The sequence below is a fragment of the Pinus tabuliformis genome, chromosome X, assembly GCF_031772625.1.
Source record: "Pinus tabuliformis cultivar Carrire ecotype Pingquan chromosome X, CPIR1, whole genome shotgun sequence".
NCBI lineage: Eukaryota > Viridiplantae > Streptophyta > Pinopsida > Pinales > Pinaceae > Pinus > Pinus tabuliformis.
In genome coordinates, this window is record NC_142308.1 from 448,480,440 (window position 1) to 448,768,797 (window position 288,358).

Here is a 288,358-nt window from a genome sequence, read left to right on the forward strand (position 1 = left end):
AGTACTAGCTCTTGCCACGGCTATCACTTGATCAGCTGGCACAAGTCCGCTAGGAACTTAAGCCAACTTCTATGAGCTCTTAGAAGAAGCTTTTAAATATGATGGACGAAAGCTAACTCAAAGGAGGCTAATCTACTTGCAAAAAGAAGCGGGAAGCTTAAAGGAAATGCAAACCCTAGCAAACCCTAGTTTTACCGACTAACCCTACTGGTGCAAGTAAAAGGATGAAAGCTACAGAAATGGATTCCATTGAATTCTAGAAAGGTAAAATGCATGTGACTAAGCTACTTCTGAAGAGAAATATGAAGAAAACATTTTTTTTCATTTTTGAGTAATTTCGCAGAGTTATTATGCATGTGCTTTGACTATTTTTCTGTGCAGAGGTTGATTGGCAAAAGGAAATACTTGCAGGAGGTTGGGAAGGTGAGAACAGGGCCTAAGGGGTCCCTATCACCCTTCTAGAGAGTTTCACAGTGATCGAATCTCAAGAAACCGCTTTCGTGAGCTTCTACAGGAAGGCTACAGGGGTGCTACAGGATGTACTGTAGCTTCTACAGGATGTTCCGAAAGGGAATTTTGAAGGGCTGATGGTGGAAAAAAAGGTGAAGAAGTGGGTATGGAGGTGAGATAAGGGTGCAAATAGGTTTATAACCTGGCAAATGAAGCTGAGAATTGAGGAGGATGGTTAGATTTGTTCAAGGGTGGATAGAGTGATGTTGCACAAAGATATGGAAATTAGGTTGAGAAAATGTGGCAAACAAAGGGAAAGAATCTGAGTTAGGGGATGGAACAGGCTGCAATGATGGAGGAAGGGTAGGCAAGGAGTTACTACAGGTGTTCTTCACACTATTTCTTGAAACTGACCAAACAAAGACCATGCAAACCAAATATCTAGCTATTCTAACCTAATTTGACCTAGGAACCAGCACCCATGATGAACAGAAATTCATTGGTAGAATATTATGTAAAATAACTTATGAAAACCAAGCAAGAATGGATCTAATCATGTAATCACATTAGGTATCAACTTTTGCAACTGAGAAACTAACACTAGAAATTGCATGAAGAAGCAAGAACAGTGTTTTTATGGCAGCAAGGACACCTTGGTCTTAGCTGATGGTCCCAAGGAGGGAGAGGTGAGATCAAGGGTTGCTTGATGGCCTTTTTCGAAGATATTTTCTGTTACCAACCTATCAAATCAACCTAAGGCATGAAAATTTGTTCCAATCATAAAAAATGACCTAAGTAACAAAGCAAGATTTTAATCTAAATAGCAGAAATTATTCTATGAATGTAACAAAGACACATAAAAGTACACAAAGGAGGTGTTGGGCACTTGGGTTGGGCCCAATCCCAAGAGCTATAGCCTCCTAAGAAATATTAGAGCTGGTGCAAAGCTGGATTCATCTTTATTGATCAAAAAAGATAGTTACATCCCAAAAACATTGATTGCACTCATCCGGAAGTCACTAGCACACGTGTATAGTCATTCACGGGAAATTAAAAAAAAAAATAGGTGGTGGCAGATGTTGAACTCCAATGCAACTGATGGTAAGGGATTATCGGTAGAAGACATCCAGTCCCATGATGACACTGCAGTAGGGACCAACGGTCTGAATAATGACAACGCACATTTTTGCCACCTCATCTTCTCACACAAATCATGCTACAGTTAAACGATGCTCGGCTGAAACTCTCACCAATATCTGTTCACTACATCTTCACGACATTCACAACTGAAGCACACGTCCTCCACTTCTAGATTAGCTAACCAATGGTCCTATGCAAGATTCTTGCCTGATTTTTCGAGATTTCTGCCATTTTTTTAAAAATCTCCCGCCTATCGGGCTCTACAGGAAGCGCAGTTTCGTTCTATAGGAAACGAGAGCCTTCTACAGGAAAGGCAGAAACAACCGTGCAGAAAGACAACCCGGGGTTTTCAACAAATTTCAAGCTCAAAACGAGGTAGGCTGAGGAAAAATTCTTTGTGCACGATTTGTTTGTGCAAGGTGGTGAATTAAACATGGCATCATATTGGAAAATCAATGAAAAATTTGTTCTGTGTATTGGAAGTAAAATGTTTGCCTCTGTATTGTACTGAGTGTCCCAGTTTTTCTACATTAAAATTCTGCTCCACATTTCCTGTTTCTAAAATTCTCCTATAAGGAAGACATAGGCAGCTGTGAGAGCCAACCTGTGGATGAAAATTTTAAATTTGCATACCTGAATGTGTGCTGAGAAGAAAACTTGGTCTTTGTCCTCTGTCTGTAGAAGCAAAACTATTCCTTTCATAACCAGATAGCTGAGAGCTGAGTCACAGAAGTCTTGAAACCAGGGAATTGGTGCTCATTGATATTTATAGCCGAGGAATTCTTCCTTGAGTGCAAGGGGAAACCATAAACAACATTCCCTTTTCTGGCCAAAGCATAAAAAAAGGAGCACTCTCATCATGCCAGGGGGATTGATAAGAAGGGAACCCTCGGACTCTAGCAAATTGTGTGAGAATCCTGAGGTGGTGAACCTTTTCACATGAGCCAATTGGATGTCATTCTTTGACAAAATCCAGGGTCACGACGAGGAGATTGCTGCAGAATTTTTAATGTCCCTGAGATCTCAATCAAAGACACAGGCCACAGTCAATTTTAGGGGTTTGGCCCTAGAGCTTACCCCTGAGCTCATTAGTCGAGTTACTGGTCTGCCATTAAGGATATCTTGGAGAAAAGAAGAGAGGACATTGGGCCAGGCTGCCAAGAAAGCATTCTTCCTGCCCGAGGAACATCCTGTAGAGGACAAAAACAGAGTGAGGAGAGCCAGCTTGCCTCCTCTATAAGGGGAATTCAATTTCCAAATCATGAAGTACATTACCTGTGAAGGAAGATTCAGCATTATCTATGGTTATCATTTCAGGTTACTGTGTGAACTTAGACATGGAATTGATTTACCTCCAGAAATGAAACTGAGCATTCCCTATTTTATTCTTCAGTCACTGGTTGAATGTGGGACAGAAATGAATGAAGGGATTCCAGACCAGTTGGCCCATCATGGGCTCATCAAATTATTAGTAGAAGATGCCCTGCACACCTACACTATCCCCATATCATGGGAAATCTTCCGAAACATGTCTCGAGATGACAATATCAGAGTTTTGGCCAAAAATATCGCCCCATCCAATAGTGAGGAAGAAGAACACATTGAAAAAGGTGAGAAAACCAATGATGAAGAAACGCAAGACATTCAGGCACAGCAAGAACAGAGAGGAAAAGGAGAAATGGGCCAGGTTGCTGAGCCTAAAACAGAGGTGCAGACAACAGCACAAACACCACGGGAAAAGAGGATGCAGAGCAGGGCAGAAAAGGCTGAAAAACCCCAAATGAGAGCTGTCACAGCCAAAGAAGGCACGTCCAAACAACAGGGGAAGACACATCCTGAAATAGCAGCAACACAGCCAGAAACAGTTGACACAGGGGCTTCTACAGGAAGCAGAGAAGAAGAACAGTGAGAGGAGAAATCACCTGAAATATTGGCAAGGGAGGCAGCAACCGTGCTTGCCACCTTAAGAACACCTCCAAAACCAAAAAGGAAGAGAAAGAGGCAAACCTCCATGTACTTTAAAGCAAGGAGGAGCACACAGATCAAAGTAGGCAGACCCCAGCCACAGTCAAAGGAGCCAATTATCATTAAAGACACCACATCTAAACAAAAGGAGGAGTCTCCTTCAAAGATATCCATCACCTATGAATGAGGAAGCCAAAAAAACCTCCACCTGGAGAGAGAGAATTAGGATGATGGACTCAAAGACAGCTCTACAGGAAGCTGAGACGGTTCTACAGGAAACTCTGGCTAAGTTAAAAGAGAGCGAGAAATTGGAGGAAAAGGCAGCTAAACCATCATAGGAAGAAAAAAGGCTGAGGAAATATTGGAACCAAGCCCTCAGCCTAGCTTGGGCTCATACTACAACTTGTTAGAAGCTAAGGTTGAGGCGCTAACAAGACAACTACAAAAGAAGAGGAGCACAAGCAGTGGAAGGACATGGACAAGAAGGTAGAATTTTATGGCACACATGAGTAGACTACATCAAAAGCCTGGGATGATAAGGAGGCTACCAGGGCCATCAAAGATGAAGAGATAGATTAGTTGCTCAGAGGATGAGCAACACTTTCAGTAGGGGGGTGATGATGAGCCCCAAAAATGAGTAATTATATGGGCTCATTCAGCCTCCTAATTTGACTTAATCCACCATTATCATTATTTTATTGCATGTTTTTTATTATATTTATGCTAATAGAGTGAATTGGGTTAGTCATTATGCCAACAAGTCTAATGTGTGCTTTATGCATATTTTTAGTCAATTTTGAGACAAAATCAAAGGTTTAAATGAGCACTTGGCAGCCAAATTCGTGGAGAGGATTTGTAGGAAGGTGTCCCCTTCATTTATGAGCTCTTACCTTGAATTCTCCACCACCATCTCAGAGTTCAAGGGCCACCACATCGATTATCACAAGGGCAGCCGAGCAAGGGCTAGTAAAGTTGCTGTTAACTGCAAGTTTTAGCAGCCGAGTTCCTAAAGTTTAGGAGGGTTGTTGGGGTCCTCAATTATATAAATAAGAATGCCTAGGACCTCAGCTCAGTTAGCCAGTTTGTAGTTCAATTTTAGTTGGATGTTAGTCATTTTTTAGGCAGTAGGTTAGCTCTGCATTTCAGCACATTTCCAAGCTTGTTCCTGTGGACAGTTTTTTGGATGTAACTATTATTTCTTGCTCAATAAAGATGTTAGACCCCTATACTACTAGTGTAACCCCTTAATGTTATTAGTACAACCCCCTTATTATATTGATGTACCCATGTAGTGCCCATATTGTTACTCTTGTGCCCCATAGAAGCCCACTATTGTTATTATTGTGCCCTTACATTATTATTGTTATGTCGCTCTGATTATTTTATGCCCCCTTAGACTCCTATATATAGAAAGGAGGTATTTTCATTTGTATCATCCAAGAATTGTTCATTTATGTAATGTAAAGGAGGTTTCCCCCTCGAAGAGGCTGAATTCTAAGGCGCTGATCTATCTTGTCTATCTTTTCTTGAGCTGGTTTCATAACATTTGGTATCAGAGCTTTGGATTCTAGGGTTTCGCTGCTCCAAACAGGTCATCGTGGCATTTTCGCTATAACATTTTTTCTGTGACGTTTCAGAAGTCGCAAAAAAAACCCATTTTAGAAGAAATCGCGCTGAACCTTGGGTCCGAATTTCAGAGCTTTTTGTGCGATATTTTCGGAGATATGATCTCAGGAAGTTGGTCTTTTTGCAGACTCCTGAATTACACTCAAAACAGGTGATCTGGGGAAAATCGTCATAACTTTCCTTCTGAGCATCGGATTGAAATTTTGTAAGAAGGTACAGAAAGAGGATGGACTGTAGTTTCTTGTGTGTGTGTTTCAGATTCAAAGGTTGAAACAGTGACTCGTGGCACGTCATACAAGTTCGCTCTACGGAACTAGTCTATAATCAGGTCATCTTGGGAGATTGTGCATAACTCTTTCTTGGAGAATCCAATTTGGATCAGACTGGTGGCATTGGAAAGAGGACATAGAGGGCTACTATAGGTCAAAATTTCAGAACTTAAAGATCTGAAAGTACAGAGTTACAGTCATTTCAAGGTAGAGCTCCTAAAATCAAGAAAAAGCAAGATGAGGAAGTTTGATGGCAAGGATCCGGTAAATTGGATACTTCAGATGGAGCAATATTTTGATATACATGGTGTACAACTGTTACAAAAGGTATGTATTGCATCTTCATATTTAGAACCAGATCAATTTTTATGGTACAAAGGGCTTTGTTCTCGTAAAAAACTTGTTACGTGGTCAATTTTCACGGAGGAAATGATAGCACATTATGAGGATACAAAGAGCAACACCTTCTTTAGAGCAACACCACAACAATTGGAAAGAGTAAAAGGGCTTTGTAACATAGTGGAAAGCAAAATTATGGAAACCAGGAAGTGTACCCCTCACAACTATAAAGATGGAAGTGTTGTTTCTGCTAGCCTTCCACAACCTACAAGGGTTACACCAAAACAATTGGAAGAAAAAAGAGAAAAAGGGCTTTGTTACAATTGTGATAGCAAATGCACTAAAGGTCATAAGTGTGCCGAGAAGAAATTATTTTACATAGAGTATGAAGAGGAGGAAGAAAAGGATCAAGAAACATCAAAAGAAGAGGATATATGCCAGGACTCAACCCCAGAGAAAGAAGAAAAGAATCAGACCATATCTTGTAAACTATTAGCAAGAAAGACCACTCCTCAAACTCTCAAGATAGAAGGACATATCAAGAAGAAAAAGGTGAAAGAAGTGAAAGATCACGTCAAGAAAGAAGAAATGAATCCAACCATATCTTGTAATTCATTGGTCGGAATTACCACTCCTCAAACTATCAAGCTAGAAGGACATATCAAGAAGAAAAATGTTCAAGAAGTGAAAGATCACATCGAGCATCAAGAAATGAATCCGACCATATCTTGTAAAGGATTGGAAGAAATTACCACTCCTCAAACTCTAAAGATAGAAGGACATATCAAGAAGAAAAAGGTTCAAGTAGTGAAAGATCACATCGAGCATCAACAACAAGTTCTCCAACTTTTAAAGGATAACGCCACTTTGGTGCAAAATCAAATGAAACAACAGGTAGATCAACATCATAGTGAAAAATGTTTTGATGTAGGTGATTGGGTATTTTTGCTGCTACATATAAATAAAACTATTTATGAGAAGGAAATGTGGGCAATACTACATGCACTTAACAAATGGCGACCTTACCGAATGGGAAGACTCTTCAAGGATGAGGATGTGGAAGCATTGTTTTGTGCTATTTCTATTATCCAACCAGATTGGATAAACGAAGCAAGGGATGAATGGAAGAAGGACAAAGAAGTATGGCCACTTATTCAAAAGTTGAAAAAGATTCCAATGCAAACAATATTGCCAGAAATTGAAGAGGAAGGAAAAATCATATTGGAACCTGGAGTAGTCACAGAAACAAGAACCCGACAGCTACGAAATCGATCAATTTCAGAGTATCTCATCAAGTGGAAGAACTTACCTGCTGAAGATTCCACATGGGAGGACAAGAATTTTATACAGAAGCATCAAGAACTACTCAAGCGTTGAGGACAATGCTTTTTGAAGGAGAGGGGCATGTTAGACCCCTATACTACTAGTGTAACCCCTTAATGTTATTAGTACAACCCCCTTATTATATTGATGTACCCATGTAGTGCCCATATTGTTACTCTTGTGCCCCATAGAAGCCCACTATTGTTATTATTGTGCCCTTACATTATTATTGTTATGTCGCTCTGATTATTTTATGCCCCCTTAGACTCCTATATATAGAAAGGAGGTATTTTCATTTGTATCATCCAAGAATTGTTCATTTATGTAATGTAAAGGAGGTTGCCCCCTCGAAGAGGCTGAATTCTAAGGCGCTGATCTATCTTTTCTATCTTTTCTTGAGCTGGTTTCATAACAAAAGATGAATCCAGCTTTGCACCAGCTCTAATCTATCCTAGGAGGCCGTAGCTCTTGGGGTTGGGCCCAACCCAAGTGCCGAATACCTCCTTTGTGTACTTTTATGTGTCTTTGTTGCATTCTTAGAATAAAATCTGTTATTTAGGTTAAAATCTTGTTTTGTTATTTAGGTTGCTTTTTATGATTGAAATAGATTTTCATGTTCAGGTTCATTTGATAGGTTGGTAGCAGAAAAGATCTTCGAAAAAGTCCATCAAGAAACCCTTGATCTCACCTCTCCCTCCTCGGGACCATGAGCTGAGACCAAGGTGTCCTTGATGCCATGAAAACACTGTTCTTGCTTCTTCATGCAATTTCTAGTGTTAGATTCTTAGTTGCAAAAGTTAGTACCAGTTGTGATTACATTCTTAGATCCATTCCTGCTTGGTTTCCATAGTTTTTTTACATGATTTTCTGCCAATAAACTTCTGTTCATCATGCTTATGGTTTCTAGGTCAAATTAGGTTAAAGTAGCTAGATCTTTGGTTTTCTTAGTCTTTGTTTGATTAGTTTTGAAAAATAACGTGCAGAGCACCTGTGAAACCTCCTCTCCTACCCTTACCCCATCAATGCAACTTGCTTCGTCCTCTAACTCAGATTCTTGCCTCTCGTTTGCCACGTTTTCTCACTTTGCCCTAGCTCCTACATTCTTGCACAACATTGCTTCTCTTATCTTCGAACCAACCCAATCGCCTTAACCACTCTTCATCCTCATTCACCAAGTCCTAGAACTCCTCACAACCTTATCCCACCTCCGTACCCACTTCTTCACCTTTTCTCCACCATCATCCCTTCAAAATTCCCTTTCGGAACATCCTGTAGAAACATCCTGTAGACGCTACAGTACATCCTGTAGAACCCCTGCAGACTTCCTGTAGAAGCTCACGAAGGCGGTTTCTTGAGATATGATCACTATGAAACTCTCTGGAAGGGTGCTAGGGATCCCTTAGGCCCTCTTCTCACCTTCCCAACCTCCTGCAAGCATTTCCTTTTGCCAATCAACCTCTGCACAGAAAAAATAGTCAAAGCACATGCATAATAACTCTGCGAAATTACTCAAAAATGCAAAAAGATGTTTTTTTCTTCAGAAGTAGCTTAGTCACATGCATTTTAATTTTCAAATAGTCAATGGCATCTAGTTCCACCACTTTCATCGCTTTTCTTGCACCAGTAGGGCTAGTCGGTAAAACTAGTGTTTGTTAGGGTTTGCATTTCCTTTCCGCTTTTCGCTTCTTTCTGCAAGTAGATTAGCCTCGGTTGAGTTAGCTTTCGTCCATCATATTTCAAAGCTTCTTCTAAGAGCTCATATAATTTGGCTTAAGCTCCTAGCGGACTTGTGCCAGCTGATCAAAGTGACAGCCGCGGCAAGGGCTAGTACTTGTGCATATAGCGTCATCGCTCCCAAGTTTGTTACGAACTACTGGGTTGATAAAAGTAAAGAAGGGAGTCCCAGGAGTTGCAACATTATTGCTGCAATACTGGGGCCCACCAGTTAGCGCGCCAACGTTGTGTTCACACCAAGGTTCACTTCAAATAGTACGTATTTTTCTTTGATGTATCATGGACTAAAAGTAACAATCTCATCATATAGACGCAAGATGACAAATAACCAAGTAGTGATAGTTGTACAAGCCCTCTTGTAATTTACCCAGCTCACTTCAAGAGTCATACATGGCTTCATGCAAAACTAACCTATGAACGAAACAAGTGAACAAACTAACAATAAACAAAGCAAAGAAAGAGTAGAAGCAAAAATGAAAGCGAAGCAAGTAAGCAAACAAGCAAGAAAACAAACAAGGAGATAAAGCACGTAAGAAAACAAGCATGCAAGAAAACAACTGAAAGAAAACATTACTCCTACTCCTACACTAATGGTACATGGGCTTGATTACGTGAAGTGATACTTCCAATGCAGTCACCGGTGCACTGGTAGACCCATGTTGGTGAAGGCTTGGTCCGCGAGCAACCTAGTTGTGTGAACCAACAAGCAAGAAAGATATAACAATGAAGACAACGACACTTCGTGATTCAAAGTGCCCATAGGACATAAATGAGTGCATGTGCATGACGGGTAGTCTGAGGACTTATCATGGTGTTGTGTGACACTACGTGCAACTTTGAAGCATAAGCACACTCTTGACTGTGACATGCAAGAAAACGAAAGAAACAAAGATAACTTACGTCCCACACGAGTGCTTGCAATGTAGGACTCCTCTAATGCATGAGCAATGGGATCATGTAGTTCAAGTGGAGGAAGTAAAATCTAAGTGCTAGATTTATTTTTGAGTGCATACAGATGAGTGATGATGAGCCTTGAATGTTTGAACAATTTCCTAATCGGAAGCAAAACCAACCTCAGGACAACAAGGGCCTGACATGACCATCAGCTCACGCGGAAGTGCCTCGATGATCTGTGGGGTTTCAACTTCATTGACAGATGGATCTTCGTAGACCAATGGCTTAGATGGATTAACAACAAGTTAATCAACATCGCGATCAGATGATGAGGTGAAGAGATCACGACAACAAAGATTAGAAAATTCAGGATGATGGTCGGCATCCTCATGGTTTGATGAATCACACTGATGGCTAGAGGAGGAGGATGGATGTTCACCCTCTGTGTTTCCGGAAAAATAAAATGAAAGATCAAGTGGATTTCAAATAGTTATTGGTCCTCTCCGTTATTGGATTATGGGCTAACAAATGGTGTGTCTTGTTAAAGATCAACAATGGGTGCATCCGTGGATGAAGATGCACATGCGAAATCATGGATGGTAGGTTCACCAACAGTGTTAGGAAAGAACAGAGGGGGCTCAGACAGAAGGGAGTCATCCTTCGCCGAGTGTTGATGCTCAAGCTCCCACTCATACTCTTCATGAATGAACATGCATGTTCGTTGTGCAACACCAACTCTGTCAGTGTGTTGTTCCTCGTTCACAACAAGTGAAGAGTCTAGAATGGATGAACAAAAGACAACATCATCTGGAGGAACACCTGGGTGTGAAGACGAAGGTCATAGAAAAGAATGCATATGAGGACTTGAAGGACTCACAACCAAATCTGCGGGAAAATTGAGTGAATTGATTTTGGGAGGGTGTGAAGGATGAACAAGTGTGTGAGCATGGTCCTCAACATCATAGCGCAATGGTGGAGCTATTGAATAAGAGGAAGGTGGACAGTCAGTTGGGACAGTGCTCACTTCCACATGAGATTGCACAGCTCCATCAATGAAGAATATTAAGTGGGGCTTGATCTCAAACTTTCTCTTGGGATGGGAAAATTTCTTAAGGCAGTACTCAAACAGTCCCAAAGGTAAGAAAATTTCATCTAGCTCCTCCGAGCTTGAAACTACAAGTCACGGAAGCATTGCCAAAAATCAATAATAGATTCGTGCGGAGCCCTTTGTTGCTTTAACAGTTTTCGGTCAAGATGGTATGGATCAAAATGATAGAACATGTCTTCAATAAGATCACAGAAGTGCTCAAATGAGTGCACGGTGTCAGCTGGTAGGCTGAGCACCCAACGAAATGGAGATTCGCGAAGTGTGTATGCAAGCAGCAAACCGGCCTGTTCGTCAAAAAACTCATCTTCCTCATGAATCATGGAAAGAAAGTTATGTAAGTGCTCAGGCCAGGCCACTTCGCCTTCACCATCATATGTGTGAGTGGACAAGAGATCGAAAAGCTTCCCCGAGATGGAGACATCTTCACGATTCGAAAAACACCTTAGGGGAAGAAGAGTGCAAGACTCCATGAAAGATATGCAAAGGTTCAAACTGGATGAGAGGACATATATTGTCCTCAAGCCCTCCTTCTAGCACCAAAAATGTTGATGGTGCTAGACCCGCCAACATGTTAAGGGGATCTCCCTAGTAAGAATTCCCAATTATACCTTAGACCGTTTGGTGTAGTAGTCCCAGTAGTGGGTCGTAAGGTAATGCCTTGACTATGATGTCACACATAGGCAAGCAGAATAACTCTATCAGTAGCAAGGGTGTGACTGATGCAGTGAGTCAAGGAAGGTGTATGAGAGGTTACAACACTTCTAAGGGGGAAGGAGGTGAAGGTGAGTTCTAGGTTGAAAGGGATCAATCCCAACTCAGCTAGGAACACACAACACAAAGGAAATGCATAACTTCCAGTGGAGCAGTCCACTCAGATGCAACAATCACATCATACAATGTAAGGTAACACGTACATCACTCATGGATCAGTCCAAGATGAATGCGATGGTTGTTATGGAAAGGTTCAAGTGAAAGGTCTGTCAGATGTCCGGCAGAGTAGTCGACACGGACAGTGACAACATTAACAACATATGCAACACATTAACAACAAGATTCATATAATTGCATGTGAAGCATTTCATACACAAGTACGTAAGTTAAACAACACATATCATTAAAGCAACCGGAGCAATCCAACTACAATAACAACATATGCATGAAAATGTGCTGGATCTTATTATATAAAGAAGTGTAAGTCACAATCATACAACACATCCATGTAAACCTGCTATCCCCAACAATGGAATGTTACAGCGACATCTTCCTGCTCCTCCAAAGAGATGTACTAGCTCCGTGCAGTGGAGAAGCCAAGGTGTGTTACAATACTATCAAAGCCTTCTTCAAGATGGTCTTATTAGAAGCTTGGCTAACCAAAAGCCTATACAATGAGTTATGAGGGACTATTTATAGCAAAGGGTGGGGTGACCCTTGAAATTCCCCTTTGTGAAAGTTAAACTAACCTCATGACTCTTCACCTACTCTATGCTTGTTACATCCAACCATTGACACCTGACTTACACTTGACATGACTCAACATTACAATGCACATGTACTCATGTGAGACAACATGGCTTGAGCAAGCCTTGCAAGACGTCACTGACACTCGGTCCACTGTGGTGAGACCAACGCTTTGACATGCTTGTGATGGTGAAGGTGGTGAGCTAATGCCAAGCTTGGTCATTTGTAATGGTGTGCATGCACCTCATGGTGACATCTTGTTGAAGAAAACTCTTGCCTCTGTTGCAACTGATGCATTGGTTCGACCCCCTTCATCCAACTTGCCTACTAACATGCACATGGTTTTCTTGGGTATGGTTGAACAGGAAACACACTGATGCATAGTGTCCGTGCTAATCTTCAAGTGTGTGTTGGTGGTCATGTGCATTAACTTGCCGAAGTACATGTTCAGCCCCAATCGGAATTGCTTCTTGTCTTTTCCTTGGTGAGTGTGTTGAATGGGTTTGATTCCATGCATGCGCTCAACGACATGCATGTTGATGAATCCTTTACATGTGATCAACAGCACTACTCACCATGTCTACTCTATGTCAGCTGCTGGGATGGATCCTTAACTTGTACGGGCGTAGTTTCATCCGTGAGTGCATGTTTCTCCCACTGCTGTTCCTGTTCTTGTTGCAACTCATTCATCTGTCTATGCAACTTCATGTTCTTCCTTAGTTGCTTCTTCAATAAAGGAAACTCCTTCTTTGTTCCATCTTCTGCCTTCACACGATCTTCATGTCACGCCGTCACTTCATAGTTGGAGTCTCCAAAGTTGCTTTCATCATCAATGTACCTAGTTAAGCTTGCAACCTTGTTCTGCCTCCATGTTTTCAACAACCCTCCTCTTGTATTCATTGCATTTGGCACGTTGTCTTCAGCAGCTATTCATTATGTTGCTCGTTGTGATGTTGTTGCTGTCATATCTTGATGTCCTTGTCTACGAACAACTTGATGTCTTCATGGGTAGGCAAGTCCATGGACACTTGATCGACTACATCCCCAAGTGTGCTCTGAACGGTGTCTTCATCTCTGCTCTCCTGGAAACCATTGTACCTGTACTGTTGAGAGGTAGATGAACACCTAGGATACCTGGAGACATGGAAACACTCATGGCAAGCAAGCTTTCAATGGAAAACCAAAATGAACATGAGAATTGACTCGTAACATACCTAGGTGCATGATCATGAAGGTTGCACAATTTCAGCCGAGAGGTCGGGAGAATGACTGCCAATACTATACAAGGCACAGTCTAGGTTGTTTGGAGACTAGCTGACTGTTGGAACTGTGCAATGCACAGTCCAGTCTGGCTGCTAATTGCTAGGATTATGCAATGCGTAATTCCAGTTGGGAAGGACTGCTGGCCTAGGGACAAATTTGCGCAATTTCTTGGGCCAAGCAGCCACTGTCCTCTAGAAATGTGAAAAACAGTCCTGGAGGCCATTGCTGGGTAGGAATGCACAAATTTAGAGAGGAAGGTGAGTGTTCCTTTCCTAGATTACGCAATGCAGCCTTGGTGAAGGCAGAGTTTGGGCCAAGGTTGGCCCGACTCACCAATGGGAAACTGAAAGAAACTAAGACAGTAAATGCATGGCAACACTAAGTGATAGAACAAGTGATTGATAGTGTATGCAAAGCATGAATGAAATATCTAGCAAACAGATCAACATGCATGTGGGTGAGGCAGTTCACCGGTTGGGCGAACGTCTGTGCAAAACAATTTCATGCATGCGATAGCAGTGAGATAGCAACGAAAACTGAATCAGAGCTAGGAAAAGCTAGTATATATGTAAATTAAAGAAAGCATTCAAATAAATCAAGAAAACAATACTCCCACAAGAGAAAACACAAAAGGTGACAGAAATGTAGCACAAGGCATGGGAAGCAGGCTTACCCCAAAACAAATGAGCTGAATATGCCAACTGCTGCTAGATGTGATGTGGGATGTCAAAGATACAAGGTTGATGTGAGGAATGTGCTATGTAGTGTCCAGCTGATGAGTTCTGATAACATCAAGGTTGTGACGTGCATGCTACAAATCTATGGGAAGAGGCACTTGGTGGGAGGTTTCTGAATTGCTCCTTGCATGTAACCTCCAACTGCTAAACATAGAACCCTGAGACAAGGGATGCCTTTGCATGTTGCCTTAGGAGAAGCAACCTGTGCATGCAAGTCCGTTTTGCTCGGTCCCAGAGAGAACCGGTCAACTCAGCTGCACATGAAAGAGTTTGTTCGACTGCTTGAAGGAATTCCGCATTTTTGGTTGGGAGTTGGGTTGTCTGCCCAGGAGATTTGCACAAATTCTGGGTAGAGCAGTTGAATGCTACCTAGATTTGTGCAAATCCTGGGCTGAACAGCCTTCTGCTAGGAAAAATTGTGGAAATCCTGATGGGAGGGTTGGCTGGCAGGATTGCACAATCCTAGAGCCAAGCAAGCTGTCAGAGAGGATTGTGCAATTCCTGGAGGGAAGGCTGGTTTCCCTCTAGGAATACGCAATTTTCAAGGGGAAGTTGTTCAGCCTGCATTTGGGCCAAATCTGGGTGAGCAGCCTATGAGGGGAATGGATATACTGTGATCGACAGGCTGCCTTTGTGTAAGGAAAACACTTGAAGCTTGAGTACTTAATGAAGTAAGATAAAGTGATGTGTAAGGTTGGTAGGGAGGCTCCAAAACATACTAAGGAAAAATTTTGGAGGGTGGTTGTAGCCACTACAACAGGTTTCTATCCGGCATGCCTGCACAGTTTCTTCCATCAGTGGAGCGGGCATGCTTTGGAGTTTTTGCACAAATTTTTGGGGGAGTGAGGCCCGAGGTCATTGCCTGGTCAAAATCTTTAGTCTACCAGCTGGAGACTTGGTTGATGTGCTTGCGGGAAGTACAGATTGAAATGGCTTGCTGGGAAACTTCTACATTATTCTGGGTGATAGTCGGTCGATTCCAGGGTTGCACAATGCATATTTCCTAGGAGGCAGGCTCAAGCTCTGCGAAATTCTAGGTAGCAATACATAATCACTGAGGGTTGAAACTGCAAAATGCAGCTCAGCAGATGTCTGAATTTTGGAGGATGGTCCGATTGACAAAGCTTCAACAAGATGACCAAGTGTGTGAACGAGTGACTTCGTACATCCATGAACTCGTGAGAAAACACTCTACATGACTTGACAACAAGACACCTCAAACCAAAAAGACAACATACACTCAATGTGACTAACCGATGATGTGAGCAACAAACGCAACACTTGTGATAGATCGTTGAATTACTGCGACGACACTTGCACGCCAATGCATATAACTTTGTGTGTGAGTGCGACAGGTGTTTACATAGCAGAAACAACTTTTACACATGAAGGCGGACCTTATGCATGGCTATAACATGACTGCAAGGATGAAATTGTGATCAAGATGCAAAAAGATGCTCGTTGAACAATCAAGCGAGGAGGGTGCAAAGACTCAACACAAACTCACGGGATGAGCCCGAGTGCTTGCAAACATCAAGAAAAAACCTAAGGAAGGCTCTGAAATTGGATGCAGGCCAAAATTTTGGAGGGTGTTGCAGCTGCTACAACATGTCCATTATCTACTTTTTTGGAGGTGACCATTAAATTTTGACAAAGTTAAGTACAAGGATCTAAGGCTGCAAACCCAGAAATTTGTTATCTCAAATGGCCAATTGTATTGGAAGGACCTAGTGGGGATTTTACTTCTATGTTTGGTTGAAGAAGAAATCCACAAAATGATTGATGAATTCCATAATTGTGTCTTTGGAGGACATTACAGCTGGAAAGATATAACCCATAAAATCCTCAAGGCGGGATTTTATTGGCCTAAGCTGTTTGGCGAGGTGCATACCTATGTTTGGTCCTATGAGAAGTGCTAAAGGTTTGCAAAAAAGTAGAAGTTAGCACATTTTCTTTTAATCCATGTGTTTTTTGAATAACCTTTTAGGTAGTGGGGGTTGGACTTCATTGGGGAAATACACCCACCTTCCAGCGATTAGAACAAGTGGATACCCATAGCTGCTGATTACTTCACTAAGTGGGTAGAAGCGACCCTAGCCAAAAATGAAACAAATGTTGTAGTGACTAAGTTCATGGAGGAAAACATCCTTGCCAGATTTGGTTGCCCTAAGAAGATTGCCATTGGCCATGCTCAGGTGTTCAAGTCAACCAAGTTGATTGATTTTTTCCAAAAATACAACATGATAGTAGGCCATTCTACCACCTATTATCCACAAGGAAATGGATTGGTTAAATATTCAAATAAAACATTGGCAAGGATTCTAAAGCAGACAATATCAGAAAATCAGAAGAACGGGGATTCACAGCTGAATTTTTTCCTGTGGGCCAATAGGGTTACCACCAAGAGGTCCACTAGGAAGTCCCCTTTTGAGTTGATTTATGGGAAGGATGCAATCTTACCCACGCAATTAGATATGATAGTAGTTAAAATCTTACAAGATGTTTGGGAGGAGCCAAATTCTTTGACCAAAAGGATAAATTAGTTTGTATAACTTCAAGAGAGAAGAGAACAGGTGAATCAAAATTTGATCAATTATCAGGAAAAAATGAAGTCCTTATTTGAAAAAATGGCAAAAGATAGGTATCTGCAGCCAAGAGATTTAGTACATAGATCGGATGTCAGAAGGGAATATAAAGGAAAACATGGCAAGTTTGACCCTCTATGGTTTGGACCTTTCAAGGTCCCTGAAACCAAAGGGAACAATACCTTCTTGCTAGAAAGTTTAGATGGTGATGTGCTTGAGCTGCCAATGAATGGGAAGTTTATCAAGCCTTAATTTCATCACTAAAGAAATCCACTCTCATCCACTGTAAATACCAGTGAGCCCTTGTAAATACCAACACTATTTTATGGCTTTTATTACAACTTTTTATTTTATCGAGGTTTTAATAAAATGACTCCATACCCAGGGAGTACGACTCTAATTTGCAGGTTCTCAATGCATTGTATACAATACACTCTCCCCAGTTAGAGCTAATGTTGTTTCCATTTATCACTTATGTAGAGAGAGATGAGAGGTCAAATTCAATAATGCTAGCTAAAAAATAAATTATCGAGCCCTAGTGCCATGGCAGAAAATCTAAGGTTAAAACCCGCACTCATGGAGCCCCTATTAGGTAAGAGTGATAGGCTAAAGGAGGAGTTTTGAACAGGCGTGCCCTTTTGATTAAATTCTGATCAATTTAGTGGTGGATTTCCATCGATCTATGCTTGAAAAACCCCCATGGAATAATTTCAAGGGGGGGGGGGGGGGGGGGTTAACTTCTGTGGGCAATAGGCCGATGCTACCCTCTAGAGTTTACAAGTCAAACTGGCAAGCTTGCCGATCTAAAAACCTAGATTGATTCCCAGGGGTAATCAATGGATCCGACCTCTCACTCTCCTACCTACCAAGATGGACATGCCATTGGCACCAATTAAAGTGAGTGATGGATTCAAAATTTAAATGGTAACCTCTACGCCCCATGCTTCCATCCACCTATCTTCTATCACCACCCAATCCCCTTCTGCCATGTGTCTTCTCGTGACATCATCCTACATCACATAACCATTGCCCCCTCTCCGCTTATAAAATCCCTCCCTACCTTAAATATTTAAAAGTTTCATATTACTTCTCAATGCAAATGCCTCCCGCCATTCGTATGTTTTATAAAGTCATTTGATCACTCATCCGGTCCAGAACCTCCCTCCAATGCAGTTTTCAGCTATCTCTGTGATAACTAGGTAATCGGTCAGTCCTTTTCACCTGTAAATTATTTGAATATTCATTGGAACATGAAGAAAGCAGCCCCTAAGACCTCTAAAGCCCATGAGGTTAAACCCTCCTCCATTGTCGAGCATATCATGGACACAGAGGCACAAATTAATGACCCCTCTAGTGCCTACCACCTCACGGACATTCGATTCAACTTATATGGTAACCATGTCAGAGGAGAAGACCCATTTCGGGTGGCCGATTTAGACCTGTACTACCAAATTGTACCCTCAGTACACTATTTCCCTGAGTTTGTCTCTTGGTTGAAAACCGCTTACATAGATGAGAAGAACTATTTCGTCTCCTCAATCAGGGTCAAAATCCTAATTCAAAAAGCCCTGATTTACCAAAGCTCCCCTGAACCCCAACAATTTATAGAAACTACATTGGTCTACCATTACACTACCCTTCTAGATAATGAGCAACAATCCTTTCTGCAACTGGTCTTGGCCCGTGGCCTACATTGTCTTCCTATTGCTGACAATTTCCCTATAACCCTATTTGCATAGTCTATTTAGTTCATCCTATCCCTAATTCATCATTTGTTTGGGGATGATGATCTAACCGAGGCCATAAGATTCCATCTGCACCATTTCCCCACCACCTCCTATTTCAGATATTATTCCTTATCGTTCTTCTTGTTTATGTACACTCATGTGGATGAGTTCGAGTGTCTAGGTCTTAGTTTGGTGGCTTCCAACGAAAAAGGAAGTGTGTTTTTGACTGGGACATTTTTGTTAGGAAGATACAAGATGTTGATGGCTATTCCTAGTTTTTATCCCCCTACATGGCCATTTCCTATAAAATTATTCATGTTGTTTCCCCTCTCATAGTTCTCCCTCAACAAAAAGCAATCCTCCAATTTAGCAAGGATACGAGGGTGGGGGAATGGTACCTATTTAAGGATTTCACAGAAATTAGGGTCTATGGGTGTGAGCTTCCTCCTTACCACTTGTATGTGTTTATTCCCATGAGGATTTTCATTCTTGAATTCATCAGACAGAGCCTTAATGTAGACCAAGTTCACTTTGTCCCTGCTAAGTAGAAATATATGTTTAAGTTAGGCAAGTCTATGGGACCTTTTATTAGCAATTCCAGGCAATCCCACAGGGAAACTGAGGAGTTACTCAAACAAGTGAATTTTCATCTAAGGGATGTCTGGAATTATTATCCTCATGGTGTCATTTCCAAGAGAAGAGAGAGAATAAAGGCTTCAACTTATGGCATGAGGATAGGCCTAAGATCGAATGGAAGGCTAACTTTGTTTCGTGGCCTATTAACACAGAGATGGAGGTCGAGACTCCAACAATGAAGCACAAGGCACATACAAGGACCATTGACTAAATGGAAATGTCAATATGGAGGATGTACACCATAGTAGAAAGGAAAAGACCCAAGAGATAGAGGAAGAATAAGTTGCGGCCAGGTTAGTAGAGACAAGACCAGATCAACTAGGCTTCTAGGTGACTTTGGAAGACCCATTATAGACTGTTGCCTCATCTTATTCAGAGGTAATTATTTTAAGTTCAAAAGGAAGTGAAGCTACTACTGAGCCAAGATGGCCTATTGGAAAGGTCATTGAAGAATTAAAACAAGAAGGTAAGGGAAGAGATGTAGAAAAAAATGACATCTCATTCAGTCCCATATCAGACTAGACTTCTGGCTGCTTTGGACTTAGAGAGAAATCAAATGAAGTTCTCACTACAACACCCACTAGCACAGTCTAGCTTCACGCTCTCAATTTAAGGCCCTAGACATTTCATTAGACTTGACAAGTGTCCCTCTACCATATAAGATCAACTTCCACAGGAAAGTGGGAGACATGTTGTACAGTGAGCTGAATAGAAATGCAATGACTGTTAGCAAGGATGAGAAGCTGATAGAGAAGGCTGCAACAAGGTTAAAACAAGAGAGAGATAAATCTAGATCTCTACCACATGTAGAATGAGAGCTTCAAAGAGCTCATTGTGAAGTTGGGAGTAAATCTAGAAGACAAAGCTGCATTCGAAGCCCTTCTCCAAAGTTCACAAGCAAAAATACAAGACTTAAGACAAAAACTGAAGATGCCAGCTAGTGAGCATGTGAAATATAAGGAACTGGAATAAGTGGAAGAAGAGAAAGAAATATTGGAAAAATAATTGATAAAAATAAATAATGAGATAGTAGCCCTTAATAAATATGCAACAAAAGTTCAGTTGAGGATAGAAACACACATTTGTGTAGTGCTTGTGCCTGAAAACCCCCAAAATCCCACAGAAAAACTCACCAAGACCCTCACCAAAATCGAGCTTTTGGAAGGGGAGCTTAAGAAGGTGTAGAAGGATTTGGACACTGCCCAAAGAAACCTAACACAGAAATAAAAACAACTTGAGATAGCCAGGACCAAAGCAGACCTGATTAGTAAGAACCTATAGGTAACAAACCAAGAAATTTCTGAGCTAAAAGGCAAGCTGAAAGGAAACATGTCTCTCCTGCAGGCCAAGCAACTTTTCTGGGATGAAATCATAGCAGAAATGAAAAGAAATTGGGAGTACATAACTCTGATGGATGAACAAAATATTTTAATAAAGGATTATGAGTTTTTCATCCTAGCTGCCAAAGAATATGGTGAAAAGAACTCCCAGATTGCCAAGAAGTTCATTTAGTTTGTGAATGAAAGGCCACTCAGTGAGTTGAGGCCAATAGATGTAGTGGATAGAGTGTCTGTTATCATGGATATCTCTAAATTTTTCTAGAAGGAGGATGCCAGAGTCAAAGCTGAGGAATGTGTAGAGGTGGTACTGAAAGATGTGGCTACTTTCAATGTTGAGTTTGATGAGAGAGTTGGGGTAGGGTTTCTTAGGTGCTGGGATCTTATGGGAATTCTAATCCCATGGACACAATATAATAATATGTTAGTGGAGGCCAAGAGCAAGGCAAATTCCTGTCATGAGAAGACTACCACCCTTATAGGTAAAACAATGGTTAACTATCTCAGAAAGGAACTTCAATTGTTAGGGTTGGTAAATACATTGTTCCACCCTAGGTTGAACTATACAGGGGTCTTGAATCTCAAAATTACATATCAACAATTCTTTCATGCTCCTCTACCAGCTCCAACACTATGGAAAATGTGTGAATAGTTTGTCAATCCTCCCGTGCTCTAGATCATTAACCCAACTCTATTTTATGTAACTATTTTATTTCAGAAGAAATAATGTCAGTTAGTTATAATCAGTTAGTACAATTGTGCCACTGAGCAAGCTGATATTTTGTTATGATGATTCAGTCCCAAATCAAGAAAGAATATTTTGTAATGGGCTCTCCCTCTGAGGCCCTTTTAAAATAGTTCATGATACACAACGAGAGGTTCAAAATTTTGGTTTTCTAAGAGAGAAACTCTACAAGTTTTCAATGAAAGGTATGCTTTGTGGAATATTAATGAAAGTTTTTGGCGATTCTAGCTCATATAAATGTGCGGTATGTATTCCTTCTTATGTTTGTTCCATATGTTCTCACTCTTCTTCTGAGAATACATGTAATAGCAGAGCTGCTAGATATGTTTTCATGGATTTATGGATTCATCTAGGTCTAATGTTGATTAAAGATGCCTATAACTAATATGAATTGTTATCCTTAAAATGCGCTCCATGTATCTTAGCACTTCATTTAAACATATTTCTCATATGTTTCACACTAAACTTCAATGAAAAATATTCTTAATTTTAAGCCATGTGCATTGGTTTTATTTCTTCCTTTATTATTTTATCCGATATATTACAAATGGCATATGAAATTGCATGTGCATATGATGTTGGCCATTAGAGCTAGATATTAATGCTTATGTGAGTTATATTTGGCATCCAACTTTGTATTTCTCTTCTTAAGGAATGTTTTGAATCAATTTCATCTCAAATATGTTAAATACTGAAGTGTAATAGAAAATATCAGCAAATCCTTAAAGCACTCATTAAGTTGTCCTAGGCACTAGTCTCCTTTCAACCCAAAGGTTGTCTCTAGGAGCTAAAACAACACCGAAGGTTCCTTGATCACCTTGGGAATGCTAGGGCTCCAAGATTAAATGTGAAAATGAACTCTAGAGGTGTCGATTAAACAGATTTGAGCGAATTAGGGTTTATGACGTGCAACCCTCTACTTTACTAATTCCTACCCATCCCCCCACCCCTCGCCTCCTGATTCCTTACGCCTTCCACGTCCACATCCTTGGTTCCTGCAACACTACCTCTTCACCACTCTACATTCATCTACACTTCTATCAGTGTGTCTTTGCACCCTTTTGGTGCAAATACAAGTTTTAAAATGTTACGAACATATTGGTTTATCAAATCAATTCAAGTTGACACTGCACCTAGTTCTCGAGTTCTTATTATTTATGCAGTAGGACTTTGAACCACCCATTGTGATTCTGAGCAATGAGGCTCAACATAGGGCGTTGTGCTCCAGAATAGTTTCTAGATATCCTCTTATCAATGAGCAAGCAGTGAGGCTAGAATAGATCCATAAATACACCCATCCCACCTAGGCATTCACAGGTTCAATTTAGAATGTCTAAGGAAGCTTTCCAATTTTTGATTTATCAAAAAATTATATTAGAAAGTATGAAAAAACAATAATTTATATATTAAAAAATATTATAGAAATTATATATTTAAAAATTTGCAACTATAAAAAAATAGTAAGTTCCTCATTAAAAAATAAAAATTTGATATTAAAGAATTATAGAGAAGGATAAGTTCTATATTTAAAAACTAGCCTAGATCAATCTTAACTCTGGATCTATCAAGCGCTAAGAGGGATCAAATATCTCGAGGTGAAAACCTCTTTTTTTAGTGTAAAAATTAAGGAAAGGTTTGCACATCAAGAGATTTGATCCCTCGATGCTTGATAGATCCGGAGTTAAGATGGATCTAGGATGGTTCCAGTTGTGTGCGGCCAAAGAAAATCTATCGAAGGTATGATTAATTTTATCAATAATATGTAAATACATCTAATATTAATAATCTCATTTTAAATATGCAAAATATGTCTGAGATAAATTTGGTCATTTTAATTTTAAATTTGCATAGTTACCTCAGTTTATTGAGATGATAAATATTGTTGATAACTTTTAATGATGAAATGAAATTTTTGAATGCAAAGTGAAAATGTAATAGTGTTGAATGATAGAAAATGTGAATAATAAGAATGTAGTCAATTACAAATAGTCTTCATTGCGATCAATCTCAAACTATTTTCTTCTACTATTCTTCTTGTCACCCTTGTTAGTTTTGTCATTTTTCATATCGATTATAGGAAAAGGACAGTTGAAATCATAAACCATTTAAATATTTAGCTTGCGATGTTGTATTAAACATCATACCTTGTCTCTCTTGCTCTCCAATATTAATAAGTTGAATTAATATAACACAAAAATCAATGTACATTGCCAATAATTTTTTGTGCTTACATTGAAATCAATGTACATTGCCAATAATTTTTTGTGCTTACATTGAAATCAATGCACATTGTTAATCCAATCACTTTAAAATTAATGTACCATCATACATCTAATTACATCAAATCAGAAATCAACATCTACACTAAAATAAAATGCAAGCAATCAGATAACATTAGAAAACAACTTCTATAGTAAATCAATGCATCTAATGCAAGCAATCAAATAGGATTAGAAATCAGCATCTACACCCAAATCAATGCATCTAGTGCAAGTAAGAAAATAGGATTAGAAATCAACAACTACACTCAAATCAATGCATCTAGTGCAAGTAAACAAATAGGATTAGAAACCAACATCTACACTGAAATCAATGCATTTAGTGCAAGCAATCAAATAGGATTAGAAATCGTTTACATTAAAATCAATACATCTAGTGCAAGAAATCAAATATAATTAGAAATCAACATCTACATTGAAATCAATGAATCGAGTGCAAACAATCAAATAGGATTAGAAATCACCACCTACACTGAAATCTATGCATTTAGTGCAAGAAATAAAATAGGATTATAAATAATCTACATTGAAATCAATGCATCTAGTGCAAGCAATCAAATATCATTAAAAATCACCATCTACACTAAAATCAATGCATTTAGTGCAAGCAATAAAATAGGATTAGAAATTGCGTTCTACACTGAAATCAATACATCTAGTGCAAGAAATATTCTTCCCTCTATCCCCCCTCCATCTATATATGTATCTCCCTCCATCTCTCCTTCTTTGTCTCTCTATCTCAACCCCCCAAACACACATTCTCTCTCACTCTATATTTATCAATCCCTTTGTCCCTCCCTCCCTCTTTCCATATCTCTCTTCTTCCCTCTCTTCACTTTCCATCAATATCTCTATCTCCCTTTGTCTCTCTATATCACCCCAAAAACATACACTTTCTTTCTCCAATCTTATCTATCTATCCCCCCCTCCTCCTCTCCCTTTCTATCTCCCTCTTCCCCGCTTCTCTCTTTCCTCCTATTGTCCTCTCTCCCTCTCTCTCCATATTCCTTATCGCTCCCTCTCTCTCTCTCCACATTTATCTCTCTACGTATTTCTTCTTATCTCCCTCTCTCTCCCCCTCATCTCCCTTTCCTCCCTCTCTCCACTCTCTCACACACTCTCTCTTACTTCCTCTCCTACCTCTCTTTCTCCCTCTCTTCACCCTCCAACTTTGTTACGATATCCCTCCCTCTCTCCTTCTCTCCCCCTTCTCTCCATATCTCCTTCTTTGTCTCTTTATTTCACCCCCAAACATACACATAATCTCTCCATCTCTCCCTTGTCACTCCCTCTCTCTCTCCACTTCTTACTCTCTATGTATTTCTTCTTCCCTCCCTCTCTCCCCCTCCAACTCCATCTCTCTCCCCCTCTCTCTCTTCCTTCCTCTCTCTCCCTTTCTCTCCTACCTCCCTCTATCTTCCCCCATCACTCTCGCTCTCTCTCTCTCTCTCTCTCTCTCTCTCTCTCTTTTCCCTCAAATCCTCTCTCTTCCCCCATCCCTCTCCTCCTCTCTCCCCCTTTCTCTCATACCTCCTTCTCTCTTCCCCCATCTCTCTCTCTCGCTCTCTCACTCTCTCTCTCTGCCTTCCAATCCTCTCTCTCTCTCTCTCACTCTCTCTCTCTCTGCCTTCCAATCCTCTTTCTCTCTCTCTCTCTCTCTCTCTCTCCAGCTATGTTACTATATCCCTCCCTTTCCTTCTCTCTCCTTCTCTTCCCCCTTCTCTCCATATCTCCTTATTTGTCTCTTTATCTCACCCGTAAACATACATGTTCTCTCTTCATCTCTCCCTTGTCACTCCCTCTCTCTCTCCACTTCTTATTCTCTATGTCCTTCTTCTTCCCTCACTCTCTCCCCCTCCAACTCCATCTCTCTATCCCTCCCTCTCTCCCCCTCCAACTCCCTCTCTCTCCTCCTCTCTCTCAAGTCCTCTCTCTCCTACCTTCCTCTCTCTTGCCACATCTCTCCCTCTCTCTGCCCTCCAATCCCATCACTATCTCCCTCCATATCTCCTTTTTCCTCTCCCCCCTTCACCTTTGTGTCTCCCTCCCCCTCTGTTGCCCTTCTCTAACTCTCTCACGCCTCTCTCTCTCTCTCTCTCTCTCTCTCTCAGTTCCTCCTCTCCCCTCTCCTTCATTTTATCTCCATCTTTCCCTGGTCATTCCCCCTATCTCTCCATCTCTATAACTCTTTGTCTTTGTTCTTCCTTCCCATATATATCTAGAGTTAATATATATCATGATATATTAATATATATTATAATATAACAAATTTAATATTGTATTAATCCAAATTTATTAAATTTAATAATATTAATATTATAATATATTAATATGAATATTAAATTTAATAATAATAATCTTTTAATATTAATATTAGGGTTAATAATGCTTTTTGAATGGTATTTGGCTCATAGGCTTCACCTAAATAAAACCTATTTTTTTTATTCTTCGTAAATATAATGTGGATTATGGACTAAATATAAATATAAGTATAAAAAGAAGTTTTATTTATTTACCATACCTTTGGTCTATTTATATTTTTATTTATTTACGATACATCTTTTATTTACCATGTTATTTGGCCCGTAAACTTGATATATAATTATATGTTGATTTCTAATCCAATTTGATATATTTTGATACATTTTTATACCTCTTTTGTATGAAATTGTAGTCAACCAATTTTGGAGGTAGCATAGTTTTCTATGGTACGTAGGGTGGCATATTATTTGAATTAATAATTGACTGCTTGCTGGCTACGCATATATTTTTCATGAGAGAAATCAAATTGGGTAACTCCTGAGAAATCAAATTGGGTAACTCCTGCGACTCACAAAATTCTTTTACGCTGGGACGAAGAAATTGTAGTCACTGCACGAGTCACCAATTTTGGAGGTAGCATAGTTTTCTATGGTAGGTTGGGTAGCCCGTAGACTTGGTATATAATTATATGTTGATTTCTAATCCTATTTGACTTATTTTGATTTATTTACATACATTTTTATACCTCTTTTGTATGAAATTGTAGTCAACCAATTGTGGAGGTAGCATAGTTTTCTATGGTACGTAGGGTGGCCTATTATTTTTTGAATTAATAATTGATTGCGTGCTCGGTACGCATATATTTTGAAATAAAAGACAAGGTCATACATATCGATTACGTTTAGGATTAATGGAATGGACTTCTGGGCCATCCCCACTACGAATATAAATATATATCCATAGGCTTGGAATGGACTTCTACTACGAATATAGATATATTTTCAAATATTTTCAAATCCCACGTGCTCGACATCTCTTCTGCTTTATTTAAAAGATCGCTTTTCTTCTGTGAACCACCCATCAATCCATTTTGAATATATATATTATATTTTCAAATCCCACGTGCTGGACATCTCTTCTGCTGCAGTTGAACAGTTCTCGCCTCCGACATTATTTAAAAGATCGCTTTTCTTCTGTGAACCACCCATCAATCCATTTTGCATACCTTAGCAGCTGTTTCAGAGAGCATCATATTATTTCATGGCGACGATCAAGGTACTCGGCTATAGCGGATCCATAACCACCAGAACGGTTCTTTGCTGTTTGAAGGAGAAGCGAGTTGATTACGAGTTGGTCGTCGTAGACCCCGCTGCTGGTGATCACCTGCAACCCCGATATCTCGCTCTCAATGTAAGAAAAAATTATTTATTTTTATTTAGATTCCTAGTAACATGTGATTGTTTTAATGTTATAATGGTTTAGTAACATGTGATTGTTTTGATGTTATATATACTTGAGAACTACTCTAAAAGTTAAATCGAAAAAAAAACAAACTATTTTGTTCTTAATCAACATTTTCCCTCCGCCGTTTTCTTGTTGTGCTGCAGCCGTTTGCAGTTGTGCCCACTATCCAAGATGGGGATCTCACCTTATTCGGTAAATTTCTACACATCCCCATAATCTAAGCATAGGTTTCTTTCACGTTTATATTTCGTTTATATTTCGTTGGTGATGAGTAACAGAATCGAGAGGCATCCTCAAATATTTGGCCAAAAAGTACAAGGGCCAGGGCACTGAGCTGTATGGAAACAGTCTGTCGGAAGAAGCCCTGGTTGAGCAGTGGTGTGAGGTAGAAGGACAGTCTTACAATTCCCCTGCTTTGACCATATTGTCTCAAATCGTGTTCGTCCCAAAGAAGGGAGGCACCACAGACGAAGCAGTAGTGGAACTGAATGTGGAGAAGGTGGGAAAATTGTTGGATATTTACGAGGAGAGGTTGTCAAACAGCAAGTACTTGGCGGGTGATTTCTTCAGCTTGGCCGACCTGCAACATCTGGCGACTACCCACTACCTGGTCACAGTTTGCGGAAAGGGAGATCTGATATCGTCGAGAAAACATGTGAAGGCCTGGTGGAAAGACATCTCATCTCGCCCTACGTGGAAGAAAGTCACTGAAAAAGCTCCATAATGAAGAGAATCGACTGTAGAGTCTGTATGGAGCAGGCAGACAACCAGGGCTAGCTAAATAAATAAATATAATAAATGGGTAAGGCAAATCCTATATTATTATGACTTTCATATTTTCATTTCATAGTAAATGAAAGTCATGCATGTGATAGGTTTTGCTATATCGCAATGATCCGGATAAAACTTTCAATACTTTGAGTGGATTCTCTTCTCTTTTCATGTGTTAGGTTTTGACATATCGCAATGATCGGGATAAGCCTTTCATGACTTTTAGTTGACTTCCTTTTCATTTCGATTTCAGATGTAAAACTTAGTGTTTGCTCTATAAAAATGATCAGGATAAGACTTTCATGACTTTTACATTTGCTTACCAGTTTGGATGATGCTAAATTATTGTTATTTTGTTTTGTTTTTAAGAATTTTTTTAATATTTATTTTAATTTATTAAAATGATATTAAATTATATAGTTATTTACAACCTAGTTTAGGAGAATTTCAATAGCTCTAGAGATGTAAATAATTTTTTTTGTTTTGATTAATAAAAAAAATAAAATTAACATTATTAAAATTAAAATATATTTGTATGAGTTTTATATTAAAAATGAGTATGGTTCAGTTCTCAAAAAATATCATAACAAAAAAGTTTTAATAATTTAAGATGAAAATGTATCCATCTTAAGCACAAATCCACTATACAGGAATCACATCTCTTCTACAAACCTCTTTTAGTGAACATTTAATTGTCTTTAGTTATCTTTATTTTTCTGTATATATTTTTCAATGTATCTTTGACATATGTAATGTGTAATACATTACATCTAACACCTTCACATCTCTTCCATATTGACTTCCATAGCACCTCTTGACACAAAAATTAACTTGTAATTAACTTTTGAATAATAGGTTGTTTTATTATAGCTTTTTTTTCCTTTTTTAATTATAACATTTTATGAATATCAAAATATTGATAGAAAAATATATTTGATGATATAATATCATAAAAATTTCATCAACATATTTGTTTAAAATATAACAATTGTTATTATTCTTACTTTAATTATTGTGTTAATAAGAGTGGATTAAGGAGACAAAAGGGATGCTACCATCTACTGAAGGTGTATGTATAGATTTATTAAATGTGTATGTCCAATCATCATTGATATCAATAGGTGTTTAGATAATAATAGTAATAATAATTTTAATTCAAATCACGATAACTACTTCACATTTTTAGTTAAGGGTTTTTTTGCATGATTAAGGGATGAGAAGTAATGGATGAGGTTCATATTTAGAATTTCAAGTAATTTTGGTAAACGGAAAGAAATAAATAAATGTTTGAAGGATGTAAGTCAATTATGAAAAGTAAATATGTAATGGGATATACTAATAATTATTATGTGGTTAATAATTAGACTTTCCAAATAATAAAATGGGCAAAATAATTTCTAGTTGGTTGAATTAATTATTATTAAAACTTATAAGTCTTAAAATCCAAGTTTTTTGTTTAGACACAAACGTTCTTATACTCACTGCTCTTGACAACTATGTGTTGGTCACAAATTTAATTATTTTCTCAAATTTTCCAATAACTAGGACTAGCCTGACTTTTAATAGTTGAAAAGCTTTAAAATAAAGTTATGCCATGGCTTATTTCAGAACAAAGGAAGAGAAAATTGTTTCAATATTGCTCTTCTCTCTTCCTGAAAATCCCCACCAACTAATAGAATTATTCCTAGCATTTATTTGCATTCTTGTGGCCTGATAGAACAAATCCATGATTTTATTTAAAGCATGAAGGTGTGTGTAGATACCATTGGAAAAAATGAGGACGTCATCCAGAAAAAGGAGGTGTGTGAAAGATAAGTGGGGGTAATGATAATCCCCTTAAACCTATCCCTTTGAATTACTTCTAAAATGAGCCTAATTAAGTCTTCTACCACCAATAAAAATAGGAGAGGGGAGAGTGGATAACCATGTCATAGCCCTCTCTCACCATGAAAGAAGGGGGAGGCCACCCCATTGATCACGAGGGTGAAGGAGTATGTGCTAATATAGTTCATGACTCAGGAGACAAAATAATGACAAAACCGTAGATGGATTAACAAAGGTCCGAGGTATAACCAACTCACCCTATCAAAGGCATTTAAGAATTCAACTTTGAATAGTAAGGCTTTTTGTTACTTTATATGAATGGAATGGAGACCTTTGTGGATAATTCCAATATCATCATGGATTTTTCTATCTAATAGAAAACCAAATTGTTCAAGGGAAATGTTTGCAAAAAGGACCTCCTTTATTCTGACATAAATGGTCTTGGACATGGTTTTGTAGATGGAATTGTAAAGTGAAATGGGTCTGAATAAGTCAAAAGAGTCAGCAGAGTTAGCTTTAGGGATGAGGACAATAAAATTTGAGTTGAAAGGGGAGATATCTTCCCAATGGTCCTTGAGTATTTAATGATTGAGAGGAGATCATCACTAATGAAATCAAGGTGGTTAAGGTCAAAATCAATTGAAATTCCATCTAAAACATGGCTTTTTCCTTTATTAAAATTGTGTAGGACTCTTTCAAGTTATTGTCTTGTGACCTCAACCATTATGGCATCATTTCCTTCTTCGTCAACGAGATTGGGGAACATCCTTGCTACAACCAAGATTTGTTCAATGATGGTTGTGTTTTGATGGTAGAAGATAACTTTGAATTATGAGCAACCCTTTGCAACAACGTCCACGGAGGAGGTAGCTAAGCAACCCTTAGAGTTTCTAATGCCCATGATTTTGTTGATAGCTTTTCTATGATTAATCACCCAATGAAATAATTTTATATTACCATCAATCTCTTGTCATCAAAGGGAACAATTTTCATTTTCCATTCCTTCTCCCTGTCTAAAAGGATCTTCCTTCTAGATTTTTCAATTTCGTAAATTCTATCCTTCAAGTTCTTAGGCACCTCTGAGGAGGTTTACAGATAAAAAATGGATTAAATATTCAATTTGATGCCAGAGAGGGCCTTAGAGTCAACCTCCCTAATTTTTCCCCCACTTGATAATCATACCTTTGATCACTTGAGATTATGTTGGAATTGTATAGTTGGGGATTCTTTTATGTATGAGGAGAAGTACGGCCAATTTGATTTCAGTAGATCTATAAGGGAGGGTTCTTTGAGTTGAGAGGGATTTGATTTGAAAGGACTGGGAGGTTTAATAGGAAAGGGATCCAATTCTAGAAAAACAGTGGAATGATTTGAGTCATCACCCATCGAAGTCCACTATCTAATCTTGAGGTCGATGTCAAGAAGGGAATCTAAGATAATGAAATAGTCCAAATGTTTGGAAATTTTTGTTGCAACATATATGTTATTTGTCCAATTTGGAAGAATTTTGGGAGGAAATCTGAGAGACGATCTGGTTTGGTAGAGGTACCTTAGAATCTAGAGTTTCCAAACATGGAATTTAAATCCCTTCCTATAAGAACCTTTCCAAAGTTGAAAATAGGAAGAGAAGAAAAGGAGGTCCAAAATTCCTTCCTCTCAATATAAGGACCATATAGAATAACACAAAAAATGACATGTCCAAATCAAAAGAAAGGAGGTCCAAAACTAAACCCGAATTGATAGACCAATCAGAGGAGATTCACATCTGAGGGACATTCCAACTAGAGATAATACCTCTCGATCTTCCAACTACATCTATTTCCAAAAAATTCTAATCCAAAAGGAGATATTTAATTATGCTTAGGGCCTTATCCCCTTCCTGCATTATTACTTAGAGAAGAAAAATGTAAGGAGAGTGTATTTCTATGAGTCTTTTGATTTCTAGTCTTATTAGGGGGTTGGTAATACCCTTTCAATTTAGTGAAAGGAGATGAATTTTACAACAAAGAGTGGGATTGATTCTCTAAGCACCCTTTGAATTGAATATTTCTTTCCAAGTTGAACTTTGAGAGAGGCTTGGCTTTGAGCCTTGGAGAGAAAATATTTCCATCGTCTTCAACAATTTGGATGGGAGGATTTTCTACTAGAAACCCCAAGCCCCCACCAATATCTAAAGCTGATAAGTTAGAGGAAGTTGAGAGAGGGGTGGAGTAGAATGCCCAAAAGAGCATAAATTGTAATGCGATAAAGGGGGGTGGGTAGGGTTATAGAAGGTGGGATAGGGGGGAGCAAAGGGAGAGGTAAGATAGGAAAAAGGAATATGAAAGGGATGGGGAGGAGGGAAAAAGGAAGAAGACAGGAAGGGGAAGAAGTGAAGAGATGCCAACTAGATGTTTAAGAATACCAGTAACTACTGTCCCAAAATTGGTACAAGGAACTAAACTAGTAGGATTGGAACCATCTAAATGACAATCAGAAATGGGGAGAAAATATGGTAAAAATCACATCACGTAAGGAGGTGGCCCTCCGAAGGGTTTTTTGTTACATATTTCGCAAATGGAGTTTATCTGAGAGAGGACTCTGAACGTATAGTTGGTTCCAGAAGAGGAGAAGAGATAGGAATCTAAGACTCCACATATGCTTGCTTCCAACTGAGTTGTAACTGGAGAAGCATCCTACTTCAAGAGACTAGGATATACTTGGGTCGATTCTAGAGAGTCCAAAAGAGGGGAAGCCTGAGGTGGAGAAATAGAGTAACGTGAGTTTTTGCACACCCATTTTGGTTCGATTTTCTATAATAATGCATTGTAGAAATTGATCTTCTCATATGATACTTACTTTCCAATGGTTTCCAATAAAGTTATCGTATGTCACATATATCATTAAGCAATTACACATTAAAAATATCAATAACAATGCAATGAATATACTAGGATCTTAAAGAGATAGGAAATCACAATAGAGACAACAAAAATAACCTGGGAAAAACCAATCTTGGAAAAAAACCAACAAATTTTCTTCTAGGAGAAATTTTTTCTTCAATAATATTTATAATTCCAAAAAAAATTTAGAATTTTGTGCCAAAATCAAAGTCAATTCACTAGTCAAACTTGGTCAAATTCCAGCTTAATCAACATTGTTTAAGCTTTCAAATAGTCAATTTTGGTCAACTTTTTTTCTTGGTTAATTTGTACCCTGTAGTCAAATTCATACCTATGGTTAACCCTTGCAATTGACTTCATGCGATCAAACCTATGGTCAAATAGTCTCTCTTTGTGGTAAATTTCATCATTTTTCTTATGGTTAAAATATGCAAAATTATCGATCAAACATAGACAAAATCTCAATCAAATGAAGTAGATGAAACTCAGTCAAATGAGGAAGGTCAACCTTGGTCAAATGGAAGCTTCTATACTCAGTCAAACTTCATATTTATTTCTCTTTTTCTCACATGTGTGGATTAGAATGGAAGATAGAATGTGATTTCCAAATTGGTCAAATAGAGGAGTCTATTGTGTATTTATCCAAGTCAAATGGGGTGGACTTTGACTAAGGGTCACACCCATTCATTTATGGGATCGACTTGACACTTGAGGTTTACCTAAAGCCTAAAAAATAATATTTTTCATTTTTCATTTTCATTATTTTCCTTGGATCACATGGGAGGCATTTTAGTATGTGGGAATACCTCGCGATGCTACACAAAAATCAACTCTCCCTCTTAGCGAGGGAAGTATTCTCTATAACATATTTCCCTTTCCTCAAATGTCTCCTTCCTTAAGAAAATTTCATTAGCTTGCCATGTCGATGCATGTCTATAAGATAAATCCATCTGAGGGATGGAAATGTAACTCTTCATATGTACATGAGTATCGAGAGATTTTGGTGAAAGTCCCATATGGCTCATTAGGAAAACATATCAATCTTCTTTGGTCATGACCTAGCCAAGTCCTTATGGTATCTAAGTTCTTCTAGCTTCTTAGGAGATAATTTTCCTTTGAATCATCCACCTTTTTGGTCAAAGTCCTTTATGACATACCCAAGTCCTTCTAGATTCAAAGGTGAATTACATCTATCTCCTTTAGTTGACCTTTCCAAGTCTTTCTAGCTTCTAAGGAGAAGATCTATTTAATACTATAATTTTCTTGGGTCATTCACCTCGAGTCGACCTAGCCAAGTTCTGTTGGCAGTCAAGTCCTTATGGCTTCAAAGGTTAATGTATCTTATAATTTTCCCCTATAATTCCCTTAGACCATTCACCTTTATGGTCAAATTCCTTTATGACCTAACCAATTCCTTCTAGCTTCAAAGGTGAATGTATTCATCTCCTCTTGGTCAATTTTTTTATGTCTCAACTACAGTCCTTTATGACTTTAGTAGATTGTCAACCTAATCCTATAAATACCTCACCATTACCTTCCGATGAGGGATGCATTCAACATCATACTAAGCTCGTCTTTGTATACAATCTACTCATTTGCGGATATGTATTAGAGCTCTACTACTCATCCCTCAGATGAAGTGACCCGACCATATCATTTTGGATTCTGAAGCCTCATTGCTTCATCACTTATGATATTCCTACAAAGACTCACTTCACCTCAAACCACATCCAATTATACAACATAGGTACCACATGATTTATTTTTATCCACTATATATGCCTCAACTCAACCATAAATTTGTTAGGGTGTTCAATGCAAGGCAAAAATTTGGTATGGTGTTAACCAAGTACTTCAAAAATCTAATCAACTTATTGTAAATGGTGGTATTCACCAAATTTGAATCTCCAATCACAAGAAATAGTGTATCTTCCATAATTCTTCATCTCAGTCTTCGAGGCTAAACCCCTCTGGCACTAAAGTAGGTATTCCGATGGTAGTCCTTCCTGTCATGGAAGCAAATCCTCCTCCTACTATTTTCCTATTTGTCATGCAAGTAAGTCCTTCTGTTGTAGCTTATCCCTATGTCATGTAAGAAAGTCCTTCTATTGTGTTCTTCTTAGGGAGGGCACACTACTCCTAGAGACCATCTGTCTCTAAGAATCTAGTTTGACAATGTCAATCTTCTTGGAGGGTTTCTCCTTCAACTTTTCTTGATCGTCGGCTCCCATGGAATTGGAATCTCTTCCTATCATTGGAAATGATCCTAAATGTCAATCTGTACAATTTCTTCCTTTTGAACACGAAATTTTTTTAAGAATCTATGACAGGATAAAAAATATTCTCGTAGTCGACTCCCTCTTGTTGGGAGAACCCTCTTGTCACAACCTTGCCTTGTACTTCCTGATGTTTCCACCTATGTAAAGGAAGTCTTCATAATGGAATTGTTTTCCTTTAAACCTCATTCAAGACTCCATGGAAAAAAAAGTCTCATAATGGAAGTAAGAAATAAATATCAAGGTCATAAAAAATTAAAAGGCAAGAGGATGGCAAGAGGATTTAATACAGGTGTTATGATAGGTTCTTTTCTTGCTTTATAAAAGTAGGTGAAGGAGCCTTTCTCCTCAGCTCCCTCTAGCTTTGGAGTAACTTCATTAGTAAACAAATAAGAGAGGTGTACCTAGTCAAATAAACAACCTCCCTTAAGTACAAATTTCAAATAATCAAGTTGACCACATCTAATTTTGACAATAAACAAGGATTTGACTCCATGTCAAATGAAGGTTTTTCCTTGTACCTAACAACTCAAATTTATTTGTAGGAAGTCTAATCATGCTTGTACTTTCCACCTTAGAATACTTCCATGGCTCCTAAGTTCATCCCTTTGAGGTGCCATGAAACAACCCTGAATCAACCCTTTAAATGACCTTCAAATGCATCACAATAGGCCCTCAAAATTCCCTTGAAAAAATGCATAAACAAGCCCTTAATAATTTGGCCTAGAAATTCATCAAAATTTAGCCTTCCTTTTGTTGTTAGAACAGGCCCAATTTTCACCTCTTGTTCCTAAACAAGCCTATTTTTGCGATCTATATAACATAAATAATTTAGCCCCTAAATTATTACAGTTGTGTTGTAATATTCAACAACACCCCATTTTCCTTAGAAATCATAGAAGGAATAATGGGGAACCTTTAAATTGTTTTTAGGATAGTATCCTTTTGCATAAAATATCCTAAGTTAGGTTTATTTCCTTTTACTTCTCAAAAATAAAATTAGAAAGTTAAGGAAGAAAATTACTTTTCCTTGAAAGAATAAAAAAATGAGAAACAAAGAAAAAAAACAATAAAAAGGATAAACATATGGATATGTCACAAAACATGTTATAGAAAATGTGAAGCTTCGAATATCGAAACGCCAAAAACCGATTTCATCAAAATTCCTTAAAACCGATTTCGTCAAAATGTTGAAAACTATGATTTCGCTGAAACACCGAAACATCCGATATCACAATCTGTCAATTAAAATTTCAATAATCACATTCTGTTAGATAACTGATTCCGTTATCACATTCTGTCAGCAATTCGCCAATTCTCCAAACTCGCCATTTTGCATTTCACATTTCGATAAAAGCATATGGAAAACTATCCACTGTCAAATCATCGACCTATTCACTTCCAATATAACGCCATCTCTCAACACCACATGAACGGATGTTTGAAAATTTAATTATCCTTTATGTGCTTTCTAATCTCGAGGTTTTTAATTAATTTGCAATAATTTCGACTTAATACCGAGGGATTCTCCATTATGGATGCACTTATTTGATATGACTTTACCAGCGTTCGAGTATTTTTTTCGAGAAGAAAGTCTACCATCCCACCAGAGTTAGTCTTACCGCCTGAGGAAATTCACGAATGGCTCCATTGACTTCAGATACCACATGCACATCAAATGCAGGCTCATCTTGTTGGGAGGCAATGTCCCAATTATTTGAAAATGAAAATTTGAGACTAGGTGAATGCAGAGGAGCTATTGTGGATGATTTTCAAATGAATCATGCAGATCCATGGTTGGAAGTAGCCAATTATTTCCTTCACAGAATTTCTTCTCGTCTTAAGATCCTCCCATATACTGATATGGTGAGATGGTTTATTGATCATGTAGATATAATAGATAGAATGTTCATAACTTCCAAGAAAACTTTCATTGGATCATTAAGACCTGAGGACTTAAGGAGAATGTATAATTGTCAAGCGCACCAAAAGAGATACGATGCTCAATTTGTCTAGAAATTCATGCAGGAGAATTTAAACCATGTTAAACTTATTAAAGAATGGAGGAAATATCCTAACAAGCACAAGGACAGGGGTATGTATTCACTAGCTTCTCTTGTAGGCTCTTTCTCCTAGGTTCCTGCTATGATGTGTCATATTTTTGGTTTAGCCAATAATCAAAAGCTTTCAGAAGAATGGTGCCCTTGATTGAGGCTACTTTTGACAACTACATTATGGATTGGAAAACCATTTTGTCAAATAATTTGTGCATGCAAATTCGTAATTATAGGCAAAAGCGCAATGTACTAGTAGGGACAGCTCCTCCCTTTTACGTGAGTGCCTATATTATGGGTTCTATATGCTTCTCTTATTATTTTTTGTCTTTAGGATGGAAATGGACTGATCAATATTCTACCCCAATTCATATTTACTTTGACATCCTGTGGGAATCTAAGTACCACCCCAATTTTTACAAAATTTGCCTCGAAGTCACAGTCCCCATTCACTAAGAAGTATTTCAAAGTAAAGCCCCTAGGGTTACTGTTGAAGCCAATAGATACCTAAAGCCTATAGGAAAATGGTTCGGGGAAGAAAATTTTACTTATATTCATATTTTTGGTAGCTAAGCCCATCCTCATGCCTTGCCACTTTTTGTTCCTGATAAATTTCTAGCCAAGGAAATTACCTATCAAATAGTTGATTATGGTTTGACTACAGAGCTTAAAGGTGCCAAGAAAATCGTTTGGCCCCCCTTTCCTATTTCTTGTGGTTCATATGCCCTTGACAATTTTAAGCATGTTTGCTTGAAATTGAGCAATTTAAACCTTTATGTTTTCCATTTTTGCCAAAATGACACTATGATCCTAACGGAATTGACAAACAAGTAATGAAACAGATGAAACTCAGGCCTTTTTAAAGTGAGTCTGATAAGTTCGATGACTTATTTGAGATGATTCCAAAATACTCTAACGTTGAGGAGCTAGCCACAGAAAGATTAAGTTTTGTAGAGTTGTTGAGCTTTAAATAATATTGTTAGAGGAGAAATGCCCATTTACCAGAAATATTGGTAAAACATATGCAGTAGGAATTAGTAAAAGAAGAAGCATCAAACTCTTCTTCCCTAATACCAGTTATAGAAACAAAAAATGATATTTTTGAACAAGAGATACAATTCAATAAATTTTGGGAAGAATTCAACCATGCACTATCTACTGAAGAAGTCCCTCCCACAAATAATTCCCTTCAGCAAGCAATAGAGCCAATGTTAGTTACTACACAGTTAGTAGCAATCACTATTGATCCAGAAACAGAGTTATGTACAGGTAATAAATAAGCCTCTAAGGTTTCAGGTGATAAAGGGGAGACCTCATTCACTGCCGAGGATCCCCAAATTATTGTTAATACTAAAGAAAGTGAGAGGAACATCAATGTAAAAGTAGAGAAAAAATATACTACACCAGAGGATATGGAAATAATCCATGCATTCCCTACCACTGAGATAGTCCTCACCATTGGACATGTTCTACAGTCCAAAGAATAAAGTAGTTATGAGAAGATCATGGAAGAAAACGAAATTGGAACAATCTCCAGACTTACTCCCTAGCGAGACTCCAATCCAAATACTTTGGAAAGGAGATCAGTCTGGCCTTGAGGAAGAATTGAACAGGCTATCCCAGAATGCAAGAGCTTATGCCAGTGCCACCATCGATAAATCCGCAAAAATTTAGTTATTAATAAAAGAAAAGGATCAAATATTTTCTCAAATGGAACAACTTTTCCAACAAGAAAAATAACCATAGAGAAACAATGGAAATAAAATGTTACTAATCTACAAAGAGGTTTTGATAATTTAAGGCTTCAATTTGAAATAGAGAGCAAAGATAAAGACCAACAGATTCAACACCTACAACAAAGGATTGAACAGCTACAGGAAAGCCCTGAAATTAATGAGGTGTAGAAGGAGGCATATGAACTGGACACCTTGTTGACAAAACAACAGTTAATTTTTTGTCATAAATCATCTCAGATTCATGATTTAGCCAAAAATAGTGACTACTTGGTTACTCAACTATCCAATCTGAGGGCATATTAAGAAGGGATTGATGAAAATGTATCGAACTACATAGATTGGTAGAACATTGTAGAGGGGAGAGTAGCCAATTTCCCTAGAATTGAAGAGTCGATAAAGGACATTGTATTTGATGATTAGGATATGAAGATGAAAAGTTCTTAAATGGCCATTATGAGGGCTAGAAATCTTGCTTCTAATATCATTGAATACATTAAGGACACTCTATTACAAGTGAGTCTGATACAGGAATGCCCAAAGGACACTTTTCCAGATGTCAAGATCTTAAAAAATCATGGCACTAAGTGTTTATGAAGAAAGCTCTAGATATTCAAAACCTATCTAGACCTAACATGGAGAGTTATTGGCATTTCCTAGCGAAACCACATAGCTAATGGCTTACGCTGAGGTGTCTCTCAAATGTTGCTACTCAATTTCTTCTAGCACTCAATGATGTAGTCTTCGCGAGATAGACGTGTATGCAGCTGATACATCTCCCCCAGCTCGAGCCAATGGTGAACACATGCAATCTCAAAGAATGAATAGAAAAGGAGTCTGACAAATAGTCATGAGGACTGTTATAACTGATCACCATTTTGTTGTCTGAGATTTTAGTTTAGTAGTTTTAAAATATTATTTAGAAACTTTGTTTACAAGTTTTCTATTTTTGTAATATTAATAGCCTATTTAAAACCCTTTCATGCATTTATAAAGGAGTCTAGAATTTTAAGAAGGTGGCTTTTGAACTCGCACTATTGTTTGAACAAAAGTTATCTAATTGAAAGGCTGAGCTTAGAAGCTATCTTTTTCGGATATAAAGCTTTGATCCATTGGGTACCATTATCTTTGTGTTGTTGTTTTATGTTACTAAATTAGATAGTTAACTTATTTCTTTCTGAATATTTCATTATAGTTTGCTATGAAATGAGATATATCATTGTCACTATTGATGTGAAATATTGAATGATTTGTGATTATATATGAGGTAACGAGATCTTTTGTGTGATTGATTTTTTCATCAACTAAATTAATTAACTATTTAATTAATTTAGTTTCTTATGTATGATTTCTTTTCATTAAAGTATGAACTGATCTATATTGTTACATGCTTTATGAAATCTTTCTATTATATCACATAAAAGAGATTTATCCCAGGAGATAGTTAAAATAGGTATTAAAGTTTTATCATTAGTTATTAAATCATTCAATTGTGTTGATTTCATTCCTTTTGTTATTATTAAATATTTTTAAATGGGAAATTGGTCCCTATATCCCCAGTTGGAACCACCATCTTCAACGGAAAAGGAGTTTCTTTAAGCTTTAGATCAGGTGAAGTTCCCCGATGTTGAGGCAATCTCTTTCGAACCTTCAACATCTTTGGTGCTAGAAGGAAGGCCAACATACTATGGATGGTATATAAACCCAATCCAAAACCAATAAGCCACCACAAGAGTCAATCACCCTCCAAAACTCCTACAACTTCGAGATCTCATTCTAAATCTCCAAGTCATAAATTAGAAGTTGTAGAAAAATCCTCAAAAATTCCTAGCACATTTCCAGAAGTACCTCCTTCAGATTACAATCCAGAATCTCTGGAAGTACAATCTTGGATAAATAAATTGTAGGATATCTCTATTTTTTCAAAAAAATCTGTAACATCTGAAGCTTCTAAAGGAAGTGTCACTTCCTTATTTCTCCACACTGGTGTATTAACTTGTTCACAGAGTGAAAAAATTGGCATTACACAATTTGAGTTTCCACTTCCCTCTCATCGAAAAAGAGCTACTACATCAGCATCTCAGTCATCTTCTAATGATATTATGCATTCATCTCCGTCGCAAACTCCCTCATTCATCCCCTCACAACCAATTTCCTCATCCACTCCTATTTCTTCTACTCAGACAATTAGTGCTACCACAAGTAGTACGAGTCCAGTGGTTGTTTCTTCTGCCACAACATCCACCTCTGGAAATTCTACATCATCTTCTTAAATAATAAGACAAACGATGGTTGTTAGACCATGGACTAATCTTGGAGCTATTCAATTAGTAGGAGCACTTCATCCTCTACCAAGTCATCCAGAAAAATGGTTACCCAAATACAATCTACATGATGCTCTTCCTACTGAAGAACATCTCAATAATTTTATGCTAACCATGAATCTTAATGGTGTTGAACATGAAGACTGTGTAGCAATATTGTTTCCTTATAATTTTTAAGGATCTATAGGATCCTGGTACTTTTCACTACGAGCAGGATCAATTACTAGTTGGGATATCTTTGAAAAACAATTTTTAGCTAAATTTGGTGATGATCGAATAATTTCATCTTTAATAAATGATCTTTCTACTTTGAAAGTTAATTTAGGAGAAAAGATCAAATATTTTAATTCCAGGTTTAACAAATTGTTGAATTAAATCCCAACTACTTCAAAGCCCAGTTTAGATGTATAGATTGAATGGTACATATCCTCTTTTCCTTCAAATATATAAATTTTTGTAGATATATCTAATAAGGCTATATTAGTGGAAAACATGAAAGAAGCCTTGTCTTGTGAGAAAATAATATTTGCTTTAGAGAAGAAAACAAATCTAGAAGATAGGAAGGCTAAGAAGATAAATTTCAAAGACGATTCTAAGAAGAAAACCCCAAAAGACCCTTTTGATCTTGAAGGATTGCAAAAAGTTCTTAAAACTATGTCTAATGAAATGGTTGAAATTAAGAAGCAGGTTGCAGAATATTCTTCCAAAAAATATTTTAGAACTTTCAAGAGAAATCAATCATCAAATTCTCAACCTGTTAATATAATATCCATTGTAGAATCTAATTGCAAAGAAGATGAAGAAGAATAAAAAATTTCAGCTGAAGAATCACAAGAATAAGACGTGGCTAAATTTTGTCCTGCCTACATCCGATGAGGAAAATGAACAAGAAGCCTTACCAGTTAGCACTAGAAGTATAGGTCCTGCTAATTCTTCACAAATAATCCAAAAGTAGAAAACTTCAACTCCTATTGCTAAAGAAAAAGTTTTCAATAAAATACCTCCTTATAAACCTTCTCAATCAAATCCGCCTTCATGTAACCCTCAACCTTCGTCTAAAACCTTAGTATTCTCTGACACCATTGAGTATAACATAATTGAAGACATGAACAAGATCAAGGTAAATATTTCTCTCCACGAACTTAGCAAACTGAAACAACATCAGACATTTTTATTGAAAGAGTTGAATGCAGTTACTACTTCTCCTCTTCATGCACCTGTTGTAGCCAAAGCTGCTAATGCAATGGGAAAAACCCCTATAGATTCTTTCAATAAAGTTAATGCATCTGATGCAATTTTGATCGGTGATATATCTAATTCTCATACTCCTTTTCTCTTGACTTACGGAATTTACAATAGTAATGTACATAATTCCTTGATAGATTCTAGGGCATCTTCGAATATAATGGCATACTCAATTTGTGAGAAATTAAATATCGCACCCCAAAAATCAGCAGTTCATATTGTACAATTAGATAAAACAAATGTCAAGGTTTTAGGAGAGATTAATTCAGTTAGTATTAGACTATCATCCAACCCCAAAGTTTGTTAGGTCCCTATACTACTATTGTAACCCCTTATTATATTATTGTGTCCATGTAGTACCAATAATGTTAATATTGTACCCCATGGAAGCCCGCTATTGTTATTGTTGTGCCCTTACATTATTATTGTTATGTCGGCTCTGATTATATTATGACCCCTTAGACTCCTATATATAGAAAGGAGGTCTTGTCATTTGTATTATCCAAGAATTATTCATTTGTGTAATGTAAAGGAGGTTGCCCCCTCGAAGAGGCTGAATTATAAGGTGTTTATCTCTCTTTTCTATCATTTTGTGAGCTAGTTTCATAACATTTGGTAAGAGAGCTTTGGATTCTAGGGTTTCGCTGCTCCAAACAGGTCATCATGGAATTTTCGCTATAACGTTTTTTTCTGCAACATTTCAGAAGGTAAAACAAACACCCATTTGAGACGAAATCATGAGGAACCTCAGGTTCAAATTTCAGATCTCGTCTCGCTACATTTTTGGAGATATGATCTGACGAAGTTAGGGTTTTTACAAGCTCTAGAATTCCATCTCAAACAGGTCATCATGGAATTTTCACTACAATTTTTTTTCTACAAAGTTTCAAACTCTAAAATTAAAACCCATTTGATCCAAAAACTTAGGGAAGATCAGCCTAAATATTAGATCTTGTTGCGCTATATTTTCAGAGATATCGTCAAAGACATTTAGGGTTTTTGCAGGATACCGAATTACATCCCAAATAGGTGACCTTGGGAAAATCATCATAACTTTCTCTCTGAGCATCAGATTGAAATTTTGTAAGAAGTTGTAGAAAAAGGACGGAAAATACTTCTCTATGTATTGTTTGCAGGTCCAAAGGTTGAAATAGTGACACGTGGCAGTTTGTACAAGTTTGCACTACTGAAAAAGTATATAATCAGGTCATCTTGGGAGATTGGGCATAAATTTTTCTTAGAGAATCCAATTTTGATCAAACTTGTGGCATTGGAAGGAGGATGCAGAGGGATACTGCAGGTCGCCATTACATACCTTGGAGATCTAAACTTTCAGAGATACAACAGATTGAAGATCGAGATCTTGAAAGTAAGAAAAAGAATGACTTGAATCAAGAAATAGAAACACCTAGTAATCAAAATTTGATGGATGATTTGAAGAATGGGAGTGATGCTAAGATAAATAGTTTTATCTATGCCATGGAAGTTGATATTGATGGTATGAGAGAATATTGGAAGAAAGGCATGGAATATTTGAAGAAAGACGCAGAAGGTTAGAAGGAAGGTGGGACAAAACTGCTACAAGAAAGGCCTCCTAATGGCGAAAAGGTAGTAGAGGAAACTCATGATGAGGAAAAAATTAATGTTAATCATGATTTAATATAATCTAACATTGGATTGAAGATCTAGCATATTCCAAAGATAGATATGAGGAATTTTGATGGCAAGGATCTCGTAACATGGATACTACAAAAGGAGAAATATTTCGATCTACATGAGGTGCAACTGTTACAAAAGGTACGTATTGAATATTTATATTTGGAACCGCATCAATTTTTGTGGTATGAAGGGATTTTTTCTCGTAAACCACTTGTCATGTGGTCAATTTTAACGGAGGAAATGATAGCACATTATGAGGATACAAAGAGAAACACCTTCTTTAGCCAATTGATAAATCTCAAACAAAAGGGTTCAATGGCAGAGCACATTGAGGACTTTCAAAAATTGAATATAAGGGTAAATTATATTCCAGATAAGAAAAGGATTGATGTCTTCATAGGGGCTTTAAAGGATAACATTCAATATGAGGTTCATCTTTGGGAACCAGATTCATTGGAGAAGGCATTTAGGTTGGCAAGAAAAATTGAAAGCAGAATTATGGAAACAAGGAATCCCACAACTCACAACTATAGATATGGAAGTGTTTTTGCTCGTACCCTTCCACAACCTACAAGGTTTACACCACAAAAATTGGAAGAAAAAGGAGAAAAAAGGCTTTGTTACAATTTTAATAGCAAATACACTAAAGGTCATAAGTGTGCTGAGAAGAAATTATTTTACATAGATTGTGAAGAGGATGAAGAAAAGGACCAAGAAACATCAAAAGAAGAGGACATACACCAAGAACCAACCCTAGAGAAAGAAGAAATGAGTCCGACCATATCTTGTAATGCATTGGCCAGAATTACCACTCCTCAAACTATCAAGATAGAAGGACATATCAAGAAGAAAAAGGTAATAGTGTTGATTGATTCGGGCAGTACCCATAATTTTATTCATTGTAAGATAGCCAAGGAATTGAATTGCTTCCTATATCCAGCACCATAGTGTCAAGTGATGGTTGCAAGTGGATGAACCATAAATTGCTCTGGAAAGTGCATAATATCAAGCTATCCATGGGAGAATATGTATTGAATAGCCCAATGCTTTCCATTTCAATGGGTGGTGTTGATGTTGTACTAGGAGTCCAATGGCTACAATCCTTGGGTACAATAACTTTTAATTTTCAAGAACTTTTCATGAAATTTTGTTCAGAAGGAAAGGAAGTTGAATTAAGAGGTATCACATGGAAACCAGGAAAGATAATCAGCTCTAACGGAATGGCAAAGCTTCTAAAGAAAAAACAAAAAGGTGTAATTGCATAATTATGTTCGCTAGAGGTTCCCACATTGAAATCATGTATTCCTCTAGATCTCCAAAAAGTCTTGGACAATCATTCTAAGGTATTTGAGACTCCCAAAGGCTTCCTACCTATTTTTGATCATGATCATGCTATTCATTTGATTCCAGGAAGTGTTCCTCCAAACATCAAGCCTTACATATATCCATATTCCCAAAAGAGTGAAATTAAATGTATGGTTGCCAAAATGCTAGAGGTTGGTATAATTATCCAACCAAATTTGATAAATGAAGCAAGGGATGAATGGAATAATGACGAAGCAGGGTGGGAACTCATTCAAAAGTTGCAAAAGATCCCAGTTCAAACAATATTTCCAGAACTTGACAAGGAAGGAAAAATCATATTGGAGCCTAAAGCAGTCACAAAACCGAGGAATCGACAACTATGAAATCGATCAATTTCAGAGTATCTCATCATGTGGAAGAACTTACCTACTGAAGATTCCACATGGAAGGATGATCATTTTATATAGAAGCATCCAGAACTACTCAAGCATTGAGGACAACACTTATTGAAGGAGAGGGGCATGTTAGGTCCCTATACTACAATTGCAACACCTTATTGTTATTATTGCAACCCCGTTATTATATTGTTGTGTCCATGTAGCACCAATATTGTTATTACTGTAGCCCATAGAAGCCCACTATTGTTATTATTGTGCCCTTACATTATTATTGTTATCTTGGTTCTGATTATATTATGACCCCTTAGACTCCTATATATAGAAAGGTGGTCTTTTCATTTGTATTGTTGGGACTCAGAAATGTCATATTTTCATCCACCTTTTTCTTCACTATTCCTTATATTTCATCATCCCATTAACCTTTTATCATATCATTTTCATAAATACATTTGGGTTTCATCTTCTTATTTTCCATTTTATTCATTTTTGTATTACAAGTGAATTTATGATTAAATATTAGAAAATATACATATTTTTATATATATCTCAAGAATATGTGAGTTTTGTGATGTGTAGGAAATATGTGAAGAATTAATTCCAAGAGACTTCTCAAATATCTCCTCCACCATATTAAGGAGATAATTATGCAAGCCTATTCCTAAGGAGAAAATCATGGAGGATTTGGTTGGCATATCTTATCCATATCTCCTCCACCATATTAAGGAGATAATTATGCAAGCCTATTCCTAAGGAGAAAATAATGGAGGATTTGGTTGGCATATCTTATCCATATCTCCTCCACCATATTAAGGAGATAATTATGCAAGCCTATTCCTAAGGAGAAAATCATGGAGGATTTGGTTAGCATATCTTATCCAAGATATGTGAGAGATTTGTGGAGGATTCAAAGGGATCATATTTTGTAATAATGGGAAAGTAGTTGAAAATGCTTGAGAGATTTGTGGAGGATTCAAAGGGATCATATCTTGTAATAATGGGAAATTAGTTGAGAGTGCTTGAGAGAATATTGGATATGTAATTATGAGATGGTTATCTTCCTCATGTATATAAGAGAGTTCTCTCTCTTCGTTTTGATAATAATGAATAATGGAAAGAATGGAGATTAGCTTTAAGAAATAGTTTTGTAATTATGAGAAGGGAATTCTTAGTTTTTCATCTTTTATTGTTATGCTTTCATGATTTGTAATTTGATTCTTGTAATATAATTTGAGATAGTTTTATTGTTGTGAGCTCACATATGTTATTGACATTCAATTCTTCACATGTTGTATTGCTTTCCCCTTATACAATTTCCTACTTTCCTGGTTAGTATTTCAATGCCTTCCTAGATTAATTCGATTTCAGTAATTTAGATTAAATTAGTTCCACTTCAGTCCTTCATATATAGTGCATGTGCCTCGTATGCCTACGAGCATCGGATTGACAAATTAAATAGTTGGGAAAGTACTACAACAGAATTAAACGATAATATTTTCACCCAACATTTTGGCACCGTTGCCGGGGAGGCACGATGGATTGAAGTTTAGTTTAATTTTTCATGCAAGTGTGTTTAGACATGTTCCTAACTCCGAGGTGTTAAGGTGGTAAGATGTGGGGAACAACCTACGAATCACATTCGAGATACCGTAACGGGCTCGACCTCTTATGGATTAGGGCATGTAGGATGTGTTTACATTTATGCACGTGTGAATTTCAATTTCTGCAAGTGTGTTTGATTTTCACAACTGTGAAGAGTGTTTGATGAATTCATGGTTCATGGTTGTAATTGAAGAATTCAATTACTAAATTAATGAGCAGTCCTTGTAAGAGGGTTTAATTGATTATTGAATTCAAGATTATCTCTGTGGTCTTTGTTTTTAATAAATTCAATTTTTAGTGTGCTGATTTGGAAGAGTTTTTGTGAACTAAAACCTTGTAAAAGGATTAAAAGCTCAGACAATTATTAGCACTCTATTTTAGTATGTAAGAATTCCTTTTTCAACATGGTTTAACAATGAGTTTCAGCTTGGAACTACTCACTCAGATCCTAGCAGAAATCGGGATCTCTTCTTCCTTGGAAGAGGAGATCTTGACAAGAATTAAAGGTTCAACTACTCCCCAAGAAAGAAATGAATATTCAACATCTAAAGAATCCTGCATATCTGATGGCGAAAAATCATTCAAACAGGAGATCGAGGAGGAACAATAGGAGTTACAACATGATCTAAGTGAGAGAAACTGTGCCTATCAAAGCTTTATCGAACAATGGTTCCAGGTAAGTACTAGATTAGATTCATCTTTTTATTTTTTAGTTGATTTGCAGTTACAGCACCTAGACTCATTCATTCTCGAATATTTTCATCCATTATTTAAAAAATTACTACTGAATATATTGTTGTTACTGCTACGTGAGTGGCTTCATTGGAAGTTTAACTACACGTAACGAATTTGTAAATTATAATTAGTATAGAGTAGATAGGCTTTCATTTTCAATGTTTGCTTTCATTTTCAGTTTTGCTTTTACCTAGAATAAGTATGCTCTCCTCCGCACTTAGTGCGGTCACGAGGATCAGAAAATAGGGATGATTTAGACTAATTTCAGGAATAAATAAATTCATGTTTTTCCTAATCGATTTTATTGTTAATTTGCAAATCATTTTTAGTTGAAACTGTGTCTCGCTTGCAATTGATTGCATTTTCTGGCCATACTAAAACCTACAACAAGCAATTAGATGATAAAACTTGCAAAAACAATTAAATATAAAATTTCCTAGGTTCATTGTTTCACTTGGGGCCAATAATAAAAAAAAACTGTGAGTTTCATTGGACTGTGCACGAACTTGTAACGTTCTGTCTCCGTCTATTCATTTATCGCTAAGCCATAGTGATGCCATCTCTTGTCTCCGTCTATTCATTTATCGCTGAGCCGTAGCATAGCAATGCCATAAATTTGCAACTAGCAACAACAAACCAAAACGATGAGCAACAAACAAAGGAAAGCGCAATAAACTAAAACATAATTCTTATTTCTTTGTTTACATATTTCGAAAGTTGGGATTCTCTTCCGTAATTAATTCTCACACCTAATTTGGGATGCTATGCAGATGTTGATTAAAAAATATCGACCAAAATCCACGGGTTGTTACATTATCTTTGGCATCTCAAGATAGTAGGAACGAAATCCCATTAGTATCACTATTTTTATGGATTCGCCTTCCTAAATTGAGATTAAATGATTATGTTGTTGCTTATTAGAAGGATCCCTTCCATACTAGCTACGAGTTTTTCTCCATCGCTTCTCTTGGAGGAAGCATTCTTATCATGAGATATAAACAAATCCAGTTAAAAGAGGTAATGGAACCATCGTACCATGATATTATTTTAACAACTCTTACTACCTTTCACAGGGAATTTTGGTAATCTACCTAAACCTAGTTCCCTCTAGAAATCTGTGATCATCATCGTAGCCTGATATGAACTGAATGAATAAGTGTGTAAGCAGATCATTGGGAATGAAGCAAGAAGTAAGGAAGGCAGAGGCACTATAAAAAAAAAGGAGTTCAGATGATTTACACTCACCTGTCTGACAAATGTGCAGGAAGGCAAGGCAAGAGGGATCACTCAATAGATTGCAGCAACATAATTTCCATGAAAAATATAAGGGAGAGAACCAAAGAGCTAAAGGCTAATGCTAATTTAAGAATGTCGGGATTGCTTGTTATTGACACACTCGAGCATGAATCCTTCACAAATTTGACATCACGTGGCTCTGGTTTACATGATATTGTTTTGGAGTCCCAAACGATTGAGTCACTGAATCTTCTGAGAATGCAGCACACACCATTTGTGGTTGCACTTTAGCTTCAGGTCCAACCAACACTGGTATTTACTCAGAAATATTTTGGTGAATGATGAGTCTAGGTCCATAAATGAGTTGCGAGAAGCAAGTGATGATTTTGGGAAGAAAGTCTCGGTGATTGGAGATGGAAGGCATCTGTATCAAACACATAGCAGGTGCACCTCTACTACCTTTTCAACGACCACTTCAACGCATTGATAATAACGATAATTTTGTTTTAGGTGATGCGTTTGAGGTTGCATCGTATAATTAGAGCAAGTGCCTTTTTCCTGGACTGAGGCTGCGTTGATCCCAGAAGAATCATGATTTTATCGGTCTCTTCTTTCAACCCAAGATGTTGCTACATGTTTTATATGTATGGCCTGCCATGCCTACTGTCGCTCTCGTAGAGATTATCAAAATTTTGCAATTAATATTTCCTGGAATGCGTTCTTTCTCACTCCTTGGGTAATCAACAAGATCGAATATAACCCATGGTATGGGCATTTTGTCCATAGAGAGAGAACCAGTTGGCAGATATATGAAAAGCTCAGTCCGGAGCCGTGAATGTACTATGCTGAGCCATGAGTTACATTTTATTTTGATATATACTGTTTTATAACATTTTGCTTTCAGGATTTTTGCTGACACTAGCCACTCAGAGGAGATGTTTGACTCACAAAGGATTCTGCATCAAAACGAAACTGGAAATTGGCCCACGAGCTTTATGTCGATTCTTATGCTTATGTTGGATTTTATGTCGGACGCTGATTGTTTTCTCATGCTCACTATCTCCATCTTACACACTGCTTCATTACACTAATGTTCATGATGCCAGGATCGTCTGCTCTACAATTGAATGCTTTGAATATTCCACTATATCTGATGATGTACAGGTCCAATCTTGCAGAGAAAACTTTAGTGACATGAATCAGCAAGAAACTGAAGATTTGCTAGCACCAAGACAATATTCCTATACTTTTCAAAGCATGCCAAGGAATGGAGATCTGACTTTGATTTTTCCTGTTTTGTTTTCTTTTTGCCTTTTCTTTTGCTGTGTATTATCAACATAAAAAAAAACCATGAAAATTGCAAATGGACTTTTTCATAAATTCCTGAAAATAATACGAATGCATGTTTTTATGCTTAATACTAATTTTCTTTCTTGAAGTCACTTTGACAACCATCGATGATGAAACTAGCGTGGTCGACAGGTTTCAGAAATGATAGCATTTTGTTGCTGAAGTGATTTTCTAAGATCACATAACTTTTTGAGAAACATGATTTGATAAACAGCTTGAAGGAGCTGTAACTCGTGATAAACATCATGACGTTTGCTGTTATCCAGAAACTATTTGCACCTCTTGATGTTTTCTGTTACACAGCAACCATGTTGATACCCCAACATTTCCACTTTTTCCATTATCCATGCTGTGACACTGTTACATTTCTCCTTCAAAGTTGATCAACCATCCTGGTGTTGAAGCCCATTTTTTCATTGCCTTATCCTTCATGACTTCATGCACGCCTATTTTTCTGAATCGCATACATTCCTTTATCCTTTTCAGTTTATTTTTGCCTTCTAGTTTTCCTTTTGAATAAAACTCATTCCCTTTCCATGATTACATTGCCTTGTTTTCCTCGCCATGCTGATCCACACTGCTTGTCCGTGAGTTCTTTCCATTTATAGTCCTACCAAATATTTTTGTACAAACTCGCGTTGACTGATGTGGGATTCCTTAAGGCCCACCTTTCAACAAGTCTTGCCCCATCGACATCACCACCTTATCTGAGAAATAGACTAGAGTTCCTTTTGAGTACCTAGAGGCTTGCATTCCTTAATGGCAAGTTCTCTCGCTGACGATCATGGGAATACATCAATGTCCCTTGATCTCCAGATCTTGAAATGGCTCGATGTCAACCCCTTTATTCGCATTTCGCAAGATGTACTCGGGTACCTTGGCACTCATTGACATCAATGGTGAGTTTCCTCGCATTGGTTAACGGCATGTGTCAATGGCCGGTAATCCAATGATTTCTTTTCATGCTCGACATAAACAAATTATTTTGCATGATTAGAATTATACCATCAGTTTTGTAGCAGACGAAGACTATACACTTTTTCACGACTCCCCCAGCAGTTACAACAGCATGAATTCTGATCTATGAGAGTACCACAGTTCCACTTTCAGTGTTTATCTTTTCCATGATTCAGCATCAGCATTTTAGATTCCTTCATTTCCCAGGATCCAGTTACAACAACATCAGTCACATTTTCCTGATCCAGCAGTAGCAGTAGCTACATTCCTATTGCATAGTTCATCATTCTTGTGTAAGTAGAGGTATGTTGTTTTCTAATCTTTAATCATGCAATTCCTTCTATGCTAACTTGAATATTTTGGAAAATTCCCTCACGATGCTACATTTCCTTTCATGAACCATGTCAAGTTGCATGAGGACATGCAACCAATTCAGTTGGGGGGGGGAGAACTATATTCACTACACATTCACTACCATGATTCCATTCCTTCACCACTATCACTCCATTTTTTTCTCTCATTTACCATTCACCAACATTTATTTTCCAATGATACTTTGTTGCACTTTGCTTCATATGCAATATTGGCATGTTTCATTACAAAAGGGCTTTCTGATGCACATTATGATTTCCAGTGAGTGTTTACATTATTATTGAAGAAAAGAGAATAGAAAAAGAAATGAATGTTGTTAACACAAGAACCAACATTCTTTGTATTCATGGTTGTCACACAATAACTGTTGGGTCCCTATAATACTAGTGATTACCCCATTACTATTGTAGTTATACCCCTTATTTATATTGTTGTGCCCCTATTACCCCCATATTGTTATTTCTGTGCCCCATAGAATCCCTCTATTGTTATTTTTGTGGCTTTATATTATTATTGTTAGGTCGGCTGGATTATATTGTGACTCCTTAGACTCCTATATATAGAAAGGAGGTTTTGTCATTTGTATCATCCAAGAATTGTTCATTTATGTAATGTAAAGGAGGTTTCCCCCTCGAAGAGGCTGAATTCTAAGGCGTTGATCTATCTTTTCTATCTTTTCTTGAGCTGGTTTCATAACATTTGGTATCAGAGCTTTGGATTCTAGGGTTTCGCTGCTCCAAACAGGTCATCGTGGAATTTTCGCTATAACTTTTTTTCTGTGACGTTTCAGAAGTCGAAAAAAAACCCATTTGAGAAGACATTGCGCTGAACCTTGGGTCTGAATTTCAGAGCATTTCGCGGGATATTTTCGGAGATATGATCTGAGGAAGTTGGTCTTTTTGCAGACTCCTGAATTACATTCAAAACAGGTGACCTGGGAAAAATCGTCATAACTTTCTTTCTGAGCATCGGATTGAAATTTCGTAAGAAGGTACAGAAAGAGGACGGACTGTAGTTTTCTTGTATATATGTTTCAGAGTCAAAGGTTGAAACAGTGACACGTGGCACTTCATACAAGTTTGCTCTACTGAACTAGTCTATAATCAAGTCACTGTGGGAGATTGTGCATAACTCTTTCTTGGAGAATCCAATTTGGATCAGACTAGTGGCATTGGAAAGAGGACATAGAAGGCTACTACAAGTCATAATTTCAGAACTGGATGATTCAAAATTACAGAGATACATCAGATTCAATATCAGGCTTCTACAAAGTGAAAAAAGGTGTGTAGTTTTTTTTTAATTTTTGCATAAGCTTGGTTTGAAGGAATTCAAAGGGCATAGTAAAGCATTATTATCGGTAACTGATGCCCCGAGGAAAGAAAATGCAAACACCTAGTAAGGAACCTGAAAGCTCTAGCATGACTCATGAAGAAGAGGAAGAAATGCTACATGATATATCAAAATTACAAGAACAAGTGCAACAAATGTCACGCTCACAAAAGCTAACAGATGCTAAGATAAATGGCGTGGAATCTAAGATAAATGGCGTGGAATCTAAGATAAAGGGCATGGAAGCTAAGATGGATGATCTGAAGACAGATTTGAGGACAAATTTGAAGACAGACATGGCAGATTTGAAGACAGATTTGACAAATTTTCTACAAGAAATACTTACTAATGGTGAAAAGGTTGTAAAGGAAACTCATGATGTGAACAAAAGAAATGTTAATCATGATTCCATAGACTCTAATGTTGGATCGAAGACCCACCATATTCCAAAAATCGATATGAGGAAGTTTGATGGCAAGGATCCCGCCACATGGATATTACAGATGGAGCAGTTCTTCGATCTCAATAATGTGCAAAACACACAAAAGGTACGTATGGCAACTTTATATTTGGAACCAAATCAGTTTGTATGGTATCAATGGCTTTGCTCTCGTAAACAATTTATCACTTGGGCAATTTTTACGGAAGAATTGATAGCACATTATGAGGATACAAAAAGCAACACTTTTTTTAGCCAATTGATAAGTCTCAAACAAAAGGGTTCAATAATGGAGCACATTGAGGAGTTCCAAAAATTGAACATAAGGGTAAAAGATATTCCAGAGGAGCATAGGATTGATGTGTTCATAGGGTCTTTAAAGGATAATATCCAACATGATGTTGCCTTTGGGAACCTGATTCATTAGAGAAGGCATTCAGGTTAGCAAGAAAAATGGAAAGCAAAATTATGGCAACTAGGAAGCATACCATTCACAACTATAAAGACGGAAGTGTTGTTGCCCATAGTCTTCCACAACCTACAAGGTTGACACCACAACAATTGGAAGAAAAAAGAGCAAAAGGGCTTTGTTACAATTGTGATAGCAAATACACAAAAGGTCATAAGTGTGCTGAGAAGAAATTATTCTACATAGATTGTGAAGAGGAAGAAGAAAAGGAGCAAGAAAGGTCAAAAGAAGAGGATATATTCCAGGAACAAAGCCTAGATGAAGAACAAATAAATCCGACCATATCTTGTAATGCATTGGCGGGAATTACCACTCCTCAAACCATCAAGATAGAAGGACAAATCAAGAAGAAAAAGGTAATAGTGTTGATTGATTCAGGAAGCACCCACAATTTTATTCATTGTAGGGTAGCAAAAGAATTGAATTGCTTCCTATATCCAGCACCAGAGTGTCAAGTGATGATTGCAAATGGAGGAACAATAAATTGTTCTGGAAAGTGCCATAATATCAAGCTATCCATGGGAGAATATGTATTGACTAGCCCAATGCTTTCCATTCCAATGGGAGGTGCTGATGTTGTACTAGGAGTCCAATGGCTACAATCCTTGGGTACAATAGCTTTTAATTTTCAAGAACTTTTCATGAAATTTTCTGTGGAAGGAAAGGAAGTTGAATTAAGGGGTATTGCAGGGAAACCAGGAAAGATAATCAGCTCTAATGGCATGACAAAGCTTCTAAAAAAGGAGCAAAGAGGTGTAATTGCACAATTATGTTCGCTAGATGTTTCCACATTGGAATCATCTATTTCTCCAGATCTCCAAAAAGTCCTGGACAATCATTCCAAGGTATTTGAGACTCCCAAAGGTCTCCCACCTATGCGTGATCATGATCATGCTATTCATCTGATTCCAGGAAGTGTTCCTCCAAACATCAGGCCGTACAGATATCCTATGTCCAAAAAAGTGAAATTGAACGTATGGTTGCAGAAATGCTAGAGGCTGGTATAATTCAACCGAGTCAAAGTTCTTTCTCAGCTCCAGTAGTATTGGTGCACAAGAAGGATGGATCATGGCGCATGTGTCCAGATTATAGGGAGCTCAACAAGCTCACTATTAAAGATAAGTTCCCCATTCCTGTCATTGATGAATTACTGGATGAATTGCATGGATCAATTTACTTCACCAAGTTGGATCTTCGTTCGGGATATCATCAAATCAGAATGAAGATTGAAGACATTCCGAAAACGACATTTAGAACTCATGAGGGTCATTATGAATTTTTGGTCATGCCTTTTGGCCTTACCAATGCACCTTCAACATTTCAAGGTTTGATGAATTCAATTTTCAAACCATTCCTTAGAAAATTTGTGTTAGTATTTTTTGATGATATACTAATCTACAACAAGTCTTGGAAGGATCATGTTGAACATGTTGACAAGGTGCTACAACTATTGGAGGAGAAACAATTATATGCAAAAAGATCCAAATGTTTCTTTGGAGTCCAGGAGGTGGAATATTTGGGTCATATTGTATCTCATGAAGGAGTTAAGGTAGACCCTAGCAAAATTAAAGCCATTAAGGAATGGAAAATCCCCACATCCATAAAGCATCTGCGAGGATTTCTTGGGTTGACAGGGTATTATCGCAAGTTTGTTAAGAATTATGGGAGAATAGCAGCACCTCTAACAACATTATTGAAGAAAGATTCATTTTCATGGACTCCGGAAGCAACAAAGGCCTTTGAACATCTTAAAGAGGCAATGTGCCAAGCACCGGTCTTAGCTACACCGGACTTCACAAAAACCTTTATTGTGGAATGTGATGCTTCAGGAAATGGAATTGGTGCTGTTCTAATGCAAGATGAAAGACCCATTGCTTTTGAAAGTCGTCCAATCAAGGGAAAGTTTTTAAGCAAAGCTATTTATGAGAAGGAAATGTTGGCAATACTCCATGCACTTAAGAAATGGCGACCCTACCTAATGGGAAGACACTTCAAGGTAAAAACGGATCATGATAGCCTTAAATACTTTTTAGAACAAAGATTATCCTCTGAAGAGCAACAAAAGTGGGTCACAAAGATGTTGGGTTATGACTTTGAAATCATCTACAAAAAAGGGAAGCAAAATGTGGTGGCAGATGCACTCTCAAGAAAGGATGAGGATGTGGAAGCATTGTTGTGTGCCATTTCTATTATCCAACCAGATTGGATAAACGAAGCAAAGGAGGAATGGAAGAATGACGAAGAAGTGTGGGCACTTATTCGAAAGCTACAACAAGATTCCAGTACTTCTGATACATTTAGCTGGAAAAATGATTCGTTATGGTACAAAGATCGCTTATACCTCTGTAAGAATTCCCAGCTAAAACAAAAGATTCTTATGGAATTGCACACTTCTCCCTTAGGAGGGCACTCAGGATTTTTAAAAACTTACCACAGGGTTAAGAAGGAATTTTTTTGGGATGGCCTTAAATCAGATATTCAAAAGTTTGTGGCGGAATGTTTGGTTTGCCAACAAAATAAAGTTGAAACAATTAAGACACCGGGTCTATTACAACCTTTATCCATTCCAAGCCAACGTTGGGAGGAGGTTTCAATGGATTTTATCACAGGTTTACCCAAGTCTGAGGGAAAGAGTGTCATCATGGTGGTAGTTGACAGACTTACCAAGTATGCACACTTTTGTGCATTATCACATCCATTTAAAGCCAGTACAGTTTCTACTGCATTTATGGAAACAGTTCAAAAGCTACATGGAAACCCAAAGATTATTGTAAGTGACAGAGATCCCATTTTCACTGGAAATTTTTGGACAGAATTATTTTCTTGTCTTGGTACTCAGTTAGCTCATAGCTCATCTTATCATCCTCAATCTGATGGGCAAACTGAGATAGTAAACAAATGTTTGGAAGGATATCTTCGTTGCTTTGTATCTGATAAACAGACACAATGGGTCAAATGGTTGCCTCTGGCTGAATGGTGGTATAACACTTCCTTCCATACAGCAACAAAAATGACCCCATTTATGGCACTTTATGGGTATCAACCACCATCCATCACATCATATTTAAGAGAAAATTCTAAGGTTCAGGCAGTGGAACATCACATCGAACATCAACAACAAGTCCTCCAACTCTTAAAGGATAACCTCGTGTTGGCACAAAATAGAATGAAACAACAGGCAGATCAACATCGCAGTGAAAGAAGTTTTGATGTAGGTGATTGGGTATTCCTACGGCTACAACCATATAAGCAAATGTCCCTAAAGCAAGCTAAGAAGGATAATAAATTATCACCAAAGTATTATGGTCCGTACAAGGTGTTGCAAAAGATTGGTACTATGGCATACAAATTGGAGCTTCCTGCAGCTTCTCGATTGCACCCAGTTTTCCATGTTTCATGTTTAAAGAAGGTTATAGGCGACAAGCTCCCAGTTCAAACAATATTGCCAGAACTTGACGAGGAAGGAAAAATTATATTGGAACCGGAAGCAGTCACAGAAACAAGAACTCGACAGCTACGAAATCGATCAATTTCAGAGTATCTTATCAAGTGGAAGAACTTATCCGCTGAAGATTCCACATGGGAGGATGAGAATTTTATGCAGAAGTATCCAGAACTACTCAAGCGTTGAGGACAACACTTTTTTGAAGGAGAGGGGCATGTTGGGTCCCTATAATACTAGTGATTACCCCATTACTATTGTAGTTATACCCCTTATTTATATTGTTGTGCCCCTATTACCCCAATATTGTTATTTCTGTGCCCCATAGAATCCCTCTATTGTTATTTTTGTGGCTTTATATTATTATTGTTAGGTCGGCTGGATTATATTGTGACTCCTTAGACTCCTATATATAGAAAGGAGGTTTTGTCATTTGTATCATCCAAGAATTGTTCATTTATGTAATGTAAAGGAGGTTGCCCCCTCGAAGAGGCTGAATTCTAAGGCGTTGATCTATCTTTTCTATCTTTTCTTGAGCTGGTTTCATAACAAGAACCAACCATAAGAAAATGTAAGTTGTTTCTCATGTCTTTCACATATCCTGGAAACATTCATTATTAAAAGACATCATCATGTAAAAGCCAAAGTTCAAGATGCCAAATGTTCTTAAGGAGACCCATGCATGGTTGCATGAGGACATGCAACAAGTTCAGTTGGGGAGGGTGTTGGGACTCAGAAATGTCATATTTTCATCCACCTTTTTCTTCGCTATTCCTTACATTTCATCATCCCATTAACCTTTTATCATTTCATTTTCGTAAATAAATTTGGGTTTCACCTTCTTATTTTCCATTTTATTCATTTTTGTATTACAAGTGAATTTATGATTAAATATTAGAAAATATACATATTTTTATATATATCTCAAGAATATGTGAGTTTTGTGATGTGTAGGAAATATGTGAAGAATTAATTCCAAGAGACTTCTCAAATATCTCCTCCACCATATTAAGGAGATAATTATGCAAGACTATTCCTAAGGAGAAAATCATGGAGGATTTGGTTGGCATATCTTATCCATATCTCCTCCACCATATTAAGGAGATAATTATGCAAGCCTATTCCTAAGGAGAAAATCATGAAGGATTTGGTTAGCATATCTTATCCAAGGTATGTGAGATATTTGTGGAGGATTCAAAGGGATCATATTTTGTAATAATGGGGAAAGTAGTTGAAAATTCTTGAGAGATTTGTGGAGGATTCAAAGGGATCATATCTTGTAATAATGGGAAATTAGTTGAGAGTGCTTGAGAGAATATTGGATAAGGAATTATGAGATGGTTATCTTCCTCATGTATATAAGAGAGTGCTCTCTCTTCATTTTGATAATAATGAATAATGGAAAGAATGGAGATTAGCTTTAAGAAATAGTTTTGTAATTATGAGAAGGGAATTCTTATTTTTTCATCTTTTATTGTTATGCTTTCATGATTTGTAATTTTTATTCTTGTAATATAATTTGAGATAGTTTTATTGTTGTGAGCTCACATATGTTTTTTGTCATTCAATTCTTCACATGTTGTATTGCTTTCCCCTTATGCAATTTCCTACTTTCCTAGTTGGTATTTCAATGCCTTCCTAGATTAATTCGATTTCAGTAATTTAGATTAAATTAGTTCCACTTCAGTCCTGCATATATAGTGCATGTGCCTCGTAAGCCTACGAACCTCGGATTGACAAATTAAATAGTTGGGCAAGTACTACAACAAAATTAAACGATAATATTTTCACCCAACATGTATCATCCAAGAATTGTTCATTTGTGTAATGTAAAGGAGGTTGCCCCCTCAAAGAGGCTGAATTCTAAGGCGTTTATCTCTCTTTTCTATCTTTTTGTGAGCTGGTTGCATAACAAAGTTTCTCAAATCATTGATATATTAATTGTTGACATTCCATAATTTTATGCTCTAATTATTAGCAGAGATTGGTTTGAAAAACTTCATGGTTACTTTGCAATAGATTTGTCCCACATGTGGCTTCCATATAAGGGAAAGCCTAATAAAATAAGAGTTGATCGTGAAAATCATATGAAATATTAAGTAACAGATTTCGAAGAAGAAAATGAACTCATAGATTTTAATAATAATATTCTTGGAAATTATTCGGCTGAATCATTTTTTGGAAATTTTTATGCACAAAAATCACCTTTTTCAATCAATTATGTTAATTCACAAGTAGAAAATTTCTCTCAGACAGATTTTATTAGATGTTTGAATTTTGTAGATAAACCATTAGTTAATTATTTTTTTTGGAAGCTTTATTTTGATGGATCTAGATCCAACGATGGTAAAGGAATAGGATGCATACTAATTAATCCAGAAGGTGAAAGGACAATGCTATCTGGTAGGTTAGAATTTGAATGCATGAATAATATTGTTGAGTATGAGGCATTGGTTCAAGGTCTCTACAAAGAAATTATTCTTGATATTAAATATATTCAGGTATTTGGAGATTCATAGATTGTTATAAGACAAGTCAGGAATACTATTCACTATCTCTCTATACATCTGAAACATTATCAATCTTTAGTTCAAGACCTTACTTCCCATTTTTTAGCATTCAATATTTCCCCTATACCTAGACACCAAAATGCAAGTGCTCATCTTTTGGCCAATGTAACTTCAAAGTTCATACCATAAAAAGAATATAGTCCAGATCTATTTTCTATTGAGTTAATTTTTTGACCATCGTTCCTAGATAACATCACCAATTGGCGAGTATTCAATGATGATCAAGATATAATAAGTTTTTTGACATCTGAAGGATCATATGATGACTAGATTGTAGATGAAGATGAGCATTATAATCAAACAAAACAAAAAATTGAAAAAAATCCATTACTTAAATCTGTAGTCAAGCTTGAAGATCTATATGATTTGAAGGATAGATTCAAAAAGGTCAACAATTGCAAACTCCAGAGTTCTACTTTAAAGTTTGAATTAGTTAACATAGGATTTGATCAAAAACCTCAAAATATTAATTTAGGTTTTGGCCTTTCATCCGAGGAAAGAAATGTATTCATTAATTTGTTAAAGAAATATAAAGATATCTTTGCCTACAATTATCAAGATCTCAAAACATACAATGCCTCTATTATCTAACATACTATCATGATAGTACTAGAAGTCAAACCTACCCAACAAAAGCTTAGGAAAATTCATCTAAATTTGGAAACCCAAATAAAAAATGAGTTGAATAAAGTTTTAAAAGCCAAGATTATTTTTCCTGTCAGACATTCACAATGGGTTTCAAATCTGGTACCAGTTAGGAAGAAGAGTGGTGATATTTAAATTTGCATCGATTTTAGAAATCTGAATAGAGCATGTCAAAAGGATAACTTTCCCATACCGTCAATGGAGAAAGTCTTACAATCAGTAGCAGGTTATGAATTAATGCCTTTCTTAGACAGATTTTCAGGGTATAATCAGATTCTAGTTCATCAAGAAGACAAGTTGAAAACCACATTCTAACAAAATGGGGAACATATGCCTATCAAAAAATGCCTTTTGGATTAATGGACACAGGAGCTAAATTCCAAAGAGCTATGGATATTTCTTTCAAGGGGTTAATTAATAAAACTGTAGTTGTATATCTTGATGATATTACCATATATTCGAAAAATAGAAGTAATCATCTACATGATTTAAAACAAATGTTTGAAAGATGCCAAAAATATGGAATTTCTCTTAACCCTAAGAAATCATTTTTTTTATCTTAATGAAGGTAAGCTCTTAGGATTCATTGTTTCAAAACATGGAGTTTGTATTGATCAGGATAAAATTCAAACAATTTCAGAAATTCCATTTCCACATAATAAAAAACCAATGCAATCTTTTTTAGGGAAAATTAATTTTGTCAAAATATTTGTTCCAGACTTTTCACACATCGCTTTACCTCTTCAAAAAATTATCAAGAAAGATTCATTATTCAAATGGTGAGATGATGAAAAATAAGAATTTTAAACCATCAAACAAGATATAATTAATGCTACTTCTCTATCAACTCCCAATTTTTCCAATCATTTTATTCTTTACACTTTTTCTTCTGATCTATCTTATGCAGCAGTTTTAACCCAACCAAATGAAGAAAAAATGGAATCTCCAATTTCTTTTTATAGTTCAAATTTTCAAGGAGTTGAATTAAATTATACAGGAGCGGAAAAACAAGCCTTCACAGTCTACAAAGTTGTTAAATACTTTAGACCTTTTCTTCTGAAAGCTCATGTTAAGGTAATCGTTCTTTTTTCAATATAGACAATTACTCATTCAAAAGGAGCTAAGAGAAAAAAGGGCTAATTGGGTAACAACAATGCAAGAATATGATCTGGAAATTAAACCCGCTAAGATTGTCAAAGGTCAAGCTTTTTGTATCTTAATCACAAGAATGAATGATACATCACCAGATGAGGTAACAGTAACATTGAACAAGTTACAAAAGTATTCCCTGTCGATTCTCACTCTCAATAAGCTGATTTTATTTTTTACTTGAAGAATGGTTATGCTCCACTTGAGCTTGTAAGAAAAAGAGAGAATTAAGGTTGAAATCCAATCAATATCAGCTTGTTAATGATGTATTATTAAGAAAAAATTATGGTTCTCTTTTGTTGAGATGCTTGGAGAAAACTAAAGTAGAAAATGTTATCGAGGAACTTCATGATGGGCTAGCAGGTGGAAATTACAGTGGAAGAAGAAAGAAATAAGGCTAAGGTAGTTCACACTCATCATCAACAATTGGTCAAATATTCATTTGATAGAAACTCAGTGAACACAAAACATTTTGAAATTGGTGACTTAGTTTTGAAATGGGATAAAGTGCATGAGGACAAAGGAAAACATACAAAATTTTAAAAACTCTGGCTTGGTCCTTTTCAAATTGCTGAGAAAATAGGTCCATCAACTTTTATCTTGCAAGATTACAAAGGAAGAAGGAAACTCTTCCTATCAATGGGCTTATACTCAAAAAATATTTTTATTAAAAGAACATCAGTTCTCTTGTATAATATGTAAATATTTTAGTCTCAAATAAATTGTGTTTTAGAAATTACACTTTCTGGTAGCACATTGTTAATTCTCTCAATCATGTATATGTTAATTATTTAAGAGATAATAAAGAAATTAAAACTATAAATTGAAATCTACTTTAATTTACTTTATAAAATTCTGACTTGGAATAACCATTCGAAATAAAATATCTTTTTGGCTCGTTGTTAGTTTGAAAAATATAGTTGTTGTGAGTCAAATTTGAAAAGTTATTTTTATAAAAAGCAGCAAATTATTCTGAAGTTTTAGCATATTTTACTCAAATGGTCATCCGAAGCTCATAAAGAGCAGATGCAACCTCCCCATTCATTTATTTCAGATTTTTTCAGAGTGTAATTCAAAAATATAAAAAACTTTAAAGTTAAGAGGTCTCATCACGAGCCAACTTACCATGATCATAGGAAACTAATAAACCTGACATTATCATTATTGGCAACCACACCAAGATAATGGCTCATATTCAAAATACCTTGAGACCGGAGATCTCATTACGAATCGGCTTGTTCAAATTTATTATAACTTGTGAATGGCATTATCAATTTCTGGCCACCAAACCAATATTATGACTTTAAACTAAATAAAAAATGAAATCATAAAAGAAAGCATTATTGTTACCTCTAAACATTTTTATTATAATTTGAATAGGATACTGGTTCATTTTTTATTAAATAGTAACCCTATCGAGGCTATATATGCCTACTGGCATCAGAGGCATTACTAATGACTAATAAGTTTATTCAATATGTCGAACTTCAAATAATTCCTACTTATCTTTTCAACCTATTAAATTATGATCCATTCAAAAGATATTTCATCTATAAAAAACCTCAAAGAACCCTTTTTGAGTAAAATAGGTTATATAATTTCAAAGTTATCTATATCAGTTTAGATTTCAATTACTCATAAGCTTTCAAAAAAATTCTTTACAAGAATTAACATTTTATTTTATAACAAAGATTAACTGGTTCGTCCAATGTGTCTCCAATTGTTGTAGTATTCAACAACCCCCCATTTTCCTTAGAAATCATAGAAGGAATAACGGGGACCCTTTAAAAAAATTAGGATAGTATCCTTTTGCATAAAATATCCTAAGTTAGGTTTATTTCCTTTTAATTCTCGAAAATAAAATTAGAAAGTTAAGGAAGTAAAATACTTTTCCTTGAAAGAATAAAACATTGACAAACAAAGGAAAAAAAACACTAAAAGGATAAACATATGGATATGTCGAAAAACACGCTATAGCAAACGCCAAAGTTCAGAATGTCGAAAAGTCGAAAATTGATTTCGCCGAAATGTCAAAAATCGATTTCACCGAAATGCCAAAAACTCTGATTTCAACGAAATGCTGAAACATTGATATCGCAGTCTGTCAATTAACATTTCCATCATCACATTCTGTTAGATGACAGATGCCGATATCGTATTCTGTCAACAATTCGCCAAGTCACCAAACTTGTCATTTCGCATTTCGCATTTCACTAAAAGCATATGAAAAACTACCCATTGTCAAATCACCGACCTATTCACTTCCGATATAATGCCATCTCTTAGCACCACGTGAAAATATGTTTGAAATTTAATGATCCTTTCTGTGTTTTCTCATCTTCAGGTTTTCAATTTATTTGCAATAATTTTAACTTAATCCACTACGCATGCATTTATTTCATATGACATTTCCAGCATTCGAGTAATTTTTGATTACCTTCACTTGTTTTTTTAACAGGATAAAGGCATGTCTTAGCTAATCAAAGCAAGAATAGAGTTTTCCACCCCACCAAAATCAGTCTTGCTGCGTGAGTAAATTCACTAAATGGCTCCATTGATTTCAGATACCACATGGACATCAGATGCAGGCTCATCTAGTTGGGAGGCAATTTTCCAATTATTCGAAAATTAAAATCAAAGAATAGTTGAAAGGAGAGAAGTTATTGTGGATGATTCTCAGAAAAATCACACAAATCCATGGTTGGAAGTAGCCAATTATTTCCTTCACATAATTGTTTCTCATCCTAAGATCCTCCCATATACTGATATGGTGATATGGGTTATTGATCATGTAGATATAACAGACAGGCAATTCATAACTGCCAAGAAAATTATGATTGGTTCATTCAGACCCAAGAACATAAGGAGAATGTATAAATTACCAGCCCCCCAGAAGATATACAATGCTCAATTTGTCCAAACATTCATGTAGGAGAATTCAAACCCTGCTGAACTTATTAAAGAATGGAGGAAAGATCCTAACAACCACAAACACGAGGACAGGGGTATGTATTCACTAGCTTCTCTTGTAGGCCCTTTCTCCCAAGTTGTTGCTATGATGTGTCGTCTTTTTGGTTTAGCCAATACTCAAAAGTTTTCAGAAGAATGGATGCCTTTGATTGAAGCTGCTTTTGACGGACACATTATGGATTGGGAAACCATTTTTTCAAACAATCTGAGCATGCAAATTTGTAATTATAGGGTCACACCCATTCATTTATGGGATCGATTTGACACTTGGGGTCTACCTGAAGCTACACAAAAAACAACTCTCCCTCTTAGCAAGGGAGGTATTCTCTATAACATATTTCCCTTTCCTGAAATTTCTCCTTCCTTAAGAAAATTTCATGAGCTTACCATGTTGATGCATGTCTATAAGATAAATCCATCCTAGAGTGGGAAATGTAACTCCTCGTATGTACATGAGTATCGAGGGATCTTGGCCAAAGTCCTGTATGGCTCGTTAGGAAAACATATGAATCTCCTTTGTTCATGACCCAACCAAGACCTTATGGTATCTAAGTTCTTCTAGCTTCTTAGGAGATAATTTTCCTTTGAATCATCCACCTTTCTAGTCAAAGTCCTTTATGACCTAGCCAAGTCCTTCTAGCTTCAAAGGTGAATTACATCTATCTCGTTTGTTTGACCTTTCCAAGTCCTTTTGGCTTATAAGGAGAAGATCTATCTAATCCTATAATTTTCTTGGGTCATTCACCTCTGGTCAACCTAGCCAAGTTCTTTTGGCAACCAAGTCCTTCTAGCTTCAAAGGTGAATGCATTCATCTCCTCCCGGTCAAAGATTTCTATGTCTCAATTAAAGTCCTTTATGACTTTAGTAGATGGTAATCCTAATCCTATAAATACCTCATCATTACCTTCCAATGAGGGATACATTCAACATCATATTAAGCTCATCTTTGTATACAATCTACTCATTTGTGGATATGTATTATAGCTCTACTACTTATCTCTCGGATGAAGTGACCCAACCATGTCCTTTTGGATTCTGAAGCCTCATTGCTTCATGACTTATGATATTCCTACAAAGACTCACTTCAACTAAAACCACATCCAATTGTAGAACATAGGTACCACATGCTTTATTTTTATCCACTGTATATGCCTCAGATCAACCATAAATTCTTTAGGGTGTTCACTGGAAGGAAAATATTTGGTATGGTGTTAACCAAGTACTTCACAAATCTAATCAACTTCTTGTAAAGTGTGGGATTCACCAAATTTGAATATCCAATCACAAGAAATAATGTATCTTCCATAATTCTTCATTTCAATCTTCGAGGCCAAACCCCTCTGGCACTAAAATAGATCTTCCTATGGTACTCCTTCCTATCATGGAAGAAAATCCTCCTCCTACTATTTTTCTATTTGTCATGCAAGTAAGTCCTTTTGTTGTATATTATCCCTATGTCATGTAAGAAATTACTTCTATTGTGTTCTTCTTAGGGAAGGCACACTACTCCTAGAGACCTTCTGCCTCTAAGCATCTACTTTGACAATATCAATATTCTTGGAACGTTTCTCCTTCCACTTTTCTTGATCGTTGTCTCCACTTTTTAAGAATCTATTAAAGGATCAAAAAATAATCTCATAGTCCACTCCCTCTTTTTGGAAGAACCCTCTTGTCACAACCTTGACTTGTACTTCCTTATGTTTCCACCTCTGTAAAGGAAGTCTTTGTAATGGAATTTCTTTTCTTTAAACCCCATTTAAGACTCCAAGGAAAAAAAGGTCTCATAATGGAGGTAAGAAATAAATATTAAGGTCATAAAAAAATAAAAGGCAAGAGGATGACTAAATAAAAATAATAATAATCAAGGGAGAAATATATGAATTACTTATCTTTTGATTAAACTGTTGAGAGTTGGATGGAATTTTTGGCTCCCTCTTGAGTCTTGCCTTATTACAGAAATCAATGAATTCCATCTGCAATATCATTAATCTTGGATTCCTTGTCTTCTTTTGAGTTTGATGATCATCTTTGTCCTCAACATTAGTTGTTGATGCATCTTTCTTTCCTTTTTCTTGCATAAGAGCTAGGGTTTCCTCATCTTGTGGATTCATTGAGTTATCTAGCGACACCAAAGGTTCAACAATGAGCTAGCATCAATATCAAGTCATCCTCATTCTATGAAGGAAATAAACCAAGTATGCATCACGCCAACTCCACTTGCATCCAACACTCTAGGTCTTTCTCTAGGGTTTTATCTCACAAACCCTAGGACTTTCTCTTCCAAGATTTCAATACAAGTAGTAATATCCAATTATCATTGGGTTTACAAACCCTAAGTCTTCAAACTCATGTACCACACAACCATAAACACTTCAAAGAAAAACACATACTTTAATAAAGGTGTTATGATAGGTTCTTTTCTTGCTTTAATCAAGTAGGTCAAGGAGCCTTTCTCCTCATCTCCCACTGGCTTTGGAGTAACTTCATTAGTAAATGAATAAGATAGGTGTACCTAGTCAAATTAATAACTTACGTTAAGTACAAATTTCAATTAATCAAGTTGACCACATATAATTTGGACAATAAACAAGGATTTGACTCCATGTCAAATGAAGGTTCGTCCTTGTACCTAACAACTCAAATTTATTTGTAGGAAGTCTCGTCATGCTTATCAAACATTCCACTTTAGAATACCTCCTTGGATCCTAAGTTATTTCCTCTGAGGTGCCATGAAAAAACCCTTAATCAACCCTTTAAACACCCTTCAAATGCATCGCAATAGGTCCTCAAACTACCCTTAAAAATAGGCATAAACAAGCCCTTAATAATTTTGCCTAGAATTTCATCAAAATTTAGCCTTCCTTCTATTGTTATAACAAGCCCAATTTTCACCTCTTGTTCCTAAACAGGCCTCTTTCTATGATCTATATAACACAAATAATTCATCCCCTAACGTCTTACGGTTGGAATAGGCCTTAAAGGCTTGAACTCGTCCTTAATTAACCCTTAGAGTTATCCTGAATTTGGCCCTTCAATATATGATAAGCTTGGTCTCCTTTATTAATGAAAGTATGCCTCAACCTAACAACATATTTGTCTCAAATTTGGTCTTAGAATTGGCCTTTGGACGAGCCAAAAAAAGTGCCTTAGTAGGACTGAGATATTTCTTTTGAACATGCCTCATGAGGGCCCAAATTTTGGCTCAGATCAGGCCTCATTCTTCTTCTTTAAGATAGGTAGATTCTCCTAAGCTCGACTTCTTCAATATACTTGAATGGTGGCTCTTTTATCCAACCTTTGATACTATGTTGAATTTTCTACAATAATGCCCAATAGAAACTAATCTTTTCATTTGATAATTACTTTCCAATAGAGTTATCTCATTTCATATATATCATTAAGAAATCACATGTTGGGTATATGTTATATTCTTTCCATGACTAAAAACATATTGACCCAAGGATGGGGGCAGAGCCAAAGATGGTGGGTGTACTTACCCATGGTTTTATGCATGGGTTTTGCACATGGTTTTGGGCATGATGATTTTCTGCCCATGGTATTTTGTAGATCCCGTCAAGGGAACCATGTTTATGTTCTAATGCAAGGTTAATAGATTGAGTTTTATGAATTCTTCAACATGTATATATGTATTGTAACATTGAAATGAATATAATGAAAAATCAATCTCGTAGTCCCGGTTTTGGGATCTAAGGGAAAATCTATGTATAGTTGTTTTATGTTCTCCCCATTATATTTTTTTTGTTTTAAGAATTCGTTTGTAGGTAATTTTTGTAGGGTTAAAACCTACATTTGGTATTAGATTTGTTTCGGCTTCAAGGGGATGCCTTTTCTATTGAGGGGTTTTGCTTGGGCCTCCGTTAGACCCTGTTATAGTGGGAGATCTATGGGATTGATTCTTGCGGTGGAAGGAGATGGTGAATAGTGGAAAGATAAAGATAAAAAAAAAACAATGGATAAATTTTTGAGTTGTGGAAGCTCAAAATGGAGGATTTGTTGGTGAATAGAGATCAGTGGACCATTGTAGATCCAGGTATGACACCAACAAGAATGTCGAAAGAAGACCGAGTGAAGTTAGATTGGAAGGTGAAGAACATAATATGATTGTGTCTCTTAGATTTAGTATTCTTGAATGTATCAGGGAAATCTATGACGAAGGATTTGTGGGACAAGTTAGGGACTTTGTATGAACAAACTAGTGAATAAATCGTTCATGCAGAAAAGGTTGTATAACTTGAGGATGAAGGATTGAGACTTGGTGACAGAGCATTTGAATGCCTTTAATACTATGGTAAGCTAGTTTTTATCTGTTGATATTAAAAATTCAGATGAAGATAAGTGCATCGGTCTACTGTGTTCTCTACAAGACTATATGCTATATTCTATAAGGAGTTCCATTCTCTCCAGCCAAAAGATCTGGTCCAACAAAAACAACATCCAAAATCAACTAAGTAACAACTAAATCCTTTTTTTTTTACTCTTACAGTAAATTTATTATGATTGTTGTCTTTGCACCATCCTACAGTATATAAAATTGGATAGAGTTTAGATAATGTAATTATGCAATTTTCTAAACAATACATAATAATAATTTAAATAAAATATATTTTCGAAAAGTAAAAAAACCCTCAAAACACTATCAACCTACCCTTAATAATAATTTAAATAAAATATATTTTTGAAAAGTAAGAAAAGCCTCAAAACACTATCAACCTACCCTTACACATTTTGATACAAATACTAGTATTCTATTCCTGTTACCCCCACACATATATATATCAATATTATAATTACAACATTTTCAAAACATGCTAATTTCTTATGCATTTCCTTTTCTCCACCACCGCCCACGCAAATCAAATGCCTTCATGTCCCTTTTATTTATATTTTTATATGGGCGAGTGGTCGATATGTTTCTCGCATCTTTCTGAATATCCTTAGCCATTCAACAAGTGTTAATGGATTTGTTTCTTCCGTGTTCTGGACCATGGTTATTAAATGTTCGAGAGTGTATTAACGTTTAAAGTTACACATTTAATACAACATGGTAAGTTTAATAAATATATTATATATTTATTTACTAATTTAAATATATAATAATCAAACCCATGGGGCTTTGGATTGACGGTGAATGGGTGCACTATTAAGGCACTCCTTGTGATAGGTCACTAGTTCAAATCCCTCATGGGTGCTTACCTACCAATATATATATATATAATAATTTATTAAATATTTTATAGTGAATTTATTTAAGTGATAAGGTTGGAACTAAAACAAATGGTCTTACTATTTTATATATGTTATAATTTAATATTTAATTATTATTATAACTAGTTTTTAATATTTTATACATTTTAATTCTTTATTTAATAATATGTAATGATTATATTAGATATTTTTTTTATTAAAAATAAAATTAATTTAGGTACATGATCAAAGTTTACTTTATGTTCTCTTCTCAAATATATTATTGAATAAGGTTCAATTTCTATTAGGGTTTCCCTTCAATCATGAGGTACCTTGAGGTAATGATTGAATGTGTGGCTGTATCCAAAGGGACCATATTAAATGGTTTCATGACACATGCACACTTAAGTGGATCCAAGCCCACATCCATGTCCTAGTTTCAAAGAATTTCATAACCAGATAAGTGGATCAAAACTCACACCATATTCTCCTTTAAAAAAAATTTAAAAGATCTTAGCTTGAGTGGTTTGGTGAACAATTTATTTTCCTAGACATATTGTAATCAACCCATTTGTAACATTTATAAAATAATTGTACTTCATGTAATAATAATCACGAGAATTAACTTTTATCTTAATTTTAATTAAAAAATATAAAATATAAATTTTATTTTAAAAATTATGTAATAATTTAAATAAATTCAATTCTTTTTACTTGATAAATTACAATTCACTTAATAAATTACCTCATATATCTATAGTTGTATCTATATCTATATATTCAATAACGTGAGCTCGTTAATTTTCTTTAAAAGATGGATATCAATTTGCATATAATTTATAAAATTTAATAAAGGAAACTTCATGTTCTATTTTTTCAATATTATAGTAATTATTGAGTATTTTTTTTTCATCTTCATGAAATGTTTGAAGATTTTTCTCATTCAGCTTATACAATTTTTTAGCCGATCTGTATAATGATTTTTTTTTTTAATCTTTTGCATTTTTAGTAATGTTACCCATGTAATAATAATTATAACAATTCTAACTCAAAAAAAAAATCTTTATTTTTGTGAAAAACATGGAAAAACATTTTGATATTGAAAAATGGTGATGTGACACTTTTTTTAGGGCTAAAATTTAAACAGTTTTCAACCATGACATTAAAAACCAAAATCACTATTATGGAAAACATTAAAAATCTAACAATTTTCAAGCATGGCATTAGATATCAAATATCATGTCTCTAAAAGACCTTAAAATTGTGATAGTGGTAAACCATGGAAATAAAACCAAATATCATATGTACAAAAACCTTAAAATTTCAATAATTTTCAATTATGGCACTATAATCCAAATAATCTTAAAATTTCAATAATTTTCAATAATGACACTATAATCCAAATAACCTTAAAAATCAACACCTAAATCAAAGGTTAAAATAAATTTCTCATTTTTTCAAAAGTTGAAAGTATAGCCCTTTTGAGATATTAGCCTAAACCAACTTAACCCATTTTCAATGGGCCACTAAAATTGAAATATTTTTTTAACCATGGCTTATATAATCATCATCAATCTACACAAAATTATAAAAAAAACCCAAAAATGATGTAATACAAAGCTTTTAATTTTTTTAATTAAAAATATAAATAAATTAATTAAAAAGCAAGTAATCCAAAAAAAACATTTTCCAAACCAAAATTTTATTAAAATATAGATAATAAAAAACTAAAACAATTTTAAAATCAAAATTAAACCAAAAATAAAATAAAATAATGTATTGTAAATTAAAAATAATAATTAAAAAACCTATAAAAAATAATAATGATGATTAATGTCCACTATGACCAATATGACCTATTGAATCTTAAGAAATTAAGAGATTTTTTGAGATTCTTTAATATTTTATTTCTATGATAAAAAATAATAAAGTGAAGCACTCCTATATCACCATAGATTTGTTGACTTAACAAGTTAAGAAGGTTGTTTTGAAAATCAAAATGGATGTGAGTTTGTTGAGATTCTTTAATATTTTATTTCTATGATAAAAGATAATGGAGAGAACAATTCCTAGATCACCATAGCTTTGTTGACTTGACAAGTCAAGAAGGTTGTTTTGAAAATCAAAATGGAAATGGATGTGAGTAAGAGCTAAACAATCCAAGAGAAAGTATTTTCATATTTAACCCTCCTAGTATCACAAAGGTGATAGATTCTGTTTCCCCAAGGTGTTTTGGGAATTAACCAAGGTTTGATTTCACTTTGGAGCTCATGAGAATTAATTTTCATCTTGGCAATGTTCATTTTCTTCTAAGCACTCGCCAAGACCAAAAGATAATTCTAGTTATCAATATTGAGGTTGGTCACCTCCTTATAGTACCTTAGCTTCATTTTCCCCTCTAACTCCTTATCATCCCACAACTTATCCTTAATTTTGGAAATAACAATATTTTTAATATTATCCTTATTCTCCAAGATGATCTCTTCCTTTACTCCCAATGGTCTAGCCAAGACTAGGCATCCTTATGTCAACATCTCTTGAGCTGGAGATGGGGGTTTTTGCTAGAGTTATAAGCAATTTTTGGGAATCTCTTAACTTCCATGTTGTATAACTTCTTTTTATACATGTGATATCTAATCATAACCATGCATTCAATGGAGGAAAGGCTAGTTTCAATGAAGAGAATAAGATAGGGAGTATTTCTCTATTTATATAAAAATATATATCTATATACAAAGAGAAAAGCATTTGATTTAAAAAAAAAAATAAAATAAATAAATAAATAAATATATATATATATATATATATATATATATATATAGATATATATATATATATATATATATTAAAAAAAAAAAATTGGAAAAAAAAAATATTAAAAACATAACTCTATATATATATATAAACCACAAAAATAAAAATTAAAAAAAGAAACACTAATTTTTTTAAAGGAATAATTAATTAGTTAATAAAATACAAATAATATATATATATATATATATATATATATATATATATATATATATATATATTTATTGAAAAAAAAAATTAGTATATGAAGTGGGAGACAAGGTTAAATTTCACGAGTATTTATATATATTTACTTATTTAAATACCAAAAACATATCATTTTAAAATATGCACGTTAATGATGACATCTACTTAATTTTTTAAATGGCCATTTTAACAAATGGGTTAAAAAATTACCCATATCAATACATACATACATACAATAGGATTGCAAAACATAAAGTAAGTAATAATATTGTTGGTTGAGACTTCAACTCTCAAGATAAGCATTGACCTAATACTAAGATCCCAAGATGAGGCCCCAATATAATCACACATACCCCATAAAATAAAGTAAGTAAGAAAGTAATAATATTGCTGGTTGAGACGTTAACTCTCAAGATAAGCATTGACCTAACACTAAGATCCCAAGATGAGGTCCCAGTATAAGCACAAATACCCCATAATTCTGAGACACCAAAATATAATCACTCACAGTGAGTCTTTGGACGAGTTAGAAAAACATATCTCTAATTCCACTCAAATCATGCAATCATGCACTTTACACATTGAAGCCTAGAGCTTAAAGGTTGAGACTCAAGTGGCATGCCCACATCCCTAGGCCATTGATATGGTATATGAACCACTAACTTACGAGGATAGAGCAATTAAATTGAAGTGTTTTTTAGTTGTCTAATAAAAATAATACTAACTTTTCTTGTTTATATGGGTGAAGCAACAATTTTCTATCCGATTTTGAGAATTTTAATGAAGTTAATTTAGTATTGGTATGATAGTGATAGATCCTAATTTTTATAAAGATTTTCTATCTATTAATTTGATTAAATGTCAAATGTGTGGTTACCATGCCTCTCATGCATTCAATACATCCATATTTGAATCTCAAAGTAGCTAGGTTTGGGCTTAAGATGTTGGGGTGTGAGGGGGGGATTTGTCCTTCTTATTAGTTCAAAGACTATGAATTTCTTCAAAATGCATGCTCTATATATTACTATTTCTTGAAATATTAGGATCCTTCCAAATTCCTATTTAGAAGGGAGTTCAATCTTGTTTTACTTTTTTAAGGTCACTCTTTAGTCCAACTCATCATGTTGAAAGTTGTGATTGATTGTTCTACTTCAAAAAACATTATAGTTAATAGGCTTTACCAAGTTACTTGATAACTTTCTAGAATGGTTGAACCTCATTTGTAAAATCTTTGAAATCACATAAATTGTGAATATGCATAGTTTCACCAAATCATTTAGTAGTTTGACACTAGGAATGAACCTGATTAAATATCTTTGATCTTTACCAATTAATATTTGCATCTATAATATTACTTTGTTGAACTGTATTTTATGATCAAGTTAGAAGTGAAAAATTAGTGATTTGATAGAACACAACTTATATTAGCAAAAATTGGTTTTATATCCCCATATATATATATGATTGAAAAGTGGTTTTAAAAGAAAGACTTATCATAAAAATATGCTTCATGGGTAGGAGTGTCTATCAAATTTATACCTTATGGAGAGCAATGTCCAGCATTGTGAGTTATGCACTAACTTCGAGGGTGACTGCATGGCCATAGGGAAGATGCCCAACATTGATTTCACCCATTTCATATACTCCATTGTTGTTTGATTTTTTTATTTTTTTATTTTTTTTGCAATCTATTATATGAATTTTTTAAATTTATATTACAATTATATATATATATATATAATTATGATTTTTTAAAATTACTTGAGTTTTAATTAATTAATTAATTAATTAATGTTTTATTACTATTTAGTTTTTTCTTTCTTGTTTTTTTAGGGGCGTTTTTGCTTATTTTTTAAATTTATATTTTTTTATTATTATTATTATTTTCTTTATATTTTAATTATTATTTTTAGTCTTTTTTTTTTAAATAAAAAAATGTGTTTTTAAATTATTTTTAAAATTTTCTCTCTATCCTAAAAAAATCTGCATTTTTCCTTAAATTTTAATGTAAACTATTGAAAAAATAAATAAATAATAACTAAATAAAAGTTATGCAATGTCACTTTTATATTGATAATTAAGTTTATGGTTTTCATTTTCAATGCTATGGATGGTCAATGTCAATTAAGTGTTTATTATTATTATTACTACTACTACTACTATTACTATTATTATTATTTAGTTTGTTTTTCCTTTTTTTAAAGGGAACAAGCATTTTTGGAGAAAACATTGTTACAACATATACAACTATTTTATAAATTCTACAAATGGGTCAATTATAACATGCCTTGAACCCATATAGCTAGGGAAACAAATTGTTTTTTTCCACAAAAGTCAAGTATAGTTATTATATTAAAATACATTGAGGTAAAGCTCAGTTTAGATACATCGACCTAGATCTATCTTAACTCTGGATCTATCAAGCATGGAGGGGTCAAATCTCTCAAGGTGCAAACCTCTTTTATGAGTGTAAAACTTGAGGAATGGTTCAATCTCTCAAGGTGCAAACCTCTTTTCTAAGTGTAAAACTTGAGGAAAGGTTGGCAGCTCAAGAAATTTGATCCCTTTAGGAGCTTGATAGATCTAGAGTTAAAATGGATCTAGGTTGGTTTAATTAATAATTTTATTTTTTTAGTTTAATTTTTATTTTTATATAGTTTGACTTGGTCAAAAATTTTAGATAACATAATATCACTGGACATTACAAAAACTCTTCCATAGTGGGATTGAGAGTGTTTCTTAGGTCAAAAATGTAATAAAATAAAATATATATATATATATATATATATAGTGAAATGAGAGATGGATTATTGGCATGTGGTATTCATGACCATTATGGCATAGTTAATATATCCATGATAAAATGGAGTGAGTATCCATGGTTAAAAGTCTTGTTAATTGTAAGTATTATTTTGATTGTGAAATGAGGGATGATTGTTTGGCATGTGGTATTGATGAGCCATCCTATTGGCCCATGGTATGGTATGGTTAATAATATCCATGGTTAAAAATTTTGTTGCATTACAAGTATTAATTTTTTTGTGTGCTTATTAATGAAATTTAAATACGAGTTCTCTTTACTGAGACTTTTTGGAAGTTTTTCCGGTGGGTTTTTCTGGTCTAATTTCTCTAAAATCCAGCAGGAATTTATTGAAATCATGAGTTTGATGGGTAACCCCTACAAAAGTGCCCTAGGGTTTTTTCAGGGTGTTGAATCTATATATACAGTAAAAAAAATAGAGTCAAAAAACCAAATCAAGATAATATTTTTATTTTAAATTTAATGAAAAATATTATAAAATTATTTATAAAATATTTTGAGCGTGAAATGAGAGATGCTTTTTGGGCATATTGTATTGATGAGCCATAGCATTAGCCCATGGTACTGTAACAAATCTTATATACAAGTTAATAATATATATGGCAAAGTGGATGTGAATATCCATGGTTAAACATATTGTTATATTGTAAGTTTGTATACTTATTAATTAAATTTAAATATTGTTACATAATCATTATTCTATTTTATAAGGTAAAATGGATCTTAACTTATTGTTGCTACTTATATATTCTAATGTAATATGTATATTATGAATTTTTTTAATCTAAAAAATTATTCGTAATTTTTTTAGTAAAAGCAAAATTACAATGCAACAAGTTTGATTTTTTTTTACTACTTTTAACTATTTACTAACACTACAACATCTCCCTTGGGCTCTATACTAACTTTAACCAACATGTATATTATAATCAGACATATTAATATCAATTCAACTATTAAGATGATGTGTAAAAACATTCACAAACTTTCTTACATTACATCTACACATTACCCCTATAGGGTTGTAGAGTGCCTCTTGGCCCAATGACTTACATAAGCAAGTTGAAACCAATGGACGTGGATGAAATGGCAATACTGAATAGGGGAAATGAATTATTCATTAAACGAATGGAGCTAAGATCCTTTGACCAATTAATTGATAAATTTAACCTTGAAAATAAAGTAAAATAACATAAAAGTTAGACAAATTTGAAAAACATTTAAAAGAAAAAGAAGGAAAAAAATAGAAAAACTTTAAGTGATGATTTTTAAAGTTTTCGGAGTCATGATATTTGGCCTTTAATGTGATGGTTGAAAATGTTTCAATTTTAACCCTAAAAGAGGGTGAAATTGCATCACCACATTTTCATTTCAACATGTTTTTTCATGAGTTTCAGTAGTCATGATATTTGGTATTTAATGTCATCATTTAAAAAACGTTTGAATTTAACCCTGAAAAGGGAGGTTTTTAATACCATGATTGAAAAATATTGTAATTTTAACTCTAAAATGAAAAAATGGTGATGTTGCATCACCATATTTATTTTTTATTTTGAAGTTAAGCACTTTGAATTACATCAAATGAAGATTACATAGACCAAAAATTTTCTACTACTAATCTTCCCGAAGGGAAACTAGAACAACGACATAAGTTTAGAGTCTTGAGGTTGCTAATTCCTCATGTACTTAGAGCATCTTGTAAATATAAACTTATTAAAATAGGTTGGATGTGCTAGACCATGACATACATTGACATGAGAAGACAAAAATGAATACGAGTATTTCATTCAAAAAACCATTGAGTCTTAAGAATTATCAGGAAAAATATCCATACATCCACGTCGGTTGGTCACTACTCTCATCCAAGGAGAAGGAGATGTTGACTAATCTCCTATCTAGAATGGTCAACTTGCAGTTAACATTGTCACTTTTTTCCTCCAACTCTTCCAATATGATAAAATTCCCCAGTTGAGTCCTCATGGACATCCTTATGCCACCTAAAATATTCAAATGAGGTTTAACCTTGTACTGGCCTTACGCCTTGCCTTATGCCATGATTGATGAAGTGATGGAATGCATACAATGTGCCAAGTATAGTGAGAATTACATCCCTCTTTCATGTGAGTGGGCATCATATCAAGTTTTGGGGGGGTGAAGGGAGGAGGGAATGCCCACTCCTCAACACCCTCCTTGGGAGAGTTGCAGCACCACTTTCTAAAATCAGCATAAAAATCATGATTTGATGCGACTTAAAAAAAATAAAAATTTATAATTTTTTCATTAAATTAATAATATTATTTTTTTAAATAATAATTTAAAAAAACATGTATATTATATAATAATTTTCAATCCTACTTTACATGTTAGAATGATTAGTTTCTTATTCAAACTAAAACTCATCATAATGAGAAATAAGCTTCTTTTGTTTTATATATATGGGATATTGGTTGATGTGCACCAACACTACAAATTTGAATAAAATGTTTTATATTTGATATGGTATAGATATTACTCTTTTTTAAGAGATCCAGGGGATATGTGTTTGTGTTGAAAAAATCCATGTGTTATGAATCTTCTCTCTCATTTAAGTTTATTATTACTATCTTATTATTCCCTTCCCTCAGGGTTCGCAGGGGATTTAGTAATCGATTTTGTTTTTTATATTAGTCCTGTATAAGAATAGATAACCAAAATTATGCTTTTAGACCAAAGTTTGAAAAAGTTATATTGACATTTTCTTTTTAACCAATGTTTATATTCGTCGTATTTTATTGGTAACCATAAGTTTTCATTTGCCATCTTATTTGGTCTCTTCCCAAGGTTAGAGGTGCACATTGGCTAAATTGGCATTATGATAAAAGAATGGGTTCAATGACATTCTTCATTGGTGAAGTAATAACATAGTTACCGATCAAACGAGAACTATTACCTCAAAATGGGTACTCAAGCCCAGAAATCCCAAAAACACATGAAAAAACAACCCAAAAACAAAAAGTGTCAATTATGTGTCACCATTTTTTTCAAATTAAATTTTCAATATTTTTTAAAAATAACAGTAAAAAACAATAAAAGCCATTTTTTTTGGTGCAAAAAACACCTTGAAATCTAAAAGTGTTGATGTCTAATGTCTTTTTTTTAGGGTACATTTTTCAACATTTTTAATAATGACGTTAAAAAAAATATCATGACTCTAAAAAACTTTAAATTTCAAACAATTTTAAAGCATGACATTAATGAGAAAATATCACGTCTTTGAAAATCCTTAAATTCCAATGATTTTTAAGCATGATATTAGATTTAAAATATCACTTCTTTGAAAAACCTTAAAATTCCAACAATTTTCAAGCATGGTACTAAGAAAAAATATTTATAACTGTTTTCAATCATAACATTAAAGATAAAATATCACGACTTAGAAAAACATTAAAATCTTGACAATTTTTTAACCATGGAATTAAAACCAAAGATTATGACTGCAAAACAATCATAAATTTTCAAAATATTTCAAGCATGACATTATGGGAAAATTTTATGACTAAAAAAACTTTAATAATGAACACCTGAATGAAAGAGCTATTATACCAAGTGTAATTTTTTGAAGTGTTAAATGCATAGTGATTTTGAAATCTTAGCTACATTGCAAGAAAACAAAAATCAACTATCAAATTGCACATAATGGGATTGGGTTTCTAGACAAGCATTGACACGAACCCTATATATATATATATATATATATATGAAATATACATAAGAAAACAAAAATTCAAATATTGGAAAAAAATAAAAATAAAAAATAATAAGTAATAAAACATGACAAAAACCATCAAATATATAAAAATATATAGTATGACATAAAAAAAACTATAAAATGTAAAAAAAAAATAACCATACCATGTAAAATTTAAAAATAAATAAATAAAAATAAAAGAGTAAAATAAAAGAAAAAATAGATAAAAAATTAAAAATAAAATACAATAGTTAAAAAAATAAAAAACTTAAAAAAATTCCCTGACCACCACGAGGCCCTACTGCCAAGGGTGGCAAGGGGGTGATTCATAACAAAAAATAAATTAAATTTCATAATATATATAAAAAAATTATTAAAACAAAAAAAAAAAACGATAAAAATTAAAAAAAAAATCAGTATTAACTTGTAAAAATGAAAAATTTATATAAAAAATAAATAAATAAATAAAATTAAAAATAAATAAAATTTAAAACAAAAAATTAAACAAAAATATATAATTTATGAAAAAAAAAACATTTCTTAAGTTAAAAATAAAAAAATTAAAAAATCATTTAAAAAAAATTCAAAACCATTAAAAAAGCTTAAAATTAAAATCAAAATATATATATATATATATATATATATATATATATATATATATATATATATATATATAATTTAAATTATAAAAAAAAAAAAGAAGATTTAAATTAAAAAAAAAATTAAAAGAAAAGAAAAATTCAAAAACAAATTAAAATCAAAATTATTAAAAATAAATAAAAATTAAAAGAAAACAACCCCACCTCGCCCCCCTCCTACCCACCGACCCCTCCTCTCCCTCTCGACCCTCACCTCTCTCCCCCCGCCCTCCTACTCCTTCACACACTCCCCTCCCCCTGACCACCACCCACCCCCCTCCCCACCAAGGCCATCAGCCAGTGGCTAAGAGGTCGTGGGCCGATTCGGGGAATTGGCCTGAGCCACTTGGCCACTGGCTGGGGGCTCGGGAGGGGTGAAGGGGGAGAAGGTGGGAAGGGTGTGGGACGGGGTGGATGGGGGAGGGGAAGAGAGGCCTAAGGGTGGGGAGTGGGGGGGGGAGGCGGGGGTGGGGGGGGGGGGTGCGAGGGTTGGGGGGGGGGGGGAGGGGTAAGGGAGTGGGGAGGGGGACAACCGAGGGTGGGGAAGGGAGATGGGTGAGGCAGTGGGGTGATGTGGGCATAGAGGGGGGTGGAGGGAGTGGGAGGGGAGATCAGAGGTTTTTTTTTGCTTTGTTTTATTTTTAATGTTTTTTTTATTGTTTTTTTTTAATTTGTTTTTTTTTTAATGCTTTTTTATTGTTTTTTATTTTAGTTTTTTCCCAATGTTCTTTTTTTTTTTTAATTGTTTTATATTTATTTATTTTTTATTTTTTTTTAATTCGTTTTGAATTTTATTTTATTTTAATTATTTTTTTTTACTTTGTTTTGAATTTTTTTTAATATGTTATGATTTTTTTTTTTTATTTTTTTTTAGTTTTTATAATTTAATTTATTTTTTTAATTGTTTTGAATTTATTTATTTTTTGAATTTATTTATTTTTATTTTTATTTTTATTTTGTTTTAAAATTTTTATAATTTAATTTTACAACAATTTTTATTTTTTATTTTTTTATTTAATTTTATGTTATTTCTTTATTTTTATAATTTTAATTTAAAAAAATAATTCTTAAATTTTTATTTTATTTTATTTTTTATTTTGTTTATTTACATGATTTAATTTAAATATTTTTTCTTAATTTTAAATTTTAATTTTTTTATTAACTTTTTATTTTTTTTGGTTAATTATTTTTTTATTTTTTTTTAATGAGGTTTTTATTTTTATTTGTTTTTTAACTTAAAAATGTTTTTAGAATTTTTTTTTTTTTTAATTTGTTTTTCTTTAAATTATATATTTTTGTCGAAAAAAAATAATTTTTTTTTTTATGAGTTAATTTTGGTTTTTTTAACGATTTTATAGGCCTTTTTTTCCACATATATATATATATATATATATATATATATATATATATATATATATATATATATATATATATATATATATATATATATATATATATATATATATATATATATATATATATATATTTGTATTTGGTTTTTTTGTCATGTTTTTTATTTTTATTTTATGTTTTATTACTAACATGTTTTATGTTTTCTTTTTTAATGTTTTTTTTGTGTTTTTATTTTTATGCTTATGTTTTATTACTAAGATGAAAATCATCAACATTTAAAAAAAACTATCCATACTTAATTCATTAGAAAATTTAGAGTGTAAAAACTAAGCCCTTTAAACAAAAAGGGTTGATGCTCATGAGCACTTTTCAAAATCAAGATGAAAATCACTAACAAAAAAAAATGTTCACACTTGATACATCAAAAAAATTAAAGTCTCAAAAATAAGCCCTCTAAAAAGATGTGTTGATGATGCATCAACACTTTTCAAAAACAACACGAAAATTACTAACATTTAAAAAAATTGTTCATACTTGATACATAAAACAAATTAAAGTGGCAAAAATATGCTAAAAAAAAATGTGTATTCTAAATAACCATTTTTCAAAATCGAGTGACTTTTTCCTACCTCAAAAAAACGGGTACTAGGTCATTTTCTCGTTTGATCAGTAACTATGTTTAATGTTGATATTAGTTCTTCAACATTTAATGTTTAATGTGAACTTTTTCTTGTTTTTATATTTAGTATAAACTTTCCCACCTTGACATCTGGGTCTATGGGTTTTTCTAGCCAAGCTCTTGCATGTTCTACTTGACACAACTCCAATGCCCTTCCATAGAGACCTCTTTCCACATAGACACGTCATATAAGATTATAGGATGATATCTTGCATATATTTAACTTATATTTGATATTTTTAGGACTCCTCACAGAGCCCCTTGGCAGAGGGATGCAATGGATGCTTCAAGGGCTCTCGGTGTTGCATATTTCCTCGCTTGCAACATCCTTTAAGGTCTTGAGTGAGAAGGATGACTTTTTGATGAGTTGTCTGGAGATGAGTCATAATAACACTACAACTACAACCCTTCACGATAACCTCAATTGGCTCTCCTAGCTTGCTTTAGCCTAACCTCTATTGGCTCTCTTGGTTTGCTTTAGCCTTTTGAGGGGTATGGTCAGCTACAACAACCATAGTTTGTTTTAGTTTGAGGAAATAGATAGACCCAAAGAGGTATGATCGCTTACAAGAACCACAACTTTTTTTTAGTTTGAGGAAAAAAATAGACCCAAAAGACAAAACATTCCTAAAGGTTTGTATTCAAGTTGAAATCATAGACCCAATTACTTGTAAATCCACTTCCAGGATTGTAATTGCAACAAGATATCAACCTCGTGGATATACCTTTGGTCTCTTTGCTACCTTTGCTACCTTTACTTCTGCAAGCTATTGAGTAGACTATGAATCTAGAGACTTTGAAATGACAAAGGCAGAACACCAATCAGAGGCATGCGAATCAAACACAACTTGTGGTGTGAATAGTAAGGTGAAGGAAAAACATAGATAGGCATAAGATCAGTAGGTGAAGAAAAATAAGATGGAACGTTATCTACTACTAGAGAAACGATGGGTCCAAAGAAGGAAAAATTGGCTACCAATAATATCATTGATAGAAACAAGGTAGAGAAACATACATATCCAAATGGAAAATTGATCTGGCATCGGATACATACAATTATGTTAGCCTTATCTATTGGAAATGGATAAATACAATTATGTTAGCCTACTCTTTACATGAAAGAGATATGTAAACCTGAAGCAGCACCGAGCCTAGGAGTTTTAGCCAAATAGAAGCCATGTTGTTAGTTGTGTTTCTCTGGAAGTCTCCTCATGTATGTTTCTCTTCTTAGAATTTCTCTTAACTAGCGATGTCTAACTAAAAATGTATTCTATTCACCTGACCTCAAGAAGGTGAGCGATCAATCACAACAAAGAATTGTATTAGAGTTACTGAGAACCATATTGGAATTACGATGCATTGGTAGTTCTGTTTCCGAAAAGAGCCCACCCCTCCCTAGTGTGGAGGTGAAAGAGGTTAGTGTGATTTTCACCTATCTGCGTCACGAAAATCTTTTCTCGAATCTCTATTTGTTATCTAGGGAGCAGCACAATTCCAAACTCCAACATGACTGAATCAACTAAGACTAGAAGAGGTGGTCACCTATTAAACCCTGGTTAATTGCTTTTGCTACTGGAATTGGTTAGCTTCGCTTTTTCTACACCCGCCCCATCAAGCCTCGATATGGATGTCGGTTAGCAGGCTTTGGCCAACTTATCTCCTACGACTAGGGGATATTCTACAGGAGGGACTCTACTACTGTAATGGGTTATGCCACTAAAACTATTGCTACTAGTACTAGTTTTGATTTTGGATCATTGGCATCATATTAGCCTTTGTTGGAACACTAGTAGGAACAAAACCTGCCACTAATAATGAGCCCACTCCTTAAGGTGGGAGAGTTCACGTCTAGAGCTCGTTCCTCAAAGGCAGGAGGGATAAGCCTCCAATCCGCATGAGTAGTAGCAACAATTTTTCCGAAAGCCCCTCTATTGGACTCCTACTTAGGCCTCGAACTAGGTATGCTCCTGTAGTATTCACTTCATCATAGGTATGAGCCTTGTTTATAAGAACCATCTGCATTATTCAAAATCCCTAGAACTTTTGGAATAATACAAGCATCATAGTTCATGAGTTTGAGATGTCTGGAAGGTTCTAGTTGTAGCGATATGGGCTGAACTTAGTAGATTGTGGCTTCCAATAGTCCAATTTAACACAGTTACTAAGCATGATGCAACCATCTGTACCCCACATTGACATGATGCAATGTTAAGGGATTGGTTAAAATTTATGCTATGATATGTCATGGAGACGAAGATGATGTGTTAAGGCACGTGGCGCTCATGTGAGGGCCCACATGGTCTATGGAGTTTATTTCAATTTTTAATTTTTTTATTCCAAGCATTGAAGAGATTTGGTTCATGGAGAGACTATTTGAATTCACAGCTTGTCAATTCATAGCTTTTCTTCGGCTTAAGTCTTGTTACATTGGTTGTAATTCAAGTCTTAGTTATCTCTTAAGGTCGACAGGATAATCAAGGGAAGAGTTTTTTGGAGGTTTGACATTCTATCTCCTATCAACATTTCAGGTTAGGAACACCACAAATAAGGGCAAAGGCATGGGTGTGAGGGCTTCCCTCCTTTTCCTTTTCGAACATTCTCAAATTTGGGTAACATTTTTATGCAAGACAATATACTTGATTTATCATGATAGATATCAATGTTCTTTCTTCTCATTTTATAATTTGTTCCAATTTCAGTGACTAGAAGTCACATAGAAAAAATGGTTCTATCTTTAATTTGGTCTTGTAGTATTTCTAAATGAACCAATATTAAAGTATATCTGCATAACTCAACCTGAATGAATGCAAAGGTCGAATGTTTTTATTTTAACCGATTTTAGGAGTCTCTTCAATGGAAGAAGTTGGCTTCTAAAGCTAATAAATTTGCCTCCATTGTAACTATAATGTTATGACATATTCCATTATACAAAATAACCAGCTCATCATTCTCGAGGCTTCCAGTAAGAGAGGCTTCTACTCCATTTTTGGAGAAATTGCCTAAAGAGGATCCGCACGGATTTTCCTATCCAAAGTCGCGCTGCTAGCACTAGTCACTAGTTAGACCAAAGGGTACCAGCAAGGGTTTTACTAATAAAATTAGCATTGGGCTTACAAATAGGGTTTTTTTTATAAGATCTTCGAGAATTACTTAAAGGATTTTCTTCTTCTTTTATTCAGAGATGCCCTGATCAATTTTTTTCATGGTGAATTCAATGACAACTTTTTTCGCTTTTCAACATTTTGGGAAAATTTTGATAGCACAAGGTAAGAGATAGGGAGTGCAACAAATTAATGTATAGGAGATTCCCCCTAAAGCATGAAGTCATAACAGGAAGTGATGGCTGAAGTGCTTTACAAGTCAATGAAAGGATGTTGGAGAACTACCATAAGGAGACTTGCAAAACAAATATAATACAACATATATGAAATCTTTGAGTATGTATTTAGCAATACATGAATCCACGACATGGGTGCAGCCATCTAACTCAAAAGGTTCATGTGTATGGATCCATGACATGCGCACAACCATCCGACTAGAAAGGATCATATGTATGGATCCATGGCATGGACGTAGCCATCCGAATAGAAAGGATCATATATATGGATCCACGGCATGGACACATCCATCTTACTAGAAAAGATCATGTATATGGATCCATGGCATGGGCGCAACCATCTAACTAGAAAGGATCATATGTATGGATCATGAATACTAAATAACTCCACGCAACCTAGATCTACCAGATGAAATCCAGGGTCTTCATCTATGTCCCGATCCAACCAAAGTACGAATCTAACCATGCGAATAGATGTGTTTAATTTGAACATAGTAAAAACCACCCGATTACCAATCCATGATGTGAACCGTTAACAGGTACGATAGAAACAACCAATATTGACAACGGTTCTCAATGTACACTAGCAAAATCCACAAGTGTGAACAATGAAGTGGAAGTCGAACACCCGTAGAATCATTCGATCAAAGGCCAATGATGTGAACCTATCATCGAATGTGAAGAACCTTCCATTGAGGCATGTAAGCTCCAAGGTATTGAAAAGGAGTTTCTAGATCATCCTCCTAGGTGATGAGCTGGAGTCGACAGGAAGTGATCCATTGAAGGAGGGCCATAATTTTTCCCACATCATCGACATGAAATAAAAGACTTTGTAAATTTGGTGAGAGTGATTCAGGATTGCAACAGAGAAGTTCAAATGAGCTATAAGAGTTTGAATTTGTAGACAAAACTTATCTTAAACATATCGGCGACATGACTTTGGAGTTTGGCAGCATTTGACTCAAAATGGGATCAATGGTCATGATGACGATAGGTAACAAGCAAATGAGAAGAAAATGGATTTCTCAAACCCAGGAAAGCAAGTGACTAAGCGAGGATATCCCAAACCCAACACAAAATGTAGATGAGTTTCATGTTCAAGAGCAACATGTTGCCTTTCATACAGAATACAAGACACATTTACTTCCATTTTTCCCCACTATTTCTAGTGAGTACCTTTTTATTTTTAATCCCAAGCTTGAAGAGGATACTTATTCTTGTCGTATAAGTTCATCCTTTGGATGAATCTATCCTAGTAATTTTAATGAGTCCTAGAAAGGAGTAGCTCGATCTTGTCATGCCGACAAGTCCCACATTGTTTAAGTTTTACAGGTCCGATGGAGGAGTAACTTGACATCTTTTTCATGTTTGGAGAGTTTGAAAAAAAGGCAAAAAGGAAACTCCAAAGGTCCCTTTTCATAGATAGTCTCTCGAATATGAAAAGGTAGAAAAATATATTCAAGAGAACCTCTTAGCCACATGTGACCAAGGTATTCATTTTTCGTACAATAGTCTATCTCAATCCGGAAAAGGGCTAAACTTATATTGAGTAGACATCTTTTCATTTACTTTAATGAGTTTGAAACGACAAGTACTCTACAATCTTTTCATATTTTTGGAGTCTAAGAAGAGCTAAAAGATGAATCCACCTAGAGGAATGAGTGGTATAAAAGGATAGCAACTGGTTTCAGTTATGATGGAGCTGCTCAAAACATGTAAAGGTCAAGAGGCTCGCTAATAAGACTATTCATCGTAGATGTTCCTCAAGAAAAGGTAAAACAACCAGGTGAAAGTGTATGATCTACCAAAGAGATGTTGATGATGGAATGAAAAACGAAGGCTCATCTAGCAAAAAGAAACTGATAAAGATGGAAATCATGAGAGGTAAAGTGGGAATGGTTTCATTTTCACACAAGCTTGAAACATGGGAAACTATGTTTGAGTATACTTGAAGATGGTTTCATTTTTCACAAGCTTGGAACATGAGAAAAAATTATGCGTGGGTTTGGGTTCATTTTTACACAAGCTTGAAATGGAAACAAACTATGCTTGGATTTGGTTTCATTTTTAAACACACTTGAAAAAACAGATAAACTATGCTTGAGATGAGTTTGCATGCCCCTAGCATAATGACTCGATTCAAGGTACATTCCCCCCAAGATTCATTTCATTCACTGGAGAAGACTATTGGTTACTAATAGGTAGATGGAACGAAGGTTCACTTACAAGATCAAACGAAAGACTCGACTAAGATTTTATGAGATCTGATCAAAGACCCGAATTGGAAGGGGATTTATTTCATTTTTTAACGAGATTGACAGAGGAAAAGAACCATGCTCATGACACCTTGTTTCATTTTTTTACCAAGCTTGACATAAGTAAAGGAAATCTGCTCCTTGGCACAATTATTCTAAAGCATAGTTTCCAATGTTTCAAGCTTGTGTAAAAATGAAACCATTCCCACTTTACCTCTCGCGATTTCCATCTTTATCAACCTGCTTTTTCTAGATGAGCCTTGGTTTCTTCATTCCATCATCATCATCTCTTTGGTTGATCATATGCTTTCACTTGGTTGTTCTACCTTTACCTTAGGAACATCTGTGATGAGTGGTTGTATTAGCCAGCCTCTTGACCTTTACATGTTTTTAGCATTTCCATCATAACAGGATCCAGTTGCTATCTTTTTATACCACTCGTTCCTCTAGGTGGACTTGCTAATTTGTTAACTAGGCAATCCCTTCTACAGATAGAAGTGATCCCTCTAGTCCAATGAGTGGATATTGTAACAACCAAAACAAATAAATGTAAAAAAAATCCTAGTTTAAATCAGAATGACATGACAGAGGAAAGATGGCCTACTTCACTCCTATGTGGTAGCTTTTCGATGTTGATCTTGATCTCCTCACTTCCAAGCTCGATCCTCACTATTCTGTTGCAAACAAATACCTGCAAGAGAGATCAAACAAAGACAACAAAGGAAAAACATATCATATGCATTCTAATTATAAACCATATGACAGATCAACGAGCGTCATACTAAGCAAGTAGTCATTTACAAGCTTATGGAAAGTAAACATGCATTGTATTAATAATAAACACAAGAGGGAAGAATACAACCACTGCCTTGATGTTGGAAGCCTCCTTCGGGATGGGTTTCTAAGTCCAAGTCAATACTTCTCAATCTCTCCTTTCTCCTTCACAAATTGGTAGCAATTAGGCACAATTTAGTAGCAACATGACCAATCTAGTTTGGCTAACCATTTGAGGGTATAAGGGAATGCATTTATAGGGAAGGAGAGGGAGTTAGGGATGCACAAAAGGGGGAAGAAGTTCCACATATTAAGGGGAAGATCCCTAAAGGTAGGATCAACGACTCAAAATGGGAGAACTTGACCATATGCTTACTCAACAATAACCAGCTCGTCGTTCTTGAGGCTTCTAGTAAGAGAAGGTTTTGCTCCATTTTTGGAGAAACTACCTAAAGAGGATCGGCATGGATTTTCCTATCCAAATGCGCACTTCTATCGCTAGTCACTAGTTAGACCAAAGGGCACCAGCACAAGTTTTCCTACTAAAAGTAGTGTTGGGCTTACAAATAGGGTTTTTTTACAAGCTATTCCAGAATTACTTCAAGGCATTTATTCAGGGATGCTTTGATCAATGTTTTTCATGGTGAATTCATTGACAACTTTTGTCGCTTTTCCAAACTTTGGGAAAAGTTCGACAACTTAGGGTATGAGATAGGGAATGCAACAAATTACTGTATAACAAGTCAAAAACTGGTCTAACTCCGCTGAGTGAACATGGCTCGGCCAAGTTTGATAACATTATCATATGTGATTTATTACGATAGAAGTTTAAAATACTTCTCTTAGTATCAGTATTCAAACTTTTTTGAAGGGTTTCAAACTAATTGGTAAGATTTTGTTATATATTTGGCAATGGTTTCAAACTAACTGGAAATATTTTGTTGTATGTTTTTTACTGGGACATTGTTGTTAGGAAGAGATAAGATGTTAACGGTTATTCCCAATCTATATCCTCTTATATGGCCATTGACTATCAAAAAATTTCATGGTGTTTTCCCTCTTAGAGTTCTCCGTCAACAAAAACAATCCTCCAACTTAGCAAGGATACTAGGGTGGGGGCCTGGTACATATTTGATGATTTTACAGAAATTAGGGTCTATGGATGTGAGCTTCATCCTTACGGTTGTCTGTGTTTATGCCCATGATGATTTTCTCTCTGGAATATGTCATACAGAGCCTTAATGTAGACCAATTTCACTTTGTCCCTTCTAAGAAGGTATATATGTTTAAGTTGGGCAAGCCCATGGCACCTTTTATTGTCAATTATAGGCAGGTCCATAAGGCAACTAAGGAATTACTCAAGAAAATGAATTTTTATCTAGGGGGTGTATGGCATTATGATCCTCATGGTGACATTCCAAGATAAGGGAGAGAATAAAGGCTTCAACTTATGAGCATGATGATAGGCCTGAGATAGTATGGAAGTCTAACTTTGATTCATGGCCTATTAACACAAAGATGGAGATTGACACTCCAACAATGAAGGACAAGGCACATAAAAGGACCATTGACCGAATTGAAGATGTTGAGATGGAGGATGTACACCCTAGTAGAAATGAAAAGACCCTAGATATAGGGGAAGAAGAAATTGAGACCAGGTTAGTAGAGAAAATACAAGATCAACCAAGCTTCTAGATGACTTTACTAGACCCATTACAGATTTTTGCCTCATCCTCTTCAGAGGTAGCTATTTTAAGTTCAAAAGGAAGTACAAATGTTGCCAAGCCAAGATGGTCTATTGGAAAGGATATTGAAGAAAGAAACAAGAAGGTAAGGGAAGAGATGCAACAACAAATGGAATCTCATTGAATCCCATATTAGACCATACTTCTAGCTGCTATGGACTTAAAAGGAAATCAAATGAAGTCCTTGTTGTAGTACCCACTAGCAGAATCATTACCTTCAGGATCTCAATTCAAGGCCCATGAAGTTTCATTAGACTTGAAAAGCATCCCTCTATCAGATAAGAACAAATTCCACAGACAAGTGGGATAAATGTTGTACAATGAGCTCAATAGAAATGCAATGACCATCAACATGGCTGAGAAGATGATTGAGAAGGCCGCAACAAGATTAAAACAAGAGAGAGATAACTCCAGAGTGTTGGAAATAATACTGAGAGGGGGGGTGAATCAGTATTATCAAATCAATATAACTTTTTCATTTCCATATTCAGATTCATATGCGTTGCTTTAGTTAAGGCAAACCACGTGTATACGCAACTGTGTTTAATGCAACAAGCGTATATCTAGTAAACTTATGATTCAGTTAGTTGATCCTTAATGAGTGAATCAGAACATTATTAACCATATGAACAGTAAACAGGAGCAGTAAAACAGAACAGATCATCACACAGAACCAACACACATGAACACCGAGATGTAAGGTGGAAACCCAATGTGGGTGAAAACCACCTACTGCAATTCGTCTCTATCTTCTTTTAATAAGAAACTTCTTTTTACAATATTTATGTACTAGTGCAGTCTTATACCAGTACCTAGGTTTCTACCTACAGAAAGTTACAACCATCTCTCGTTCTCCAGCTTCTCCTAGAAGGGAGCTACAACCCCATTAGCTCTTGTACTATCTGATGTACTAGTACGTAGGTACTGACCTACAGAAGGCTACAACCTTCTCTTTTCTTCCAAGGACCACGTTTCATAAATTTTCAGACTGGATACTCATGGAACACAACATCATAATCTGAAGGCCACGTTTCATCCAATTTTCATACTGGACCCATCAATAACATTGAAGCACAAAATCAATCACCACTTGCATCATCAATCTCTGAATTACCCAATACTAAATCACTAAAACCCTGTCAACGAAATGCAGTCACCAGTACACAGAGCAGAACAAAGAACTCTGCAACAATTTTCAAAACCAACTGTATCATTAGAAATCATGCATCAGAGTGCATACGCTACTTGAAAGAGCCGAACTAGTGTGTATACGCAACTTCACCAAAGTGAACCAGCGTATATGTCATCAATTACTTACTTATAACTTCGCTGCACTTCCTGACTTCAAACATACCCAAATCATTACATATATAAGGATAATACATATGTTAGCAACCAGATCTAGTCCATCAGATCACATAAAGATAATTCATTATGATCCTGATCCATTATAGATCTCATCCATCAAAACTGAAGCTAAACGTAATCAACCAATCTGAATATGCAAAATACTGACACCAGTAAACAGTCACCAGAACTCAGACTTTGCATCAACAACCAAAACCACCTGTAACTTGAAAATTCAAAGTTCATGTTGTATACGCTACTTAGATGTATCTAAACTGCATACATACACGCTTTCATCAAATTCAACAAACATATACATCTGTAAATATTCATTTATGATTTGCAGCTATTCCAAACCTGAGTTATACCCAGATCATAATATTTATAGAACATTACACGCGTCAATATACAGATCTAGAATAAGCATGATCAAACCATATAGAGATGATTCATTCCAAGCCATTAGATCCTAATATATCCTTAGATATTGTTCTCCATCAACTGCTCAGATTCTTCCTTGGCTCAGATCAAGCAAAGCATCATGAACCCATAACCTGCATACTGGATCTCATGCATCATCAGATATTCAAGACTTTCTGAGTTCCCTTGCCTAATGATCTCCTTCTCCTTTTATAATCTTAGGCCTTATTCAATACCATGGTCCAAAACCACTTAGAACCAATACCTTGGACCAAATACCAGGGGTCAATACCTCGGACCAAATACCAACATACCATGGACCAAATACCACGGACCCAAAACTTAGTTTTCGACATGTACGCACCTTTACTTGCGTGAAAGTGCATGTGTACGCTATACGCGACTTTGTATATAGTGAACCTGCATGTACACACTACTTGGTATATAGCGAACCTGTGTATGTACATGACTTGGTATATAGTGAACCTGCATGTGTGCATGACTTGGTATATAGTGAACCTGCGTGTGTACGCGACTTGGTATATAGTGAACCTGGGCATATACTTCTCTTTCTTCATTCTTTGTAGTTTTATCATCAATTCTTTGCTACTGACTTGCTGCACTATGATCTATCATCTGTGTGAGTTTCCATCAAGGACAACACTTGTATCATAATGCCAACAATCTCCCCCTTTGGACTTGATGGCAACAACCACACCAAGTCACTCTCCCCCTTTGACATCAAGGGCAAAGGGTGGACCAAGATATTATCTCCCTTTGATATACATTATGATGTCCATGCTCCCCCTGAGTACATGCTGAAATATCTACATGCTGAGGTGTACGAAGCCATCCATGCTCCCCCTGAGCACATGTTGAGTTCTCTGATTGAACTCTCCCTTTGTACATGCCAAGATGTACCAATCCGTCCATGCTCCCCTGAGCACATGTAGAGTCTGCAACAATATTTTTTAAAATAATCATGACTCTACAACTCAACTAAGTGAGTATGACCTTACTATCACCAATGACTCATACATACATCAGTCTCCCAACCATGTGGGGATACACCATTTTGACTCATCCACCCAACCAAGTGGGGATATACCAAATGTTTAAACATGACTGAAACAAGAAACATCACATCATCCATCCCATGCATAGTGGGGTAACAAATTACATCATATGACCAAAAGGGATTCATCAAACGACTACAATAGACAAAGACAAACTATTACATTATGGGTCTTGATATGACCTTTTTATCGAATGATATACATGACATTTATAATAGAGACCAAATATCTAAACAAGACCATGATAGTCATCAACAACTATCATACACAATGTATGATCTGCTCCATAAGCATCTGTCAACAACATCTAGACCAACAACTTGTATATGTCCTGTGAAAAAGTATGTCTGCATACAGATATCAACTCATCCTCTTGATCTCATCAAGATCAACTTGCTTCGTTTCCTTTCATGAATCAACTTAGCATATGTCATATCACCAAACAGTAACAAAATCATTCAAGAACTGCATGATCTTTCCACAAGAACCTTCAATATATCAATCATGTATCATCACTAGGGAACATCCCACATCTTATAAGCATCAGCCATGATAATCAACATATGTGAGTATCCTCTTATCATCATAAGGTAAGAACTCATCATCATTATGTGACTAAGTAAGCCATGTCTTCAAATATCCATGTCTTCAAATAGCTATATCTTCATGAGACCTGCAATAGCACCATTCTCTTGGTCAACCAACAAAATTTGTCAATATGTAACTTAAGTAAACATCCATGTATCCATCATAGCAATATGTATCTAGCAAACCATGAGCTCATGATCATTTGTCAAGGTTTCTTGATATCATCAACAACAGCACTCCTCATCCATGTGAGAGCCAAGAACTATAGGAATCCTGTATCATAACTGCACCATATGAACTTTATGTATCTCCGAAGGCATGATGACAGCAGCATAAAAGAAATTTGTGACTCATCATCAAATAATGAAATTGTGTACTCAAGCTTTGTACTTCTCCTTATCCTTATGAAGATCACCTTGTAAGCACCATATATGCATCATCAGAGAATCAACCACAAATCTGATCTGAACACCAACTATGTAACCCCAAGAATCATATGAGATTTTATTATGGACAACTCATAACCATATCATAGCAAGATGTATTATTTAGCCATATAAGCATCATCACCAAGGACTACTAACCATAATGCCAACAATGCATTACTAAAAGTATATGCTCCCCCTGAACCTGTGCCATCTTGTTTACTATTAGATCTGATCATGCATATATCAGCAAGAAGTATCAAGACATTTCCACACATCATCAGTAGATTGTAACCATTATCAAACAGAGCAAATAATGGACTGAATCATATCAGACCATTTTCCTAAGCCCGTCCCACTGCTTTTCTCAAACTGACATATACGCGACTGTGCACTGTCTAACTCGCGTATATACGCGACTTATCTTTATGAAACTTACGTATGATATTGAGAACACTGAAGTTTTACACTTTCAGCTTCCTCTGAGTCTATTATGTCTGTACATTGTGCTGTGCCACATATTTCTGACTGTACTTCCTTCTTCTTCCATATCTTCAAGTGTGATGATGTTTTCTCCTTTTGGTATGGTGCCCGTACTTTTTTCCTGCATTCCTTTGCTATACGTCCCAGCTTGTTACATGCATAACATCTTACATGTTTCATATTCCTTTTTTAGCAATCAACAGCTTTGTGACCAAACATATTGCAAGAAAAACAATATCCCTTAAAGTACCTGGAACGTGATGATATTTCTGTGTGATGGTCTTGAACCATTCTACTTATGCATCTGGTTGCAACATGTCCAAGATTATGACATACATAACATTCAACATTATTCATCGGAGGAGTAAAAGATTTTCTTTGAAGAATTTATTTCCTTGGTTGTTGATGGGATTGACCTCTCATCTCCTTGTTGAGTATTTTAGATTGTGCATTAGAGTTAATTGTCTTATTTTGTGAACTAGATTCACCTTCAATAGATTCATGAAAACCAAGACCAATTTTGATAGCAGGAGACCTTTAACTACTAAGAATATCATCCAAGATCTTATTACTATCTTGAAATCGTAAGAGCTTATCCTTTTCTTCTAAGTTGTCTTTTAGAATATTTACCTCAACCTGATGTTGCTCTTCATTTTCACGATACTGCTTCTTCATGTTTTCTTCAGCTTTTCTTCCTTCCTCCCACTGATGTCTTCATTCAAGAGCTTCGTTTTCTTGTTTTTCAAGAGCTTGGAGTAGTTCTTTATTCTGCTTATTTGATTCTTCAAGATCTTCTTTTAGTAAGAGGATCATAGCTTCAAGACTTTCATAATAACTGGATCTTTCTCTGAGTTTCTTGATTGTTGTGCTCCTTTCATTTACTTCATTTCTTAATGATGTCACTCCATCCTGCAACTTTTGACATTGATCTTCCTTTTCCTTGAATAGCTTTCTTACCTTGTTTCCTTCCTCTAGTTGAGCTTTTGGTTTGGTAACTTCTTCTTTGGAGATATGTTCCCTTTTGTGCAACAAATCTTGTTGATCTCTAATTTTTTCTGTAAGACTTTTAAATTCTGCTTCTATTTGATATCTTTCTTTCTCACCCATAAGAGAAAATTCAGTTGTTTCAATATCACTTTCATCATCTTCAAATGGATGGAGAAATGTATCACCAGAGGATAAAAAAATCATACCTAATAGTTATTTTTCTTGTTCATCTTCATTCTGAAGTGACTCTGAATCTGAAGTGCTTCTTTCACATATTCCCCAATCAATTATCCCATTGTCATAGTTCTTCTGAGATGTATTCTTCTTCCTAGGTGCTTTCTTCTTAAGCTTCTTTCCCATTGTTCTATGGATCTCCTTCAAGCGATCAAGCTTCTACCAAAGGACCTGCTTTGATACCTTTTGTTGGAAATAATACTGAGAGGGGGGGGGGGGTGAATCAGTATTATCAAATCAATATAACTTTTTCATTTCCATATTTAGATTCATATACGCTACTTTAGTTACGGCAAACCGCATGTATACGTAACTGTGTTTAATGCAACAAGTGTATATCCAGTAAAATTATGATTCAGTTAGTTGATCCTTAATGAGTGCATCAGAACATTATTAACCGTATGAATAGTAAACAGGAGAAGTAAAATAGAATAGATCATCACACATAAGCAACACACATGAACACCGAGATGTAAGGTGGAAACCCAATGTGGGTGAAAACCACCTGCTGCAATTCGTCTCTATCTTCTTTTAATAAGAAACTTCTTTTTACAATATTTTTGTACTGGTGCAGTCTTATACCAGTACGCAGGCTTCTACCTATAGAAAGCTAAAACCTTCTCTCTCTCTCCAGCTTCTCCTGGAAGGGAGCTACAACCCCCTTAGATCTTGTACTAGCTGATGTACTAGTACGTAGGTGCTGAACTATAGAAGGCTACAACCTTCTCTTTTCTTCCAAGGACCACTTTTCATAAATTTTCAGACTGGATACTCATGGAACACAACATCATAATCTGAAGGCCACGTTTCATCCAGTTTTCATACTGGACCCATCAATAACATTGAAGCACAAAATCAATCACCACTTGCATCATCAATCTCTGAATTACCCAATACTGAATCACTGAAACCCTGTCAACAAAATGCAGTCACCAGTACACAGAGCAGAACACAGAACTCTGCAACAATTTTCAGAACCAACTGTATCATCAAAAATCATGCATCAGAATGCATACGCTACTTTAAAGAGCCGAACCAACGTGTATACGCAACTTCACTAAAGCGAACCATCGTATATGTCATCAATTACTTTCTTATAACTTCGCTGCACTTCCTGACTTCAGACATACCCAGATCATTACATATACAAGGATAATACGTATGTTAGCAACTAGATCTAGTCCATCAGATCACATAAATATAAGTCATTGTGATCCTGATGCATTATAGATCTCATCCATCAAACCTGAAGCTAAACATAATCAACCAATCTGAATATGCAGAATACTGACACCAGTAAACATTCACCAGAACTCAGACTTTGCATCAACAACCAGAACCACCTATAACTTCAAACATCATAGTTCATATTGTATATGCTACTTAGATGTATCTAACCTGCGTACATACGTGCTTTTATCAAATTCAACCAGTGTATACATTTGTAAATATTCATTTAAGATTTGCAGCTATTCCAAACTTGAGTTATACCCAGATCATAATATTTACAGAACATTACATGCGTCTGTATACAAATCTAGAATAAGCATGATCAAACCATATAGAGATGATTCATTCCAAGCCATTAGATCCCTATCTATCCTAAGATCTTGTTCTCCATCAACTGCTGAGATTTTTCCTTGGCTTAGATGAAGCAAAGGATCATGAACCCATAACCTACATACTAGATCTCATACATCATCAGATATTCAAGACTTTCTGAGTGCCCTTGCCTAATGATCTCCTTCTCCTTTTATAGTCTTAGGCCTTACTCAATACTATGGTCCAAAACCACTTAGAACCAATACCTTGGACCAAATACCTGGAGTCAGTACCTTGAACCAAATACCATGGACCAAATACCAAAATACCATGGACCAAATACCACGGACCTGAAACTTATTTTTCAGACATGTACGCGCCTTTACTTGCGTGAAAGTGCGTGTGTACACTATATGCGCCTTTCTATATAGTGAACCTGTGTGTATACAATACTTGGTATATAGCGAACCTGTGTGTATACACGACTTGGTATATAGTGAACCTGCATGTCTACACGACTTGGTATATAGTGAACCTGCGTATATACTTCTCTTTCTCCATTCTTTGTAGTCTGATCATCAATTCTTTGCTACTGACCTCCTGCACTATGATCTGTCATCTGTGTGAGTTGCCATCAAGGACAACACTCGTATCATAATGCCAACACAGAGCTCTACACATGCAAAATGAGAGATTCAAAGAGATTATTGTGAAGTTGGGAGTAAATCGACAAGAAAAAGCTACATTCGAAGCCCTCCTCCAAAGTTCACAAGTAGAAATATAAGAGTTAAAATATAAACTTAATATGCCAGCTATTGATAATGTGTAACCAAAGGAATTGGCAGAGGTGGAAGAAGAGAATTAAATCCTAGCCAAAGAACTGATAGAAAGAAACAATGAGATAATATCCCTCAAGTAGCAGATAGTGGAACTTTAGCTGAGGATAGACACACACATTTGTATAGTGCTTGTGCCTAAAAACCTCCAAAATTCCACAGAACATGTCACCAAGACTCTCACTGAACTCTACCTTTCGAAAGGGGGGATTAAGAAGGTGAAGAAGGATTTGGACACTGCCCAGAGAAACCTAGCACATAAAGAAAAACAACTTCGTGAAACAACCAAGACCAACACTGACCTGATCAGTAAGAACCTATAGGCAGCAAACCAAGAAACTTCTGAGCTAAAAGGAAATTTGAAATGAAATATGCCTCTCCTGCAGACCAAGCAACTTGTCTTGGATGAAATCATAGCAGAAATGAAAAGAAATCGGGAGTACATAACTTTGATGAATGAACAAAAGATTGTAATCAAGGATTATGAGTTTTAATCCTAGCTATTGAAGAATATGGTGAAAATAAATCCCAGATTTCCAAGAAGTTCATTCAATCTGTAAATAAAATTCCACTTATTGAGTTGAGGCCAATAGATGTAGCGGATAGAGTGTCTGCGATCATGGAGATCTCTAAATTTATCCACAAGGAGGAGGCCAGAGTCAAAGTTGAGGAATGCCTAGGGGTGGCACAAAAAGATGTGACCACTTTCAATGTTGATTTTTATGAGAGAGTTAGGGAAGGATTGCCTAACTGCTGGGATATTATGGGAATGCTAATCCCGTGGACACAATATAATTAGACGTTAGTGGAGGCCAAGAAAAAGGTAGATTTCTCTCATGTGAAGACTGCCACCCTTAAAGGTAAAACAATGGTTAACTGTCTCAGAAAGGAATTTCAGGTGTTAGGGTTGGTAAATACCTTGTTCCACTCTGGGCTGAACTATACAAGAATCATGATTATCAACATTACATATTAGTGATTCTTTCACGCTCCTCTCCCAACCCCAGCACTATGGAAAATGTGTGAACAATTTGTAAATCCTCCTGTGCTCTAGATCATCAACCCAACAATGTTGTCTCCAGAGAATATTTATCATGACTAAGGATACCATTGATCGTGTCTCTCGTGACACTTGTATTTTTTATTTTATGTAAATATTTTATTTTAGAAGAAAAAATGTCAATTAGTTAGAATTTGGTTACTACAATTGTGCCATTGAACACACTGATATTTTGTTATGATGATTCATTGCCAAATCAAGAAAGAATGATTTGTAATGGTTCTCCCTCTGAGGCCCTATAAAAGAAGTTCATGATACAGAACCAAAGGTTCAAAATTTTGGTTTTCCAAGGGAGAAGCTCTACAAGTTGTTAATGAAATGTATACTTTGTGGAATATTAATGAAAGTTTTTGGCGATTCTAGCTCATATAAATGTGCAGTGTGTATTCCTTCATGTTTGTTCCATATGTTCTCATTATTATTCTCATATTACATGTAATAGCAATTGTTGGATATGTTTTCATGGATTTATGGATTCATCCAGGTCTAATGTTGATTAAAAATGCATATAGCTTATATGAATTGTTATCCTTAAAATGCGCTCCATGTATGTTATCACTTCATTTCAACATCCTTCTCATATGTTCAAGTTGAACTTCATTGAACATCATTATTAAGTCTAAACCTTGTGTATTGGTTTTCTTTCTTCCTTTATTATTCTATCAGATATACTACAAATGACCTATAAAATTGCATGTGCATATGATGTTGGCCACTAGATATAGATATTAATGCTTATGTGATCTATATTTGGAATCCAACTTTGTATTTATCCTCTTAAGGATGGTTCCAAATCAATTTCATATGAAATATGTTAAATACCGAAGTGTAATAGAAAATATCAACAAATCCTTAAAGCACTCATCAAGATGTCCTAGTCGCTAGTCTCCTTTCAACCCAAAGGCTATCTCTAGGAGCTACAACAACACCGAAGGTTCCTTGATCTCCTCAAGAATGATAGAGCTCCAATATTGAATGTGCAAATGAGCTCTAGAGGTGTCAATTAAACATATTTGAGCGAATTAGAGTTTATGACGCATATGCCTAAAATCAAGGAAAAAGCGACACTTGGCAGAAGTTTCTGAAAATAACTAATGTGCCTCCTTCAACATACTAATAATGGATCCATATTTTTGAGGCATGTTTTTGTCTTTTTACCTTTTGTGCTTTTTTTGGTTTTCTAGGGAAACTTTCCATGCATGTTCCCAGGAAAGATTGGGAAATTTTAGGGTACTGTACAACTTTCCGACTTAGTGCACTACGCAGTTTCTGAGCTTGGTGAGGGATTGCGCAGCCTCTGGGCTCAGTGTTGGGCTTCCTTGCATGACTACACAGTTTCTGAGCTCAAGATTGACTGCCAGTTTGATGTGTGAAATTCCAATCATCGAGACTTCTTGCCCTGAAGGATTGTGCAGTTTCTAGAGGCAAGTCCAAAACTGTTGTGTGACCAAGTCAGGATGTTAGCTTATGACTCAGAGAGATAATGTAAGCATAAAACGAGAAAACGTAAGCAAAAATGAAAATTTAGATAAGTCTCAATCAAATCACAAGTACTTGAAAAAAATACAAGATAAACTCTTGTAAATAGGAAGGAAGGCTCTAAAATCAAAGCATAGGAAAAATTTTGGAGGGTGGTTGTAGCTGCTACAACAATTCCCTATTAGTTCGCGACTATCTCAATCTCCCCGATGCTTTTATGAGGGCATCTGATCACCCTCACAATTCCCCATATTTCAATAACACAACCATGTTCCACACACAACCCTTTACTTTACCAATTCTTTCTCATTCCCCCCACCACTAGCCTCCTGATTCCTCACGCCTTCTACATCAACATCCTTGTTTCCTTCAACTATACCTCTGCGCCACTCTACATTCATCTACACTTCTATCAATGTGTCTTTGCACCCTTTTGGTGCAAATGCTAGTTTTAAAATGTTACAAAAATATTTCTTTATCAAATCAATTCAAGTTGACACTGCATCTGGTTCTCAAGTTCCAATTATTTATGCAGCGGGAATTTGAATCACCCTTTGTGATTCTGAGCAACAAGGCTCAACAAAGGGCGCTATGCTCGAGAATAGTTTGTAAATCTCCTCTTATCAATGAACAAGAAATGAGGATAGAATATATCCATAAAAACATCCATCCCACCTGGGCATTCACAAGTTCAATTTAGAATGTTTAAGGAAGATTTGCCATTTTTTATTTATCAAAAACTTTATATTAGAAAGTATGAAAAAACATTAATTTATATATTAAAAAATATTATAGAAATTATATATTTAAAACTTTTTAGTTATAATAAAAAATAGTAAGTTTCTCATTAAAAAAATATAAATTTGATATTAAAGAATTATAAAGAAGGGTAAGTTCTATATTTAAAAATAAAATAAAATAAGATTAATTTATATGTTAAAAAATGTTATAGAAATTTTATATTTAAAAAATTGTATTTATAAAAAATAATAATTTTCTCATTAAAAAAATGTAAGTTTGGTATTAAATAATTATCAAGTAGTATAAGTTTTATATTTAAAAACTTGCAAAAACTCTAAAATATAATTTTCTCACTCTCCTAATTCTATTGGAGATATAATTTTCTCACTCTCATAATCCTATTGGAGATATAATTTTCTCACTCTCATAATTCTATCGGATGACAGTCATTAGCATGTTGGACATAGCTATGGGCACTGTTTCCACTGCAAAACTAGGATGGTTGTTTGGAATCCAATTAAAGAGATTCACTTTATGTGGTTCACTTTAAAGATTAACTTGCACTACAAAACTAAGATGGTTGTTTGAAATCCAATTAAAGAGATTCATTTTATGTGATTCACTTTAAAGATTAACTTGCACACTGAATCCAAAAAAACAGTGATTAAAATATAAATTTGTTTGTAAGTGGAGATTAGTTAAAACTTATTTTTCATATTTAATATTTCATTATTTTATATTCAATTTCAACTTTGAGTTTTTGTTATTCATATTATTAAATTTTATTTATATGTTTTTTCAATTTGCATACTATTTTATTTATATGTATTCTCAATTTACATAGTAATAAATTTGATACTGAAGACACGCACGTTCTGATCTGGAGCTCACGCGCCCCTGCTTCCTCAGCTCCTGCGGCCCTCCGTAGGTCTCCTACCTGGCAGCCCCTACTGCTGGGCTCTCAACCTCCACTCCCGGCATCCCCGCAATTGGGCTCTGCTCCTCTCCTCCTCCGACCTGTGCTTCTGCTTGCACAGAGCGTGCCGCCGCCATGAGTGCGCCAGGGGGTGGTGAGCCCTCTCCCACCCTTCCTATCTCTTCAGATGAAGCTTTCAGAAGGTTTCTTTCGAAGAAAGGAAAGAAACATTTGACTCTAGAAGTCCCAAAAATCATTAAAAAGCTGGAGGAAATTCCTGAGATCGCCCTACTAGACGACCAACAGATAAAAATCGCCCTAGCCTTGGCTGACAGTGGGTTGGTAGGACAATTTATGGGACGCTGACCATAAAAAAAAAAACAATAGATGACTGGATCCAATGCAACTAGAGGCCCAGTTGGAAAACAATGTGATCTGCTACGCTGTCGGCAAAGGGTATTTCATTTTCGATTTCACCTCCAAAGAAGACCAAGAGTTTCCAGAGAACGGTCCGTATTTTATGGGAAATCAACGTCTGTATCTTAATAAGTGGACCCCCAACTTCGATCCCTCAATCAATTCCCCTAAAGAGGTTGCAGTCTGGGTCTGGCTTCCCAATCTTCCGATCCATTGCTGGAGCTATCACACCTTGTAGAAGATTGGAAATGGTCTCGGTTGTTTCATTGACAAAGCAGACAACAAGGGCCAATATACCTGCGCAAGAATCTGTGTGGAAGTCGATCTGGAAGTTGGACTGCCCGAAGCAGTAAAACTTACAGTCAGAGAATTGCATCATTATCAAAAACTGGATTACGAGTAGTTTCCATTCAAATGCAGAACCTGTCACGAACATGGACACTTCCAAAGAAACTGCCCAAAAGCTCCAACTGGGGACAAAGCTGACAAAGAAGGATGGAAAGAAATCAAAAAGGGAAAAGCAGTCCCAAAACTAACTGAGAAGAAAAATTCAGGGCCATTGGTGAAGCCCCAGCTCAAACCAAAAGCCAAAGAAGTTCCTAAAGAGGGTTCTTCCTCTGGGGAGAAGACAGATGCCATTGAGATCCAAGAGGATCCAGAAGACCCGTCGAAGAAAGTGAAAGAAGCTGAAGCAAAGTCATCTCTTCCTCCAATAGAGGATGAACAAGGGGAAAAAGAAGAAAATGAGGAGCACATCAATCTGGGCTTTGATTCTGAGGGAGACTCAGAAGATGGAATCTCAAATTCAGACTGTTCACAGGTCACTCCTATCAAGTCAGCCAGGGGCCGAAAGCCCAAGAAGAAGCAGAGAGAGGAGAAAACTTATCTGGATGTCCTCCAAGGCTCTCATAAAACTCTCAAAGGAATGATGAATACCAGATCTAGGCGCAAGCATGGTAACGCTCCAAAAGGAGCCACAACCTCCCAAGCTAGTAAATAATGAAATACATTTCCTGGAATTGCAGAGGATTAGGCGGCAAGTTGAAAGAAGAAGCTCTGAAAGATATTGTGAGGATGTACTCGCCTAAAATCCTTCTCATCCAGGAGATAAAACTGGAGGTCCTTCTACTCCTCCAAGCAAGCAAAGTTTTCTGGCATAAAGGCCAAGGGAGAGCAGTTAGCGCTAGAGGCGCCTCTGGAGGGATTGCCTCCTTTTGGGACAACTCCAAATATGATCTGATTCACGAAGAATGTTGCCCCCATTGGCTACTCCCTAAGCTCCTCCATAAAGAATCTGGCCACCAAGTAAGTATTTTCAATCTTTATGCTCCGGTTTTACCCTCTGAGAAAAAAAGTTTTTGGGACTCGCTTCAATCCTATCTTTTCTTGCACAATCCAGAAAATATTATTATTGCAGGTGATTTGAATGTTATGCTAGCTGCAGAAGAGAAAAAGGGGGGCTCGCTGGTCAGGGACCCAGCTAGAGAATGGGTTGAAGACCTCATTCTAGATAGGGATTTGGGGGATATCAAGCCCACAACTGGGAAATTCACCTGGTCAAACAAAAGGTTAGGCTCAGGCCACATTGTTGCTCGTTTGGATAGATTTCTGGTCCAATCCTCCTTCTTGACTTGTGGTCTAACAACCACCTCTAAAATTCTGCCGAACTACACCTCTGACCATAAACCCATTCTGCTTGAGCTCTCCATGGATGGAAATCTTGGCCCCATTCCCTTTAGATTCAGTTTGCTGTGGATTCATCAAGAAGGATTCCAAGAGGTGGTCTTCGAGGCTTGGAACCAGCAAGTTCAAGGATCCCCTTTCTTTATGTGGGAAGAAAAAATGAGACTCAAAATGGAGCTCAAGGTGTGGGCTAAAAGGTTGAAAACGCCCACCGCCAAAAGAAAGGAGATGCATGATAGTTTAGCAGGCCACCAATTAACAATGGAGAATTCTGATGTAACGCAAACCATTCTTCAAAAAGAAATAGAGCTGCAAAATGACATCCATAGAGCAAGTAGGGATGAAGAAGAGTTCTGGAGACAGAAGTCCAGAAATCTTTGGTTACAGGCCGGAGACAAAAATACAAGCTACTTCCATAAGCAAGCTGAAGCATGCAAGCACTTCAAAACAGTAAATGAAATCCACTATCAAAACATAGTGGTTAAAAATTCTAAAGGCATAAAGCGAGCAACCCACTCCTTCTTCAAAGATCTTTATTTTGCCCCGGAAGACCCTCCTATCGATTCTCACGCCTATCTGATTGATCTTATTCCTCACTGTGTTCAAGATTCCGACAATATCATGTTGACTGCTTCGATCAGTATGAATGAGATTAAAATGCTCTGGATTTCATGGACCCGGATAAAGCCACGGGCCCTGATGGGTTTACACCAAGGTTCTATCTGACTTGCTGGGCTATAATAAAAAAGGACCTTCTGAGAATGATCCGAAAATCTCAGACCTGTACCGAGATTGGAGGCAACACCAACTCGACCTTCCTTGCTTTGATTCCGAAAGACAAAGGCGCCACCGATTTTAGCAGATTCAGGCCCATTTCTTTGTGTAATACAAGTTATAAGCTAATTACAAAAATAATAGCCAACCGTCTTAAGAAAATTCTACCTCTCATCATCCCTGAAAACCAAGGAGGATTCATAAAAGGGAGAAAGATTCTTGACAATATTGTGCTGGTGCAAGAAGCAATTCATTCAAGTTGTCTCCAAAAAGAGAAAGGCATGGTAACTAAGCTAGATTTGAAAAATGCCTTTGACAGGGTGAGAGATCATTTCCTGTTCTCTGTGATGGGGAAATTTGGCTTCTCAAAAGTTCTCATAACTTGGGTGAAAGCCTGCATTGCCTCCCCTTAGATAGCACCTCTGGTTAATGGTCGCCCAACGGAATTCTTTTAGGCCTCGAGGGGGCTAAGACAAGGTTGCCCTTTGTCCCCGCTTCTTTACGCCATTCAAGATTCGGTGCTCAGCTTCCAGCTAGACTAGTGTCAACAGATCCATACTTTGCCAGGCCTGAGAATGGCTCAAAATGTTAAAGACATAAATCATGCCCAGTTTGCTGATGATACTTTATTACTGGGAGGAGCTAGCATAAATTCTGCTAGAAGCTTCAAGAAAGAGCTGGAGATTTATAAAGAGGTCTCGGGCAGCAAGATAACTATATAAAAAGCATGATCTTCCGTTGGAACTGCTCGATCAAGGATTTGACAGACATAGCAAGGCTTTTAGAAATGGAAAGAAACCTGACCTGGGAGTCATTTGAGTATCTTGGGATCCCAATCTTCAAATCAAATCCTAAAGTAGCTCATTGGATGCCCTTGCTAGAAAAGTTAAAACTCAGAATACAAGCTTGGGGAGCCTCATGGTTGAATAACGCTTGGAAGGTAATCCAAATGAAATCTATTCTCATAAGTCTCCCAGTTTATCAGAATTCCATTCTACTAGCTCCTAAAACCTTTATCAGTAAAGTGGATGGTCTCCTTAGAAGTTTCTGTGGGAGGGAGGGAAAAATAATGAAAGAAAGATTCATTTAGAAAATTGGGACACTATTAAGAAGCCATTCTTGGAAGGAGGTCTACAAATGCGGGATCTGGTAGCCAAAAATCTTGCTCTAGGCTCCAAGCTCAATTGGAACATTGTCTCCGGGAACCCTAGTTGGAGCAAGAGAGTTCTGTGGAAAAAATATTTTCATGGGTAGTGTTTGAGGTGTTTGGACCAGCCTCCTAGAATATCCAAAGGATCTCCAGTTTTCAAACTCTGTCTCACAGCTATGAAACAGTTCAGTCATAAGCTTTATTGGATCCCAGGTAATGGGAAAAAAATAAAAATTTGGGAAGACTCGATTCTTGGAGATCAGCCCTTGAATCAGATGGCAGATCTAGAAAATATCAGAGTTTGGCTTTAGGCCAACAATCTGGAAAACGTTTGGGACATCTCCAATTAGACAAATGATGCAGAAAGTCTATTGGATGGTTGGAATTTTGGGGAGGTCCCTCATTGGCTAGATGGTGAAGCCAAGTTATTGTTGGATCTGGTCCAAGGAAAATCTCCCCTAAAGGTCTCTTCTAAGGACAAAAGAGGGCGGGGTTCTCTTTCAGGATATTAATCAGCAGCAGAAGGTTACAAAAGTTTCATGGCTATCCCTAGCGTCCCCCCAGAGCCAACTCAATGGAACTTTATCTGGTCTTTTCCTGCTCTCCCCAAAATTGACTTCTTCTGCTGGACTATGGCACATAAAAGTATCCTCACTGGAGATAACCTGAGGAAGCGTGGAATGACAGGTCCCTCCATATGCCCTCTTTGTGTTTTGGATGAAGAAACGGCTAATCACCTGTTCTTATTGTGCCCCTTTTAAGTTTGGAGGGGTGTCCTGATGTTAGGACCTGACAATATAGAGCTTCCAGGAAATATTCACTAAGATCAAAGCCCTGTTGGGTGAGGCTTTAAAAACCAAACCCACCATAAGAAATGGCACGACTCTGGACAGCGAGAAAGATTAATCGTTTAAAGAGCTTGTTCCTAATCATCAGAATGGACCCATTCCTCCTGCTAAAGCCTCTTCTCATTGGGAAACCCATCTAGAGGAACAAGAATTCATCAAATGGAGATCTGCTTTGGATGACCACTCCCTTTTCTTTGATGGGGCCTCTAAAGGCAACCCATGAAAGGTGGGTGGAGGTGGAATTATCTTAAGCCCAGATGGCTCAACTGAGCTGTGCTTTGCTTGGGGTCTAGGGAATGAAACAAACAACAGAGCGGAGGCTCTTGCTCTGTGGCAAGGTCTAAATCTGGCTCTTAAGAGGAATATCCTCTCCATATCAGTCTTTGGAGACTCCAGACTAATTATTCAGACTATGAACTCTCAAAAGATCCCTTCTGAGGTGCAATTAGCCCCCATCCTAAAAAAAATTAGACTAATGTTGCCCAAGTTTCAAACAATCTCCTTCTATCATGTGCTGAGAAAGTTAAACTCACAGGCAGATCTGGCAGCCAACCTAGCCTCTATCTGGAGCAGGAGATCCCTGTTAGTCAATGAGGTTGAATCGGACTGTAGCATTCCTTAATTCTGGAGATGTCTGGGCCTCTGTATTTCGCTGTCCAAAGCTTCGGGATCGTTCCTCTTGAGATTCCTGTTGTTAAGCGGCACAGGCCTCTTTTATATATTATATTTCATGTCATTTCGCATCCAACCATCGCAAATCTCAAAAGCATTAACCATTCGCCACTGTGATATGACCATTCATTTATTCCAGTATATTTCCATTTCGCATCCACCCCATCGCAATTCAGCAATCCCTTTCGCGATCGTGATATGCGATGCGCGACGAGAGCCCGGACCCGACCATACATTCATTGCAGTCTATTGGCATTTCGCTTCCGGCCCCCATCACATCCCTTTGTGATGGGCCTACCCCCACCTTTCTCTGATTGCGATTTCCGAGTTGCATCCGGACCCTATATCGTTTATCTGTCCGCTTTGATGGAGTTTCAGATCCGCTATTCTTTGTTTTCCAATCGTTGAATTCTTGATCGCTTCATAGCAATTTGCCAGTCAATTGAAAAAGAAAATGCAGTGATTCACGGACTGAACCGGCACTTCGGCGCGGTGGGTCTCCTCTTTGCAAACACAAAAGAAGTGGAACTACAATGCGCCATTCTAGATCAAATCAAGTCCTCCTTCATTCCTCTTTCTGCAACTACAATGTAATTCTTTCAGCGGGCCTTTCAAATTCCAATTCTACTGTCCCTACTGACTCTAACAAGGATCTACAGTGTATCAGTGTTTAAGTCCACGACAGCTGTTTTGCCGATTTCCAAATAAAAAATAACCATTTTTGTCAAAAAAAAAAAATTGATGCATTTTGTTTTTTATTATTTTAATTTTGGAAATAAGTAAAGAAGGCTATCCAAAAAAAACATTTCAATTTTTAAAATTTTGAAAAATAATAATAATATACTAGTTATTCAAATATAGGCTTATGTAATTTATATCTTTCTTTGCTGTTTGGAGGAGAAACAAGTTGATTACGAGCTCGTCCTCGTGGACCACTCTCTTGGTGCTCACAAGCAGCCCCAATATCTCGCTCTCTCGATGTAAGAAAAATCTATTCACTTTCGTTTATTTTTAGTGATTTCAAATAACATATAATTATTTTAATGGTGTAATAGTTGAGTGTGGAGGTTTGATCTTATGGCTATTTAATTTTGAGTAAGACTATAGTTAAATATGAAAATTTAATCTTTATAAATATTCAAATTTAATTTTGAATAAAATTATATATACTTGAGAGCTACTTTAAAGTGAAAGAAAAATAAACTATTTTGTCCCTCCATCGTTTTCTTGTTGTGCTGTAGCCATTTGGAGTTATTCGGTAAATGCCTACCCACCCACATAATCTAAGCATAGGTTTGCCTTATTTTTATATTTCGTTTCCCAGAGGGAGATCTGATAGACAGATGCATTTCTTCGGCCATGAATAACAGAATCGAGAGCCATCATCAAATATTTGGCCAAAAAGTACAAGGCTGAGGGTACTGACCTGCTTGGAAACAATGTGTCGGAACAAGCCCTGGTTGATCAATGGTGTGAGGTTGAACGAAAGTCTTTCAATCCCCCTGCTTCGACCGTATTGTTTCAAACCTTCGTCGTCCCAATCAAGGGAGGCACCACAGACGAAGCGGTGGTGGAAATGAATGTGGAGGTGGTGGTAAAAGTGTTGGATATTTACGAGGAGAGGTTGTCAAAGAGCAAGTACTTGGCGGGTGATTTCTTCAGCTTGGCCGACCTGCAACATCTGCCGACTACCCACTACCTGGTCACAGCTTGCGGAAAGGGAGGCCTGGTGGAAAGACATCTCATGTCGCCCTACGTGGAAGAAAGTCTCTGAAAAGCTCCATAATGAAGAGAATCGACTGTAGAGTCTGTATGGAGCAGGCAGACAACCAGGGCTAGCTAAATAAATAAATATATTAGATGGGTAAGGCAAATCCTATATTATTATGACTTTCATATTTTCATTTCATAGTAAATGAAAGTCATGCATGTGATAGGGTTTGCTAGAGGAAAAGATTTTCATGACTTTGGACTCTCTTTTCATTTCGATTTCGATGCAAAACTTTTCACTTTTACATTTGCTTACCAGTTTGGATGATGCTAAATTATTGTTATTTTATTTTGTTTTTAAGAATTTTTTTAATATTTATTTTTAATTTATTAAAATGATATTAAATTATATATTTATTTATAACATAGTTTAAGAGAGTTTCAATAGCTTTCGAGATGTAATATTTTTTTTGCTTTGATTAATAAAAAAATAAAATTAACATTATTAAAATTAAAATATATTTGTATGAGTTTTATATTAAAAATGAGTATGGTTAGTTCTCAAAATATATCACAACAAAAAAGTTTTAATAATTTAAGATGAAAATTTTATGTTAAAGAATTATTTCTTTTAAATTGTCTATTTTATATTTAAATTAAATTTAAATTTCAAAATATTTATCACATTATCAATTTTTTTAGATTCATATTAAAATTAACATTTAAAATATTTTTCGTCTTCTTTATTGGTTTGGAATCATTCTCACTACTTTCTAAAAACATAAATAAAATGTTAAAGGATTCATAGTAATCTCTTACCTTCTTAAGGTCTGATAAGTCATTTCCATTAAACCATTTTTGTTTTTAATGGACATTCTTCATCATCATCATCTTTCATCTATAACATAAATAATAAACCTAAATAATAAACCTGTATATATCCATCTTAAGCACAAATCCAGTATACAGGAATCACATCTCTTCTACAAACCTCTTTTAGTGGACATTTAATTGTATTTAGTTATTTTTATTTTTCTATATATATTTTTCATGTATCCTTGACATATGTAATGTGTAATACATTACATCTAACACCTTCACATCTCTTCCATATTGACTTGCAGAGCACCTCTTGACACAAAAATTAACTTGTAATTAACTTTTGAATAATAGGTTATTTTATTATAGTTTTTTTTCCTTTTTTAATTATAACATTTTATGAATATCAAAATATAGATAGAAAAATATATTTGATGATATAATATCATAAAAATTTCATCAACAGATTTCTTTAAAATATAACAAATGTTATTATTCTTACTTTAATTATTGTGTTAAGAAGAGTGGATTAAGGAGACAAAAGGGATGCTACCATCTATTGTCTAGTGCATAGACTTATAAAAAGTGTATGTATAGACTTATAAAAGTTGTATGTATAGATTTATTAAATGTGTATGTCCAATCATCATTGATATCAATAGGTGTTTAGATAATAATAGTAATAGTAATTTTAATTCAAATCACGATAACTACTTCACATTTTTAGGTAAGGGTTTTTTTGCATGATTATGGGATGAGAAGTAATGGATAAGGTTCGTATTTAGAATTTCAAGTAATTTTGGTAAATGGAAAGAAATAAATAAATGTTTGAAGGATGAAAGTCAATTATGAAAAGTAAATATGTAATGGGATATACTAAAAAGGAAATATGCAATGCGTATATTAAGGTATATTAAATAGTGGTTAATAATTAGACTTTCCAAATAATAAAATGGGCAAAATAATTTCTAGTTGGTTGAATTAATTATTATTAAAACTTATAAGTCTTAAAATCCAAGTTTTTTGTTTAGACACAAACGTTCTTATACTCACTGCTCTTGACAACTATGTGTTGGTCACAAATTTAATTATTTCTCAAATTTTCCAATAACTAGGACTAGCCTGACTTTTAATAGTTGAAAAGCCTTAAAATAAAGTTATGCCATGGCTTATTTTAGAACAAAGGAAGAGAAAATTGTTTCAATATTTCTCTTCTCTCTTCTTGAAAATCCCCACCAAATAATAGAATTATTCCTAGCGTTTATTTGCATTCTTGTGGCGTGATAGAACAAATCCATGATTTTATTTAAAGCATGAAGGTGTGTGTAGATACCATTGGAAAAAATGAGGACATCATCCAGAAAAAGGAGGTGTGTGAAAGATAAGTGGGGGTAGTGATAATCCCCTTAAACCTATCCCTTTGAATTACTTCTAAAATGAGCCTAATTAAGTCTTCTACCACCAATAAAAATAGGGGAGGGGAGAGTGGATAACCATGTCATAGCCCTCTCTCAACATGAAATAAGGGGGAGGCCACCCCATTGATCATGAGGGTGAAAGAGTATGTGCTAATATAGTTCATGACTCAGGAGACAAAATAATGACAAAACTGTAGATGGATTAACAAAAGCCTGAGGTATAACCAACTCACCCTATCAAAGGCATTTAAGAAGTCAACTTTGAATAGTAAGGCCTTTTGTTACTTTATATCAATGGAATGGAGACCTTTGTGGATAATTCCAATATCAACATGGACTTTTCTATCTAATAGAAAACCAAATTGGTCAAGGGAAATGTTTGCAAAAAGGACCTCCTTTATTCTGACAGAAATGGTCTTAGACATGGTTTTGTAGATGGAATTGTAAAGTGAAATGGGTCTGAATAAGTCAAAAGAGTCAGCAGAGTTAACTTTAGGGATGAGGACAATAAAATTTGAGTTGAAAGGGGAGATATTTTTCCACTGGTCCTTGAGTATTTAATGATTGAGAGGAGATCATCACTAATGAAATCAAGGTGTTTAAGGTCAAAATCAATCGAAATTCCATCTAAAACATGACTTTTTCCTTTATTAAAATTGCGTAGGACTCTTTCAAGTTCTTGTCTTGTGACCTCAACCATTATGGCATCATTTCCTTCTTCGTCAATGAGATTGGGGAACAATCCTTGCTACAACTAAGATTTGTCCAATGATGGTTGTGCTTTGATGGTAGAAGATAACCTTGAATTATGAGCAACCCTTTGCAACAATGTCCACGAAGGAGGTAGCTAATCAACCCTTAGAGTTTCTTATGCCCATGATTTTGTTGATAGCTTTTCTATGATTAATCACCAATGAAATAATTTTATATTATCTTTAATTTCTTGTCATCAAAGGGAACAATTTTCATTTTCCATTCCTTCTCCTTGTCTAAAAGGATCTTCCTTCTAGATTTTTCAATTTCGTAAATTCTATCCTTCAAGTTCTTAGGCACCTCTGAGGAGGTTTATAGATAAAAAATGGATTAAATATTCAATTTGATGCCAGAGAGGGCTTTAGAGTCCACCTCCCTAATTTTTTTCCCCACTCGATAATGATACCCTTGATCTCTTGAGATTATGTTGGAATTGTATAGTTGTCTATTATTTTATATATGAGGAGAAGTACGACCTATTTGATTTTAGTAGATCTAGAATGGAGGGTTCTTTGAGTTGAGAGGGATTTAATTTGAAAGGATTAGGAGGTTTAATAGGAAAGGGATCCAATTCTAGAAAAATAGGGGAATGATTTGAGTCATCACCCATTGAAGTCCACTATCTTATCTTGAGGTCAATGTAAAGAAGAGAATCTAAGATAATGAAACAGTCCAAATGTTTGGAAATTCTAGTTGCATCATATATGTTATTTGTCCAAGTTGGAAGAAGCTTGGGAGGAAATCTAAGAGAGGATATGGATTGGCAGAGGTACCTTAGAATATAGAGATTCCAAACATGGAATTTAAATCCCTTCCTATAAGAACCTTTCCAAAGTTGAAAATAGGAAGAGAAGAAAATGAGGTCCAAAATTCCTTCCTCGCAATATAAGGACAATATAGAATAACACAAAAAAATGACATGTCCAATTCAAAAGAATGGAGGTCAAAAATAAACTCGAATTGATAGACCAAGCAGAGGAGATTCACATCTGAGGGACATTCCAACTAGAGATAATACCTCTCAATCTTCCAACTACATATGTTTCCAAAAAATCCCAATCCAAAAGGAGATATTTAATTATGCTTATGGCCTTATCCCCTTCCTGCATCATCTCTTAGAGAAGAAAAATGTAAGGAGAGTGTAGATCTATGAGTCTTTTGATTTCTAGTCTTATTATGGGGTTGGTAATACCCTTTCAATTTAGTGAAAGGAGATGAAGTTTACAAAAAAGAGAGGGATTGATGCTCTAAGCACCCTTTGAATTGAATATTTCATTCAAAGTTGAAATTTGAGAGAGGTTTGGCTCTGAGCCTTGGAGAGAAAATATTTTCATCCTGTTGAACAATTTGGATGGGAGGTTTCTACTAGAAACCCCAAGCCCCCACCAATATCTAAAGTTGATAAGTTAGAGGAAGTTGAGAGAGGGGTGGATTAGAATGCCCAAAAGAGCATAAATTGTAAAGCGATAGAGTGGGGTGGGTAGGGTTATAGACGGTCGGATAGGGGGGAATAAAGGGAGAGGTAAGATAGGACAAAAGAAGATGGAAGGGATGGGGAGGAGGGAACAAGGGAGAAGAGGGGAAGGGGAAGAGGTGAAGAGATTCCAAATAGATGTTTAAGCATACCAGTAAATATTGTCCGAAAATTGATACAAGGAACTAAATCAGTAGTATTGGAACCATCTAAATGACAATCAGAAATGGGGAGAAAATATGGTAAAAATCACATCACCTAAGGAGGTGGCCCTGCGAAGGGTTTTTTGTTACATATTTCGCTAATGGAGTTTATCTGAGAGAGGACTCTGAAGGTATAGTTGGTTTTGGAAGAGGAGAAGAGATAGCAATCTAAGACTCCACATATGCTTGCTTCCAACTGAGTTGTAACTGGAGAAGCATCCTACTTCAAGAGACTAGGATATACTTGGGTCGATTCTAGAGAGTCCAAAAGAGGGGAAGCCTGAGGCAGAGAAATAGAGTAAAGTGAGTTTTTGCACACCCATTTTGGTTCGATTTTCTACAATAATGCATTGTAGAAATTGATCTTCTCATATGATAATTACTTTCCAATGATTTCCAATAAAGTTATCTTATGTCACATATATCATTAAGCAATTACACATTAAAAATATCAATAGCAATGCAATGAAAATACTAGGATCGTAAAGAGATAGGAAAGCACAATGGAGACAACAAAAATAACCTAGGAAAAACCAATCTTGGAAAAAAACCAACAAATTTTCTTCTAGGAGAAAGTTTTTCTTCAATAATATTTATAATTCCAAAAAAAAATTAGAATTTTGTGCCAAAATCAAAGTCAGTTCACTAGTCAAACTTGGTCAAATTCTAACTTAATCAACATTGTTTAAGCTTTCAAATAGTCAATTTTGGTCAACTTTGTTTCTTGGTTAATTTTTACCCTGTAGTCAAATTCATACCTATGGTTAACCCTTGCAATTGACTTCATGCGATCAAACCTATGGTCAAATAGTCTCTCTTTGTGGTAAATCTCATCATTTTTATTATGGTTAAAATATGCAAAATTCTCGATCAAACATAGACAGAATCTCAATCAAATGAAGTAGATGAAACTCAGTCAAATGAGGAAGGTCAACCTTGGTCAAATGGAAGCTTCTATACTCAGTCAAACTTTATATTTATTTCTCTTTTTCTCACATGTGTGGATTAGAATGGAAGATAGAATGTGATTTCCAAATTGGTCAAATAGAGGAGTCTATTGTGTATTTATCCAAGTCAAATGGGGTGGACTTTCACTAAGGGTCACACCCATTCATTTATGGGATCGACTTGACACTTGAGGTTTACCTAAAGCCTAAAAATAATATTTTTAATTTTTCATTTTCATAATTTTCCTTGGATCACATGGTAGTCATTTTAGTATGTGGGAATACCTCCCGATGCTACACAAAAATCAACTCTCCCTCTTAGCGAGGGAGGTATTCTCTATAACATATTTTCCTTTCCTGAAATGTCTCCTTCCTTAAGAAAATTTCATTAGCTTGCCATGTCGATGCATGTCTATAAGATAAATCCATCTGAGAGATGGAAATGTAACTCTTCATATGTACATGAGTATCGAGGGATTTTGGTGAAAGTCCCATATGGCTCATTAGGAAAACATATCAATTTTCTTTGGTCATGACCTAGTCAAGTCCTTATGGTATCTAAGTTCTTCTAGCTTCTTAGGAGATAATTTTCCTTTGAATCATCCACCTTTTTGGTCAAAGTCCTTTATGACATACCCAAGTCCTTCTAGATTCAAAGGTGAATTACATCTATCTCCTTTAGTTGACCTTTCCAAGTCCTTCTAGCTTCTAAGCAGAAGATTTATTTAATACTATAATTTTCTTGGGTCATTCACCTCGAGTCGACCTAGCCAAGTTCTGTTTGCAGTCAAGTCCTTATGGCTTCAAAGGTTAATGTATCTTATAATTTTCCCCTATAATTCCCTTAGACCATTCACCTTTATGGTCAAATTCCTTTATGACCTAGCCAATTCCTTCTAGCTCCAAAGGTGAATGTATTCATCTCCTCTTGGTCAATTTTTTTATGTCTCAACTACATTCCTTTATGAGTTTAGTAGATTGTCAGCCTAATCCTATAAATACCTCACCATTACCTTCCGATGAGGGATGCATTCAACATCATACTAAGCTCATATTTGTATACAATCTACTCATTTGCGGATATGTATTAGAGATCTACTACTCATCACTCAGATGAAGTGACCCGACCATGTCATTTTGGATTCTGAAGCCTCATTGCTTCATCACTTATGATATTCCTACAAAGACTCACTTCACCTCAAACCACATCCAATTATACAACATAGGTACCACATGATTTCTTTTTATCCACTGTATATGCCTCAGCTCAACCATAAATTTGTTAGGGTGTTCAATGCAAGGCAAACATTTGGTATGGTGTTAACCAAGTACTTCAAAAATATAATCAACTTATTGTAAATGGTGGTATTCACCAAATTTTAATCTCCAATCACAAGAAATAGTGTATCTTCCATAATTCTTCATTTCAGTCTTTGAGGCTAAACCCCTCTGACACTAAAGTAGGTATTCCGATGGTAGTCCTTCCTGTCATGGAAGCAAATCCTCCTCCTACTATTTTTCTATTTGTCATGCAAGTAAGTCCTTCTGTTGTAGCTTATCCCTATGTCATGTAAGAAAGTCCTTCTATTGTGTTCTTCTTAGGGAAGGCACACTACTCCTAGAGACCATCTGTCTCTAAGAATCTAGTTTGACAATGTCAATCTTCTTGGAAGGTTTCTCCTTCAACTTTTCTTGATCGTCGGCTCCCATGGAATTGGAATCTCTTCCTATCATTGGAAATGATCCTAAATGTCAATCTATACAATTTCTTCCTTTTGAACACGAATTTTTTTTAAGAATCTATGACATGATCAAAAATATTCTCGTAGTTGACTCCCTCTTGTTGGGAGAACCCTCTTGTCACAACCTTGCCTTGTACTTCCTGATGTTTCCACCTATGTAAAGGAAGTCTTCATAATGGAATTATTTTCCTTTAAACCTCATTCAAGACTCCATGGAAAAAAAGTCTCATAATGGAAGTAAGGAATAAATATCAAGGTCATAAAAAATTAAAAGGCAAGAGGATGGCAAGAGGATTTAATACAGGTGTTATGATAGGTTCTTTTCTTGCTTTATAAAAGTAGGTGAAGGAGCCTTTCTCCTCAGCTCCCTCTAGCTTTGGAGTAACTTCATTAGTAAACAAATAAGAGAGGTGTACCTAGTCAAATAAACAACCTCCCTTAATTACAAATTTCAAATAATCAAGTTGACCACATCTAATTTGGACAATAAACAAGGATTTGACTCCATGTCAAATGAAGGTTTTTCCTTGTACCTAACAACTCAAATTTATTTGTAGGAAGTCTAATCATGCTTGTCAAACTTTCCACCTTAGAATACTTCCTTGGCTCCTAAGTTCTTCCCTTTGAGGTGCCATGAAACAACCCTTAATCAACCCTTTAAATGACCTTCAAATGCATCACAATAGGTCCTCAAAGTTCCCTTGAAAAAATGCATAAACAAGCCCTTAATAATTTGGCCTAGAAATTCATCAAAATTTAGCCTTCCTTTTGTTGTTAGAACAGGCCCAATTTTCACCTCTTGTTCCTAAACAGGCCTATTTTTGCGATCTATATAACATAAATAATTTAGCCCCTAAATTATTACAGTTGTGTTGTAGTATTCAGCAACACCCCATTTTCCTTAGAAATCATAGAAGGAATAATGGGGACCCTTTAAATTGTTTTTAGGATAGTATCCTTTTGCATAAAATATCCTAAGTTAGGTTTATTTCCTTTTATTTCTCAAAAATAAAATGAGAAAGTTAAGGAAGAAAATTACTTTTCCTTGAAAGAATTAAAAAAATGAGAAACAAAGCAAAAAAACAATAAAAAGGATAAACATATGGATATGTCACAAAACATGTTATAGCAAATGTTGAAGCTTCGAATGTCAAAACGCCAAAAACCGATTTCATCAAAATTCCTTAAAACCGATTTCGTCAAAATGTTGAAAACTATGATTTCGCTGAAACACTGAAACATCTGATATCATAATCTGTCAATTAAAATTTCTATAATCACATTCTGTTAGATGATAGATGCCGTTATCACATTCTGTCAGAAATTTGCCAATTCTCCGAACTCGCCATTTTGCATTTCACATTTCGCTAAAAGCATATGGAAAACTATCCACTGTCAAATCATCGACCTATTCACTTCCAATATAATGCCATCTCTCAACACCACATGAACGAATGTTTGAAAATTTAATTATCCTTTATGTGTTTTCTAATCTCGAGGTTTTCAATCAATTTGCAATAATTTCGACTTAATACCAAGGGATTCTCCATTATGGATGCACTTATTTGATATGACTTTACCAACGTTCGAGTATTTTTTTCTTATTTTCATTTGGTTTTTTAACGGGATAAAGACATGTCTCGACTAATCAAAGCAAGAAGAAAGTCTACCATCCCACCAGAGTTAGTCTTGCCGCCTCAGGAAATTCATGAATGGCTCCATTGAGTTCAAATACCACATGCACATCAAATGCAGGCTCATATTGTTGGGAGGCAATGTCTCAATTATTTGAAAACGAAAATTCAAGAATAGGTGAATGCAGAGGAGCTATTGTGGATGATTCTCAAATGAATCACGCAGATCCATGGTTGGAAGTAACCAATTATTTCCTTCACAAAATTTCTTCTCGTTTTAAGATCCTCCCATATACTGATATGGTGAGATGGTTCATTGATCATGTAGATATAATAGATAGAATGTTCATAACTTCCAAGAAAACTTTCATTGGATCATTAAGACTCGAGGACTTAAGGAGAATGTATAATTTTCGAGCGCACCAAAAGAGATACGATGCTCAATTTGTCTAGAAATTCATGCAGGAGAATTTAAACCCTGTTAAACTTATTAAAGAATGGAGGAAATATCCTAACAAGCACAAGCTCGAGGACAGGGGTATGTATTCACTAGCTTCTCTTGTAGGCTCTTTCTCCGAGGTTCCTGCAATGATGTGTCATATTTTTGGTTTAGCCAATAATCAAAAGTTTTCAAAAGAATGGTGCCCTTGATTGAGGCTACTTTTGACAACTACATTTTGGATTGGGAAACCATTTTGTCAAATAATTTGAGCATGAAAATTCGTAATTATAGGCAAAAGCGCAATGTACTAGTAAGGACAGCTCCTCCCTTTTACATGAGTGCCTATATTATGGATTCTATATGTTTCTCTTATTATTTTTTGTCTTTAGGATGGAAATGGACTGATCAATATTCTACCCCAATTCATATTTACTTTGACATCCCGTGGGAATCTAAGTACCACCCCAATTTTTACAAAATTTGCCACGAAGTCACAGTCCCCATTCACTAAGAAGTCTTTGGAAGTAAAGCCCCTAGGGTTACTGTTGAAGCCAATAGAGACCTAAAGCCTATAGGAAAATGGTTCGGGGAAGAGAATTTTACTTATATTCATATTTTTGGTAGCTAAGCCCATCGTCATGCCTTGCCACTCTTTGTTCCCGATAAATTTCTAGCCAAGGAAATTACCTATCAAACAGTTGATTATGGTCTGACTACAGAGCTTAAATATGCCAAGAAAATCGTTTGGCCCCCCTTTCCTATTTCTTGTGGTTCATATTCCCTTAACAACTTTAAGCATGTTTTCTTGAAATTGAGAAATTTAAACCTTTATGTTTTCCAGTTTTGCCAACATGACACTATGATCCTAACGGAATTGACAAACAAGTAATGAATCAGGCGAAACTCAGGGCTTTTTCAAGTGAGTCTGATAAGTTCGATGACTTATTTGAGATGATTCCAAAATACTCTAACGTTGAGGAGCTAGCCACGGAAAGATTAAGTTCTGCAGAGTTGTTGAGCTTTAAACAATATTGTTAGAGGAGAAATGCCCATTTACCAGAAATACTAGTAAAACATATGTAGTAGGAATTAGGAAAAGAAGAAGCATCAAAATCTTCTTCCATAATACCAGTTATAGAAACAAAAATTGATATTTTTGAACAAGAGAGACAATTCAATAAATTTTCGGAAGAATTCAACCATGCATTATCTACTGAATAATTCCCTCTCACAAACAATTCCATTTAGCAAGCAATAGAGTCAATGTTAGTTACTACACAATTAGTAGCAATCACTATTGATCCAGACACAGAGTTATGTATAGGTAATAAATAAGCCTCTAAGGTTTCAGGTGATAAAGGGGAGACCTCATTCACTACCGAGGATCCCCAAATTATTGTTAATACTGAGGAAAGTGAGAGGAACATCAGTGTAAAAGTAGAGAAAAAATCTACTACACCAGAGGATATGGAAATAATCCATGCATTCCCTACCACTGAGATAGTCCTCACCATTGGACATGTTTTACAGTCCAAAGGATAAAGTAGTTATGAGAAGATCATGGAATAAAACGAAATTGGAACAATCTCCAGACTTACTCCCTAGCGAGACTCCAATCCAAATACTTTGGAAAGGAGATCAGTACGGCCTTGAGGAAGAATTGAACAGGCTATCCCAGAATGCAAGAGCTTATGCTAGTGGCACCATTAATAAATCCGCAAAAATTTAGTTATTAATAAAAGAAAAGGATTAAATATTTGCTCAAATGGAACAACTTTCCCAACAAGAAAAGAAAACCATAGAGAAACAATGGAAATAAAATGTTACTAATCTACAAATAGGTTTTGATAATTTAAGGCTTCAATTTGAAATAGAGAACAAAGATAAAGACCAACAAATTCAACACCTACAGCAAAGGATTGAATAGCTACAGGAAAGCCCTGAAATCAATGAGGTGTAGAAGGAGGCATATGAACTGGACAGCCTACTGACAAAACAACAGTTAATTTTTTGTCATAAATCATCTCAGATTCATGATTTAGCCAAAAATAGTGATTACTTGGTTACTCAACTGTCCAATCTGAGGGCATATTAAGAAGGGATTGATGAAAATGTATCGAACTACATAGATTGGTAGAACATTGTAGAGGGGAGAGCGGCAAATTTCCCTAGAATTGAAGAATCAATAAAGGACAATGTATTTAATGATTGGGATATGAAGATGAAAAGTTCTTAAATGGCCATTATGAGGGCTAGAAATCTTGCTTCTAATCTCATTGAATACATTAAGGACACTCTATTACAAGTGAGTCTGATACAGGAATGCCCGAAGGACACTTTTCTAGATGTCAAGATCTTAAAAAAATCATTGCAATAAGTGTTTATGAAGAAAGCTCTAGATATTCAAAGCCTATCTAGACCTAACATGGAGAGCTATTGGCATTTCCTAGTGAAACCACATAGCCAATGGCTTATGCTGAGGTGTCTCTCAAATGTTGCTACTCAATTTCTTCCAGCACTCAATGATGTAGTCTTCGCGGGATAGATGCGTATGCAGCTGATACATCTCCCCCTAGCTCAAGCCAATGGTGAACACATGCAATCTCAAAGAACAAATAGACAAGGAGTCTGACAAATAGTCATGAGGAATGTTATAACTGATCACCATTTTGTTGTCTGAGATTTTAGTTTAATAGTTTTAAAATATTATTTAGAAACTTTGTTTACAAGTTTTCTATTTTTGTAATATTAATAGCCTATTTAAAACCCTTTCATGCATTTATAAAGGGGTCTAGAATTTTAAGAAGGTGGCTTTTGAACTCGCACTATTGTTTGAACAAAAGTTATCTAATTGAAAGGATGAACTTAGAAGCTATCTTTCTCGGATATAAAGCTTTGATCCATTGGGTACCATTATCTTTGTGTTGTTGTTTTATGTTACTGAATTAGATAGTTAACTTATTTCTTTCTGAATATTTCATTATAGTTTTCTATGAAATGAGATATATCATTGTCACTATTGATGTGAATTATTGAATGATTTGTGATTATATATGAGATAACGAGATCTTTTGTGTGATTGATTTTTTCATCAACTAAATTAATTAACTATTTAATTAATTTAGTTTCTTATGTATGCTTTCTTTTCATTCAAGTATGAAATGATCTATATTGTTACATGCTTTATGAAATCTTTCTATTATATCATATAAAAGAGATTTATCCCAGGAGATAGTTAAAATAGGTATTAAAGTTTTATCATTAGTTATTAAATCATTCAATTGTGTTGATTTCATTCCTTTTGTTATTATTAAATATTTTTAAATGGGAAATTGGTCCCTATATCCCCAGTTGGACCCACCATCTTCAACGGAAAAGGAGTTTCTTTAAGCTTTAGATCAGGTGAAGTTCCCCGATGTTGAGGCAATCTCTTTCGAACCTTCAACATTTTTGGCGCTAGAAGGAAGGCCAACATACTATGGATGGCATTAAACCCAATCCAAAACCAATAAGCCACCACAAGAGTCAATCACCCTCCAAAACTCCTACAACTTCGAGATCTCATTCTAAATCTCCAAGTCATAAATTAGAAGTTGTAGAAAAATCCTCAAAAATTCCTAGCACATTTCCAGAAGTACCTCCTTCAGATTACAATCCAGAATCTCTGGAAGTAAAATCTTGGATAAATAAATTGGAGGATATCTCTATTTTTGCTAAAAATTCTGTAACATCTGAAGCTTCCAAAGGAAGTGTCACTTCCTTATTTCTCCACACTGGTGTATTAACTCGTTCACAGAGTGAAAATTTTGGCATTACACAATTTGAGTTTCCACTTCCCTCTCATCGAAAAAGAGCTACTACATCAGCATCTCAGTCATATTCTAATGATATTATGCATTCATCTCCGTCGCAAACTCCCTCATTCATCCCCTCACAACCAATTTCCTCATCCATTCCTATTTCTTCTACTCAAACAATTAGTGGTACCACAAGTAGTACTAGTCCAATGGTTGTTTCTTCTGCCACAACATCCACCTCTGGAAATTCTACATCATCTTCTTAAATAATAAGACAAACCATGGTTGTTAGAACATGGACTAATCTTGGAGCTATTCAATTAGCAGGAGCACTTCATCCTCTACCAAGTCATCCAGAAAAATGGTTACCCAAATACAATCCACATGATGGTCTTCCTACTGAAGAACATCTCAATAATTTTATGCTAACCATGAATCTTAATGGTGTTGAACACGAAGACTATGTAGTAATATTGTTTCCTTATACTTTTTAAGGATCTACAGGATCCTGGTACTTTTCACTACGAGCAGGATCAATTACTAGTTGGGATATCTTTGAAGAACAATTTTTAGCTAAATTTGGTGATGATTGAATAATTTAATATTTAATAAATGATCTTTCTAATTTGAAAGTTAATTTAGGAGAAAAGATCAAATATTTTAATTCCAGGTTTAACAAATTGTTGAATAAAATCCCAACTACTTCAAAGCCCAGTTTAGATGTACAGATTGAATGGTACATATCCTCTGTTCCTTCAAATATAGAAATTTTTGTAGATAGATCTAATAAGGCTATATTAGTGGAAAACAAGAAAGAAGCCTTGTCTTGTGAGAAAAGAATATTTGCTTTAGAGAAGAAAACAGATCTAGAAGATAGGAAGGCTAAAAAGATAACTTTCAAAGACGATTCCAAGAAGAAAACCCCAAAATACCCTTTTGATCTTGAAGGATTGCAAAAAGTTCTTAAAACTATGTCTAATGAAATGGTTGAAATTAAGAAGCAGGTTGCAGAATCTTCTTCCAAAAAATATTTTAGAACTTTCAAGAGAAATCAATCATCAAATTCTCAACCTGTTGATATAATATCCATTGTAGAATCTAATCGCGAAGAAGATGAAGAAGAATAAAAAATGTTAGTTGAAGAATCACAAGAGTAAAACGTGGCTAAATTACATTGGTTGTGGGATTTTTGTCCTGCCTACATCCGATGAGGAAAATGAACAATAAACCTTACCAGTTAGCACTAGAAGTATAGGTCTTGCTAATTCTTCACAAATAATCCAAAAGTAGAAAACTTCAACTCCTATTGCTAAAGAAAAAGTTGTCAATAAAAAACCTCCTTATAAACCTTCTCAATCAAATCCACCTTCATGTAACCCTCAACCTTCGTCTAAAACCTTAGTAGTCTCTGACACCATTGAGTATAACATAATTGAAGACATGAACAAGATCAAGGTAAATATTTCTCTCCATGAACTTAGCAAACTGAAACAACATCAGACATTTTTATTGAAAGAGTTGAATGCAGTTACTACTTGTCCTCTTCATGCACCTGTTGGAGCCAAAGCTGCTAATGCAATGGGAAAAACCCCTATAGATTCTTTCAATAAAGTTAATGCATCTGATGCAATTTTGATCGGTGATATATCTAATTCTCATACTCCTCCTTTTCTCTTGACTTATGGAATTTACAATAGGAATGTACATAATTCCTTGATAGATTCTAGGGAATCTTCGAATATAATGGCATACTCAATTTGTGAGAGATTAAATATCGCACCCCAAAAATCAGCAATTCATATTGTACAATTAGACAGAACAAATGTCAAGGTTTTAGGAGAGATTAATTCAGTTAGTATTAGACTATCATCCAACCCCAAAGTTTGTTAGGTCCCTATACTACTATTGTAACCCCTTATTGTTAATAGTGCAACCCCCTTATTATATTGTTGTGTCCATGTAGTACCAATAATGTTATTATTGTACCCCATGGAAGCCCGCTATTGTTATTGTTGTGCCCTTACATTATTATTGTTATGTCGGCTCTGATTATATTATGACCCCTTAGACTCCTATATAAGAAAGGAGGTCTTGTCATTTGTATCTTCCAAGAATTGTTCATTTGTGTAATGTAAAGGAGGTTTCCCCCTCGAAGAGGCTGAATTCTAAGGTGTTTATCTCTCTTTTCTATCATTTTGTGAGCTAGTTTCATAACATTTGGTAAGAGAGCTTTGGATTCTAGGGTTTCGCTGCTCCAAACAGGTCATCATGGAATTTTCGCTATAACGCTATTTTTTGCAACACTTCAGAAGCTAAAAAAGACGCCCATTTGAGATGAAATCATGAGGAACCTCAGGTTCAAATTTCAGATCTCGTCTCGCTACATTTTTGGAGATATGATCTGACGAAGTTAGGGTTTTTACAAGCTCTAGAATTCCATCTCAAACAGGTCATCATGGAATTTTCACTACAATTGTTTTTCTACAAAGTTTCAAACTCTAAAATTAAAACCCATTTGATCCAAAAACTTAGGGAAGATCGGCCTAAATTTTAGATCTTGTTGTGCTATATTTTCGGAGATATCGTCAAAGACATTTAAGGTTTTTGCAGGATACTGAATTACATCCCAAATAGGTGACCTTGGGAAAATCATCATAACTTTCTCTCTGAGCATCAGATTGAAATTGCGTAAGAAGTTGTAGAAAAAGGATGAAAAATAATTCTTTGTGTATCGTTTGCAGGTCCAAAGGTCGAAACAGTGACACCTGGTAGTTTGTACAAGTTTGCACTACTGAAAAAGTATATAATCAGGTCATCTTGGGAGATTGGGCATAAATTTTTCTTAGAGAATCCAATTTCGATCAGACTTGTGGCATTGGAAGGAGGATACAGAGGGATACTGCAGGTCGCCATTACATACCTTGGAGATCTAAACTTTCAGAGATGCAACAGATTGAAGATCGAGATCTTGAAAGTAAGAAAAAGAATGACTTCAATTAAGAAATAGAAACACCTAGTAATCAAAATTTGATGGATGATTTGAAGAATGTGAGCGATGCTAAGATAAATAGTTTTATCTATGCCATGGAAGTCCATATTGATGGTATGAAAGAATATTGGAAGAAAGGCATGGAAGATTGGAAGAAAGATGTGGAAGGTTAGAAGGAAGGTGGGACAAAACTACTACAAGAAAGGCCTCCTAATGGCGAAAAGGTAGTAGAGGAAACTCATGATGAGAAAAAAATTAATGTTAATCATGATTTAATAGAATCTAAAATTGCATTGAAGATCCAGCATATTCCAAAGATAGATATGAGGAATTTTGATGGCAAGGATCTTGTAACATGGATACTACAAAAGGAGAAATATTTCGATCTACATGAGGTGCAACTGTTACAAAAGGTATGTATTGCATCTTTATATTTGGAACCGCATCAATTTTTATGGTATGAAAGGATTTTTTCTCGTAAACCACTTGTCACATGGTCAATTTTAACAGAGGAAATGATAGCACATTATGAGGATACAAAGAGAAACACCTTCTTTAGCCAATTGATAAATCTCAAACAAAAGGGTTCAATTGCAGAGCACATTGAGGACTTTCAAAAATTGAATATAAGGGTAAATTATATTCCAGATAATAAAAGGATTGATGTCTTCACAGGGACTTTAAAGGATAACATTCAACATGAGGTTCGTCTTTGGGAACCTGATTCATTGGAGAAGGCATTTAGGTTGGCAAGAAAAATTGAAAGCAGAATTATGGAAACAAGGAATCCCACAACTCACAACTATAAATATGGAAGTGTTTTTGCTCGTACCCTTCCACGACCTACAAGGTTTACACCACAACAATTGGAAGAAAAAGGAGAAAAAGGGCTTTGTTACAATTGTAATAGCAAATACACTAAAGGTCATAAGTGTGCTGAGAAGAAATTATTTTACATAGATTGTGAAGAGGAGGAAGAAAAGGATCAAGAAACATCAAAAGAAGAGGACATACACCAGGAACCAACCCTAGAGAAAGAAGAAATGAATCTGACCATATCTTGTAATGCATTGGCTAGAATTACCACTCCTCAAACTATCAAGATAGAAGGACATATCAAGAAGAAAAAGGTAATAGTGCTAATTGATTCAGGTAGTACCCATAATTTTATTCATTGTAAGATAGCCAAGTAATTGAATTGCTTCCTATATCCAACACCATAGTTTCAAGTGATGGTTGCAAGTGGAGGAACCATAAATTGCTCTAGAAAGTGCATAATATCAAGCTATCCATGGGAGAATATGTATTGAATAGCCCAATGCTTTCCATTTCAACGGGTGGTGCTGATGTTGTACTAGGAGTCCAATGGCTACAATCCTTGGGTACAATAACTTTTAATTTTCAAGAACTTTTCATGGAATTTTGTTCGGAAGGAAAGGAAGTTGAATTAAGGGGTATCACAGGGAAACCAATAAAGATAATCAGCTCTAACGGAATGGCAAAGCTTCTAAAGAGAAAACAAAGAGGCGTTATTGCATAATTATGTTCGCTAGAGGTTCCCACATTGAAATCATCTATTCCTCTAGATCTCCAAAAAGTCTTGGACAATCATTCTAAGGTATTTGAGACTCCCAAAGGCTTCCTACCTATTTGTGATCATGATCATGCTATTCATTTGATTCCAGGAAGTGTTCCTCCAAACATCAAGCCTCACATATATCCATATTCCCAAAAGAGTGAAATTAAATGTATGGTTGCCAAAATGCTAGAGGTTGGTATAATTATCCAACCAAATTTAATAAATGAAGCAAGGGATGAATGGAATAATGACGAAGCAGGGTGGGAACTCATTCAAAAGTTGCAGAAGATCCCAGTTCAAACAATATTACCAGAACATGATAAGGAAGGAAAAATCATATTCGAGCCTAAAGCAGTCACAAAACCGAGGAATCGACAACTACGAAATCGATCAATTTCAGACTATCTCATCAAGTGGAAGAACTTACCTATTGAAGATTCCACATGGAAGGATGATCATTTTATATAGAAGCATCCAAAACTACTCAAGCATTGAGGACAACACTTTTTGAAGGAGAGGGGCATGTTAGGTCCCTATACTACAATTGCAAGCCCTTATTGTTATTATTGCAACCCCCTTAATATATTGTTGTGTCCATGTAGTACCAATATTGTTATTACCATACCCCATAGAAGCCCACTATTGTTATTATTGTGCCCTTACATTATTATTGTTATGTTGGTTCTGATTATATTATGACCCCTTAGACTCCTATATATAGAAAGGACGTCTTTTCATTTGTATTGTTGGGACTCAGAAATGTCATATTTTCATCCACCTTTTTCTTCACTATTCCTTACATTTCATCATCCCATTAACCTTTTATGATATCATTTTCATAAATACATTTGGGCTTCACCTTCTTATTTTCCATTTTATTCATTTTTGTATTACAAGTGAATTTATGATTAAATATTAGAAAATATACATATTTTTATATGTATCTCAAGAATATGTGAGTTTTGTGATGTGTAGGAAATATGTGAAGAATTAATTCCAAGAGACTTCTCAAATATCTCCTCCACCATATTAAGGAGATAATTATGCAAGCCTATTCCTAAGGAGAAAATCATGGAGGATTTGGTTAGCATATTCTATCTAAGATATGTGAGAGATTTGTGGAGGATTCAAAGGGATCATATTTTGTAATAATGGGAAAGTAGTTGAAAATGCTTGAGAGATTTGTGGAGGATTCAAAGGGATCATATCTTGTAATAATGGGAAATTAGTTGAGAGTGCTTGAGAGAATATTGGATATGTAATTATGAGATGGTTATCTTCCTCATCTATATAAGAGAGTGCTCTCTCTTCATTTTGATAATAATGAATAATGGAAAGAAAGGAGATTAGCTTTAAGAAATAGTTTTGTAATTATGAGAAGGGAATTCTTAGTTTTTCATCTTTTATTGTTATGCTTTCATGATTTGTAATTTGATTCTTGTAATATAATTTGAGATATTTTTATTGTTGTGAGATCACATATGTTGTTTGTCATTCAATTATTCACATGTTGTATTGATTTCCCCTTATACAATTTCCTTCTTTCCTAGTTAGTATTTCAATGCCTTCCTAGATTAATTCGATTTCAGTAATTTAGATTAAATTAGTTCCACTTCAGTCCTGCATATATAGTGCATGTGCCTCGTACGCCTACGAACCTCGGATTGACAAATTAAATAGTTGGGAAAGTACTACGACAGAATTAAATGATAATATTTTCACCCAACATTTTGGCGCCGTTGCCGGGGAGGCACGATGGATTGAAGTTTAGTTTAATTTTTCATGCAAGTGTGTTTAGACATGTTCCTAACTCCGAGGTGTTAAGGCGGTAAGACGTGGGGAACAGCCTACGAATCGCATTCGAGATACCGTAACGGGCTCGACCTCTTATGGATCAGGGCATGTAGGGTGTGTTTACATTTATGCAAGTGTGAATTTTCAATTTCTGCAAGTGTGTTTGGTTTTCGCAACTGTGAAGAGTGTTTGATGAATTCATGGTTCATGGTTGTAATTGAAGAATTCAATTACTAAATTAATGAGCAGTCCTTGTAAGAGGGTTTAATTGAGTATTGAATTCAAGATTATCTCTGTGGTCTTTGTTTTTAATCAATTCAATTTTTAGTGTGCTGATTTCGAAGAGTTTTTGTGAACTAAAACATTGTAAAAGGATTAAAAGCTCAGACAATTATTAGCACTTTGTTTTTAGTATGTAAGAATTCCTTTTTCAACATGGTTTAAAAATGAGTTTCAGCTTGCAACTACTCACTCAGATCCTAACAGAAATCGGGATCTCTTCTTCCTTAGATGAGGAGATCTTGACACGAATTAAAGGTTCAACTACTCCCCAAGAAACAAATGAAGATTCAACATCTGAAGAATCCTGCATATCTGATGGTGAACAATCATTCGAATAGGAGATCAAGGAAGAACAATAGGAGTTACAACATGATCAAAGTGAGAGAAACTGTGCCTATCAAAGCTTTATCGAACAATGGTTCCAGGTAAGTACTAGATTAGATTCATCTTTTTATTTTTTAGTTGATTTGCAGTTACAACAACTAGACTCATTCACTCTCGAATATTTTCATCCATTATTTAAAAAATTGCTACTGAATATATTATTGTTACTGCTACGTGAGTGGCTTGATTGGAAGTTTAACTACACGTAACTAATTTATAAATTCTAATTAGTATAGAGTAGCTAGGCTTTCATTTTCAATGTTTGCTTTCATTTTCAGTTTCGCTTCTACCTAGAATAAGTATGCTCTCCTCCACTCTTAGTTCGATCGCGAGGATCAGAAAATAGGGATGATTTAGATTAATTTAAGGAATAAATAAATTCATGTTTTTCCTAATCGATTTTATTGTTAATTTGCAAATCATTTTTAGTTGAAACTGTGTCTCACTTGCAATTGATTGCGTTTTCTGGCCATACTAAAACCTACAGCAAGCAATTAGATGATAAAACTTGTAAGAACAATTAAATCTAAAATTTCCTAGGTTCATTGTTTCGCTTGGGGAAAATAATAAAAAAAAACTGTGGGTTTCATTGGACTGTGCATGAACATGTAACGTTCTGTCTCCGTCTATTCATTTATCGCTAAGCCGTAGTGATGCCATCTCTTGTCTTTGTCTATTCATTTATCGATGAGCCGTAGCGGAGCGATGCCATAAATCTGCAACTAGCAACAACAAACCAAAACGATGAGCAACAAACAAAGGAAAGCACAATAAACTAAAACATAATTCTTATTTCTTTGTTTACATATTTCGAAAGCTAGGATTCTCTTTCGTCATTAATTCTCACACCTAATTTGGGATACTATGCAGATGTTGATTAAAAAATATCGGCCAAAATCCACGGGTGGTTACATTATCTTTGGCATCTCAAGATAGTAGGAACAAAATCCCATCAGTATCACTATTTTTATGGATTCGCCTTCCTAAATTGAGATTAAATGATTATGTTGTTGCTTATTAGAAGGATCCCTTCCTTACTGGCTACGAGTTTTTCTCCATCGCTTCTCTTGGAGGAAGCATTCTTATCATGAGATACAAAAAAATCCAGTTAAAAGAGGTAATGAAACCACCGTACCATGATATTATTTTAACAACTCTTACTACCTTTCGTAGGGAATATTGGTAATCTACCTAAACCTAGTTCCCTCTGGAAATCAGTGATCATCATCATAGCCTAATATGAACTGAATGAAGAAGTGTGTAAGCAGATCATTGGGAATGAATCAAGAAGCAAGGAAGGCAGAGGCGCTATCAAAAAAAGGAGTTCAGATGATTTACGCTCACCTGTCTGACAAATGTGCAGGAAGGCAAGGCAGGAGTGATCACTCAGTGGATTGCAGCAACATATTTTCCATGAAAAATATAAGGGAGAGAACCAAAGAGCTAAAGGCTGATGCTAATTTAAGAATGTCAGGATTGCTTGTTATTGACACAGCTGGGCATGAATCCTTCACAAATTTGACATCACGTGGCTCTGGTTTCCATGATATTGGTTTGGAGTCCCAAATGATTGAGTCACTGAATCTTCTGAGAATGCAGCACACACCATTTGCGGTTGCACTTCAGCTTCAGGTCCAGCCAACAATAGTATTTACTCAGAAATATTTTGGTGAATGATGAGTCTAGGTCCATAAATGAGTTGCGAGAAGTAAGTGATGATTTTTGGAAGAAAGTCTCGGTGATTGGAGACGGAAGGCATCTGTATCAAACACACAAGAGGTGCACCTCTACTACCTTTTCAATGGTCGCTTCAACACACTGATAATAACGATAATTTTGTTACAGGCAATGCATTTGAGGTTGCATCGTATAATTAGAGCAAGTGCCTTTTTCCTGGGCTGAGGCTGCGTCGATCCCAGAAGAATCATGATTTTATCGATCTCTTCTTTCAACCCAAGATGTTGCTACATGTTTTATATGCATGGCCTCCCATGCCTATTGTCGCTCCCAGAGAGATTATCAAAATTTTGCAATTAATATTTCCTGGAATGCGTTCTTTCTCACTCCTTGGGCAATCAACAAGATCTAATATAACCCATGGTATGGGCACTCTGTCCATAGAGAGGTAACCAATTGGTAGATATATGAAAAACTCAGTCCGGAGCCCTGAATGTACTATGCTGAGCCATGAGTTACATTTTATTTTGATATATACCGTTTTATAACATTTTGCTTTTAGTATTTTTGCTAAAACTAGCCACTCAGAGGAGATGTTTGACTCACAAAGGATTCTGCATCAAAACGAAACTGGAAATTGGCCCATGAGCTTTATGTCGATTCTTATGCTTTTGTTGGATTTTATGTCGGACGCTGATTGTTTTCTCATGCTCACTATCTCCATTTTACACACTGCTTCATTACACTAATGTTCATGATGCCAGGATCGTCTGCTCTACAATTGAGTGCTTTGAATATTCCACTATATCTGATGATGTACAGGTCCAATCTTGCAGAGAAAACTTTAGTGACATGAATCAACAAGAAACTGAAGATTTGCTAGCACCGAGACAATATTCCTATACTTTGCAAAGCATGCCAAGGAATGGAGATCTGACTTTGATTTTACCTATTTTGTTTTCTTTTTGCCTTTTCTTTTGTTGTGTATTATCAACATAAAAAAAAAACCATGAAAATTGCAAATGGACTTTTTAATAAATTCCTGAAAACAATATGAATGCATGTTTTTACGCTTAACTCTAATTTGTTTTCTTGAAGTCACTTTGACAGATGTCGATGATGAAACCAGCGCGGGCGACAGGTTTCAGAAATGATAACATTTTGCTGTTGAAGTGATTTTCAAAGATCACAGAAATTTTTGAGAAACATGATTTGATAAACAGTTTGAAGGAGCTGTAACTTGTGATAAACATCATGACGTTTGCTGTTATCCAGAAACTATTTGCGCCTCTTGATGTTTGTTGTTACACAGCAACCATGTTGATACACCAACATTTCCACTTTTTCCATTATCCATGCTGTGACATTGTTACATTTCTCCTTCAAAGCTGATCAACCATCTTGGTGTTGAAGCCCATTTTTTCATTGCCTTATCCTTCACGACTTCATGCACGCCTATTTTTCTGAATTGCATACATTCCTTTATCCTTTTTAGTTTATTTTTGCCTTCTAGTTTTCCTTTTGAATAAAACTCATTCCCTTTCCATGATTACATTGCCTTTTTTTCCTCGCCATGTTGATCCACATTGCTTGTCCGTGAGTTCTTTCCATTTATAGTCCTACCATATCTTTTTGTACAAACTCGCGTTGACTGATGTGGGATTCCTTAAGGCCCACCTTTCAACAAGTCTTGCCCCATCGACATCAGCACATTATCTGGGAAATAGACTAGAGTTCCTTTTGAGTACCTAAAGGCTTGCATTCCTTAATGGCAAGTTCTCTCGCTGACGATCATGGGAATACATCAATGTCCCTTGATCTTCAGATCTTGCAAATGGCTCGACGTCAACCCCTTTATTCGCATTTCGCAAGATGTACTCGGGTACCTTGGCACTCATTGACATCAATGGTGAGTTGCCTCGCATTGGTTAACGGCATGCGTCAATGGCCGGTAATCCAATGATTTCTTTTCATGCTCGACATCAACACATTCTTTTGCATGATTAGAATTGTACCATCATTTTTGTAGCAGACGAAGACTATACACTTTTTCACGACTCCCTCAGTAGTTACAGCAGCATGAATTCTGATCTATGAGAGTACCATAGTTCCAATTTCAGTGTTTATCTTTTCCATGATTCAGCATCAACATTTTAGATTCCTTCATTTCTCAGGATCCAGTTACAACAACATCAGTCACATTTTCCTGATCCAAACAGCAGTAGTAGCTACATTCCTATTGGATAGTTCATCATTCTTGGGTAAGTAGAGGTATGTTGTTTTCTAATCTTTAATCATGCAATTCCTTATATGCTAACTTGAATATTTTGGAAAATTCCCTCATCATGCTACATTTCCTTTCATGAGCCATGTCAAGTTGCATGAGGACATGCAACCAATTCAGTTGGGGCGGGGGGGGGGGGGGGGGGGGGGGGGGAGAACTATATTCACTACATATTCACTACCATGATTCCATTTCTTCACCACTATCACTCTATTTTTTTTTCTCTCATTTACCATTCACCAACATTTATTTTCCAATGATACTTTGTTGCACTTTGCTTCATACGCAATATTGGCATGTTTCATTACAAAAGGGCTTTCTTATGCACATTATGATTTCCAGTGAGTGCTTACATTATTATTAAAGAAAAGGGAATAGAAAACGAAATGAATGTTGTTAACACAAGAACCAACATTCTCTGTATTCATGGTTGTCACACAAGAGCCAACCATAAGAAAATGTAAGTTGTTACTCATGTCTTTCACATATCCTGGAAACATTCATTATTAAAAGACATCATCATGTAAAAGCCAAAGTTCAAGATGCCAAATGTTCTTAAGGAGACCCATGCATGGTTGCATGAAGACATGCAACATGTTCAGTTGGGGAGGGTGTTGGGACTCAGAAATGTCATATTTTCATCCACCTTTTTCTTCAATATTCCTTACATTTCATCATCCCATTAACCTTTTTATCATATCATTTTCATAAATAAATTTGGGTTTCACCTTCTTATTTTCCATTTTATTCATTTTTGTATTACAAGTGAATTTACGATTAAATATTAGAAAATATACATATTTTTATATATATCTCAAGAATATGTGAGTTTTGTGATGTGTAGTAAATATGTGAAGAATTAATTCCAAGGGACTTCTCAAATATCTCCTCCACCATATTAAGGAGATAATTATGCAAGCCTATTCCTAAGGAGAAAATCATGGAGGATTTGGTTAGCATATGTTATCCATATCTCCTCCACCATATTAAGGAGATAATTATGCAAGCCTATTTCTAAGGAGAAAATCATGGAGGATTTGGTTAGCATATCTTATCTAAGATATGTGAGATATTTGTGGAGGATTCAAAGGGATCATATTTTGTAATAATGGGAAAGTAGTTGAAAATGCTTGAGAGATTTCTGGAGGATTCAAAGGGATCATGTCTTGTAATAATGGGAAATTAGTTGAGAGTGCTTGAGAGAATATTGGATATGTAATTATGAGATGGTTATCTTCCTCATCTATATAAGACAACGCTCTCTCTTCATTTTGATAATAATGAATAATGGAAAGAATGGAGATTAGCTTTAAGAAATAGTTTTGTAATTATGAGAAGGGAATTCTTAGTTTTTCATCTTTTATTGTTATGCTTTCATGATTTGTAATTTGATTCTTGTAATATAATTTGAGATAGTTTTATTGTTGTGAGCTCACATATGTTGTTTGTCATTCAATTATTCACATGTTGTATTGCTTTCCCCTTATACAATTTCCTGCTTTCCTAGTTAGTATTTCAATGCCTTCCTAGATTAATTCGATTTCAGTAATTTAGATTAAATTAGTTCCACTTCAGTCCTGCATATATAGTGCATGTGCCTCGTATGCCTACGAACCTTGGATTGACAAATTAAATAGTTGGGAAAGTACTACGACATAATTAAATGATAATATTTTCACCCAACATTTTGGCGCCGTTGCCGGGGAGGCACGATGGATTGAAGTTTAGTTTAATTTTTCATGCAAGTGTGTTTAGACATGTTCCTAACTCCGAGGTGTTAAGGCGGTAAGACGTGGGGAACAGCCTACGAATCGCATTCGAGATACCGTAACGGGCTCGACCTCTTATGGATCAGGGCATGTAGGGTGTGTTTACATTTATGCAAGTGTGAATTTCAATTTCTGTAAGTGTGTTTGATTTTCGCAACTGTGAAGAATGTTTGATGAATTCATGGTTCATGGTTGTAATTGAAGAATTCAATTACTAAATTAATGAGCAGTCCTTGTAAGAGGGTTTAATTGAGTATTGAATTCAAGATTATCTCTGTGGTCTTTGTTTTTAATCAATTCAATTTTTAGTGTGTTGATTTCGAAGAGTTTTTGTGAACTAAAACCTTGTAAAAGGATTAAAAGCTCAGAAAATTATTAGCACTTTGTTTTTAGTATGTAAGAATTCCTTTTTCAACATGGTTTAAAAATGAGTTTCAGCTTGCAACTACTCACTCAGATGCTAGCAGAAATCGGGATCTCTTCTTCCTTAGAAGAGGAGATCTTGACAAGAATTAAAGGTTCAATTACTCCCCAAGAAACAAATGAAGATTCAACATCTAAAGAATCCTGCATATCTGATGGCAAACAATCATTCGAATAGGAGATCAAGGAAGAAAAATAGGAGTTACACCATGATCTAAGTGAGAGAAACTGTGCCTATCAAAGCTTTATCGAACAATGGTTCCAGGTAAGTACTAGATTATATTCATCTTTTTATTTTTTAGTTGATTTGCAGTTACAACAACTAGACTCATTCACTCTCGAATATTTTCATCCATTATTTAAAAAATTGCTACTGAATATATTGTTGTTACTGCTACGTGAGTGGCTTGATTGGAAGTCTAACTACACGTAACTAATTTATAAATTCTAATTAGTATAGAGTAGCTAGGATTTCATTTTCAATGTTTGCTTTCATTTTCAGTTTTGCTTCTACCTAGAATAAGTATGCTCTCCTCCACTCTTAGTGTGATCGTGAGGATCAGAAAATAGGGATGATTTAGATTAATTTCAGGAATAAATAAATTCATGTTTTGCCTAATCAATTTTATTGTTAATTTGCAAATCATTTTTAGTTGAAACTGTGTCTCACTTGCAATTGATTGCGTTTTCTGGCCATACTAAAACCTACAACAAGCAATTAGATGATAAAACTTGTAAAAACAATTAAATCTAAAATTTCCTAGGTTCATTGTTTCGCTTGGGGCCAATAATAAAAAAAAAATGTGAGTTTCATTGGACTGTGCATGAACATGTAACGTTCTGTCTCCGTCTATTCATTTATCGCTAAGCCATAGTGATGCCATCTCTTGTCTCTGTCTATTCATTTATCGCTGAGCCGTAGCGGACCGATGCCATAAATCTGCAACTAGCAACAACAAACCAAAACGATGAGCAACAAACAAAGGAAAACACAATAAACTAAAACATAATTCTTATTTCTTTGTTTACATAATTTGAAAGCTAGGATTCTCTTTCGTCATTAATTCTCACACCTAATTTGGGATACTATGCAGATGTTGATTAAAAAATATCGGCCAAAATCCACGGGTTGTTATATTATCTTTGGCCTCTCAAGATAGTAGGAACAAAATCCCATCAGTATCACTATTTTTATGGATTCGCCTTCCTAAATTGAGATTAAATGATTATGTTGTTGCTTATTAGAAGGATCCCTTCCTTACTGGCTACGAGTTTTTCTCCATCGCTTCTCTTGGAGGAAGCATTCTTATCATGAGATATAAAAAAATCCAGTTAAAAGAGGTAATGAAACCACCATACCATGATATTATTTTAACAACTCTTACTACCTTTCGCAGGGAATTTTGGTAATCTACCTAAACCTAGTTCCCTCTGGAAATCAGTGATCATCATCGTAACCTAATATGAACTGAATGAAGAAGTGTGTAAGCAGATCATTGGGAATGAATCAAGAAGCATGGAAGGCAGAGGCGCTATCAAAAAAAAGGAGTTCAGATGATTTACGCTCACTTGTCTGACAAATGTGTAGGAAGGCAAGGCAGGAGTGATCACTCAGTGGATTGCAGCAACATATTTTCCATGAAAAATATAAGGGAGAGAACCAAAGAGCTAAAGGTTGATGCTAATTTAAGAATGTCGGGATTGCTTGTTATTGACACAGCTGGGCATGAATCCTTCACAAATTTGACATCACGTGGCTCTGGTTTCCATGATATTGGTTTGGAGTCCCAAATGATTGAGTCACTGAATCTTCTGAGAATGCAGCACACATCTTTTGCAGTTGCACTTCAGCTTCAGGTCCAGCCAACAATAGTATTTACTCGGAAATATTTTGGTGAATGATGATTCTAGGTCCATAAATGAGTTGCGAAAAGTAAGTGATGATTTTGGGAAGAAAGTCTCGGTGATTGGAGACGGAAGGCATCTGTATCAAACACACAGCAGGTGCACCTCTACTACCTTTTCAATGGCCGCTTCAACACACTTATAATAACGATAATTTTGTTACAGGCAATGCGTTTGAGGTTGCATCGTATAATTAGAGCAAGTGCCTTTTTCCTGGGCTGAGGCTGCGTCGATCCCAGAAGAATCATGATTTTATCGGTCTCTTCTTTCAACACAAGATGTTGCTACATGTTTATATGCATGGCCTCCCATGCCTATTGTCGCTCCCGGAGAGATTATCAAAATTTTGCAATTAATATTTCTTGGAATGCGTTCTTTCTCACTCCTTGGGCAATCAACAAGATCTAATATAACCCATGGTATGGGCATTCTATCCATAGAGAGATAACCAATTGGTAGAGATATGAAAAACTCAGTCCGGAGCCCTGAATGTACTATGCTGAGCCATGAGTTACATTTTATTTTGATCTATACCGTTTTATAACATTTTGCTTTCAGGATTTTTGCTGACACTAGCCACTCAGAGGAGATGTTTGACTCACAAAGGATTCTGCATCAAAACGAAACTGGAAATTGGCCCATGAGCTTTATGTCGATTCTTATGCTTTTGTTGGGATTTATGTCGGACGTTGATTGTTTTCTCATGCTCACTATCTCCATTTTACACACTGATTCATTACACTAATGTTCATGATGCCAGGATCGTCTACTCTACAATTGAATGCTTTGAATATTCCCCTATATCTGATGATGTACAGGTCCAATCTTGCAGAGAAAACTTTAGTGACATGAATCAGCAAGAAACTGAAGATATGCTAGCGCCGAGACAGTATTCCTATACTTTGCAAAGCATGCCAAAGAATGGAGATCTGACTTTGATTTTACCTGTTTTGTTTTCTTTTTGCCTTTTGTTTTGCTGTGTATTATCAACATAAAAAAAAACCATGAAAATTTCAAATGGACTTTTTAATAAATTCCTGAAAACAATACGAATGCATGTTTTTACGCTTAACACTAATTTGTTTTCTTGAAGTCACTTTGACAGATGTCGATGATGAAACCAGCGCGAGCGACAGGTTTCAGAAATGATAGCATTTTGCTGCTGAAGTGATTTTCAAAGATCACAGAACTTTTTGAGAAACATGATTTGATAAACAGTTTGAAGGAGCTGTAACTCGTGATAAACATCATGACGTTTGCTATTGTCCAGAAACTATTTGCGCCTCTTGATGTTTGCTATTACACAGTAACCATGTTGATACACCAACATTTACACTTTTTCCATTATCCATGCTGTGACATTGTTACATTTCTCCTTCAAAGCTGATCAACCATCTTGGTGTTGAAGCCCATTTTTTCATTGCCTTATCCTTCACGACTTCATGCACGCCTATTTTTCTGAATTGCATACATTCCTTTATCCTTTTTAGTTTATTTTTGCCTTCTAGTTTTCCGTTTGAATAAAACTCATTCCCTTTCCATGATTACATTGCCTTTTTTTCCTCGCCATGTTGATCCACATTGCTTGTCCGTTAGTTCTTTCCATTTATAGTCCTACAAAATCTTTTTGTACAAACTCGCGTTGACTGATGTGGGATTCCTTAAGGCCCACCTTTCAACAAGTCTTGCCCCATCGACATCAGCACCTTATCTCGGAAATAGACTAGAGTTCCTTTTGAGTACCTAGAGGCTTGCATTCCTTAATGGCAAGTTCTCTCGCTGACGATCATGGGAATACATCAATGTCCCTTGATCTTCAGATCTTGCAAATGGCTCGACGTCAACCCCTTTATTCGCATTTCGCAAGATGTACTCAGGTACCTTGGCACTCATTGACATCAATGGTGAGTTGCCTCGCATTGGTTAACGGCATGCGTCAATGGCCGGTAATCCAATGATTTCTTTTCATGCTCGACATCAACACATTCTTTTGCATGATTAGAATTGTACCATCAGTTTTGTAGCAGACGAAGACTATACACTTTTTCACGACTCCCTCAGCAGTTACAGCAGCATGAATTCTGATCTATGAGAGTACCATAGTTCCACTTTCAGTGTTTATCTTTTCCATGATTCAGCATCAACATTTTAGATTCCTTCATTTCTCAGGATCCAGTTACAACAACATCAGTAACATTTTCCTGATCCAAACAGCAGCAGTAGCTACATTCCTATTGGATAGTTCATCATTCTTGGGTAAGTAGAGGTATGTTGCTTTCTAATCTTTAATCATGCAATTCCTTATATGCTAACTTGAATATTTTGGAAAATTCCCTCACCATGCTACATTTCCTTTCATGAGCCATGTCAAGTTGCATGAGGACATGCAACCAATTCAGTTGGGGGGGGGGGGAGAACTATATTCACTACATATTCACTACCATGATTCCATTTCTTCACCACTATCACTCTATTTTTTTCTCTCATTTACCATTCACCAACATTTATTTTCCAATGATACTTTGTTGCACTTTGCTTCATACGCAATATTGGCATGTTTCATTACAAAAGGGCTTTCTTATGCACATTATGATTTCCAGTGAGTGTTTACATTATTATTGAAGAAAAGAGAATAGAAAACGAAATGAATGTTGTTAACACAAGAACCAACATTCTCTGTATTCATGGTTGTCACACAAGAGCCAACCATAAGAAAATGTAAGTTGTTACTCATGTCTTTCACATATCCTGGAAACATTCATTATTAAAAGACATCATCATGTAAAAGCCAAAGTTCAAGATGCCAAATGTTCTTAAGGAGACCCATGCATGGTTGCATGAGGACATGCAACAAGTTCAGTTGGGGAGGGTGTTGGGACTCAGAAATGTCATATTTTCATCCACCTTTTTCTTCACTATTCCTTACATTTCATCATCCCATTAACCTTTTATCATATCATATTCATAAATACATGTGGGTTTCACCTTCTTAGTTTCCATTTTATTCTTTTTTATATTACAAGTGAATTTACGATTAAATATTAGAAAATATACATATTTTTATATATATCTCAAGAATATGTGAGTTTTGTGATGTGTAGTAAATATGTGAAGAATTAATTCCAAGGGACTTCTCAAATATCTCCTCCACCATATTAAGGAGATAATTATGCAAGCCTATTCCTAAGGAGAAAATCATGGAGGATTTGGTTAGCATATCTTATCCATATCTCCTCCACCATATTAAGGAGATAATTATGCAAGCCTATTCCTAAGGAGAAAATCATGGAGGATTTGGTTAGCATATCTTGTCTAAGATATGTGAGAGATTTGTGGAGGATTCAAAGGGATCATATTTTCTAATAATGGGAAAGTAGTTGAAAATGCTTGAGAGATTTGTGGAGGATTCAAAGGGATCATGTCTTGTAATAATGGGAAATTAGTTGAGAGTGCTTGAGAGAATATTGGATATGTAATTATGAGATGGTTATCTTCCTCATCTATATAAGACAGTGCTCTCTCTTCATTTTGATAATAATGAATAATGGAAAGAATGGAGATTAGCTTTAAGAAATAGTTTTGTAATTATGAGAAGGGAATTCTTAGTTTTTCATCTTTTATTGTTATGCTTTCATGATTTGTAATTTGATTCTTGTAATATAATTTGAGATAGTTTTATTGTTGTGAGCTCACATATGTTGTTTGTCATTCAATTCTTCACATGCTGTATTGCTTTCCCCTTATGCAATTTCCTACTTTCCTAGTTAGTATTTCAATGCCTTCCTAGATTAATTCGATTTCAGTAATTTAGATTAAATTAGTTCCACTTCGGTCTTGCATATATAGTGCATGTGCCTTGTAAGCCTACGAACCTCGGATTGACAAATTAAATAGTTGGGCAAGTAATACAATAGAATTAAACGATAATATTTTCACCCAACATGTATCATCCAAGAATTGTTCATTTGTGTAATGTAAAGGAGGTTGCCCCCTCAAAGAGGCTAAATTCTAAGGTGTTTATCTCTCTTTTCTATCTTTTTGTGAGCTGGTTGCATAACAAAGTTTCTCAAATCATTGATATATTAATTGTTGATATTCCATAACTTTATGCTCTAATTCTTAGAAGAGATTGGTCTGAAAATCTTCATGGTTACTTTGTAATAGATTTGTCCCACATGTGGCTTCCATATAAGGGAAAGCCTAATAAAATAAGAGTTGATCGTGAAAATCATATGAAATATTCAGTAACAGATTTCGAAGAAGAAAATGAGCCGATAGATTTTAATAATAATATTCTTGGAAATTATTCGGCTGAATAATTTTTGGGAAAGTTTTATGCACAAAAATCACCTTTTTCAATAATTTATGTTAATTAACAAGTAGAAAATTTCTCTCAGACAGATTTTATTAGATGTTTGAATTTTGTAGATAAACCATTAGTTAATTATTTTTTTTGGAAGCTTTATTTTGATGGATCTAGATCCAATGATGGTAAAGGAATAGGATGCATACTAATTAATCCAGAAGGTGAAAGGACAATGTTATCTGGTAGGTTAGAATTTGAATGCATGAATAATATTATTGAGTATGAGGCATTCGTTCAAGGTCTCTACAAAGAAATTATTCTTGATATTAAATATATTCAGGTATTTGGAGATTCAGAGATTGTTATAAGACAAGTCAGGAATACTATTCACTATCTCTCTATACATCTGAAACATTATCAATCTTTAGTTCAAGACCTTACTTCTCATTTTTTACCATTCAATATTTTCCCTATACCTAGATGCCAAAATGCAAGTGCTCATCTTTTGGCCAATGTAGCTTCAAAGTTCATACCATCAAAATATTATAGTCCAGATCTATTTTCTATTGAGTTGATTTTTTGACCATCGTTCCTAGATAACATCAACAATTGGTGAGTATTCAATGATGATCAAGATATCATAAGTTTTTTGACATCTGAAGGATCATATGATGACCAGATTGTAGATGAAGATGAGCATTATAATCAAGCAAAACAAAAAATTGAAAAAAATCCATTACTTAAATATGTAGTCAAGCTTGAAGATCTATATGATTTGAAGGATAGATTCAAAAAGGTCAACAATTGAAAACTCGAGAGTTCTACTTTAAAGTTTGAATTAGTTAACATAGGATCTGATCAAAAACCTCAAAATATTAATTTAGGGTTTGGCCTTTCATCCGAGGAAAGAAATGTATTCATTAATTTGTTAAAGGAATATAAAGATATCTTTGCCTAGAATTATCAAGATCTCAAAACATACAATGCCTCTATTATCTAACATACTATCACGATAGTACTAGAAGTCAAACCTACCCAACAAAAGCTTAGGAAAATTCATCTAAATTTGGAAACCCAAATAAAAAATGAGTTGAATAAAGTTTTAAAAGCCAAGATTATTTTTTCTGTCAGACATTCACAATGGGTTTCAAATCTGGTACTAGTTAGGAAGAAGAGTGGTGATATTTGAATTTGCATCCATTTTAGAAATCTGAATAGAGCATGTCAAAAGGATAGCTTTCTCTTACCATCAATGGAGAAAGTCTTACGATCAGTAGCAGGTTATGAATTAATGCCTTTCTTAGACGGATTTTCAGGGTATAATCAGATTTTAGTTCATCAAGAAGACCGGTTGAAAACCACATTCTAAAAAAATGGGGAACATATGCCTATCAAAAAATGCCTTTAGGATTAATGGACACAGGAGCTAAATTCCAAAGAGATATGGATATTTCTTTCAAGGGGTTAATTAATAAAACTGTAGTTGTATATCTTGATGATATTACCATATATTCGAAATCAGAAGTAATCATCTACATGATTTAAAACAAATGTTTGAAAGATGCAAAAAATATGGAATTTCTCTTAACCCTAAGAAATCATTTTTTTTCTCTTAATGAAGGTAAGCTCTTAGGATTGATTGTTTCAAAACATGGAGTTTGTATTGATCAGGATAAAATTCAAACAATTCAGAAATTCCATTTCCACATAATAAAAAACCAATGCAATCTTTTTTAGGGAAAATTATTTTTGTCAAAAGATTTGTTCCATAATTTTCACACATCATTTTACCTCTTCAAAAAATGATCAAGAAAGATTCATTTTTCAAATGGTGAGATGATGAAAAATAAGAATTTCAAACCATCAAACAAGATATGATTAATGCTATTTCTCTATCAACTCCCAATTTTTCCAATCATTTTATTTTTTACACTTTTTCTTCTGATCTATCTTATGCAACAGTTTTAACCCAACCAAATGAACAAAAAATAGAATGTCCAATTTCTTTTTATAGTTCAAATTTTCAAGGAGCTGAATTAAATTATACAGGAGCCGAAAAACAAGCCTTCACAGTCTACAAAGTTGTTAAATACTTTAGACCTTTTCTTCTGAAAGCTCATGTTAAGGTAATCGTTCATTTTTCAATATAGACAATTACTCATTCAAAAGGAGCTAAGAGAAAAAAGGGCTAATTGGGTAACAACAATGCAAGAATATGATCTGGAAATTAAACATGCTAAGATTTTCAAAGGTCAAGCTTTTTGTATGTTAATCACAAGAATGAATGATACATCACCAGATGAGGTAACGGTAACATTGAAAAAGTTACAAAAGTATTCCCTGTTGATTCTCACTCTCAATAAGCTGATTTTATTTTTTACTTGAAGAATGGTTATGCTCCATTTGAGCTTGATTTTAAGAAAAAGAGAGAATTAAGGTTCAAATCCAATCAATATCAGCTTTTTAATGATGTATTATTAAGAAAAAATTATGGTTCTCTTTTGTTGAGATGCTTGGAGAAAACTAACGTAGAAAATGTTATCGAGGAACTTCATGATGGGCTAGCAGGTGGAAATTACAGTGGAGATACTACAGCTCACAAAATTCTACATGCTTGGTACTATTGGCTGACCTTATTCAAGGATGAACATACATACATCAGAAATTGCAAAATCTGTCAAATTGCTTCGTGAAGATAAAGGAAACCATCTATTCCACTACAACCAGTGAATATAGACGAAACTTTTGAAAAATGGGGACTTGACATAATAGGTGAGATTGTTCCTCATTCTTCCAAACAACATAAATATATTTTGACTGCTACAAATTATTTCATGAAATGGGTAGAAGAAATACCATTGAAGTTAGCCAAATTTGGAAATATTATCGAATTTATTGATCAATTCATCATTACCAGGTTTGGAGTTCCTAACACTCTTTTTTTGTAATGCTTCTTATTTTTCTGGAAATGTAATGACTTAATTTTCTTTAAAAAGAGGATTTAAATTGAAATATTCTGCAAATTATTATCCTCAAGGAAATGGCTTAGCAGAATCAACCAATAAAAACCTTATAAGAATAATCAAACGAACTATTGACCAAAATCAGAAGAATTTCCACAAAGCCTTAACATTTTCTTTATGGGCAAATAGGGTAACTAAAAAAGCTTCAATAGGAACATCTCCTTTTCATTTGGTATATGGAAAACAAGTCATTTTACCTTTGAATATAACTATCCCTTCAGTAGCCCTAGTTCAATTTATCAATGAAAAAACTTCTTCCTCTTTACAATTGCAAATGTCTCAAATGATTAAGTTGGAAGAAGAAAGAAATAAGGCTAAGGTAGTTCACACTCATCATCAACAATTGGTCAAATATTCATTTGATAGAAACTCAGTGAATATAAAACATTTTGAAATTGGTGACTTCGTTTTGAAATGGATAAAGTGCATGAGGACAAAGGAAAACATACAAAATTTTAAGAACTCTGGCTTGGTCCTTTTCAAATTGCTGAGAAAATAGGTCCATCAACTTTCATCTTGCAAGATTTATAGAGGAAGAAGGAAACCCTTCCTGTCAATGGGCTTATACTCAAATTTTTTTTTTCTTAAAAGAACATCAGTTCTCTTGTGTAATATGTAAATATTTTAGCCTCAAATAAATTGTGTTTTAGAAATTACACTTTCTGGTAGCACATTGTTAATTCTGTCAATCATGTATATGTTAATTATTAAGAGATAATAAAGAAATGAAAACTATAAATTGAAATCTACTTTAATTTAATTTATAAAATTTTGACTTGGAATAACCATTTGAAATAAAAGATCTTTTTGGCTCGTTGTTAGTTTGAAAAATTAAGTTGTTGTGAGTCAAATTTGAAAAGTTATTTTTATAAAAAGCAACAAATTATTCTGAAGTTTTAGCATATTTTACTCAAATGGTCATCCGAAGCTCATAAAGAGCAGATGCAACCTCCCCATTCATTTATTTCAAATTTTTTCAGAGTGTAATTCAAAAATATAAAAAACTTTAAAGTTAAGAGGTCTCATCACGAGCCAACTTACCATGATCATAGGAAACTAATAAACCTGACATTATCATTATTGGAAACCACACCAAGATAATGGCTCATAGTCAAAAGGCCTTGAGACAGGAGATCTCATTACGAGTCGGCTTGTTCAAATTTATTATAACTTGTGAATGGCATTACCAATTTCTGGCCACCAAACCAATATGATGACTTTAAAGTAAATAAAAAACGAAATCATAAAAGAAAGAATTATTGTTACCTCTAAGCATTTTTATTATAATTTGAATAGGATACTGGTTCATTTTTTATTAAATAGTAACCCTATCGAGGCTATATATGCCTACTGGCAGCAGAGGCATTACTAATGACTAATAAGTTTATTCAATATGTCGAACTTCAAATAATTCCTACTTATCTTTTCAACCTATTAAATTATGATCCATTCAAAAGATATTTCATCTATAAAAAACCTCAAAGAACCCTTTTTGAGTAAAATAGGTTATATAATTTCAAAGTTATCTATATCAGTTTAGATTTCAATTACTCATAAACTTTCAAAAAAATTATTTACAAGAATTAACATTTTATTTTATAACAAAGATTAACTGGCTCGTCCAATGTGTCTCCAATTGTTGTAGTATTCAACAAGCCCCCATTTTCCTTAGAAATCATAGAAGGAATAATGGGGACCCTTTAAAAAAAAATTAGGATAATATCCTTTTGCATAAAATATCCTAAGATAGGTTTATTTCCTTTTAATTCTCGAAAATAAAATTAGAAAGTTAAGGAAGTAAAATACTTTTCCTTGAAACGAAGTTCTGAATGTCGAAACGTCGAAAATTGATTTCGCCGAAATGTCGAAAATCGATTTCACCGAAATGCCAAAAAATCTGATTTCACTGAAATGCTGAAACATTGATATCACAGTCTGTCAATTAACATTTCCATCATCACATTCTGTCAGATGACAGATACCGATATCACATTTTGTCAACAATTCGCCATGTCACCAAACTTGTCATTTCGCATTTCGCATTTCACTAAAAGCATACAAAAAACTACCCACTGTCAAATCACCGACCTATTCACTTCCGATATAATGCCATCTCTTAGCACCACGTGAAAATGTGTTTGAAATTTAATGATCCTTTCTGTGTTTTCTAATCTTGAGGTTTTCAATTGATTTGTAATAATTTCAACTTAATCCACTACACATGCATTTATTTCACATGACATTTCCAGCATTCGAGTAATTTTTTCTTATCTTCACTTGTTTTTTTAACAGGATAAAGGCATGTCTTAGCTAATCAAAGCAAGAAGAAAGTCTGCCACCCCACTAGAATCAGTCTTGCCACGTGAGTAAATTCACTAAATGGCTCCATTGATTTCAGATACCACATGCACATCAGATGCAGGCTCATCTAGTTGGGAGGCAATTTCCCAATTATTCAAAAATTAAAATCCAAGAATAGTTGAAAGGAGAGGAGTTATTGTGGATGATTCTCAAAAATATCACATAGATCCATGGTTGGAAGTAGCCAATTATTTCCTTCACATAATTGTTTCTCATCCTAAGATCCTCCCATATACTGATATGGTGAGATGGGTTATTGATCATGTAGATATAACAGACAGGAAATTCATAACTGCCAAGAAAATTGTGATTGGTTCATTCAGACCCAAGGACATAAGGAGAATGTATAAATTACCAGCCCCCCAGAAGAGATATAATGTTCAATTTGTCCAAAAATTCATGTAGGAGAATTCAAACCCTATTGAACTTATTAAAGAATGGAGGAAAGATCCTAACAAGCACAAACACGAGGACATGGGTATGTATTCACTATCTTCTCTTGTAGGCCCTTTCTCCCAAGTTGTTGCTATGATGTGTCGTCTTTTTGGTTTAGCCAATACTCAAAAGTTTTCAGAAGAATGGATGCCCTTGATTGAAGCTGCTTTTGACAGACACATTATGGATTGGGCAACCATTTTTTCAAACAATCTGAGCATGCAAATTTGTAATTATAGGGTCACACCCATTCATTTATGGGATTGATTTGACACTTGGGGTCTACCTGAAGCTACACAAAAAACAACTCTCCCTCTTCGCGAGGGAGGTATTCTTTGTAACATATTTCCCTTTCCTGAAATTTCTCCTTCCTTAAGAAAATTTCATGAGCTTACCATGTTGATGCATGTCTATAAGATAAATCCATCCTAGAGTGGGAAATGTAACTCCTCATATCTACATGAGTATCGAGGGATTTTGGCCAAAGTCTTGTATGGCTCATTAGGAAAAAATATGAATCTCCTTTTGTCATGACCCAGCCAAGACCTTATGGTATCTAAGTTCTTCTAGCTTCTTAGGAGATAATTTTCCTTTGAATCATCCACCTTTCTAGTCAAAGTCCTTTATGACCTAGCCAAGTCCTTCTAGCTTAAAAGGTGAATTACATCTATCTCATTTGTTTGAACTTTCCAAGTCCTTTTGGCTTCTAAGGAGAAGATCTATCTAATCCTATAATTTTCCTGGGTCATTCACCTCTGATCGACCTAGCCAAGTCTTTTGGCAGCCAAGTCCTTCTAGCTTCAAAGGTGAATGCATTCATCTCCTCTCGGTCAAAGATTTTTATGTCTCAATTAAAGTCCTTTATGACTTTAGTAGATGGTAATCCTAATACTATAAATACCTCATCATTACCTTCCAATGAGGGATACATTCAACATCATATTAAGCTCATCTTTGTATACAATCTACTCATTTGTGGATATGTATTAGAGCTCTACTACTTATCTCTCGGATGAAGTGACCCGACCATGTCCTTTTGGATTCTGAAGCCTCATTGCTTCATGACTTATGATATTCCTACATGACTCACTTCAGCTAAAACCACAGCCAATTATAGAACATAGGTACCACATGCTTTATTTTTATCCACTGTATATGCCTCAAATCAACCATAAATTGTTTAGGGTGTTCACTGGAAGGCAAATATTTGGTATGGTGTTAACCAAGTACTTCACAAATCTAATCAACTTCTTGTGAATTGTGGGATTCACCAAATTTGAATATCCAATCACAAGAAATAATGTATCTTCCATAATTCTTCATTTCAATCTTCGAGGCCAAACCCCTTTGGCACTAAAATAGATCTTCCTATAGTAGTCCTTCCTGTCATGGAAGTAATCCTCCTCCTACTATTTTTCTAGTTGTCATGCAAGTAAGTCCTTTTTTTGTCTATTATCCCTATGTCATGTAAGAAATTACTTCTATTGTGTTCTTCTTAGGGAAGGCACACTACTCCTAGAGACCTTCTGCCTCTAAGCATCTAGTTTGACAATATCAATATTCTTGGAACATTTCTCCTTCCAATTTTCTTGATCGTTGTCTCCCTTGGAATTGGAAACTCTTCCTATCATCGGACATGATCCTGGATGTCAATCTATACAATTTCTTCCTTTCGAACATTAAATATTTTTAAGAATCTATTAAAGGATCAAAAAATAATCTCATAGTCCACTCCCTCTTTTTGGAAGAACCCTCTTGTCACAACCTTGACTTGTACTTCCTTATGTTTCCCCCTCTGTAAAGGAATTCTTTGTAATCGAATTGCTTTTCTTTAAACCCCATTTAAGACTCCAAGGAAAAAAAGGTCTCATAATGGACGTAAGAAATAAATATTGATGTCATAAAAAAATAAAAGGCAAGAGGATGAATAAATAAAAATAATAATAATCAAGGGAGAAATATATGAATTACTTATCTTTTGATTAAATTGTTGAGAGTTGGATGGAATTTTTGGCTCCCTCTTGAGTCTTGCCTTATTACAGAAATCAATGAATTCCATCTGCAATATCATTAATCTTGGATTCCTTGTCTTCTTTTGAGTTGGATGCTCATCTTTGTCCTCAGCATTAGTTGTTGATGCATGTTTCTTTCCTTTTTCTTGCATAAGAGCTAGGGTTTCCTCATCTTGTGGATTCATCAAGTTATCTAACCACACCAAAGGTTCAACAATGATCTAGCATCAATATCAAGTCATCCTCATTCTATGAAGGAAATAAACCAAGTATGCATCACACCAACTCCACTTGCATCCAACACTCTAGGTCTTTCTCTAGGGTTTTATCTCACAAACCCTAGGACTTTCTCTTCCAAGATTTCAATACAAGTAGTAATATCCAATTATCATTGGGTTTACAAACCCTAAGTCTTCAAACTCATGTACCACACAACCATAAACACTTCAAAGAAAAACACATACTTTAATACAGGTGTTATGATAGGTTCTTTTCTTGCTTTATAAAAGTAGGTCAAGGAGCCTTTCTCCTCATCTCCCACTAGCTTTGGAGTAACTTCATTAGTAAATGAATAAGATAGGTGTACCTAGTCAAATTAATAACTTACGTTAAGTACAAATTTCAATTAATCAAGTTGACCACATATAATTTGGAAAATAAACAAGGATTTGACTCCATGTCAAATGAAGGTTCGTCCTTGTACCTAACAACTCAAATTTATTTGTAGGAAGTCTCGTCATGCTTATCAAACATTCCACCTTAGAATACCTCCTTGGCTCCTAAGTTATTCCCTCTGAGGTGCCATGAAACAACCCTTAATCAACCCTTTAAACACCCTTCAAATGCATCACAATAGGTCCTCAAACTACCATTAAAAATAGGCATAAACAAGCCCTTAATAATTTTGCCTAGAATTTCATCAAAATTTAGCCTTCCTTCTATTTTTATAACAAGCCCAATTTTCACCTCTTGTTCCTAAACATGCCTCTTTCTACGATCTATATAACACAAATAATTCATCCCCTAAAGTCTTACGGTTGGAATAGGCCTTAAAGGCTTGAACTCGTCCTTAATTAACCCTTAGAGTTATCCTGAATTTGGCCCTTCAATATATGATAAGCTTGGTCTCCTTTATTAATGAAAGTATGCTTCAACCTAACAACATATTTGTCTCAAATTTGGTCTTAGAATTGGCCTTGTAACAAGCCAAAAAAAGTGCCTTAGTAGGACTGAGATATTTCTTTTGAACATGCCTCATGAGGGCCCAAATTTTGGCTCAGATCAGGCCTCATTCTTCTTCTTTAAGATAGGTAGATTATCCTAAGCTCGACTTCTTCAAGATACTTGAATGGTGGCTCTTTTATCCAACCTTTGATACTATGTTGAATTTTCTACAATAATGCACAATAGAAACTAATCTTTTCATTTGATAATTACTTTCCAATAGAGTTATCTCATTTCATATATATCATTAAGAAATCACATGTTGGGTATGTGTTATATTCTTTCCATAACTAAAAACATATTGACCCAAGGATGGGGGCAGAGCCAAAGATGGTGGGTGTACTTACCCATGGTTTTATGCATGGGTTTTGCACATGGTTTTGGGCATGATGATTTTCTGCCCATGGTATTTTGTAGATACGGTCAAGGGAGCCATGTTTATGTTGTAATCTAGGGTTAATAGATTGAGTTTTATGAATGCTTCAACATGTATATATGTATTGTGACATTGAAATGAATATAATGAAAAATCAATCTCGTAGTCCCGATTTTGGGATCCAAGGGAAAATTTATGTATATTTGTTTTATGTTCTCGCCATTATATTTTTTTTGTTTTAAGAATTCGTTTGTAGGTAATTTTTGTACAGGGTTAGAACCTACATTTGGTATTAGTGTTGTTTCGGCTTCAAGGGGATGCCTTTTCTATTGAGGGCTTTTGCTTGGGCCTATGGTAGACCCTGTTATAGTGGGAGATCTATGGGATTGATTCTTGGGGTGGAAGGAGATGGTGAATAGTGGAAAGATAAGATAAAAAAAATCAATGGATAAATTTTTGAGTTGTGGAAGCTCAAAATGGAGGATTTGTTGGTGAATAGAGATCAGTGGACCATTGTAGATCCAGGTATGACACCAACAAGAATGTCGAAAGAAGACCGAGTGAAGTTAGATTGGAAGGTGAAGGACATAATATGATTGTGTCTCTTAGATTTAGTATTCTTGAATGTATTAGGGGAAGCTATGACGAAGGATTTGTGGGACAAGTTAGGGACTTTGTATGAACAAACTAGTGAATAAATTGTTCATGCAGAAAAGGTTGTATAACTTGAGGATGAAGGATTGAGACTTGGTGACAGAGCATTTGAATGCCTTTAATACTATGGTAAGCCAGTTTTATCTACTGATATTAAAAATTCAGATGAAGATAAGTGCAGCGGTCTACTGTGTTCTCTACAAGACTATATGCTATATGCTATAAGGAATTCCATTCTCTCCAGTCAAAAGATCTGGTCCAACAAAAAAAACATCCAAAATCAACGAAGTAACAACTAAATCCATTTTTTTTTAACTCTTACAGTAAATTTATTATGATTGTTATCTTTGCACCATCCTACAATATATAAAATTGGATAGAGTCTAGATAATGTAATTATGAAATTTTCTAAACAATACATAATAATAATTTAAATAAAATATATTTTCGAAAAGTAAGAAAACCCTCAAAACACAATCAACCTACCATTACACCTTTTGATACAAATACTAGTATTTTATTCCTGCTACCCCCTCACATATATATCAATATTATAATTACAACATTTTCAAAACATGCTAATCTCTTATACATTTCCTTTTCTCCACCACTGTCCACGCAAATCAAATGCCTTCATGTCCCTTTTACTTATTTTTTTATATGGGCGAGTGGTCGATATGTTTCTCGCATCTTTCTGAATATCCTTAGCCATTCAACAAGTGTTAATGGATTTGTTTCTTCCGTGTTTTCGACCATGGTTATTAAATGTTCGAGAGTGTATTTAAAGTTACACATTTAATATAACATGGTAAGTTTAATAAATAGATATATTTATTTACTAATTTAAATATATAATAATCAAACCCATGGGGCTTTGGATTGATGGTGAGTGGGTGCACTATTAAGGCACTCCTTGTGATAGGTCACTAGTTCAAATCCCTCGTGGGTGCTTACCTACCAATATATATATATATATATATATATATATATATATATATATATATATATATATTGAATTTATTTAAGTGATAAGGTTGGAATTAAAACAAATGGTCTTACTATTTTATATATTTTATATATGTTATAATTTAATATTTAATTATTATTATAACTGGTTTTTAATATTTTATACATTTTAATTCTTTATCTAATAATATGTAATGATTACATTAGATAATTTTTTTTTATTAAAAATAAAATTAATTTAGGTACATGATCAAAGTTTACTTTATGATCTCTTCTCAAATATATTATTGAATAAGGTTCAATTTCTATGAGGGTTTCCCTTCAGTCATGAGGTACCTTGAGGTAATGATTGAATGTGTGGTTGTATCCAAAGAGACCATATTAAATGGTTTCATGACACATGCACACTTAAGTGGATCCAAGCCCACATCCATGTCCTACTTTCAAAGAATTTCATAACCCATGCAGAGATAAGTGGATCAAAACTCACACCATATTCTCCTTTAAAAGAAATTTGAAAGATTTTAGCTTGAGTGGTTTGATGAACAATTTATTTTCCTAGACATATTGTAATCAACCCATTTGTAACATTTATAAAATAATCGTACTTCATGTAATAATAATCACCAGAATTAACTTTTATCTTAATTTTAATTAAAAAATATAAAATATAAATTTTATTTTAAAAATTATGTAATAATTTAAATAAATTCAATTCCCTTTTTACTTGATAAATTACAATTCACTTACTAAATTACCTCATATATCTATAGTTGTATCTATATCTATATATTCAATAACGTGAGCTCATTAATTTTCTTTAAAAGATGGATATCAATTTGCATATAATTTATAAAATTTAATAAAGGAAACTTCATGATCTATTTTTTCAATATTATAGTAATTATTGAGTATTTGTTTTTCATCTTCATGAAATGTTTGAAGATTTTCCTCATTCAGCTTATACAATTTTTTAGCCGATCTGTATAATGAATTTTTTTTTCTTTTTTCTTTTTTCTTTTAGTAATGTTACCCATGTAATAATAATTATAACAATTCTAACTCAAAAAAAAATCATTATTTTTGTGAAAAAGATGGAAAAACATTTTGATATTGAAAAATGGTGATGCGACACTTTTTTTAGGGCTAAAATTTAAACATTTTTCAACCATGACATTAAAAACCAAAATCACTATTATGGAAAACACTAAAAATCCAACAATTTTCAAGCATAGCATTAAAGATCAAATATCGTGTCTCTAAAAGACCTTAAAATTGTGATAGTGGTAAACCATGGAAATAAAACCAAATATCATATGTACAAAAACCTTAAAATTTCAATAATTTTCAATTATGGCACTATAATCCAAATAACCTTAAAATTTCAATAATTTTCAATTATGGCACTATAATCCAAATAACCTTAAAAATCGACACCTAAATCAAAGGTCAAAATAAATTTCTCATTTTTTTCAAAAGTTGAAAGTATATCTCTTTTGAGATATTAGCCTAAACCAACTTAACCCATTTTCAATGGGGCACTAAAATTGAAATATTTTTTTAACCATGGCTTATATAATCATCATCAATTTACACAAAATTATAAAAAAAATCCCAAAAATGATGTAATACAAAGCTTTTAAATTTTTTAATTAAAAATATAAATAAATTAATTAAAAAACAAATAATCCAAAAAAAACATTTTCCAAACCAAAATTTTATTAAAATATAGATAATAAAAAAACTAAAACAATTTTAAAATCAAAATTAAACCAAAAATAAAATAAAATAATGTATAGTGAATTAAAAATAATAATGATGATTAACATCCACTATGACCAATATGACCTATTGAATCTTAAGAACTTAAGAGATTTGTTGAGATTCTTTAATATTTTATTTCTATGATAAAAAATAATAAAGTGAAGCACTCCTATATCACCATAGTTTTGTTGACTTAACAAGTTAAGAAGGTTGTTTTGAAAATCAAAATGGATGTGAGTTTGTTGAGATTCTTTAATATTTTATTTCTATGATAAAAGATAATGGAGAGAAGAATTCCTAGATCACCATAGTTTTGTTGACTTGACAAGTCAAGAAGGTTGTTTTGAAAATCAAAATGGAAATGGATGTGAGTAAGAGCTAAACAATCCAAGAGAAATTATTTTCATATTTAACCCTCCTAGTATCACAAAGGTGATAGATTCTTTTTTCCCAAGGTGTTTTGGGAATTAACCAAGGTTTGATTTCACTTTGGAGCTCATGAGAATTAATTTTCATCTTGGCAATGTTCATTTTCTTCTAAGCACTGGCCAAGACCAAAAGATAATTCTAGTTATCAATATTGAGGTTGGTCACCTCCTTATAGTACCTTAGCTTCATTTTTCCTTATAACTCCTTATCATCCCACAACTTATCCTTAATTTTGGAAATAACAATATTTTTAATATTATCCTTATTCTCCAAGATGATCTCTTCCTTTACTCCCAATGGTCTAGCCAAGACTAGGCATCCTTATGTCAACATCTCTTGAGCTAGAGGTGGGGGTTTTTGCTAGAGTTATAAGCAATTTTTGGGAATCTCTTAACTTCCATGTTGTATAACTTCTTTTTATACATGTCATATCTAATCATAACCATCCATTCAATGGAGGAAAGACTAGTTTCAATCAAGAGAATAAGATAGGGAGTATATCTCTATTTATATATAAATATATATCTATATACAAAGAGAAAAGCATTTGATTTTTTTTAAACCAAAAAAATTAAAAATATATATATTAAAAAAAATTGGAAAAATAAAAAGATTAAAAACATAACTCTATATATATAAACCACAAAAATAAAAATTAAAAAAACAAACACTAATTTTTTAAAGGAATAACACATCTTTAATTAGTTAATAAAATACAAATAATATATATATATATATATATATATATATATATATATAAATTGAAAAAAAAATTAGTATATGAAGTGGGAGGCAAGGTTAAATTTGAGGAGTATTTATATATATATATTTATTTAAATATCAAAAACATATCATTTTAAAATATGCACGTTAATGATGACATCTACTTAATTTTTTAAATGGTCATTTCAACAAATGGGTTAAAAAATTACCCATATCAATACATACATACATACAATAGGATTACAAAAAATAAAGTAAGTAAGTAAGTAATAATATTGTTGGTTGAGACTTCAACCCTCAAGATAAGCATTGACTTAATACTAAGATCCCAAGATGAGGCCCCAATATAAGCACACATACCCCATAAAATAAAGTAAGTAAGAAAGTAATAATATTGCTGGTTGAGACGTTAACTCTCAAGATAAGCATTGACCGAACACTAAGATCCCAAGATGAGGCCCTAGTATAAGCACAAATACCCCATAATTCTGAGACACCAAAATATAATCACTCACAGTGAGTCTTTGGACGAGTTAAAAAAAACATATCTCTAATTCCACTCAAATCATGCAATCATGCACTTTACACATTGAAGCCTAGAGCTTAAAGGTTGAGACTCAAGTGGCATGCCCACATCCCTAGGCCATTGATATGGTATATGAACCACTAACTTACGGGGATAGAGCAATTAAATTAAAGTGTTTTTTAGTTGTCTAATAAAAATAATACTAACTTTTCTTGTTTATATGGGTGAAGCAACAATTTTCTATTTGATTTTGAGAATTTTAATGAAGTTAATTTAGTATTGGTATGATAGTGATAGATCCTAATTTTTATAAAGATTTTCTATCTATTAATTTGATTAAATGTCAAATGTGTGGTTACCATGCCTCTCATGCATTCAATACATCCATATTTGAATCTCAAAGTAGCTAGGTTTGGGCTTAAGATGTTGGTGTGTGAGGGGGGGATTTTTCCTTCTTATTAGTTCAAAGACTATGAATTTCTTCAAAATGCGTGCTCTATATATTACTATTGCTTGAAATATTAGGATCCTTCCAAATTCCTATTTAGAAGTGAGTTCAATCTTGTTTTATTTTTTTAAGGTCACTCTTTAGTCCAACTCATCATGTTGAAAGTTGTGATTGATTGTTCTACTTCAAAAAACGTTATAGTTAATAGGCTTTACCAAGTTACTTGATAACCTTTTAGAATGGTTGAACCTCATTTGTAAAATCTTTGAAATCACATAAATTTTGAATATGCATAACTTCACCAAATCATTTAGTAGTTTGACAATAGGAATGAACCTGATTTAATATCTTTGATCTTTACCAATTAATATTTACATCTATAATATTACTTTGTTGAACTGTATTTTATGATCAAGTTAGAAGTGAAAATTTAGTGATTCGATAGAACACAACTTATATTAGCAAAAATTGGTTTTATATCCCTATATATATATGATTGAAGAGTGGTTTTAAAAGAAAAACTTATCATAAAAATATGCTTCATGGGTAGGAGTGTCTATCAAATAGCAATGTCCAGCATTGTGAGTTATGCACTAGCTTCCAGGGTGACTGCATGGCCATAGGGAAGATGCCCAACATTGATTTCACCCACTTCATATACTCCATCGGTGTTTGATTTTTTTATTTTTTATTTTTTTTGCAATCTATTATATGAATTTTTAAATTTATATTATGATTATATATATATATATATATATATATATATATATATATATATATATATATATATATATAATTATAATTTTTTAAAATTATTTGAGTTTTAATTAATTTATTTATTTATTAATGTTTTATTACTTTTTAGTTTTTTCTTTCTTGTTTTTTTGGGGTGTTTCTGCTTATTTTTTGAATTTATAAGGGTAAAATTTATTATTATTATTATTATTATTATTATTATTATTTTCTTTATATTTTAATTATTATTTTTAGTCTTTTTTAAATTTAAAAAAATGTGTTTTTAAATTATTTTTTAATTTTTTCTCCATCCCAAAAAAATCTGCATTTTTCCTTAAATTTTAATGTAAACTATTGAAAAAATAAATAAATAATAACTAAATAAAAGTTATGCAATGTCACTTTTATATTTATAACTAAGTTTATGGTTTTCATTTTCAATGCTATGGATGGTCAATGTAAATTAAGTGTTTATTATTATTATTATTACTATTACTACTATTACTATTATTATTATTTAGTTTGTTTTTCCCTTTTTTGAAAGGGAACAAGCATTTTTGGACAAAACATTGTTACAACATATACAACTATTTCATAAATTCTACAAATGGGTCAATTATAACATGCCTTAAACCCATATAGCTAGGGAAACAAATTGTTTTTTTTCCACAAAAATCAAGTATAGTTATTATATTAAAATACATTGAGGTAAAGCTCAGTTTAGATACATCGACCTAGATCCATCTTAACTCTGGATCTATTAAGCATGGAGGGGTCAAATCTCTCAAGGTGCAAACCTCTTTTCTGAGTGTAAAACTTGAGGAATGGTTCAATCTCTCAAGGTGAAAACCTCTTTTCTAAGTGTAAAATTTGAGGAAAGGTTGGCATCTCGAGAAATTTGATCCCTTTAGGAGCTTGATAGATCTAGAGTTAAAATGGATCTAGGTTGGTTTAATTAATAATTTTATTTTTTTAGTTTAATTTTTATTTTTATATAATTTGACTTGGTCAAAATTTTTAGATAACATAATATCACTGGACATTGCAAAAAATCTTCCATAGTGGGATGGAGAGTGTTTCTTAGGCCAAAAATGTAATAAAATAAAATTATATATCTATATATATATATATATATATATATATATATATATATATATATATATATATATATATATATATATATATAAATGAGAGATGGATTATGGGCATGTGGTATTCATGACCAATATGGCATAGTTAATATATCCATGGTAAAATGGAGTGAGTATCCATGGTTAAAAGTCTTGTTAATTGTAAGTATTATTTTGATTGTGAAATGAGGGATGATTGTTTGGCATGTGGTATTGATGAGCCATCCTATTGGCCCATGGTATGGTATAGTTAATAATATCCATGGTTAAAAATTTTGTTACATTACAAGTATTAATTTTTTTGTGTTCTTATTAATGAAATTTAAATACAAGTTCTTTTTAATGAGACTTTTTGGAAGTTTTTCCGGTTGGTTTTTCTGGTCTAATTTCTCTAAAATCCAGCAGGAATTTATTGAAATTATGAGTTTGATGGGTAACCCCTGCAAAAGTGCCCTAGGGGTTTTTTAGGGTGTTGAATCTATATATACAGTAAAAAAAATAGAGTCAAAAAACCAAATCAAGATAATATTTTTCTTTTAAATTTAATAAAAAATATTATAAAATAAAATTTACAAAATTATTTATAAAATATTTTGAGCATGAAATGAGAGACGCTTTTTGGGCATATTGTATTGATGAGCCATAGTATTAGCCTATGGTATTGTAACAAATCTTATTTACAATTTAATAATATATATGGCAAAGTGGATGTGAATATCCATGGTTAAACATATTGTTATATTGTAAGTTTGTGTGCTTATTAATTAAATTTAAATATTGTTACATAATCATTATTCTATTTTATAAGGTAAAATGGATCTTAACTTATTGAACATGCTACTTATATATTTTAATGTAATATGTATATTATGAAATTTTTTTATCTAAAAAATTATTCATAATTTTTTTAGTAAAAACAAAATTACAATGCAACAAGTTTGAATTTTATTATTTTTACTACTTTTAACTGTTTACTAACACTACAACATCTCCCTTGGGCTCTATATTAACTTTAACCAACATGTATATTATAATGAGACATATCAATATCAATTCAACATATTAAGACGATGTGTAAAAACATTTACAAACTTTCTTACATTACATCTACACATTACCCCTGTAGGGTTGTAGAGTGCCTCTTGGCCCAATGACTTACATAAGCAAGTTGAAACCAATGGACGTGGATGAAATGGAAATACTAACTAGGGGAAATGAATTATTCATTAAACGAATGGAGCTAAGATCCTTTGACCAATTAATTGATAAATTTAACCTTGAAAATAAAGTAAAATAACATAAAAGTTAGACAAATTTGAAAAACATTTAAAAGAAAAAGAAGGAAAAAAATAGAAAAACTTTAAGTGATGATTTTTAAAGTTTTTCAGAGTCATGATATTTGGCCTTTAATGTGATGGTTGAAAATGTTTGAATTTTAACCCTAAAAGAGGGTGAAATTGCATCACCAAATTTTCATTTCAACATGTTTTTTCATGTGTTTCAGTAGTCATGATATTTGGTATTTAATGTCATCATTTAAAAAACGTTTGAATTTAACCCTAAAAAGGGAGGTTTTTAATACCATGATTGAAAAATATTGGAATTTTAAATCTAAAATGAAAAAATGGTGATGTTGCATCACCATATTTTATTTTTATTTTGAAGTTAAGCACTTTGAATTACATCAAATGAAGATTACATAGACCAAAAATTTTCTACTACTAACCTTCCCGAAGGGAAACTAGAACAACGACATAAGTTTAGAGTCTTGAGGTTGCTAATTCCTCATGTACTTAGAGCATCTTGTAAATATAAACTTATTAAAATAGGTTGGATGTGCTAGACCTTGACATACATTGACATGAGAAGACAAAAATGAATACGAGTATTTCATTCAAAAAACCATTGAATCATAAGAATTATCAGGAAAAATATCCATACATCCACGTCGGTTGGTCACTACTCTCATCCAAGGAGAAGGAGATGTTGACTAATCTCCTATCTAGAATGGTCAACTTGTAGCTAACATTGTCACTTTTTTCCTCTAACTCTTCCAATATGATAAAATTCCCCTGTTGAGTCCTCATGGACATCCTTATGCCACCTAAAATATTCAAATGAGGTTTAACCTTGTACTGGCCTTACGCCGTGCCTTATGCCATGATTGATGAAGTGATGGAATGCCTACAATGTGCCAAGTATAGTGAGAATTGCATCCCTCTTTCATGTGAGTGGGCATCATATCAAGTTTTGGGGGGGTGAAGGGAAGAGGGAATGCCCACTCCTCGACACCCTCCTTGGGAGAGTTGCAGCACCACTTTCTAAAATCAACATGAAAATCATGATTTGATGCGACTTCAAAAAAATAAAAATTTATAATTTTTTCATTAAATTAATAATATTATTTTTTAAATAATAATTTAAAAAAACATGTATATTATATAATATTTTTCAATCCTACTTTACATGTTAGAATGATTAGTTTCTTATTCAAACTAAAACTCATCATCATGAGAAATAAGCTTCTTTTGTTTTATATATATGGGATATTGGTTGATGTGCACCAACACTACAAATTTGAATAAAATGTTTTATATTTGATATGGTATAGATATTACTCTTTTTTAAGAGATCCAGGGGATATGTGTTTGTGTTGAAAAAATCCATGTGTTATGAATCTTCTCTCTCATTTAAGTTTATAATTACTATCTTATTATTCCTATCACTTAGGGTTCGCAGGGACTTTAGTAATCGATTTTTTTTTTATATTAGTCCTGTACAAGAATAGATGACCAAAATTATGCTTTTAGACCAAAGTTTGAAAAAGTTATATTGACATTTTCTTTTTAACCAATGTTTATATTCGTCGTATTTTATTGGTAACCATAAGTTTTCATTTGCCATCTTATTTGGTCTCTTCCCAAGGTTAGAGGTGCACATTGGCTAAATTGACATTATGATAAAAGAATGGGTTCAATGACATTCTTCATTGGTGAAGTAATAACATAGTTACCGATCAAACGAGAACTATTACCTCAAAAGGGGTACTCGAGCCCAAAAATCCCAAAAACACATGAAAAAACAACCCAAAAACAAAAAGTGTCAATTATGCATCACCATTTTTTTTCAAAGTAAATTTTCAATATTTTTTAAAAATAACAGTAAAAAACAATAAAAGCCATTTTTTTGGTGCAAAAATCACCTTGAAATCTAAAAGTGTTGATGTCGGAATAATGTCTTTTTTTTGGGTACATTTTTCAACATTTTTTAATAATGACGTTAAAAAAAAATATCATGACTCTAAAAAACTTTAAATTTCCAACAATTTTAAAGCATGACATTAATGATAAAATTTCACGTCTTTGAAAAGCCTTAAAATTCCAATGATTTTTAAGCATGATATTAAATTTAAAATATCACTTCTTTGAAAAACCTTAAAATTCCAACAATTTTCAAGCATGGTGCTAAGAAAAAATATTTATAACTGTTTTCAACCATAACATTAAAGATAAAATATCACGACTTAGAAAAACATTAAAATATTGACAATTTTTCAACCATGGAATTAAAACCAAAGATTATGACTACAAAACAATCTTAAGTTTTCAAAATATTTCAAGCATGACATTTTGGGAAAATTTTATGACTAAAAAAGCTTTAAAAATGAACACCTCAATGAAAGAGCTATTATACCAAGTGTAATTTTTTTTAAGTGTTAAATGCATAGTGATTTTGAAATCTTAGCTACATTGCAAAAAAACAAAAATCAACTATCAAATTGCACATAATGGGATCGGGTTGCTAGACAAGCATTGACACGAACCCTATATATATATATATATATATATGAAAACAAAAATTCAAATATTGGAAAAAAATAAAAATAAAAAAATAATAAGTAATAAAACATGACAAAAACCATCAAATATAAAAAAATATATAGTATGACATAAAAAAAACTATTAAATGTAAAAACAAATAACCATACCATGTAAAATTTAAAAGTAAATAAATCAAAATAAAAGAGTAAAATAAAAGAAAAACCAGATAAAAAAATAAAAATAAAATACAACAGTTAAAAAAATAGAAAACTTAAAAAAAAATTCCCCGGCCACCCCAAGGCCCTACTGCCAAGGGTGGCAAGGGGGTGATTCACAACAAAAAATAAATTAAATTTCATAATATATATAAAAAAAATTATTAAAACAAAAAAAAAGATAAAAATTAAAAAAGAATCTGTGTTAACTTGTAAAAATGAAAAATTTATATAAATAAATAAATAAAATTAAAAATAAATAAAATTAAAAACAAAAAATTAAACAAAAATATATAATTTATGAAAAAAAATACCATTTCTTAAGTTAAAAATAAAAAAAATAAAAAAAAAAATCATTTAAAAAAATTAAAATTAAAATTAAAAAAAAATTATAAACATTTAAATTCATATATATATATAATTTAAATTATAAAAAATTAAAAAGAAGATTTAAATTAAAAAAAAAAAATTAAATTATAAAAGTTTAAAAAAATAAATAAATAAAATTAAAAGAAAAGAAAAATTCAAAACCAAATTAAATTAAAATTAAAATTATTAAAAATAAATAAAAATTAAAAGAAAACAACCCCACCTCGCCCCCCTCCTCCTTGTCGATCCCTCCTCTCCCCCTCGACCCTCACGTCTCTCCCCCCGCTCTCCTACTCCCTCACACACTCCCCTCCCCCCAACCACCACCCACCCCCCTCCCTACCAAGGCCATTAGCGAGTGGCTAAGAGGTCGTGGGCCGATTCGGGGAATCAGCCTGCAGCCACTTGGCCGCTGGCTGGGGGCTCGGGAGGGGTGAAGGGGGAGAAGGTGGGGAGGGTGTGGGACGGGGTGGATGGGGGAGGGGAAAAGAGGGCTAGGGGTGGGGAGGGGGGGGGGGGGGGGGGGGGGAACGGGGGTGGGTGGCGGGTGCGAGGGTTGTGGGGGGGGGGGGGGGGGGGGGGAGGGGTGAGGGAGTAGGGGGGAGGGGGACAACCGAGGGTGGGGAAGGGAGCTGGGTGAGGCATTGGGGGGATGTGGGCATCGAGGGGGGTGGAGGGAGTGGGAGGAGAGATCAGAGGTTTTTTTTTTGCTTTTCTTGGGTGGAGGGAGTGGGAGGGGAGATCAGAGGTTTTTTTTTGCTTTGTTTTATTTTTAATGTTTTTTTTATTGTTTTTTTTAATTTGTTTTTTTTTAATGCTTTTTTATTGTTTTTTATTTATTTATTTATTTAATTTTTAATGTTTTTTTAATGTTTTTTATTTAATTTTTATTTTTTTTAATTTTTATCTTTTAATTCGTTTTGAATTTTATTTTATTTTAATTATTTATTTTACTTTGTTTTGAATTTTTTTAATATGTTATGATTTTTTTTATTTTAATTTTTCTTTTTAGTTTTTATAATTTAATTTATTTTTTAATTGTTTTGAATTGATTTATTTTTTTAATTTTTTAATTTTATTTTGTTTTTAAATTTTTATAATTTAATTTTACAACAATTTTTTTTTTTTTATATATTTAATTTTATGTTATTTCTTTATTTTTATAATTTTAATTAAAAATAATAATTCTTAAATTTTTATTTTATTTTATTTTTTATTTTGTTTATTTAAATGATTTAATTTAAATATTTCTTTTTAATTTTAAATTTAAATTTTTTTATTAACTTTTTATTTTTATTTTTATTTTTTTTGGGTAATTATTTTTATTTTTATTTTAAATGAGGTTTTTATTTTTATTTGTTTTTTTAACTTAAAAATGATTTTAGATTTATTTTCTTTTAATTTGTTTTTCTTTAAATTATATATTTTTGTTGAAAAAAATCAATTCTTTTATTCAATTTTTTATTTTTATGAGTTAATTTTGGTTTTTTTTAACAATTTTATAGGCCTTTTTTTCCTTTGATATATATATATATATATATATATATATATATATATATATATATATATATATATATATATATATATATATTTATTTATTTATTTGTATTTGATTTTTTTGCCATGTTTTTTATTTTTTATTTTATGTTTTATTACTAACATGTTTTATGTTTTATGTTTTTTCTAAATGTTTTCTTTTTCTATTTTTATTTTTATGCTTATGTTTTATTACTAAGATGAAAATCATCAACATTTAAAAAAAAAAACTATCCATACTTAATTCATTAGAAAATTTAGAGTGTAAAAACTAAGCCCTTTAAACAAAAAGGATTGATGCTCATCAGCGCTTTTCAAAATCATGATGAAAATCACTAACAAAAAAAAAATGTTCACACTTGATACATCAAAAAAATTAAAGTCTCAAAAATAAGCCCTCTAAAAAGATGTGTTGATGATGCATCAACACTTTTCAAAAACAACACGAAAATCACTAACATTTAAAAAAATTGTTCATACTTGATACATAAAAAAAATTAAAGTGGCAAAAATATGCTAAAAAAAAATGTGTATTCTAAATAACCATTTTTCAAATTCAAGTGACTTTTTCCTACCTCAAAAAAATGGGTACTAGGTCATTTTTTCATTTGATCAGTAACTATGTTTAATGTTGATATTAGTTCTTAAACATTTAATGTTTAATGTGAACTTTTTCTTGTTTTTATATTTAGTATAAACTTTCCCACCTTGACATCTGGGTCTATGGGATTTTCCAGCCAAGCTCTTGCATGTTCTACCTGGCACAACTCCAATGCCCTTCCATAGAGACCTCCTTCCACATAGACACCTCATATAAGATTATAGTATTATATCCTGCATATATTTAACTTATATTTGGTATTTTTAGGACTCCTCACAGAGCCCCTTGGCAGAGGGATCTAATGGATGCTTCAAGGACTCTCAGTGTTGCAGATTTCCTCGCTTGCAACATCCTTTAAGGTCTTGAGTGAGAAGGATGACTTGTTGATGAGCTGTCTGGAGATGAGTCATAATAACACTACAACTACAACCCTTCACGATAACCTCAATTTTCTCTCCTAGCTTGCTTTAGCCTAACCTCTGTTGGCTCTCTTGGCTTGCTTTGGCCTTTTGAGGGGTATGGTCAACTACAACAACCATAGTTTGAGGAAAAAGATAGACCCAAAGAGGTATGATCGCCTACAACAACCACAACTTGTTTTTAGTTTGAGGAAAAAAATAGACCCAAAAGACAAAACATACCTAAAGGTTTGTATTCAAGTTGAAATCATAGAACCAACTACTTGTAAATCCACTTCTAGGATTGTAATTGCAACAAGATATCAACCTCGTGGATATACCTTTGGTCTCTTTGGCACCTTTGTTACCTTTACTTCTGCAAGCTATTGAGCAGACTACGAATCTAGAGACTTTGAAATGACAAAGGCAGAACACCAATCAAAGGCATGCGAATCAAACACAACTTGTGGTGTGAATAACAAGGTGAAGGAAAAATACAGATAGGAATAAGATCAGTAGGTGAAGAAACATCAGATGGAATGTTATCTACTACTAGAGAAACAATGGGTCCAAAGAAGGAAAAATTGGCTACCAATAATATCATTGATAGAAACAAGGTAGAGAAACATACATATCCAAATGGAAAATTGATCTGGCATCGGATACATACAATTATGTTAGCCTTATCTATTGGAAATGGATAAATACAATTATGTTAGCCTACTCTTTACATGAATGAGATATGTAAACCTGAAGCAGCACCGAGCCTAGGAGTTTTAGCCGAATAGAAGTCGTTTTGTTAGTTGTGTTTCTCTGGAAGTCTCCTCATGCATGTTTCTCTTCTTAGAATTTCTCTTAATTAGCGATGTCTAACTAACAATGTATTCTATTCACCTGACCTCAAGAAGGTGAGCAATCAATCACAACAAAGAATTGTATTGGAGTTACTGAGAACTATATTGGAATTACGATGCATTGGTAGTTTTGTTTCCAAAAAGGGCCCACCCCTCCCTAGTATGGAGGTGAAAGAGGTTGGTGTGATTTTCACCTATCTGTGTCACGAAAATCATTTCTCGAATCTCTATTTGTTATTTAGGGAGCAGCACAATTCCAAACCCCAACATGACTGAATCAACTAAGACTAGAAGAGGTGGTCGCCTATTAAACCCTGGTTAATTGCTTTTGCTACTGGAATTGGTTAGCTTCGCTTTTTCTACACCTACCCCATCAAGCCTCGATATGGATGTCAGTTAGTAGGCTTTGGCCGACTTATCTCCTATGACTAGGGGATATTCTACAGGAGGGACTCTACTACTATAATGGGTTATGCCACTAAAACTATTGCTACTAGTACTAGTTTTGATTTTGGATCATTGGCATCATTATTGGCCTTTGTTGGAACACTAGTAGGAACAAAACCTGCCACTAATAATGAGCCCACTCCTTCAGGTGGGAGAGTTCACCTCTAGAGCTCGTTCCTCAAAGGCAGGAGGGATAAGCCTCTAATCCGCATGAGTAGTAGCAACAATTTGTCCGAAAGCCCCTCTATTGGACTCCTACTTAGGCCTCGAACTAGGTATGCTCCTGTAGTATTCAATTCATCATAGGTATGGGCCTTGTTTATAGGAACCATCTGCATTATTCAAAATCCCTAAAACTTTTGGAATAATACAAGCATCACAACTCATGAGTTCGAGATGTCTGGAAGGTTCCAGTTGTAGCGATATGGGCTGAACTTAGTAGATTTTGGCTTCCAATAGTCCAATTTGACACAATTACTAAGCATGATGCAACCATCTGTACCCCATATTGACATGATGCAATGTTAAGGGATTGGTTCAAATTCATGCTATGATATGTCATGGAGATGAATATGATGTGTTAAGGCACGTGGCGCTCATGTGAGGGCCCACATGGTCTATGGAGTTGATTTCAATTTTTAATTTTTTTATTCCAAGCATTGAAGAGATTTGGTTCATGAAGAGACTATCTGAATTCACAACTTGTCAATTCATAGCTTGTCTTTGGCTTAAGTCTTGTTACATTGGTTGGAATTCAAGTCTTAGTTGTCTCTTAAGGTCGACAGGATAATCAAGGGAAGCGTTTTTTGGAGGTTTGACATTTTATCTCCTATCAACATTTCAGGTTAGGAACACCACAAATAAGGGCAAAGGCATGGGTGTGAGGGCTTCCCTCCTTTTCCTTTTTGAACATTCTCAAATTTGGGTAACATTTTTATGCAAGACAATATACTTGATTTATCATGATAGACATCAATGTTCTTTCTTTTCATTTTATAATTTGTTCCAATTTCAATGACTAGGAGTCACATAGAAAAAATGGTTCTATCTTTAATTTGGTCTTGTAGTATTTCTAAATGAATCAATATTAAAGTATATCTCCATAACTCAACCTGAATGAATGCAAAGGTCGAATTTTTTATTTTAACCGATTTAGGAGTCTCTTCAATGGAAGAAGTTGGCTTCTGAAGCTAATAAATTTGCCTCCATTTTGACTGTAATGTTATGACATATTCCATTATACAAAATAACCAGCTCACCGTTCTCGAGGCTTCTAGTAAGAGAAGCTTCTACTCCATTTTTGGAGAAATTGCCTAAAGAGGATCAACACGGATCCAAAGTCGTGCTGCTAGCACTAGTCACTAGTTAGACCAAAGGGTACCAGCAAGGGTTTTCCTACTAAAATTAGCATTGGGCTTACAAATAGGGGTTTTTTATAAGATCTTCTAGAATTACTTAAAGGATTTTCTTCTTCTCTTATTCAGAGATGCCCTGATCAATTTTTTTCATGGTGAATTCAATGACAACTTTTTTCACTTTGCAACATTTTGGGAAAATTTTGATAGCACAAGGTAAGAGATAGGGAGTGCAACAAATTATTGTATAAGAGATTCCCCCTAAAGCATGAAGTCATAACAGGAAGTGATGGCTGAAGTGCTTTACAAGTCAATGAAAGGATGTTGGAGAACTACCGTAAGGCGACTTGCAAAACAAATATAATAAAACATATATGAAATCTTTGAGTATGTATTTAACAATACACGAATCCACGACATGGGTGCAGCCATCTAACTCAAAAGGTTCATGTGTATGGATCCATGACATGCATGCAACCATCCGACTAGAAAGGATCATATGGATGGATACATGGCATGGACGTAGCCATCCGACTAGAAAGGATCATATATATGGATCCACCACATGGAAACATCCATCTTACTAGAAAAGATATGGATCCATGGCATGGACGCAACCATCTAACTAGAAAGGATCATATGTATGGATCATGAATACTAAATAACTCCACGCAACCTAGATCTACTAGATGAAATCCAAGGTCTTCATCTATGTCCCGATGCAACCAAAGTACGAATCTAACCATGTGAATAGATGTGTTTAATTTGAACATAGTAAAAAACACCCGATTACCAGTCAATGATGTGAACCGTTAACAAGTACGATAGAAACAACCAATATTAACAATGGTTCTCAATGTACACTAGCACAATCCACAAGTGTGAACAATGAAGTGGAAGTCGAACACCCGTAGAATCATTCGATCAAAGGCCAGCGATGTGAACCTATCATCAAATGTGAAGAACCTTCCATTTAGGCATGTAAGCTCCAAGGTACTGAAAAGGAGTTTCTAGATCATCCTCCTAGATGATGAGCTAGAGTCGACAGGAAGTGATTCGTTGAAGGAGGGCCATAATTTTTCCCACATCATCGACATGAAATAAAAGACTTTGTAAATTTGGTGAGAGTGATTCAGGATTGGAACAGAGAAGTTCAAATGAGCTATAAGAGCTTGAATTTGTAGACAAAACTTATCTTAAACAGATCGGCGACATGACTTTGGAGTTTGGCAGCGTTTGACTCAAAATGGGATCAATGGTCATGATGACGATAGGTAACAATCAAATGAGAAGAAAATGGATTTCTCAAACCCAGGAAAGCAAGTGACTAAGCGAGGATATCCCAAACCCGACACAAAATGCAGATGAGTGGCATGTTCAAGAGCAACATGTTGCCTTTCATACAGAATACAAGACACATTTACTTCCATTTTTCCCCACTATTTCTAGTGAGTACCTTTTTATTTTTAATCCCAAGCTTGAAGAGGATACTTATTCTTGTCGTATAAGTTCATCCTTTGGATGAATCTATCCTAGTAATTTTAATGAGTCCTAGAAAGAAGTAGCTCGATCTTGTCATGCCGACAAGTCCCACATTGTTTAAGTTTTACAGGTCCGATGGAGGAGTAACTTGACATCTTTTTCATGTTTGGAGAGTTTGAAAACGAGGCAAAAAGGAAACTCCAAAGGTCCCTTTTCATAGATAGTCTCTCGAATATGAAAAGGTAGAAAAATATATTCAAGAGAACCTCTTAGCCACATCTGACCAAGGTATTCATTTTTCGTACAATAGTCTATCTCAATCCGAAAAAGGGCTAAACTTATACTGAGTAGACATCTTTTCATTTACTTTAATGAGTTTGAAACGACAAGTACTCTACAATATTTTCATATTTTTGGAGTCTAAGAAGAGCTAAAAGATGAATCCACCTAGAGGAATGAGTGGTATAAAAGGATAACAACTGGTTTCAGTTATGATGGAACTGCTCAAAACATGTAAAGGTCAAGAGGTTCGCTAATAAGACTATTCATCGTAGATGTTCCTCAAGAAAAGGTAAAACAACCAGGTGAAAGTGTATGATATACCAAAGGGATGGTGATGATGGAATGAAAAAACCAAGGCTCATCTAGCAAAAACAAACTGATAAAGATGGAAATCACGAGAGGTAAAGTGGGAATGGTTTCATTTTTAAACAAGCTTGAAACATGGGAAACTATGTTTGAGTATACTTGAAGATGGTTTCATTTTTCACAAGCTTGGAACATGAGAAAAAACTATGCTTGGGTTTGGGTTCATTTTTACACAAGCTTGAAATGGAAACAAACTATGCTTGGATTTGGTTTCATTTTTAAACACGCTTGAAAAAAAGATAATCTATGCTTGAGATGAGTTTGCATGCCCCCAGCATAATGACTCGATTCAAGGTACATTCCCCCCAAGATTCATTTCATTCACTGGAGAAGACTATTGGTTACTAACAGGTAGATGGAATGAAGGTTCACTTATGAGATGAAGCAAAAGACTCAACTAGGATTTTATGAGATCTGATCAAAGACTCAAATTGGAAGGGGATTTATTTCATTTTTTAACGAGATTGACACAGGAAAAGAACCATGCTCATGACACCTTGTTTCATTTTTTTACCAAGCTTGACACAAGTAAAGGAAATATTCTCCTTGACACAAGTATACTGAAGCATAGTTTCCCATGTTTCAAGCTTGTGTAAAAATGAAACCATTCCCACTTTACCTCTCGCGATTTCTATCTTTATCAACCTACTTTTTCTAGATGAGCCTTGGTTTTTTCATTCCACCATCATCATCTCTTTGGCTGATCATATGCTTTCACTTGGTTGTTTTACCTTTACCTTAGGAACATCTGCGATGAGTGGTTGTATTAGCCAGCCTCTTGACCTTTACATGTTTTTAGCATTTCCATCATAACCGGATCCAGTTGCTATCTTTTTATACCACTCGTTCCTCTAGGTGGACTTGCTAATTTGTTAACTAGGTAATCCCTTCTACAGATAGAAGTTATCCCTCTAGTCCAATGAGTGGATATTGTAACAACCAAAACAAATACATGTAAAAAATCCTAGTTTAAATCATAATGACATGACAGAGGAAAGATGGCCTACTTCACTCCTATGTGGTAGCTTTTCAATGTTGATCTCGATCTCCTCACTTCCAAGCTCGATCCTCGCTATTCTGTTGCAAACGAATACCTGCAAGAGAGATCAAACAAATACAACAAAGGAAAAACATATCATATGCATTCTAATTATAAACCATATGACAGATCAAGGAGCATCATACTAAGAAAGTAGTCATTTACAAGCTTATGGAAGGTAAACATGCATTGTATTAATAATAAACACAAGAGGGAAGCATACAACCACTGCCTTGATGTTGGAAGCCCCCTGCGGGATGGGTTTCTAAGTCCAAGTCAATACTTCTCAATCTCTCCTTTCTCCTTCACAAATTGGCAGCAATTAGGCATAATTTAGCAGCAACATGACCAATCTAGTTTGGCTAACCATTTGAGGGTATAAGGGAATGTATTTGTAGGGAAGGAGAGGGAGTTAGGGATCCACAAAAGGGGGAAGAAGTTCCACATATTAAGGGGAAGATCCCTAAAGGTAGGATCAAGGACTCAAAATGGGAGAACTCGACCATATCCTTACTCAACAATAACCAGCTCGTCGTTCTTGAGGCTTCTAGTAAGAGAAGGTTTTGCTCCATTTTTGGAGAAACTACCTAAAGAGGATCAGCATGGATTTTCCTATCCAAATGCGCGCTTCTATCACTAGTCACTAGTTAGACCAAAGGGCACCAGCACGAGTTTTCCTACTAAAAGTAGTGTTGGGCTTACAAATAGGGTTTTTTCACAAGCTCTTCCAGAATTACTTCAAGGAATTTCTTCAGGGATGCTTTGATCAATGTTTTTCATGGTGAATCCATTGACAACTTTTGTCGCTTTACCAAACTTTGGGAAAAGTTCGACAACTTAGGGTATGCGATAGGGAATGCAACAAATTACTATATAACAAGTCAAAAACTGGTCTAACTCAACTGAGTGAACATGGCTCAGCCAAGTTTGATAACGTTATCATATGTGATTTATTATGATAGAAGTTTAAAATACTTCTCTTAGTATCCGTATTCAAGCTTTTTTGAAGGGTTCATACTAATTGGCAAGATTTTGTTATATATTTGGCAATGGTTTCAAACTACTTGGAAATATTTTGTTATATGTTTTTTACTGGGACATTATTGTTAGGAAGAGATAAGATGTTAATGGGTTATTCCCAATTTATATCCTCCTATATGGCCATTGACTATCAAAAAATTTCATGGTGTTTTCCCTCTTAGAGTTCTCCCTCAACAAAAACAATCCTCCAACTTAGCAAGGATACTAGGGTGGGGGACTGGTACATATTTGAGGATTTTACAGAAATTAGGGTCTATGGATGTGAGCTTCGTCCTTACGGTTGTCTGTGTTTATTCCCATGATGATTTTCTCTCTGGAATACGTCATACAAAGCCTTAATGTAGACCAATTTCACTTTGTCCCTTCTAAGAGGGTATATATGTTTAAGTGGGGCAAGCCCGTGGCACCTTTTATTGTTAATTATAGGCAGGTCCCTAAGGCAACTAAGGAATTACTCAAGAAAATGAATTTTGATCTAGGGGGTGTATGGCATTATGATCCTCATGGTGACATTTCCAAGATAAGAGAGAGAATAAAGGCTTCAACTTATGAGCATGATGATAGGTCTGAGATCGTATGGAAGTCTAACTTTGATTCATGGCCTATTAACACAAAGATGGAGATTGACACTCCAACAAGGAAGGACAAGGCACATAAAAGGACCATTGACCGAATTGAAGATGTTGAGATGGAGGATGTACACCCTAGTAGAAATGAAAAGACGCTAGATATAGGGGAAGAAGAAATTGAGACCAGGTTAGTAGAGAAAATAAAAGATCAACCAAGCTTCTAGATGACTTTAGAAGACCCATTACAGATTGTTGCCTCATCCTCTTCAGAGGTAGCTATTTTAAGTTCAAAAGGAAGTGCAACTGTTACTAAGCCAAGATGGTCTATTGGAAAGGCCATTGAAGAAAGAAACAAGAAGGTAAGGGAAGAGATGCAACAACAAATGGCATCTCATTGAATCCCATATTAGACCATACTTCTAGCTGCTATGGACTTAAAAAGAAATCAAATGAAGTCCTTGTTGTAGTACCCACTAGCAGAATCATTACATTCAGGATCTCAATTCAAGGCCCACGACGTTTCATTAGACTTGATAAGCATCCCTCTATCAGATAAGAACAAATTCCACAGACAAGTGGGATAAATGTTGTACAATGAGCTCAATAGAAATGCAATGACCATCAACATGGCTAAGAAGATGCTTGAGAAGGCCGCAACAAGATTAAAACAAGAGAGAGATAACTCTAGAGTATTGGAAATAATACTGAGAGGGGGGGTGAATCAGTATTATCAAATCAATATAACTTTTTCATTTCCATATTCATATTCATATACGCTGCTTTAGTTAAGGCAAACCACGTGTATACGAAACTGTGTTTAATGCAACAAGCGTATATTCAGTAAACTTATGATTCAGTTAGTTGATCCTTAATGAGTGAATCTGAACATTATTAACCATATGAACAGTAAACAGGAGCAATAAAACAGAACAGATCATCACACATAAGCAACACACATGAACATCGAGATGTAAGGTGGAAACCCAATGTGGGTGAAAACCACCTCCTGCAATTCGTCTCTATCTTCTTTTAATAAGAAACTTCTTTTACAATATTTATGTACTGGTGCAGTCTTATAGCAGTACCTAGGCTTCTACCTACAGAAAGCTACAACCTTCTCTCGTTCTCCAGCTTCTCCTGGAAGGGAGCTACAACCCCCTTAGCTCTTGTACTAGCTGATGTTCTAGTACGTAGGTGCTGACCTACAGAAGGCTACAACCTTCTCTTTTCTTCCAAGGACCACGTTTCATAAATTTTCAGACTGGATACTCATGGAACAAAACATCATAATCTGAAGGCCACATTTCATCCAATTTTCATACTGGACCCATCAATAACATTGAAGCACAAAATCAATCACCACTTGCATCATTAATCTCTGAATTACCCAATATTGTATCACTAAAACCCTGTCAACAAAATGCAGTCACCAGTACACAGAGCAGAACAAAGAACTCTGCAACAATTTTCAAAACCAACTATATCATCAGAAATCATGCATCAGAGTGCATACGCTACTTGAAAGAGCCGAACTAGTGTGTATACGCAACTTCACCGAAGCAAACCAGCATATATGTCATCAATTACTTACTTATAACTTCGCTGCACTTCCTGACTTCAAACATACCCAAATCATTACATATATAAGGATAATACGTATGTTAGCAACCAGATCTAGTCCATTAGATCACATAAAGATAAGTCATTATGATCCTGATCCATTATAGATCTCATCCATAAAAACTGAAGCTAAACATAATCAACCAATCTGAATATGCAGAATACTGACACCAGTAAACAGTCACCAGAACTCAGACTTTGCATCAACAACCAAAACCACCTGTAACTTCAAACATCAAAGTTCATATTGTATACGCTACTTAGATGTATCTAACCTGCATACATACGTGCTTTCATCAAAGTCAACCAGCGTATACATCTGTAAATATTCATTTATGATTTGCAGCTATTCCAAACTTGAGTTATACCCAGATCATAATATTTACAGAACATTACACGCGTCAATATACAGATCTAGAATAAGCATGATCAAACCGTATAGAGATGATTCATTCCATGCCATTAGATCCTGATATATCCTTAGATCTTGTTCTCCATCAACCGCTAAGATTCTTCCTTGGCTCAGATCACGCAAAGCATCATGAACCCATAACCTGCATACTGGATCTCATACATCATCAGATATTCAAGACTTTCTGAGTTCCCTTACCTAACGATCTCCTTCTCCTTTTATAGTCTTAGGCCTTACTCAATACCATGGTCCAAAACCACTTAGAACCAATACCTTGGACCAAATACCTGGGGTCAATACCTCAGACCAAATATCAAAATATCATGGACCAAATACCACGGACCAGAAACTTATTTTTCGACATGTACGCGCCTTTACTTGCGTGAAAGTGCGTGTGTACACTATACGCGCCTTTGTATATAGTGAACCTGCGTGTATACACTACTTGGTATATAGCGAACCTGCATGTGTACACGACTTGGTATATAGTGAGCCTGCATGTGTACATGACTTGGTATATAGTGAACCTGCGTGTGTACGCGACTTGGTATATAGTGAACCTACATATATACTTCTCTTTCTTCATTATTTGTAGTCTGATCATCAATTCTTTGCTATTGACCTTCTGCACTATGATCTATCATTTGTGTGAGTTTCCATCAAGGACAACACTTGTATCATAATGCCAACAATCTCCCCCGTTGGACTTGATGGCAACAACCACACCAAGTCACTCTCCCCCTTTGACATCAAGGGCAAAGCGCGGAGGTGTACCAAATCTCTACATTCTGAGGTGTGCCAAGCCATCCATGCTCCCCCTAAGCACATGTTGAGTTCTCTGATTGAACTCCCCCTTTGTACATGCCAAGATGTACCAATCCGTCCATGCTCCCCCTGAGCACATGCAGAGTCTACAACAATATTTTTTAAAAGAATCATGACTCTACAACTCAACTAAGTGAGTATGACCTTCCTATCACCAATGACTCATACATACATCAGTCTCCCAACCATGTGGGGATACACCATTTTGACTCATCCACCCAACCAAGTGGGGATATACCAAATTTTTAAACATGAATGAAACAAGAAACATCACATCATCCATCCCATGCATAGTGGGGTAACAAATTACATCATATGACCAAAAGGGATTCATCAAACGACTACAATAGACAAAGACAAACTATTACATCATGGGTCTTGACATGACCTTTTCATCGAATGATATACATGACATTTATAACAGAGACCAAATATCTAAACAAGACCATGATAGTCATCAACAACTATCATACACAATGTATGATCTGCTCCATAAGCATCTGTCAACAACATCCAGACCAGCAACTTGTATATGTCCTGTGAAAAAGTATGTCTGCATACAGATATCAACTCATCCTCTTCATCTCATCAAGATCAACTTGCTTAGTTTCCTTTCATGAATCAACTTAGCATATGGCATATCACTAAACAGTAACAAAATCATTCACATCATATCATATGTATGTGAAAACACCATAGTCATTATCTATGATCATAACATCATCATCAAGAACTGCATGATCTTTCCACAAGAACCTTCAATATATCAATCATGTATCATCACTAGGGAACATCCCACATCTGATAGGCGTCAACCATGATAATCAACATATGTGAGTATCAAATTATCATCATAAGGTAAGAACTCATCATCATTATGTGACTAAGTAAGCCATGTCTTCGAATAGCCATGTCTTCAAATAGCTATATCTTCATGAGACCTGCAATAGCACCATTCTCTCAACAAAATTTGTCAATATGTAACTTAAGTAAACATCCATGTATCCATCATAGAAATATGTATCTAGCAAACCATGAGCTCATGATCATTTGTCAAGGATTCTTGATATCATCAACAGCAACACTCCTCATCCATGTGAGAGCCAAGAACTATAGAAATCCTGTATCATAACTACACCATATGAACTTTATGCATCTCCAAAGGCATGATGACAGCAGCATAAAAGAAATGTGTGACTCATCATCAAATAATGAAATTGTGTATTCAAGCTTTGTACTTCTCCTTATCCTTATGAGTATCACCATGTAAGCACCATATATGCATCATCAGAGAATCAACCACAAATCTGATCTGAACACCAACTATGTAACCCCAAGAATCATATGAGATTTTATCATGGACAACTCATAACCATATCATAGCAATATGTATTATTTAGCCATATAAGCATCATCACCAAGGACTACTAACCATAATGCCAACAATGCATTACTAAAAGTATATGCTCCCCTTGAACCTGTGCCATCTTGTTTACTGTTAGATCTGATCATGCATATATCAGCAACAAGTATCAAGACATTTCCACACATCATCAGCAGATTGTAACCATTATCAAAAAGAGCAAATAATGGACTGAATCATACCAGACCATTTTCCTAAGCCTGTCCCACTGCTTTTCTCAAACTGACATATACGCGACTATGCACTGTCTAACTCGCGTATATACGCGACTTCTCTTTATGAAACTTATGTATGATATTGAGAACACTGAAGTTTTACACTTTCAGCTTCCTCTGAGTCTGTTATGTCTGTACATTGTGTTGTGCCACATATTTATGAATGTACTTCCTTCTTCTTCCATATCTTCAAGTGTGATGATGTTTTCTCCTTTTGGTATGGTGCCCGTACTTTGTTCTTGCATTCCTTTGCTATACGTCCCAGCTTGTTACATGCATAACATCTTACATGTTTCATATTCCTTTTGTAGCAATCAACAGCTTTGTGGCCAAACATATTGCAAGAAAAACAATATCCCTTAAAGTACCTGGAACGTGATGATCTTTCTGTGTGATGGTCTTGAACCATTCTACTTATGCATCTGGCTGCAACATGTCCAAGATTATGACATACATAACATTCAACATTATTCATCGGAGGAGTAAAAGATTTTCTTTGAAGAATTTATTTCGTTGCTTGTTGATGGGATTGACCTCTCATCTCCTTGTTGAGTATTTCAGATTGTGCATTAGAATTAATTGTCTTATTTTGTGAACTAGATTCACCTTCAACAGATTCATGAAAACCAAGACCAATTTTGATAGCAAGAGACCTTTAAGTACTAAGAATATCATCCAAGATCTTATTACTATCTTGAAATCGTAAGAGCTTATCCTTTTCTTCTAAGTTGTCTTTTCGAATATTTACCTCAACCTGATGTTGCTCTTCATTTTCACGATACTGCTTCTTCATGTTTTCTTCAGCTTTTCTTCCTTCTTCCCACTTATGTCTTAATTCAAGAGCTTCGTTTTCTTGTTTTTCAAGAGCTTGGAGTAGTTCTTTATTCTGCTTATTTGATTCTTCAAGATCTTCTTTTAGTAAGAGGATCATAGCTTCAAGACTTTCATAGTAACTGGATCTATCTCTGAGTTTCTTGATTGTTGTGCTCCCTTCATTTACTTCATTTCTTAATGATTTCACTGCATCCTGCAACTTTTGGCAATGATCTTCCTTTTCCTTGAATAGCTTTCTTACCTTGTTTCCTTCCTGTAGTTGAGATTTTAGTTTGGTAACTTCTTCTTTGGAGATACGTTCCCTTTTGTGCAACAAATCTTGTTGATCTCTAATTTTGTCTGTAAGACTTTTAAATTCTACCTCTATTTGATATCTTTCTTTCTCACCGATAAGAACAAATTCAGTTGTTTCACTATCACTTTCGTCATCTTCAAATGGATGGAGAAATGTATCACCAGAGGATAAAAAATTAATACCTAATAGTTCTTTTGCTTGTTCATCTTCATTCTAAAGTGACTCTGAATCTGAAGTGCTTCTTTCACATATTCCCCAATCGATTATCCCACTATCATAGTTCTTCTGAGATGTCTTCTTCTTCCTAGGCGCTTTCTTCTTAAGCTTCTTTCCCATTGTTCTATGGATCTCCTTCAAGCGATCAAGCTTCTACCAATGGACCTGCTTTGATACCAATTGTTGGAAATAATACTGAGAGGGGGGGGGGGTGAATCAGTATTATCAAATCAATATAAATTTTTCATTTCCATATTCAGATTCATATACACTATTTAGTTAAGGCAAACCGCGTGTATACGCAACTGTGTTTAATGCAACAAGCGTATATCTAGTAAACTTATGATTCAGTTAGTTGATCCTTAATGAGTGCATCAGAACATTATTAACCATATGAACAGTAAACAGGAGCAGTAAAATAGAACAGATCATCACACATAAGCAACACACATGAACACCGAGATGTAAGGTGGAAACCCAATGTGGGTGAAAACCACCTGCTGCAATTCGTCTCTATCTTCTTTTAATAAGAAACTTCTTTTTACAATATTTTTGTATTGGTGCAGTCTTATACCAGTACGCAGGCTTCTACCTATAGAAAGCTACAACCTTCTCTCGTTCTCCAGCTTCTCCTAGAGGGGAGCTACAACCCCCTTAGCTCTTGTACTAGCTGATGTACTAGTACGTAGGTGCTGACCTACAGAAGGATACAACCTTCTCTTTTCTTCCAAGGACCACTTTTCATAAATTTTCAGACTGGATACTCATGGAACACAACATCATAATCTGAAGGCCACATTTCATCCAATTTTCATACTGGACCCATCAATAACATTGAAGCACAAAATCAATCACCACTTGCATCATCAATCACTAAATTACCCAATACTGAATCACTGAAACCCTGTCAACAAAATGCAGTCACTAGTACACAGAGCAGAACACAGAACTCTGCAACAATTTTCAAAACCAATTGTATCATAAAAAATCATGCATCAGAGTTCATACACTACTTGAAAGAGTCAAACCAACGTGTATACACAACTTCACCAAAGCGAACCAGAGTATATGTCATCAATTACTTACTTATAACTTCAGTGCACTTCTTGACTTCAGACATACCCAGATCATTACATATACAAGGATAATACGTATGTTAGCAACTAGATCTAGTCCATTAGATCACATAAATATAAGTCACTATGATCCTGATCCATTATAGATCTCATCCATCAAAACTGAAGCTAAACATAATCAACCAATTTGAATATGCAGAATACTGACACTAGTAAACAGTCACCATAACTCAGACTTTGCATCAACAACCAGAACCACCTGTAACTTCAAACATCATAGTTCATATTGTATATGCTACTTAGATGTATCTAACCTGCATACATATGCGCTTTTATCAAAGTCAACCAACGTCTACATCTGTAAATATTCATTTATGATTTACAGCTATTCCAAACTTGAGTTAAACCCAGATCATAATATTTACAGAACATTACATGCGTCAGTATACAAATATAGAATAAGCATGATCAAACCATATAGAGATGATTCATTCCAAGCCATTAGATCCCTATCTATCCTTAGATCTTGTTCTCCATCAACTGCTGAGATTCTTCCTTGGCTTGGATCAAGTAAAGCATCATGAACCCATAACCTACATACTAGATCTCATACATCATCAGATATTCAAGACTTTCTGAGTGCCCTTGCCTAATGATCTCCTTCTCCTTTTATAGTCTTAGGCCTTACTCAATACCATGGTCCAAAACCACTTAGAACCAATACCTTGGACCAAATACCTCGAGTCAATACCTTTAACCAAATACCATGGACGAAATACCAAAATACCATGGACCAAATACCACTAACCTAAAACTTAGTTTTCCGACATGTACGCGCCTTTACTTGCGTGAAAGTGTGTGTGTACACTATACGCGCCTTTGTATATAGTGAACCTACGTGTATACACTACTTGGTATATAGCGAACCTATGTGTGTACACGACTTGGTATATAGTGAACCTGCATGTGTACACGACTTGGTATATAGTGAACCTGCGTATATACTTCTCTTTCTCCATTCTTCGTAGTTTGATCATCAATTATTTGCTACTGACCTGCTGCACTATGATCTGTCATTTGTGTGAGTTGCCACCAAGGACAACACTTGTATCATAATGCCAACACAGAGCTCTACACATGCAAAATGAGAGATTCAAAGAGATTATTGTGAAGTTGGGAGTAAATTGACAAGAAAAAGCTACATTCGAAGCCCTTCTCCAAAGTTCACAGGTAGAAAAATAAGAGTTAAAATATGAACTGAATATTCCAGCTAATGATCATGTGTAATCTAAGGAATTGGCATAGGTGGAAGAAAAGAAATAAATCCTAGCTAAGGAACTGATAGAAAGAAACAATGAGATAATATCTCTCAAGTAGCAGATAGTGGAACTTTAGCTGAGGATAGACACACACATTTGTATAGTGCTTGTGCCTGAAAACCTCCAAAATTCCACAGAACATGTCACCAAGACCCTCACTGAACTCTACCTTTCGAAAGGGGGGCTTAATAAGGTGAAGAAGGATTTGGACACTGCCCAGAGAAACCTAGCACATAAAGAAAAACAACTTCATGAAACAACCAAGGCCAACACTGACCTGATCAGTAAGAACCTATAGGCAGCAAACCAGAAAACTTCTGAGCTAAAAGGAAAGTTGAAATGAAATATGCCTCTCTTGCAGACCAAGCAACTTGTCTGGGATGAAATCATAACAGAAATGAAAAGAAATCAGGAGTACATAACTTTGATGAATGAACAAAAGATTGTAATCAAGGATTATGAGTTTTAGTCCTAGCTACCAAAGAATATGGTGAAAATAAATCCCAGATTTCCAAGAAGTTCATTCAATTTGTAAATAAAATTCCACTCAGTGAGTTGAGGCCAATAGATGTAGAGGATAGAGTGTCTGCGATCATGGAGATCTCTAAAGTTATCCAAAAGGAGGAGGCCAGAGTCAAAGTTGAGGAATGCCAGGGATGGCAAAAAAAGATGTCACCACTTTTAATGTTGATTTTTATGAGAGAGTTAGGGAAGGATTGTGTTATCACTGAAAATGATGTTGTCAAAATTTTTCTAGATTAGCTTAAAGATCGAGCAGTTTCGCAGCGCCTGAATTCTTTTAGCAGTTTCGCAGCGTCATCTGTTTTAGTGATTTCGTAGCGAAAACACTGATCTTGTATTGGCTGCGCTACCAAATTGGGAATTTGTCTGAAATCATTGCCATTTTCACCCAGTTGTCATGTTTATTAAAAACTATTGGGTTATGCATGAGTGCAGGCTTGAAGTAAACAGACATTCCGGTGATGTTCTTAACTATAGGCAGGATACATATGGTTCTTTTACTGGGCTATTTCTCCCAGCCTGTTGCAGATGGTCTTGACCCAAGATTACTTGTGATCCCTGGAGTAAAGGCAGTTAGCGAAACAAGGAACACCTTTACAAGCACACATGAGCAATCACCAAACAAAGTAATGCAAACTGTTGTGAATCTATGAAGTATTTCAAAGAACAGTCAAAAACCTGCAATCTCAATTGTTGAGGCATATAAATTAGTCACGAGACATGTGAAGCATGAAGGGCCTATAAGGTAGTTTGCTGTCCATAGGAGCTGGAGTATTGGCTCGAGTGCTTACAGATGGGAAGCTCGCATTCAGTGTCTCAAAAAATGGTTGCCATAATGTTTGCGCGGGGGACTGTCCACTTCTTAGAGAATTGAAGGTTTTAATGGAACATGCTCAAAGTGGAAGAGAGAATTGTTTTCCCTGCTCTGGAAAGGGCCGAGAGAGGTATTACTAAAGTTGTAAATGATGAACAATTCCTCACTTCGCAGGCGCAATTCAAGTAACTCAAAGCATTATATATCTATCTGCAATGACTCAGCAAGTTTGGCATGAAACTAAGGGAAGGATTATGCACCCTTAAATACAGCGCAAACAATGTTTACATTATAAACCAGAAACCAGAGTTATGAAGGGGTTTATATTGAGGTTCTGCTCTTAGATGGAAACATTGATCCTTTTGAGTTGATATCTTCTCTCCAGGAAAATGATCAAAATGCGTATCAATTCTGTTTTCAGCTTCCCAAATTATCGGCTTTTATTGGAAGCACGCCAGAGAAACTATTTTATAGGAATGATAACCTTGTTTCAAGTAAAGCAGTTGCTGGAACCCGCGCTCGAGGACATAATAGCATGGAGGATTTACAGATTGGACTATTGATTTCTTTGTGCACCTGTAACAAAAAGGTTAAATCAATATGCTAAATATGTAATACAAAAGTCAGAAGCATAGCAATTTGGGTAGCCTGTAATGTAAACCGCTCTACATAATAGGTGGTCGATTCCCTAAATGTCAGTTGAATACCAGAGAGTTGTTGATGGATTGAGGTCGATTTGATTACTGTGCGTTTACTGTCGGTTGTTGGTATAATCGTTGTGGACCTGTGGTTGTTATATGCATTGAATGGAGCATATCATGGTACCGGTGAATGAGGGAGGTCGAGAGCGCATGATGAATTAATGTGTTGTTGTGTATGAAGGAATGCAATCCGACGTAGTGGCAGATTGTTTGTTGAGCGATGACGTGTTTATCTTGTTGATTGCATGGGCAAAATGATAATCCAAGGGTCCTAATTGTGGAATGAAATTATTATATTGATCTGGTCATGAAATCAAATTGATGCAGATGCTCCCGCGTGTTGATCTGGACCAGGATGTGGGAATAAACAAATGTTCATTGATCTGGGTCATGCTTTGAAGGTTTAATCATTGTTTATTGTCAGGTGTGAATGATTAACCACGGCCAAGTGATTCTCTGTCCTGTGGCAATTTCGAATGCTTTAATTAATGATGTATTGTCGGTGACATGGCGGCACATCTGTCTTGTTTTAAGATAGTATTCGGAGATTGTAAATATGTTGCGCAGATCAGAGAGGCACGTGCAGAGCATCTAATGCCAAATGTAACTCATACAGATGCGGCTTCAAATATTCTTACAATGAAAGAGTACTGTAATGTATATATGCCGATAAAGAAACCAAATTGTCATAGAATTGCTACAACCAAGTGCAGAGTATTCGGGCGCCTTGCTGGGAATCGAGCAGTAATGCAAAAATATTCAAGTTTGTGTCTTATCAGTTAAGGGTCCATAGACCAGAAGCAGATGTAGATACTTTGTGTGTTGGCCCGGGTTATACATTTCATTGTTTTAAGGACACACAAGAAGTTTCAGAGGTTCAATATGTGAAGAATGCAAATGTTCCCTTGATGTTGCAATCGGAGGCTACCCAGTGCCACTCCTGTTGTTTGAAGTTGTTGTGACTTAACGGAGAACTAACTATTCTAGTTTTGCCTAGCTGGTCGGAGCAGCCAAGTGCCCGTCGCTCTTCAAGCTCAAAATGCCTCATAAGCTTCCTCTGACTTCAGAGATCAAAATAGAATAATTGAAAGCAAAGTAACCATTTAGATGGTGAAGAAATGCTATAAGATACAGAGCGAAGTGTTATAGAAAATAATCTGATGATTGCATCAGGCTTTTTAGTGAGAAACACTATTACAGAGCATTGGAAAGGAGTTGTAAGCAGTTTATGGAGGATTTGCAGCGCTTCAAGTGTTACAGACAGTTTGGGGTGTTTATATGGTTGATTGTCATGTGGTTGTTTGAACAGAGTGTCTACAAGATGAATTTCTTATACCTGAAGGATGATGGATGGATCAGCTTTGATCCCATGGTTGGGTTCTGGGTCGTCACTCCTAGCGATGAATTTCATAATGGAGGTCCAATAAAACAAAACTTGACATCCCATGTTGGGCTAACATCGCTTGCAATGTTTCATAGTGCTCATTATGCGGGTGAAAAGCTATGTCCTAAGTTTCGTTCTGGAGAAGCGTGGCAAAAGGTTTTTGGTCCAGTCTCCATTTATCTTAATTCTTCATCAAGAGAGGCTCACCCATTCTCCTTGTGGCAAGATGCAAAGTACCGAGTTTCAGTGTGAACTTCAGCTATTTGTTGTCTTATTCACGAGATAAAATGAGTGAATTTTCGCAGCGCCTGCTAATAACCATAACTATTAACCACCTTTGGCTGCCAACTTTGGTTATTAGTTATTAGTTCACAGGAGCTGTATTGATTATTTCACTGTATGGAACTTTCAAAGAGAGTTACCGAGATTTGAAAAGTAGAACTACACAGAGGATTAACTAATTAGTGATTTTATGAATTAATAACCCTCTGTTTTATGTCTTGTATCACAAGTCTGCAGTTTTGGTTGCATGGCGAGTTGTTATATGCTGTGGTTCGTGTAATCAATACTGAGCGCAATCATAGAGAACAATTTTGGAGAAAGGGTGTTGTGCTTCTGACTGTCTACAACATGCAAAGAAGACTTGTTTGGCAATCCAGATTAGCAGTGTTTTCTGTATCGTTATACCATGGCAGAGCTAGAAGACTTGTTTTGTGTGGAAGGTTCCAAGAGTCCTTTAACAGAGGAGACAAGTTTTTCCTCAGGAGAAATATTTGTTGCAAGCAAACCTTTTCAAAACAATCAAGTGCTTAAGCCATGAACACTGATGATTATTTAGAAAACCAGAGAGGAAGAGTGTGTTTTCTTTAAATCACACAGCAGTTTCGTAGCGCGCTACGAAACTGCTGTAGGTGATGATTTTAAAAGCACAGAGCCACTAGTGTAATACTGTGAGCAGGAGTTGTGGAAGAGAGACATCTGTCTATGCCACCTACAGTACATTCAAAAACATGGTAGTACTTCATACTTGGGGTTGTTAAATGATTTGGGAACATGTTGCTACACTTTCGGAGAAGGTTGGGAGACATAGACCATTATAATAGGAGCACACCTTCTGATCATTAAATGAGCCATCAGAGCTTTCAAAGCATCCCAAGTCAGCATTCATTGCATCCCTAACTCAGCCATATCAGATTAATTGAAGGAGGACAGCTGTCAAAGCATTCAAGGAAGCATCAAGCATACGAGGAGAGTGAAATTAGTATTTTAGTTTGATTAGGACTTTATGTAATTACAGCCCAGCATGATTGTAATTAATGCATTAGTTAGTAGCATGTAGGAATAGTTAATAGCCACCTTCGAGGCTCCCCTCATGCTGGAGGAGGAAGCTCGAGGTGTTTTAGTTTGCTTGCCTATATATGGGCCAAGGTGAGATGTAGAAGGGGTTGGATACTTTATAGAAAAACAGTGTTGTTTTGGGCCATTGTAAGACCTTTTTGACAGTAATAGTAAAACAGAGTTATTCTCTTCTCAAGATTCTCGAAGGATTGTCATGATCAAATGTAGTGATGATGTGTCGTACTTTATGTTATTTTATGGTTTTGTTGTATGCAATCACTCAGAATTCATAAATATATGCTCTGACTTCCTGTGTATACAACAAGCTATGTTTTGGTGAAATATGTTTGACATGTAATGCTAAGAGCCTTGATTTCTATGAGGTCACTGTGTTTTCCTTGTTTACTTGATATTATAGACTCCATAGCCCAATGAGAGCCAGTTTGATGTGTTTCCAACCAGTTATGCTTTCATAAGTGAATAAAGAGTTAGCCATCTAGTGTTTGAAGGATTTTATCAAGAGTTGTGAGAGAGCCCTCTCTGATTAGGAAGGCCAATTCCTAATCTAAAGTATGGTCTGAAACAGTTACATGAAACTTGGCTTGGTTGCAGCCCCTAGTACTGGTTTTGTGATAACAGATTGCCTAACTGCTGGGATATTATGGGAATGCTAATCCCGTGGACACAATATAATCAGATGTTAGTGGAGGACAAGGAAAAGGCAGATTCCTCTCATGTGAAGACTGCCACCTTTAAAGGTAAAACAATGGTTAACTGTCTCAGAAAGGAATTTCAGCTGTTAAGGTTGGTAAATACCTTGTTCCACTCTGGGCTGAACTATACAAGGATCATGATTATCAACATTACATATTAGTGATTGTTTCACGCTCCTCTCCCAACCCCAGCACTATGGAAAATGTGTGAACAATTTGTAAATCCTCCTATGCTCTAGATCATCAACCCAATGACGTTGTCTCCAGAACATATTTATCATGACTAAGGATACCATTGATCGTGTCTCTCGTGACACTTGTATTTTTTATTTTATGTAAATATTTTATTTTAGAAGAAACAATTTCAATTAGTTAGAATTTGGTTACTACAATTGTGCCATTGAACACACTGATATTTTGTTATGATGATTCATTGCCAAATCAAGAAAGAATAATTTGTAATGGTTCTCCCTCTGAGGCCCTATAAAAGAAGTTCATGATACAGAACCAAAGGTTCAGAATTTTGGTTTCCCAAGAGAGAAGCTCTACAAGTTGTTAATGAAATGTATACTTTGTGGAATATTAATGAAAGTTTTTGGCGATTCTAGCTCATATAAATGTGCAGTGTGTATTCTTGTGTTTGTTCCATATGTTCTCATTCTTATTCTCAGATTACATGTAATAGCAGTTGTTGGATATGTTTTCATGGATTTATGGATTCATATAGGTCTAATGTTGATTAAAGATGCATATAACTTATATGAATTGTTATCCTTAAAATGCGCTCCATGTATGTTATCACTTCATTTCAACATCCTTCTCATATGTTCAAGTTGAACTTCATTGAACATGATTATTAAGTCTAAACCTTGTGTATTGGTTTTCTGTCTTCCTTTATTATTCTATCTAATATACTACAAATGACCTATAAAATTGCATGTGCATATGATGTTGGCCGCTAGATATAGATATTAATGCTTATGTGAGTTATATTTGGAATCCAACTTTGTATTTATCCTCTTAAGTATGGTTCCAAATCAATTTCATATGAAATATGTTAAATACCGAAGTGTAATAGAAAATATCAACAAATCCTTAAAGCACTCATCAAGATGTCCTAGTCACTAGTCTCCTTTCAACCCAAAGGCTATCTCTAGGAGCTACAACAACACCGAAGGTTCCTTGATCTCCTCAAGAATGATATAGCTCCAATATTGAATGTGCAAATGAGCTCTATAGGTGTCAATTAAACAGATTTGAGCGAATTAGAGTTTATGACGCATATGCCTAAAATCAAGGAAAAAGCGACACTTGGCAGAAGTTTCTGAAAATAACTAATGTGCCTCCTTCAGCATACTAATAATGGATCCATATTTTTGAGGCATGTTTCGTCTTTTTACCTTTTTTGATTTTTTTGGTTTTCCAGGGAAACTTGCCATGCATGTTCCCAGGAAAGATTGGGAAATTTTGGGGTACTGTACAACTTTCCGACTTAGTGCACTATGCAGTTTCTAAGCTCGGCGAGGGATTGCGCAGTTTCTCGGCTCAGTGTTGGGCTTCCTTCCATGACTACACAGTTTCTGAGCTAAAGGTTGACTGCCAATTTGAAGTGTGAAATTCCAATCATCGAGGTTTCTTGCCCTGAAGGATTGTGAAGTTTCTAGAGGCAAGTCCAAAACTGTTGTGTGACCAAGTCAGGACGTTAGCTTATGACTCAGAGAGACAATGTAAGCATAAAACGAGAAAACATAAGCACAAATGAAAATTTAGATAAGTCTCAATCAAATCACGAATACTTGAAAGCAATACAAGATAAACTCTTGTAAATAGGAAGGAAGGCTCTAAAATCAAAGCATAGGAAAAATTTTGGAGGGTGGTTGTAGCTGCTACAACATTTCCCTATTAGTTTGCGACTATCTCAATCTCCTCGGTGCTTTTATGAGGGCATCTGAACACCCTCACAATTCCCCATATTTCGATAACACAACCATGTTCCACACACAACCCTCTACTTTACCAATTCTTTCTCATTCCCCCCACCCCTAGCCTCCTGATTCCTCACGCCTTCTACATCCACATCCTTGTTTCCTTCAACTATACCTCTGCGCCACTCTACATTCATCTACACTTCTATCAAGGTGTCTTTGCACCCTTTCGGTGCAAATGCTAGTTTTAAAATGTTACAAAAATATTGCCTTATCAAATCAATTCAAGTTGACACTGCAAATGGTTCTCAAGTTCCAATTATTTATGCAGCGGGACTTTGAATCACCCTTTGTGATTCTGAGCAACGAGGCTCAACAAAGGGCGCTATGCTCGAGAATCGTTTTAAAATCTCCTCTTATCAATGAACAAGCAATGAGGATAGAATATATCCATAAAAACATCCATCCCACCTGGGCATTCACAAGTTCAATTTAGAATGTTTAAGGAAGATTTGCAATTTTTTATTTATCAAAAACTTTATATTAGAAAGTATGAAAAAACATTAATTTATATATTAAAAAATATTATATAAATTATATATTTAAAACTTTTTAGTTATAATAAAAAATAGTAAGTTTCTGATTAAAAAAATATAAATTTGATATTAAAGAATTATAAAGAAGGGTAAGTTCTATATTTAAAAATAAAATAAAATAAGATTAATTTATATGTTAAAAAATGTTATAGAAATTTTATATTTAAAAAATTGTATTTATAAAAAATAATAACTTTCTCATTAAAAAAAATGTAAGTTTGGTATTAAATAATTATCAAGTAGTATAAGGTTTATATTTAAAAACTTGCGAAAACATTAAAATATAATTTTCTCACTCTCATAATTCTATTGGAGATATAATTTTCTCACTCTCATAATTCCATTGGATGACAGTCATTAGCATGTTGGACATAGCTATGGGCACTGTTTCCACTACAAAACTAGGATGGTTGTTTGGAATCCAATTAAAGAGATTCATTTTATGTGGTTCACTTTAAAGATTAACTTGCACACTGAATCCAAAAAAATAGTCATTAAAATATAAATTTGTTTGTAAGTGGAGATTAGTTAAAACTTATTTTTCATATTTAATATTTCATTATTTTATATTCAATTTCAACTTTGAGTTTTTGTTATTCATATTATTAAATTTTATTTATATGTTTTTTCAATTTACATAGTAATAAATTTGATACTGAAGACGCGTGCGTTTTGATCTGGAGCTCCCGCACCCCTGCTCCCTTGGCTCCTGCGGCCCTCCGCAGGCCTCCTGCCTAGGAGCCCCTGCTGCTGGGCTCTCAACCTCCACTCCTGGCATCCCCGCAATTGGGCTCTACCCCCCTCCTCCTCCGACCTGTGCTTCTGTTGGCACAGAGCTTGCCGCCGCCATGAGTGCGCCAGGGGGTGAGGAGCCCTCTCCCACCCTGCCTATCTCTTCAGATGAAGCTTTCAGAAGGTTGCTTTCGAAGAAAGGGAAGAAACGTTTGACTGCAGAAGTCCTGAAATTCGTCAAAAAGCTGGAGGAAATTCCTCAGATCGCCCTGCCATAAGACCAACCAATAAAAATCGCCCTAGCCTTGGCTAATAGTGGGTTGGTAGGACAATTTATGGGACGCTGGCCATAAAAAAAAACAACAGATGACTGGATCCAACGCAACTGGAGGCCCCAGCTGGAAAACAATGTGATTTGCTATGCTGTCGACAGAGGGTATTTCATTTTCGATTTCACCTCCAAAGAAGACCAAGATCTGGTTTTCAGAAACGGTCCGTATTTTATGGGAAATCAAGGTCTGTATCTTAATAAGTGGACCCCCGACTTCGATCCCTCAGTCGATTCCCCTAAAGAGGTCGCAGTCTGGGTCTGGCTTCCCATTCATCCGATCCATTGCTGTAGCTATCACACCTTGTAGAAGATTGGAAATGGTCTCGGTTGTTTCATTGACAAAGCAGACAACAAGGGCCAATATACCTGCACAAGAATCTGTGTGGAAGTCAATCTGGAAGCTGGACTGCCCGAAGCAGTAAAACTTACAGTCGGAGAATGGCATCATTATCAAAAACTAGATTACGAGCAGTTGCCATTCAAATGCAGAACCTGTTACGAACATGGACACTTCCAAAGAAACTGCCCAAAATCTCCAACCAGGGACAAAGCTGACAAAGAAGGATGGAAAGAAATCAAAAAGGGCAAAGCAGTCCCAAAACTAACTGAGAAGAAAAATTCAGGGCCATTGGTGAAGCCCCAGCTGAAACCAAAAGCCAAAGAAGTTCCTAAAGAGGGTTCTTCCTCTGGGGAGAAGATAGATGCCATTGGGATCCAAGAGGATCCAGAAGACCCGTCGAAGAAAGTGAAAGAAGCTGAAGCAATGTCATCTCTTCCTCCAACAGAGGATGAACAAGGGGAAAATGAAGAAAATGATGAGCACATCAATCTGGGCTCCAATTCTGAGGGAGACTCAGAAGATGGAATCTCAGATTCAGACAGTTCACAAGTCACTCCTATCAAGTCAGCGAGGGGCCGAAAGTCCAAGAAGAAACAGAGAGAGGAGAAAACTTATCTGGATGTCCTCCAAGGCTCTCAGAAAACTCTCAAAGGAATGATGAATACCAGATCTAGGCGCAAGCATGGTAAGGCTCCAAAAGGAGCCACAACCTCCCAAGATAGTAAATAATGAAATACATCTCCTCGAATTGCAGAGGATTAGGCAGCAAGTTGAAAGAAGAAGCTTTGAAAGACATTGTGAGGATGTACTCGCCTAAAATCCTTCTCATCCAGGAGACAAAAATGGAGGACCTTCTAGTCCTCCAAGCAAGCAAACGTTTCTGGCATAAAGGCCAAGGGAGAGCAGTTAGCGCCAGAGGCTCCTCTAGAGGGATTGCCTCCTTTTGGGACAGCTCCAAATATGTTCTGATTCACAAAGAATGTTGCCCCCATTGGCTACTCACTAAGCTCCTCCATAAAGAATCTGGCCACCAAGTAAGTATTTTCAATCTTTATGCTTCGGTTTTACCCTCCGAGAAAAAACTTTTTGGGACTCGCTCCAGTCCTATCTTTTCTTACACAATCTAGAAAATATTATTATTGCAGGTGATCTGAATGTTATGCTAGCTGCAGAAGAGAAAAAGGTGGGCTCGTTGGCCAGGGACCCAGCTAGAGAATGGGTTGAAGACCTCATTCTGGATAGGGATTTGGAGGATATCAAACCCACAACTGGGAATTTCACCTGGTCAAACAAAAGGTTAGACCCAGGCCACATTGTTGCTCGTCTGGACAGATTTCTGGTCCAATCCTCCTTCTTGACTTGTGGTCTAATGGCCACCTCTAAAATTCTGCCGAACTACACCTCTGACCATAAACCCATTCTGCTTGAGCTCTCCTTGGATGGAAATCTTGGCCCCATTCCCTTTAGATTTAGTTTGCTATGGATTCATCAAGAAGGATTCCAAGAGGTGGTCTCTGAGGCCTGGAACTGGCAAGTTCAAGGATCCCCTTTCTTTGTGTGGGAAGAAAAATGAGACTCAAAAGGGAGCTCAAGGTGTGGGCTAAAAGGTTGAAAACGCCCACCGCCAACAGAAAGGAGATGCATGACAGTTTAGCAGGCCACCAATTAACAATGGAGAATTCTGATGTAACGCAAACCATTCTTCAAAAAGAAATAGAGCTGCAAAATGATCTCCATAGAGCAAGTAGGGATGAAGAAGAGTTCTGGAGACAGAAGTCCAGAAATCTTTGGTTACAGGCCGGAGACAAAAATACAACCTACTTCCATAAGCAAGCTGAAGCATGCAAGCACTTCAAAACAGTAAATGAAATTCACTATCAAAACACAGTGGTTAAAGATTCTGAAGGCATAAAGCGAGCAACCCACTCCTTCTTCAAAGATATTTATTTTTCCCCGGAAGACCCTCCTATTGATTCTCACACCTATCCGATTGATCTTATTCCTCATTGTGTTCAAGATTCCTACAATATCATGCTAACTACTTCGATCAGTATGAATGAGATTAAAAATGCTCTGGATTTCATGGACCCGGATAAAGCCCCGGGCCCTGATGGGTTTACAGCAAGGTTCTATCTGACTTGCTGCGCCATAATACAAAAATACCTTCTGAGAATGATCCGAAAATCTCAGACCTGTACCAAGGTTGGAGGCAGCACCAACTCGACCTTCCTTGCTTTGATTCTGAAAGACAAAGGCGCCACCGATTTTAGCAGATTCAGGCCCATCTCTTTGTGTAATACAAGTTATAAGCTGATTACAAAAATAATAGCCAACCGTCTTAAGGAAATTCTGCCACTCATCATCCCTTAAAACCAAGGAGGATTCATAAAAGGGAGAAAGATTCTTGAAAATATTGTGCTGGTGCAAGAAGAAATTCATTCAAGTTGTCTCCGAAAAGAGAAAGACATGGTAACTAAGCTAGATTTGACAAATGCCTTTGACAGGGTGAGACATGATTTCTTCTTCTCTGTGATGGGGAAATTTGGCTTCTCAAAAGTTCTCATAACTTGGGTGAAAGCTTGCATTGCCTCCCCGTGGATAGCGCCTCTGGTTAATGGTCACCCAACGGAATTCTTCCACGCCTCGAGGGGGCTAAGACAAGGTTGCCCTTTCTCCCCGCTTCTTTACGCCATTCAAGATTCAGTGCTCAGCTTCCAGCTAGACTACTGTCAACAGATCCATACTTTGCCAGGCCTGAGAATGGCTTAAAATGTTAAAGACATGAATCATGCCCAGTTTACTGATGATACTTTAGTACTAGGAGGAGCTAGCATAAATTCTGCTAGAACCTTCAAGAAAGAGCTAGACATTTATAAAGAGGTCTCGGGCAGCAAGATTAACTACATAAAAAGCATGATCTTCTTCTGGAACTGCTCGATCAAGGATTTGAAAGACATAGCAAGGCTTTTAGAAATGGAAAGAAACCTGACCTGGGAATCATTTAAGTATCTTGGGATCCCAATCTTCAAATAAAATCCTAAAGTAGCTCACTGGATGCCCTTGCTAGACAAGCTAAAACTCAAAATATAAGCTTGGGGAGCCTCATGGTTGAATAATGCTGGGAAGGTAATCCAAATGAAATCTGTTCTCATAAGTCTCCTAGTTTATCAGAATTCCATTCTACTAGCTCCTAAAACCTTTATCAGTAAAGTGGATGGTCTCCTTAGAAGATTTCTGTGGGAGGGAGGGAAAAATAATGAAAGAAGGCTTCATTTAGTAAATTGGGACACTATTAAGAAGCCATTCTTGGAAGGAGGTCTACAAATGCGGGATCTGGTAGCCCAAAATCTTGCTCTAGGCTCCAAGCTCCTTTGGAACATTGTCTTCGGGAATCCTAGTTGGAGCAAGAGAGTTCTATGGAAAAAATATTTTCATGGGCAGCGTTTGAGGTGTTTGGACCAGCCTCCTAGAATATCCAAAGGATCTCTAGTTTTCAAACTCTGTCTCACAACTATGAAATAGTTCAGTCATAAGCTTTATTGGATCCCAGGTAATGGGAAAAAAATAAAAAGTTGGGAAGACTCAATTCTTGGAGATCAGCCCTTGAATCAGATGGCAGATCTGGAAAATATCAGAGTTTGGCTTTAGGCCAACAATGTGGAAGCTGTTTGGGACATCTCCAATTGGACAAATGATGCAGAAAGTCTATGGGATGGTTGGAATTTGGGGGAGGTCCCTCATTGGCTGGATGGTGAAGCCAAGTTATTGTTGGATCTGCTCCAAGGAAAATCTCCCCTAAAGGCCTCTTCTAAGGACAAAAGAGGGTGGGGTTCTCTCTCAGGATCTTACTCAGTAGCAGAAGGTTACAAAAGTTTGATGGCTATCCCTAGCGTCCCCCCAGAGCCAACTCAATGGAAATTTATCTAGTCTTTTCCTGCTCTCCCCAAAATTGACTTCTTTTGCTGGACTATGGCGCATAAAAGTATCCTCACTGGAGATAACCTGAGGAAGCGTGGAATGGCAGGTCCCTCCAGATGCCCTCTTTGTGTTTCGGATGAAGAAACGGCTAATCACCTGTTCTTATTGTGCCCCTTTGCTCAAGAAGTTTGGAGGGGTGTCCTGATGTTAGGACCTGACAATATAGAGCTTCCAGGAAATATTCAGGACCTTCTTCGAAACTGGGCCAAGTTATCCCCCTTCTGTCTCTCCAAAAAAAATCTCCTCAAGACTGGTTGGATGTGGATTCCCAAATTCACATGCTGGAAACTGTGGCTGGAGAGGAACAACAGAATTTTTAGGGAGGAGAGTTGCAACCCGGTCAGAATTATCACTAAGATCAAAGCCCTGTTGGGGGAGGCTTTAGAAACCAAACCCACCATAAGAAATGGCACGACTCTGGACAACGAGGAAGATCAATGGTTAAAAGAGCTTGTTCCTAATCATCAGAATAGACCCATTCCTCCTGCTAAAGCCTCTTCTCATTGGGAAATCCATCTAGAGGAACAGGAATTCATCAAATGGAGATCTGCTTTGGATGACCACTGCCTTTTCTTCGATGGGGCCTCTAAAGGCAACCCAGGAAAGGCGGGTGGAGGTGGAATTATCTTAAGCCCAGATGGCTCAACTGAGTTGCGCTTTGCTTGGGGTCTGGGGCATGAAACAAACAACAGAGCGGAGGCTCTTGCTCTGTGGCAAGGTCTAAATCTGGCTCTTAAGAGGAATCTCCTCTCCATCTTAGTCTTTGGAGACTCCAGACTAATTATTCAGGCTATGAACTCTCAAAAGATCCCTTCTCAGGTGCAGTTAGCCCCCATCCTCAAAAAAATTAGACTAATGTTGCCCAAGTTTCAAAAAATCTCCTTCTATCATGTGCTGAGAAAGTTAAACTCTTAGGCAGATCTGGCAGCCAATCTAGCATCTATCCGGACCAGGAGATCCCTGTTAGTCAATGAGGTTGAATCGGACTGTAGAATTCCTTAATTCTCGAAATGCATGGGCCTCTGTATTTTGCTTTCCAAAGCTTTGGGATGTTCCTCTTGAGATTCCTGCTGTTAAGCGACGCGGGCCTCTTTTATATATTATATTTCATGTCATTTTGCATCCGGCCATCGCAAATCTCCAAAACATTAACCATTCGCCACTGTGATATATGCGATGCACGATGTGTGCTCGGACCCGACCATTCATTTATTCCAGTATATTGCCATTTCGCATCCACCCCATCGCAATTTAGCAATCCCTTTCACGATCGTGATATGCGATGGACGACGAGAGCCAAGACCCGACCATACATTCATTGCAGTCTATTGGCATTTCGCTTCCGGCCCCCATCGCATCCCTTTGCGATGGGCCTACCCCCCACCTTTCTCTGATTGTGATTTCCGAGTTGCATCCAGACCCTATATCGTTTATCTGTCCGCTTTGATGGAGTTTTAGATCCGCTATTCTTTGTTTTCCGATCGTTGAATTCTTGATTGCTTCATAGCAATCTGCCAGTCAATTCAAAAAGAAAATGCAGTGATTCATAGACTGAACCGGCACTCCGGCGCGGTGGGTCTCCTCTTTCAATCCCCCTGATTCGACCGTATTGTTTCAAACCTTCGTCGTCCCAATCAAGGGAGGCACCACAGTGGAAATGAATGTGGAGGTGGTGGTAAAAGTGTTGGATATTTACGAGGAGAGGTTGTCAAAGAGCAAGTACTTGGCGGGTGATTTCTTTAGCTTGGCCGACCTGCAACATCTGCCGACTACCCACTACCTGGTCACAACTTGCGGAAAGGGAGATCTGATATCGACCTGCAACATCTGCCGACTACCCACTACCTGATCACAGCTTGCGGAAAGGGAGATCTGATATCGTCGAGAAAACATGTGAAGGCCTGGTGGAAAGACATCTCATGTCACCCTACGTGGAAGAAAGTCTCTGAAAAAGCTCCATACTGAAGAGAATCGACTGTAGAGTCTGTATGGAGCAGGCAGACAACCGACTACCTGGTCACAGTTTGCGGAAAGGGAGATCTGATATCGTCGAGAAAACATGTGAAGGCCTGGTGGGAAGACATCTCATGTCGCCCTGCGTGGAAGAAAGTCTCTGAAAAAGCTCCATAATGAAGAGAATCGACTGTAGAGTCTGTATGGAGCAGGCAGACAACCAGGGCTAGCTAAATAAATAAATATATTAGATGGGTAAGGCAAATCCTATATTATTATGACTTTCATATTTTCATTTCATAGTAAATGAAAGTCATGCATGTGATAGGGTTTGCTAGAGGAAAATATTTTCATGACTTTGGACTCTCTTTTCATTTCGATTTCGATGCAAAAATTTTCACTTTTACATTTGCTTACCAGTTTGGATGATGCTAAATTATTGTTATTTTATTTTGTTTTTAAGAATTTTGTTAATATTTATATTTAATTTATTAAAATGATACTAAATTATATATTTATTTACAACATAGTTTAATAGAGTTTCAATAGCTTTCTAGATGTAAATAATTTATTTTGTTTTGATTAATAAAAAAAATAAAATTAACATTATTAAAATTAAAATATATTTATATGAGTTTTATATTAAAAATGAGTATGGTTCAGTTCTCAAAATATATCACAACAAAAAAGTTTTAATAATTTAAGATGAAAATTTTATGTTAAAGAGTTATTTCTTTTAAATTGTCTATTTTATATTTAAATTAAATTTAAATTTCAAAATATTTATCACATGATCAATTTTTTTAGATTCATATTAAATTTAACATTTAAAATATTTTTCATCTTTTTTATTGGTTTGGAACGATTCTCACTACTTTCTAAAAACATAAATAAAATGTTAAAGGATTCATAATAATCTCTTACCTTCTTAAGGTCTGATAAGTCATTTCCATTAAACCATTTTTGTTTTTAATGGACATTCTTCATCATCATCATCTTTCATCTATAACATAGATAATAAACCTCTATATATCCATCTTAAGGACAAATCCAGTATACAGGAATCACATCTCTTCTACAAACCTCTTTTAGTGGACATTTAATTGTATTTAGTTATTTTTATTTTTCTATATATATTTTTCAATGTATCCTTGACATATGTAATGTGTAATACATTACATCTAACACCTTCACATCTCTTCCATATTGACTTGCAGAGCACCTCTTGACACAAAAATTAACTTGTAATTAACTTTTGAATAATAGGTTATTTTATTATAGCTTTTTTTCCTTTTCTAATTATAACATTTTATGAATATCAAAATATAGATAGAAAAATATATATTTGATGATATAATATCAAAAAATTTCATCAACATATTTGTTTAAAATATAACAAATGTTATTATTCTTACTTTAATTATTGTGTTAAGAAGAGTGGATTAAGGAGACAAAAGGGATGCTACCATCTACTGTCTAGTGCATAGACTTATAAAAGGTGTATGTATAGACTTATAAACGTTGTATGTATAGATTTATTAAATGTGTATGTCCAATAATCATTGATATCAATATGTGTTTAGATAATAATAGTAATAGTAATTTTAATTCAAATCACAATAACTACTTCACATTTTTAGGTAAGGGTTTTTTTGCATGATTATGGGATGAGAAGTAATGGATAAGGTTCTTATTTAGAATTTCAAGTAATTTTGGTAAATGGAAAGAAATAAATAAATGTTTGAAGGATGTAAGTCAATTATGAAAAGTAAATATGTAATGGGATATACTAAAAAGGAAATATGCAATGCGTATATTAAGGTATATTAAATAGTGGTTAATAATTAGACTTTCCAAATAATAAAATGGGCAAAATAATTTGTAGTTGGTTGAATTAATTATTATTAAAACTTATAAGTCTTAAAATCCAAGTTTTTTGTTTAGACACAAACGTTCTTATACTCACTGCTCTTGACAACTATGTGTTGGTCACAAATTTAATTATTTCTCAAATTTTCCAATAACTAGGACTAGCCTGACTTTTAATAGTTGAAAAGTCTTAAAATAAAGTTATGCCATGGCTTATCGCAGAACAAAGGAAGATAAAATTGTTTCAATATTGCTCTTCTCTCTTCCTGAAAATCCCCACCAAATAATATAATTATTCCTAGCATTTATTTTCATTCTTGTGAAATGATAGAACAAATCCATGATTTTATTTAAAGCATGAAGGTGTGTGTAGATACCATCGGAAAAAATGAGGACATCATCCAGAAAAAGGAGGTGTGTGAAAGATAAGTGGGGGCAATGATAATCCCCTTAAACCTATCCCTTTGAATTACTTCTAAAATGAGCCTAATTAAGTCTTCTACCACCAATAAAAATAGGAGAGGGGAGAGTGGATAACCATGTCATAGCCCTCTCTCACCATGAAAGAAGGGGGAGGTCACCCCATTGATCAAGAGGGTGAAAGAGTATGTGCTAATAAAGTTCATGACTCAGGAGATAAAATAATGAGAAAACCGTAGATGGATTAACAAAAGTCTGAGGTATAACCAACTCACCCTATCAAAGGCATTTAAGAAGTCAACTTTGAATAGTAAGGCCCTTTTTTACTTTATATTAATGGAAAGGAGACCTTTGTGGAGAATTCCAATATCATCATGGATTTTTCTATCTAATAGAAAACCAAATTGTTCAAGGGAAATGTTTGCAAAAAGGACCTCCTTTATTCTAACAGAAATGGTCTTGGACATGGTTTTGTAGATGGAATTGTAAAGCGAAATGGGTCTGAATAAGTCAAAAGAGTCAGCAGAGTTAGCTTTAGGGATGAGGACAATAAAATTTGAGCTGAAAGGGGAGATATTTTTCCAATGGTCCTTGAGTATTTAATGATTTGAGAGGAGATCATCACTAATGAAATCAAGGTGGTTAAGGTCAAAATCAATCGAAATTCCATCTAAAACATGGCTTTTTCATTTATTAAAATTGTGTAGGACTCTTTCAAGTTCTTTTCTTGTGACCTCAACCATTATGGCATCATTTCCTTCTTTGTCAACGAGATTGGAGAACAATCCTTGCTACAACCAAGATCTGTTCAATGATGGTTGTGTTTTGATTGTAGAAGATAACCTTGAATTATGAGCAACTCTTTGCAACAATGTCCACGATGGAGGTAGCCAATCAACCCTTAGAGTTTCTAATTCCCATGATTTTGTTGATAGCTTTTCTATGATTAATCACCCAATGAAATAATTTTATATTATCATCAATTTGTTGTCATCAAAGGGAACAATTTTCATTTTCCATTCCTTCTCCCCGTCTAAAAGGATCTTCCTTCTAGATTTTTCAATTTCGTAAATTCTATCCTTCAAGTTCTTAGGCACTTCTGGGGAGGTTTACAGATAAAAAATTGATTAAATATTCAATTTGATGCCAGAGAGGGCTTTAGAGTCCACCTCCCTAATTTTTTTCCCCACTCGATAATGATACCCTTGATCTCTTGAGATTATGTTGGAATTGTATAGTTGGAGATTCTTTCATATATGAGGAGAAGTACGACCTATTTGATTTTAGTAGATCTAGAATGGAGGGTTCTTTGAGTTGAGAGGGATTTAATTTGAAAGGATTGGGAGGTTTAACAGGAAAGGGATCCAATTCTAGAAAAACAGGGGAATGATTTGAGACATCACCCATTGAAGTCCACTATCTTATATTGAGGTCAATGTAAAGAAGATAATCTAAGATAATGAAACCATCCAAATGTTTGGAAATTCTATTTGCACCATATATGTTATTTTTCCAAGTTGGAAGAAGCTTGGGAGGAAATCTGAGGGAGGATATGGTTTGGCAGAGGTACTTTAGAATATAGAGTTTCCAAACATGGAATTTAAATCCCTTCCTATAAGAACTTTTCCTAAGTTGAAGATAGGAAGAGAAGAAAAGGAGGTCCAAAATTCCTTCCTCTCAATATAAGGACCATATATAATAACAAAAAAAAATGACATGTCCAATTCAAAAGCATGGAGGTCAAAAAATAAACCCGGATTGATAGACCAAGCAGAGGAGATTCACATCTGAGGGACATTCCAACTAGAGATAATACCTCTCAATCTTCCAACTACATATGTTTCCAAAAAATCCCAATCCAAAAGGAGATATTTAATTATGCTTATGGCCTTATCCCCTTCCTGCATCATTTCTTAGAGAAGAAAAATGTAAGGAGAGTGTAGTTCTATGAGTCTTTTGATTTCTAGTCTTATTATGGGGTTGGTAATACCCTTTCAATTTAGTGAAAGGAGATGAAGTTTACAACAAAGAGAGGGATTGATGCTCTAAGCACCCTTTGAATTGAATATTTCTTTCAAAGTTGAAATTTGAGAGAGGCTTGGCTCTGAGCCTTGGAGAGAAAATATTTTCATCCTGTTGAACAATTTGGATGGGAGGTTTCTACCAGAAACCCCAAGCCCCCACCAATATCTAAAGTTGATAAGTTAGAGGAAGTTGAGAGAGGGGTGGAGTAGAATGCCCAAAAGAGCATAAATTGTAAAGCGATAGAGGGGGGTGGGTAGGGTTATAGAAGGTGGGATAGGGAGGAACAAAGGGAGAGGTAAGATAGGACAAAAGAAGATGGAAGGGATGGGGAGGAGGGAACACGGGAGAAGAGGGGAATGGGAAGAGGTGAAGATATTCCAAATAGATGTTTAAGCATACCAGTAAATATTGTCTCAAAATTGATACAAGGAACTAAATCAGTAGGATTGGAACCATCTAAATGACAATCAGAAATGGGGAGAAAATATGGTAAAAATCACATCACCAAAGGAGGTGGCCATCCGAAGGGTCTTTTGTTACATATTTCACTAATGGAGTTTATCTAAGAGAGGACTCTGAAGGTATAGTTGGTTCTAGAAGAGGAGAAGAGATAGGAATCTATGACTCCACATATGCTTGCTTCCAACTGAGTTGTAACTGGAGAAGCATCCTACTTCAAGAGACTAGGATATACTTGGGTCGATTCTAGAGATTCCAAAAGAGGGGAAGCCTGAGGCGGAGAAATAGAGTGACGTGAGTTTTTTCACACCCATTTTGTTTCGATTTTCTATAATAATGCATTGTAGAAATTGATCTTCTCATATGATAATTACTTTCCAATGATTTCCAATAAAGTTATCTTATGTCACATATATCATTAAGCAATTACACATTAAAAATATCAATAGCAATGCAATGAAAATACTAGGATCGTAAAGAGATAGGAAAGCACAATAGAGACAACAAAAATAACCTGGGAAAAACCAATCTTGGAAAAAAACCAACAAATTTTCTTCTAGGAGAAATTTTTTCTTCAATAATATTTATAATTCCAAAAAAAATTTAGAATTTTGTGCCAAAACCAAAGTCAATTCACTAGTCAAACTTGGTCAAATTCCAGCTTAATCAACATTGTTTAAGCTTTCAAATAGTCAATTTTGGTCAACTTTGTTTCTTGGTTAATTTGTACCCTGTAGTCAAATTCATACCTATTGTTAACCCTTGCAATTGACTTCATGCAATCAAACCTATGGTCAAATAGTCAATCTTTGTGGTAAATTTCATCATTTTTCTTATGGTTAAAATATGCAAAATTCTCGATCAAACATAGAGAGAATCTCAATCAAATGAAGTAGATGAAACTCAGTCAAATGAGGAAGGTCAACCTTGGTCAAATGGAAGCTTCTATACTCAGTCAAACTTCATATTTATTTCTCTTTTTCTCACATGTGTGGAATAGAATGGAAGATAGAATGTGATTTCCAAATTGGTCAAATAGAGGAGTCTATTGTGTATTTATCCAAGTCAAATGGGATGGACTTTGACTAAGGGTCACACCCCTTCATTTATGAGATCGACTTGACACTTGAGGTTTACCTAAAGCCTAAAAAATAATATTTTTCATTTTTCATTTTCATAATTTTCCTTGGATCACTTGGGAGGCATTTTAGTATGTGGGAATACCTCCCGATGCTACACAAAAATTAGCTCTCCCTCTTAGCGAGGGAGGTATTCTCTATAACATATTTCCCTTTCCTGAAATGTTTCCTTCCTTAAGAAAATTTCATTAGCTTGCCATGTCGATGCATGTCTATAAGATAAATCCATCTGAGAGATGGAAATGTAACTCTTCATATGTACATGAGTATCAAGGGATTTTGGTGAAAGTCCCATATGGTTCATTAGGAAAACATATCAATCTTCTTTGGTCATGACCTAGCCAAGTCCTTATGGTATCTAATTTCTTCTAGCTTCTTAGGAGATAATTTTCCTTTGAATCATCCACCTTTTTGGTCAAAGTCCTTTATGACATACCCAAGTCCTTCTATCTCCTTTAGTTGACCTTTCCAAGTCCTTCTAGCTTCTAAGGAGAAGATCTATTTAATACTATAATTTTCTTGGGTCATTCACCTCGAGTCGACCTAGCCAAGTTCTGTTGGCAGTCAAGTCCTTATGGCTTCAAAGGTTAATGTATCTTATAATTTTCCCCTATAATTCCCTTAGACCATTCACCTTTATGGTCAAATTCCTTTATGACCTAACCAATTCCTTCTAGCTTCAAAGGTGAATGTATTCATCTCCTCTTGGTCAATTTTTTTATGTCTCAACTACAGTCCTTTATGACTTTAGTAGATTGTCAGCCTAATCCTATAAATTCCTCACCATTACCTTCCGATGAGGGATGCATTCAACATCATACTAAGCTTGTCTTTGTATACAATCTACTCATTTGCAGATATGTATTAGAGCTCTACTACTCATCCCTCATATGAAGTGACCCAACCATGTCATTTTGGATTCTGAAGCCTCATTGCTTCATCACTTATGATATTCCTACAAAGACTCACTTCACCTCAAACCACATCCAATTAGACAACATAGGTACCACGTGATTTCTTTTTATCCACTGTATATGCCTCAGCTCAACCATAAATTTTTTAGGGTGTTCAATGCAAGGCAAACATTTGGTATGGTGTTAACCAAGTACTTCAAAAATCTAATCAACTTATTGTAAATGGTGGGATTCACCAAATTTGAATCTCCAATCACAAGAAATAGTGTATCTTCCATAATTCTTGTTCCTAAATAGGCCTATTTTTGCGATCTATATAACATAAATAATTTAGCCCCTAAATTATTACAGTTGTGTTGTAGTATTCAACAACACCCCATTTTCCTTAGAAATCATAGAAGGAATAATGGGGACCCTTTAAATTGTTTTTAGGATAGTATCCTTTTGCATAAAATATCCTAAGTTAGGTTTATTTCCTTTGATTTGTAAAAAAAAAAATTAGAAAGTTAAGGAAGAAAATTACTTTTCCTTGAAAGAATAAAAAAATGAGAAACAAAGCAAAAAAACAATAAAAAGGATAAACATATGGATATGTCACAAAACATGTTATAGAAAATGTTGAAGCTTCGAATGTTGAAACGCCAAAAACCGATTTCATCAAAATTCCTTAAAACCGATTTCGTCAAAATGTTGAAAACTATGATTTCGCTGAAACACCGAAACATCCGATATCACAATCTGTCAATTAAAATTTCTATAATCACATTCTGTTAGATGATAGATGTCGTTATCACATTCTTTCAGCAATTCGCCAATTCTCCAAACTCGCCATTTTGCATTTCACATTTCGCTAAAAGCATATGGAAAACTACCCACTGTCAAATCATCGACCTATTCACTTCCAATATAATGCCATCTACCAGCACCACATGAACGGATGTTTGAAAATTTAATTATCCTTTATGTGTTTTCTAATCTCGAGGTTTTCAATCAATTTGCAATAATTTCGACTTAATATTGAGGGATTCTCCATTATGGATGCACTTATTTGATATGACTTTACCAGTGTTCGAGTATTTTTTTTCTTATTTTCACTTGGTTTTTTAACAGGATAAATACATGTCTTGACTAATCAAAGCAAGAAGAAAGTCTACCATCCCACCAGAGTTAGTCTTGCCGCTTGAGGAAATTCACGAATGGCTCCATTGAGTTCATATACCACATGCACATCAAATGCAGGCTCATCTTGTTGGGAGGCAATGTCCCGATTATTTGAAAATAAAAATTCGAGAATAGGTGAATGCAAAGGAGCTATTGTGGATGATTCTCAAATGAATCACGCAGATCCATGGTTGGAAGTAGCCAATTATTTCCTTCACATAATTTCTTCTCATCTTAAGATCCTCCCATATACTGATATGGTGAGCTGGTTTATTGATCATGTAGATATAATAGATAGAATGTTCATAACTTCCAAGAAAATTTTCATTGGATCATTAAGACCCGAGGACTTAAGGAGAATGTATAATTTTCAAGCGCACCAAAAGAGATACGATGCTCAATTTGTATAGAAATTCATGCAGGAGAATTTAAACCCTGTTAAACTTATTAAAGAATGGAGGAAATATCCTAACAAGCACAAGTGCGAGGATATGGGTATGTATTCACTAGCTTCTCATGTAGGCTCTTTCTCCCAGGTTCCTACTATGATGTGTCATATTTTTGGTTTAGCCAATAATCAAAAGTTTTCAGAAGAATGGTGCCCTTGATTGAGGCTACTTTTGACAACTACATTATGGATTGGGAAACCATTTTGTCAAATAATCTGAGCATGCAAATTCGTAGTTATAGGCAAAAGCGCAGTGTACTAGTAGGGACAGTTCCTCCCTTTTACATGAGTGCCTATATTATGGATTCTATATGTTTCTCTTATTATTTCTTGTCTTTAGGATGGAAATGGACTGATCAACATTCTACCCCGATTCATATTTACTTTGACATCCTGTGGGAATCTAAGTACCACCCAATTTTTACAAAATTTTCCTCAAAGTCACGGTCCCTATTCACCAAGAAGTCTTTCGAAGTAAAGCCCTTAGGGTTACTGTTGAAGCCAATAGAGACCTAAAGCCTATTGGAAAATGGTTCGAGGAAGAGAATTTTACTTATATTCATATTTTTGGTAGCTAAGCCCATCCTTATGCCTTTCCACTCTTTGTTCTCGATAAATTTCTAGCCAAGGAAATTACCTATCAAATAGTTGATTATGGTCTGACTATAGTGCTTAAAGATGCCAAGAAAACTGTTTGGCCCCCTTTCCTATTTCTTGTGGTTCATATGCCCTTGAAAATTTTAAGCATGTTTGCTTGAAATTGAGCAATTTAAACCTTTATGTTTCCCAGTTTTGCCAAAATGACACTATGATCCTAACGGAATTGACAAACAAGTAACGACTCAGGTGAAACTCAGGCCTTTTTCAAGTGAGTCTGATAAGTTCGATGACTTATATGAGATTATTCCAAAATACTCTAACGTTGAGGAGCTAGCCACAAAAAGATTACGTTTTGTAGAGTTGCTAAGCTTTAAACAATATTGTCAGAGGAGAAATGCCCATTTACCAGAAATACTGGTAAAACATATGCAGCAGGAATTAGGAAAAGAAGAAGCATCAAACTCTTCTTCCCTAATACCAGTTATAGAAACAAAAATTGATATTTTTGAACAAGAGAGACAATTCAATAAATTTTGGGAAGAATTCAACCATGCACTATCTACTAAAGAAGTCCCTCCCACAAACAATTCCATTCAACAAGCAATAGAGCCAATGTTAGTTACTACACAGTTAGTAGCAATCACTATTGATCCAGACACAGAGTTAGGTACAGGTAATAAATAAGCCTCTAAGGTTTCAGGTGATAAAGGGGAGACCTCATTCACTGCTGAGGATCCCCAAATTATTGTTAATACTGAAGAAAGTGAGAGGAACATCAGTGTAAAAGTAGAGAAAAAATCTACTACACCAGAGGATATGGAAATAATCCATGCATTCCCTACCACTGAGATAGTCCTCACCATTGGACATGTTTTACAGTCCAAAGAATAAAGTAGTTATGAGCAGATCACGGAAGAAAACGAAATTGGAACAATCTCCATACTTACTCCCTAGCGAGACTCCAATCAAAATACTTTGGAAAGGAGATCAATTTGGCCTTGAGGAAGAATTGAATAGGCTATCCAAGTATGCAAGAGCTTATGCCAGTGCCACCATCGATAAATCCGCAAAAATTTAGTTATTAATAAAAGAAAAGGATCAAATATTTGCTCAAATGGAACAACTTTTCCAACAAGAAAAGAAAACCATAGAGCAACAATGGAAATAAAATGTTACTAATCTACAAAGAGGTTTTGATAATTTAAGGCTTCAATTTGAAATAGAGAGCAAAGAAAAAGACCAACAGATTCAACACCTTCAACAAAGGATTGAATAGCTACAGGAAAGCCCTGAAATCAATGAGGTCTAGAAGGAGGCATATGAACTGGACACCTTGCTTACAAAACAACAATTAATTTTTTGTCATAAATCATCTCAGATTCATGATTTAGCCAAAAATAATGATTACTTGGTTACTCAACTGTCCAATCTGAGGGCATATTAAGAAGGGATTGATGAAAATGTATCGAACTACATAGATTGGTAAACATTGTAGAGGGGAGAGCGGCCAATTTCCCTAGAATTGAAGAGTCGATAAAGGACATTGTATTTGATGATTGGGATATGAAGATGAAAAGTTCTTAAATGGCCATTATGAGGGCTAGAAATCCTACTTCTAATCTCATTGAATACATTAAGGACACTCCATTACAAGTGAGTCTGATACAGGAATGCCCGAAGGACACTTTTCCAGATGTCAAGATCTTAAAAAAATCATGGCAATATGTGTTTATGAAGAAAGCTCTAGATATTCAAAACCTATCTAGACCTAACATGGAGAGTTATTGGCATTTCCTAGTGAAACCACATAGCCAATGGCTTACGCTGAGGTGTTTCTCAAATGTTGCTACTCAATTTCTTCTATCACTCAATGATGTAGTCTTCGCGGGATAGATGTGTATGCAGCTGATACATCTCCCCCATCTCGAGCCAATGGTGAACACATGCAATCTCAAAGAACGAATAGAAAAGGAATCTGACAAATAGTCATGAGGATTGTTATAACTGATCACCATTTTGTTGTCTGAGATTTTAGTTTAATAGTTTTAAAATATTATTTAGAAACTTTGTTTACAAGTTTTCTATTTTTGTAATACTAATAGCCTATTTAAAACCCTTTCATGCATTTATAAAGGGGTCTAGAATTTTGAGAAGGTGGCTTTTGAACAAAAGTTATCTAATTGAAAGGCTGAGCTTAGAAGCTATCTTTTTCGAATATAAAGCTTTTATCCATCGGGCACCATTATCTTTGTGTTGTTGTTTTATGTTATTGAATTAGATAGTTAACTTATTTATTTCTGAATATTTCATTATAGTTTGCTATGAAATGAGATATATCATTGTCACTATTGATGTGAAATATTGAATGATTTGTGATTATATATGAGATAACGAGATCTTTTGTGTGATTGATTTTTTCATCAACTAAATTAATTAACTATTTAATTAATTTAGTTTCTTATGTATGCTTTCTTTTCATTAAAGTATGAAATGATCTATATTGTTACATGCTTTATGAAATATTTCTATTATATCACATAAAAGAGATTTATCCCAGGAGATAGTTAAAATAGGTATTGAAGTTTTATCATTAGTTATTAAATCATTCAATTGTGTTGATTTCATTCCTTTTGTTATTATTAAATATTTTTAAATGGGAAATTGGTCCCTATATCCCCAGTTGGACCCACCATCTTCAACGGAAAAGGATTTTCTTTAAGATTTGGATCAGGTGAAGTTCCCCGATGTTGAGGCAGTCTCTTTCAAACCTTCAACATTTTTGGTGCTAGAAGGAAGGCCAACATACTATGGATGGCATATAAACCCAATCCAAAACCAATAAGCCACCACAAGAGTCAATCACCCTCCAAAACTCCTACAACTTCGAGATCTCATTCTAAATCTCCAAGTCATAAATTAGAAGTTGTAGAAAAATCCTCAAAAATTCCTAGCACATTTCCAGAAGTACCTCCTTCAGATTACAATCCAGAATATCTGGAAGTACAATCTTGGATAAATAAATTGGAGGATATCTCTATTTTTGCAAAAAAATCTGTAACATCTGAAGCTTCCAAAGAAAGTGTCACTTCCTTATTTCTCCACACTGGTGTATTAACTTGTTCACAGAGTGAAAAAATTGGCATTACACAATTTGAGTTTCCACTTCCCTCTCATCGAAAAAGAGCTACTACATCAGCATCTCAGTCATCTTCTAATGATATTATGCATTCATCTCCGTCGCAAACTCCCTCATTCACCCCCTCACAACCAATTTCCTCATCCATTCCTATTTCTTCTACTCAAACAATTAGTGCTACCACAAGTAGTACTAGTCCAGCGGTTGTTTCTTCTGCCACAACATCCACATTTGGAAATTCTACATCATCTTCTTAAATAATAAGACAAAAGATGTTTTTTATACCATTGACTAATCTTGGAGGTATTCAGTTAGCAGGAGCACTTCATCCTCTACCAAGTCATCCAAAAAAATGGTTACCCAAATACAATCCACATGATGGTCTTCCTACTGAAGAACATCTCAATAATTTTATGCTAACCATGAATCTTAATGGTGTTGAACACGAATACTGTGTAGTAATATTGTTTCCTTATACTTTTTAAGGATCTGCAGGATCCTGGTAATTTTCACTAGGAGCAGGATCAATTACTAGTTGGGATATCTTTGAAGAACAATTTTTAGCTAAATTTGGTGATGATCGAATAATTTCATCTTTAATAAATGATCTTTCTAATTTGAAAGTTAATTTAGGAGAAAAGATCAAAGATTTTAATTCTAGGTTTAACAAATTGTTGAATAAAATCCCAACTACTTCAAAGCCCAGTTTAGATGTATAGATTGAATGGTACATATCCTCTGTTCCTTCAAATATAGAAATTTTTGTATATAGATCTAATAAGACTATGTTAGTGGAAAACATGAAAGAAGCCTTGTCTTGTGAGAAAAGAATATTTGCTTTAGAGAAGAAAACAGATCTAGAAGATAGGAAGGCTAAGAAGATAACATTCAAAGACGATTCCAAGAAGAAAACCCCAAAATACCCTTTTGATCTTGAAGGATTGCAAAAAGTTCTTAAAACTATGCCTAATGAAATGGTTGAAATTAAGAAGCAGGATGCAAAATCTTCTTCCAAAAAATATTTTAGAACTTTCAAGAGAAATCAATCATCAAATTCGCAAACTGTTAATTTAATATCCATTGTAGAATCTAATTGCGAAGAAGATGAAGAAGAATAAAAAATGTCAGCTGAAGAATCACAAGAATAAGATGTGGCTAAATTACATGGGTTGTGGGATTTTGTCCTGCCTACATCCGATGAGGAAAACAAGAAGCCTTACCAGTTAGCACTAGAAGTATAGGTCCTGCTGATTCTTCACAAATAATCCAAAAGTAGAAAACTTCAACTCCTATTGCTAAAGAAAAAGTTGTCAATAAAAAACCTCCTTATAAACCTTTTCAATCAAATCCGCCTTCATGTAACCCTCAACCTTCGTCTAAAACCTTAGTAGTCTCTGACACCATTGAGTATAACATAATTGAAGACATCAACAAGATCAAGGTCAATATTTCTCTCCGTGAACTTAGCAAACTGAAATAACATCGGACATTTTTATTGAAAGAGTTTAATGCAGTTACTACTTCTCCTCTTCATGCACCTGTTGTAGCCAAAGCTACTAATGAAATGGGAAAAACCCCTAAAGATTCTTTCAATAAAGTTAATGCATATGATGCAATTTTGATCGGTGATATATCTGATTCTCATACTCCTCCTTTTCTCTTGACTTACGAAATTTACAATAGGAATGTACATAATTCCTTGATAGATTCTAGGGCATCTTCGAATATAATGGCATACTCAATTTGTGAGAAATTAAATATCGCACCCCAAAAATCAGCAGTTCATATTGTACAATTAGATAGAACAAATGTCAAGGTTTTAGGAGAGATTAATTCAGTTAGTATTAGACTATCATCCAACCCCAAAGTTTGTTAGGTCCCTATACTACTATTGTAACCCCTTATTGTTAATAGTGCAACCCCCTCATTATATTGTTGGTCTATGTAGTAGCAATAATGTTATTATTGTACCCCATGGAAGCCCGCTATTGTTATTGTTGTGCCCTTACATTGTTATTGTTATGTCGGCTCTGATTATATTATGACCCCTTAGACTCCTATATATAGAAAGGAGGTCTTGTCATTTGTATCATCCAAGAATTGTTCATTTGTGTAATGTAAAGGAGGTTGCCCCCTCAAAGAGGCTGAATTCTAAGCTGTTTATCTCTCTTTTCTATCTTTTGTGAGCTAGTTTCATAACATTTGGTAAGAGAGCTTTGGATTCTAGGGTTTTGCTGCTCCAAACAGGTCATCATGGAATTTTTGCTATAACGTTTTTTCTGCAACATTTCAGAAGCTAAAACAAACACCCATTTGAGATGAAATCATAAGGAACCTCAAGTTCAAATTTCAGATCTCGTCTCGCTACATTTTTGGAGATATGATCTGACGAAGTTAGGGTTTCTACAAGCTCTAGAATTCCATCTCAAACAGTTCATCATCGAATTTTCACTACAATTGTTTTTCTACAAAGTTTCAAACTCTAAAATTAAAACCCATTTGATCCAAAAGCTTAGGGAAGATCAGCCTAAATTTTAGATCTTGTTGTGCTATATTTTCAGAGATATTGTCAAAGACATTTAGGGTTTTTGCAGGATACCGAATTACATCCCAAATAGGTGACCTTGGGAAAATCATCATAACTTTCTCTCTGAGCATCAAATTTAAATTGCGTAAGAAGTTGTAGAAAAACGACGGAAAATACTTCTCCATGTATCGTTTGCAGGTCCAAAGGTCGAAGAAGTGACACGTGGCAGTTTGTACAAGTTTTCACTACTGAAAAAAGTATATAATCAGGTCATCTTGGGAGATTGGGCATAAATTTTTCTTAGAGAATCCAATTTCGATCATACTTGTGGCATTGGAAGGAGGACACAGAGGGATACTGCAGGTCGCCATTACATACCTTAGAGATCTAAACTTTTAGAGATACAACAGATTGAAGATCGAGGTCTTGAAAGTAAGAAAAAGAATGACTCGAATCAAGAAAATAGAAACACCTAGTAATCAAAATTTGATGGATGATTTGAAGAATGCAAGCGATGCTAAGATAAATAGTTTTATCTATGCCATGGAAGTTGATATTGATGGTATGAAAGAATATTGGAAGAAAGGCATGGAAGATTTGAAGAAAGACGTGGAAGGTTAGAAGGATGGTGGGACAAAACTGCTACAAGAAAGGCCTCCTAATGGCGAAAAGGTAGTAGAGGAAACTCATGATGAGAAAAAAATTAATGTTAATCATGATTTAATAGAATCTAACATTGGATTGAAGATCCAGCATATTCCAAATATAGATATGAGGAATTTTGATGGCAAAGATCTCGTAACATGGATACTACAAAAGGAGAAATATTTCGATCTACATGAGGTGCAACTGTTACAAAAGGTACGCATTGCATCTTTATATTTGGAACCACATCAATTTTTATGGTATGAAGGGCTTTTTTCTCATAAAACACTTGTCACGTGGTCAATTTTAACGGTGGAAATGATAGCACATTATGAGGAGACAAAGAGAAACACCTTCTTTAGCCAATTGATAAATCTCAAACAAAAGGGTTCAATGGCAGAGCACATTGAGGACTTTCAAAAATTGAATATAAGGGTAAATTATATTCCAGATAAGAAAAGGATTGATGTCTTCATAGGGACTTTAAAGGATAACATTCAACATGAGGTTCGTCTTTGGGAACCTGATTCATTGGAGAAGGCATTTAGGTTGGCAAGAAAAATTGAAAGTAGAATTATGGAAACAAGGAATCCCACAACTCACAACTATAAATATGGAAGTTTTTTTGCTCGTACCCTTCCACAACCTACAAGGTTTACACCACAACAATTGGAAGAAAAAGGAGAAAAAAGGCTTTGTTACAATTATAATAGCAAATACACTAAAGGTCATAAGTGTACTGAGAATAAATTATTTTACATAGATTGTGAAGAGGAGGAAGAAAAAGATCAAGAGACATCAAAAGAAGAGGACATACACCATGAACCAACCCCAGAGAAAGAAGAAATGAATCCGACCATATCTTGTAATGCATTGGCCAGAATTACCACTCCTCAAACTATCAAATAGAAGGACATATCAAGAAGAAAAAGGTAATAGTGTTGATTGATTCGGGCAGTACCCATAATTTTATTCATTGTAAGATAGCCAAGGAATTGAATTGCTTTCTATATCCAGCACCATAGTGTCAAGTGATGGTTGCAAGTGGAGGAACCATAAATTGCTCTGGAAAGTGCATAATATCAAGCTATCCATGGGAGAATATGTATTGAATAGCCCAATGTTTTCCATTTCAACGGGTGGTGCTGATGTTGTACTAGTAGTCCAATGGCTACAATCCTTCGGTACAATAACTTTTAATTTTCAAGAACTTTTCATGAAATTTTGTTCCGAAGGAAAGGAAGTTGAATTAAGGGGTATCACAGGGAAACTAGGAAAGATAATCAGCTCTAATGGAATGGCAAAGCTTCTAAAAAAAAAACAAAGAGGCGTAATTGAATAATTATGTTCGCTAGAGGTTCCCACATTGAAATCATCTATTCCTCCAGATCTCCAAAAAGTCTTGAACAATCATTCTAAGGTATTTGAGACTCCCAAAGGCTTCCTACCTATTTGTGATCATGATCATGCTATTCATTTGATTCCAGGAAGTGTTCCTCCAAACATCAAGGCTTACATATATCCATAATCCCAAAAGAGTGAAATTAAATGTATGGTTGCCAAAATGCTAGAGGTTGGTATAATTATCCAACCAAATTTGATAAATGAAGCAAGGGATGAATCGAATAATGATGAAGCAGGGTGGAACTCATTCAAAAGTTGCAGAAGATCCTAGTTCAAACAATATTTCTGGAACTTGACAAGGAAGGAAAAATCATATTGGAGCCTAAAGCAGTCACAAAACCGAGGAATCGACAACTAAGAAATTGATCAATTTCAGAGTATCTCATCAAGTGGAAGAACTTACCTACTGAAGATTCCACATGGAAGGATGATCATTTTATATAGAAGCATCCAAAACTACTCAAGCATCGAGGACAACAATTTTTGAAGGAGAGGGGCATGTTAGGTCCCTATATTACAATTGCAACCCCTTATTGTTATTATTGCAACCCCCTTATTATATTGTTGTGTCCATGTAGTACCAATATTGTTACTACTGTACCCCATAGAAGCCCACTATTGTTATTATTGTGCCCTTACATTATTATTTTTATGTTGGTTATGATTATATTATGACCCCTTAGACTCCTATATATAGAAAGGAGGTATTTTCATTTGTATTGCTGGGACTCAGAAATGTCATATTTTCATCCACCTTTTTCTTAACTATTCCTTACATTTCATCATCCCATTAACCTTTTATCATATCATTTTCATAAATACATTTGGGTTTCACGTTCTTATTTTCCATTTTATTCATTTTTGTATTACAAGTGAATTTATGATTAAATATTAGAAAATATACATATTTTTATATATATCTCAAGAATATGTGAGTTTTGTGATGTGTAGGAAATATGTGAAGAATTAATTCCAAGGGACTTCTCAAATATCTCCTCCACCATATTAAGGAGATAATTATGCAAGCCTATTCCTAAGGAGAAAATCATGGAGGATTTGGTTGGCATATCTTATCCATATCTCCTCCACCATATTAAGGAGATAATTATGCAAGCCTATTCCTAAGGAGAAAATCATGGAGGATTTGGTTAGCATATCTTATCCAAGATATGTGAGAGATTTGTGGAGGATTCAAAGGGATCATATTTTGTAATGATGGGAAAGTAGTTGAAAATGCTTGAGAGATTTGTGGAGGATTCAAAGGGATCATATCTTGTAATAATGGGAAATTAGTTGAGAGTGCTTGAGAGAATATTGGATATGTAATTATGAGATGGTTATCTTCCTCATGTATATAAGAGAGTGCTCTCTCTTCATTTTGATAATAATCAATAATGGAAAGAATGAAGATTAGCTTTAAGAAATAGTTTTGTAATTATGAGAAGGGAATTCTTAGTTTTTCATCTTTTATTGTTATGCTTTCATGATTTGTAATTTGATTCTTGTAATATAATTTGAGATAGTTTTATTGTTGTGAGCTCACATATGTTGTTTGTCATTCAATTCTTCACATGTTGTATTGCTTTCCCCTTATACAATTTCCTGCTTTCCTAGTTAGTATTTTAATGCCTTCCTAGATTAATTCGATTTCAGTAATTTAGATTAAATTAGTTCCACTTCGGTCCTGCATATATAGTTCATGTGCCTCATAAGCCTACGAACCTCGGATTGACAAATTAAATAGTTGGGAAAGTACTACAACGTAATTAAACGATAATATTTTCATCCAACATTTTGGTGCCATTGCCGGGGAGGCACGATGGATTGAATTTTAGTTTAATTTTTCATGCAAGTGTGTTTAAACATGTTCCTAACTCCAAGGTGTTAAGGTGGTAAGCCGTGGGGAACAACCTACGCATCGCATTCAAGATATCGTAACAGGCTCGACCTCTTATGGATCAGGGCATGTAGGGTGTGTTTACATTTATGCAAGTGTGAATTTCAATTTCTGCAAGTGTGTTTGATTTTCACAACTGTGAAGAGTGTTTGAAGAATTCATGGTTCATGGTTGTAATTGAAGAATTCAATTACTAAATTAATGAGCAGTCCTTGTAAGAGGGTTTAATTGAGTATTGAATTCAAGATTATATCTGTGGTCTTTGTTTTTAATAAATTCAATTTTAGTGTGCTGATTTGGAAGAGTTTTTGTGAACTAAAACCTTGTAAAAGGATTAAAAGCTTAGAAAATTATTAGCACTCTGTTTTTGGTATGTAAGAATTCCTTTTTCAACATGGTTTAACAATGAGTTTTAGCTTGGAACTACTCACTCAGATCCTAGCAGAAATTGGGATCTCTTCTTCCTTGGAAGAGGAGATCTTGACAAGAATTAAAGGTTCAACTACTCCCCAAGAAAGAAATGAAGAATCAACATCTGAAGAATCCTGCATATTTGATGGCGAACAATCATTCACACAGGAGATCGAGGAAGAACAATAGGAGTTACAACATGATCTAAGTGAGATAAATTGTGCCTATCAAAGCTTTATCGAACAATGGTTCCAGGTAAGTACTAGATTAGACTCATCTTTTTATTTTTTAGTTGATTTGCAGTTACAGCAACTAGAATCATTCACTCTCGAATATTTTCATCCATTATTTAAAAAATTGCTACTGAATATATTGTTGTTACTGCTAAGTGAGTGGCTTCATTGGAAGTTTAACTACACATAACTAATTTGTAAATTCTAATTAGTATAGAGTAGCTAGGCTTTCATTTTTAGTTTTGCTTCTACCTAGAATAAGTATGCTCTCCTCTGCGCTTAGTGCGATCGCGAGGATCAGAAAATAGGGATGATTTAGACTAATTTCAGGAATAAATAAATTCATGTTTTGCCTAATCGATTTTATTGTTAATTTGCAAACCATTTTTAGTTGAAACTGTGTCTCGCTTGCAATTGATTGTGTTTTCTGGCCATACTAAAACCTACAGCAAGCAATTAGATGATAAAACCTGCAAAAACAATTAAATCTAAAATTTCCCAGGTTCATTGTTTCGCTTGGGGCCAATAATAAAAAATAAACTGTGAGTTTCATTGGACTATGCACGAACTTCTAACGTTCTGTCTCCATCTATTCATTTATCGCTAAGCTGTAGCGATGCCATCTCTTGTCTCCGTCTATTCATTTATTGCTGAGCCGTAGCATAGCGATGCAATAAATCTGCAACTAGCAACAACAAACCAAAACGATGAGAAACAAAGGAAAGCGCAATAAACTAAAACAAAATTCTTATTTCTTTGTTTACATATTTCGAAAGTTGGGATTCTCTTCCGTCATTAATTATCAGACCGAATTTGGGATACTATGCGGATGTTGATTAAAAAATATCGGCCAAAATCCACAGGTTGTTACATTATCTTTGGCATCTCAAGATAGTAGGAACGAAATCCCATCAGTATCACTATTTTTATGGATTTGCCTTCCTAAATTGAGATTAAATGATTATGTTGTTGCTTATTAGAAGGATCCCTTCCTTGCTGGCTACGAGTTTTTCTCCATCACTTCTCTTGGAGGAAGCATTCTTATCATGAGATATAAACAAATCCAGTTAAAAGAGGTAATGAAACCACCGTACCATGATATTATTTTAACAACTCTTACTACCTTTCGTAGGGAATTTTGGTAATCTACCTAAACCTAGTTTCCCTCTGGAAATCTGTGATCATCATCGTAGCCTAATATGAACTGAATGAAGAAGTGTGTAAGAAAATCATTGGGAATGAAGCAAGAAGCAAGGAAGGCAGAGGTGGAGTTCAGATGATTTACGCTCACCTGTCTAACAAATGTGTAGGAAGGCAAGGCAGGAGGGATCACTCAGTAGATTGTAGCAACATATTTTCCATGAAAAATATAAGGTAGAGAACCAAAGAGCTAAAGGCTGATGCTAATTTAAGAATTTCGGGTTGCTTGTTATTGACACACCCGGGCATGAATCCTTCACAAATTTGACATCACGTGGCTCTGGTTTACATGATATTAGTTTGGAGTCCCAAACGATTGAGTCACTGAATCTTCTGAGAATGCGGCACACACCATTTGCGGTTGCACTTTAGCTTCAGGTCCAGCCAACACTGGTATTTACTTGGAAATATTTTTGTGAATGATGAGTCTAGGTCCATAAATGAGTTGCGAGAAGCAAGTGATGATTTTGGGAAGAAAGTCTCGGTGATTGGAGACGGAAGGCATCTGTATCAAACACACATCAGGTGCACCTCTACTACCTTTTCAACGGGCGCTTCAATGCACTGATAATAACGATAATTTTGTTTCAGGCGATGCGTTTGAGGTTGCATCGTATAATTAGAGCAAGTGCCTTTTTCCTGGCTGAGGCTGCGTCGATCCCAGAAGAATCATGATTTTATCAGTCTCTTCTTTCAACCCAAGATGTTGCTACATGTTTTATATGCATGGCCTGCCATGCCTACTGTCGCTCCCGGAGAGATTATCAAATTTTTCAATTAATATTTCCTGGAATGCGTTCTTTCTCACTCCTTGGGCAATCAACAAGATCTAATATAACCCATGGTATGGGCATTCTATCCATAGAGAGAGAACCAATTGGCAGATATATGAAAAACTCAGTCTGGAGCCCTGAATGTACTATGCTGAGCCATGAGTTACATTTTATTTTGATATATACCGTTTTATAACATTTTGCTTTCAAGATTTTTGTTGACACCAGCCACTCAGAGGAGATGTTTGACTCACAAAGGATTCTGCATCAAAACGAAACTAGAAATTGGCCCACGAGCTTTATGTCGATTCTTATGCTTATGTTGGATTTTATGTCGGACGCTGATTGTTTTCTCATGCTCACTATCTCCATTTTACACACTGCTTCATTACACTAATGTTCATGATGCCAGGATCGTCTGCTCTACAATTGAATGCTTTGAATATTCCACTATATCTGATGATGTACAGGTCCAATCTTGCAGAGAAAACTTTAGTGACATGAATCAGCAAGAAACTGAAGATTTGCTAGCACTGAGACAATATTCCTATACTTTGCAAAGCAAGCCAAGGAATGGAGATCTGACTTTGATTTTTCCTGTTTTGTTTTCTTTTTTGCCTTTTCTTTTGCTATGTATTATCAACATAAAAAAAAACCATGAAAATTTCAAATGGACTTTTTAATAAATTCCTGCAAACAATACGAATGCATGCTTTTATGCTTAACACTAATTTGTTTTCTTGAAGTCATTTTGATAGCAGTCGATGATGGAACCATCGCGGGCGACAGGTTTCGGAAATGATAGCATTTTGTTGCTGAAGTGAATTTCAAAGATCGCAGAACTTTTTGAGAAACATGCTTTGATAAACAGCTTAAAGGAGTTGTAACTCGTGATAAACATCATGATGTTTGCTGTTATCCAGAAACTATTTGCGCCTCTTGATGTTTGCTGTTACACAGCGACCATGCTGATACACCAACATTTCCACTTTTTCCATTATCCATGCTGTGACACTGTTACATTTCTCCTTCAAAGTTGATCAACCATCCTGGTGTTGAAGCCCATTTTTTCATTGCCTTATCCTTCACGACTTCATGCATGCCTATTTTTCTGAATCGCATACATTCCTTTATCCTTTTCAGTTTATTTTTCCTTCTAGTTTTCCTTTTGAATAAAACTCATTCCCTTTCCATGATGACATTGCCTTGTTTTCCTCGCCATGCTGATCCACACTGCTTGTCTGTGATTTCTTTCCATTTATAGTCCTACCAAATCTTTTTGTACAAACTCGCGTTGACTGATGTGGGATTCCTTAAGGCCCACCTTTCAACAGGTCTTGCCCCATCGACATCAGCACCTTATTTTGGAAATAGACTAGAGTTCCTTTTGAGTACCTAGAGGCTTGCATGCCTTAATGGAAAGTTCTCTCGCTGACGATCATGGGAATACATCAATGTCCCTTGATCTTCAGATCTTGCAAATGGCTCAACGTCAACCCCTTTATTCGCATTTCGCAAGATGTACTCGGGTACCTTGGAACTCATTGACATCAATGGTGAGTTGCCTTGCATTGGTTAATGGCATGCGTCAATGGCTGGTAATCCAATGATTTCTTTTCATGCTCGACATCAACACATTCTTTTGCATGATTAGAATTGTACCATAGTTTATTAACAGACAAAGATTATACACTTTTTCACGACTCCCTCAGCAGTTACAGCAGCATGAATTTTGATCTATGAGAGTATCACAGTTCCACTTTCAGCGTTTATCTTTTCCATGATTCAGCATCAGCAGTTTAGATTCCTTCATTTCCTAGGATCCAGTTACAACAACATCAGTCACATTTTCCTGATCCACCAGCAGTAGTAGCTACATTCCTATTGCATAGTTCATAATTCTTAGGTAAGTAGAGGTATGTTGTTTTCTAATCTTTAATCATGCAATTCCTTATATGCTAACTTGAATATTTTGGAAAATTCCCTCACCATGCTACATTTCCTTTCATGAGCCATGTCAAGTTGCATGAGGACATGCAACCAATTTAGTTGGGGGGGTGGGAGAACTATATTCACTACATATTCACTACCATGATTCCATTTCTTCATCACTATCACTCCATTTTTTTTCTCTCATTTACCATTCACCAACATTTATTTTCCAATGATACTTTGTTGCACTTTGCTTCATACACAATATTGGCATGTTTCATTACAAAAGGGCTTTCTTATGCACATTATGATTTCCAGTGACTGTTTACATTATTATTGAAGAAAAGAGAATAGAAAACGAAATGAATGTTGTTAACACAAGAACCAACATTCTTTGTATGCATGGTTGTCACACAAGAACCAACCTTAAGAAAATGTAAGTTGTTACTCATGTCTTTCACATATCCTGGAAACATTCATTATTAAAAGACATCATCATGTAAAAGCCAAAGTTCAAGATGCCAAATGTTCTTAAGGAGACCCATGCATGGTTGCATGAGGACATGCAACAAGTTCAGTTGGGGAGGATGCTTGGACTCAGAAATGTCATATTTTCATCCACCTTTTTTCTTCACTATTCCTTACATTTCATCATCCCATTAACCTTTTATCATATCATTTTCATAAATACATTTGGGTTTCACCTTCTTATTTCCCATTTTATTCATTTTTGTATTACAAGTGAATTTATGATTAAATATTAGAAAATATACATATTTTTATATATATCTCAAGAATATGTGAGTTTTGTGATGTGTAGGAAATATGTGAAGAATTAATTCCAAGAGACTTCTCAAATATCTCCTCCACCATATTAAGGAGATAACTATGCAAGCCTATTCCTAAGGAGAAAATCATGGAGGATTTGGTTGGCATATCTTATCCATATCTCCTCCACCGTATTAAGGAGATAATTATGCAAGCCTATTCCTAAGGAGAAAATCACGGAGGATTTGGTTAGCATATATTATCCAAGATATGTGAGAGATTTGTGGAGGATTCAAAGGGATCATATTTTGTAATAATGGGAAAGTAGTTGAAAATTCTTGAGAGATTTGTGGAGGATTCAAAGGGATCATATTTTGTAATAATGGGAAAGTAGTTGAAAATGCTTGAGAGATTTGTGGAGGATTCAAAGGGATCATATCTTGTAATAATGGGAAATTAGTTGAGAGTGCTTGAGAGAATATTGGATATGTAATTATGAGATGGTTATCTTCCTCATGTATATAAGGGAGTTCTCATTCTTCATTTTGATAATAATGAATAATGGAAAGAATGGAGATTAGCTTTAAGAAATAGTTTTGTAATTATGAGAAGGGAATTCTTAGTTTTTCATCTTTTATTGTTATGCTTTCATGATTTGTAATTGATTCTTGTAATATAATTTGAGATAGTTTTATTGTTGTGAGCTCACATATGTTGTTTGTCATTCAATTCTTCACATGTTGTATTGCTTTCCCCTTATGCAATTTCCTGCTTTCCTAGTTAGTATTTCAATGCCTTCCTAGATTAATTCGATTTCAGTAATTTAGATTAAATTAGTTCCATTTCGGTCTTGCATATATAGTGCATGTGCCTCGTAAGCCTACGAACCTCGGATTGACAAATTAAATAGTTGGGCAAGTATTAAAACATAATTAAACGATAATATTTTCACCCAACATGTACCATCCAAGAATTGTTCATTTGTGTAATGTAAAGTAGGTTGCCCCCTCAAAGAGGCTGAATTCTAAGGCATTTATCTCTCTTTTCTATCTTTTTGTGAGCTAGTTGCATAACAAAGTTTCTCAAATCATTGATATATTAATTGTTGATATTCCATAATTTTATGCTCTAATTCTTAGCAGAGATTGGTCTGAAAAACTTCATGGTTACTTTGCAATAGATTTGTCCCACATGTGGCTTCCATATAAGGGAAAGCCTAATAAAATAAGAGTATCGTGAAAATCATATGAAATGTTCAATAACAGATTTTGAAGAAGAAAATGAGTCGATACATTTTAATAATAATATTCTTGGAAATTATTCGGCTGAATCATTTTTGGGAAATTTTTATGCACAAAAATCACCTTTTTCAATCAATTATGTTAATTCACAAGTAGAAAATTTCTTTGAGACAGATTTTCTTAGATGTTTGAATTTTGTAGATAAACCATTAGTTAATTATTTTTTTTTGGAAGCTTTATTTTGATGGATCTAGATCCAACGATGGTAAAGGAATGGGATGCATACTAATTAATCCAGAAGGTGAAAGGACAATGTTATCTGGTAGGTTAGAATTTGAATGCATGAATATGTTGAGTATGAGGCATTGGTTCAAGGTCTCTACAAAGAAATTATTCTTGATATTAAATATATTCAGGTATTTGGAGATTCAGAGATTGTTATAAGACAATTCAGGAATACTATTCACTATCTCTCTATACATCTGAAACATTATCAATCTTTAGTTCAAGTCCTTACTTCTCATTTTTTAGCATTCAATATTTCCCCTATACCTAGATTCCAAAATGCAAGTGCTCATCTTTTGGCCAATGTAGCTTCAAAGTTCATACCATCAAAAGATTATAGTCCAGATCTATTTTCTATTGAGTTGATTTTTTGACCATCGTTCCTAGATAACATCACCAATTGGCGAGTATTCAATGATGATCAAGATATCATAAGTTTTTTGACATCTAAAGGATCATATGATGACCAGATTGTAGATGAAGATGAGCATTATAATCAAACAAAACAAAAAATTGAAAAAAATCCATTACTTAAATCTGTAGTCAAGCTTGAAGATCTATATGATTTGAAGGATAGATTCAAAAAGGTCAACAATTGCAAACTCCAGAGTTCTACTTTAAATTTTGAATTAGTTAACATAGGATCTGATCAAAAACCTCAAAATATTAATTTAGGGTTTGGCCTTTCATCTGAGGAAAGAAATGTATTCATTAATTTGTTAAAGAAATATAAAGATATATTTACCTAGAATTATCAAGATCTCAAAACATACAATGCCTCTATTATCTAACATACTATCACGATAGTACTAGAAGTCAAACCTACCCAACAAAAGCTTAGGAAAATTCATCTAAATTTGGAAACCCAAATAAAAAATGAGTTGAATAAAGTTTTAAAAGCCAAGATTATTTTTCCTGTCAGACATTCACAATGGGTTTCAAATCTGGTACCAGTTAGGAAGAAGAGGTGATATTTGAATTTGCATCGATTTTAGAAATCTGAATAGAGCATGTCAAAAGGATAACTTTCCCTTACCATCAATGGAGAAAGTCTTACAATCAATAGCAGGTTATGAATTAATGCATTTCTTAGACGGATTTTCAGGGTATAATCAGATTTTAGTTCATCGAGAAGACCAGTTGAAAACCACATTCTAACAAAATGGGGAACATATGCCTATCAAAAAATGCCTTTTGGATTAATGGACGTAGGAGCTACATTCCAAAGAGCTATGGATATTTCTTTCAAGGGGTTAATTAATAAAACTGTAGTTGTATATCTTGATGATATTACCATATATTCGAAAAACAGAAGTAATCATCTACATGATTTAAAACAAATGTTTGAAAGATGCAAAAAATATGGAATTTCTCTTAACCCTAAGAAATCATTTTTTTCTCTTAATGAAGGTAAGCTCTTAGGATTCATTGTTTCAAAACATGGAGTTTGTATTGATTAGGATAAAATTCAAACAATTTCAGAAATTCCATTTCCACATAATAAAAAACCAATGCAATCTTTTTTAGGGAAAATTAATTTTGTCAAAAGATTTGTTCCATACTTTTCACACATCATTTTACCTCTTAAAAAATGATCAAGAAAGATTCATTGTTCAAATGGTGAGATGATGAAAAATAAGAATTTCAAACCATCAAACAAGATATAATTAATGCTGCTTCTCTATCAACTCCCAATTTTTCCAATCATTTTATTTTTTACACTTTTTCTTCTGATCTATCTTATGCAGCAGTTTTAACCCAACCAAATGAACAAAAAATGGAATCTCCAATTTCTTTTTACAGTTCAAATTTTCAAGGAGCTGAATTAAATTATACAGGAGCGGAAAAACAAGCCTTCACAGTCTACAAAGTTGTTAAATACTTTAGAACTTTTCTTTTGAAAGCTCATGTTAAGGTAATCGTTCTTTTTTCAGTATAGACAATTACTCATTCAAAAGGAGCTAAGAGAAAAAAGGGCTAATTGGTAACAACAATGCAAGAATATGATCTGGAAATTAAACCCGCTAAGATTGTCAAAGGTCAAGCTTTTTGTATGTTAATCACAATAATGAATGATACATCACCAGATGAGGTAACAGTAACATTGAACAAGTTACAGAAGTATTCCCTGTCGATTCTCACTCTCAACATGCTGATTTTATTTTTTACTTGAAGAATGGTTATGCTCCACTTGAGCTTGATTTTAAGAAAAAGAAAGAATTAAGGTTGAAATCCAATCAATATTAGCTTGTTAATGATGTATTATTAAGAAAAAATTATGGTTCTCTTTTGTTGAGATGCTTGGAGAAAACTAAAGTAGAAAATGTTATCGAGGAACTTCATGATGGGCCAGCAGGTGGACATTACAGTGGAGATACTACAACTCACAAAATTCTACTTGCTTGGTACTACTGGCCGACCTTATTCAAGGATGAACATGCATACATCAGAAATTGCAAAATCTATCAAATTGCTTCGTGAAGATAAAGGAAACCATCTATGCCACTACAACCAGTCAATATAGACGAAACTTTTGAACAATGGGGACTTGACATAATAGGTGAGATTGTTCCTCATTCTTCCAAACAACTTAGATATATTTTGACTGCTACAAATTATTTCATGAAATGGGTAGAAGAAATACCATTGAAGTTAGCCAACTTTGGAAATATTATCGAATTTATTGTTCAATTCATCATTACCAGGTTTGGAGTTCCTAACACTCTTTTTTTGTAATGCTTCTTATTTTTCTAGAAATGCAATGACTTAATTTTCTTTAAAAAGAGGATTTAAATTGAAATATTCTGCAAATTATTATCCTCAAGGAAATGGCCTAGCAGAATCAACCAATAAAAACCTTACAAGAATAATCAAACGAACTATTGACCAAAATTAGAAGAACTTCCACAAAGCCTTAACATTTGCTTTATGGGAAAATAGGGTAACTAAAAAAGCTTCAATAGGAACATCTCCTTTTCATTTGGTATATGGAAAAGAATTCATTTTACCTTTGAATATAACTATCCCTTCCGCAGCCCTAGTTCAATTTATCAATGGAAAACCTTCTTCCTCTTTACAATTGCGAATGTCTCAAATGATTAAGTTGGAAGAAGAAAGAAATAAGGCTAAGGTAGTTCACACTCATCGTCAACAATTGGTCAAATCTTCATTTGGTAGAAACTCAGTGAATACAAAACATTTTGAAATTGGTGACTTAGTTTTGAAATGGGATAAAGTGCATGAGGACAACGGAAAACATACAAAATTTTAAAAACTCTGGCTTGGTCCTTTTCAAATTGCTAAGAAAATAGGTCCATCAAATTTTATCTTGCAAGATTTACAGAGGAAGAAGGAAACGCTTCCTGTCAATGGGCTTATACTCAAAAAATATTTTTCTTAAAAGAACATCAGTTCTCTTGTATAATATGTAAATATTTTAGTCTCAAATAAATTGTGTTTTAGAAATTACACTTTCTGGTAGCACATTGTTAATTCTCTCAATCATGTATATGTTAATTATTTAAGAGATAATAAAGAAATTAAAACTATAAATTGAAATCTTCTTTCATTTAATTTATAAAATTTTGACTTGGAATAACCATTCGAAATAAAAGATCTTTTTGGCTCGTTGTTAGTTTGAAAAATTAAGTTGTTGTGACTCAAATTTGAAAAATTATTTTTATAAAAAGAAGCAAATTATTCTGAAGTTTTAGCATATTTTACTCAAATGGTCTTCTGAAGCTCATAAAGAGCAGATGCAACCTCCCCATTCATTTATTTCAAATTTTTTTAGAGTATAATTCAAAAATATAAAAAACTTTAAAGTTGAGAGGTCTCATCACGAGCCAACTTACCATGATCATAGGAAACTAATAAACCTGACATTATCATTATTGGCAACCACACCAAGATAATGGCTCATAGTCAAAAGACCTTGAGACATGAGATCTCATTATGAGTCGGCTTGTTCAAATTTATTATAACTTGTGAATGGCATTATCAATTTCTGGCCACCAAACCAATATTATGACTTTAAAGTAAATAAAAAATGAAATCATAAAAGAAAGCATTATTGTTACCTCTAAACATTTTTATTATAATTTGAATAGGATACTGGTTCATTTTTTATTAAATAGTAACCCTATCGAGGCTATATATGCCTACTGGCAGCAGAGGCATTACTAATGACTAATAAGTTTATTCAATATGTCGAACTTCAAATAATTCCTACTTATCCTTTCAACCTATTAAATTATGATCCATTCAAAAGATATTTCATCTATAGAAAACCTCAAAGAACCCTTTTTGAGTAAAATAGGTTATAAAATTTCAAATTTATCTATATCAGTTTAGATTTCAATTACTCATAAACTTTCAAAAAAAACCTTTACAAGAATTAACATTTTATTTTATAACAAAGATTAACTGGTTCGTCCAATGTGTCTCCAATTGTTGTAGTATTCAACAACCCCCCATTTTCCTTAGAAATCATAGAAGGAATAACAGGGACCCTTTAAAAAAAAAAAAAGGATAGTATCCTTTTGCATAAAATATCCTAAGTTAGGTTTATTTCATTTTAATTCTTGAAAATAAAATTAGAAAGTTAAGGAAGTAAAATACTTTTCCTTGAAAGAATAAAACATTGACAAACAAAGGAAAAAAACACTAAAAAGGATAAACATATGGATATGTCGAAAAATGCGCTATAGTAAATGCCAAAGTTCTGAATGTCGAAACGTCGAAAATTGATTTCACCGAAATGTCGAAAATCGATTTCACCGAAATGCCAAAAACTCTAATTTCACCGAAATGCTGAAACATCGATATCACAGTCTGTCAATTAACATTTCCATCATCACATTCTGTCATATGATAGATGCCGATATCGCATTCTATCAACAATTCACCAAGTCACCAAACTTGTCATTTCGCATTTCGCATTTCGCTAAAAGCATATGAAAAACTACCCACTGTCAAATCACCGACCTATTCACTTCCGATATAATGCCATCTCTTAGCACCACGTGAACATATGTTTGAGAATTTAGTGATCCTTTCTGTATTTTCTAATCTTGAGGTTTTCAATTGATTTGCAATAATTTCAACTTAATCCACTACGCATGCATTTATTTCATATGACATATCCAACATTCGAGTAATTTTTTCTTATCTTCACTTGTTTTTTTAACAGGATAAAGGCATGTCTTAGCTAATCAAAGAAAGAAGAAATTCTGCCACCCCACTAGAATCAGTCTTGCCGCCTGAGTAAATTCATAAAATGGCTCCATTGATTTTAGATACCACATGCACATCAAATGCAGGCTCATCTAGTTGGGAGGAAATGTCCCAATTATTCGAAAATTAAAATCCAAGAATAGTTGAAAGGAGAGGAGTTATTGTGGATGATTCTCAGAAATATCACATAGATCCATGGTTGAAAGTAGCTAATTATTTCCTTCACGTAATTGTTTCTCATCCTAAGATCCTCCCATATACTGATATGGTGAAATGGGTTATTGATCATGTAGATATAACAGACAGGCAATTCATAACTTCCAAGAAAATTGTGATTGGTTCATTCAGACCCAAGGACATAAGAAGAATGCATAAATTACCAGCCCCCCAGAAGAGATATAATGCTCAATTTGTCCAGAAATTCATGTAGGAGAATTCAAACCCTGCTGAACTTATTAAAGAATGGAGGAAAGATCCTAACAAGCACAAGCATGAGGACAGGGGTATGTATTCACTAGCTTCTCTTGTAGGCCCTTTCTCCCAAGTTGTTGCTATGATGTTTCGTCTTTTTGGTTTAGCCAATACTCAAAAGTTTTCAGAAGAATGGATGCCCTTGATTGAAGCTGCTTTTGACGGACACATTACGGATTGGGCAACCATTTTGTCAAATAATCCGAGCATGCAAATTTGTAATTATAGGGTCAAACCCATTCATTTATGGGATCGATTTGATACTTGGGGTCTACCTGAAGCTACACAAAAAACAACACTCCCTCTTAGCGAGGGAGGTATTCTCTGTAACATATTTCCCTTTCCTGAAATTTCTCCTTCCTTAAGAAAATTTCATGAGCTTACCATGTTGATGCATGTCTAGAAGATAAATCCATCCTAGAGTGGGAAATGTAACTCCTCATATGTACACGAGTATCGAGGGATTTTGGCCAAAGTCCTGTATGGATCGTTAGGAAAACATATGAATCTCCTTTGGTCATGACCCAACCAAGACATTATGGTATCTAAGTTCTTCTAGCTTCTTAGGAGATAATTTTCCTTTGAATCATCCACCTTTCTAGTCAAAGACCTTTATGACCTAGCCAAGTCCTTCTAGCTTCAAAGGTGAATTACATATATCTTGTTTGTTTGACCTTTCCAAATCCTTTTGGCTTCTAAGGAGAAGATCTATCTAATCCTATAATTTTCCTGGGTCATTCACCTTTGGTCGACCTAGCAAAGTTCTTTTGGCAGCCAAGTCCTTCTAGCTTCAGAGGTGAATGTATCTTATAATATTCCCCTATAACTCCCTTAGACCATTCACCTTTATGGTCAAAGTCCTTTATGACCTAACCAAGTCCTTCTAGCTTCAAAGGTGAATGCATTCATCTCCTCTCGGTCAAAGATTTTTATGTCTCAATTAAAGTCCTTTATGACTTTAGTAGATGGTAATCCTAATCCTATAAATACCTCATAATTACCTTCCAATGAGGGATACATTCAACATCATATTAAGCTCATATTTGTATACAATCTACTCATTTGTGGATATGTATTAGAGCTCTACTGCTTATCTCTCGGATGAAGTGACTCGACCATGTCCTTTTGGATTCTGAAGCCTCATTGCTTCATGACTTATGATATTCCTACAAAGACTCACTTCAGCTAAAACCACATCCAATTGTAGAACATAGGTACCACATGCTTATTTTTGTCCACTGTATATGCCTCAGATCAACCATAAATTGTTTAGGGTGTTCACTGGAAGGCAAATATTTGGTATGGTGTTAACCAAGTACTTCACAAATCTAATCAACTTCTTGGAAATTTTGGGATTCACCAAGTTTGAATATCCAATCACAAGAAAGAATGTATGTTCCATAATTCTTCATTTCAATCTTCAAGGCCAAACCCCTCTGGCACTAAAATAGATCTTCCTATGGTAGTCCTTCCTGTCATGGAAGCAAATCCTCCTCCTACTATTTTTCTATTTGTCATGCAAGTAAGTCCTTTTGTTGTATATTATCCCTATGTCATGTAAGAAATTACTTCTATTGTGTTCTTCTTAGGGAAGGCCCACTACTCCTAGAGACCTTCTACCTCTAAGCATCTAGTTTGACAATATCAATATTCTTGGAATGTTTCTCCTTCCACTTTTCTTGATCATCGTCTCCCTTGGAATTGGTAACTCTTCCTATCATCGGACATGATCCTGGATGTCAATCTATACAATTTCTTCCTTTCGAACATTAAAGATTTTTAAGAATCTATTAAAGGATCAAAAAATAATCTCATAGTCCACTCCTTTTTGGAAGAACCCTCTTGTCACAACCTTGCCTTGTACTTCCTTATGTTTCCACCTCTGTAAAGGAAGTCTTTGTAATGGAATTGCTTTTCTTTAAACCCCATTTAAGACTCCAAGGAAAAAAAGGTCTCATAATGGAGGTAAGAAATAAATATTAAGGTCATAAAAAAATAAAAGGCAAGAGGATGACTAAATAAAAATAATAATAATCAAGGGATAAATATATGAATTACTTATCTTTTGATTAAACTGTTGAGAGTTGGATGGAATTTTTGGCTCCCTCTTGAGTCTTGCCTTATTATAGAAATCAATGAATTCCATCTGCAATATCATTAATCTTGGATTCCTTGTCTTCTTTTGAGTTGGATGATCATCTTTGTCCTCAACATTAGTTGTTGATGAATGTTTCTTTCCTTTTTCTTGCATAAGAGCTAGGGTTTCCTCATCTTGTGGATTCATCGAGTTATCTAGCCACACCAAAGGTTCAACAATGAGCTAGCATCAATATCAAGTCATCCTCATTCTATGAAGGAAATAAACCAAGTATGCATCACACCAAATCCACTTGCATCCAACACCCTAGGCCTTTCTCTATGGTTTTATCTCACAAACCCTAGGACTTTCTCTTCCAAGATTTCAACACAAGTTATTATATCCAATTATCATTGGGTTTACAAACCCTAAGTCTTCAAACTCATGTACCACACAACCATAAACACTTCAAAGAAAAACACATACTTTAATACAGGTGTTATGATAGGTTCTTTTCTTGCTTTATAAAAGTAGGTCAAGGAGCCTTTCTCCTCATCTCCCACTGGCTTTGGAGTAACTTCATTAGTGAATGAATAAGATAGGTGTACCTAGTCAGATTAATAACTTACGTTAAGTACAAATTTCAATTAATCACGTTGACCACATATAATTTAGACAATAAACAAGGATTTGACTCCATGTCAAATGAAGGTTCGTCCTTGTACCTAACAACTCAAATTTATTTGTAGGAAGTCTTGTCATGCTTGTCAAACATTCCACCTTAGAATACGTCCTTGGCTGCTAAGTTATTACCTCTGAGGTGCCATTAAACAACCCTTAATAAAGCCTTTAAACGCCCTTCAAATGCATCACAATACGTCCTCAAACTACCCTTAAAAATAGGCATAAACAAGCCCTTAATAATTTTGCCTAGAATTTCATCAAAATTTAGCCTTCCTTATATTGTTATAACAAGCCCAATTTTCACCTCATGTTCCTAAACAGGCCTCTTTCTACGATCTATATAACACAAATAATTCATCCCCTAAAGTCTTACGGTTGGAATAGGCCTTAAAGGCTTGAACTTGTCCTTAATTAACCCTTAGATTTATCCTGAATTTGGCCCTTCAATATATGATAAGCTTGTTCTCCTTTATTAATGAAATTATGCCTCAACCTAACAACATATTTGTCTCAAATTTGGTCTTAGAATTTGCCTTTGAACAAGCCAAAAAAAGTGCCTTAGTAGGACTGAGATATTTCTTTTGAACATGCCTCATGAGGGCCCAAATTTTGGCTCAGATCAGGCCTCATTCTTCTTCTTTAAGATAGGCAGATTCTCCTAAGCTCGACTTCTTCAAGATACTTGAATGGTGGCTCCTTTATCCAACCTTTAATACTATGTTGAATTTTCTACAATAATGCACAATAGAAACTAATATTTTCATTTGATAATTACTTTCCAATAGAGTTATCTCATTTCATATATATCATTAAGAAATCACATGTTGGGTATGTGTTATATTCTTTCCATGACTAAAAACATATTGACCCAAGGATGGGGGGCAGAGCCAAAGATGGTGGGTGTACTTACCCATGGTTTTATGCATGGGTTTTGCACATGGTTTTGGGCATGATGATTTTCTGCCCATGGTATTTTGTAGATTCGGTCAAGGGAACCATGTTTATGTTCTAATCCAGGGTTAATAGATTGAGTTTTATGAATGCTTCAACATGTATATATGTATTGTAACATTGAAATGAATATAATGAAAAATCAATCTCGTAGTCCCGGTTTTGGGATCCAAGGGAAAATCTATGTATATTTGTTTTATGTTCTCGCCATTATATTTTTTTTTGTTTTAAGAATTCGTTTGTAGGTAATTTTTGTACAGGGTTAAAACCTACATTTGGTATTAGAGTTGTTTCGGCTTCAAGGGGATGCCTTTTCTATTGAGGGGTTTTTCTCGGGCCTGTGGTAGACCCTGTTATAGTGGGAGATCTATGGGATTGATTCTTGTGGTGGAAGGAGATGGTGAATGGTGGAAAGATAAAGATAAGAAAAAATTAATGGATAAATTTTTGAGTTGTGGAAGCTCAAAATGGAGGATTTGTTAGTGAATAGAGATCAGTGGACCATTGTAGATCCAGGTATGACACCAACAAGAATGTCGAAAGAAGACTGAGTGAAGTTAGATTGGAAGGTGAAGAACATAATATGATTGTGTCTCTTAGATTTAGTATTCTTGAATGTATCAGGGGAAGCTATGATGAAGGATTTGTGGGACAAGTTAGGGACTTTGTATGAACAAACTAGTGAATAAATTGTTCATGCAGAAAAGGTTGTATAACTTGAGGATGAAGGATCGAGACTTGGTGACAGAGCATTTGAATGCCTTTAATACTATGGTAAGCCAGTTTTTATCTGTTGATATTAAAAATTTAGATGAAGATAAGTGCAACGGTCTACTGTGTTCTCTACAAGACTATATGCTATATGCTATAAGGAGTTCCATTCTCTCCAGTCAAAAGATCTGGTCCAACAAAAACAACATCCAAATTCAACTAAGTAACAACTAAATCCTTTTTTTTTTTTTAACTCTTACAGTAAATTTATTATGATTGTTATCTTTGCACCATCCTACAATATATAAAATTGGATAGAGTCTAGATAATGTAATTATGCAATTTTCTAAACAATACATAATAATAATTTAAATAAAATATATTTTCGAAAAGTAAGAAAACCCTCAAAACACTATCAACCTACCCTTACACCTTTTGATACAAATACTAGTATTTTATTCCTGTTACCCCCACACATATATATCAATATTATAATTACAACATTTTCAAAACATGCTAATCTCTTATACATTTCATTTTCTCCACCACCGTCCACGCAAATTAAATGCCTTCATGTCCCTTTTATTTATTTTTTTATATGGGCGAGTGGTCGATATGTTTCTCGCATCTTTCTGAATATCCTTAGCCATTCAACAAGTGTTAATGGATTTGTTTCTTCCGTGTTCTGGACCTTGGTTATTAAATGTTCGAGAGTGTATTAACGTTTAAAGTTACACATTTAATATAACATGGTAAGTTTAATAAATATATTATATATTTATTTACTAATTTAAATATATAATAATCAAGCCCATGGGGCTTTGAATTGACGGTGAATGGGTGCACTATTAAGGCACTCCTTGTGATAGGTCACTAGTTCAAATCCCTCGTGGGTGCTTACCTATCAATATATATATATATATATATATATATATATATATATATATATATATATATATATATATATATATATATATATATATATATATATATATATATATATATAAAATAATCAATCAAATATTTTATAGTGATTTTATTTAAGTGATAAGGTTGGAATTAAAACAAATGGTCTTACTATTTTATATATGTTATAATTTAATATTTAATTATTATTATAATTGGTTTTTAATATTTTATACATTTTAATTCTTTATTTAATAATATGTAATGATTATATTAGATATTTTTTTTATTAAAAATAAAACTAATTTAGGTATATGATCAAAGTTTACTTTATGTTCTCTTCTCAAAGATATTATTGAATAAGGTTCAATTTCTATGAGGGTTTCCCTTCAGTCATGAGGTAGCTTGAGGTAATGATTTAATGTGTGGTTGTATCCAAAGAGACCATATTAAATGGTTTCATGACACATGCACACTTAAGTGGATCCAAGCCCACATCCATGTCCTACTTTCAAAGAATTTCATAACCCATGCAGAGATAAGTGGATCAAAACTCACACCATATTCTCCTTTAAAATAAATTTAAAAGATCTTAGCTTGAGTGTTTTGGTGAACAATTTATTTTCCTAGACATATTGTAATCAACCCATTTGTAACATTTATAAAATAATTGTAGTTCATGTAATAATAATCACCAGAATTAACTTTTATCTTAATTTTAATTAAAAAATATAGAATATAAATTTTATTTTAAAAATTATGTAATAATTTAAATAAATTCAATTCCCTTTTTACTTGATAAATTACAATTCACTTAATAAATTACCTCATATATCTATAGTTGTATCTATATCTATATATTCAATAAGGTGAGCTCGTTAATTTTCTTTAAAAGATGGATATCAATTTGCATATAATTTATAAAATTTAATAAAGGAAACTTCATGATCTATTTTTTCAATATTATAGTAATTATTGAGTATTTTTTTTTCATCTTCATGAAATGTTTGAAGATTTTCCTCATTCAGCTTATACAATTTTTTAGCTTATCTGTATAATGATTTTTTTTTTTATCTTTTGCATTTTTAGTAATGTTACCCATGTAATAATAATTATAACAATTCTAACTCAAAAAAAAAATCTTTATTTTTGTGAAAAACATGGAAAAACATTTTGATATTGAAAAATGGTGATGCGACACTTTTTTTAGGGCTAAAATTTAAACATTTTTCAACCATGACATTAAAAACCAAAATCTTATGGAAAACATTAAAAATCCAACAATTTTCAAGCATGGCATTAAAGATGAAATATCGTGTCTCTAAAAGACCTTAAAATTGTGATAGTGGTAAACCATGGAAATAAAACCAAATATCATATGTACAAAAACCTTAAAATTTCAATAATTTTCAATTATGGCACTATAATCCAAATAACCTTAAAAATCGACACCTAAATCAAAGGTCAAAATAAATTTCTCATTTTTTTCAAAAGTTGAAAGTATAGCTCTTTTGAGATATTAGCCTAAACCAACTTAACCCATTTTCAATGGGGCACTAAAATTAAAATATTTTTTTAACCATGGCTTCTATAATCATCATCAATTTACACAAAATTAAAAAAAAAAAAAAAAAAAAAAACCCAAAAATGATGTAATATAAAGCTTTTAAAATTTTTAATTAAAAATATAAATTAATTAATTAAAAAAACAAATAATCCAAAAAAAACATTTTCCAAACCAAAATTTTATTAAAATATAGATAATAAAAAAACTAAAACAATTTTAAAATCAAAATTAAACCAAAAATAAAATAAAATAATGTATATTGAATTAAAAATAATAATTATAAAACCTATAAAAAATAATAATGATGATTAACGTCCATTATGACCAATATGACCTATTGAATCTTAAGAAATTAAGAGATTTGTTGAGATTCTTTAATATTTTATTTCTATGATAAAAATAATAAAGTGAAGCACTCATATATCACCATAGTTTTGTTGACTTAACAAGTTAAGAAGGTTGTTTTGAAAATCAAAATGGATGTGAGTTTGTTGAGATTCTTTAATATTTTATTTCTATGATAAAAGATAATGGAGAGAAGAATTCCTAGATCACCATAGTTTTGTTGATTTGACAAGTCAAGAAGGTTGTTTTGAAAATCAAAATGGAAATGGATGTGAGTAAGAGCTAAAAAATCCAAGAGAAAGTATTTTCATATTTAACCCTCCTAGTATCACAAAGGTGATAGATTCTTTTTTCCCAAGGTGTTTTGGGAATCAACCAAGGTTTGATTTCACTTTGGAGCTCATGAGAATTAATTTTCATCTTAGCAATGTTCATTTTCTTCTAAACACTGGTCAAGACCAAAAGATAATTCTAGTTATCAATATTGAGGTTGGTCACCTCCTTATAGTACCTTAGCTTCATTTTTCCCTCTAACTCCTTATCATCCCAAAACGTATCCTTAATTTTGGAAATAACAATATTTTTAATATTATCCTTATTCTCCAAGATGATCTCTTCCTTTACTCCCAATGGTCTAGCCAAGACTAGGTATCCTTATGTCAACATCTCTTGAGCTGGAGATGGGGGTTTTTGCTAGAGTTATAAGCAATTTTTGGGAATCTCTTAACTTCCTTGTTGTATAACTTCTTTTTATACATGTGATATCTAATCATAACCATGCATTCAATGGAGGAAAGGCTAGTTTCAATCAAGAGAATAAGATAGGGAGTATTTCTCTATTTATATAAAAATATATATCTATATACAAAGAGAAAAGCATTTAATTTTTTTTAAACCAAAAAAATTAAAAATATATATATTAAGAAAAATTGGAAAAATAAAAAGATTAAAAACATAACTCTATATATATAAACCACAAAAATAAAAATTAAAAAAACAAACAATAATTTTTTAAAGGAATGACACATCTTTAATTAGTTAATAAAATACAAATATATATATATATAAATTGAAAAAAAAAATTAGTATATGAAGTGGGAGGCAAGGTTAAATTTGAAGAGTATTTATATATATTTACTTATTTAAATATCAAAAACATATCATTTTAAAATATGCACGTTAATGATGACATCTACTTAATTTTTTAAATGGTCATTTTAACAAACGGGTTAAAAAATTACCTATATCAATACATACATACATATAATAGGATTGCAAAAAATAAAGTAAGTAAGTAAGTAATAATATTGTTGGTTAAGACTTCAACTCTCAAGATAAGCATTGACCTAATACTAAGATCCCAAGATGAGGCCCCAATATAAGCACACATACCCCATAAAATAAATTAAGTAAGAAAGTAATAATATTGCTGGTTGAGACGTTAACTCTCAAGATAAGCATTGACCTAACACTAAGATCCCAAGATGAGGCCCCAGTATAAGCGCAAATACCCCATAATTCTGAGACATCAAAATATAATCACTCACAGTGAGTCTTTGGACGAGTTAAAAAAAACATATCTCTAATTCCACTCAAATCATGCAATCATGCACTTTACACATTGAAGCCTAGAGCTTAAAGGTTGAGACTCAAGTGGCATGCCCACATCCCTAGGCCATTGATATTGTATATGAACCACAAACTTACGAGGATAGAGCAATTAAATTGAAGTGTTTTTTAGTTGTCTAATAAAAATAATACTAACTTTTCTTGTTTTTATGGGTGAAGCAACAATTTTCTATTTGATTTTGAGAATTTTAATGAAGTTAATTTAGTATTGGTATGATAGTGATAGATCCTAATTTTTATAAAGATTTTCTATCTATTAATTTGATTAAATGTCAAATGTGTGGTTACCATGTCTCTCATGCATTCAATACATTCATATTTGAATCTCAAAGTAGCTAGGTTTGGGCTTAAGATATTGGGGTGTGAGGGGGGGGATTTGTCCTTCTTATTAGTTCAAAGACTATGAATTTCTTCAAAATGCATGCTCTATATATTACTATTGCTTGAAATATTAGGATCCTTCCAAATTCCTATTTAGAAGTGAGTTCAATCTTGTTTTATTTTTTTAAGGTCACTCTTTAGTCCAACTCATCATGTTGAAAGTTGTGATTGATTGTTCTACTTCAAAAAACATTATACTTAATAGGCTTTACCAAGTTACTTGATAACATTTTAGAATGGTTGAACCTCATTTGTAAAATCTTTGAAATCACATAAATTGTGGATATGCATAATTTCACCAAATCATTTAGTAGTTTGACACTAGGAATGAACCTGATTAAATATCTTTGATCTTTACCAATTAATATTTACATCTATAATATTACTTTGTTGAATTGTATTTTATGATCTAGTTAGAAGTGAAACTTTAGTGATTCAATAGAACACAACTTATATTAGCAAAAATTGGTTTTATATCCCCATATATATATATATATATATATATATATATATATATATATGATTGAAGAGTGGTTTTAAAAGAAAAAATTATCATAAAAATATGCTTCATGGGTAGGAGTGTCTATCAAATTTATACCTTATGGAAAGCAATGTCCAGCATTGTGAGCTGTGAGCTATGCGCTAGCTTCCAGGGTGACTGCATGGCCATATCGAAGATGCCCAACATTGATTTCACCCACTTCATATACTCCATTGTTTTTTTTTTTTTTTTTTGCAATCTATTATATGAATTTTTTAAATTTATATTACAATTATATATATATATATATATATATATATATATATATATATAGATATATATATATATATATATATATATATATAATTACAATTTTTAAAAATTATTTGAGTTTTAATTAATTAATTAATGTTTTATTACTTTTTAGTTTTTTCTTTCTTGTTTTTTAGGGGTGTTTTTGCTTATTTTTTGAATTTATAAGGGTAAAATTTATTATTATTATTATTATTATTATTATTATTTTCTTTACATATTTAATTATTATTTTTAGTCTTTTTTAAAATTAAAAAAAAAATGTGTTTTTAAATTATTTTTTAAATTTTTTCTCCATCCCAAAAAAATCTGCATTTTTCCTTAAATTTTAATGTAAATTATTGAAAAAATAAATAAATAATAACTAAATAAAAGTTATGCAATGTCACTTTTATATTGATAATTAAGTTTATGGTTTTCTTTTTCAATGCTATGGATGGTCAATGTCAATTAAGTGTTTATTATTATTATTATTATTATTACTACTATTACTATTACTATTATTATTATTTAGTTTGTTTTTTCCCTTTTTTTAAAGGGAACAAGCATTTTTGGAGAAAACACTGTTACAACATATACAACTATTTCATAAATTCTACAAATGGGTCAATTATAACATTCCTTGAACCCATATAGCTAGGGAAACAAATTGTTTTTTTTCCACAAAAATCAAATATAGTTATTATATTAAAATACATTGAGGTAAAGCTCAGTTTAGATACATCGGCCTTGATCCATCTTAACTCAAGCATGGAGGGGTCAAATCTCTCAAGGTGCAAACCTCCTTTTGAGTGTAAAACTTGAGGAATGGTTCAATCTCTCAAGGTGCAAACCTCTTTTCTAAGTGTAAAAATTGAGGAAATGTTGGCAGCTCGAGAAATTTGATCCCTTTAGGAGCTTGATAGATCTAGAGTTAAAATGGATCTAGGTTGGTTTAATTAATAATTTTATTTTTTTAGTTTAATTTTTATTTTTATATAATTTGACTTGGTCAAAATTTTTAGATAACATAATATCACTGGACATTACAAAAACTCTTCCATAGTGGGATGGAGAGTGTTTCTTAGGCCAAAAATGTAATAAAATAAAATTATATATATATATATATATATATATATATATATATATATATATATATATATATGGTGAAATGAGAGATGGATTATGGGCATGTGGTATTCATGAACAATATGGCATAGTTAATATATCCATGGTAAAATGGAGTGAGTATCCATGGTTAAAAGTCTTGTTAATTGTAAGTATTATTTTGATTGTGAAATGAGGGATGATTGTTTGGCATGTGGTATTGATGAGCCATCCTATTGGCCCATGGTATGGTATGGTTAATAATATCCATGGTTAAAAATTTTGTTACATTATAAGTATTAATTTTTTTGTGTTCTTATTAATGAAATTTAAATACGAGTTCTCTTTACTGAGACTTTTTGGAAGTTTTACCGGTGGGTTTTTCTGGTCTAATTTCTCTAAAATCCAGCAGGAATTTATTGAAATCACGAGTTAGATGGGTAACCCCTGAAAAAGTGCCCTAGGGGTTTTTCAGGGTGTTGAATCTATATATACAGTAAAAAAATAGAGTCAAAAAACCAAATCAAGATAATATTTTTCTTTTAAATTTAATAAAAAATATTATAAAATAAAATTTAAAGAATTATTTATAAAATATTTTTAGCATGAAATGAGAGATGCTTTTTGGGCATATTGTATTGATGAGCCACAGTATTAGCCCATGGTATTGTAACAAATCTTATTTACAAGTTAATAATATATATGGCAAAGTGGACATGAATATCCATGGTTAAACATATTGTTATATTGTAAGTTTGTGTGCTTATTAATTAAATTTAAATATTGTTACATAATAATTATTCTATTTTATAAGGTAAAATGGATCTTAACTTATTGTTGCTACTTATATATTTTAATGTAATATGTATATTATGAATTTTTTTAATCTAAAAAGTTATTCTTAATTTTTTTAGTAAAAACAAAATTACAATGCAACAAGTTTGAATTTTATTATTTTTACTACTTTTAACTGTTTACTAACACTACAACATCTCCCTTGGGCTCTATATTAACTTTAACCAACATGTATATTATAATCAAACATATTAATATCAATTCAACATATTAAGACGATGTGTAAAAACATTTACAAACTTTCTTACATTACATCTACACATTACCCCTATAAGGTTGTAGAGTGCCTCTTGGCCCAGTGACTCACATAAGCAAGTTGAAACCAATGGATGTGGATGAAATGGCAATACTGACTAGGGGAAATGAATTATTCATTAAACGAATGGAGCTAAGATCCTTTGACCAATTAACTGATAAATTTAACCTTGAAAATAAAGTAAAATAACATAAAAGTTAGACAAATTTGAAAAACATTTAAAAGAAAAAGAAGGAAAAAAATAGAAAAACTTTAAGTGATGATTTTTAAAGTTTCCGGAGTCATGATATTTGGCCTTTAATGTGATGGTTGAAAATGTTTGAATTTTAACCCTAAAAAAGGGTGAAATTGCATCACCACATTTTAATTTCAACATGTTTTTTCATGTGTTTCAGTAGTCATGATATTTGGTATTTAATGTCATCATTTAAAAAACATTTGAATTTAACCCTAAAAAGGGAGGTTTTTAATACCATGATTGAAAAATATTGGAATTTTAACTCTAAAATGAAAAAATGGTGATGTTGCATCACCATATTTTATTTTTATTTTGAAGTTAAGCACTTTGAATTACATCAAATGAAGATTACATAGACCAAAAATTTTCTACTACTAATCTTCCCGAAGGGAAACTAGAACAATGACATAAGTTTAGAGTCTTGAGGTTGCTAATTCCTCATGTACTTAGAGCATCTTGTAAATATAAACTTATTGAAATAGGTTGGATGTGCTAGACCTTGACATACATTGACATGAGAAGACAAAAGTGAATACGAGTATTTCATTAAAAAAACCATTGAGTCATAAGAATTATCAGGAAAAATATCCATACATCCACGTCGATTGGTCACTACTCCCATCCAAGGAGAAGGAGACGTTGACTAATCTCCTATCTAGAATGGTCAACTTGCAATTAACATTGTCACTTTTTTCCTCCAACTCTTCCAATATGATAAAATTCCCCTGTTGAGTCCTCATGGACATCCTTATGCCACCTAAAATATTCAAATGAGGTTTAACCTTGTACTGGCCTTACACCTTGCCTTATGCCATGATTGATGAAGTGATGGAATGCATACAATGTGCCAAGTATAGTGAGAATTGCATCCCTCTTTCATGTGAGCGGGCATCATATCAAGTTTTTGGGGGGTGAAGGGAGGAGTGAATGCCCACTCCTCGACACCCTCCTTGGGAGAGTTGCAGCACCACTTTCTAAAATCAACATGAAAATCATGATTTGATTCGACTTCAAAAAATTAAAATTTATAATTTTTTCATTAAATTAATAATATTATTTTTTTAAATAATAATTTAAAAAAATATGTATATTATATAATATTTTTCAATCCTACTTTACATGTTAGAATGATTAGTTTCTTATTCAAACTAAAACTCATCATAATGAGAAATAAGCTTCTTTTGTTTTATATATATGGGATATTGGTTGATGTGCACCAACACTACAAATTTGAATAAAATGTTTTATATTTGATATGGTATAGATATTACTCTTTTTTAAGAGATCCAGGGGATATGTGTTTGTGTTGAAAAAATCCATGTGTTATGAATCTTCTCTCTCATTTAAGTTTATAATTACTATCTTATTATTCGCTTCCCTCAGGGTTCACATGGACTTTAGTAATCGATTTTGTTTTTTATATTAGTCCTGTACAAGAACAGATGACCAAAATTATGCTTTTAGACCAAAGTTTGAAAAAGTTATATTGACATTTTCTTTTTAACCAATGTTTATATTCGTCGTATTTTATTGGTAACCATAAGTTTTCATTTGCCATCTTATTTGGTCTCTTCCCAAGGTTAGAGGTGCACATTGGCTACATTGGCATTATGATAAAAGAATGGGTTCAATGACATTCTTCATTGGTGAAGTAATAACATAGTTACCGATCAAATGAGAACTATTACCTCAAAATGGGTACTCGAGCCCAAAAATCCCAAAAACACATGAAAAAACAACCCAAAAATAAAAAGTGTCGATTATGCGTCACCATTTTTTTTCAAAGTAAATTTTCAATTTTTTTAAAAATAACAGTAAAAAACAATAAAAGCCATTTTTTTTGGTGCAAAAAACACCTTGAAATCTAAAAGTGTTGATGTCGGAATAATGTATTTTTTTAGGGTACATTTTTCAACATTTTTTAATAATGACGTTAAAAAAAATATCATGACTCTAAAAAACTTTAAATTTCCAACAATTTTCAAGCATGACATTAACGATAAAATATCACGTCTTTGAAAAGCCTTAAAATTCCAATGATTTTTAAGCATGACATTAAATTTAAAATATCACTTCTTTGAAAAACCTTAAAATTCCAACAATTTTCAAGCATGGTGCTAAGAAAAAATATTTATAACTGTTTTCAACCATAACATTAAAGATAAAATATCACGACTTAGAAAAACATTAAAATCTTGACAATTTTTCAACCATGGAATTAAAACCAAAGATTATGACTACAAAACAATCTTAAATTTTCAAAATATTTCAAGCATGACATTATGGGAAAATTTTATAACTAAAAAAGCTTTAAAAATGAACACCTGAATGAAAGAGCTATTATACCAAGTGTAATTTTTTTTAAGTGCTAAATGCATAGTGATTTTGAAATCTTAGCTACATTGCAAAAAAAAAAATCAACTATCAAATTGCACATAATGGGATCGGGTTGCTAGACAAGCATTGACACGAACCCTATATATATATATATATATATATATATATATGAAATATACATAAGAAAACAAAAATTCAAATATTGGAAAAAAATAAAAATAAAAAATGATAAGTAATAAAACATGACAAAAACCATCAAATATAAAAAAGTATATAGTATGACCAAAAAAAAATTATAAAATGTAAAAACGAATAACCATACCATGTAAAATTTGAAAAATAAATAAATAAAAATAAAAGAGTAAAATAAAAGAAAAACCAGATAAAAAATTAAAAATAAAATACAACAGTTAAAAATAAAAAATAAAAAAATAAAAATAAAAAATCCCCAGCCACCCCGAGGCCCCACTGCCAAGGGTGGCAAGGGGGTGATTCATAACAAAAAATAAATTAAATTTCATAATATATATAAAAAAAATTATTAAAACCAAAAAAAAACAATAAAAATGTAAAAAAAAAAGTAGTATTAACTTGTAAGAATGGAAAATTTATATAAAAAATAAATAAATAAATAAAATTAAAAATAAATAAAATTAAAAACAAAAAATTAAAAAAATATATATAATTTATGAAAAAAAAAACCATTTTTTAAGTTAAAAATAAAAAAATAAAAACATCATTTAAAAAAATTCAAAACAATTAAAAAAAATAAAATTAAAATTAAAAAAAAACTATAAATATTTAACTTCATATATATATATGAATTTAAATATTTATAATTTTTTTAATTATGTATATATATATATATATATATATATATATATATATATATATATATATATATATATATATATATATATATATATATATATATATATATATATATAATTTAAATTATAAAAAAAAAAAAGAAGATTTAAATTAAAAATAAATAAATAAATAAATTAATTAAAAAAAATAAATTATAAAAATTAAAAGAAAAGAAAAATTCAAAAACAAATTAAATTAAAATTAAAATTATTAAAAATAAATAAAAATTAAAAGAAAACAACCCCACCTCGCCCCCCTCCTCCCCGCCAACCCGTCCTCTCCCCCTCCCTCTCCCCCTCGACCCTCACCTCTCTCCCCCCCCCCCTCCTACTCCCTCACACACTCCCCTCCCCTCGACAACCACCCACCGCCCTCCCCACCAAAGCCATCAACCAGTGGCTAAGAGGTCGTGGGCTGATTCGGGGAATCGGCCTGCGCCCACTTGGCCGCTGGCTGGGGGCTCGGGAGGGGTGAAGGGGGAGAAGGTGGGGAGGGTGTGGGACGGGGTGGATGGGGAAGGGGAAGACAAGGCTAAGGGTGCGGAGTGGGGGGTGGGGGGTGCGAGGGTGGGGGGGGGAGGGGAAGAGAGGGCTGAGGGTGGGGAGGGGTGAGGGAATGGGGGGGGGGTGGGTGGGGGGTGCGAGGGTTGGGGGGGAGGGGAAGACAGGGTTGAGGGTGGGGAGGGGAGAGGGAGTGGGGGGGAGGGGGAGAACTGAGGGTGGGGAAGGGAGCTGGGTGAAGCAGTGGGGGGATGTGGGCATCGAGGGGGGTGGAGGGAGTGGGAGGGGAGATCGCAGGTTTTTTTTTTGCTTTTTTTTTTTAATGTTTTTTTTAATTTGTTTTTTTTTAATGCTTTTTTATTTTTTTTATTTTTTATTTTTATTTTTTTATTTTTATTTAATTTTTAATGTTTTTTTTTTAATGTTATATATATATATTGAATTTTATTTTATTTTAATTATTTTTTTTTTGCTGTGTTTTGAATTTTTTAATATGTTATGATTTTTTTTTTTAGTTTTTATAATTTAATTTTACAACAACTTTTTTTATTTAATTTTATGTTATTTCTTTATTTTTATAATTTTAATTTAAAAAAATAATCCTTATATTTTTATTTTATTTTATTTTATTTTTTATTTTGTTTATTTAAATGATTTAATTTAAATATTTTTTTTTAATTTTAAATTTTAATTTTTTTTATTAACCTTTTATTTTTATTTTTATTTTTTTTGGTAATTATTTTTAACTTTTTTTAAATGAGGTTTTTATTTTTATTTGTTTTTTTAACTTAAAAAATGTTTTTAGATTTTTCTTTTATTTGTTTTTCTTTAAATTATATATTTTGTTGAAAAAAAATCAAATTTTTATTTATTTTTTGGTTTTTTTCCATTAATTTTTTATTCAATTTTTTATTTTTATGAGTTAATTTTGTTTTTTTTTTACGATTTTGTAGGCCCTTTTTTCCATATATATATATTTGTATTTGATTTTTTTTTCATGTTTTTTATTTTTTATTTTATGTTTTATTACTAACATGAAAATCATCAACATTTAAAAAAAAACTATCCATACTTAATTCATTAGAAAATTTAGAGTGTAAAAACTAAGCCCTTTAAACAAAAAGGGTTGATGCTCATCAGCACTTTTCAAAATCAAGATGAAAATCACTAACAAAAGAAAATGCTCACACTTGATACATTAAAAAATTAAAGTCTTAAAAATAAGCCCTCTAAAAAGATGTGTTAATGATGCATCAACACTTTTCAAAATCAACACGAAAATCACTAACATTTAAAAAAATTGTTCATACTTGATACATAAAAAAAATTAAAGTGGAAAAAATATGCTAAAAAAAATGTGTATTCTAAATAACCATTTTTCAAAATCGAGTGACTTTTTCCTACCTCAAAAAAATGGGTACTAGGTCATTTTCTCGTTTGATCAGTAACTATGTTTAATGTTGATATTAGTTCTTCAACATTTAATGTTTAATGCGAACTTTTTCTTGTTTTTATATTTAGTATAAACTTTCTCACCTTGACATCTGGGTCTCTGGGATTTTCCATCCAAGCTCTTGCATGTTCTACTTGGCACAACTCCAATGTCCTTCCATAGAGACCTCCTTCCACATAGACACCTCATATAAGATTGTAGGATTATATCATGCATATATTTAACTTATATTTGGTATTTTTAGGACTCCTCATGGAGCCCCTTGGCAGAGGGTTGCAATGGATTCTTCAAGGGCTCTCGGTGTTGCAGATTTCCTCGCTTGCAACATCCTCTAAGGTCTTGAGTGAGAAGGATGACTTTTTGATGAGTTGTCTGGAGATGAGTCATAATAACACTACAACTACAACCCTTCACAATAACCTCAATTGGCTCTCCTAGCTTGCTTTAGCCTAACCTCTGTTGGCTCTCTTGGCTTGCTTTGGCCTTTTGAGGGGTATGGTCAGCTGCAACAACCATAGTTTGTTTTTAGTTTGAGGAAAAAGATAGACCCAAAGAGGTATGATCGCCTACAACAACCACAACTTGTTTTTAGTTTGAGGAAAAAAATAGACCCAAAAGACAAAACATCCCTAAAGGTTTGTATTCAAGTTGAAATCATAGACCCAACTACTTGTAAATCCACTTCTAGGATTGTAATTGCAACAAGATATCAACCTCGTGGATATACCTTTAGTCTCTTTGCTACCTTTGTTACCTTTACTTCTGCAAGCTATTGAGCAGACTAAGAATCTAGAGACTTTGAAATGACAAAGGCAGAACACCAATCAGAGGCATGTGAGTCAAACACAACTTGTGGTGTGAATAGTAAGGTGAAGGAAAAACACAGATAGGCATAAGATCAGTAGGTGAAGAAAAATCAAATGGAACGTTATCTACTACTAGAGAAACAATGGGTCCAGAGAAGGAAAAATTGGCTACCAATAATATCATTGATAGAAACAAGGTAGAGAAACATACATATCCAAATGGAAAATTGATCTGGCATCAGATACATACAATTATGTTAGCCTTATCTATTGGAAATGGATAAATACAATTATGTTAGCCTACTCTTTACATGAATGAGATATGTAAACCTGAAGCAGCACCGAGCCTAGGAGTTTTAGCCGAATAGAAGTCGTGTTGTTAGTTGTGTTTCTCTGGAAGTCTCCTCATGTATGTTTCTCTTCTTAGAATTTCTCTTAACTAGCGATGTCTAATTAACAATGTATTCTATTCACCTGACCTCAAGAAGGTGAGTAATCAATCACAACAAAGAATTGTATTGGAGTTACTGAGAACTATATTGGAATTACGATGCATTGGTAGTTCTGTTTCCAAAAAGAGCCCACCCCTCCCTAGTATGGAGGTGAAAGAGGTTGGTGTGATTTTCACCTATTTGTGTCACGAAAATCATTTCTCGAATCTCTATTTTTTATTTAGGGAGCAACACAATTCCAAACCCCAACATGACTGAATCAACTAAGACTAGAAGAGGTGGTCGCCTATTAAACCCTGGTTAATTGCTTTTTCTACTAGAATTTGTTAGCTTCTCTTTTTCTACACCCGCCCCATCAAGCCTTGATATGGATGTCGGTTAGCAGGCTTTGGCCAAATTATCTCCTACGACTAGGGGATATTGTACGGGAGGGACTCTACTACTGTAATGGGTTATGCCACTAAAACTATTGCTACTAGTACTAGTTTTGATTTTGGATCATTGGCATAATTATTAGCCTTTGTTGGAACACTAGTAGGAACAACACCTGCCACTAATAATGAGCCCCACTCCTTAAGGTGGGAGAGTTCACCTCTAGAGCTCGCTCCTCGAAGGCAGGAGGAATAAGCCTCTAATCCACATGAGTAGTAGCAACAATTTTTCCAAAAGCCCCTCTATTGGACTCCTACTTAGGCCTCGAACTAGGTATGCTCCTGTAGTATTCACTTCATCATAGGTATGGGCCTTGTTTATAAGAACCATATGCATTATTCAAAATCCCTAAAACTTTTGGAAAAATACAAGCATCACAGCTCATGAGTTCGAGATGTCTGGAAGGTTCCAGTTGTAGCGATATGGGCTGAACTCAGTAGATTGTGGCTTCCAATAGTCCAATTTGACACATTTACTAAGCATGATGCAACCATCTGTACCCCATATTGACATGATGCAATGTTAAGGGATTGGTTCAAATTCATGCTATGATATGTCATGGAGACAAAGATGATGTGTTAAGGCACGTGGCACTCATGTGAGGGCCCACATGGTCTATGGAGTTAATTTTTATTTTTTATTTTTTTATTCCAAGCATTGAAGAGATTTGGTTCATGGAGAGACTATCTAAATTCACAGCTTGTCAATTCATAGCTTGTCTTTGGCTTAAGTCTTGTTACATTGGTTGTAATTCAAGTCTTATTTGTCTCTTAAGGTCGACAGGATAATCAAGGGAAGCGTTTTTTGGAGGTTTGACATTCTATCTCCTATCAACATTTCAGGTTAGGAACACCACAAATAAGGGCAAAGGCATGGGTGTGAGGGCTTCCCTCCTTTTCCTTTTTGAACATTCTAAAATTTGGGTAACATTTTTATGCAAGACAACATACTTGATTTATCATGATAGGTATCAATGTTCTTTCTTTTCATTTTATAATTTGTTCCAATTTTAGTGACTAGAAGTCACATAGAAAACATGGTTCTATCTTTAATTTGGTCTTGTAGTATTTCTAAATGAATCAATATTAAAGTATATCTCCATAACTCAACCTGAATGAATGCAAAGGTCGAATATTTTGATTTTAACCAATTTTAGGAGCCTCTTCAATGGAAGAAGTTGGCTTCTGAAGCTAATAAATTTTCCTCCATTGTGACTATAATGTTATGACATATGCCATTATACAAAATAACCAGCTCACCGTTCTCGAGGCTTCTAGTAAGAGAAGCTTCTACTCCATTTTTGGAGAAACAACCTAAAGAGGATCAGCACGGATTTTCCTATCCAAAGTCACGCTGCTAGCACTAGTCACTAGTTAGACCAAAGGGTACCAGCAAGGGTTTTCTTACTAAAATTAGCGTTGGGCTTAAAAATAGGGTTTTTTTATAAGATATTATAGAATTACTTAAAGGATTTACTTCTTCTTTTATTCAGAGATGCCCTGATCAATTTTTTTCATGGTGAATTCAATGACAACTTTTTTCGATTTGCAACATTTTGGGAAAATTTTGATAGCACAAGGTAAGAGATAGGGAGTGCAACAAATTACTGTATAAGAGATTCCCCCTAAAGCATGAAGTCATAATGGGAAGTGATGGCTGAAGTGCTTTACAAGTCAATGAAAGGATGTTGGAGAACTACTGTAAGGAGACTTGCAAAGCAAATATAATACAACATATATGAAATCTTTGAGTATGTATTTAACAATACACGAATCCACAACATGGGTGCAACCATCTAACTCAAAAGGTTCATGTGTATGGATCCATGACATGGACGCAGCCATCTGACTAGAAAGGATCATATGTATGGATCCATGGCATGGACGTAGCCATCCAACTAGAAAGGATCATATATATGGATCCACGGCATGGACACATCCATCTTACTAGAAAAGATCATGTATATGGATCCATGGCATGGACGCAACCATCTAACTAGAAAGGATCATATGTATGGATCATGAATACTAAATAACTCCACGCAACCTAGATCTACCAAATGAAATCCAGGGTCTTCATCTATGCCCTGATCCAACCAACGTACAAATCTAACCATGCGAATAGTCATGTTTAATTTGAACATAGTAAAAACCACCCAATTACCAGTCAATGATGTGAACCATTAACAGGTATGATAGAAACAACCAATATTGACAATGGTTCTCAATGTACACTAGCACAATCCACAAGTGTGAACAATGAAGTGGAAGTCAAACACCCATAGAATCATTTGATCAAAGGCCAATGATGTGAACCTATCATCGAATGTGAAGAACCTTCCATTGAGGCATGTAAGCTCCAAGGTACTCAAAAGGAGTTTCTAGATCATCCTCCTAGATGATGAGCTGGAGTCGATAGGAAGTGATCCGTTGAAGGAGGGCCATAATTTTTCCCACATCATCGACATGAAATAAAAGACTTTGTAAATTTGGTGAGAGTGATTCAGGATTGCAACAGAGAAGTTCAAATGAGGTATAAGAGTATGAATTTGTAGACGAAACTTATCTTAAACATATCGGCAACATGACTTTGGAGTTTGGCAGCATTTGACTCAAAATGGGATCAATGGTCATGATGACGATAGGTAACAATCAAATTAGAAGAAAATGGATTTCTCAAACCCAGGAAAACAAGTGACTAAGCGAGGATATCCCAAACCCGACACAAAATGCAGATGAGTGTCACGTTCAAGAGCAACATGTTTCCTTTCATACATAATACAAGACACGTTTACTTCCATTTTTCCCCACTATTTTGAGTGAGTACCTTTTTATTTTTAATCCCAAGCTTGAAGAGGATACTTATTCGTGTCGTATAAGTTCATCCTTTGGATGAATCTATCTTAGTAATTTTAATGAGTCCTAGAAAGGAGTAGCTCGATCTTGTCATGCCGACAAGTCCCACATTGTTTAAGTTTTACAAGTCCGATGGAGGAGTAACTTGACATCTTTTTCATGTTTGGAGTGTTTGAAAAAGAGGAAAAAAGGAAACTCCAAAGGTCCCTTTTCATAGATAGTCTCTCGAATATGAAGAGGTAGAAAAATATATTCAAGAGAACCTCTTAGCCACATGTGACCAAGGTATTCATTTTTCATACAATAGTCTATCTCGGTCCGTAAAAGGGCTAAACTTATACTGAGTAGACATCTTTTCATTTACTTTAATGAGTTTGAAACGACAAGTACTCTACAATATTTTCATATTTTTGGAGTCTAAGAAGAGATAAAATATGACTCCACCTAGAGGAATGAGTGGTATAAAAGGATAGCAACTGGTTTTGGTTATGATGGAACTGCTTAAAACATGTAAAGGTCAAGAGGCTCCCTAATAAGACTATTCATTGTAGATGTTCCTCAAGAAAAGGTAAAACAACCAAGTGAAAGTGTATGATCTACCAAAGAGATGGTGACGATGGAATGAAAAAACCAAGGCTCATCTAGCAAAAACAAACTAATAAAGATGGAAATCACGAGAGGTAAAGTGGGAATGGTTTCATTTTTACACAAGATTGAAACATGGGAAATTATGTTTGAGTATACTTGAAGATGCTTTCATTTTTCACAAGCTTGGAACATGAGAAAAAACTATGATTGGGTTTGGGTTCACTTTTACACAAGCTTGAAACGAAAACAAATTATGCTTGGATTTGGTTTCATTTTTAAACACACTTGAAAAAAAGATAAACTATGCTTGAGATGAGTTTGCATGCCCCCAACACAATGACTAGATTCAAGGTACATTCCCCCCAAGATTCATTTCATTCACTGAAGAAGACTATTGGTTACTAACAGGTAGTTGAAATGAAGGTTCACTTACGAGATCAAGCGAAAGACTCGACTAGGATTTTATGAGATCTGATCAAAGACTCAAATTGGAAGGGGATTTATTTCGTTTTTTAATGAGATTGACACAGGAAAAGAACCATGCTCATGACACCTTGTTTCATTTTTTTTACCAAGCTTGACACAAGTAAAGGAAATCTGCTCCTTGACACAAGTATACTGAAGCATAGTTTCCCATGTTTCAAGCTTGTGTAAAAATGAAACCATTCCCACTTTACCTCTCATGATTTCCATCTTTATCAACCTGCTTTTTGTAAATGAGCCATGGTTTTTTTCATTCCATCATCATCATCTCTTTGGCTGATCATATGCTTTCACTTGGTTGTTTTACCTTTACCTTAGGAACATCTGCGATGAGTGGTCGTATTAGCCAGCCTCTTGACCTTTACATGTTTTGAGCATTTCCATCATAACCGGATCCAGTTGCTATCTTTTTATACCACTTGTTCCTCTAGGTGGACTTGCTAATTTGTTAACTAGGCAATCCCTTCTATAGGTAGAAGTGATCCCTCTAGTCCAATGAGTGGATATTGTAACAACCGAAACAAATACATGTAAAAAAAATCATAGTTTAAATCAGAATGACATGACAGAGGAAAGATGGCCTACTGCACTCCTATGTGGTAGCTTTTCGATGTTGATCTCGATCTCCTCACTTCTAAGCTCGATCCTCGCTATTATGTTGCAAATGAATACCTGCAAGAGAGATCAAAGAAAGACAAAAAAGGAAAAACATATCATATGCATTCTAATGTAAACCATATGACAGATCAAGGAGCATCATACTAAGCAAGTAGTCATTTACATGCTTATGGAAAGTAAACATGCATTGTATTAATAATAAACACAAGAGGGAAGCATACAACCACTGCCTTGATGTTGGAAGCCTCCTTCGGGATGGGTTTCCAAGTCCAAGTCAAGACTTCTCAATCTCTCCTTTCTCCTTCAAAAATTGGTAGCAATTAGGCACAATTTAGCAGCAACATGACCAATCTAGTTTGACTAACCATTTGAGGGTATAAGGGAATGTATTTATAGGGAAGGAGAGGGAGTTAGGGATCCACAAAAGGGGGAAGAAGGTCCACATATTAAGGGGAAGATCCCTAAAGGTAGGATCAAGGACTCAAAATGGGAGAACTCGACCATATCCTTACTCAACAATAACCAGCTCGTCGTTCTTGAGGCTTCTAGTAAGAGAAGGTTTTGCTCCATTTTTGGAGAAACTACCTAAAGAGGATCAGCATAGATTTTCCTATCCAAATGCGTGCTTCTAGCACTAGTCACTAGTTAGACCAAAGGGTACCAGCACGAGTTTGCCTACTAAAAGTAGTGTCAGGCTTACAAATAGGGTTTTTCGACAAGCTCTTCTAGAATTACTTCAAGGCATTTCTTCAGGGATGTTTTGATCAATGTTTTTCATGGTGAATTCATTGACAACTTTTGTCGCTTTGCCAAACTTTTGGAAAAGTTCGACAACTTAGTGTATGAAATAGGGAATGAAACAAATTACTGTATAACAAGTCAAAAACTGGTCTAACTCAGCTGAGTGAACATGGCTCAGCCAAGTTTGATAACATTATCATATGTGATTTATTACGATAGAAGTTTAAAATACTTCTCTTAGTATCAGTATTCAAACTTTTTTGAAGGGTTTCAAACTAATTGGCAAGATTTTGTTATATATTTGGCAATGGTTTCAAACTAACTGGAAATATTTTGTTATATGTTTTTTACTGGGACATTGTTGTTAGGAAGAGATAAGATGTTAATGGTTATTCCCAATTTATATCCTCCTATATGGCCATTGACTATCAAAAAATTTCATGGTGTTTTCCCTCTTGGAGTTCTCCCTCAACAAAAACAATCCTCCAACTTAGCAAGGATACTAGGGTGGGGGACTGGTACATATTTGAGGATTTTACAGAAATTAGGGTCTATGGATGTGAGCTTCCTCCTTACGGTTGTCTGTGTTTATGCCCATGATGATTTTCTCTCTGGAATACGTCATACAGAGCCTTAATGTAGACGAATTTCACTTTGTCCCTTCTAAGAAGGTATATATGTTTAAGTTGGGCAAGCCCGTGCCACCTTTTATTGTCAATTATAGGCAGGTACATAAGGCAACTAAGGAATTACTCAAGAAAATGAATTTTGATCTAGGGGGTGTATGGCATTATGATCCTCATGGTGAAATTTCCAAGATAAGAGAGAGAATAAAGGCTTCAACTTATGAGCATGATGATAGGCCTGAGATTGTATGGAAGTCTAACTTTGATTCATGGCCTATTAACACAAATATGGAGATTGACACTCCAACAATGAAGGACAAGGCAGATAAAAGGACCATTGACTGAATTGAAGATGTTGAGATGGAGGATGTACACACTAGTAGAAATGAAAAGACCCTAGATATAGGGGAAGAAGAAATTGAGACCAGGTTAGTAGAGAAAATACAAGATCGACCAAGCTTCTAGATGACTTTAGAAGACCCATTACAGATTGTTGCCTCATCCTCTTCAGAGGTAGCTATTTTAAGTTCAAAAGGAAGTGCAAATGTTGCTAAGCCAAGATGGTCTATTGGAAAGGCTATTGAAGAAAGAAGCAAGAAGGTAAGGGAAAAGATGCAACAACAAATGGCATCTCATTGAATCCCATATTAGACCATACTTCTAGCTACTATGGACTTAAAAAGAAATCAAATGAAGTCCTCGTTGTAGTACCCACTAGCAGAATCATTACCTTCAGGATCTCAATTCAAGGCCCATGACGTTTCATTAGACTTGACAAGCATCCCTCTATCAGATAAGAACAAATTCCACAGACAAGTGGGATAAATGTTGTACAATGAGCTCAATAGAAATGCAATGACCATCAACATGGCTGAGAAGATTCTTGAGAAGGCCGCAACAAGATTAAAACAAGAGAGAGATAACTCCAAAGTGTTGGAAATAATACGAGAGGGGGAGTGAATCAGTATTATCAAATCAATATAACTTTTCCATTTCCATATTCAGATTCCTATACGCTGCTTTAGTTAAGGCAAACCACGTGTATACGCAACTGTGTTTAATGCAACAAGTGTATATCCAGTAAACTTATGATTCAGTTAGTTGATCCTTAATGAGTGCATCAGAACATTATTAACCATATGAACAGTAAACAAGAGCAGTAAAACAGAACAGATCATCACACATAAGCAACACACATGAACACCGAGATGTAAGGTGGAAACCCAATGTGGGTGAAAGCCACCTGCTGCAATTCGTCTCTATCTTCTTTTAATAAGAAACTTCCTTTTACAATATTTATGTACTAGTTAAGTCTTATACCAGTACCTAGGCTTCTACCTACAGAAAGATACAACCTTCTCTCGTTCTCCGACTTCTCTTGGAAGGGAACTACAACCCCCTTAGCTCTTGTACTAGCTGATGTAGTAGTACGTAGGTGCTAACCTATAGAAGGCTACAACCTTCTCTTTTCTTCCAAGGACCACGTTTCAAGGACCACGTTTCATAAATTTTCAGACTGGATACTCATGGAACACAACATCATAATCTGAAGGCCACATTTCATCCAATTTTCATATTGGACCCATCAATAACATTGAAGCACAAAATCAATCATCACTTGCATCATCAATCTCTGAATTACCCAATACTGAATCACTAAAACCCTGTCAACAAAATGAAGTCACCAGTACACAGAGCAGAACACAGAACTCTGCAACAATTTTCAAAACCAACTGTATCATCAGAAATCATGCATCAGAGTGCATATGCTACTTGAAAGATCCGAACCAGTGTGTATACGCAACTTCACCAAAGTGAACCAGCGTATATGTCATTAATTACTTACTTATAACTTCGCTGCACTTCCTGACTTCAGACATACCCAAATCATTAAATATACAAGGATATTATATGTATGTTAGCAACCAGATCTAGTCCATCAGATCACATAAAGATAAGTCATTATGATCCTGATCCATTATAGATCTCATCCATCAAAACTGAAGCTAAACATAATCAACCAATCTAAATATGCAGAATACTAACACCAGTAAACAGTCACCAGAACTCAGACTTTGCATCAACAACCAGAACCACCTGTAACTTCAAACATCAAAGTTCATATTGTATACACTACTTAGATGTATCTAACCTGCATACATACGCGCTTTTATCAAAGTCAACGAGCGTATACATCTGTAAATATTCATTTATGATTTGCAGCTATTCCAAACTTGAGTTATACCCAGACCATAATATTTACAGAACATTACGCGCGTCAATATATAGATCTAGAATAAGCATGATCAAACCGTATAGAGATGATTCATTCCAAGCCATTAGATCCTGATATATCCTTAGATCTTGTTCTCCATCAACCGCTGAGATTCTTCCTTGGCTCAGATCAAGCAAAGCATCATGAACCCATAACCTGCATACTGGATCTCATACATCATCAGATATTCAAGACTTTTTGAGTGCCCTTACCTAATGATCTCCTTCTCCTTTTATAGTCTTAGGCCTTACTCAATACCATGGTCTAAAACCACTTAGAACCAATACCTTGGACCAAATACCTGGGGTCAATACCTCGGACCAAATACCAAAATACCATGGACCAAATACCACGGACTCGAAACTTAGTTTTCGACATGTACACGCCTTTACTTGCATGAAAGTGCGTGTGTACGCTATACGTGCCTTTGTATATAGTGAACCTATGTGTATACACTACTTAGTATATAGCTAACCTGCGTGTGTACACGACTTGGTATATAGTGAACCTGCGTGTGTACACGACTTGGTATATAGTGAACCTGCGTGTGTACGTGACTTGGTATATAGTGAACCTACATATATACTTCTCTTTCTTCATTCTTTGTAGTCTGATCATCAATTCTTTGCTACTGACCTGCTGCACTATGATCTGTCATCTGTGTGAGTTTCCATCAAGGACAACACTTGTATCATAATGCCAACAATCTCCCCCTTTGGACTTGATGGCAACAACCACACCAAGTCACTCTCCCCCTTTGACATCAAGGGCAAAGGGCAGACCAAGATATTCTCTCCCTTTGATATACATTATGTTGTCCATGCTCCCCCTGAGTACATGTTGAAATCTCTACATGTTGAGGTGTACCAAGCCATCCATGCTCCCCCTGAGCACATGTTGAGTTCTCTGATTGAACTCCCCCTTTGTACATGCCAAGATGTACCAATCCATCCATGCTCCCCCTGAGCACATGCAGAGTCTACAACAATATTTTTTAAAAGAATCATGACTCTACAACTCAACTAAGTGAGTATGACCTTCCTATCACCAATGACTCATACATACATCAATCTCCCAACCATGTGGGGATACACCATTTTGACTCATCCACCAACCAAGTGGGGATATACCAAATGTTTATACATGACTGAAACAAGAAACATTACATCATCCATCCCATGCATAGTGGGGTAACAAATTACATCATATGACCAAAAGGGATTCATCAAACGACTACAATAGACAAAGACAAACTATTACATCATGGGTCTTGATATGACCTTTTCATCGAATTATATACATGACATTTATAACATATACCAAATATCTAAACAAGACCATGATAGTCATCAGCAACTATCATACACAATGTATGATCTGCTCCATAAGCATCTGTCAACAACATCTAGACCAGCAACCTCTATATGTCCTGTGAAAAAGTATGTCTGCATACAGATATCAACTCATCCTCTTGATCTCATCAAGATCAACTTGCTTCGTTTCCTTTCATGAATCAACTTAGCATATGTCATATCACCAAACAGTAACAAAATCTTTCACATCATGTCATATGTATGTGAAAACACCATAGTCATTATCTATGATCATAACATCATCATCAAGAACTGCATGATCTTTCCACAAGAACCTTCAATATATCAATCATGTATCATCACTAGGGAACATCCCACATCTGATAGGAATCAACCATGATAATCAACATATGTGAGTATCAACTTATCATCATAAGGTAAGAACTCATCATCATTATGTGACTAAGTAAGCCATGTCTTCGAATATCCATGTCTTCAAATAGCTATATCTTCATGAGACCTGCAATAGCACCATTCTCTCAACAAAATTTGTTAATATGTAACTTAAGTAAACATCCATGTATCCATCATAACAATATGTATCTACCAAACCATGAGCTCATGATCATTTGTCAAGGATTCTTGATATCATCAACAACAACACTCCTCATCCATGTGAGAGCAAAGAACTATATGAATCATGTATCATAACTGCACCATATGAACTTTATGCATCTCTGAAGGCATGATGATAGCAGCATAAAAGAAATGTGTAACTCATCATCAAATAATGAAATTGTGTATTCAAGCATTGTACTTCTCCTTATCCTTATGAAGATCACCATGTAAGCACCATATATGCATCATCATAGAATCAACCACAAATCTGATCTGAACACCAACTATGTAACCCCAAGAATCATATGAGATTTTATCATGGACAACTCATAACCATATCATAGCAAGATGTATTATTTAGCCATATAAGCATCATCACCAAGGACTACTAACCATAATGCCAACAATGCATTACTAAAAGTATATGCTCCCCCCGAACCTGTGCCATCTTTTTTACTGTTAGATCTGATCATGCATATATCAGCAAGAAGTATCAAGACATTTCCACACATCATCAACAGATTGTAACCATTATCAAACAGAGCAAATAATGGACTGAATCATATCAGACCCTTTTCCTGAGCCTATCCCACTGCTTTTCTCAAACTGAAATATACGCGACTGTGCACTGTCTAACTCGCGTATATATGTGACTTCTCTTTATGAAACTTGTGTATGATATTGAGAACACTGAAGTTTTACACTTTTAGCTTCCTCTGAGTCTGTTATGTTTGTACATTGTGTTGTGCCACATATTTATGACTGTACTTTCTTCTTCTTCCATATCTTCAAGTGTGATGATGTTTTCTCCTTTTGGTATGGTTCCCTTACTTTGTTCCTACATTCCTTTGCTATATGTCCCAGCTTGTTACATGCATAACATCTTACATGTTTCATATTCCTTCTGTAGCAATCAACAGCTTTGTGACCAAACATATTGCAAGAAAAACAATATCCCTTAAAGTACCTGGAGCGTGATGATCTTTCTGTGTGATGGTCTTGAACCATTCTACTTATGCATCTGGTTGCAACATGTCCAAGATTATGACATACATAACATTCAAAATTATTCATCAGAGGAGTAAAAGATTTTCTTTGAAGAATTTCTTTCCTTGGTTGTTGATGGGATTGACCTCTCATCTCCTTGTTGAGTATTTCAGATTGTGCATTAGAGTTAATTGTCTTATTTTGTGAACTAGATTCACCTTCAACAGATTCATGAAAACCAAGACCAATTTTCATAGCAGGAGACCTTTAACTACTAAGAATATCATCCAAGATCTTATTACTATCTTGAAATCGTAAGAGCTTATCCTTTTCTTCTAAGTTGTCTTTTAGAATATTTACCTCAACCTGATGTTGCTCTTCATTTTCATGATACTGCTTCTTCATGTTTTCTTCAGCTTTTCTTCCTTCTTCCCACTGATGCCTTAATTCAAGAGCTTTGTTTTCTTGTTTTTCAAGAGCTTGGAGTAGTTCTTTATTCTGCTTATTTGATTCTTCAAGATATTATTTTAGCAAGAGGATCGTAGCTTCAAGACTTTCATAGTAACTGGATCTTTCTATGAGTTTCTTGATCGTTGTGCTCCTTTCATTTACTTCATTTCTTAATGATGTCACCTCATCCTGCAACTTTTGACATTGATCTTCCTTTTCCTTGAATAGTTTTCTTACCGTGTTTCCTTCCTCTAGTTGAGCTTTTAGTTTGGTATCTTCTTCTTTGGAGATACGTTCCATTTTGTGCAATAGATCTTGTTGATCTCTAATTTTGTCTGTAAGACTTTTAAATTCTGCCTCTAGTTGATATCTTTCTTTCTCACCCATAAGAGCAAATTCAATTGTTTCACTATCACTTTCATCATCTTCAAATGGATGGAGAAATGTATCACCAGAGGATAACAAATTCATACCTGATAGTTATTTTTCTTGTTCATCTTCATTCTGAAGTGACTCTAAATATGAAGTGCTTCTTTCACATATTCCCCAATCGATTATCCCACTGTCATAGTTCTTCTGAGATGTCTTCTTCTTCCTAGGCGCTTTCTTCTTAAGCTTCTTTCCCATTGTTCTATGGATCTCCTTCAAGCGATAAAGCTTCTACCAAAGGACCTGCTTTGATACCAATTGTTGGAAATAATACTAAGAGGGGGGGGGGGTGAATCAGTATTATCAAATCAATATAACTTTTTCATTTCCATATTCAGATTCATATACGCTGCTTTTGTTAAGGCAAACCGTGTGTATACGAAACTATGTTTAATGCAACAAGCGTATATCCAGTAAACTTATGATACAGTTAGTTGATGCTTAATGAGTGCATCAGAAAATTATTAGCCATATGAACAGTAAACAGGAGCAATAAAATAGAATAGATCATCACACATAAGCAAAACACATGAACACCGAGATGTAAGGTGGAAACATAATGTGGGTGAAAACCACCTGCTGCAATTTGTCTCTATCTTCTTTTAATAAGAAACTTCTTTTTACAATATTTATGTACTAGTGCAGTCTTATACCAGTACGCAAGCTTCTACCTACAGAAAGCTACAACCTCCTCTCGTTCTCCAGCTTCTCCTGGAAGGGAGCTACAACCCCCTTAGCTCTTGTACTAGCTGATGTACTAGTACGTAGGTGCTGACCTACAGAAGGCTACAACCTTCTCTTTTCTTCCAAGGACCACTTTTCATAAATTTTTAGACTAGATACTCATGGAACACAACATCATAATCTGAAGGCCACGTTTCATCCAATTTTCATACTGGACCCATTAATAACATTGAAGCACAAAATCAATCATCACTTACATCATCAATCTCTGAATTACCCAATACTGAATCACTGAAACCCTCTCAACAAAATGCAGTCACCAGTACACAGAGCATAACACAGAACTCTGCAACAATTTTCAGAACCAACTGTATCATCAGAAATCATGCATCAGAGTGCATACGCTACTTGAAAGAGCCAAACCAGCGTGTATACACAACTTCACCAAAGCGAGCCAGCGTATATGTCATCAATTACTTACTTATAACTTCTCTGCACTTTCTAACTTCAGACATACCCAGATCATTACATATACAAGCACAATACGTATGTTAGAAACTCGATCTAGTCCATCAGATCACATAAATATAAGTCATTATGATCCTGATCCATTATAGATCTCATCCATCAAAACTGAAGCTAAACATAATCAACCAATCTGAATATGCAGAATACTGACACCAGTAAACAGTCACCAGAACTCGAACTTTGCATCAACAACTAGAACCACCTGTAACTTCAAACATCATAGTTCATATTGTATACGCTACTTAGATGTATCTAACCTGCGTACATACGCGCTTTTATCAAAGTCAACCAGTGTATACATCTGTAAATATTCATTTATGATTTGCAGCTATTCCAAACTTGAGTTATACCCATATCATAATATTTACAGAACATTACATGCGTCAGTATACAAATCTAGAATAAGCATGATCAAACCGTATAGAGATGATTCATTCCAAGCCATTAGATCCTGATCTATCCTTAGATCTTGTTCTCCATCAACCGCTGAGATTCTTCCTTGGCTCAGATCAAGCAAAGCATCATGAACCTATAACCTGCATACTAGATCTCATACATCATCAGATATTCAAGACTTTTTGAGTGCCCTTGCCTAATGATCTCCTTCTCCTTTTATAGTCTTAGGCCTTACTCAATACCATGGTGCAAAACCACTTAGAGCCAATACCTTGGACCAAATACCTGGAGTCAATACCTTGAACCAAATACCATGGACCAAATACCACGGACCTAAAACTTAGTTTTCCGACATGTACGCGTCTTTACTTGCGTGAAAGTGCATGTGTACGCTATACGCGCCTTTGTATATAGTGAACCTGCGTGTATACACTACTTGGTATATAGCGAACCTGTGTGTGTACACGACTTGGTATATAGTGAACCTATGTGTGTACACGACTTGGTATATAGTGAACTTGTGTATATACTTCTCTTTCTTCATTCTTTGTAGTCTGATAATCAATTCTTTACTACTGACCAGATGCACTATGATATGTCATCTGTGTGAGTTGCCATCAAGGAAAACACTTGTATCATAATGCCAACACAGGGCTCTACACATGCAAAATGAGAGATTCAAAGAGATTATTGTGAAGTTGGGAGTAAATCGACAAGAAAAAGCTACATTCGAAGCCCTTCTCCAAAGTTCACAAGTAGAAATATAAGAGATAAAATATAAACTAAATATGCCAGCTAATGATCATGTGTAATCTAAGGAATTGGCATAGGTGGAAGAAGAGAAATAAATCCTAGCCAAAGAACTGATAGAAACAAACAATGAGATAATATCCCTCAAGTAGAAAATAGTGGAACTTTAGCTGAGGATAGACACACACATTTGTATAGTGCTTGTGCTTGAAAACCTCCAAAATTACACAGAACATGTCACCAAGACCCTCACTGAACTCTACCTTTCAAAAGGGGGGCTTAAGAAGGTGAAGAAGGATTTGGACACTGCCCAGAGAAACCTAGCACATAAAGAAAAACACCTTCATGAAACAACCAAGACCAACACTGACCTGATTAGTAAGAACCTATAGGCAGCAAACCAGGAAACTTCTGAGGTAAAAGGAAAGTTGAAATGAAATATGCCTCTCCTGCAGACCAAGAAACTTGTTTGGGATGAAATCATAGCAGAAATGAAAAGAAATCGGGAGTACATAACTTTGATGAATGAACAAAAGATTGTAATCAAGGATTATGAGTTTTTAATCCTAGCTACCGAAGAATATGGTGAAAATAAATCCTAGATTGCCAAGAAGTTCATTCAATTTGTAAATAAAATTCCACTCAGTGAGTTGAGGCCAATAGATGTAGCGGATAGAGTGTCTGTGATCATGGAGATCTCTAAAGTTATCCACAAGGAGGAGGCCAGAGTCAAAGTTGAGGAATGCCTAGGGGTGGCACAAAAAGAGGTAATCACTTTCAATGTTGATTTTTATGAGAGAGTTAGGGAAGGATTGCCTAATTGCTTGGATATTATGGGAATGCTAATCATGTGGACACAATATAATCAGATGTTAGTGGAGGCCAAGAGAAAGGCAGATTCCTCTCATGTGAAGACTGCCACCCTTAAAGGTAAAACAATGGTTAACTGTCTCAGAAAGGAATTTCAATTGTTAGGGTTGGTAAATACCTTGTTCCACTCTGGGCTGAACTATACAAGGATCATGATTCTCAACATTACATATTAGTGATTCTTTCACGCTCCTCTCCCAACCCCAGCACTATGGAAAATGTGTGAACAATTTGTAAATCCTCCTATGCTCTAGATCATCACCCCAACGACGTTGTCTCCAGAACCTATTTATCATGACTAAGGATACCATTGATCGTGTCTCTCGTGACACTTGTATTTTTTATTTTATGTAAATATTTTATTTTAGAAGAAACAATGTCAATTAGTTAGAATTTGGGTTACTACAATTGTGCCAATGAACACACTGATTTTGTTATGATGATTCATTGCCAAATCAAGAAAGAATAATTTGTAATGGTTCTCCCTCTGAGGCCCTATAAAAGAAGTTCATGATACAAAACCAAAGGTTCGTAATTTTGGTTTTCCAAGAGAGAATCTCTACAAGTTGTCAATGAAATGTATACTTTGTGGAATATTAATGAAAGTTTTTGGCGATTCTAGCTCATATAAATGTGCAGTGTGTATTCCTTCTTGTATGTGTTCCATATGTTCTCATTCTTATTCTCAGATTACATGTAATAGCAGTTGTTGGATATGTTTTCATGGATTTATGGATTCATCTAGGCCTAATGTTGATTAAATATGCATATAACTTATATGAATTGTTATCCTTAAAATGAGCTCCATGTATGTTATCACTTCATTTCAACATCCTTCTCATATGTTCAAGTTGAACTTCATTGAACATGATTATTAAGTCTAAACCTTGTGTATTGGTTTTCTTTCTTCCTTTATTATTCTATCTGATATACTACAAATGACCTATAAAAATGCATGTGCATATGATGTTGGCCGCAAGATCTAGATATTAATGCTTATGTGAGTTATATTTGGAATCCAACTTTGTATTTATCCTCTTAAGGATGGTTCCAAATCAATTTCATATGAAATATGTTAAATACCGAAGTGTAATAGAAAACATCAACAAATCCTTAAAGCACTCATCAAGATGTCCTAGTCGCTAGTCTCCTTTTAACCCAAAGGCTATCTCTAGGAGCTACAACAACACCGAAGGTTCCTTGATCTCCTCAAGAATGATAGAGCTCCAATATTGAATGTGCAAATGAGCTCTAAAGGTGTCAATTAAACAGATTTGAGTGAATTAGAGTTTATGACGCATATGCCTAAAATCAAGGAAAAAGTGACACTTGGCAGAAGTTTCTGAAAATAACTAATGTGCCTCCTTTAGCATACTAATAATGGATCCATATTTTTGAGGCATGTTTTTGTCTTTTTACCTTTTTTGCTTTATATGGTTTTCTAGGGAAACTTGCCATGCATGTTCCCAGGAAAGATTGGGAAATTTTGTGGTACTGTAAAACTTTCTGACTTAGTGCACTACGCAGTTTCTAAGCTCGGGGAGGGATTGCGCAGTCTCTGGGCTCAGTGTTAGGATTCCTTCCATGACTACATAGTTTCTGAGATCAAGGTAGACTGCCAGTTTGAAGTGTGAAATTCCAATCATCGAGGCTTCTTGCCCTAGAGGATTGTGCAGTTTCTAGAGGCAAGTCCAAAACTATTGTGTGACCAAGTCAAGACGTTAGCTTATGACTCAGAGAGATAATGTAAGCATAAAACGAGAAAACGTAAGCACAAATGAAAATTTAGATAAGTCTCAATCAAATCACGAGTACTTGAAAACAATACAAGATAAACTCTTGTAAATAGGAAGGAAGGCTCTAAAATCAAAGCATAGGAAAAATTTTGGAGGATGGTTGTAGCTACTACAACACTTCCCTATTAGTTTATGACTATCTCAATCTCCTAGGTGCTTTTATGAGGGCATTTGATCAGCCTCACAATTCCCCATATTTCGATAACACAACCATGTTCCACACACAACCCTCTACTTTACTAATTCTTTCTCATTCCCCCCACCCTTAGCCTCCTGATTCCTCACGCCTTCTACATCCACATCCTTGTTTCCTTCAACTATACCTCTGCACCACTCTACATCCATCTACACTTCTATCAATGTGTCTTTGCACCCTTTTGGTGCAAATGCTAGTTTTAAAATGTTACAACAACATTGCTTTATCAAATCAATTCAAGTTGACACTGCATCTGGTTCTCAAGTTCCAATTATTTATGCAGCGGGACTTTGAATCACCCTTTGTGATTCTGAGCAACGAGGCTCAACAAAGGGCGCTATGCTTGAGAATAGTTTGTAAATCTCCTCTTATCAATGAACAAGCAATGAGGATAGAATATATCCATAGAAACATCCATCCCACCTGGGCATTCACAAGTTAAATTTAGAATGTTTAAGGAAGATTTGCAATTTTTTATTTATCGAAAAATTTATATTAGAAAGTATGAAAAAACATTAAATTATATATTAAAAAATATTATAGAAATTATATATTTAAAACTTTTTAGTTATAATAAAAAATAGTAAGTTTCTCATTAAAAAAATATAAATTTGATATTAAAGAATTATAAAGAAGGGTAAGTTCTGTATTTAAAATAAAAATAAAATAAGATTAATTTATATGTTAAAAAATGTTATAGAAATTTTATATTTAAAAATTTGTATTTATAAGAAATAATAATTTTCTCATTAAAAAAAATGTAAGTTTGGTATTAAATAATTATCAAGTAGTATAAGGTTTATATTTAAAAACTTGCAAAAACTTTAAAATATAATTTTCTCACTCTCATAATTCTATTGGAGATATAATTTTCTCACTCTCATAATTCTATTGGATGACAGTCATTAGCATGTTGGACATAGCTATGGGCACTATTTCCACTACAAAACTAGGATGGTTGTTTGGAATCCAATTAAAGAGATTCATTTTATGCGGTTCACTTTAAAGATTAACTTGCACTACAAAACTAAGATGATTGTTTGGAATCCAATTAAAGAGATTCATTTTATGTGGTTCACTTTAAAGATTAACTTGCACACTGAATCCAAAAAAATAGTGATTAAAATATAAATTTGTTTGTAAGTGGAGATTAGTTAAAACTTATTTTTAATATTTAATATTTCATTATTTTATATTCAATTTCAACTTTGAGTTTTTTTTATTCATATTATTAAATTTTATTTATATGTTTTTTCAATTTGCATACTATTTTATTTATATGTATTCTCAATTTACATAGTAATAAATTTGATAATGAAGATGCGCGCGTTTTGATCTGGAGCTCCTGCGCCCCTGCTTCCTCGGCTCCTGCGGTCCTTCACAGGCCTCCTGCCTGGTAACCCCTGTTGCTGGGCTCTCAACCTTCACTCCCGGCATCCCTGAAATTGGGCTTTGCCCCCCTCCTCCTCTGACCTGTGCTTATGCTGGCACAGAGCGTGTCGTTGCCATGAGTGTGCCAGGGGGTGGGGAGCCCTCTCCCACCCTGCCTATCTCTTTAGATGAAGCTTTCAGAAGGTTTCTTTCGAAGAAAGGGAAGAAATTTTTGACTCCAGAAGTCCCGAAATTCATCAAAAAGCTGGAGGAAATTCCTGAGATCGCCCTACCAGAAGACCAACCGATAAAAATCGCCTTAGCTTTGGCTAACAGTGGGTTGGTAGGAAAATTTATGGGACGCTGGTCATCAAGAGAAAAAACAGATGACTGGATCCAATGCAACTGGAGGCCCCAACTGGAAAACAATGTGATCTGCTATGCTGTCGGCAGAGGGTATTTCATTTTCGATTTCACCTCCAAAGAAGACCAAGATCTGGTTTTCAGAAACGGTCCTTTTTTTTTGGGAAATCAGGGTCTGTATCTTAATAAGTGGACCCCCAACTTCGATCCCTCAATCGATTCCCCTAAAGAGGTCGTAGTCTGGGTCCGGCTTCCCAATCTTCTAATCCATTGCTGGAGCTATCACACCTTGTAGAAGATTGGAAATGGTCTCAGCTGTTTCATTGACAAAGCAGACAACAAGGGCCAATATACCTACACAAGAATCTATGTGGAAGTCGATCTGTAAGATGGACTGCCCGAAGCAGTAAAACTTACAGTCGGAGAATGGCATCACTATCAAAAACTGGATTACGAGAAGTTGCCATTCGAATGCAGAACCTGTCATGAACATGGACACTTCCAAAGAAACTGCCCAAAAGCTCGAACCGGGGACAAAGATGACGAAGAAGGATGGAAAGAAATCAAAAAGGGCAAAGCAGTCCCAAAACTAACTGAGAAGAAAAATTCAGGGCTATTGGTGAAGCCCCAGCTCAAACCAAAAGCCAAAGAAGTTCCTAAAGAGGGTTCTTCCTCTGGGGAGAAGACAGATGCCATTGGGATCCAAGAGGATCCAGAAGACCCGTCGAAGAAAGTGAAAGAAGCTGAAGCAAAGTCATCTCTTCCTCCAACAGAGGATGAACAAGGGGAAAAAGAAGAAAATGAGGAGCACATCAATCTGGGCTCCGATTCTGAGGGAGATTCAGAAGATGGAATCTCAGATTCAGACAGTTCACAAGTCACTCCTATCAAGTCAGCCAGGGGCTGAAAGTCCAAGAAGAAACAGAGAGAGGAGAAAACTTATCTGGATGTCCTCCAAGGCTCTCAGAAAACTCTCAAAGGAATGATGAATACCAGATCTAGGTGCAAGCATGGTAAGGCTCCAAAAGGAGCCACAACCTCCCAAGCTAGTAAATAATGAAATACATCTCCTGGAATTGCAGAGGATTAGGCAGCAAGTTGAAAGAAGAAGCTCTGAAAGACATTGTGAGGATGTACTCGTCCAAAATCCTTCTACTCCAGGATACAAAACTGGAGGACCTTCTACTCCTCCAAGCAACCAAAGTTTTCTAGCATAAAGGCCAAGGGAGAGCAGTCAGTGCCAGAGACGCCTCTGGAGGGATTGCCTCCTTTTGGGACAGCTCCAAATATGATCTGATTCACGAAGAATGTTGCCCCCATTGGCTACTCACTAAGCTCCTCCATAAAGAATCTGGCCACCAAGTAAGTATTTTCAATCTTTATGCTTCGGTTTTACCCTCTGAGAAAAAACTTTTTGGGAATTGCTCTAGTCTTATATTTTCTTGCACAATCCAGAAAATATTATTATTGCAGGTGATCTGAATGTTACACTAGCTACAGAAGAGAAAAAGGGGGGATCGCTGGTCAGGGACCTAGCTAGAGAATGGGTTGAAGACCTCATTCTACATTGGGGTTTGGAGGATATCAAGCCCACAACTGGGAAATTCACCTGGTCAAACAAAAGGTTAGGCCCAGGCCACATTGTTGCTCGTCTGAACAGATTTCTGGTCCAATCCTCCTTCTTGACTTGTGGTCTAATGGCCACCTCTAAAATTCTGCCGAACTACACCTCTAACCATAAACCCATTCTGCTTGAGCTCTCCTTGGATGGAAATCTTGGCCACATTCCCTTTAGATTCAGTTTTTTGTGGATTCATCAAGAAGGATTCTAAGAGGTGGTCTCCGAGGCCTCGAACCGGAAAGTTCAAGGATCCCCTTCCGATCCGATCAGTATGAATGAGATTAAAAATGCTCTGAATTTCATGGACCCGGATAAAGCCTCGGGCCCTGATGGGTTTACAACAAGGTTCTATCTGACTTGCTGGGCCATAATAAAAAAAGACCTTCTGAGAATGATCCGAAAATATTAGACCTGTACCAAGATTGGAGGCAGCACCAACTCGGCCTTCCTTGCTTTGATTCCGAAAGACAAAGGCACCACCGATTTTAGCAGATTCATGCCCATCTATTTGTGTAATACAAGTTATAAGCCGATTACAAAAATAATAGCCAACCTTCTTAAGAAAATTCTGTCGCTCATCATCCCTGAAACCCAAGGAGGATTCATAAAGGGGAGAAAGATTCTTGACAATATTGTGCTGGTGCAAGAAGTAATTCATTCAAGTTGTCTCTCAAAAGAGAAAGGCATGGTAATTAAGATAGATTTGACAAATGCCTTTGACAGGGTGAGACATGATTTCCTGTTCTTTGTGATGGGGAAATTTGGCTTCTCAAAAGTTCTCATAACTTGGGTGAAAGCCTGCATTGCCTCTCCTTGGATAGCACCTCTAGTTAATGGTCGCCCAAAGGAATTATTCCAGGCCTCGAGGGGGAAAGAAACCTGACCTGGGAGTCATTTAAGTATCTTGGGATCCCAATCTTCAAATCAAATCCTAAAGTAGCTCACTGGATGCCCCTGCTAGACAAGCTAAAACTAAGAATACAAGCTTGGGGAGCCTCATGGTTGAATAATGATGGGAAGGTAATCCTAATTAAATATGTTCTCATAAGTCTCCCAGTTTATCAGAATTCCATTCCACTAGTTCCTAAAACCTTTATCAATAAAGTGGATGGTCTCCTTAGAAGATTTCTGTGGGAGGGAGGGAAAAATAATGAAAGAAAGCTTCATTTACTAAATTGGGACACTATTAAGAAGCCATTCTTGGAAGGAGGTCTACAAATGCGGGATCTGGTAGCCCAAAATCTTGCTCTAGGCTCCAAGATCCTTTGGAACATTGTCTCCCAGAACCCTAGTTGGAGCAAGAGAGTTCCGTGGAAAAAATATTTTCATGGGCAGCGTTTGAGGTGTTTGGACCAGCCTCCTAAAATATCCAAAGGATCTCCAGTTTTCAAACTCTGTCTCACAACTATGAAACAGTTCAGTCATAAGCTTTATTGGATCCCAGGTAATGGGAAAAAAATAAAAATTTGGGAAGACTCGATTCTTGGAGATCAACCCTTGAATCAGATGGCAGATCTGGAAAATATCAGAGTTTGGCTTCAGGCCAGCAATCTGGAAACCCTTTGGGACATCTCCAATTGGACAAATGATGCAGAAAGTCTGTGGGATGGTTGGAATTTGGGGGAGGTCCCTCATTGGCTGGATGGTGAAGCCAAGTTATTGTTGGATCTGCTCCAAGGAAAATCTCCCCTAAAGGCCTCTTCTAAGGACAAAAGAGGGTGGGGTTCTCTTTCAGGATCTTACTCAGTAGCAGAAGGTTACAAAAGTTTGATGGCTATCCCTAGCGTCCCCCCAGAGCCAACTCAATGGAAATTTATCTGGTCTTTTCCTGCTCTCCCCAAAATTGATTTCTTTTGCTGGACTATGGCACATAAAAGTATCCTCACTGGAGATAACTTGAGGAAGCATGGAATGGCAGGTCCCTCCAGATGCCCTCTTTGTGTTTCAGACGAAGAAACGACTAATCACCTGTTCTTATTATGCCCCTTTTCTCAAGAAGTTTGGAGAGGTGTCCTGATGTTAGGACCTGCCAATATAGAGCTTCCAGGAAATATTCGGGACCTTCTTCGAAACTGGGCCAAGTTATCCCCCTTCTATCTCTCCAAAAAAAATCTCCTCAAGACTGGTTGGATGTGGATTCCCAAATTCACATGTTGGAAACTCTGGCTGGAGAGGAACAACAAAATTTTTAGGGAGGAGAGTTGCAACCCGAATTATCACTAAAATCAAAGCCCTGTTGGGAGAGGCTTTAGAAACCAAACCCACCATAAGAAATGGCACGACTCTGGATAGCGAGGAAGATCAATGGTTAAAAGAGCTTGTTCCTAATCATCAGAATAGACCCATTCCTCCTGCTAAAGCCTCTTCTCATTGGGAAATCTGTCTAGAGGAACAGGAATTCATCAAATGGAGATCTGCTTTGGATGACCACTACCTTTTCTTTGATGGGGCTTCTAAAGGCAACCCAGGAAAGGCGGGTGGAGGTGGAATTATCTTAAGCCCAGATGGCTCAACTGAGCTGTGCTTTGCTTGGGGTCTAGGGAATGAAACAAACAACAGAGCGGAGGCTCTTGCTCTATGGCAAGGTCTAAATCTGGCTCTTAAGAGGAATATCCTCTCCATCTCAGTCTTTGGAGACTCCAGGCTAATGATTTAGGCTATGAACTCTCAAAAGATCCCTTCTCAGGTTCAGTTAGCCCCCATCCTCAAAAAAATTAGACTAATGTTGCCCAAGTTTCAAACAATCTCCTTCTATCATGTGTTGAGAAAGTTAAACTCTCACGCGGATTTGGCAGCAAATCTAGCATCTATCCGGAGTAGGAGATCCCTGTTAGTCAATGAGGTTCAATCAGACTGTAGCATTCCTTAATTCTGGAAATGTCTAGGCCTCTGTATTTCGCTGTCCAAAGCTTCAGGATCGTTCCTCTTGAGCTGCCTTCTGTTAAGCGGCGCGGGCCTCTTTTATATATTATATTTCATGTCATTTCGCATCCGGCCATCGCAAATCTCCAAAGAATTAACCATTTGCCACTGCAATATGCGATGCGCGATGTGTGCTCGGACCTGACCATTCATTTATTCCAGTATATTGCCATTTTGCATCCGCCCCATCGCAATTCAGCAATCCCTTTCGCGATCGCGATATGTGATGCACGACAAGAGCCCAGACCCGACCATACATTCATTGCAGTCTATTGGCATTTCGCTTCTAGCCCCCATCGCATCCCTTTGCGATGGGCCTACCCCCCACCTTTCTCCGATTGCGATTTCTGAGTTGCATCCGGACCCTATATCGTTTATCTATTCACTTTGATGGAGTTTCAAATCCGCTATTCTTTGTTTTCCGATCGTTGAATTCTTGATCACTTCATAGAAATCTACCAGTCAATTCAAAAAGAAAATGTAGTGATTCACGGACTAAACGACACTCTGGCGTGGTGGGTCTCCTCTTTGCAAATGCAAAACCAGTGGAACTACAATGCGCCATTCTGGATCAAATCAAGTCCTCCTTCATTCCTCTTTCTGCAACTACAATGTAATTCTTTCAGCGGGCCTTTCAAATTCCAATTCTACTGTCCCTGCTTACTGTAACAAGGATCTACAGTGTATCAGTGTTTAAGTCCATGGCAGCTGTTTTGCCGATTTCCAAATAAAAAATAACCGTTGTTGTTAAAAAAAATAAATTTGATGCATTTTGTTTCTTTATTATTTTAATTTTGGAAATAAGTAAAGAAGGTTATCCAAAAAAACATTTCAATTTTTAAAATTTTGAAAAATAATAATAATATACTAGTTATTCAAATTTAGGCTTATGTGATTTATATCTTTCTTTGCTGTTTGGAGGAGAAACAAGTTGATTACTAGCTCGTCCTCGTGGACCACTCTGTTGGTGCTCACAAGCAACCCCAATATCTCGCTCTCGATGTAAGAAAAATCTATTCACTTTCATTTATTTCTAGTGATTTCAAATAACATATAATTATTTTGATGGTGTAATAGTTGAGTGTGGAGGTTTGGTCTTATGGCTATTTAATTTTGAGTAAGATTATAGTTAAATATGAAAAATTTAATCTTCATAAATATTCAAATTTAATTTTGAGTAAAATTATATATACTTGAGAGCTACTTTAAAGTGAAAGAAAAATAAACTATTTTGTCCCTCCATCGTTTTCTTGTTGTGCTGTAGCCATTTGGAGTTATTCGGTAAATGCCTACCCACCCACATAATCTAAGCATAGGTTTGCCTTATTTTTATATTTCGTTTCCCAGAGGGAGATCTGATAGACAGATGCATTTCTTCGGCCATGAATAACAGAATCGAGATCCATCATCAAATATTTGGCCAAAAAGTACAAGGCTGAGGGTACTGACCTGCTTGGAAATAATGTGTCGGAACAAGCCCTGGTTGATCAATGGTGCGAGGTTGAAGGAAAGTCTTTCAATCCCCCTGCTTCGACCGTATTGTTTCAAACCTTCGTCGTCCCAATCAAGGGAGGCACCACAGACGAAGCGGTGGTGGAAATGAATGTGGAGAAGGTGGAGAGGGAGGCACCACAATTCCCCTGCTTTGACCATATTGTCTCAAATCCTGTTCGTCCCAAAGAAGGGAGGCACCGCAGACGAAGCATTAGTGGAAATGAATGTGGAGAAGCTGGTAAAAGTGTTGGATATTTACGAGGAGAGGTTGTCAAAGAGCAAGTACTTGGCGGGTGATTTCTTCAGCTTGGCCGACCTGCGACTACCCACTACCTGGTCATAGTTTGCGGAAAGGGAGATCTGATATCGTCGAGAAAACATGTGAAGGCCTGGTGGAAAGACATCTCATCTCGCCCTTCGTGGAAGAAAGTCTCTGAAAAAGCTCCATAATGAAGAGAATCGACTGTAGAGTCTGTATGGAGCAGGCAGACAACCAGGGCTAGCTAAATAAATAAATATATTAGATGGGTAAGGAAAATCCTATATTATTATGACTTTCATATTTTCATTTCATAGTAAATGAAAGTCATGCATGTGATAGGGTTTGCTAGAGGAAAAGATTTTCATGACTTTGGACTCTCTTTTCATTTCGATTTCGATGCAAAACTTTTCACTTTTACATTTGCTTACCAGTTTGGATGATGCTAAATTATTGTTATTTTATTTTGTTTTTAAGAATTTTTTTAATATTTATTTTTAATTTATTAAACTGATATTAAATTTATATTTATTTACAACATAGTTTAAGAGAGTTTCAATAGCTTTGGAGATGTAAATAATTTTTTTTGTTTTGATTAATAAAAAAAATAAAATTAACATTATTAAAATTAAAATATATTTGTATGAGTTTTATATTAAAAATAAGTATGGTTCAGTTCTTAAAATATATCGCAACAAAAAAGTTTTAATAATTTAAGATAAAAATTTTATGTTAAAGAGTTATTCTTTTTAAATTGTCTATCTTATATTTAAATTAAATTTAAATTTCAAAATATTTATCACATTATCAACTTTTTTAGATTCATATTAAATTTAATATTTAAAATTTTTTTCGTCTTTTTTATTGTTTTGGAACGATTCCCACTACTTTCTAAAAACATAAATAAAATGGTAAAGGATTCATAGTAATCTCTTACCTTCTTAAGGTCTGATAAGTCATTTCCATTAAACCATTTTTGTTTTTAATGGACATTCTTCATCACCATCATCCTTCATCTATAACATAAATCCATCTTAAGCACAAATCCAGTATACAGGAATCACATCTCTTCTAAAAACCTCTTTTAGTGGACATTTAATTGTATTTAGTTATTTTTATTTTTCTATATATATTTTTCAATGTATCTTTGACATATGTAATGTGTAATACATTACATCTAACACCTTCACATCTCTTCCATATTGACTTGCAGAGCACCTCTTGACACAAAAATTAACTTGTAATTAACTTTTGAATAATAGGTTATTTTATTATAGTTTTTTTTCCTTTTTTAATTATAACATTTTATGAATATCAAAATATAGATAGAAAAATATATTTGATGGTATAATATCATAAAAATTTCATCAACATATTTGTTTAAAATATAACAAATGTTATTATTCTTACTTTAATTATTGTATTAAGAAGAGTGGATTAAGGAGACAAAAGGGATGCTACAATCTATTGTCTAGTGCATAGACTTATAAAAGGTGTATGTATAGACTTATAAAAGTTGTATGTATAGATTTATTAAATGTGTATGTCCAATCATCATTGATATCAATAGGTGTTCAGATAATAATAGTAATAGTAATTTTAATTCAAATGTTTTAGGTAAGGGTTTTTTTGCATGATTAAGGGATGAGAAGTAATGGATAAGGTTCGTATTTAGTATTTCAAGTAATTTTGGTAAATGGAAAGAAATAAATAAATGTTTGAAGGATGTAAGTCAATTATGAAAAGTAAATATGTAATGGGATATACTAAAAAGGAAATATGCAATGGGTATATTAAGGTATATTAAATAGTGGTTAATAATTAGACTTTCCAAATAATAAAATGGGCAAAATAATTTCTAGTTGGTTGAATTAATTATTATTAAAACTTATAAGTCTTAAAATCCAAGTTTTTTGTTTAGAAACAAAATTTCTTATACTCACTGCTCTTGACAACTATGTGTTGGTCACAAATTTAATTATTTCTCAAATTTTCCAGTAACTAGGACTAGCCTGACTTTTAATAGTTGAAAAGCCTTAAAATATAGTTATGCCATGGCTTATTTCAGAACAAAGGAAGAGAAAATTGTTTCAATATTGCTCTTCTCTCTTCCTGAAAATCCCCACCAAATAATAGAATTATTCCTAGCGTTTATTTGCATTCTTGTGGCATGATAGAACAAATCCATGATTTTATTTAAAGCATGAAGGTGTGTGTAGATACCATCGGAAAAAATGAGGACATCATCCAGAAAAAGGAGGTGTGTGAAAGATAAGTGGGGGTAGTGATAATCCCCTTAAACCTATCCCTTTGAATTAATTCTAAAATGAGCTTAATTAAGTCTTCTACCACCAATAAAAATAGGGGAGGGGAGAGTGGATAACCATGTCATAGCCCTCTCTCACCACGAAAGAAGGGGGAGGCCACCCCATTGATTAGGAGGGTGAAAGAGAATGTGCTAATATTGTTCATGACTCAGGAGACAAAATAATGACAAAACCGTAGATGGATTAACAAAAGTCTGAGGTATAACCAACTCACCCTATCAAAGGCATTTAAGAAGTCAACTTTGAATAGTAAGGCCTTTTGTTACTTTATATGAATGGAATGGAGACCTTTGTGGATAATTCCAAAATCATCATGGATTTTTCTATCTAATAGAAAACCAAATTGTTCAAGGGAAATGTTTGCAAAAAGGACCTCCTTTATTCTGACAGAAATGGTCTTGGACATGGTTTTGTAGATGGAATTGTAAAGTGAAATGGATCTGAATAAGTCAAAAGAGTCAGCAAAGTTAGCTTTAGGGATGAGGACAATAAAATTTGAGTTGAAAGGGGAGATATTTTTCCAATGGTCCTTGAGTATTTAATGATTGAGAGGAGATCATCACTAATGAAATCAAGGTGGTTAAGGTCAAAATCAATCAAAATTCCATCTAAAACATGGCTTTTTCCTTTATTAAAATTGTGTAGGACTCTTTCAAGTTCTTGTCTTGTGACCTCAACCATTATGGCATCATTTCCTTCTTCGTCAACGAGATTGGGGAACATCCTTACTACAACCAAGATCTGTTCATTGATGGTTGTGTTTTCATGGTAGAAGATAACTTTGAATTATGAGCAACCCTTTGCAACAATGTCCACGAAGGAGGTAGCTAAGAAACCCTTAGAGTTTCTAATGCCCATGATTTTGTTGATAGCTTTTCTATGATTAATCACCCAATCAAATAATTTTATATTATCATCAATTTCTTGTCATCAAAGGGAACAATTTTCATTTTCCATTCCTTCTCCCTGTCTAAAAGGATCTTCCTTCTAGATTTTTCAATTTCGTAAATTCTATCCTTCAAGTTCTTAGGCACCTCTGAGGAGGTTTACAAATAAAAAATGGATTAAATATTCAATTTGATGCCAAAGAGGGCTTTAGAGTCAACCTCCCTAATTTTTTTCCCCACTCGATAATGATACCCTTGATCTCTTGAGATTATGTTGGAATTGTATAGTTGGGGATTCTTTTATATATGAGGATAAGTATGACCTATTTGATTTTAGTAGATCTAGAATGGAGGGTTCTTTGAGTTGAGAGGGATTTAATTTGAAAGGATTTGGATGTTTAACAGGAAAGGGATCCAATTCTAGAAAAACAGGGGAATGATTTGAGTCATCACCCATTGAAGTCCACTATCTTATCTTGAGGTCCAAATGTTTGGAAATTCTAGTTGCACCATTTATGTTATTTGTCCAAGATGGAAGAAGCTTGGGAGGAAATCTGAGAGAGGATATGATTTGGCAGAGGTACCTTAGAATATAGAGTTTCCAAACATCGAATTTAAATCCCTTCCTATAAGAACCTTACCAAAGTTGAAAATAGGAAGAGAAGAAAAGGAGGTCCAAAATTCCTTCCTCTCAATATAAGGACCATATAGAATAACACAAAAAAATGACATGTCCAATTCAAAAGCATGGAGGTCAAAAAATAAACCCGAATTGATAGACCAAGCAAAGGAGATTCACATCTGAGGGACATTCCAACTAGGGATAATACCTCTTATTCTTCCAACTACATATGTTTCCAAAAATTCCCAATCCAAAAGGAGATATTTAATTATGCTTATGGCCTTGTCCCCTTCCTGCATCATTTCTTAGAGAAGAAAAATGTAAGGAGAGTGTAGTTCTATGAGTCTTTTGATTTCTAGTCTTATTATGGGGTTGGTAATACCCTTTCAATTTAGTGAAAGGAGATGAAGTTTATAAAAAAAGAGAGGGATTGATGCTCTAAGCACCCTTTGAATTGAATATTTCTTTCAAAGTTGAAATTTGAGAGAGGCTTGGCTCTGAGCCTTGGAGAGAAAATATTTTCATCCTGTTGAACAATTTTGATGGGAGGTTTCTACCAGAAACCCCAAGCCCCCACCAATATCTAAAGTTGATAAGTTAGAGGAAGTTGAGAGAGGGGTGGAGTAGAATGCCCAAAAGAGCATAAATTGTAAAGCAATAGAGGGGGGTGGGTAGGGTTATAGAAGGTGGGATTGGGGGGGAACAAAGGGAGAGGTAAGATAGGACAAAATAAGATGGAAGGGATGGGGAGGAGGGAACAAGGGAGAAGAGGGGAAGGGTAAGAGGTGAAGAGATTCCAAATAGATGTTTAAGCATACCAGTAAATATTGTCCCAAAATTGATACAAGGAACTAAATCAGTAGGATTGGAACCATCTAAATGACAATCAGAAATGGGGAGAAAATATGGTAAAAATCACATCACCTAAGGAGGTGGCCCTTCGAAGGGTTTTTTGTTACATATTTCGCTAATGGAGTTTATCTGAGAGAGGACTCTGAAGATATAGTTGGTTCCAGAAGAGGAGAAGAGATAGGAATCTAAGACTCCACATATGCTTCCTTCCAACTGAGTTGTAACTGGAGAAGCATCCTACTTCAAGAGACTAGGATATACTTGGGTCAATTCTAGACAGTCCAAAAGATGGGAAGCCTGAGGCGGAGAAATAGAGTAAAGTGAGTTTTTTCAGACCCATTTTGGTTCGATTTTCTACAATAATGCATTGTAGAAATTGATCTTCTCATATGATAATTACTTTCCAATGATTTCCAATAAAGTTATCTTATGTCACATATATCATTAAGCAATTACACATTAAAAATAGCAATAGCAATGCAATGAAAATACTAGGATCGTAAAGAGATAGGAAAGCACAATAGGGACAACAAAAATAACCTGGGAAAAACCAGTCTTGGAAAAAAACCAACAAATTTTCTTCTAGGAGAAATTTTTTCTTCAATAATATTTATAATTCCAAAAAATATTTAGATTTTTGTGCCAAAACCAAAGTCAATTCACTAGTCAAACTTGGTCAAATTCTAGCTTAATCAACATTGTTTAAGCTTTCAAATAGTCAATTTTGGTCAACTTTTTTTCTTGGTTAATTTGTACCTTGTAGTCAAACTCATACCTATGGTTAACCCTTGCAATTGACTTCATGCGATCAAACCTATGGTCAAATAGTCTCTCTTTGTGGTAAATTTCATCATTTTTCTTATGGTTAAAATTTGCAAAATTCTCGATCAAACATAGACAGAATCTCAGTCAAATGAAGTAGATGAAACTCAGTCAAATGAGGAAGGTCAACCTTGGTCAAATGGAAGCTTCTATACTCAGTCAAACTTCATATTTATTTATCTTTTTCTCACATGTGTGGATTAGAATGGAAGATAGAATGTGATTTCCAAATTGGTCAAATGGAGGAGTCTATTGTGTATTTATCCAAGTCAAATGGGGTGGACTTTGACTAAGGGTCACACCCATTCATTTATGGGATCGACTTGAACTTGAGGTTTATGACCAAGTGTGTGAACGAGTGACTTCGTACATCCATGAACTCGTGAAAAAACACTCTACATGACTTAACAACAAGACACCTCAAACCAACAAGACAACATACACTCAGTGTGACTGACCGATGGTGTGAGAAACAAACCCAACACTTGTGATAGATCGTTGAATGACCGCGACGACACTTTCACGCCAATGCATATAACTTTGTGTGCGAGTGCGACAGGTGTTGACATAGCAGAAACAACTTTTACACATGAAGGCAGACCTTATGCATGGCTAGAACATGACTGCAAGGATGACATTGTGATCGAGATGCAAAAAGATGCTCGTTGAACAGTCAAGCGAGGAGGGTGCAAAGACTCAACACGAGCTCACGGGATGAGCCCGAGTGCTTGCAAACATCAAGAAAAAACCTAAGGAATGCTCTGAAATTAGATGCAGGCCAAAAAATTTTGGAGGGTGTTGCAGCTGCTACAACATGTCCATTATCTACTTTTTCGGAGGTGCCCATTAAATTTTAACAAAGTTAAGTACAGGGATCTAGGGCTGCAAACCCAGAAATTTGTTATCTCAAATGGCCAATTGTATTGGAAGGACCTAGTGGGGATTTTACTTCTATGTTTGGTTGAAGAAGAAATCCACAAAATGATTGATGAATTCCATAATTGTGTCTTTGGAGTACATTACAGCTGGAAAGATACAACCCACAAAATCCTCAAGGTGAGATTTTATTGGCCTAAGCTGTTTGGCGAGGTGCATACCTATGTTTGGTCCTATGAGAAGTGCCAAAGGTTTGCAAAAAAATAGAAGTTAGCACATTTTCCTTTAATCCATGTGTTTTTTGAATAAACTTTTAGGTAGTGGAGGTTGAACTTCATTGGGGAAATACACCCACCTTCCAGTGGTTAGAACAAGTGGATACTCATAGCTATTGATTACTTCACTAAATGGGTAGAAGCGACCCTAGCCAAAAATGAAACAAATGTTGTAGTGATTAAGTTGATGGAGGAAAACATCCTTGCCGGGTTTGGTTGCCCTAAGAAGATTGTCATTGGCAATGCTCAAGTGTTCAAGTCAACCAAGTTGATTGATTTTTTCCAAAAATACAACATGATAGTAGGCCATTCTACCACTATTATCCACAAGGAAATGGATTGGCTAAATATTCAAGTAAAACCTTGGCAAGGATTCTAAAGCAGACAATATCAGAAAATCAGAAGAACGGGGATTCACAGCTGAATTTTTCCTATGGGCCAATAGGGTTACCACCAAGAGGTCCACTAGGAAGTCCCCTTTTGAGTTGGTTTATGGGAAGGATGCAATCTTACCCATGCAATTAGCTATGCTAGTAGCTAAAATCTTACAAGATGTTTGGGAGGAGCCAAATGCTTTGACAAAAAGGATAAATTAGTTTGTAGAACTTCAAGAGAGAAGAGAACAGGTGAATCAAAATTTGATCAATTATTAGGAAAAATGAAGTCCCTATTTGAAAAAATGGCAAAAGATAGGTATCTGCAGCCAAGAGATTTAGTACATAGATGGGATGTCAAAAGGGAATATAAAGGAAAACATGGCAAGTTTGACCCTCTATGGTTTGGACCTTTCAAGGTCCACGAAACCAAAGGGAACAATACCTTCTTGCTAGAAAATTTAGATGGTGACGTGCTTGAGCTGCCAATGAATGGGAAGTTTGTCAAGCCTTAATTTCATCACTGAAGAAATCCACTCTCATCCACTGTAAATACGAGTGAGCCATTGTAAATACCAACACTATTTTATGGCCTTATTACCACCTTTTATTTTATGGAGGTTTAAATAAAATGACTCCATACCCAGGGAGTACGACACTAATTTGCAGGTTCTCAATGCATTGTATGCAATACACTCTCCCCGGTTGGAGCTAATGTTGTTTCCCTTTATCACTTATGTAGAGAGAGATGAGAGGTCAAATTCAATAATCCTAGCTAAAAAATAAATTATCAAGCCCTAGTGCCATGGCAGAAAATATAAGGTTAAAACCCGCACTCATGGAGCCCCTATTAGGTAAGCGTGATAGGCTAAAGGAGGAGTTTTGAACAGGTGTGCCCTTTTGATTAAATTCTGATCAGTTTAGAGGTGGATCACCATCGATCTCTGCCTGAAAAACCCCCCTGGAAGCATTTCGGGGGGGGGTTAACTTGTGCGGGCAATAAGCCGATGCTACCCCCTGGAGTTTACAAGTCAAACTGGCAAGCCTACCAATCTAAAAACCTAGATTGATTCCCAGGGGTAATCAGTGGATCCGACCTCTCACTCTCCTACCTGCCACGATGGACATTCCATTGGCACCAGTTAAAGTGAGCGATGGATTCAAAATTTAAATGGTAACCTCTACACCGCATGCTTCCATCCACCTATCTTCTGTCACCACCCAATCCCCTTCTGCCATGTGTCTTCTCGTGACATCATCCTACATCACATGACCATTTCCCCCTCTCCGCCTATAAAATCCCTCCCTGCCTCAAATATTTAAAAGTTTCATATTACTTCTCAATGTAAATGCCTCCCACCATCCATATGTTTTATAAATTCATCTAATCACTCATCCGGTCTAGAACCTCCCTCCAATGCAGTTTTCAGCTATCTCTAGGATAACTAGGTAATCGGTCGGTCCTTTTCACCTGTAAATTATTTGAATATTCATTGGAACATGAAGAAAGCAGCCCCTAAGACCTCTAAAGCCCATGAGGTTAAACCCTCCTCCATTTTCGAGCATATCATGGACACAGAGGCACAAATTACTGACCCCTCTAGTGCCTACCACCTCACGGACATTCGATTCAACTTATATGGTAACCACGTCAGAGGAGAAGACCTATTTCGGGTGGCCGATTCAGACCTGTGCTACCAAATTGTACCCTCAGTACACTATTTCCCTGAGTTTGTCTCTTGGTTGACAACCACTTACATAGACGAGAAGAACTATTTCGTCTCCTCAATCAGGGTCAAAATCCTAATTCAAAAATCTCTGATTTACCAAAGCTCCCTTGAACCCCAACAGTTTATAGAAACTACATTGGTCTACCATTACACTACCCTTCTAGATGATGAGCAACAATCCTTTCTGCAACTAGTCTTGGCCCGTGGCCTACATTGTCTGCCTATTGCTGACAATTTCCCTATAACCCTATTTGCATAGTCTATTTAGTTCATCCTATCCCTAATTGATCATTTGTTTGGGGATGATGATCTAACTGAGGCCATAAGATTCCAGCTGCACCATTTCCCCACCACCTCCTATTTCAGATATTATTCCTTATCGTTCTTCTTGTTTATGTACACTCATGTGGATGAGTTCGAGTGTCTAGGTCTTAGTTTGGTGGCTTCCAACGAACAAAGGAAGTGTGTTTTTGACTGGGACATTTTTGTTAGGAAGATACAAGATGTTTTGATGGCTATTCCTAGTTTTTATCCTCCTACATGGCCATTTCCTATAAAATAATTCATGTTGTTTCCCCTCTCATAGTTCTCCCTCAGCAAAAAGAAATCCTCCAATTTAGCAAGGATACGAGGGTGGGGGAATGGTACCTATTTAAGGATTTCACAGAAATTAGGGTCTATGGGTGTGAGCTTCCTCCTTACCGCTTGTATGTGTTTATTCCCATGAGGATTTTCACTCTTGAATTCATCAGATAGAGCCTTAATGTAGACCAAATTCGCTTTGTCCCTGCTAAGTAGAAATATATGTTTAAGTTAGGCAAGTCTATGGGACCTTTTATTAGCAATTCCAGGCAATCCCACAGGGAAACTGAGGACTTACTCAAACAAATGAATTTTCATCTAAGGGATGTTTGGAATTATGATCCTCATGTGTCATTTCCAAGAGAAGAGAGAGAATAAAGGTTTCAACTTATGGCATGAGGATAGGCCTGAGATTGAAAGGAAGGCTAACTTTGTTTCATGGCCTATTAAAACAGAGATGGAGATCGAGACTCCAACAATGAAGCACAAGGCACATACAAGGACCATTGACTAAATGGAAATGTCAATATGGAGGATGTACACCCTAGTAGAAAGGAAAAGACCCAAGAGATAGAGGAAGAATAAATTACGGCCATGTTAGTAGAGACAAGACCAGATCAACTAGGCTTCTAGGTTACTTTGGGAGACCCATTACAGACTATTACCTTATCCTCTTCAGAGGTAATTATTTTAAGTTCAAAAGGAAGTGCAACTACTACTGAGCCAAGATGGCCTATTGGAAAGTTCATTGAAGAAATAAACAAGAAGGTAAGGGAAGAGATGTAGAAAAAAATGGCATCTCATTCAATCCCATATCATACTAGACTTCTGGCTGCTTTGGACTGAGAGAGAAATCAAATGAAGTTCTCACTACAACACCCACTAGCACAGTCTAACTTCACGCTCTCAATTTAAGGCCCTAGACATTTCATTAGACTTGACAAGTGTCCCTCTACCATATAAGATCAACTTCCATAGGAAAGTGGGAGACATGTTGTACAGTGAGCTGAATAGAAATGCAATGACCGTTAGCAAGGATGAGAAGCTACTAGAGAAAGCTGCAACAAGGTTAAAACAAGAGAGAGCTAAATCCATATCTCTACACATGCAGAATGAGAGCTTCAAAGAGCTCATTGTGAAGTTGGGAGTATATCCAGAAGACAAAGCTGCATTCGAAGCCCTTCTCCAAAGTTCACAAGAAAAAATACAAGACTTAAGACAAAAACTGAAGATGCCAGCTAGTGAGCATGTGAAATCTAAGGAACTGGCATAAGTGGAAGAACAGAAAGAAATATTGGCAAAATAATTGATAAAAAGAAACAATGAGATAGTAGCCCTTAATAAATATGCAACAAAACTTTAGTTGAGGATAGACGCACACATTTGTGTAGTGCTTGTGCCTAAAAACTCCTAAAATCCCACAGAACAACTCACCAAGACCCTCACCAAAATCGAGCTTTTGGAAGGGGAGCTTAAGAAGGTGTAGAAGGATTTGGACATTGCCAAAAGAAACCTAACACAGAAATAAAAACAACTTGAGATAGCCAAGACAAAAGCTGACCTGATTAGTAAGAACCTATAGGTAACAAACCAAGAAATTTCTGAGCTAAAATGCACGCTAAAAGGAAACATGTCTCTCCTGTAGGCCAAGCAACTTTTATGAGATGAAATAATAGCGAAAATGAAAAGAAATTCGGAGTACATAACTCTGATGGATGAACAAAATATTTTAATCAATTATTATGAGTTTTTCATACTAGATGCTAAAGAAGATGGTGAAAAGAACTCCCAAATTGCAAAGAAGTTCATTTAGTTTGTAAATGAAAGGCCACTCAGTGAGTTGAGGCCAATAGATGTTGTGGATAGAGTGTCTCTTATCATGGATATCTCTAAATTTGTCTAGAAGGAGGATGCCAGAGTCAAAGCTGAGGAATGTGTAGAGGTGGTATTGAAAGATGTGGCTACTCTCAATGTTGAGTTTGCTTAGAGAGGTGGGGTAGGGTTTCTTAGGTGCTGGGATCTTGTGGGAATTCTAATCCCATGGACACAATATAATAATATGTTAGTGGAGGCCAAGAGCAAGGCAGATTCCTGTCATGAGAAGACTACCACCCTTAAAGGTAAAACAATGGTTAACTATCTCAGAAAGGAACTTCAATTGTTACGGTTGGTAAATACCTTGTTCCACCCTAGGTTGAACTATACAGGGGTCTCGAATCTCAAAATTGCGTATCAACAATTCTTTCATGCTCCTCTACTAGCTCTAACACTATGGAAAATGTGTGAATAGTTTGTCAATCCTCCTGTGCTCTAGATCATTAACCCAACTCTATTTTATGTAACTATTTTATTTTAGAAGAAATAATGTCAGTTAGTTATAATCGATTAGTACAATTGTGCCACTGAGCAAGCTGATATTTTGTTATGATGATGCAATCCAAAATCAAGAAAGAATATTTTGTAATGGGCTCTCCCTCTGATGCCCTATTAAAATAGTTCATGATACAAAACGAGAGGTTCAAAATATTGGTTTCCCAAGAGAGAAACTCTACAAGTTGTCAATGAAATGTATGCTCTGTGGAATATTAATGAAAGTTTTTGGCGATTCTAGCTCATATAAATGTGCAGTATGTATTCCTTCTTATGTTTGTTCCATATGTTCTCACTCTTCTTTTGAGTATACATGTAATAGCAGCTGCTGGATATGTTTTCATGGATTTATGGATTCATCTAGGTCTAATGTTGATTAAAGATGCCTATAACTGATATGAATTGTTATCCTTAAAATGCGCTCCATGTATCTTAGCACTTCATTTAAACATATTTCTCATATGTTTCACACTAAACTTCAATGAAAAATATTCTTAATTTTAAGCCATGTGCATTGGTTTTATTTCTTCCTTTATTATTTTATCCGATATACTACAAATGGCATATGAAATTGCATGTGCATATGATGTTGGCCATTAGAGCTAGATATTAATGCTTCTGTGAGTTATATTTGGCATCCAACTTTGTATTTCTCCTCTTAAGGAATGTTTTGAATCAATTTCATCTCAAATATGTTAAATGCTAAAGTGTAATAGAAAATATCAGTAAATCCTTAAAGCACTCATTAAGTTGTCCTAGGCACTAGTCTCCTTTCAACCCAAAGGTTGTCTCTAGGAGCTACAACAACATCGAAGGTTCCTTGATCACCTCGGGAATGCTAGTGCTCCAAGATTGAATGTGAAAATGAACTCTAGAGGTGTCGATTAAACAGATTTGAGCGAATTAGGGTTTATGACGTGCAACCCTCTACTTTACTAATTCCTACCCATTCCCCCCACCCCCCGCCTCCTGATTCCTTACGCCTTCCACGTCCACATCCTTGGTTCCTGCAACACTACCTCTTCACCACTCTACATTCATCTACACTTCTATCAACGTGTCTTTGCACCCTTTTGGTGCAAATACTAGTTTTAAATTGTTGGAAAATTGTTGGATATTTACGAGGAGAGGTTGTCAAAGAGCAAGTACTTGGCGGGTGATTTCTTCAGCTTGGCCGACCTGCAACATCTGGCGACTGCCCACTACCTGGTCACAGTTTGCAGAAAGGGAGATCTGATATCGTCGAGAAAACATGTGAAGGCCTGGTGGAAAGACATCTCATCTCGCCCTACGTGGAAGAAAGTCTCTGAAAAAGCTCCATAATGAAGAGAATCGACTGCAGAGTCTGTATGGAGTAGGCAGACAACCAGGGCTAGCTAAATAAATAAATATAATAAATGGGTAAGGCAAATCCTATATTATTATGACTTTCATATTTTCATTTCATAGTAAATGAAATTCATGCATGTGATAGGTTTTGCTATATCGCAATGATCCGGATAAAACTTTCAATACTTTGAGTGGATTCTCTTTTCATGTGTTAGGTTTTGACATATCGCAATGATCGGGATAAGACTTTCATGACTTTTAGTTGACTTTCTTTTCATTTCGATTTCAGATGTAAAACTTAGTGTTTGCTATATAAAAATGATCAGGATAAGACTTTCATGACTTTTACATTTGCTTACCAGTTTGGATGATGCTAAATTATTGTTATTTTGTTTTGTTTTTAAGAATTTTTTTTAATATTTATTTTTAATTTATTAAAATGATATTAAATTATATATTTATTTACAACATAGTTTAGGAGAATTTCAATAGCTTTCGAGATGTAAATAATTTTTTTTGTTTTGATTAATAAAAAAAATAAAATTAACATTATTAAAATTAAAATATATTTGTATGAGTTTTATATTAAAAATGAGTATGGTTCAGTTCTCAAAAAATACCACAACAAAAAAGTTTTAATAATTTAAGATGAAAACGTATCCATCTTAAGCACAAATCCACTATACAGGAATCACATCTCTTCTACAAACCTCTTTTAGTGGACATTTAATTGTCTTTAGTTATTTTTATTTTTCTGTATATATTTTTCAATGTATCTTTGACATATGTAATGTGTAATACATTACATCTAACACCTTCACATCTCTTCCATATTGACTTGCAGAGCACCTCTTGACACAAAAATTAACTTGTAATTAACTTTTGAATAATAGGTTGTTTTATTATAGCTCTTTTTCCTTTTTTAATTATAACATTTTATGAATATCAAAATATAGATAGAAAAATATATTTGATGATATAATATCATAAAAATTTCATCAACATATTTGTTTAAAATATAACAAATGTTATTATTCTTACTTTAATTATTGTGTTAAGAAGAGTGGATTAAGGAGACAAAAGGGATGCGACAATCTACTGAAGGTGTATGTATAGATTTATTAAATGTGTATGTCCAATTATCATTGATATCAATAGGTGTTTAGATAATAATAGTAATAATAATTTTAATTCAAATCACGATAACTACTTCACATTTTTAGGTAAGGGTTTTTTTGCATGATTAAGGGATGAGAAGTAATGGATAAGGTTCATAGTTAGAATTTCAAGTAATTTTGGTAAATGGAAAGAAATAAATAAATGTTTGAAGGATGTAAGTCAATTATGAAAAGTAAATATGTAATGGGATATACTAAAAAGGAAATATGCAATGGGTATATTAAGGTATATTAAATAGTGGTTAATAATTAGACTTTCCAAATAATAAAATGGGCAAAATAATTTCTAGTTGGTTGAATTAATTATTATTAAAACTTATAAGTCTTAAAATCCAAGTTTTTTGTTTAGACACAAACGTTCTTATACTCACTGCTCTTGACAACTATGTGTTGGTCACAAATTTAATTATTTTCTCAAATTTTCCAATAACTAGGACTAGCATGACTTTTAATAGTTGAGAAGCTTTAAAATAAAGTTATGCCATGGCATATTTCATAACAAAGGAAGAGAAAATTGTTTCAATATTGCTCTTCTCTCTTCCTGAAAATCCCCACCAAATAATAGAATTATTCCTAGCGTTTATTTGCATTCTTGTGGCCTGATAGAAGAAATCCATGATTTTATTTAAAGCATGAAGGTGTGTGTAGATACCATCGGAAAAAATGAGGACATCATCCAAAAAAAGGACGTGTGTGAAAGATAAGTGGGGGTAATGATAATCCCCTTAAACCTATCCCTTTGAATTACTTCTAAAATGAGCCTAATTAAGTCCTCTACCACCAATAAAAATAGGAGAGGGGAGAGTGGATAAACATGTCATAGCCCTCTCTCACTATGAAAGAAGGGGGAGGCCACCCCATTGATCAGGAGGGTGAAAGAGTATGTGCTAATATAGTTCATGACTCAGGAGACAAAATAATGACAAAACCATAGATGGATTAACAAAAGTCCGAGGTATAACCAACTCACCCTATCAAAGGCATTTAAGAAGTCAACTTTGAATAGTAAGGCTTTTTGTTA

At 35.0% G+C, this 288,358-nt stretch overlaps 2 protein-coding genes and 1 pseudogene across 2 annotated transcripts; all 3 read left to right on the top strand.

The window, feature by feature from the left end:
* The first annotated feature begins 27,064 nt into the window (after positions 1–27,064).
* Positions 27,065–28,283, top strand: LOC149140509 (glutathione S-transferase F10-like). Its single transcript, XM_089446794.1, has 3 exons — positions 27,065–27,287; positions 27,485–27,533; positions 27,620–28,283. Exons 1-3 carry the CDS (start codon positions 27,138–27,140, stop codon positions 28,063–28,065), a joined length of 645 nt encoding a protein of 214 aa, XP_089302920.1. The 5' UTR covers positions 27,065–27,137; the 3' UTR covers positions 28,066–28,283.
* Positions 28,284–102,875: 74,592 nt separating this feature from the next.
* Positions 102,876–197,689, top strand: LOC149140510 (uncharacterized). Its single transcript, XM_089451001.1, is given in 6 exon segments — positions 102,876–103,074; positions 103,745–104,113; positions 108,712–108,776; positions 109,146–109,264; positions 109,578–109,986; positions 197,407–197,689. Coding segments are annotated over 6 exon segments (1,290 nt in total). The 3' UTR covers positions 197,536–197,689.
* A 74,227-nt stretch (positions 197,690–271,916) lies between these two features.
* Positions 271,917–286,507, top strand: LOC149140511 (glutathione S-transferase F10-like; annotated as a pseudogene).
* Positions 286,508–288,358: the final 1,851 nt, after the last annotated feature.

Excerpts from the sequence above, each read along its gene's own strand:
- LOC149140509 (XM_089446794.1), top strand. The coding sequence starts at position 27,138 with ATGGCGACGATCAAGGTACTCGGCTATAGCGGATCCATAACCACCAGA. Across the intron at positions 27,288-27,484 it reads CCCGATATCTCGCTCTCAAT|CCGTTTGCAGTTGTGCCCAC; the intron begins GTAAGAAAAAAT and ends GTTGTGCTGCAG. Across the intron at positions 27,534-27,619 it reads TGGGGATCTCACCTTATTCG|AATCGAGAGGCATCCTCAAA; the intron begins GTAAATTTCTAC and ends GATGAGTAACAG.